Genomic DNA, 245,278 nt, shown 5'->3' with positions numbered 1-245,278 from the left:
TTATTTTTGTACCTGCTCTCCTTTAAAAAAAAAAAAATAGCAAAAAAAAAAATAATCTCAAAAGCTTATGTGCTGTTTGGGGAAATCTTGAGTGAGATTACCAGGTCCCCCCTCTTGCTGGGAGCTGTCTGTATATGGTCCAAAGAGGGGTGTGGGTGAAGGCTGACAGCTCTCTACTTCCTTTGCAGACATCCCGGCCCCGGGTTTATGCCAATCTAGAGCAACGGTTCCTGCCTCCTAGGCCGCGGTACCAGTCACTGCATGAGACCTCACTTGTACTTAACAAGTGCCACTAATTGCTTCCGTGGTGGGAGCACGCACAAGGGCCCAGCCCTGGGCTGGGCAAGGAGCAGCCTTTGGGCCTCAGCCACACAAACCTGCCGCGCTGGTACCGTGCCAGCAGGCGGAACCGCTGCCGGGGCCGGCACAGGGCTCCTGTGACCTAGCAGAAAGCCAGCCAAAACCTGCGCTCTGGCGACTAGTAGATCCAGATTTGGAGAGGAAAGTAGAGTGTTTTGTAGTTGAGGCGTTAAACTTAAAACATCTGCTATCAGAATGATTAACTCCACTCTAAGTAGCTTGTGTTTTTTCCTTTGTAGGGCAATCCAGCTGTGGCCATTTTACTCAGGATCGCTGTGTTACTGTTCAATGTGGAATCCGGTTAAACGTGTCCAACAGTTGTTTTATAGGGTTCAGTCTGGCATCCTTTTGGAAGTTTGTTTGGCCACAGAAATGGTTTTCAGGAGTAAAATGGGTTTCTGGAAGCTGTCAGTCAAATTATTTCAAGATGCTATTGGTCCTAAAGTATTTTCACTTCTCCATGTATGAATTTTTGTCCTATAAAATGCTCAATGTAAGATACTGGATAGTCAACTTCTGTACGAATTCCAGCTACGAATACTGGTTTTCTACTAGTCTTGAAATCCACTGTGGAGAAATTCCAAGCTCAGCCTACACTTAAAAAAGCTTGAGGCCTTTTTTTTTTATATATGTACTTTCTTCATATCTTGTCCTCTTTCGATATTTTCCCTCTTGTGAACTGAGAGTTTAGAACCTTACTCTAAGCACTTTTATAACCAAGGAATCAAAAGCTCAGATTATGTACATTGAACATATAAATTCAGTTTTCAGAGAGCATTATTTCTAAATGGCCATCTCGGTGTCTGGTCACACCAGGCAGATACTCTGTCCCTTTCCATGCTGTGGCATTTCGTGGCTGCTACTGGCAGGTTGATTGGATCTAGTGGAAAAAATCTGTCAAGGTGTCAAAGGGAAAGATTCCTGTCTGTCTTTTCTACCCAAAGATGGTACTTTAGACTGATACTGGGCGTTAGGATATGATCTTTGTTTTGGCCCATGTTTAAATAAAGCTTCACTTAGCCAATTCACTCATTTTTTGTAAACCTGAAAAGATCATGGTTAGAGCTTGAGCTTTTTGATGCTTTCTGCTAGTAGAAGATTTTGTACTGTCAGTAGTTGTGAGATGGGTACAGGATCCTACATTTTACCTCCTTAGCAGAGTCTCAAGAATCCTGATCTCTATGACACTAAAACAAAACCAAATTGTTGTCCCTGAGTAGGCAAAGGTGCATGTGGAGGGGAAGGAGTTTAAGGGAGAGGCTTGTGAGGGAAAATATCGAAGCGTCGGTTTTACAGAAAGAAGGGTGTTGATGGAGAGATGCCATCCTCGTGCCCTGGCCTTTTCCTGTCTTGTCTGAGGTACCCCCTCACCTAACACGGGTAGTTAACATAGGGTCCTTTTAAAACAAAGCAGTTCCACTGTTTAAAACTTGGAGTGATCTTTATTTTTTTTAAGCAAGACAGTCCTCAGAAAGTGCCTTTTTAGAAGATGGTGCTGTAGATTTTTATTTTCCAGTTGTATGTGGCTGAAAATTTAAGATAAATTATTGAAAATGCCAAGTGTTTGACGGTATCTTTCAGGTACTTTCAAGCATCAGCTTCTCTGAGTCAGGACCAAGAATAACCAGGAAGGTGTTTTCCTTTGGAGGGAGAGGCATTGAGGAGCGATCACCAAATTCAGCTGGTAGGCTAGAACTGGGATGGATTTGGTCAATGCAATTTACCTCTTCACATTGAGGGGGATTGGGGGTGGGGGGGAATGTAGGAGAAGCAGCAGCACAGGACTCTGGGCGATGTAATCAGTGCTGAAGGGGAATCCATAGCTATTGAAGGATGTCATCTCTTAGGTGTAGCATGCTCCCAAAGATGCAGACAAACTCAAAGCTGTCTCTGAAGACTTAGGAGATGGTGTAAGGAGATCTAAGCAGATCTCGTGGGGCTTGCTTGGGTGGTTAAAGGAGTGGTTGCCACGTATCGATGGGACTGGGGGTTCCGATACTCTGGCTGGGATGGCTTGGTGGGGTGGGCAGTGCTGCCCCACTCAGAGGGCTTGGGTCCATGGTGAGTTTGGTGAGCATTCCTCCAGTCAGGAAAAGTCGTAGACTAGACTATTAAACACTGCACCTCAGTAACCTTGTAATGCTGCATAAAGTAATAATAATAGCAAAGTTCTGCTTTGATTACACTGTAATGTGCTTGCACATGCCTGCAAAAAATACACAACTTTCATTTTTGTAACGGTCTTAATAGCAGTTATCAGACTTTTTTCTTTTATGATGAACCTTGTCCTTTATTGTGGTGTTTCTGTATATTTATTGGTAATCTCTGTGCAGCTCATAGGTCTGTGTGTCTGGTCTGTATGTTGCTTTTAACACTTATTTTTAGGTGGGAGAAGTTTCTGAATGTTTGGGGTTTCTTCTCCAAAGTCAGCTTTTAACTAATCCTGTTTGAGAGGAGACAATAAAACACCCTGATAGACAGGCTACTTCAGTTGGTACCTTGTTTCTTTAAAACAGAAATTAGCTTATGTTCATTTTATTACTGTTCATACAGTATTGGGCATTTCAGATGTGGAATAACTTGATATCAGTCAGGATATTTTTGAATATCAGGAGCTTAAGCGCAAAACTCCCACTGTTGTTGCAAGTGGCATCTTGGCAGGAGTAAGTTCATGTCCAGACTATTTCTAGGAGTTAGCAGAGCTTTTTGACATCTCTTAATTTGATTGATGAAATATTTGGGGTAGACAGTCCCCAAGTGGGGCAGTGACCCACACCTCGGTGTTGAAAGGGACGCTCAGCACTCCCGCTACCCACCGAGACTTCGGATCAAGTATTTTTGCTGTGTAGATTTCTTCTGATCCAAGTTAGAGAAATGAACTGATGTTTCTTGTAGTTTGTTACCAACCTTCTTGTCTTACTACAGTGCCCAACGCCACTTGGTTGGTATTTAAGCTTGCAATGGTGTTAAATTATTTTATATTCCTGATTTCTTAATGTTATTAGGCTAGGATTTAGAAAGCATCTTTTCAGTCTAAATTCTGAGCCAAAACTGTGTCTTCTGTCCCTTTTAGTAGTAGCTGTTTTTATCTTTTAGAGAAAAAGGGCCAAAAATCTTGCACCATCAGCTTGTTTGCAGCAATACTCTCTTCCCTTGCCTATCAACCAGTTTATTTTCTATCTATGTTTAGCTAACACTGAAGATGTTGAGATTTAGAAGGAAGTTGCTGCCTCTTCTTTCTACCAAAAGAAATGAAGTGGACTTTGCATCTGATGATGCTGGTTTCTGTTGGGCGCAGATCTCCTCCTAGAAGTCTTGCCTTGGTGATGATGAACTGTAGCACCCATGGGTTTAATCACAGGAGGAATGTTCTGTATGTTTCTGTTGCAGTCATTGGAGGGTGCATGAGGATTTAAAGTAGCCTATTTAAATACAAGCTAATAAACTGCTGAACATGTAGATACTCTCTTAAAATACTTCAGATTTGAAAAGAAAAGCCAAACAACAAACCAAAAAAATCCCAACAACCTAGTTCACATGGATGGTTCTAACTCATCCTCCTTCCTGGCAAAGTTTGAGGATTTGCTGTAATTGATGCTACTCACAGTAAATGGTGCTGGGATTAATCCTAAAGCTAAGCTGACTCAGCTGTATGTTTTGTGAAGAGAAGTGGTAGTGGTGACCGTGCTACTAAACCAGTAGTAAAAAGCTCTTAAAAATGCAAGGAGGAAACTGGTCTCTGTGTTGGAAAAGCTGGATATACTGCAAAAATGTCATGCTGCTAAAGCCTTGTGAACCTGTATCTTTGCACCCACGGGTTACCCCGAAAGACCCTACATGACTACTTCAAAAACTAATACATGAGGGGAAAAGCATTTTCCTGTATTTGAGTGCCTGTTCACATCCTAAAAGGCCCGTGCTGAGAAGCAGGTGGCAGTGCCTGTAACAGCTGTATAACTAAATCAAACTGTGTTTTGTATCTAAACCTTGACGCTACCTTACCTGGTTCGAAGCAGACACAAGTTCCAGCAGATCGGTGCTATTTGAAAGAGCAGAGCCAAGGGGTTTGTGAGCAGGATCTGACCCCTCCAGACAACACAGATGCTTTGGTAGATTTCTGGTTGCGGTTTTCGTGCAGTTCACACTGAAGTATGCCTGGCTACCAAGAAAAAGAGCAGCAGGCAGTTGTAGAGTTAATTTTGCTGTAGCACTACAGTTGCTCTGCTTTTCCTCAGCTCTTACCTACCTCCCTGTTCCCTTAGGCAGGATGCTCTCCCTCGCTGCCTGTGTCGAATTAGCCATGTGGAGGATGCTGTGGCTGTGTGGAAGGTGAATCAGCTCTGGATGTGAGAGAGGTGTGATAGTGGTGAAAGCAACTGCCTGTAGAAATAAAGGAGGTGGGTGGATGTCAGGATTTTCCCACTTCAGGGAAATCGATGGGAACATCAAACATTAGCTGAGGTGTCCTGATCTGCTGGTGTCAGACTTGAACTCACCAAGAGCAAGCATGTGCCTTTTTCTGATCAAGAACAGAGCTGGGAAAACTTGTGTTTGCATTGGTAGTATGGTTAGTATTATTCTTGAACTGTTTTTAAAGCTTGAAGTCCTTGGTCAGAATGGAGTTGGGTTTGTGTTGAATTACTTAATCAAAGTGAGCCCTGTATTATTTATGAATTAGAACTACCCGGAGCGGAGAAGCCTTTAAAAGAAGTGGCTTCTGGGGACTAATGTCATCAAATAAACATAATTCCTGGTAGACTTGCAATTTTTTAAATAAAATTTAACCTTCATATGTTTCTCTAATGAGAATCATGAATTCTGCCTTTCTCTGAATGCTGCCTGTCCAGTAATGTCTTCACTCTTTACCATGCTCCTGCAGCTTTCCATACACTCCATTGCTTCTTCCCCCCCATTCCCCTTTGGTGGCTGTAAGGACAAGAAGAATGTTGTGTAGGGAATGTCAGGGAGCAGGGCAGAGGTCTGACTAAGTGTGGGAATATGGAGGTGAGGATTAAACATCATCCTTCAGGAAGCAGTTTTGCCAGGAGCTGAGAATAGTGGTGTCTGTAGAAAATGGTGTGGTCTCTGGGGTATGGAAAGGGTTAGCAAAGTGGTACGAGGGGAGAAAAGATCCCCCATCCTCTGATACCGAGGTACTAGCAGAGGGAGGGCTCTTACAGACTGTGCGCTGTGCTGAAGTGAGCACCTGCGTCCTTAGATGCTACTTTGGGCTCAAAGCTGCTAAAAAAAGTGGATTTTCAGACCAAAATGGAAGAGCTTTTCAAATAGGTTGTATTTGATGCAAGTTTGAGATATTGATGAGTTATCCAGCCAGGAACTCTGGTCTCAATGCTGGCTCTGAAATGGGTTCTCTCCCTGACCTCGGGTAAACCATCCTGCCTCGCTTTTCACCCTATCTAGAAAATATCTGTGATGATTCACATGGCCTTATGAGAGCTAGCTATTGGTGTGCTGAGGATGAACCACAATGTGGAAGTGCTGTCACCTCTACAAAGCTGAGCACCTTCTTGCGTCTTCAGTGAAACGCAGTTCTATTCAGAGCCCATCTCTGACGTGAGGATGTGCTCTTCACTTAATCTCACTGCAGCTCTGCCGAGGAAAGCTGTTGGGTTTGGTCCCATGATGTTTACCTGTTGCTTTCTTTAAAGGAAATCCATTTGTTGCAAAACAGACCGTCAGAGAGCAAGTTTATTTAAATGAAAGTTGGGGGTTTTTTTTCGTTGGTTAGAATTATGTAGGTCTTTCAAAACACATTTGGAAGTTGGAAAATTAATACCTACTGTAATACTACCTAGCAACACAGAAAAATATATGTTGAGATCAGGGCTGTGCTAGCCCATAAATTGTAGGTCCACAACCCATACAGGTGTGCAAAAAATAGGTATTAAAATAGTTACTGCTAAACTTTCATTATGCTTACACTTGGAAATCTCTTAAATACATTCAAAACCAGTTTCTTGGATAGAAAATCCATGTCTTGCTGGTTAGTGCTCACTCAGACATAATAGCAGAGTAATACCCACTGGAGCAATGCTAAATGTAAAGAACCTTTTGAAGTTTGGGAACCTGCTGGTGAGCCAGCAAAGTGGAAACTTGAGTAGTGCTCTTTAAGTGGTGAGGAAAATGAAATGGCAGAAAACCTCAGCCAGAGGAAGATTGCTAGAGATGAAGTTTGTCTTCTGGCAGTTTGGCAGTGAAGAATGGCTTCTTTTGGGTACTCGGTTTTGTACATCACTTTCCTCCTGTGGTTAAAGGGGTTTTTTTAGTTTTCTTTGGACTTTATTTCTATCCTTCAGTAAAATGTTGTCGTTTCTGCAGTTTTCAGTGTTGAATCTAGCCTTGAGACAACTTAACGTTGTTTTCCTGTAGAAAAACCTGCTTCTAGAAAGTTGCATTTGGTGTCTGTTCTGCAGGCAGTTTGGAAAAGCTAACCTCAGCATGGCAATAAAGTTGGCAGAACAAGTTTTTGGTCTGAAATGTTGATTTTACAGGCTCGTTGCCCAGCTCCTACTGCCACAACCAGCAACTCTGGCGTAAGAACCTGCGTTCCACAGCTTAGGTGATGCACTTCGGGCTCACAGGGTACAGATCCTCTGTTAGATTCTCATTTTCTTCTCTTGGTGTGAGCAGTTCAGCTTCCCCAGCTAGCCTGTTGGTGGATAGAGTGTTGTCATGGGGAAAAACTAGGCTGTTTACATGGCCTGGAGGTGTCTGATCATAGATAAAAACATTGTCTATCAGCAGGTATTACTTTAAAGCTTTCACAGTAATCGGTAGCATTCAGTTGTGAGCCAATATGGGTATTAAAGTATCTTCAGGAGAAGGTGGCATAGTGTGTGCCATAAACGTTGCTAGCAGCGGAGCTGTATTTGTTTAGGAGGCTTCTGGAAGCAATGTCGTGCATATAAATTTTGCATTTAATACCATATGTTTAAATTAAAAATATTGTGCTGTTTGGGATTCCTTTTCAGAGTAAAATTCCAATAAACCAGTCTGGTGGATTGAGATTCCCTTCTATGTGTCTTGCTCTTAATGATATGCTGGTAACTGCTCCCTCGTTTTGGTGTTAACCATTGCTTAAGCAGGAACTTGACTGTGTTCCCACCATGAAGGTACTGGGGGGGTTTCGAAGCAAAAGGGAATTGTTTCAAGGCTAAAGTAGAGCTGTGACTTGAGACATTGCACAAAGAGATTGTAAACGGATGGCAAACAAACTGGTAAAAGCCTTTATTTTTACTTACCCATCTTGACCATGTGTGCCTATTTGTATTGCGGATGTGGGCTGCAGCCGTGTGGGGTGGGAGGGAATCCATGCGTCGGTGTGTTTTGAGCTGTACTCGCTAAGCAGAAGCGGTGTCCTCTGCCCGTTCTCCCTTTCCAGACGGATTGTTCATGCCAAAATTTTCTACCTGTTGCAAGAGTTGCTTTCTTTCCAGCACAGTAAAATGTCAACTTCTTTCACTGTTCCTTCCCTCTCGTAGGCATCTGTAACCTCTGTACGACTGTGCATAGTACACACAGCAGTCATCAGATCTCTGCTGGCTTTAGATACCATCAAGTTGGGTGTATTGTAAACGAACCGTATTCATTTGAAAAATAAAATTTTTTTTTTTGAAATGCATATGTGATGTTTTAATTTTATTTTTTTTTCATATACTTGCATCATTTATTTATTCCCCAAGCTGCTTCCACGGGGGTGGATGGAGATGGGTGGCATCTGCAGGGAGGTGCTGTGCACCTCTGCCGTTAAATGGCTTTATTTTCTTTCTTTGATTTGATTTAATGCCATTTAATTGTTTTAAACCCAAGGAATAACTTGTCGAAGGGCTGGGATCGGTGGTTTAAACCCTCCTGCTGTCTGCCAAGCCAGAGCTGTGGGGGGGAACATGATGCTCTGGGTGGGTCGCTCCATGTGGGGGCCAGGACACCCGTCGCCCCATCCCCTTTTGGTTATGTTTTGATGTATTTATTTTTAAAGCAATATTAATAACAATGGCCGGTTTTGGTGGTGTTTTGCTTCGCTTTGCAGCGACACCGAGAACCGCGCCCCCCCCCCCCGGCTCTGCGGGGAGGGAGCGGGAGCCCCGCGCTGCCTAGCAACGGGGCCGCGCTACCGGCAACCGGCCCGGCGGCGGCGACGGGACCGGGACCGGGGCCGGGGCCGGGACCGGGGCCGGCCGTGAGGAGAGCGGTGAGGGGAGCGCGGCCGGGCGGCGGGGGGAAGGCCGAGAAAGCGGCGGGGCTGGGTTCAGGGCGGGCCCAAGGGAGCGGCAGGGCCCTGGCATGGAGGAGCTGGGCTGGAGCCCGGGCAGGGTGAGGGCGCCTGTGCCCCCCCTGGCTCCGCAGCACAAGGCCTGACTGTCTGGCTTCCTTCCCTTCAGGAGTTCCCCAGCTTTTCCCCAGCAGTCTTTGGGGGTGCTCAGGGAGCTCTGTCCCAACTGTCTGTGCCTCAGAGGACTGGGGGGGGCACAGGCATTGGGATATGCTGGAGCCGGGGGGTCTCTGCCCCACATCTCCTCCTGACTGTGGGGTTTTGGGGACCTGCAGTCTCCTCTGTTGAGTGGTCTCCACAATTCCTGCCGGTTTTGCAGGGCTGTGCTGGGTACAAGGGGGGTGGCTGTGTCCCTTCAGAGCCTTCAGCTCCCTGCGACTGCAGCCCTGGGCTGAGCCTGCACGGTTTTAACAAAAGCAGGAGCAATAATCAGCCATTTTGTCCAAGCTCAATAAATACCACATGGGAGATGGTGCTGTGAGCAGCTCCTTGTCTCTCTGCAAACAACACTTCTCCAGGGGCACATGGGTGCACCGGGCTTCCTTCTGGCCTGGGGCAGGGGGTGGCTTCGGTCCCTTGTCCTTGTGCTTCCCTTGTTGTGTGGGCACACGTGTCTGCATTACACTAGATGCCAGGTTAGAGCTTGCTGCTGCTTTTCTCTTGAAGCACTTTCCAGTTTGTGGCTGCATCTCCATTTCCAATGTATTTCTATGAATAACCACAGAAGTCTTCCCCTCCCTCTTAGTCCCCTGCGTAGCGAGATGGCCACGCTGAGTGTAAAGCCGGGGCAGCGGTTCACCGTGCCAGACTGGCACACCAACTCCCACCTCATCTCTGCCGACGCCGAACGCCAGCGCTCTGCTTCCCACCAAGTCCGGCAGGAAGCGCGAACTCTCCGCAACGAAACCAACAACCAGGTGGGTCTTGCGGCAGGGTGGCTGCTCCTGGGTTTGCCAGAAGAGCAGGCTGAGGAGGACGGGGTTGCGTCAAGATCTGGGTGTATGGATGAGGGGGTAGGAGAAGGCTTCACCTGTGCAGAACATGCTAAATACTTCCATTTATTTCCTGTAAACCCACATGCAATGATGCACATGTACTGTCAGGAAATCCCTGGGTGTGATTCTCGGATCCCTTGCAACTTGTGTTGTTTTCTGTGCTCTGCTTTTGTGGCTGATAATTAGACTGAATGGCAACATGATGCTGTACTCTGTGAGGGGTCAGTCAATCCTGAAAACAGGGAAAGGCTTCGGCAAGATTCATAATTGCAAAACAAGAGTTTCTCCCCTAATTCCAGGCGAAATGGGATGAGCACGACAACCGAACCCGCCTGGCTGAGCGTATCAGGAGCGTGAACAGATGGAAAGAGACCCTGGACAAATGCCTCGCAGATGTAGATGCGGAAATCGACGCCTTAGCCAAAGTATGTTGGGAAGACAGATGGCTGGAAATCAACTTAGACTCTCAACATGGGATGTTAAATAATTGAGGCTTTTCTTTTGCAATGGCCAAGCCCATATGGAGTTTGAGGGGGTTTATTGCGGGTATACCAAGACCCGTACCTGATGAAATGGCTTTGTGGGAAGCACAGCGCTGTGTTCTTGGCTGAGCCATGGCATTTCATGGAGCTGTGCATTGCATGCTCGTGCTTGGGCTTTTGGGTTGGTTTTGTTGTTTGGGGTTTTTTAAAAGGATGATGAGAAATATGTTAGCAGCGCTATTCACAACTGCTTGATTTTAAACAGAGGACAGCAGTGGGACCTCTCTCTGATTCTTTCAGTTCTAACCCCAGAGGGTGCTGCTCCTGGAGTCATTAGACCCCAGCCAGGGGCAATGCAAATAGCAGGTGTAGAAGACCAATGTGCTTGGCTTTTGTAATTTTCATTCCAGACTGGCTAAAACGTTTCAGTTTCAGCAAGACAGCAAGACAGGCAGTGCAAAGCCCCTCTTAACAAGGGTATCAGCAGGTTTTGCTTCCTTTCTTCCTCCCATCCCTGAAGGAGACTGCACCCACCCACCAGGTTGCTTCTTCCAGGTGAAGGAGGCAGCAGAACGTGCCCTCCAGGCAAAGAACCTGCCTTTAGACGTTGCCGTTGAGTGCCTGACGCTCCGGGAGAGCCGCCGCGCCATCGATGTGGTGAGGGACCCTGTGGAGGAGGAGCTGCACAAGGAGGTGAAGTTGATAGACAAAGCCAAGAGAGAGCTGCAGCAGAAAGCGAGTGAAGCCTTCGAACAGCTCTGGTGAGGCAAATGTGACCGGGCTCTGTCCTCCTTGCTTGGCCCCAGCAGTTTAACGTGCCTCCAATGCCACGCTGAGCAGTGGCAAGCAGGCCAGGGGCAGTGAACCACCCAGAGCAACCTCTGAGGGTTGTTGTCAAGGTCTGTGGGGTTTGGGGTTGTAGGGTAGAGCATGGCAGGGGAGAGACTTCATCAGCATCCTTGGAACAAGATACCTTGTGCCACCTGCCTTTGGTTCATGACCTGGAGGTGTTAGAGCTCCTGGTCCCTAACCCACTGTGGGTCACCGCTACAGGAGGGCAGCTGAGCTCAGCAGCATCACGCTGGAGCAGAGCACAGGGGAGCCAGGCAGGCTGCTTCACCCAGTTGGGCCGAGTTCCCTGGGCAGGCAGGAGCTCATCACTCATCTTGAAAAGATGACTGATGTGGTGATGAAAGCTTTGGAAAGTCTGAGCTGCCTCCCCCTTGGCGTGCTCCCTGCTGACCCCAGCCCTGCTTTCTGCAGCCTCTTACAAGAAGCTCGCCAGCAGCTGAGCAGTGACCACCAGTGCAAGATGGAAGCGTTGGAATTGGATCGTATGTGCTTATCCCTCAGCGTAAACTCTCCCAACATCTCCTTCAAGGTCAACCCAACTCGGGTCCCAAACGGGTAAGGAAAGAACCTGCCCTTGTGTGGCCACATCCGTGCTGATGCTCAAAGAGCCCTGGGATGCTTTTTCCTTCTGTGCTATATCCCAGCTTGATGGGTGCAGTTTTGGAGAGAGCTCCGGACAGGAGCTGGCTTCTGGGATCTGTTGTGGCTCCTGAATTGTGAAGCCACAGACTTTGGGGATTTATCTAAATTGTCACCACAAAACCAGAGGAGCTTGCTGCCCTGCCTCCCTCATGCTTGGCTACCCAGCAGCGTGGCATCAGCCCCTGGCACAGCTTATGGGGGGGTGTTGCTCCCCATTTTCACTTTCTTGGTGTTTCATAGCACGGTTTGGATGTGCCTCTGGTTTGAGCAGCTGTTGGGCTCAGTGCAGGAGCCACAGGGTAGCAGTTTCCAGCTGGTGTGAGGAAATAGCACAGAACACAGCCTCCAGAATTCCTGACTCATTTTGTGCTGCACAAAGCCACCTCGACCTGCAGCAGGTGGTCCCTTTTGAACCAGCTTGCAAACACTCATTTTCATAACTGCTGCTTTGTTCACAGATCAACTACGGTTGAGGAGTGGGAGCAGAACAGCCAGAGCAACAAGGAGCGTGCTGAGGCAGAAATGAAAACCTCTGCTGAGCTCCGAGAAGCCACAGTGCTTGCCATTGCCCAGGTAAATTAGTCCCTTTGGGGGTGCAGAAGTTCTGGATCCCATGGAGGGGAATGGGCTGGAATGTGCTGTGGCCAGGGGAAGGGAGGCTTTGAAAAGACAGCACTGACCCATAGGCCTCTCCTCGTGTAAGAGAGGAGCCTGATGGTGCTGTGGAGCTTGCAGTGGCGTCAGCAGCCTAGGAGACACGTACCTGTCCATCACTTTTGGCTGCAGGGGCTGCGTGGCAGCTGCCAGAACCTGGCTGGCAGCTGGGAGGGAAACATCTTCTAGATGTGTGTGACTGGAGCCTCTTCTCTCTTCAGACAAACAACGAGCTGGAGGCTCAGCGTGTAGCTACAGAGTTTGCCTTGCGCAAGAGGATTAGAGACCTGGAAAAAGCCTACGATGAACTGAAATGGCAGGAGCAGAACGTAAATGTTGCTTTTTTATTTATCAACCACAACCTTGGGTGGGAATTGAATCCAAAAGGCTGTTTGTTATCTGGAAAGCTGCTTGACCTGAGCACGGTTTCCACATGGGAGCTGTTAAGCAGCACATCTGTGATCCCTGCAGCATCCTTCTGCTGTCCCAGTTGCTGCTCAGGCATTTCTCAGCAGCAGTGCCAGGTTTTGGCCTATTAACTTCAACCCTGGTCTCAACTGCTGTGGTCATAAACCACCAGCAGCACCATGCCTGGGCCGTGTGAAAAGCCCAGACTACAAGCAGTGGGGTTCAGAAGCCCAGCAGCCCTTGTGTAAAATGTATTCCCTGCACAGTAGAGGCCTGGGGGCTGTGTTCCAGCCTGTATCCCGGCCCGTCCCTCACAATATTTGTCTGTACCCTTAGACCTTGGAGGAAATTGCTGAGATGGAGGAGGAGATCCGACGCCTGGAGGAAGAGCTTCGGAGGAAGATGCAGGATCTGAAAGTGGCGCACACCCGCCTGGAGACCCGCACCTATCGGCCCCGTGTAGACCTCTGTCGGGATCAGGTCCTGCCAGGAGGGATTGGGGGAACTGCCCGGGGTTGGGGCTTGGCCTGAAAAATGGGGATGCATTCGGAGAAAACTACAGTGGGGCTGAACTGTGGGTCCTGCAGTCACCTCACAGAGCGAGGAAATTAGTGCTGTCGCTGGGCTAGGAGGGGAGGGAGAGAACACCACTTTGGGAAACACCACTTGAGCCCTGTTCACTGCCTTCTCCCTCCCCACCTCGCAGGTCCAGTACGGGCTAACGGATGAGGTGCACCAGCTGGAGGGAACAATCCGTGCGCTCAAACAGAAGCTGGCAGAGTCACAGTAAGTCCCTGTTCCCTGGGGCAGCGTGGTGGCCCAGCACTGCCCATGTGAGGGACATGGCTGGGAGCAGCCCTGGAGCTCGCGCGCTTCCAGAAGCTGTGCTTCTGAGCTCGTGTCTGTTCAGCTCAGGAGTGGAAATAAGCCTTGGGGCTTGGTGGGGAGCTGGGCTGGGCAGCACGGTGCAGGTGAGGCAGCAGAGGTCCATGTGCTGGGAGGGTGAAGGGGGTTCCCGTGCTCCCTGCTTGGTTCTGGCTTCACTAAGCACAGACAGTCCTAAAAGGGGACAAAATAATGGGTGAAAAGTGGAGGAAGAAGGAGAAGGGCTGGGCAGATCTGTGCCACGCTCCAGGAGCAGCACAGAATCATCAAATGGTTTAGGTTGAAGGGACCTTAAAGCTCATCCAGTTCCAACCCCTGCCACGGGCAGGGACACCTTCCACTAGAGCAGGTTGCTCCAAGCCCCTGTGTCCAACCTGGCCTTGAACACTGCCAGGGATGGGGCAGCCACAGCTTCTCTGGGCACCCTGTGCCAGTGCCTCAGCAGCCTCACAGGGAAGAGCTTCTGCCTCAGAGCTCATCTCAATCTCCCCTCTGGCAGGTTAAAGCCATTCCCCTTGGCCTGTCCCTACAGGCCCTTGTCCAAAGCCCCTCTCCAGGTTTCCTGTAGCCCCTTTAGGCACTGGAGCTGCTCTAAGGTCTCCCCTTCAGGAGCCTTCTCTTCTCCAGGCTGCCCCAGCCCAGCTCTCTCAGCCTGGCTCCATAGGATGCTTCATAGGAAGCACGTGGGCTCGCTGCTCACAGCCCCAAACGGGGCTGCTGCTCAGCACCAGGAACTGCCTCTTGCCTTTGTTCTTCATGTAAAGGCAAACGCTGCACAGAGGTTTCTGCTGCCAGAAAGTGGGAAATCGGGTGTTTCCCACCCAACCTGCGCAGTGAACGCGGTGCCTGAACCCAACTCCTCTCGCCTCTTGTTCACAGGGATTCATTGGATGCTCTTTACCGACAACTTCACCGCATCCGGACAGATCTTGGCTACAAAACAAATTCCCTGGTATTGGACAACAAGTGCATGGACACCCGGAAGAAGCTCCTGGTCCCCTCTGAGAGGTTTCTGCCCGAGGCCGAGACTTTCCCCCGGGCCACAACCCGTGTGCTCTCCGCGAGGACGAACGGGCAGCAGGAGCTGGTGAAAGAGAGAGCTGCTGACTCCGTTCCGTAGCGAGGGAGGCGGACATCTGTGTCGTGTTAGGAGAATGGAATTCTGCTCCCTCCTCCTAGTTTATTATATAACTGTCTGTGCCCCCCATCCCTGTATGATGCTCCCGGGAGCGTTACAAACAATAAAAAGAGTCTGTCCCCAAGACGACTTGCCATCTGACAGCATCGGAAGTGTTTTATAGCAGGGATTGGATCCATCTGGGCTCTTGAGTGGTTGAAAGTCCTTCAGAGGCAGGGCTCGGGAATGGGACGGTGTGGGGCTGGCAGCCACCCGGATCCGCTCCCTGTTTGTCCCCACTCCCGGCTCCTTTTAAGTTTTAGGTTGGGATTTCCCCTCGTGGGGGGAGCACAGTGACGACAGCAAGAGCTGGAGCGTGTTCTGCCTCCTTATGGCAGCGGGTTTGTTAAAAGTGAACTGCATGGCTCGTCTTCTGCCCTCAATTTTATTGTTTCTATTCCAGGCACGTTCTTCCCAAGGGGAATCACAGTGTCTGCAGCGGGACCGGGACTTGGCCTGCTTTTCTTCCCCGAGGTGGGACATGATACTCGGCACCGTGCCCGGGGGAGGGCAGGCTGGGGCTCGGTTCTGATAACGAAAATGAGGGAAAACGCTGTTTTTTTCCCTGTCCGGGGGGAAACCGGGAGCCAGCTTTTCCCTGCCCGTGCAGCCGCCGCGCTCCTCCAAGCCGCCAGGGGGCAGTGTCCGCGGCAGCCGCCCCCTGGCGGCCCGGAGGAGCGCGGCGGCGGCGCGGTAGAAGATGGCGGCGGCGGGGCCGGGGTCGGGCTCGGGCTCAGGCTCGGGGCGGGCGGCGGCGCGGCCGCGGCCGGGACCCGGCCGGTTCCGGGGCTGCTTGGCCGGGGCGCTGCTGGGTGACTGCCTGGGCGCCGTCTTCGAAGGCAGAAGCGTCGTGAAGCTGCCCGATCTGCTAAGCTTCCTGCGAGGCCTGGAGCCGGCGCCCGGGCCGCCTGAGGAGGGGGAGGCGGCCGGCAGCGCCCGCAGAGGTGTGCGGGAGCACCGGGAGCGGGGCGGGGGTCGCGCCTGGCCCCGCACCCCACAGATTCGGGCTTTGGGGTGCCCTCCCCAGCCCCTCCGGAGCGTGGGTGCCCCCAGTCCTGCCCCTCACCTCAGCGGGGGCACCCCCCCCGGACACCCGTGGGTGCTGGGAACCGGGTGTCACAGTGCAGGGGTGCCAGCAAGGAACAGAGGTATCGAACCCGGATGAGGAGTAAGAGAAGCACAAGAAGGGTTGTTTAACTCTTAGCAAGCAATGGTGGATTCCTGTTGGGGTTCCGAGCTGTGCAGCAATCCGTGTAAATCCTGCCCGTAGGGTCTTCAGGGCGCTTGGTTCTGTTGCAGTCGTGCCCAGGAATGCAACAGCCCTTTCTCTTCTCGTCAGCATGCGCTGTAAGATCCTTGAGAAAGCGACTTGTCTCACTTGTCCTTACGTGCCTCTGGGTGTCAGACACTTCCTCTTGACTCTTATTAGTCTGTAAATGCACTCTCTCATTCCGGTTGTGGGTGCGTCTCTTGCTCTGTGCCTTACTCTGGTGACCACAGCTAGCGACAAAGCTGAGTGCTGGGGAACCTCTGGTACTGTTTTAATGCAGCCGTACAGGGAATTAGGCCTTGGAGAACAGGGAGGTGCTGGCAGTGGGGCCGGAGAGGAGCAGATTTGTCCCCGGATGGTCACGTTACATTTTGACCTTCTGTTCCAGAAACGCTTTCGTACACGGACGACACGGCCATGAGCAGGTCGGTGCTGCAGTCCCTGCTGGCCAAGAGGGAGTTCGATGAAGTTGACATGGCCAAGAGGTAAGAACTGCAGCAGCTTCAGGGGCCGGAGTGGTGGCGTTTATTAGTGAAGGCAAAACTCCCTGATTAAGCAATCACTGTAATGTTCTGTGAAGGGGGCAGGGGCTAAGGCAAAGTCCTTGTGAGTTTGTGGAAGGGGGAAAAAAAGTAGGAAAGGGATGGCTAATCCTGTAATTCACTGTGTGCTTCACACTGCCCTGGACCAAGCAGCACTAGCTCTAGCATAGGTTCAGAGCCTGCCTTGAAATGAAGTGGGACAGGACTTGCTGTGTTGCAGCTGTGTGGGTATATCCACCTTTGTGGAAGATGCTGCTTAGAAATGGCAGAAGCGTTTTCTTTCATGTTTATTTGTTGCTGTTTGTGTTTGTACTTCCCTTAATTCAGTTAGTGAGTATTAGCGAGGTCAGCTCCAGTTTGTTTATGATCCATTTCCCTTCTGAATCCACAGCCCTGGGAGCATTTGGTTCCACTTAAGAGAGAACATTTATTTGTTTAGAAAACTCTTCCACTGAACTTGAACAAAAGACTTTCTTTGTGGTTGTGACCCATGGAAACGCTTCCAGTTTGCTTCTATTTCAAGGCAAAGTCAAGAGGGAAACAAGTGGGTTGGGAGAGGTGATGGTTTATTCACCCTTTCCTCCTTTCACACTGTTTTTTTGGGCATCAGATTCTTTCCCTGCAGACCTGAATCACTTGAACCCTGACTGTCATGGGGTTTCCCACGTGTTATTAATTCCCTTTCTCAACAACCTCTTTACAAACCTTGGAAACAGACCCAATGCCCCGTGTGTTTTGCCTCACCTGCTGCTCTCTCGCCCACACCAGGTTTGCTGAGGAGTACAAGAAGGAACCCAACAGGGGCTATGGGATGGCTGTCGTCAATGTCTTCAAGAAGCTCTTGAGCCCCAAATGCAACGATGTCTTTGAACCAGCAAGAGCCCAGTTTAATGGGAAAGGCTCCTATGGCAATGGTGGTGCCATGAGGGTGGCAGGCATCCCTCTCACCTATTCTGATGTCCAGGATGTCAAGAAGGTACCGTGCTTGGCTGCTGGGGGCACCTCAGCTCTGGCAGTCCTGCTGTCAGGCCGGTCTGAGCAGGACCTCTCGGGTAGCTTTGCCAAGGATGTGTTTTCGTTCACAGTTTGCAAAGCTGAGTGCTGAGCTGACCCACGCCAACTCCCTGGGCTACAACGGAGCCATCCTGCAGGCCCTGGCTGTGCATCTCGCCCTGCAGGGAGAGCTCAGCAAAGAGACCTTCCTGGAGCAGCTCATCAGCCACATGGAGGATGTAGAGGCAGATGATAAGTCTCTCACTGACGCACGAGCGTAAGTAGCTGTGGGGAGCACTCGCTGCTGTGTGCAGTTTATTCTGAGTTCACATTCTCTTTTCTCCATTGTACTCTTTGTTTCCAGGCTGGGATTTGAAGATTTACCCTTTTCAAGGCGCCTAAAGAAAATAAAGGAATTCTTGGAACTCAGCAGTGTTCCCAAAGCAGATGTATTGTTTGAATTGGGTAAGTACCTTTCTTACTAGAAGTACTAGGAAAGAGCTGAAAGCAGGAGTGACTCAGCCAGCCTGGCTGACGTGTCCTCCCACAGATTGCCACTTCAGCCCCTGCTGCCTGTAGGCACAGAACATGCTAGAAAATGACTGGCTGCTGTGCTCACCAGGCAGGAATTCTGAGTCTTGACCCGCTGGCTGCCTCTTTGTACAGGTGGGGGAAGAATGTCTTGCTAAGAAAAACTTGTTGTGCGTAATATTTCTCAGTATTCTGAGATCTCTGGTCTTAATGGCTCATGTTGGATGGGAATGGGGAGATGTGTATGGCCAAGCTATACTGGTGTGGCTGGATGTGATAGGACTGGGGAACTATGGGGAGATCTTAGAGATGCAACCCTGTGCACCTTGTCATGGTAATACCAGTATTGAAAGCAACTGGCAGCAGGAAGCTGTGGTTAGAAGGGAAAAGGACCTTCTGTGGAAGGAGGACAGGGGTGCTGTGCAGCACTGATGGTGCCTGGCTTTGTTACAGGCAATGGCATCGCTGCTCTGCGGTCTGTCCCCACGGCCATTTACTCCTTCCTGCGCTGCATGGAGGCTGACCCAGACATCCCTGCTCACTACAGCAACCTGCAGAGGACCATCATCTACTGTATCTCTCTGGGTGGAGACACAGACACCATTGCTACCATGGCAGGAGCTATTGCAGGGGCTTACTATGGGGAGGAACAGATCCCCCCAAGTTGGGAGCAGAGCTGCGAGGCTTTTCAAGAGGCGCAGAAGCTGGCAGATAGCATGTATGAACTCTACTGCCAGCGGCTCTGAGCGCCAGGGGGGCGCGTTTCGGAAGGCAAAGGCGGGTGGTCACCTCTGCTTTCCTGGTCAGGATGTGGTGGTGGATCCACACCATCTGCAGATGCCCGTGAGCCTCCACCCGAGCCAGATGCTGCTGAGAGCTGAGAGCTGGAGGCACGAGCTGGTTCAGAAGAGAGGGGACATACCCTTCAGTTACAGTTTGGCTGGGAAGGGGCTGCATGTGGCACCTGGGTCAGTGGGTGCATCTGCTCTGAAGTGTACAGGAGCATCTAGTTTCTCATGAGATTCCTGCTGCTTGCTTTGTCCACCATCATGCCGTTTTGTCCTTGCAGTTACTAGGTGGGGGTCTGAATCCACCGACCTTCTTGCTGGTTCCCTCTCCTCTGCTCCTATGTGCTGTGGCCTTTGTTTCAGTGGCCTGTCCTGCAGTGGCTTTGGTAGGCTCCACACCCCGCTGACCAGTTCAGGGGTGGAGGTGGGAGTTGTCAGAGGTACCTCCTGGAGCATGTCCTGCCTGCAGCAGGGGTTGCCACCCGTGTTGTGGAGTGAGGATGCTGGAGGGTAGGTGTCCCAGGGAGGTTTGCTTCCCTAAAGGCAGAATGAGCAGTGGCAGAGGTTGGAGAAGGGCTTACTTTGCATTGCTGGTTGTGCTGGGAGAAGTGCCCTTGGTGCATGCAGGGTCCCTGCTGCTGCTGGAAGGGGGTGGGACTCATCACTGCTCTTTGCTCTGTATCTACCTGGCACCATTCTCATCTGTTGCATTTTGTGTTCCCTTACACGCTGGCTTTCACATTGCTGCAGCTGCTCCTTTGGTCCAGTTCTGTGCATCCTGCATTCTTAATGCATGTCCAGAGCACCACGTGAGATTGCTGTTTAAATCGGGGGGTGAGGAGAGTTGGGAAACCTGGTGTTTAACAAGCACTGAACTGGTTCTGCTGCCGTCAGCGACAGGAACGACTTCAGCAGGAAGCAGGAGTTACTTCTCACAGCTTTAAAACTCTGTGCTTGGTACGAATCATCTTACAAAAGGAAAATAAAGGAAAACGTAGATAATTAGGGAAGAATTTATCAAAGTTTAAATAATCTGTGCATCTGAAGCTGGTACTGGTGGCTGAGAACATTCTAGCGAAGCTGGGTTGGTCCAAAGCCTTGCATTTAAAACCTTTGCCTAGTGGAGCTGGTCAGAAAGGGAGCAACAGCTTGGCTAGGGCACATCTGAAAAGGGTTGAAAGCTTTGTAATAATTGAAAACAAAAGGAAGAGGCAAGCAGTCACCATATGGAAATGTTTATAAACCCGAATGTGACCGTGTAATTCTCTGTTATTGCTCTAATACTCCTTGTGACTGTTCTCTGCTTGCTCCCTGCTGGTATCACACATGGGGGGGGTGTCAGGCTCAGGCACGTGTGGAGGAACTGGCTGTGGAGAATCAGGTTGTTCCCATTCTTCCTGTAGTCTGCTTCCTCCTAGTGCCAGTCTGCTGTGTGACGCTGTAACGGGCTTGCCTTGTGTAAACCAGGCCTTGTTCTGAGAGCATGTGGAATTCTGGTCTGTTGTATATTTATGTGTTGTGCTGCAGATCAGAGATGGACAAAGTCAGGTTTTCCACATTATGCTGCCACAAGTGTGAACGTATTGACATGATTATTTAAAGAAAGATATTTTCCTTTGAAAGCAGCTTTATAATTGTAAATGTTGGGAACTCACAAAGAGCAGAAGAGCTCCTGTTCAAAAAAATACAGCTCACTTGAGGCCAGAATTGAAATGTGTACTGAAACACCGAGCTCTGACTTCCTTGGAAAGAAATAAAATCACTTGGTTATCTTTGTTAATTAGCCACTGCTCCTGTCTCTTCATTCACGTCATGGAGTTGTGCTTCTGTACTAAGTGACAAGAGGAGTTGTGTGAAAATCACCAGGCTGTTTCTTCCCACCCTGTACTTCACTTTAAGACTCAATCTGAAACTACTTCGTTTTGGCTTCTTGAAATCTGTAGAAAGCAGAGTAGAAGTTGTTTGGTGCTGGATAGAGACATCTCACGTGTAGCCAGGACTCGTGCTTCATTTGGGGTAAGTTTGAGTACTGGAAATGTGCTGTAAAAACCACTTTCAGGCAGCCCCTCTTGCCCAGGAGCCGTAATGGGAATTGGAGGTTTACTGGAGAGGCCCTTTTCTTTCGCAGGCTGCATTTGCAGCGAGGACCAGCACGTGGAAGGAGTTCAGCTGCCACAGCACAACGTGCAGTGACCACGCACTGGCCAGGGTGTCTGGTGGGTGCTCCCAGCACTGCTGGCAGGAGAACCACCGGTTCTTCATCATCACCTTCTGAAGGAGTCAGCCCACGTGGCAGCCCGGCTTGTGCAGAAGTGTCACTTGGGACAAGGAACATCTCTTCCAGGTAAGAGATCAGGAAGGAAAATGTATTTTCTTTGTACTTTTAGCCTCTGGAAGTGTTTTGCTCCAGGTGATTGACCGTTTCCTTCAGGAGTTACTGAACTGCTTTTGCTGCTCAAGATGTGGAGGTTGGCTGGGGACGAGGTTGTGTAACGTATCAAGAACAAGTGTCATGGAGAAAAACAGGAGGGAAGGGGAATCCCCAACACTTTGCCTGAAATTCCTCAAACTTATAGTTGCCGCTGTGGAAGGGTCTGGATTTCATCCTTTTCTAAAATGAACCTCCGGAGACAGGAATCTTTTCCTTACTCACAAGAAACAAGCAGTACCTTCTTACAGGAGAATATGAACTATGAAGCAAATCTGGGCTGGATTTGAGAAGGAAGCAGCACAAGAGATCTCTATGAATGGTCTTTCTAGCAAGGCTGAGCGAGCCCGTTAATAAGAGGACAGAGGCAGAGCTGAGCCCACCTTTTGTACAATAAGTTTTATTGATGTTTTGTCAATACAATCAAGTACTGCAGTTTTAGTTCTGAAGAGAAGGCCAGTTTCTGATCACAAAAAGAGTGCATTTTAAACCAACTTTTACTATGACAGACAGTGCATGTAATAAGTATTTACAAAACTAAAAACCTCTATATACTAGGTTAGAAATGAAGATACTAGAGGCAAATTTAACAAAAATAGTAAGGATTTGTATATAAAAATGCACATTGTAATGCAGTTTTCATAATTAAAAATAGACATACTTCATCCAACCCAACCTTTTTTATTATTGTGATTGAAACCAAAATCCCATGCGCTCACACACACGACAAAATAATCCTTTCTGCTGGCGAATATCACATACTCAGTATTCCAGAATAAAAACTCTTCCTGACAGTGTCCAGTTGAGTGAACAGCCTCCCTCATCCTGTGCATCGTTTTATTTCTAGCCTAACTATGTGCGTGTAATATCTTTGCCTTTCAATTACTGTGTAAATGTAAGAGGTTATATAGCTGCGGAAGGTTGATTATGGTTTATGCTCTGCACATGAAGGGAAAGTGAAATAATTGCAAAACAATATCTACAGCACTGAAGGAGTTAATGTCTCGGTGTGGTTATAGTGAGTAATTTTGTCATTGCTTTGTTGCCAGCTAGAACAAGAAGTTTTGAATGAAAACAGAACAAGGAGAGATGGAGTGGAGGTTAGAACACAGTATAAATAAGTCGCTTTGCTGAGTAGCAGGATGAAGCTTCCAGCCCGGCCTGGGAAGCTCCTGGCCCTGCTGCAGGTAGTGTGGGCAGTGGGAACAGCCCCACTGCTGGCCGGGGCCTGGCCTGGCACCCGCTCCAGCCCTTGGCTGGTCTCCACAGGAAAGAGGCTTCAGTAAAGGAGACACAGGCCCCATCCTAGCACCCTCCCAAGCCTGGGCTTGAAGAAAACATCTGAGCTTCCACTTCTCATTTTAGGGACTCTTTGTATGGCTCCTGTTCCTGCTGGGAAATAACCTGTTATGAACAAAACCCAAATGGTCCTGACACCCTCCTGCCTTCGGGAGTTGAAAACATCCAGCGGGATCAGACACTGGGGCAGCCCTTCAGCTTGAGAATGTTTCCTCTTTATACATAACTTGCAGCTTTATGGGGAGAAAATCCTGGGGAGGGGGACGAGCCAGCCCCAGCCAGGCAGTAGCTGAGGAACTGGCCTTTCAGCTGTACATTTCCTTGCTGTGTTTCTTAATTTCAGGGATACGTGTGTTTTAAAAGGAAGCCCTGGCTGGCAAGAGGCAGAAACACAGGACAGGCTTAATGAGAAAAACAAACAGAAATAGAAACAGAAAAGTCGTTTAAATACCTCGTGCAGTCCATCTGGAGAACAATCCCAAGCCCCACTCCTGCTACATTTTCTTTGGCCATTAAACAGGCTTTAGGAAAATTTAAGGGCAATAGTTGCTCAGCTGGTGACCAAATTGTTGCTGTTTTCTCAGGGCTGTGCCTTTGCAGAGGGACACAGTGTGTGACACGTGTGGATTAACTTCAGCAGCGAGCTACGACATCGCTGGGGTGAGAACCACCATCCTACCATGAGAAAAGCTGCAAGCAACAGGGTTCAGGTGCTCCCTTTACCGAAGGACAGAGCAGCCAAGCGGTCAGTATCGTGCATACCTCTCCCGGAACCTTCCAGCTCATAGTCAGGTCGGTGACATTTCAAGCATTAGTGAGACAAAGTGGTAACAACAGACAAACGTGATTTTTTTTCTCTTAACCTAAGTCACAGACTGGCACCTGGAATGGTGCTTTGACAGGTACATATTGCACTAGACTCGTAGAGAACATTGTTAAGTAGATAATAGCACCGTGGTAAAATGACTGACTGGAAAGTTAGAACGAATGCTCATCTTTTTCTTAATTAAAAGATCCCCAGGGGAAGGGGGGAGTTTACACATCCCGAAATAGTGAGACAGTAAAAGCAAGTTGTCCATAAGTGGCACTTTCAAGGAAGCACAACTAAACCTTCTGTCAAACCAGGCTAGAAGCACCATAAGCCGCGCTCGCAGTGCCATCCTTGTGTTCTCAAAGAGTAAAGATGCTCATGAGGCCAAGCAAGTCTTTGGGCTGCAAAGAGACAGACAGGACAGAACTAGCCCTTGGACTTGCCAGTAGATGAATGAACCCAAGAGAGGATCCTTGTTCATCCCGGGGGTCCCAGCTTCCCTCAACGGCTTTGGAATAGGTCGTCTGTCATCCTCCCAGATGCCAATGCCTGGATGGTTTTATTCCTAAAGGTGCTGAGGAGGAGGGTTAAAAATAATATTTAATTCTTCTAAGAAGGTGCTTATGCAAAGTGTTCCACTTTTTATGGTTATACATCCAACCACACTGAATGCGGAGTGAAGCAGAGGGACTGCTGCAAAGCACAGTCTGAAAGAACCGGCATCAGTGAGACCAGAACTTGGGCATCTGATGGTTTGGGAAGGAAATTTCTCAATCCACCCCGGATCTCTGCTGCTGTAGAGGTTTGTGTTAAGTGCCTAGCACCCCTGTGTTGGTTAGCAAATACACCATCCGTTACAACAGCTGTATTTATTGAACTAGTACTCAAAATGGGAAACAAGGGCACTCGATTACAGAGCAGAAGGGTCTGCTCTTCCAGACGACCCTCTGGGTCACAGAGCAGTTTGCTGCCGAGCCAGATCCTTGCCATCCCAAGCGCGTTCCTGTGTTTGATGCACAGTCACTAGGGTAAAAGTTATTCCAAGCAGGCTTTGCTGAGGAAGTCACTCCCCTGCCTCCCTTCTCCCTCCCCCAAAAACCAAAGATAGATGTCTCCTTTCTGATTACCCTCTTGACTCCTGGATCAAACAGCGTGAAGCAAGGTCGCACCACAGCGGCTCGCGCGTTCTTCCCAGTGATTTTCCTTTTTTGTATTAATTTTAAACTTTTTTATCAAAAACCAACAAAACAAAACAAAAAAAAAAAGACAGTTTATGGCTAAAGTGGGTGAAAAGGAAACGGGCCCAACAGCCGTTATGTGGGGCAAAGCAGGAACCCGGAGAAGGAGGAGTGGATGTATTCCGTGGAGTACAAGCCGTTGGCCTGGTCCGAGGGCATTTGTACCCAGACTTGGTCGTTCTCCTTGAGTTCAAGCACGGCACTGCCCGAGGCCTGGTCCAGGTAACCCTTTTTGTACTCGTCGTAGGTGTAGGTGGCGGGCACGTTGTTCTTATAAAGCGCCACCCAAACGTTGGTCCCTTTGACGTGCACGTGGTAGGCAAAGTAGTAGATGCCGGATACGGGGCAGGTGAATATCCCGGTGACTGGGTTGTAGCTGTTGTGCCCATTATATAAAGTCCGGTCGAACTTGACCGGCATGCCCGACGCCGGGAATGGGGAGGTGAGGATGGCGGTGAAGGCTGGCGCGATGCGGGCGGAGAGCTCTCCTCGGCCGTACTGCGGCTTCCCCGGCTTCCCGTTCCCCAGCACGGCCCCTTCCACGCCTCCGTCTGGGAGGTGCAGCCCCGCGATGCCCGTCTCGTCGAACACTCCGGGTGCTCCCGGTGGCCCGGGTGGCCCCGGTGGGCCCGGTGGCCCATTCAACCCCGGCGTTCCCGGCATTCCTGGGGGGCCGATGGGTCCAGCCATGCCAGGCTCACCGGTCTTCCCCTCACCGGGAACCCCAGGGAGCCCGGGCTCCCCTTTCAGCCCTGGTAGCCCCTGAGGCCCCATGGGACCCGCGGGTCCTTGCAAGCCCGGGATGCCGGAGGGGCCCCTCAGCCCCGGCTGTCCCGGGATCCCGCCATCCCCTTTCGGCCCGGGGCCGCCTGTCAATCCTGGCACCCCCGGGAGGCCGATGAACCCCGGTTCCCCTTTGGGGCCCGTTGGGCCGGGGGGTCCCAGTGACCCGGGCAGGCCCCTTTCTCCCGGCACCCCTGGCTTCCCCGCGAAGCCGCTGGGGCCCTGGTCGCCGCGCATCCCCGGCATTCCTGGGGGCCCGCTCGGCCCCACGTCCCCTTTGGAACCGGGCAGCCCATGCTTGCCCGGCAGGCCCATGGACCCCGGCGGGCCTGGCGGCCCAATGATGCCGGCAGGGCCTGGCTCGCCCGGCTCGCCATCAACGCCGGGTTCCCCCTTATCGCCGATGGCTCCTGGCACCCCGGGCTGCCCGCGGTCTCCCTTCAGGCCAGGCAAACCCGGCTTCCCATAGCCCGTCGGACCTGGCAAACCAGGGAGGCCGCGGATCCCAGGCTCTCCCTTCGGTCCCATGGGACCCTGTATCCCCGGCACCCCCGCGGCACCCGGGACACCGATCCCGTCGATGCCGGGGGGGCCCCGGGGCCCCATGGGGCCGGGCTCCCCATTGACGCCAGGCCCACCTGGGGGGCCCATGTCACCCTTCTCCCCCGGCGCGCCCGGCAGCCCGTCGAGGCCGGGTTTTCCAACGCCGACCGGCCCCGGAGGCCCCGCAGGGCCAGGAGGACCCCCGTTCCCCCGGGGCCCCGGTAACCCCGGCTTCCCCACGCCATTCTCACCCTTCATCCCTCGCTCCCCGCGGGGACCCGGCTCTCCTTTCGGGCCAGGCTCACCTCGAAACCCAGGCAAGCCAGGGCCGCCCTGGGGACCCGGCTTCCCATTGACGGAGATGCCAGCTGGCCCTGGCAGCCCCGGGGGGCCAGGCAGTCCTCTTGGCCCTTGCTCTCCTCGCATGCCAGGCTCGCCCTTGGCTCCGGGCATCCCTTTCATACCCGCCTTTCCGGGGAGCCCTGGGATGCCGGGTTTCCCGATGCCCGAGAAGCCGGGGGGCCCAGCAGGCCCGGGCTGGCCGTGCATTCCCGGCTTCCCTGTGCCCGGCTTCCCTGGGTAGCCGGGGGGCCCTGGGGGTCCACGTGGGCCGGGCTTCCCTGGTGGTCCTGGCTCCCCTTTGAGGTCCATGGGCAGCAGCGGTGGCATGTCTGTGGAGAGAGGAGACACACAGCTTTAGTGGGACCGGCGGTGGATGGAGGAGCGTGCATGGTGCGTGATGCCCTCAGGGTGGTAAAGCCGCAGGATCTGTATGTCTAAGAGTGCCTTTCCCTAGGAATGGTTTTATTTCAACATGGCCACAGTGGCTTCCTGGGCCACCACATCAGCAGGACTGTCTTGAGGCAAGACCTTGGCCAGAGTCCAGCGTCCTAATCCAAGCCTTACTCCATCCATCCCTCCGCAGAGGGTGTCAACAAGACCAGCAACTGCCGTCGGCTCTGGCAGTGTTGCTTTTTGATGACCTGCTGTGGGGTTTTTTTAGGAGCTGGATTCAAACCTCCTGCTGCCTCACTTCCCAGCGTCCTCGAAAGCACCGTGGGATTCGGTCGCTCCTGCCTGGATTCAGCTGAGAGGATGGTGACAGAGCGAGCCAAGACTGAGGATAATCCCTCCACCCCATCCCGCGAGTCCAGGGCCTCGGGAGGCCTTTAATCCTTTTGGATTAAAAAGAAAACTCTTGGACATGTACTCAAGAGACCAAAGAGGTGATGCGTGTATGGGTTAAGACATGCCCGCGGTGCTCGCTGGCTCAGCTCCCGTGGCCAGCAAGACAGAGAAAAACTCCCCAAAGAGAATTAAAAAGTGCTGAGGATGGAGGAAAAGCCAATAGCTTCGAGGGAAACGCAACCTTGGTTACGTCCAAATGAGTCAGCCCAGCTGGGAATAGGCTGGAACCACTTGACATTTAAAGAATTTATAGAGCTCTTTTGCAAACGGATATAAGAAAGAAACTAATGGGCTGAGAGACTACAAAGGCGAGGAGAGCCAGATTACATGGCCACCGCAGCTCGGGGCTTAAAGCGCAGACGTGAGCATAAATAACTCCCTGAGGCTGGGTGGTGCTTCCCACGTGACACCAGGAACGGGCGAGAAAGAAGAAATCTGACAAAACTCTTTCTTGGGAAGTTTGAAATTAAGAAAACGCTTGGCAGTGGCACGTATGCAGGGCTGTGAGGAGAAATGGGAACGGCAGAGGAAAGGGCTTTGACATCTTGGGCAAATTGTAACCAAATCTGCTCCCAAGATAGATCATTCCAGTTGGGAACAGACCTGTATGGGCAAGTTCCTGGGATGGGAATGGATCGTGTCTAGGCTGGGGCAGAACGTGGTGGTGTGCCCCGGTGTGGCACTGAGGAGGAGGCAGGGGGATCCCTGAGGTCTGCCTGGGCATCGAGCAAGCTGAGCCCGGACACCCACAGCACCAGGATCTGCCAACACGGAGTTTCCCAGTCAACGGGAAGAGATTAGGGGAGATTTGAGACACGTGAAAGGAATAACCGTGGCAGCAGCAGGCACCGGTGCCTCAGAGGTGGCTTTACCTTTCCTAAGCCCAGCCATTAGCTCTGGCCATTCCCAAGCCTGCTGCCTGCTTGTTTTCCTTCTGGTACTGGAAGCATTTTCAGAGCTTATCTGTGTATCAAAGCCTGGCCCACATCCTCGGCTGTAACAGAGGTCACTTGGCGTTCTTGATGGAGGAAATACTTGTCTGTCAAGACCTTGCCACTGGATTTCTGCAAACCTCCTGCTCCTTGCCCCGGAAAATGGTGTGGGAAAGAAGGCAAAGGGAGATGGGCAGGGTTGCACTAGAGCACATTGCTGGGGTTTGAATTCTGGAAAAAAATGTTTCTCCAGCAAATCATTTCAATGTGTTTCCCCCCCTCTTCCTTTTTTGTTTTCTTTTTTTCTTCTTGCGATGGTTTGAAAAGAATGAGTTTTCTAGGTCATTTTGCATGGAATCGGAACAAGGATCTACAGCTGAGCCCACGAAGGAAGGGAAGAGCACACACACGCTCTCACACAAGGCAGCGGAGAGGAACGCCAGGCGAGAGCTGCCAACTTGCAGGCGGCCAAAAAAGCAGACGGGAAAACCAAACCGGGGACGTTAGCGGAGGGAAACTGGGACACTGCAGCCCTGCTGCTATCCGATTTCAAAAGCCCATGTCTTACCACAGACGCATGTCTCGGAGCTCTGCATTTCACAGCAGCAGCATGGGGTTATGTGTTCCCCTCAAAGCATGAACAAAGCTGCCATGAATGCGAATGCAAGGAGCCAGCTGGGGCAGCGGGAAGGGGAAGGAGCAGGCACGGCCCCTGCGAGCTCTCCCCTGGGCACCACCACGCTTTGCACCTCCTCAGGAGCATGGATATGTCCAGGTGGGATCCTGCAGCCCCTCTGGAGCTGTGTTCATCCCGGTAAGGACCCCTGCACGCCTGGAGGAGGGACTCAGCGGCACAGACTGGCCAACAGAGGAATAATCCAGCAAGATGGGAAGTGGTTCCCAACCACGAGCAGTCAGCAGCGGGTCTGGCCAGCGCGGCCGGATGACACTGCAGGAAGGAGAGGTTGGCTGCTCCATGGCAGAGCCTGCCCAAGCTTGTTCCAGGGCTGCTGCCAAGCCCTGTCTCGTGAGAGTGAGTTTCACAGGCTCACAGGAACATTGCACAGGACCAGTGTTATTGCATCCCTCATCCTGTCTTCCACTGGAGGCTCAGCACAGGCCCCAGCCGCGGCCCTGCTGAGAGCTGCCGGGCAAGGGGATGGTGCTGAGATGGCAGCAGGCTGCAGAGCACAGCGTGGAAATGGCAAACAAGGTTTCCCCATTAGCAGCAGCCGAAGGATCTGGAGGCCTCTTGGCCACACGCATCCAGCAACAGCCCCACAGGGAACACAGGACTGAGTGTTTAAGAGCAGCAGGACTTGTGGGCCACCAGCTCTGGGGATGCCGGACCCCTGATGGCAGAGGTTGTGCAATGGCTTGGCACTGAGCTTGCCCACGCCTGGGGAGGTGGAAAGTGCTGCTTTGCCTTTGCAGCTGAGGTTGGTGCTCCCAGGTGGTTGGTATTGTCACTAGAGGGGAACTGGCACAAACCCCAACCCCAGGCATCGCCTGGGCCCTTATCGCTGCCCTGAGCCAGGATGCTGCTGGCTTGACTCCCCAAATGCACAGGGAAATTATGGGCTCCCTGAGCCATTTACCTGCACAGACCTGGCTTTAAGCAACCCAAAATAAAACCCAACTCTGCAAATGCTTAAATGCTTTTAGCATTTTAGCATGTAGCAGCAACTCCTGCCCAGGGCTGCCTCTGTGCTTCTGGGGAGTCTATCTTTGGGTCTGGCACCCTGAGGAATCCAGCTCTGTCTCTCACTAGATGGCACCCGCAGGCTGAGGGGAGCCCCCCATGAGGGGGTCCCAGCCCCAAGGGCAGCCCGGGGGGGGTCCCACACAGCGCAGGGGTAACCCATGGGGGCACGGCACGGTCCTGCGCCGTCGCGGGAGTCAGCTGAGCTCCCCGAGCAGGGCAGGAGGCCAGCGGGGGTTTGCCTTGCCAAGTGAGAGGTTAAGTAGAGATGGGAGCTCGGTGGGATCCAAGAGGCACCGGCTTCCCCAGCTGCCTCCATGCAGCCCCATGGCTGGTGGCTGCCTGCATCCCGCTGCCTGCATCCCGCTGCCTGCATCCCGCTACCTGTCCTCTCTTTCCCAGGGGTTTTAGGAAAGTAATCTCCAGGGCACTCCATTGCTCTGCCCTGCCTCAGTGTCTCATCTGAGCCCTGTCTAACCTGGTGAAGCTTGCACCCAAAGCACTTACGAACAGTCAGGCACACTCACTCCTCAGTGTGCCATAGTTAACAGGCAGCGGTGCTCAGAGGCAGCACAAGCCGCTCCGATGCATGGGAAGAAAGGGGGAGGAAAGAAGGAAAAGCAGCAGGGAGATATTTGAATCCAGTCCCACCAGCAGCTGAAACGTTCCTGCACTACGCTGGAAGGTTTTGTCTCTGGCTGGGATTCAGGGAGCAGCTTTACAACAGCTGGGAAGGGGGCAGGGAGGCAGGGGGGGCTCCTAGCATGCGGCTCCAGGTTTTGCTGTGTGTTTTCTGACATCTGTGCTGAGCTGAACTCCTGATAAGCCATTCCGCTCAGCAGTAAATCAGGCACCCGCAGCCCAGCCTTCTCCAGTTTCTCCTCCCAGAGCCAAGATTTTGGCTCCCCGGAGGGTCTGGGTCTGTGTGAACATACGGGGAGGGCTCCAACAGCTCTTCCCGAGGGCAGAGCTCCGACCTGGGGGATCCAGGCACCTGAGCCCCAGCTCTGCCCCATCCCACTGGTTGTGGGAAGAGTGCTGGGACTTGTGTGTTCGGGATCAAGGAAAAAGCTCAGACTCTCCTTCATCCTTGAACTGAAGGTGCTGCTGCTGCCCTGGGTGCACCCTGGGGGGTTGCTGGGGCAAGGGGCACCCCAATGAGCTGCAAAGCGCTGCAGAAACTCAGTCACACTCAACACTTGCTGTTTGCACAGGCCCCTGAGCAGTTCCCCAAGGTGGGGGCAATTACCATGCACTAATAATCGACAGTGGGGGCTGCTGATGAGGCCCCCCTGTGCCTTCCAGCCTCCAGGGCCTGAGGCTAAAAGGAGCCTGGGCAGGCACACGGGACTAGAGCAGGGGTGTGCAGGCAGGGGAGCTCAGAGCAGGAGGTTATGACAGGCTGGGGCTGTGCTGGCAGCGGAGCCGGAGCCCTGGCTGTGCACAGCACATGTAGCTCAGTGGGGAGTGATTTAACACTCGTGGAGTTTCTGTCGCTGCTCTGCGAGGGAGGAAATGTCTCTGCTGCTCTTCCCTCACCAGGCTGGGGCTCAGCTCTGGCCTTGGCTGTCTTTCCTTCCCCAGCTGGTGTGAAACGCAGACAGGGAAAACGGAATAGGTGGAGGAGTGGAAAAAGCCTTTCCGGGACAGCTCAGGTTTAACATGCAGTGAGAGGGAGAGATGGTGAGCGACTGGGCTGTGCCTCAAAGCTACCGGCAAGCGTGCAGCAGGATGGGAGCAAAAGGCTTGTGGGTCCCCTTTGTGCACTGGCTCCCAGGTGGAGGGACCCAAAGGTGCTCTGCTTTGGTGAGCCTCTCTCTGTGCCCGTCCTTGTCCTTCTGCACTGGGTTAAGGAGAACTAAACAGTCCCTCTGTGCTTGGCCAAAGATGCTTTGGGCAGCAGCACCCATCCAGGCTGCACCCTAGAGGCACTGACCCAAGGGCGAGGGGATGACGAGTGCCTGATGGCTGCGGATGCTCCGGTCCCTTCTCCACATCCCCGTGTCCCCCCGCCCCGCAGAGCGTGTCCCTTACCCAGGTACTGCCCTTTGCCTTCGCGGAAGGGGGGTCCCAGGGGTCCCTTCACCATGGGCTGCATGTACTTCACTTGGGCATAGCCCCCCACGCCGCCTCCCGCCGCCGAGCGAAGGCCGACCACCATCACCACCAGCAGCAGCAGCACCACGGCGTCCGGCAGCATCCTGCTCCCCTCTGCTCCTGCGGACAAAGCAACAGTGAGAACGGGCACCGCGACCCCTGTCTGCACCCTCCATCCCACAAGGATCAGCCAAGAGCCTGGGAAGGATCCCAGCAGGAGCAGGTCTCCCTCCAATTTGCCTTTTTCTGGACCACAGGTGCCCTGAACACATTCCCCTTCCCGCCACGTGCCGGCTGGAAGATGCACAATAAATACAGGGTTTATGAGCGGTAACTGACCAGCAGAGCCTTTCAGAGGCTGCCCCAGTACCTGTGTGTCTGGGGTTATTCCTGTGTCAGGCTTCCCTTATGTATTTGGAGCATATATAAGTAGAAGGGGAAAAAAGGCAGGATGAAACCACAGCCCAGTGTTGCTGTCGCATCCCTCAGGCAAGCAGGGTCTCCTGTAGCAAAAGCCAAGCTCTTTGCCTCAGGAGCAGCTGGGTGGGCGCAGCATCTTCCAAATGGGTGCTGGACCAAAACCATGTTGTTGGAGCCCGAGACTCACTGTGTTTTGAGGCATTTTGGGGACAGCGATGGGAGCTCACTTGGAGGGCGAAGGATGGGAGCCCTGTGGCACTTGGGAGCAGCAGCCTCTGCCTTAGACCAAATACCTCCATAACTGCACCTCTCCTCTGGCAACTTCCTCCGTGCCAGCTCCACGCGCGGAGCTGCAAACAGATTGATTTGCAAAGAACATTTCTTTTCGGAAGCTTAAACAACATGTGATGCCAAAGAGCTTTGCTGGTTTTCCTCCTCCTGGCAATAATTGACCCGTGGTGGTTATTAATGAGCATTAAGCTCTCTGCCTCTCCTGCCGGGGAGCAGGGGCAGGGCTGCAGCACACCGGGATTTGATCGGAATTTCCTGGATGGCTTTTGCTGAAGCAGCAGTGAAGAAATAGCTGCAGCCTGGAGAAAGAGACAACCCCCCAGAAGAATAAATTAAACCAAAATTAAAGCGAACTAATAAAGGGAAGGGGAAGCCCTGGTGTGGGGTTGATCCTGATGTGACAAGTGGAGGTCTCCAGTGATGAGGCAGCCTTGTCTGCTGCTATTAACTGTCCGTGGAGCCAGGCATCTTGTGCTCCTGGTGCTGTGCTCAGGGTGGGGAGACAGGGACAGCTCTGCCAGTGGTGACATGACAGAGCCCAGGCCCTGTGAAGATGATGTGTAACCTGGAGAAGTGAAGGCTCCAGGGAGAGCTTAGAGCAGCTCCAGTGCTGAGAGGGGCTCCAGGAAACCCGGAGAGGGGCTTTGGACAAGGGCCTGTAGGGACAGGACAAGGGGAATGGCTTTAACCTGCCAGAGGGGAGGTTGAGATGAGCTCTGAGGCAGAAGCTCTTCCCTGTGAGGGTGCTGAGGCGCTGGCACAGGGTGCCCAGAGAAGCTGTGGCTGCCCCATCCCTGGCAGTGTTCAAGGCCAGGTTGGACACAGGGGCTTGGAGCAACCTGCTCTAGTGGAAGGTGTCCCTGCCCGTGGCAGGGGGTTGGAGCTGGATCAGCTTTAAGGTCCCTTCAGCCCAAACCACTCTGTGGTTCTGTGCCACAGCGGCGCTGGGAGCACAGCTCTGCTCTGCCCATCCCAGCGGAGCCAGCGGTGCCGGTGCCGTTCCAGTGCCAGGCTCAGCCCTGCTGGGGCTGGGGCGGGCAGCGCCGGGACACGTGTGACGGCCACCACCGGCTCCCGGTGCAGGGACGGCCTCACCAGCGTTCTTGTTTTTCTGTCTTCAGGGTCGAGACGAGGAACACTTATTTTTATGAAGCATTATTTTACAAGGATTTGTTTAAGGGAAAAAGAATCCCATTATAAGGGGTTGCAGCTGTAAAAATACAGTTTCTGCTAAATAAAAGAGGAGAAGAAACCCCTGAATCAGCTATTTATTTGTTTTCCTTACCTGGTATGACCCCTGTGCCTCCACCTCTAACTCCCTCCCTTCCCAGCTCGCTCTTCTCCCACCTGGGCTTTATTCACCTCCGCTCAACTGGGGTGTTTGCACCATCCTAATTGCTCCAATGAGCCCGCGCCATGGGAGCAGCACCCTGGGGTGCTCAGCACCTCGCTGCTGGGTGCTGAGGAGCGTTTGCAGATGTCCCCCCATTCTGCGAGACCTCAGCCCTTGGAATGACATGGAACCGGGGGGAAACTGGAGCCAGAGGAAGGGAGGAGAAGGACAAGGTGATCCGTCTGCCTTGGCTCCGGCCGCGGTTTCGCTGCGTGCCGGGTGTGAAATCGAGTCCCTCCGCTCCGCGCCGAGGTGACCGTCTGCAACCCGGAGCCTGCAGACATGGGCTGAGCTCCTGCACATCCTCCCTTGGTGTGGATGGGTCATTCCACCTGCCCTGGCACTCCCAAGGGGCTGCAGGGGCAATGGGAGGGGGCCTGGCCTGAGACCCCCCGGCACATGTCTCTGTTCCTCAAGGAAAGGGGTCCCTGGTGCTTTGTCGTCCTCCCCGGCGGTGCCCGGCACCGGGGCAGGAGGCCTCCCGTTACCCGGGCTCTCCAGGCGGTGATTTAATAACCATAAAATGGAAACATCTGGAGTCTCATATGATGGATAAAGTGCGCACGACGTGTCTGTGAAGAGGCTCTTTCATGCCTGAACTCTCCTGCATTACGAAATGATAATTAATCACCACGAGCAGCCCTGCAGCGCTCTCATCCTCCAGGGCAGGTTGCAAACGTTGGCTGGTTCATGGTGCAGATGGCACGGTCCATCCTCCTGTAGGGCCGGGAGCTGCCCCGGTACATCCAGCAGAAATCCCATGAGAGGTCACTTTTCCTCACTTGGAGCAGACGAGATGTTTTGGGAGGAGAAGCAGGGCCAGAAGAGTTCATACAGGGGAGCACTCCGGGTCCAGCGGCGTGATTGTGTCCCCCCAGGATGCTGGAGCAGGGATGGGGCTCGGCAGCACCGCGCTGCCTGGCTCTGGGGGGGAGCACGGCGCGGCACCGAGACCCTTGGCATGGCTTCAGAGTGCAGCACCGCCGCGCTAACGGTGCGAGTGTCTGCTCCCCTGGCAGCCGGTGAGCAGACGTGTTAAAAACCCCTGGCACGCAATGAAAGGGCTGGGGAAAGGGAAAAAATCCTCACACTTAAAGCATGAGAAAGGAGACAAGAAATGTCACCTTGTTCTCGCAACAGCCGCAGCCCGTTCTGCCCCCATCGCTCTAGGAACAGCCTGTGGCTTGTGCTGGTTGGTCTGGCGAGCTCCCCGTGTGCTCCCGGCGTGCTCCCGGCGTGCTCCTGGCACGGAGCTCACACCATTCCCAATGGAAGGGGGCTGCTGCTGCCCTGCGCTGTCCCCATCTCCCTGCAGCATCCGTGTCAGTGCTCCCTGGTGCAGAGCGGGTGACATCCCGGTGAGCAGCACACGCACAGCACTCGCTTCCCCGCGCACACAACCGGGCGCTTGTTCACTGAGGGGCAGCTGATTTATGGCCCCTGTTATTTAAATATTAATGATGGGCCTGGCAGCACCGCGCCTGCTCCCTTCGAGGATAATTATTTTCTCAGTCAATATGTGTGATCCACAGGGGAGCTGCGACTGCGATTGAAGGTCAGGAGAATGGAGAACTTGTTTAAACCCAGCAGTAAAAGCACAATCAGCACAGGGTGCGGTGTGCTGCTCGCTGGCCCTCGCCCCAGCTCCATCCCTGCCCCAAACCCAGGGTCATTCAGCCCCCACGGATGTTTGCTGGGACACGGGGATGAGCAGGATGGGGCTGTTGATGCACTTCAGCCACACGCTCAGGCTCACTGGTGTTGTCCCATGCCAGTGCCACACACCGGCAGCATGGGCATGGCCATCACCGGGGCAGAAGCTCACTGGTGAGCACCGCACACACTCGTCCAGCTCAGATGGACACTGCAAAGAGAAAGCACCAAGAAAGCAGCCGGTGCTTGTGGGTGGGCTGGAACAGCGCAGGCTTGGACGCCGCCGTGTCCCATCGAGCTGCTCCATCCTCCGGTCATTTACAATAAAGAAATAAAGCAGGGAGTTTTTCCAAGCCCAACACAGGGCTGGACAGGCTCCAGCGGGAGGTGGATGATTTGGTTTGCGCTACACATGCTTTAAAAATAACAATAAAAGGAGTCGAAAACGAAAAGTGAGCTATTGAAACAGAGAGCGAGCACAGAGTTGTTTCCGTAGGCTGGGCTGCGAAAGCCAAAGGCATCAGGCAGCAGCTCGGCCGAGCAGCGCCGGAGCAGTCTTGGCACGAGCTGGTCCTTAAATGCATGACACCGGATTGGATCCAAAAGCTGCTGTACGCACCGCACGGACCCGGAGCCTCACCCGCCCCTCAGCCAGGAACAAGAAAACATTTTCCTTGACAAAAAGAAAACACCCAACCCCGAGTGCAGGCGGCCCCCGACGCTCCGGCAGCGCCTGCGCTAGGCACAGCACCGAGCAGGCTGCGCATGGCACAGCACGGCATGGCATGGCATGGCACAGCCTGGTGCATCGCCCGGCAGCACAGCCCCGTGGTGCCTTCAGCCCACAGAATCATGGAATCACAGAGTTGTTTGTGTTGGAAGGGACCTTAAAGCTCATCCAGTTCCACCCCCCTGCCACGGGCAGGGACACCTTCCACTAGAGCAGGTTGCTCCAAGCCCCTGTGTCCAACCTGGCCTTGAACACTGCCAGGGATGGGGCAGCCACAGCTTCTCTGGGCACCCTGTGCCAGCGCCTCAGCACCCTCACAGGGAAAAGCTTCTGCCTTATATCTAACCTGAACTTCCCCTATTTCAGTTTGAGCCCATTGCCCTTTACCCTGTTGCTACAGTCTCTGATGAAGAGCCCCTCTCTGCTGTGGGTGGTGGCTGTGTCCATCCATACTGCTCCGGTCCGGGCAGGGCTTGCAGCCAAATTAACACCAAGGCTGGTGGGTCTGTGCTAATCAGCAGCTACTGCAGGGCTGGAGGGCTGCAGGAATGGGCTGAGCTGCTGTTGGTAGCCATGGGCCAGCAGGTACATGTGAGGTTCAGGCCATGCTGGGATGCAGGAGGAGCTGGCAAAGGGGGGGCTGCGGTGGCAGGAGGAGCCTGGGGCTGGGGGTGCAACATGGGATATGGGATGCTGGGCTCTGCTCGCTCTGACAGTCATAAACTTGCTGCCAAACTGACCTGGGTGTTTCTCCCTCGACACACTGGAGCCACCCACGATACACAGAGAGATGGGCGATGGTGTCAGGCTGGCACAGGGGCCATGGCAGGGACCCGCAATGCACACTGCCTGGAGCCAAGGACCCTGAGGTCCACCGCTGGTGCTGACAACAGGGCCGGTGCCACCGCTTGATCCCTCATCCGCGGGGTCAGGCATCAGCTAAGGCGATTAATGCCCCTGGGTGTGTGTGTGCCGGCAGCGCCGCAAGGCGTGAGCCCGCCGCAGGTCACAGCTCAGGGCTTAATCCCCACCTCCGGCTGTCAAAACTCCTCCGCTGAGCGCGGGAGAGCCCCGGCTGATCGCTGCCGACGCGCCGGGGCCCAGGGAGCGCATGGGGGCAAAGCCATCCCTAGGGAATGGTGCTCACCGTGGTGTTTGGAGATACAGGCAGAGACCTCTGGGTCTGTCCTGGCTCAGACCCGGGTCTGGGGGGAAAACCCTGCCCCAAAGCTGCAGAAACGCCAAGTCTCTGCGCAGGGTGCAAGGCTCAGCACAGCTCACCGCATCCCTGGGGCACTGCGGTCCCCTTGTTGCAATAGGGCTGGGATGTCCCCCTGAGTGCCCATGGGGGCAAGCAGGACCCCAAGGGACATGTTCCCTCCTCACCCCAGCCCTGACAGGGGTTTTCAGCCCCCCAGGCCTGTCCTTCTCCCCCCGCCAGCCTCAGCCCCGCTGAAATACCAGACTGCGCAGCATTAATAGCAGGGTTGCCTGCCAGGTGCATAGTTTGACCAGTCGGATCACACATGCCAAACCACAGGTATTTTATGAGACGTTTCCTGTTATGAAGACATTTTTGTGGGGATTCATTTTTTTTTGATTCCCTTCTTCTTCCCCTCTCCTCCTCCTCCTCGTCCATTCCATCCCAGCAGGACGGTGCCTGCCCGTGGGGCAGCAGAGGCTCCTTTCCCAATAGCCACAAGTCGGAGCAAAGCTAGAAGCGGAGTGCTGGAGCTGGGACATGCAGCAAGGACAGTGGTACCGGAGGGTCCTGGCCCCTTTTCCACCCCAGCAGCCTCTGGGCAGGGTCTGGAGCCCCTCTCCCATGCTCTGTGCAGCCACCGCAGTGGGGCCCAAGCTGTGTGGAGTCCGAATTGCTGCGTGAGCCCATGCTGCGACCCGGGCACAGCCTCCAGCACCCGGATCCTGCTGTGGGATATGGAGCATCTGCCCAGAGACCCCGGGCAGGGCCATGGCTGCGAGCTCCATTGAGCTGCAGCAGCATCAGGGCATCACTCCCCTTTGGCTGGGTCAGCCAAAGCAGCCCCGCTCCAGGGACACATAAGCTCTGGTGGGAAGCAGACGGTGTTTACCCGGGGTCCCTGGGTCAGACGCTGCTTTACTCTGCACAGAAATGGCGTTTTCCAACGCAACGGGTGTTTTGCAAAGAAATCTGCTAATCCTGGAGGGACCCGCAGAGAGCGATTCCCATCTCGGGGAATGTGTGGGCAAGTGGCCATCAACCGCAGACATTTAAACTTCCAGCCTCGTGCTGGGGTCACTGGCTTAATTATAACGAGCTGTGGTCCAGGCCAGAGCCTTCTGGGGTGCTCAGAGCGGCCCAGGCAGCACCTCGGGGGGATGCAGCTTCTATGCCTGAGTGAATGCAATGATGCTACGGCTGCTCCAGCCCCTGCCCATGCACCCCATGGGGCAGGGAATGGAGAGGGCCAGGAATGCCCAAGCTGCAGAGAGTGAACAGGGAAGAGGTCTGAGCCACGTTCCTTCCTCAGGTATTAAACAAGTGGCTGCTCTGCAGGATGTGTCCATGCCATCATGTCCAGGAGCTTCTCCTGCCCCAGACCCCAACGCTGCCATCCCACCCCTCTGTTCATCAGCCCTGATGTCCATCTCTCCTGCAAGAACCCCCATGGCAGCTCTGGTTGTCAATAGGAGCCTCAGCAGTGGTTCCTGCCCTTATGATGCTCCATCCATCACAACAACCTCATGCCATGAGGAAAACAGGCTCCGGAGCAGCGGGAGCACACAGGGACAGCAGCTCCCAAGCCAGTTCCTGGTGCCACTGGTTGGCAGCTCGCTCCCTGGCACAGTGTTACCACCGTGGCATTCCCTATGCCATCGTTTTCCCAGGATGAGCACCAGCACCCTCCCAGCTGCCCAGATCCGACGGGAAATATGTGAGCTGCTGTGAAAGCTGTTTCTCCTGTGTGAAGCACCAGGGAACATACCCCAGGCTCCCCGCGGCAAACCCGGCTCCCGGATGGGAACTGCCTTGCCGTGTTTATCCTAACAGTCATTTTATTTTAGTGTCAGGGGTTGAAATCCCGTCTCCCTGGTTTTGCTGGGTCCTTTGATCTCCGTTCCCTTTCCTCTTCCAGCTTTTAGCAACACCCCCAGGTGAGATTGCGTGCGCCTGCCTGGTGCCTGTGCTGCTGCCTGCAGCCTGCTGTGCTCCAGCAGCACATCCTCACCGTGCACATCCTCACCGTGCGCATCCTCAACGTGCACATCCTCACCATGCACATCCTCACCATGCACATCCTCACCACACACGTCCTCCGCAAACCCCTCTGTGATAACACGCTGGTGAAACCACCTTCACCCTCAGAGCAACATTTTCTTGGGGTTTCAGCATTTCAGGGGTGACCCCAACAGGGAAAGACACCCCCCCCATTCACTGCAAACCCTCCCCATCACTCCCCATCCTGGCACATCGGTCACAGCCTTGGGGACCAGGCTGTGTCCTCTGCACTATGGCATGGCCACAAGTGATGGGGATGCGCCCCAGTGTGCTGCTGGGGGCTCACGCTCTGCCTGCCCTGGGGGTTAACCCACGCAGGTGCTGGGCTCTGGGCGCCAGGTCCTGCCGCCACCGTGTCGCTGCGCCGGCTGCTGCACCACTGCTGGGGTTAGCGAGGGGAAAATACTGTTTATGCTTCTCTAATATCTGCCTTCTGTTTTGCATTTGCCGTTTCTTCAAAGATAGGGAGCCGCCTCTGCCAAGATTCCTGAGGAGATATCCTCAGCAATGCCGACCACGCTCCCCACCGCACTCAAAGAAAACAAACGTCAGGCCAAGGATTGATATGAAATAGTTTAAAAATGAGAAAAAGCTGCCTTAGAGCTAGGTTTACATTAAAATACATTTCAGGAGCGGGAGCCTCGCCTGCGCCCCTCCCCGGCGCGGGGGGATTGGGTTACCTGCCCGCTCCCAAACCTGCTCACCAGGGGCTCGCCAGGGCGAGATGCTGCGCAATGGGTCCTGGTTCTTCCCACCAGCGTCCCTCCAGGGACCCTCCCACCCTGGTTTGCTCAACAGATCCCCACCCCGGCGGTCGCTGACCCGCATTCCATCCCTCACCCCTGCCCAGGTCCCATCCCAGCATCTCCCTGGGCAGCGCCCAGGGCAGAGCATCCCAACGGGGACCAGTTCCTGCTGGGTGTGGGGTCAGGACGGGCAGTGGTGGAGCTGGGGCTGACAAGCCCAACCTTGGCTCGGGGGGTTAAGACCTTGTTTGCCTCCCAATTAGCCCAGTCGAGAAAACGAGCATTTGCTTCTCTCTGGATGGTGGGAGCTCCCAACAGGACCCTATCCCCCAGTGCTGCAGCTTGAACCCTCCCCATCTTGCTGCCCTGAGTACCTCATCCCAATTCCCATCCTCATCCCATCACCATCCTGGTTCCCACCCCATCCCCGTCCCCATCCCTGCTGCGCCTGGGGCCATGCACCGTACAGCAGCTTTCCTGGCGCGGCAGCCGCGGCGGAGCTGCAGACACACATTCACGCCCCGGCGAGGGGACGGAGCGCGCTCCTCGGGCACGGCTTTAGTTTATGTTATTTAATTTAATTTAATTTATGGGAGCTGATGCGAGGGCCCAGCAGCCCGAGGTGTGCAGTGGAAACTCTGACAAGACGCTACCATAAACCACGCTCCCGCCGCCCGGCTGGCGCTGGCCCCGCGCTGCCGGCTTGGATTTCAGCTTTCCTCTGCTCCCTAATGAGTGTTTCACGGGGTGGGTGCAGGATTGTGCTCCGGGGGCTCTGCGGGGCTCCCTGTACCCAGCCCCAGTGCCACTCCGGGTGCCCCCCCCCAGCACGTGCCTTTCTATTGGGACAGACAGGGACTTTTTTCCCAGAATTTTGTTGGAAAATATGTGTCCGGGGCTGTCACAAGACGTTTCAACACTGCTGAATCAGCTGCTTTGATTCTTCAATTTGAAATTTTTACTCCTTTTTTTTTAATGTTAGTTTCCACATTTCCTTTGTCTCGGAGCCGAAAGCCTCACAGGGAATTCCAGTGGCTCCGCTTTCCTGGGGATTACGCCAAAACCCCCCGTGTCCCTCCAGCCCCATGGCAGAGGCTGCAGATTTTCCTCCCTAGGGGTTCCACAGGGTCCGGGTCAGCCGGGAGCCGTGTCCTGGGGGATACAGGGAGCTGCTCACTGTTCCCACATGCACCATCTCTAGTTGTCCTAAACAAAGAGTTTCCAACCTCATATAGCGCTGATGTGCCACACTCTTAGCATCAGGCTCCTAATTCCCAGTGCAATCAAGTATCTCATTTAATGTCCCCTGTGGAGCAGCCACACCTGGACCACACCGGGGCAGCTGAAAGGAAAATGGGATGGATGGGATGCCCCAGACCATCCCAGGGGAAGAAAACAGCTTCCGGACTCAGGTGGGAGAAAGGAGCAGTCGGAGCAGCCAGGACAGCACCGGTACGAGCTGCCTATGACAGGAGCAGGGAGCTGGTGACCTTCGCAGGCTCCAGGGCTGAGGAGCATCCTGCCTGGGGCATCTCCGTTACCACTGACCCTTCACCAAGCAAAACCGGGTCCTGGAGCCCAAGCACCAGTGGAGATCAGTGCAGAATAGACACGTTTTCTTAGTGGAAGTTGTTTATTTCTGTTAGAGACACCAGCCCTCGGGCAGACACGCAGCCGGCGGCACTCAGGGCTGTCCCCATGTCCCTGTAAGTCTCCCGGGGGCACATTTTGCTGGAGGATGGGATGGAGCCTGCAGTGGTGACGGCACAGGGACATGCCCTGTCCTGGGACCAGCTCAGGGGGGACAGGGAGGGCTGTGCTGGCCCCTGTAGCCGAGCCGGGTGCTGCGCCGAGGCCGGGGGATGCGTTTATTACAAAGCCTTTTGTTTAGGCTTCGAGCTGGAAAAACTTCCAGCTCCTCTTTGCCAGGCAGAGCTTTCCTCCGGGCTGTGTCATATGGGAACCTCCCTCTGTCCCCGCTTGGGACCCGCTGCCCAAACCAAGGCTCATCCTGCCCAGGGCTATGTGAGGACCCCCTGCCTCTGCAGGGGGGCACCCCTTCATTTGGGGACAGGCACTGGGAGGCTACTGGGTGCTCAGGAGGAGACTGGCACCCGTTCCTACCGCTGAGGGCCCCCAGTGCCCATCCTGATTGTCCCGTGTGTCAGGAAGAAGATCCCAACCCAGGGAGCAGACCCTGACCTGGGGAACAGATCCCAACCCAGGGAGCAGATCCCAACCTGGGGCAGACGCTGGCACATTGCTGCCTTCTAGGAAACGGTGGGCACGTGGCAGCCCCGGCTCGGGGCTGTGGATGCCGCGCTGCCGCACTGGTCTGGCACGGATTGAGCCTTCACATGTGGCAGTGAAACATGGGGAAAAAATTAAATCCACTTATTCATCCCATTTTTCTAGAAGACAATTCTAACACCAAAAAAACCCTCCAACAAACAAAAAGAGAAGAGAAACCTAAGAAGCCCTTCAGCCTTCAACCCGGGAGCTGCTGGGCAGGAACGAAGCAGGGATGGCAGCAGGCAGTGTCCTCAGGGAGGAGTGACAGCCGCAGCCACGCTCACCACGGGAGGGTCAATGTGCCCCAAATCTCAGCACCGAGAGGCTGGTGGGACTGAGCAGCACCAGCCTCACTGCAGCGGAAACAACTGGAATGAGCAGAGCTGGGCGGCAATGGGAGGGAAGTCCTGAAGGATCCCACCCCATCCCAGCCGCCTGGCCAGGGCTCAACACGCCTCCAGGCTCCCGGGAGCCTTCCTGCACAAGCCCACGGACATTTTCCACCTCATTTACAGCAAGAGCATTAAAATGCTGTTTTCCGAAGGCACGGCATGCTGAAATGCCAGGCCCTGGGTGGAATTTGGCGGGGGCTCCATGGAAGGATGGATGGCTGGGTGCTGGGAACCCCCCATCCATGCTGGCCCGTGGCACGCTGCAGCCGGTCCCCAAGGGAGGCACCGGGGTGCACCGCTGCCTCCGTCCCCCACAGGCAGGGCAGGCAGCACCGAGCGGCCAGCACAAGGAGCCCTGGATGGATCCTGCCCCGTGCTTGGCTCCCGGCGCCAGCTCCTGCCCGCTGCCGGGATGCTTTTGTCGGGAAGTTATGGCTGCCCCTTCCCACGGCCCCCGCTGGGCTCTGCCAACGTCAGACCATGGCCCCTTGTGCCAGCAGAAAGCAAACGCTGCGCAAAGCCAGTGTCCCACAGCCTCCAACCACCCCATTGCTGGTGTGGGAGGTGAAGCCAGCCAAGCCAGCGATCTCCTCCCAGCTCTTCCCCACCAGTGGCCAAGGAGCCATCTCACAGCAGCTCATGTCCCCTCTGTGCGCACACCGTGCCCCAGGGATGCTCTGCTCCCCTCGCCGAGCATCCTGCACCCAGCCCCTGTGGCAAACCCATTGCTGGGCACGCTGGCACCCACTGCTCACTCCCAGGGCATCCCTCCTCGCTGGGGGACAGCCAGCTCCAGGGAAACACCTCATTAGGAGGCTGGTGGAAGCAGGGACACGTCCCAGCCGACCGGGGCAGCCTGTCCCGCAATGGGTGTGAGCCTGGCTGGGGAGGGAGACGCAGGGGCTGTTGTGGAATGGCAGCCAGGATGGGAGGTGGGGAATGGGGGGAGCCCTGCTCCCCCACCCAGCCCCAGGGCTTCCTCTGCAAACATCCTGGCCACCGAACACCCTGGCCCCGTGCGCCTTGGCGGGGCAGAGGGGCTATTTCAGGAGCTTTCGGCACCACCCAGAGAGGTGTCCGATGCTTTTATTTATAAACCCACTGGCTCCTGCCCAGCTCCAGCCGGCTCGCATGCAGGAAAAAGCCCAACGGAGCCAAGACAAACAGAGCCAGCAGCATCCCCACACGGTAGGAGGTAACGCCGAGCGGGCCAAGGATGCTCCAGCTGAACTGCCCGGCCCTGCGCTGCCCGGCGGGATGGACATGCCTTGGCACCACGGCTCCAGGGCTGGGATTCAACAGCACCTGGCTGCCACTACGGGTTCAGAGCTGCCCTGGGTGGACCCACGTGTGCCAGGGCTGCCCCCAGGGACCCAAATGTGTGGCACAGAAGCACCCATGCTCTGCTCAGGGTCTGCAGAGCCACAGTGGGTAGCTGCCGAGCTGCAGGTGCTGTGAGACCAGTGATGCTGCGGCTGCCCCAGCTTCCTTCCCTGCTCTCTGGGCGCTCCATAGGGACGATCAGCCGCACTCGCAGTCAGTGCTCTCTGCAGGGATGCTACAGGGGGAAAGGACCTTAAATACTGGCTGGGGTGAGGGTCCAGCCATGTTTGAGAGGGCAAAAGGACTGCTGCACGGATGGGTTCCCCCTGGCACCGGCTCCAGGCCCCGGCAGCACGGCAACAATTGGGTTATTGTGAGCGCGCTGCTGGGGACACGAGTGTGATGGGGAATTCCACAAACCCGGCGCTTTCCGCTTGTCCCACTCACTTTCCCAGCCCAGGCTAATCCCTTAAGATGCCCTGTCAGCACAGCCACGGTCCCACAGCCTGCGCGGAGGGACGGCAGCTCCTGGCCCCCATCTCCCTTGGGCACCATCCAAGGGCAAAGGCGCTGCAGTGACGTGGCCCCAGCTTCTCCCTTCAGAGAGAAGGTGGGTGTGGACAAAAGCACCACGAGCGCCAGCTCCAGCCGCTCCGGGGACCTGGCTAATGGGTCCATTTGCTGGGTAGTTCTTGGAATAACAAATTGTATCATCCAAAAAAGCAAAACCACAAAAGGGGATCGGCTTGCAGCCCAGCTCACAAAAGCCCCTTGTCTGGAGGCTCCCCCCAATCTCCAGGAGAAAAGTCCATTTAACCAAAATAAAGAGCCCCTGCGCTCTCACGCTCTGCCCAGCAAACCACGGATCAACCCCATTCCATGGCTGGCATCACCCGGCTCACCTCGTGCTGGGGGCATCCCCACCAGCCTCTCCTTCCTAGGAGCTTCCTCTAGCCAGGACAAGTGTACTGGTCAGAGCTGGGGGCTCTGGGCACGGTGCAGACCCGCTGCTCCAGCTCACCCTATTGCAAACCCCATCTCCCTCTCCCTCCGGGCCAAACACGCAGAGGGAAAAGGCAGCCCCGGCTCCAACATGGCTCGTGCAGGATGAGGGGAGGGCGAGCCATGGATTTCCCTGCAGCAGGATGAAGGATGAGGCTTGACACCTGCTAAAGCCTCTAATCCTCCTCTTGTTCATCACTCCCAGCTCTCCAGCGGGCTTGGAGCCCAGCAGGGAGGCAGACATGGATAGCAAGAGAGCCTCTCTGGAAGTGGTAATGCAAGCAGGGGTTGTGGGACCAACCAGACGGACCCAGCGGCTGCTTCCAGTTTCCAGCTCCCATGGGCACATCCCATGCCTGTGCTCACCTGAGGTCACTCCCAAGGTTGCAAACATCCATTTGCATCCTAATAGGAAACATTACATATTTTTCCTGCCTGGGATCCTGTCCTGGGAGGCTCCAAGAAGGGGAATGGCTGAAGGGAGGAGGGTTAAACCCCTTTCCAGTGGGGCTGTGCTCCAGGATAGTGCTGGAGTGGATTTTTTGGCTGTTCCACCAGTTGAGATTAGACCCCAAGAAGTAAATCCCATCCCACGCCAAGCGCCCCCCAGCAGCCAGCCCTGCAGGGGTCTTGCCTTTGGAAAGATGCTCCCTGCCATGCCTCCAGCAGCTCAGCAACAAGGTGGACAGAGGATTGCTTCTCCCACAGCCACGGTCTTCACACCTTCATGTGCAGGGCAGGAGAGCCAGCTGCCAGCCCCCATCCAGGCGCACCACTGCGGTCCCCAGCCCCAAAACTCACTTGAACTATTTGCAACCTGTTGCCTGAGCAAGCCTGCTTGGGTTTTGGGGCAGGTTTCATCCCTAGACCAGCCACCACCAGCCAAGGGGCTCAGTCACTCCAGCATCTCTCTTCTTCCCAGCTGGATGCCCAGGCCCAAGCGCAGCTCTGGACCAGGAGCAGCCTCACCATCACAGCTCATCCGCTGCCTGCCCAGCAGTGCTCTGGCTGCATTCCTGCCCTAAGTACCGCGGATTTGCTGTGCTTTATGAAGAACGAGAAGAATGTTTTAAATGAAATTAATTCTTATGAACCCAAGATTTCATCAAAGCGCTGCCTGGGCATGGTTTGGCACAGGAGCCCCTGTGCGCTCCACTGGCGTTCCCCTGCGGGGAGGAAAATGCTTGCTATATAATAATTACAGACTCATTGTACAGCTCTGCTTATAACTGCTCAGAGGAGCTCTGGGGTCTTGTCCTAACGCATGGTTTATGTTCAGCAACAACATCACACGTGGTCTGTAAGGAGCAGCTATGGGAGAATGGGTAATGGAAAAAAGCACCGGTGGACGTGCCGAGCAGCACCAAACATGCCCTGACCAGAGGAGCGGTGCGGACGCCTGAGCACCTCACACCTCACCACGAGCTGCTGCTTCCCAGCCGGTGCAATGCGGCTCGATGCAGCGTTTGGCACAGACAAGGCCCGTTTGTGGCACAGACAGCTCTGTGCTGGCAGTGGGAAGGAGCAAGTGGAAGTGGGAAGCACGCACGGAGCTGCTGGTGCTTGGCGCGGCCCCACCAGCTTCCTTTGGGAGCAGACAGAGGAACTGGTGTGACGCTGCCCGGCCCTCCCTTTCATCTTTACCACTAAATTAAATCCAAAAGCCACCCAAGCCCCGAAGCAACTCGCTGCTGTCCCGCCGGCCCCTGCGCCAGGGGATGCTCAGCAGGACGCAGCACCTGCTCGCAGCTCCCAGCCACCCTGACCTTGTTATTTACGTAATACAAAGCTCTGTTCTCATCTGCTCATGCATTGCTCATGAGCCAGCAGCCAAGACGCCCCCAGCGTGACCCTCAGAGGTCCTCAGAGCCCCGTCTGTGCCCGAAGTGCCCGGGCACGGCCCCACATCACCCACACTTGGTGTGTGGTGTGCTCTCGATGCCCGGGCTGCTCACCCCGGCTGCAGTGCGTGGGTTATCAGCTTGACCCCTCCGGGGCCCAGAACATGAGGAATTGAAGGCAAAGAGAAGACAAAAGTATCGCTGCTGTAATCCAAACCCAGGACCTTTGGGCATCTGCCTGTGGGTTGTGAGCGCCAGACTGGCAATATCAGGAAATATGAAGAAATAGCAATAAAAGTAGGCTTGTTTCTCTCCAGCGGCTGGCTGGCTTACAGGACACTGGAGCAGCTGAGAAATACCTTTCTGCAGTCATTGACAATGCATGTTTGAGGCCGAAAATATGCTCCTCTGGCAAAAAGCCCACATATTTAACCCTGGTGGGCACCAGCGGCTCACCCTGCAGGTCCGGAGCAGGGCTCCGAAGGGAGCAGTGGGATTTCACAACCTCCCTGGGCACGCAGGCGCGGGGGGGACGATGCTCTCGGCTGCTGACACCAAGCGTGCAAGATGCGAGGGTGATAATGGCAAGTGTTGAAATGAAAGCAAAGGGGCTGCTGCAGCTCCCCTCCGTGCCAAGCTTCCCATCTCCTTATCGGTGCTTCCCTAAAACGATGGCTGTGTTGCCCTGACATCAAATCTCCTCCTTGCAGCAATCTGTATCTCCTCCGTTTCACTCACAGCACCCCAGTGCTCCAGCCCTGATGCACACCCCTGGATTCACACTCTCGCCCCTCAGAGCTGAGCCTGGAGCAAAGCCAACATCTCCAAAGGAAAAATGCAGCCAGAGCTTCCAAGTTTTGTGGTAAAACCACATGATTTTGATGGGAAGCCGTAAATCAGTCCCAGGCTCTCTCAGCCTCCGGTAACTTCTTAAAACAAACCTGGGCTGAATTTTAGGGCTTGTAATGTAAATCTGAAAGCAGGTGAATTGGCCGCAGTGTTTAAGCATCGCTGCAAGAGCTGTGCACAGAGCAGACTCTGCTGCTCCAGATGGGCCCAATCCTTGGCTGAACGGGCTCAGCTCTCCCTTAAGGATGGGGCACAACCAAAGCAACTTCCACCTTCTGCAGGTGTCAGGTTTATGTCTCTGTCTGAGGGCAGGAGATCCCCAGCACAGCTCCATCCCTGCCCTGAATCCACAGGAAAGGAAACACAGGCAGGACCCATCTGCCCTGCCTTGCCTGCAGCAAAATCCCCCGGCATGGGGGATTTTGGAGCAAAAGGGGTAAATCCTCACATGGCTGCAGGACTGGGGCAGTTACTCGAGGTGGTCTGGCCCCAGGGTCTTGGGTTTTGACACAAAACAAAGAGAAGGCTCTTATTTGGCTAATGTGCCTCCAAAGAAAGGCTGTATCCTTGTTTGCTCCCACTGCTGCATTGTCTGCGGATAAAGACAGGGGATAGATCTCATCTGATACCAGCAATATCATCTCATCCATCTGGACAGGGCTCTTTACAAGACCCTGCTTTAGAATTTAGATCCCTGGGAACTTGGAAGGCAGCAGTGAAACAAAACCCTCCACAAGAACAATAAAGAGAGATCAGCAGGGCAGTCACGGGCAGCGCCACGAGATTCCAGGGCTCCGGCATTGCTGGGCTGCTGGGGTTTGCAGCAGGTCTGCAGAATTCCCAGGGCCACATCCTGGCCAGGGAAGGCAGAACTTGTGCTGGGAGTGCTGCACTTCCGTGAAAGCAATAGGGATTAGTGCAGAATATCCAGGCTGGGAAAGCCCTTGCCTCCACCTCTCTGCACCCACAGCAGGTGGACATGGATGGAGATCACTGTCTTCCTGGCTGCTTCTTGCCAAGCCTTGTCCTGTTCAGAGGCGCCTGGAAGAGCCTCTGAGGACAAACATCTCCAGATGGGCCAGCGGAAGGGGCTCGGCCCCAGGGAAGGTCGTGGAGACGAGACCCGGCTGCTCTGCAGATTTTGGCTGCAGTTTCTGCCTGTGATCTGCAGCTTTGCTCCGTGAACTCGGCTGACACCAGGGCCAGGGGCCACCGGAGCCCTCTGCAGCTGATGGGCTGAGGGTACAGCAGAAACCATCATGAAGCCACCTCCAGCTCCTTTCTAATCTCCCCTCACTTTTGATAGCACCCATCTCCCGCCTGCAGGAGCCAAGCTCGGGAGCTCTGCAGGGAGGGAGCAGCCAGCAGGAGCCATGGGTGGGATACTCCGCAAGGACTTGGGGGTATGGTGGCCCTGGTGAAGGGCCCAGCTCCTGCAGCTCCTTGGGAAGAGCTGAGAGATGCCCACTGGTGAGTTGGGCTTTGAGAGCAGGGCCGAGCATCTCGCCAGCTGTACCATCCCCTACGCTCGCCGCAACCCTGCAGGGACGTGTCCCTGGTGCGCTCCCATCCATCCATCCGTCCATCCATCCATCCATCCATCCATCCATCCATCCATCCATCCATCCATCCATCCACCCATCCGAACCCTGCTCAGCCGGGTTGGATCTCATTGTTTTGCAGTTCAGAGCCAACGTGCAGGGTCATGCAGCCAGAGCAGCCCCCGGGGCAGAGGCCAGACAGACAGGGATGTGACTTGGGAATGGCTCCGGCGACAAGGGGAAAAGGAAAAGCAGTTTATTGTGTCTATACCGGCATCCAAGCACCAAACAGGGAAAGCTGAGCCCTGACTTGGAGGGGAGAGCCCAGGGGAGCCAGCAGCATGGGGCATCACCCAGGCTCCCATGGGATGGCTGCAAGACACAGCCAGGTTTCCAGCAGCACCCAGCCCCTCTTCCCAAAGAATCCAGTACAGGGAACCCCTGAGTGGGAAGAATGGAGTGGGCCTGAGTCAATGCTCCCATCCACCTTTGTTAAAGCAACTAATTAGCCTCTCTAATTAGCTGATGCTGAGCGCATGGGGGAATGGGGAGGCTTGGAGCCCAGAGCCAACAGAGCTGACAGCCTGCACCCCTTATCACAGGCTTGGAGGGAGAAACTGGCGGAAGACAAATGCAATTTCTTGTCCTTTTATCCTTCCCCCTCCTGAACTCTAAGGTTTTATTGTCACAGACACTTTCTTTAGCACAAGGGAATGGAAACTCTGCTCCTTCCCAGGCTGCAGACAAGCTGAAACAGGAGAGAATGACAGAGGGGGTATGTGAGGATGGGAAGGGGCCAGCCCCGCACACCCTCTCCAGCAGGGTTAATGCCTTTTGCAGGTGCCGTTGCCCAAACCCCCTCAATCCAAAGCTCCCGAGCTCACGAGGATCCCGGCTGCTGCACAGGCACAGAGCCCGGGGCCCACGGAGGCGGTTTTGTCACTCACATCACAGATCCCAAGAGCAGACAGAACATTAAAACCAGGCGTTTTAACTGAACCTTCACAGGAAAGGCTGCGCCGCCCGCCAGCCGCCGAGCGCTCGGATGCACCACGCAGCGCCCGCGTCCCGTGATGGATCAGCTCTGAAAACAACACCCTGCTAATCTTCCTCCACAGCAGCCATAAAACTGTCTTCCCAGTTCCTTCGGAGAGGATTTACAGCAGCTCAAAGCATCCTGGAGTGGTTGGTGGAGGCAAGAGCCCCCCACGGGTGCTGGCCTGGGACCTGGGGTGCATCCCCGCAATGGGGCAGTGTGCCAGCACCTCTCATCCCCCAGACTCTCCACGTGATTTCCCCCAAACTAACGCTCCCCAAGGGGACTTGGACATCCCCCAAGAACAGGTCAGCACCTCCAAAGCTGTTCCTGACCCCTGTAGCCTTTTGCAGAGGTCCTATCCCAGCTGCCCTGGGGAAGAACCCTCCAAAATCCCAGGAGGGGAAGGGGTTTCTTGGCACCGAAATGGGCATAACCGCCGCAGAGCAGCCAGTGGAGGGGCACCCACTTGTGCCGGGAATGTGAACTCTTCCTGCAGCTCCTGCAGCTTGTCCCTTGGCTGACTGCGATGGGGGGCAGACGGGGCAGGGCTCTGCCTGTGGCTTTGATCACAGCCATGGTGACCACCCCACGAGTGGCGGAACACGAGGGGCACCATCAAACCCACACGCAGGCTCACTGAGACGCGGCTGCTTTCCAGCCCTGGGGGCTTTCTGGGTGCATGGCCCACGTGGGTCTGAACGACCACGGTGCTGAGTGCTGGGGGCTGCCCCGTGACCCCCATGCACAGCCCATGCCAGGGCCCTGCCAGGGGCTGAGAAAGCACCAAGAAACACAGCACTGGGCAGTGAGAGCCAGAGGGCTGCCCCCACGCTCCCCCCGTGCTGTATCCAAGTGGGAAATTGAAAACCCGACACAAGGCGAGCTGTGCTGAGCCCCTGCCAAGAGCCACGGACAGAAATATCCTTGATTTCACCAAGGTGTGAATAACTTTTGACACTTCTAGGGCTTATTGCCTTAAAAAAAAAATCCCCCAGCAGTCCCCATTCACACTCTGCAGGACTGTGTTTCATATGAATGGAATATATGAATCACTGTAAAGAATTTAAATGCTTCCCTGTACAAAGAAAAGCTCCCTCCCTGCCTCTGCTATTGCGGATGGGCTCCACGCAGCCTAAAACAAAGGCATGGCAGGAGATGGGGACAAATCCTGATCACCAAACTGCTGCTTCTACAGGGCAGCTTGGCGGCTGAGGGCAGACCAGTGCAGCAAGGGCAGAGCTGGGCACCTTCCACCACCCGCTTCAACCCGTAACCAACAAACCCAGCCACAGCACTCGTGTTTTCCGAAATCCCAATGAGCTCCTGACACCTCCCAGGGTCACATCTCTGTATGCCTTTCACTTTTTGGCTCAACTCCCAGTCCTAAACCCCAGTTTTGGGATTGGAACAAGCAAATGAAGAAAATGGCTCTATTTCCACTCCTCTGCCCAAACACGCCGGGGCAATCCGCTGCCCTGCTGCCGGGAGGATCGGGTCAGCCCGCCTGATGGAAACCAGGCGATTCCGCCTGCAAGAATCTCTCCCTGGTTTTTAGCAGTTTGGGGTTTTTTGCTGCTGCTTTTCCCCTTGGGCAGTAGGGCGAGGAGGAAAAATGGAATTGAAGCCTGGCGCAGCCTCGCTGGGTTTCCAGCTGTGATGTTTCCCCTGGCATCAATGCCTCGGCTCTGCGCACGCGGTTGCGCCCGCATCCCGGTGGCGAGAGGGGAGCCAAGACAGAGCTCCAGGCACCCGAACTATGTTCAGTCCCTCAAACAGCAGAGGCAGAAAAGCCAAGCGGGGCTGGGGATGGCCTCGGGAGCCCCCATTGCCCACCATGGCACTTCCCATGCTGGGGGGCTCGCAGCCACCAGCCCCACCACCAGCTCCATGTCCCAAACTCATAGGATCCAGCTCTGAAAGGAGCCGCTTTGTTTCCCAGTGTCCCTCACAGACGGATCAGAACTGCATTTTTACAGAAGCAATAAAAATCCCAGGAATTCACCGGCCTTATGATTTATTAAACATGTTCCTTATAGCAAAGCTGCCCGTAGATGAGAAAACATCTCCGGTGGGTTATTGCCTCGCCTGGGGCTACCGTACAGGGGGGATCTTTCCTGGCTTATTGGGATCGGCCAAAGCTGGGGAACCTGGTAGACCAGAAGCCAATTAACAGCAATGCTCTTAAAAGACCCCAAATAAAATAAGCACCTTGTATTTCCCAAGGTGTTCCCAAGGAAAGGGCTGCGGTGACCTGCTCTGATCCTGCTGGGAACCCTTGGGTGCAGATGTTTGCAGCTATGGGATGGCATGACATCCCGTCTGGGTCAGGGCGATGTGCCAGCAGCGGCCATCCCAAAGGTCACAGCACTTGCCCCAAAACACTTCTGTTCTCACAAACATCATTCCAATAGCAGAAGGAAAGGGCTGGACGCTGGGACAGGGCTCGGGCTGTCCGGTTGCTAAACACAGCGGAGCCTCTGGATGCGATTCATGGGAAAAGGTTCAAGGAGGGGGGAAAAGGGATGAGAAAAGGGATAAAGGAATGAAGACAGGCATGCGGGGTGGCGAGAGGCGCTTGGAGGCACCTCGGCAGCACTCCGCTCCGCGCGGGGAGAAGCCACCGGAGCCGCGGGGACCCGAGACCGAGCCGCGGAGCGGGGCGCGGCGGAGCCCTTACCTCGGCGGAGCGGAGCGCGGTGCGGAGCGGTGCGGAGCGGAGTGGCGGGCAGCGGGCGAGACGGGACGGGACGGGACGGGACGGGCACCCCTCCGCGGGCCGGGGCGGGCCGGGGCGGAGCCGGGGAGGGACGGACGAGCCGGGAGGTGCGGGGAGGTGCGGGGAGGTGCGGAGCGGAGCGGGCAGCGCTGCCGGCGGCCGCGGGCGGGCTGGGCTGAGCTGGGCTGGGCTGGGCTGGGTTGGGTTGAATTGGGTTGGGTTGAGTTGGGTTGGGTTGAGTTGGGTTGGGCTGGGCTGGCGGTTGCTGCGATTTCTTCCTTTTCCCTCTTTTTTCCCGTTTCTTCCCCCGCCCCAACCCCCGGAGGTCCCAGCCCGGCAGCGCTTCCCTGTTCCTCCGTCGCAGGAGGGACACGGCGCGCAAAATAAAGCAATAAAAGTGCGTCTTCCCCCCACCCTGGCCCCTTCCTCACCACCCCACAGGGTCCCAAGCACCCCGGGACCCACTTGCCCATCATCCTGCAAGGATGCGCAGCGCCCTGGGGATGCCGATGGCAGGAATGCCAGCCACAATGGTGGGAAACGAGCCCCCTTCACCTGCAAAGCACTCAGAGCGGGGTGCTGCCTGCCTCCAGCACTGCCCTGGGACGGGGCAGGTTGGGGTTCAGACCTCTTCGTGGCCCATCTGGCAGCCTAGGGCTGGAGCAGCTTGCTCCTGTGCTCCCCCAAAACCCACCACCCATTCCCTTTGCAGGCACAAGGTCAATCTGAGCAGGAGGTGCTCCCCCTTTTGCTATGGTGGAGGGACTTCAGCACCCCGAAATTTCTGCTGCCCTGGGTGGAAAAGTAGGGAAAAGTAGTGCCCATACAGCCAGGTCCTGCTGCCTCTTGGTTCAGCATGGTTTCAAATCAGAGGTGCCCTGATCCCAAGGGAGAAGGGTGTCCACAGCCACCGTATGCTGCCCATTCCCGAGCTGGAATGGAGGAGTCACGGCATCCCGCTGGCAGCCGCGTGCCAGGCACAACCGGGACACCACTGGCACTGCTGGGGTGCACGGGCCCGGGGGGTGCAGGGCCCCCGGTGCGCCCCGGGAGGCAGATTAGGGTTGCTCAGGCAACGGGCATGGAGAAAGCCCGTCTGGATGGAGGCCTCTGGGGCGCACAAGGGTGTTTGTTTTCTGTATTAAGAGCCTGAGCAAAGGGGGGGTATCAGACAGCTAATCCCCCCTCAATGCCTTCCCTCAGCGAGCAGCCGCGGCAGGGCCGGACCCTGCTCCCAGGAATGCTGATGTGCTCAGCTCCATGTGGGCAATGGGGCCGGGGTTGGGTGGGGGTCCTCTCCATGCCCTGAGCAGGCAGGGCTGGGGGTCCTTATCTCAGGCCATGGTGAGCAACTCAGAGCAGCTCCCGGGCAGCTCCTGGCCGTGGCTGTTTGGCTGAACCATGGCACATCACCACCTGGTGCTAAGGAACCATGGCCACATCGGGATGGCAGGAACTGCTCTGCACCATCCCATCCATCCCCGGCAGTGCCAGCTCCCCTGTCCTTGCCCTGCCTGCAGCCCCCAGTGCTGGGGTGCAAGGCAGAGCATTGAGGGGCCTCCAGCAGCACAGCAGCTACCGCAGAAACGGACCAGCCTTGTTTAACCAGAGCTCTCACTGGCAAAGCATTTCCTCTGCACTCAGACTCATTAGCCAGCACAGACATTCCTCTGTCCCACAGAGCGAACCATGGGCTGCAGCCTCGCTCCGTGCCGGCTTCTCCTGCCTGTCATCACCCCTGCACCGCTCACTCCTCCAAAGCCCCTGTGCCTGCCCCTTCACTGGGATGGAGCCTGGGGTGCAGCCGTGCCACCCTGGATGTGCCACCCTGGATGAGACCAGCCATGGACCAGCTCTTCCCTCTGCTTCATGCTTAGTAGTGTCCCCATGGTGCCATCCTGAACGGTGCACACAGAGCACCAGGGATGAGCGTGCCTGGGAGGCTGTGGCTGCTGGTGGCACCGCTGCCCTGGACACGGCTCATCCCCGGACACGGCTCATCCCCAGACACAGCTCATCCTGGGACAGGGCTCAGCCTGGGTACAGCAGCGGGATTTATTGCAGCTTCCAGCGGGAGAGGGAAGCCCGGCTTAGGGTGGGATTTAGCGGCTCTGCTGCCTCTAACCTCTGGCAGCTCTGTGCCTGTCGGCCGTGCCAGGGCTCCACGGTGGCCCTGGCCTCCCAGGGCAGCAAGAGATGATGCCTTGGAGACCTGGATCGAGCTCACCTTGCCAGTGGCTGTAAGCAGGCTGGGCACAGCCTCAGCAGCACCAAAGCCTGGGTCCCAGCTTCGCTGCACCCCAAAAGCCCCATCTCAGCCATCCTGCTGCTCCACACAGGAGGAACGAAAGAGAAGGAGGAGAAATAACTCAGTCTAGGGCTGAAAAATGCCTTAACTTAATTTCAGTGGGTCACGGACGTAATCGAATCAGCCCCGTGCATTGGAATATCGTTTCCATGTTTCCACAAGACGGATAATTGTGCTCTGAAAACCAGCCCTTGGTGCTCAGCAGGAAAATCTGCCGTGGGGGTGGGAAGGGGCCATGGGCTGTGCAGGCGGCCGGGGGCCTGCAGCGCTGGTGCCAGCGGCATCGCGGCATTGCCATGGCAGGGAGGCTGAACCCGCTGGCGCACGTGCCGGGGTGCACTGTTGTGCTCTCTGCGCTCGCTGTGCCGAGGGCAGGGCCGGGGAGCATCGCCCTGGCTTTGCATCATGACAAGCAGGTGAGAGGCAGGAGGACACCAGGCAGCGAGCGGCGGTGCCGGCGCAGCGCGGGGTGAGCTCCGTGTGGAGCACGGTGCCAGATCCCAGCCTTCGGGAACATTCAGTGATGGATTAAATGCAATCTGACTACCACTGTGGGAGGTTGGAGAGAATTACTTCATACAAATGCACTTCGGAAAGTATTTAGAGTCAAATTTTCAAAAGCCCCTGAACGATTTAAGAGCCAAAATCCCATTTTCCAAAGTCACTTAAATGAGCAGGGAAAGATCAGTAAAGAAAACAGGCTGGACAGTGGGGCCTGGGGGCAGCCGTGGCGTGTCGCGAGGTGCTGCTGCTGCAGCCTTCACGCTGGCAGACACGAGGATGCATTGGCCTCCAAAAGCATCCCTGGGAATTCAGGCTGGGCTGGGGATGGGTCCCAGCATGTCGGCTCGCAGGGAATGGTCCCACCGGGCTCTGGGACCGCGCCTGGCGCCGCATCCACAGCGGCCGTGGGGACACGGTGGCCACCGCGGCCACCACCATCTCCAAGCATGGATCCTGTGGGACAGGAAGGGTCCCCACTGTAATGGGAGAAGGCAGAGCCGCAGCTGGGAACCGCATGGCCCCTTCCCCTACCCCACAACCGCTGCAGCCTCCTAAAAGCATCTCTAGTTCCCTGTTCAGCATCCTAATGAACCGCAAGGGCAGCTGGGACCCTCTGAGGCAGCAACCATGGAGACTCGACCCCCCCAAAGAGTAAATCCCGAAGCAATTAGCTTTGCAAGCTTCGGCCGGGCTGGTGGAGGTTCCACATTCCTTGGTGGCTATAAAGCTCTTTACTGGGATTGTTTTTCTGCGTAAGCCCTGCCCGGGGTACACATGGCCATGACTCTGGCTCCCAGCACCTTTGGTGCATGTCATTAAAAACCACTCTAAGCACGTTGACTTTGCTAGGGCTAAAAAGAAGCGGGTTTATACACTTCCCTTGATAGAAAGCATAAAGGATCTGAGACGGAATTCTTGCTCCAGGATCCTTTACAATTCCTGGAGGACATTTTTGGAAAGGGAAGGGTTGTGTTTACTTTGGCAGCTGACTCGGCTCCTATATACATACGCATGGAAAAACTGCACTCACCTAACATTTCCACGGCTCCCTTTTCTGCAGAGAGCCAGCCCAGGTGGGACCTGGCGGCCCCGAGACCAATGGTTGGAAATGGCACGTTGATTTGAAAGCCGCAAAGGAGCTGAAGGTCGACCCTCTCCCCATGGCAGCCCTGGAGGCTGCTGACCCTTCCTGGGCAAGAGCTAGCAGAGAGGGAAATGCTGATGGGGTCTGGGGGGCAGGAGGAGGAAGAAGAGGAGGAGGAGGAGGGCTGCTGGGCAGTGTTGGTGAATGGGACCAGGAGCAGGAGCAAGTGATGTCTCTGGCCCCACGCTGCTGTGAGGGCTGCAGGGAGAGGAGGGATGTGGCCCCAGGGCTCGGCCATGCCCTGACCCACACAAGGAGCCAGCACAGGGCAGCTCCATGCTTGCTGAGGCATTGGGATGGGAGCAAGGGGTGAAGTGACCCACATCACCATTAAACACGGCGAATACAAAACGGACACACAAATGCTGCTGCAGGGTCTTGCTTGAAATAGCTCAGCACGGGCCCGGGGATGACGTTCATGCAAACAGCAGCAGCATCTGCTCTGCATGGGCTGGACTCTGTGCTCTTGTCCCTTGCCCACTGCGATGGCAGCTCATGGCAAAGGGAAACCTGCCCACAGCCCCTGCAGCAGCACACACAGCCCTGCCAGTGGCAAAATGGGGAGACTCCCAGTGGATCCCCCCCCCGGGCTGTATTATTCCTGCACACATTAATTCTCAGATGCCTTCCGTCGCCCAAGGGCTCCCAGTGATGGCAGCTTAGTGGGAGCACTGGTGGGGATGCGGCAGCGGTGGCTCAAGGTGATGGGGCTGGTTCAACCCGAGCCAGGTGTCATCCCCGTGATGCTCTGGTGCCTGATGTGCCCCGTGTGCCCCCCATCACCTCCTCCCCAGGCACCTCTCCCTGCCCTGCGCCTCCCGCATTTCCTGCTGTGATTAATTCACTGACAGTGGGGTAGGAATAAATCCACTTGTTGGCACGTTGTAAATTCATCACGTGCTGGGGACGCGCATTCCAGCCCACCATAAACACCCCTGGCTATGAGCAGTAAATCTGCCCTCGGAGCCAGCAGGTGAACAGAGTCCCTGCATCCCAGCGGCTGCTCCATGGTGACCCTACAGCATCCTGCATCCCTGGGAGGGGGTGGCTCAGGAGAAGAGCATCGGGACCAGACTCATCTGGTCGCTGTCACCTTCTCAGTTTGCATCCCTTCTCCCTGTGCCATTCCTGCACTAGTGACCGGGGCGGGTGCTGCCACCTGCATGCTGCTCCCATGGGTGCTGGGGACCCATTGGGATGAAGACAGGAACCTGCAGCCCATCCAGGAGCTGCCCCGGGGGTCTGGTGACCTGCCTGGAGCAGGCAGCAGCACAAGAGGTGCTTTGCTGCTCCCAGTGCTCTGCTGTGCTGCTGAAACGTTTATGCAGTAAACTAGTTGTAAAAGAGGAAAAAAATCAGTGTTTTATTATCCACCAAACAGCTGCTGCTTCGTTTTATGGGGGTCATTCTCCGAGGAGGTCCGGCTGGTGGAGCAGAGGCACAAAGCCCAGGTCCTGGTGGGCTCCAGGCTCCTGGTACCCCCCAGCTCAGCATCCCCTGGCCCCCATCCACCCCATAGCAGCAGGCTGGGCACTGCGGGGGCACTGGGGGCCGGGCAGCCGCAGCAGGGCACGGCTGGGGAAGTGCACTTGTCGCTCTGTGATATTTATCAGGCACACTATTGTTGGGGCTGTCAGCGGGTCGCCCTGGGGAGGCGGCGCAGGGGCCCTGCTCAATGGGTGCTGGCGTGGAGCTGCGTCCTGCTGCACCCGCAGAGCCGGCTGCGAGGCCAGACAGTGCGTGAGCAGCTCCGGAGGGCAGGGCAGGGGAGCGGGGGCCCGGGCTGGTTCCCAGCGCATTCCCTGTGAGAGGAAGCCAGGGCATACACAGCCTCCCTTTCCCAGAGGAAGCTGAGTGCTCGGGACGTGGCATCGCCACCCCACAGCCATGGGGCAGGGTTGCAGGATGCGGATGGCAGCACTGCATGCAGCCCACTTCCCTGGAGAGCCGGCTGCAGGGCTGCGGGTCTCTGGGCATCACCAGGGAATGGGATCCCCATGCGAGGAATGGGCATCACAGGGGACAGGCAACCACGGGGACATGTTCGCCCTTGCCCCTGGTGCTCCCCTTCCACCTTCTCCATCACTTGTGCCCCCTTTGCCTGTGCTGGTGGGAACCGTGTGCTTCCCGTGGGCACAAGGGAGCCGGGGGCTGTGGCAGCACGGGGTCAGGGGTGCAGGAGGCTGCTCGGCTCCCGGCAGCTCCAGCTCGCTATGAAATAATTTGTTATTTTTGTTGTAAAACAGTAAGTGGCCCCTTTCCAGGCAGCGCAGGGGAAAAGCCAAACGAGCCCCACTCCTGTTAATGACTGAACCATTCAGTCAGCACAGGCAGGCATTGGCAGAGGAGCTGGAACCCGCCTCCCCCTTGCCCCCTCCGCCACCCCATGGAGAGCTAAGCTAAAGATTAACTTCTGGGGCTGCCACCTCTCTGAGCAGCTTTTGTGCAGGCCATGCATAGGTGTGGAGGGCAGTGCCAGCGTGCCCAGGGGCTGGGGCTGGCACCTTTGGTGTGCTGAGGGGTCCTGTGTGGCTCATCACATGCTGGCACGGTGCTGCTCCGGCTCGCCTGGTGTGAGCAGCCAGACCCACAGCGCAGTGCCATGGTGCTGCAGTGCCCCGGTGCCACAGCACCCCAGTGCCACAGCACCCCAGTGCCACAGCATAGGGCCGGCTGCTGCTGGGAGGTCAGGCTGGGAATGCAGTCCCCGGGGTGAGCACTGGGCACCCCACTGGGGAGCAAGAGGAGGACGTCCAGCACTTTGGATGTCCAGCACTTTCCATGCCCAGGGGTAGAACCTCCCTGTCCCACGTCCAGTGCCTGAGCACTGGTATCAGGGTGGGCAGCAGGGAGGTGCTGGGTGAGGTGTGGGGGCTCCAGCGGTGCAGCACTGCCTGATCAGGGCAGGATGCAGGCAGGGATAGCCCCAAATGGACACACCTGAGGCTGATGGCCCGCCCCAGGTGGAGCTGCCTGCACATGCCCTATATAAGGGGCCAGAAGCTCAGCCCAGAGCTGGGTTTGAGCTGCTCTCTTTGGGTAAGGTGGGATGTTGCTGCTGGGGTCTCTCCTTAGGCTGGTGGAAGCTTCTTTACCACTTTCTGCACAGGGTTTTTGTGGTGCTGCCTTCTTGCCCAGCTTGGGGCAGGGCTGGGTGGGAGCGATGCATGTGGGTGCTTGTCCTGCTGCAGCCTTGCCTTGGCTCTGCTTGGCTGGTGGTGTGTGGGGAGGTGGCTGGAGCAGGATCAGTGCTGGGGTAGGGAGCACTGTGTTGGATGGAGCTGGGGCAGGCGCTGGGAAGTGTTCAGATAGAGGCTGTGTTTGGGCACCAGGCTGCTGAGGAGGACTAATGGGGGTCTGGGTGTGAGTGTCCGACTGATGCCTCTGAACACAGCTCAGGGTGGGAGCTGCTTTGGGTACAGGCTGCCCAAGCAGTGCTCCTGTGCTGGCTGGGGCTCAGCTACATGTGGCTGCTGCTGGGTGCAGGATGTGCCTGGATGTTGCTTCATTAGTGTGAGCTGGTAATGACTTTCTGCTGATACAGACATAATGTCCTTTGGGAACCGGCTCCCTGACTTGTCTCCTTTCCCCTTCCCAGTGCAAACACAGGGATGTGGCCGCTGCAACCCTTGCTCGTGGTGCTGGATGTACCCCATGGACAGAGGTGGGTGCTGGTGGGGAGAGGTGAAAAAGTGGCTTTTGGGGCTAGGTGCAGCCCAGGCAGGATCCAGCCGTGCCATGGGGCACCTGAAGCTCAGATGCTGAACCTTGGCACTGACAGTGCAGATGGAGGGGGCATGTGGCTGGTACATCAGCATCACTATCCCATCCTGGGATAGCATCCTCCCAGCCAGGCAGGGCTATGCGGGTGCTGGGAGGTGATTCCTTAAGCTGAGCTTCAAAGGGGATGAGGAGCCCGAAGAGGGGCATTCCCGGGGGCAGGCATAGGTGTTGATTGCTCCTTGGCATCTTCCCTGGCCCCAGGGATGGGGACACCTGAAGTGTCCCCTCCTGTTGTGGTGATCAGGAGCCCCAGGGGTGCAGCAGGGTCTCAGCAGGGCCCTGCTCATGGTACAGCCAAAGGGCCCAATGGAGCATTTCCTCAGGGTCATTCCCCAGGATCCCATGGGATCTCGCAGCAATGCTGGGGCAGCCTGGCCATGGCTCCCGGAGCCAGGCAGTGCTGTGCGGAGTGCTCCCGGGCTGCTGCACCCTCCTGCTGTCAGCTCTTAGACTCGAGTCCTCAAAAATGCAAACCACGCAATGGGAATCAAGGTTGGCCTGAAGAGCGTTTGATCTTTCAGCAATTGCTGCAGTATTGCTGTAAGTACATCCAGATGGCTGCAGACCACACAGAGGCAGCGTGCCCCACCACCACCGGCACGGCCACCCCATCCCACCTCGCTTGTGGCACCCTTGGGACATGCCAAGGGGACTTTGGGGAGCCTTGGGACATGCCAAGCACTGAAGGATGCGGCAGGTTGAGCTGCGTGTCATTAGGGTTAACTCTAAGGGGTGGCTGCAGGGTGACCTGTCCCTGCAGGCTCATGGCTTGTCATGTGGCTCCAAGGGATGCTGTGGCAGAGCCGTTGGCCTGGCTTGTACCTGGGGTGAAGGTGTGACCTCCAGCAAAGCTTTCCTGAATGTAGCAGGGAGCTGAGTGTTGTGTAGCCAAAACCATAGAGCAACTGCTGAGAGGTGATGCTCGACTGTGTCTTGAAACTACTGGCTTTGCCTTCTTGGCTCCCAATGTGATTCCTGCCCATGGGCTCCTCGGCATGGCAAGTCGCTGCCTGGCTCGGTGAGCTTGTTCACTGCTTATTTGGCCTGAGCCTTGGCATTGCTGCAGCTTCAAACAGGAGGGAAAATGGTTGGTGTGATTTATTACACGGTAGCTGCTGTGTCTGCAGAAAGCTGATGGGGCAGGGCAGACCCGGGCTTGTCTCACTGCGGCTCCAAGCTGAGGAGGGAGGGAGGTGATGGGTGCTCCCAAGGGATGCCCCTGCGCATGGTGCTTTGCTTCCCATGGTGTGACACAGCAGAGCTGTGCTTGGTGCACATGTTCTGGCCCCTCTGGGGGTGCTGCTGCCCGTCCTCCCTTCCCTGCTCCCTGGGAACTGGTGGACAAGTGATGCTGAATTAGCTGGGAAGCTTGTTTTAACCCACCGCTCGCTTTACTCGTGCTTAGAACCACGGTGGGAGGGATTAGGGCTGGTGGGAAGGTGACTGGATCCATACAGGGGTGCTGGAGCAGGCAGAGGGGCAAGGGCAGGGCTGGGGGGTGTCCATCCTGCCTGCATGTGCTTCTCCAGAGCACCCGGGTGCTGCTAGTTCTGGTTCCTGGTCTTGATCCTGCTCCTGTGAGGAACATGTTTACTCAAAGCTTGCTCCTCAGGGAGCAAACCCACAGTTGGCTCTTGTCAAAAACCAAGAGCATTTCTAGGGAGATCAGATTTTCCTCTTCCAAAAGCCAGCTCCCATTAAGCAAAACATGCTTTGACCAAAAACTGATGCCCAGTTCTCTGTGGTGTAGCTAAGAGCTAGAAGATAAAGTGCCAGTGGTGTGAGGTGGGTGCCTTGCCTGGCTCTGGTCCTCCTCCTCAGCTGACCAGGCTGCCCCAGTGCAGTGGGGTGAGCATCACCCCAAAGCCAGCCTGGCTGGTGGTGTGGGGCTCATGTGGTACCTGGTGGGGATGCTCCTGGTGTGTTCCTGTTGCTCCTCTCCATCACCCAGAGGAAGGTCTCACTCCTGTCCCCGCTCCCATCCTCACCCCGGTCCCAGCTGAGCCCCCATGGGCCGGTGGCCGTCCTCTCCCTCCCCTGCACTGCCCACCAAACCGAGGAAGTCGCAACCGCAGAGCTCTTGAAAGCATTTTTTTGGTGGAGACCACCGGTACTGAGAGATTAAAATTGCTGTTGTTTCTTCCATTACTCAGCTTTCCTGAATTATGGGGTGTAATACTCAGGGAGTGGGAATAATTAGGGGAGAACAATGGCAGGCTTGAAGGCTTAAATACGCCTGTGTGGTACTCCCAGCCAGTCCAGCCTGCTGTCACATTTCTCTAGGTCTCCATTTTCCACAGCCTGTGCCAAGCCATTTCCACTACGGTACCCACTCCTCAGCTTCCTCATTCCTTGGGCTCCGCTTCCTGGCCCGGCTGTCCCGGTTAACGCTCTGCTTCCCAACTGCTGGCCAGCTGGTACCCCCAGCACAGCTCCCTGTGCCCTGCCTGGCTGCGATACAGGAGCTTGGGGGATGCTGGACCCTGAGGGGTGCAGCAGGGGATGCTGGAGCCTGGGGGATGCAGGACCTCAAGGCATTGCCCCTTTGCTCCCTCCAGGCTCCTCTGCATCAGGCAAGCAAAGGTCCCACCAGGTCATTTTGATGTTCTGTGCTCGAGGAAGCCGCTGATTCCTCCCCTCTGCAGGGGATGCCCCTCCAGCTCCTCGGTGGGATCTTGCTCAAGCACTTTCCCAGCAATGTCTCGCTGCTGCGGGACCTGGGGGAGCAGTAACAGCCCCGGCCGGGGGGCTTGGGCAAGAGGCTGTGCTGGTGGCTCCAGCCAGGGCACGTGGGTGAGCAGTGGGATGGGGACAGGGAGGCACAGCCTGGGGCAGAGCTGTCCCCATGCCTGGCCACTTCCCCCTGAGCTCTTGGATGGCAGAGCCAGCAATAATTACACAAAACCAGTAGTTTTTTTGCTGAAAAGAGAGACATTGTTCTGGCGAGCGCTTTCCCCAAGTGAGCTCCCGTGTCTCAGCTGCATGTGAAGGGCAGGAAGAAGCCAATGGGATTCCGGGGCTGAGATAAAAGTCTGGGGCTTTGCTTCAACTGGGGAGGGGATTGGGTTTAAACGTTCAAGTCACTGCTCCTCTCTCTATTAACTGCTTGGGATCCTTGACCGCAGCTTGTTCCTGGGTATCCGCTTTGGTCCTGCTCATGGTGAGCCACTTGCCATGGTGGGAATGGGATTGGGGATGGGCTGCATCCCGTGGAGCAGCCAAGGGGACACCTTGAGGGCTGCACTATGCTGCTGCCCAGATGTGCAGGACCCAGAGGTGGCTCCTGCAGCTGGGCAAGGCTGGGGCTGGCTGGTCACTGGATGAACAGGTTAGTGACAACTGGGAAAGGAGGAACGAGCCACAGCAGGACAGGACATTGCAGGTTTGAACTGCTGCAGGAAAGAGTTAATCCTGAATGTGGCAGCTGAGCAGGAGCTGGGTTACCTGGAGCTCTATCGCCGGGTTCATAAGCCCACATCAGCCCAAGCACAGCGGGGATGGACTGTGAGCTCCTGCCCTGGGACAGCAAACAGGTTGGATGTCCTTCAACAACCCATTTCCTTGCTGCGGCACAGGGAAACATGGACCGTTTCAGCAGCTCCCTTCCTTGGAAGCCACAATTTAATCTATTTTAAAAGAAAACAAACACTTCTCATCAAAATGCCTGCCTGTTCCTGGCCTGCAGCTGAAGGTCTTGTCCAGGCCAAGCAGCTTCCCAGAGCTGCCTCTGGCCAAATCCACCTGAGCTGGACTCTGGGTGTTCAGTTTGATAGTCAGCCCTTGGCAATCCGGCACCTCTTGTAGAAAGGTTGGGCTGGTCCTACCCTGCTCTCCCTGGGGTCTAAAGCTTATGGCTTTAGTGCTTGTTGTGCAGAACGGCTGCATGGGCTGTACCCCATCCTGCACCACTGTGGATGGAGCTGAATGCGGTGTCCACCAGGCAGCAGAGGATGGCTTCTGGAGGGGAGCAGCGCTGCTGCCGGCAGGACAATAGCATCTGTGGTTTTAATTATTGGGGTTTAGTTGTGTGGAGCAGAACGAGAAACCGAGAGCAGCGAAACCGCAGGGAGAAAGGACGGTCTTTGGCTCACTGCCTGATGGGAGGAGCGGTGGGGACCAACCCGTGGCTGGGACAGCACTTGGTGCCCCCGCTGAGTGACTGCACGGGGCTGGGAATGGTGGTGTGGCCCGGCTGATGTCTGTTGCATCGTTGCTGTCCCTTCCCATCACAGCTTGGCACAAGGTTCTTCTGCCTGAACAGCCACATACAGATGCAAAGCACCATGTGGTCACTTTGGAACATGGACCTGACCAGGGGCAGGGGGACACTGGTGTGAGCTGTGTCCCATGCAGGATCCCTGCCTCAGACACCCCTTGTCCCTGCACGTGCTGCCGGAGCCAGTCTGTGCCTGGGAGCAGGGATGTTTCTCGCTGTGTTTCAGCTCACCCAGCGCTTGAGCAGGCGCCTTCGCTGCCTTTCAAAGGGCTGGATGAGCTCTGCAGCCAGGCCGAGGGTGGGAGGGAAGTGCCTGTCCTGCTTAGGAAACACGAAACAATGAAAGAGGAACAATGGAGCCTCCTTCCCCTCACCCAAAATACCAAACACCACCAGAATGCAGCAGAGCTCCCAACAGCGCTGCTGGAGCAGAGCTTGTGTCGCCTCCTCCTCAGGCCAAGGATCTGCAGTTCCCCTCCTCTTCCTCAGCCCTGGCAGGGGATGCTGCCAGAGGGCGGGTGCGAAGGAGCATTGCCAAAGAGGCTGCCCTGGCCCGGCACCACTGCCAGTGGGCATTCCCAGCATTGGAAACCATGTTTGGGCCAGGACAGTGGTTTTGCAGCACGGCTGTGGCTTGGGGAGGGATTTTGCAACCTGCCTGGGCTTCCCAGGTCAGCTGAATGTGCTTTGTAGCTGGTCCAGGGGCCCAGGATGGTTTATCCACGTACCCAAACTTGCCAGGCTTGTGAGGCAGAGAACACATTCATTTGGTACCCATGTGGGGCCAGGACAGGGAGATGCTTGGCCAGAGCTGGGAGTCTTGGGGCAGGGATGGATCCATGGTTGGAATCTACACCCTGAGCATCCTCTCACCTGGCCTGGGTGCTAACAGCACCCAACAGCTTTTCAATGCATGGCTGCAGTGTGTGCTTGGGAACATGGGGCTGGAGCACCCTGAGGAGCTGGGGCTGAGCATCCCTCGAGGGGTGCCAAGCTGCGGGTGGACGGTGCCAGCACTGCCTGCACCTTGGCTGCTCAGGGCCACCGGCACCATGACGAGGAGCTGCTGTCCCCATGCACAAGCCCTCGTGGGTGAAACATCTTTCACCCGGCACCCTCGCCAAGCACATCTGGCTGAAAGCTGTGGGAGCTGCCCCGGCAATGAGGACACCAGTCCGGAAACGCTTCCCTCCCAGAGAGATTCCCTCATCCCGGCTCCTCTCCCAGCACCATCCCTGCCCCTTCGGTGGGTGCTGGGCCATGGGGTCTGGTTTAAGTGGCAGGAATGGGGCTGGGAGCTCTGCTTCCCACCAGTGAGGGGAGAAGGGGCTGCCTGGCTGCAGGGTGGGATGAGGGATGCTGTTGGTGGGAGGTGGTGCGGAGCATGGCTGACTGTGCCAGTTCCACTGCCTTGTGCTGTGCGGTCAGAGCAGGCTGGCAGCAAACAGCCCTTGCCACAAGCCCTGGGCAAGCTGGGAGCAGCAGCCAGGTTGTCCTCACGCTGGGGACACTGGTTTAAAACCTCAAGTCAGACCCTGGTAAGTTACACACGGGACTCCAGCTCCCACAAGTGTGCATGGTCAGGACACCAGCCACGGTGCTGGAGGAGGGCAAGGGCTGGAAAAGCTCCTTCCACCCTCCACAACTAATCCATCGCTCTGGGATGGGGCTGGGACATGGGGTCTGGGTGGTGCAGAGTCCATCTGCTGCTATCACGGGGTGGCCTGGCTGGTGAGGGCCCACCATGGGCAGGCCGGTGCTGGGTGCAGCAGGGGGGTCTCCCCATGCACTGCCATTCACCAGGGTCCTGCAGCGGCATTCCCACCCCATATCCCACGTCCTCCCCCTTGACTTGTTGCTATTGTCATCTCTAATATCACACAGAGATATGAAAGGCTGAAAGTTGCCTCTTTTCCTGCCAGGTTAAATCGTTCACCAGGAATGTCTATTATTCCCACAAGTCAACTTTCCCCTTCGCGGTATGTGTCCAGGGGTCAGGCCTGGCACTACATGAAAGTGGAGGGTATTCAATAACCTAGAGCCGTGGAAAGGCTTTAGTCCAACTCCAACCCTGTTGAGGGTTTTATTGATGCAGCATGCCTTTCCCCATTTGTTTCCTATAAACAGCACATGGTAATATTTAGTAGGTTTCATACAGAGCTTTTTGCATATTCTCCCTTGTCTACAATGAGCTCCTCGGTAGTAGACAGTCTTAATTTACTTAATGGGATTCTTGTTCTTCCAGAGGGTCTGGGCTGCTCTTGACCCCGTCGCCCAGCAAATCCCTGTGCAGCTCCAGAATTCCTGGGAGTGGGAGCCTGGGACCCCCCCATGGGACATAAGCACGGTCCCTTGCTCACCAAAGGAGGGAAAAGGACCTGGTGTGAGCTTTGCTGTTGCAAAATAACCCCCTTCTAGATGCGATGTCAATGAGGACATGGGGCCTCCATCCCCCCAAGACCCTCTGGGACACTGTCCCCAGGCTGTGTGAGGAGCTGGGTGCTGCTGGGGCTGTTTGGGGATGTTCTGGCTGGCTCTTGGGCAGGCCACACATGGTACTCGCCATCTCCAGCCAGAGAGAAGCCACTTCATTGTAAGAGCTGCTCTTTCCCCACCCCCGGGGCTGGCAGCAGCCAGGGTGAAGCAGTGGGTGCTCAGTGCAGCGCAGGGGGATGCTCTCCTCACGCTGCAGGCTCTTGGGGAGCATTTGCACTGTTTATACAGCCAAGGGCAGCACGAATTCCTGCTCCTGGAGAGCCTGCAGTTGCCATTCCTTGCCTGCACGCTCCCAGCAATGTGTGGCTAACGGCAGCTGTGGAGCAGCCCCTGTGCTGAGCTGGCACAGATGCCTCCTGAGGTGACTTTTTGCCACTATCAATGACCAGAAATAGCGTATCTTGGCTTTTTCTCTGCAGCAGGCTGCCTTGGGCTGGTGGCAGTGAGTCCCTGCTACTGTACACGTGCGGGTATTCATGGGGCAGGAAAAGGCCAGCCCCCAAACAGCACTGGTTTCCCTGCACTGCCCATCAGCTCCCCAAATCCCACCCCCAGACACAACCCCTCCGTGTGCTGAATATTGGGCAGGTTCCCTTCAGGGAGCAGCTTTCACAGGCGCTGGCAGCCGGACATTCCTGGTGCTGCAGTGCCGTCGCCCTGCCAGCCCGTCACACCGCTCCCTGCTGCTCCACACCAGCACCCAAAGAAAGGGCAAGAGGAAAGCAACGAGCTGACAGTGGGGTTCTGTTTAATGCAATTGCTTTTAAAATGCAGCCTTAACATGACTTAGAATGGTCAATGATGAGGAACAACAGGTCTTTTTGATCTCTGCAACGCGACTGTGCAGCCTCCAAAACTCGCCTGCCACTGCTGCTCCTGATGTTCTCCAACTGCTCTTACAGCAACGTGCTGCCCCTTCACAGGACCCATCACTCGGCACATCCAAACCCTGACACCAAAGGGATGACTCTGGACAAAATAAGGGACCAGGCAAGCTATGCAGCATCCAGATGATCCAATGCTCGTTCGAAGAACCTGCACAAACAGCAGCAGCGTTCTCTCTCTCACCTTACACTCAGGCATAAACCTACAAAGGTATTGGAGCTGCCAGTTCCTGTGGACATGGGTAAGAGCTATCAACTTCAAGCTCCTCTGTGGATCTGTGCCTTCATGCTATGTAAAGTGCTTTGAGGATGGAATGGCTGACTGCATCTTCTGGTGGAAGAAGTTGATTTTCCAACATCTACCACCACTTAGCGTGTGTATCTGACAGAACAGTGGGTGCTACAAGCTGTCCTTGCTTGCCAATTCAAGGAACAGGGGAAATTCTGTTGTAGCCTAAATATCTGTGAGAATACACCCCAGCACCACCTCCACACTGCAGTGTTTGTGCACCCTACCAGCAGAACAGACTCCACTTGCTGATGAACGACCTCAAAGCTTTTAGCCTGAGTTTTGGTTTTCATTCTGTGGCCTTGCCCCTGGGCTGTGAACACCGATGGCATTTCTCGCTTCCTCTTCTCCTTTTAAAAGCTTAACTCCATTGCAATTTAATGGTCATCCCCTTCCAAGAGGGGAGTCATGAGTCTGCTGGAGGAAGAGAAACTGCAGAAAGGCCACATGGACCTCCTGAATCTGCCAGTGCTGCATGATGCCACTGCTCTCTGACCAAAGGAGCCTCCCCAACCTGGTGCCAGCACTCAAACAGCTCTCCTAAATCACCCCTTTGTATTAAGCTTGCGTTTTACTAGTAACTTCAGAATCAAATGCAGGAAGCCAGTTAATTCTACAGCAATACTATGCACTTAGACTGAATTTTAAACACCTCTTCTTAAGGACAGCATTTTACCAGTAAATCAGTGGGTTCTCATAGCTTGATCTCCAACTCTGGCAATAAAACACAGATTCAGATTTGAACAGAGTGGAGCTTTTGTGGAGTTTGAGCAGTAGTTTTTGCACAACCAAATGTCACAATTAGAAACTGAGTGTAGAAAGAGTCCCCGGGGGAATACGAAAGACATCACCTTATGAAAAAAGCTTCCGAATGAACCTGTGAAATCAACAGCCACCAGACAATCGTCTTCTACAGGAAATGGAAGTAACAGTAGAAGAATATAACAACATCTTAAACAGTCAGTGAGTCAGTCTGAATGGACAGGGGCACTAGATCCCTACAGATCTGCGATGAAAGCTAATGGCTAAAACCAGCTGGTCCCCTCCAGTCCCCAAGGGAGACTGGGCTCACATTCACTCTTCACCAGCTGGAAGATTGTCTTCAATCCGCCTGATGAATTTCATCCTTATTTCTGTGACACTGTCACCCTTCAGCGTGTCCTGGACAAACTTTACATCTACGGCCATCTGAACCTAGGTGATGGAAGAGGAAAAAGAAGAGCTGTTATCCCCCTTACAGCACCACCTGATCGTGAAGCACCAGCTTAAGGGTTCCGAGGACACGACATGCAACACAGCTCTAAGGTCACACTCTCCTCGTACATTGTGGCCTACGTGCTGGACAGCGGGCACCTTTCCTCAGCAACATACCTCCTACAAAACTCAAGGAGATACTAGTGCTTGTACTTGGGTTGTAAGATGAAGGGGCTCTGGACTCAGAGCTGCAACAGCAGCTGAGCACTCCTGTGGCTCTGCTCTTCTCCTGGGAATCAATTTCAAGTCGGAAGCAAACATGAACACAGACTCGATATTGAAGTACCTGCTGGTACCTCAGTTATTCATCTGTCTATCTCCCTGGAAGAGAGACATTGGCTCACCATTTCCAGGGCACCTCGCAGCACTCCACACAGCAAGTTGGAATAGATGAGCGATGAGTGGTTGTCAGGAAGCTCAACAAAGTCCACCAAGGGGTTGTTTTCCAAGATGAGGGAGAACTCATCGCCTCCAGGACTCCAGTTGGTGATGCTCGGAGTGATGCCCAGGTACATTTTAAATGCTATCTGTTATGTCAGAGTACGAACAAGAACACGTCCCATGAAGCTACAGCACAGCTTTGATCTTTGTAAAATTACTAAAGGGTTTTGAAAACACCACTCCTTTCTCCCAATTCCTACCAGCCACCAGTAGTCAGAGATCTAATTCTCTTTCCTCCCCAGAATCTCAGTCAAGCTCTCAGGAAAGTTCTGTGAGTAGCAAATACTCTATCCTCACATGCAAAACCACGACCACACTGACAAAGCCGCGCTTTGACAATTACCTTTGCAATAACATCTGCAGTTTCACGGAAATCATGGCATCTTCCAACATTGGACCTGGCCAGGAAGTCTTCTATTAGCCGAACACCTATGTTGTAACCCCTGTGAATGCACCAAAGAGGAACAGGTAGAGTGTGCAGAGCACAGCTTTAGAAAGACAACCGTTTATAAAAGAAGACAGTGGAGGAAAAAAGTTGCATCTGAGAAATATCAGCACTAAATAACGTTTAATCTGTCAGGTTTTTACTCGCAGAGCAGCACGCAGACGTGCCTGCTGTGCTCCTGAGCTCTACAAGGCTCTGCTGCAGCAGATCCACTTACATTTTGTCAAGCTGCTTGTTGACATCCTCGTCGTTCTCGTAGTCCTTGCACAGCTGGGTGACCAGGGCGCCGTACGTCAGCGTGAAGAGCTCCGAGTTCTAGACAGAGGCAAAAGGGATTTAGCACAAGTCAAAGGCAAAACTGGCTGAGCACTGCTGCATCTGTGTCCAGCACCGCTTCCGTTGGCCTGGAGAGGGGGAACAGAAACCTGCTGTCTCAAAGGAATTTGCTGCTTAATAAGGAGAGATCCCAGTTCACATTTTGGCAAGGCGACTTCAGTCTCCTTGGAGAGAGAAATCCTCTTTGACTAGGAACGACTGGGCGCTTTCTTCCCCTCCTTCTCTCCATGCACACAGCATTTCCCATTAAAGTGTCCTGAATCTGACCTGCAGAGGCAAGCCAGGAGCTGCTCACACTCCGGCCACTCTTAGCTGCCCATTAGCACCTCTTTGCTCTAACGAGGGAGCCCACAGAAAACTGGAGTGACACCTCCAGGTCATTTGGTGCTACCGACACTCCCGGATGGCTAACCCTGCGCTGTTCCCAAAGGAACAAAGGAACCACCATTCTTTATTTCTGCTTTCAGTTTTAGCATGCAGAAACATTAGTCTAATCTCAGATTAAAAGCCTATCACCTACCATGAGATGCATAGATGCAGAAGGTGAAATGAATGGCAAATACCAATACTACAGAATGAAAGCAGCAGGCAGGCAGAAAGGAAGGGAAAAGAGACAACAGAGTTAAGTGACAACACTGATCACGCTTCATTCTGAACAAGTTTACACAAAGCCAAGACAAACAGAAGAATCACTCCCAAACATTCGAAGAGTAGAAATCAGGTTAGAAGGCACAGGGAATTCCACCTTGTCATTGTAATTCATGAGGTCAACAGTAATCAGCGACCAAAAGGCTCTGAGCACTTGAAAAGTACCACTCGTGCTCCCTGGTACTTTGGCCCAATTCTAGAGCTAAAGAACGGATTCTTTTGGGTTTTTTTTTTTACTCACAGTCCTGCTTTCACCCTGGAAAGCGAAGGGTTGTGCAAGTTCACACCAGGCTTAGGAGGGCCTGACAAGGCGGAAATCTCCTTTAGCTCAACTGGCAGAGTCAGACGTTTGGCAGAGAATTTAACATGCAGAAAAGGTTATGCTGTTTTTAAGGATTTCAGTCATTTTTAGTAAAGACGGGGCTTGGCAGCCGGGGAGAGAAGGGGGTGAATGGATGGAGGAAATCCAGCTGTTACCAGCCCAAGACGTTGTCATTTACTGAGTAAAGCCACGAAGCCTCCACCTCCCATTATCAGCCCTGCAGTGACCCAGGGCTGGCCGCAGCTATTGCCAGCGACGCTGCTTTTGGGGTAACTTTAAAGGGTTATAACGAGGCAAACTTCTCACTTCGTATTTGTAACCAAACTCTTCATTTTCAGTCCATCTAATGGAATTGAGGCGCCTGATTACACGTTCTGTTCTTTATATTATTTCGTATTGCAGACCAGTGTATAGTCTCAACACTGTATAACCGTTCTGTGGCTACAAAAACTGCCAGATTCATAAATAACACCAATTCCTTCAATAAAAGTCACTGTATCGAGGGAGCTGAACTCCTAGAAGGGGAACCCCTTGTGGTGCTGAGCCGGCAGCACGGCCAAAGAGGGGGCAAACCCAGATGTTGTTGTTCATTCCTTGCTTCCAGACATCGATATTGCACCGAACACGAACGAGTTCGATGTGCTCTGACCCGGGATGAGGCCTGGGCTCCGGGGGCTCGTTCTCCGCCCCTCGCACCGCGGTTCGGCCGGGCTGGTAACACCGAGTGGGGCTGGGGAGGGGAAAGGGGAGAGAGACGCCACAAAAGCGTTTGGACGGTGCCGGTCCCGCATCCGGACCCGTCCCGCTGAGCCCCGCGGCGCTCCGGTACCGGCCTGTCCCGGGGAGGGCCGGGCGGCGCTCCGCGGCCCAGCGGCGGCGGGCGGGCAGGCCTGGGCCTGGCAGCCGGGCCGGGCCTCCGCCTCCTCCGGTCCCCCCCCCGCTACCCCGCTCTGCCCTCCGGTTACCACCGGGGCTCGCCCGGCCCCTCCGGTTACCATTTTCTTGCTCTCGGTGCCGCGGCCGGCCTGGCGCGACATCCTGCCCTGTCCGCAGCGCCGCCGCCTGCCGCTGCGCTCCGCGGGGCTCGCCGACGCTCCTGCTTCCGCCGCCGAACTACAACCCCCGGAGTGCACCGCGGCCGCGCCGTGATCCGCGGGCGCCCGCGAATCCCGGCGTGCAGGGCGGGGCGTGTGCCGCCAGGGGGCGACTCCGCACGCCGGGCCGGTCCCTCCGGGACTGGGACCGGGACCCTCCGGTCGCTCCAGGCCGGGGCCGCTGCGGGCGCTCCCCCCGGGCCTCTCGTCCCCGGGTGCCACCGGCCGGGCTGTGTGTGGTGGCTTCGGTGCTGTGGCCGATCCCGGGACGGCGGCTGCCGAGGTGCCCCGGCCCCGGTGGCGGCTCTCCTATGGGGGGTTTCCGCTGGATGAGCCGCCTCTCGCTGAAAGGGCCGTTGCCGAAGCAAGGGCCAGTCCGTGGGGAAGGTTCCCCCGGTCCTGGCGCTGCTCGTCCCCCCCTGCCCAGCACAAACCGGTGTCCCCCGGGGCGGGTGGAGCGGGCTCTGGGCTGGCTGCAGTGGCTGCCGGGACAACCGAGCTCGTCCTCACCCTTCCCAGCCACCCGAGCACTGGCCGCTGCTCCCAGTGCTGCCTGGCACTTAGGTACTTATTTGGGTACGTCTCTAGCGCTGACACTCGCTGCCCCGTGCCCCAGGGTGGCTCTGGCTGGGGCAGTGTGATGGGGGCTCTGCTCCAGGCGCAGGGGGAGCCGGTAGCCAGACCCTGCTCAGGAATCCAGCAGCTGGGAGATCCCCCCCGTGACCACCGAGCAGCGGTGCCGGCTGGGCTCCCGACGGACACAGCCGACCTGCTGCCATTGCCTTACATGGCTGCATCCCCGGGACGGCGCAGCCTGTGCTCGCTGGGCTGCGAGCCCCCAGGCCTGATACCAGCCTGACCCACACTGAGGGGCTGCCAGCGTTGCAGGAGTGGGACACGGTGCCAGCAAGATGATGAGGTCTCTGTGCTTCCCCATCTCCCAGCCCTAAAGCGCAAGGAGCAGCCTGGAAGTGCTGCTCTGCTCCCAGTCCCATCACTGTGCTGGCAGGCAGAGGGACGTTTTGTGCTCTTCTTTTGCCTGTTGTGCACCTCCCAGCTGGGGAGCTACACGGTGAAACATGGATGTGATGCTGGAGGTGGGCATGAGCCTCTTGAGCTGGGTGGTCACCAAACTCACCCACATGGAGACACAGGGCTGCCCAGCGCCAAGCCAAACCCTGCTGTGTGGGAACAGCTGTGTGGGAAAGCCACAGAGCAAACACCGCCGTGTGCCCAGGCTGCCCGAGCCGCATGTGCTGCTCCCGGTGATGCCGTGCTGGCCCTTGCTGGCTGGGAAGTCACCTGGCTGGGCCCTGGGACATGTGCCAGGCCCGGCCACATCCCTGCCGGCGTGCTCGTGCCGGAGCCACCACCCAGCCCTGCGCTGTCCCCCCAGGCTGCAAGTGTGGGACTTGGTGGCATGGCCAGGAGGACCAGAAGCTTTGGCCTCCAGGCACCGAGCGCGTGACCACGGCCACTGTGGCTGCTGGAGGTACCATGTCCCTGGTCACCATGTGGGTCCCTGGCACTGGGGCTGGGCTGGCTGGGAACTCGGGGACCTGCACCAGCATCACCCTCCATGGCTCTCATTAAAGCGCAGTGTGCTAACAAAAGCCCTTCCCATCATTGCTTTGGGTCTGGGACTGGAGCAGCGGTGGGACAACTGCCCCCCAGCCCCGCTGACCCCAGGAGCCGGTTTGGCAGCACCGGGCAGCTCTCCCGGTTCCCGCTCACCGACGTGCCCGCGTCGGGAGGTGCTCGGGGGAGCGCGGACACCAAAACACCTCGACCTGCCACAGCGGCGGAGCCAGGGACGGGAGCCGCGGCCTGGCTGCACGGTGCCCCGTGCTCCGGTGCCTTCGTTCGGGGGGAAGCGGCCGGAGCGGAGCAGCGCCCCGGAACCGCCCCCATCCCGTCCCACCGCGCTCCGCCCCGTCCGGCGGGGACAGGACCGAGCTGCAGTGCGCCGCGCTCCGCCCGCCGCCCGTGGCCTGGGCCGGGCTGATCTCGGGAACCGAGCCGTGCCATGGCGCGCCGAGCCGCAGCGCCGGCCCCGGCAGCGGCTGTGGCGGGGCTCCGGGCCGGCGCCGTGCTGCTGTGCGCAGTGCTGTGCGCAGTGCTGTGCGCCGGGCCGGGCCGAGCGGAGCCTTCCCCATTCCCCTTTCCCTTCCAGGACCCGGCGCTGCCCTGGCACCGCCGCCTCGACGACCTCCTGGGCCGGCTGAGCCCCAGCGAGCTGGTGCTGCAGGTAGCGAGGGGGGGTGCGCTGGGGAACGGCCCTGCGCCCCCCATCCCAAGGCTGGGCATCGCGCCCTACAACTGGAACACTGAGTGTCTGCGGGGCGATGTGGAGGCACCCGGATGGGCCACGGCCTTCCCCCAGGCGCTGGGACTCGCTGCTGCCTTCAGGTGCCGGCATCGGGGCACCGGGACCCCCGTGGGATGGGGCACCCGGAGATCCACACTGGGACATGGCCCCATGAGGTGCCCCCGTGCTCTCCCTGCAGCCCTGAGCTCATCTACCGGGTGGCCAATGCCACGGCCACCGAGGTGAGAGCCAAGCACAATGCCTTCGCTGCCGCCGGCCGCTACAGTGACCACACAGGGCTCAGCTGCTTCAGCCCCGTCCTGAACATCATGAGGCACCCGCTGTGGGGCAGGAACCAGGTGCCAGCATGGCAGGGTGGGGGGACCCCAGGGATCAGGCCACGCTGGACCATGTCTGTCCAGCCAGAGGGTGACAGCAGCTCCCCGGGGTGCTGGTGGCGGGGTGTGGGGCTGGGCGTCCTGACCATGACCTGTCTGCACCTCATCCAGGAGACCTATGGGGAGGACCCGTTCCTGAGCGGGGAGCTGGCCCGCAGCTTCGTGCAGGGGCTGCAGGGCCCGCACCCCCGTTACATCAAGGCCAGCGCTGGCTGCAAGCACTTCAGTGTGCACGGGGGCCCCGAGAACATCCCCGTCTCCAGGCTCAGCTTCGATGCCAAGGTGAGGGCAGTGGAGCCATGGGGTGGTGAGCGGCTCCCCCTGGCACTGACCCCTCTCCACCGTGGCGCTTGCAGGTGCTGGAGCGGGACTTGCGCACCACCTTCCTGCCCCAGTTCCAGGCGTGTGCGCGTGCCGGCTCCTACAGCTTCATGTGCAGCTACAACAGGTACAAATGGTGGAGGCTGCACAGCCCAAGGGGTGGTGGTGCCTGGCTGTCCGTGCTGCCACATCCCATCTCCAACAGGATCAACGGCGTTCCTGCCTGCGCCAACAAGAAGCTGCTGACGGACATCCTGCGCGGTGAGTGGGGCTTCGACGGCTACGTGGTGAGCGACGCGGGGGCTCTGGAGCTCATCATGCTGGGGCACCACTACACACGCACCTTCCTGGAGACGGCAGTCGGTGAGCTCCCGGGGCGGGCACAGGGTCCCTGGACACCGCGCAGCCGTGACGGGTGGTTTCCCTTCTCACTGGCACGGCAGCATCAGTGAACGCCGGCTGCAACCTGGAGCTGTCCTATGGTGTGAGGAACAACGTCTTCATGCACATCCCTCAGGCTCTGGCCATGGGTAACATCACGCTGCAGGTGAGCTGGGGGGAGCGGGGCTGGGGGCAAAGGAGCCAGGGCCGTCCCCACTGAGCACAACCATGGTTTTGGTGTCGGGGTCTTCGCAGATGCTGCGTGACCGGGTCCGGCCCCTCTTTTACACCCGGATGCGGCTGGGGGAGTTCGACCCGCCGGCCATGAACCCCTACAGCACCCTGAACCTGAGCGTCGTGCAGAGCCCTGAGCACCGAAACCTCTCGCTGGAAGCTGCTGTCAAGAGCTTTGTGCTGCTGAAGAACTCACGGGGGACGCTGCCCCTCCGGGCCCAGGACCTGCCCGGCAAGCGCCTCGCGGTGAGCACTGAGCACAGAGGTGGGCAGGGGGACATGGTGACCATGGGGCTGCCGGCTCCATACCCCAGGCACGCAGGTATGGAGGGCTGCACGGGCTGCCAGTGCCCACCCTCACCCCTCTGCCTTCCGCAGGTTGTGGGGCCCTTCGCCGACAACCCCCAGGTGCTGTTCGGGGACTATGCGCCGGTGCCAGAGCCACAGTACATCTACACTCCGCGGTGAGACAGCGCGGTGCTGCCAAGCATCCTCCGGTCCTGGGCACTGCTGCCGGAGCTGCTCAACCCTGCACTGGGGGACGGGGCAAGGGGGGTGTCCCCAAGGTGCCACCATCCTGTGCTCTTCCCTGGCACAGGAGGGGGCTGGAGACGCTGCCGGTTAATGTCAGCTTTGCGGCGGGCTGCCTCGAGCCGCGGTGCCGGCGCTACTCACAGGCAGAGGTGGTGGGTGCCGTAGGGGCAGCCGATGTGGTGGTGGTCTGCCTGGGGACAGGTAGGTGGGAGCAGGGACCCCCAAGGCAGTGCCCCTCTGCCCTGCCCATCCGCAGTGCCCCGGGTGGGTGTAAGGGGCTGTCCCTTGGCTGTCCTCACACAGGGACGGATGTGGAGACAGAGGGAAGGGACCGGAGTGACCTGTCCCTGCCAGGGCACCAGCTGGAGCTGCTGCAGGATGCTGTGCAGGCAGGTAGGGGCTCAGTGGGGCTCTGCTTGGTGACGGGGGACTGGCGGGTGGTGATGGGATGTGGTGCAGGGAGGGGGACCACAACCTCCCCATCCATGGGGCACCCCAGATCCATGCAAGTAGCACTCATGTGGGGCTTTTGGTGACAACCATCTCCCTGCAGCCGCTGGGCGCCCTGTCATCCTGCTGCTGTTCAACGCGGGGCCCCTGGACGTGAGCTGGGCACAGGCACACGAGGGTGTGGGGGCCATCCTGGCGTGCTTCTTCCCTGCCCAGGCCACCGGCCTCGCCATCACCAGGGTGCTGCTGGGGGAGGCCGGGGCCAGCCCGGCTGCCAGGCTGCCGGCCACGTGGCCCGCGGGCATGCACCAGGTAAGGCCAGGGCAGCACCCATAGCCCTTCCCTGTCGCTGGTGGCTGGGGGACCATGGGATGAAGGGCTGATGCTTGACCGTGTCCTGCTCCACCATCCCCACGTCCCGCAGGTGCCACCGATGGAGAACTACACCATGGAGGGATGGACGTACCGGTACTACGGGCAGGAGCCCCCTCTTTACCCCTTTGGTTACGGGTTGTCCTACACCACGTTCCGCTACCGGGACCTGGTGCTGATCCCTCCAGTGCTGCCCATCTGCGCCAACCTCTCCGTGTCTGTGGTGCTTGAGAACACAGGGCAGCGGGATGGCGAGGAGGTGAGCACAGCCGCTCCGCACAGACGCGGCTCTGGGGGGTACGGATGTAGGGGGTCTCGTTGGCGCTGACTCCATCGCTCCGGTTAGGTGGTGCAGCTGTACCTGCGGTGGGAGCAGCCATCCGTGCCCGTGCCGCGCTGGCAGCTGGTGGCTTTCCAGCGCGTGGCCGTGCCGGCGGGCCGGGACACCAAGCTGTCCTTGCGGGTGCTGGCGGAGCAGCGCGCTGTCTGGGCGCAGGGCTGGCGCCTCGAGCCCGGCACCTTCACCCTCTTTGCTGGTGGGCAGCAGCCGGAGCAGCAGACGCGGGTGCCCTCGGAGGTGCTGAGCGCGCGGTTCACCGTCACCGGCGCAGCCCGGCCCCTGAGCGGGTGCTAGAGGTGGGGACAGCCATAGAACCATGGAATGGTTTGCGTTGGAAAGGACCTTAAGATCATCCAGGTCCAATCCCCTGCCATGGGCAGGGACACCTCACACTAGACTATATCACCCAAGGCTCTGTCCACCCTGGCCTTGAGCACTGCCAGGGATGGAGCATTCACCACTTCTCTGAGCACCCTGTCCCAGCGCCTCAGCACCCACACAGTAAAGAACTTCTTCCTTATGTCTAACCTGAATTTCCCTGTTTCAGTTTGAACCCATCGCCCCTTGTCCTATCGCTCCAGTCCCTGATGAAGGTTCCTCTCCAGCATCCTTGTAGCCCCCTTCAGACACTGGAAGCTGCTCTGAGGTCTCCACACAGCTTCTCTTCTCCAGGCTGAACAGCCCCAATGTTCTCAGCCTGGATTCATACAGGAGGTGCTCCAGCCCCTGATCATCCATGGGGACGGGCAGCCCGGGGTGCTGGTGCCCCATGTGCTGTGGGGAGCACCACTGTCTGCCTTGCAGACACCCCGGCGCAGGGCTGGGTGCCTCCTTGCAGCAGGACAACAGGGATCTTACACTCTTTCACCCTCCTCCCCGTTTCTCACACCCTGCCTGTGCCCCACACTGGCCATAGGGCAGCAGCCGCCCGCCCCACGTGTGCTCCATCCAGCACACGCCTGCGCTTCCCGCTCTATTTATAGCTGCCGGGGCTGCTCCAGCACATTCCCTGTGCCGAGGGGGGGGACTGGCAGCGCTGCCTTCATCCCCCACCTTGGGGGCTCGCTCAGGACTGACCCCAGGCAGGATCTGTCCCCAGGAGGAGCAGGCAGGACGCTGGCAGCAGGCAGGGAGCAGAGATGCAGCAGTGGGAGCTCCCACAGGGCCAGATCCAGCCCTCCAGTGCTGCGGGACAGGGATGGGATGGGGGTCCAGCAGCAATGCTGGCGGGGAGCACTGGTAGCCGGAGCCGGGCTGGAGCTCCTTGGGATGGTTTTGGAGGGCTGGGATCTCCTTCAAGCCTGGGGCCAGAGGCCAAGGTGGGGCTGGCGGGGAGCTGGTGGGACTGCCCAGGCCTGATACCATGACATCAGGACACTAATTACAGTTGCAGCCCGGGATAATTACAGAGCTGGCAAAGGCTGTGGCAAGGCAGGGCAGGGCTCAGCCCATCGCTGGCCCATTTGTCACCTGCACCCGCAGGGGATTGTCCTGCAGCACTGGGGCTTTGTGGCTGGCTGCAATGCTGGCCCCGTGGCAAGATGCTCCGGGCTGGTGGCTGCCCCAGCACACTGCCAGGGACAGGCTGGTACCGCACCAGTCTGCTCCAGGGCAGGATGCAGGGACAGAGCATCACCCCTGGGTTCCTGCTGCGCCACTGCCCCATGGCTAGTGGGGGTCTGCTGGAGTTCACATCAGCCCTTGTGGCCATGGTACCACTGTCCTGCGTGGGTCCCAAAACCACCCCACACAGCAGCAGGGTGGGGGCAGAGGTGTGGGGAGTGGGTGGGATTGGGGTGTCCACGCAGTACTTTGCCCGGTGATGCCAGTGGGGTTTGTTTGCCATCCTCATCCCTGTTTGCACCCGGCCTCCCGCAGCGTCTGCTCACACTGGCCAAGCCATAACTGTAATTGTCCTTTGATTTTGGGGTGCTTGGCACCCCGTTGGCTCCCTGTAAGCAGCATCAAGTCAAGGCTATGAGCATGCTGTGGGGCTAGAGCCATGGCTGGTCCCTTGCCCCCTGTGTGCATCCCCCTCCACAGGCCAGCCTGATGGAGCTGTGGCAGTGTTACACCCCACGCCGGGGGGCTGAGGAGCACGGGGAGCTCCGGGCATGCAGCTGCTGGGGCCGGGCAATGTGCTCGTCATGAGCTCATCGGATTTTCCATCAGTGCTGGGAGGGCGGCTGTTCCCAGCACTGCAGGGCCGGGGGGGCTGGCCCCAGGAACCCCGATGCAGCAGGGTGTGCAGCAGAGCGATCGATCAGTGTTGTATAAGCCCATTGACTTGGGCTGGCATTGGCAGCCAGGAGCCATCCGCATCACTGCCCGCACCGGGAGCATTGGCAGAGCACAGCCGCGGGCCCTGTACACCCATGGGTGCCCCTTCCTCACCGTGCCCCCTGCTCCAGGCTGGCCCTGTCATGGGAAGAAGGACCATAGGCATGGCTGGACCTGATGCCAAGCTGCCCCGGAGCCTCAGAAGGCTTGTCCATTTTGGGTGATGCTGCGCCAGACCCCCTGCCCACCCCGCTGGGACCCACAGGGCCATGGCAAAAGGCTTTCGAAGCCACCTACCAACACCCTTGTCCCCAGTTCTGCTCTGCCCAGTCCCATATGTGCCATGGAAATAAGGAGCCGTAGGGGTCCCGCAGCCCACTTGGAGGCTCAGCCACACAGGCACATGAGCAGGGCTGTTCCCCTTCCCTGTGTCCCCTGTGTTTGTGAGTCCACTGGGACACACTCCTGTGCCACGTGCGCTCCTGTCCCCCGCCATCCCCGGGGCTGCACAGCTCCCATAGTCATGGTGGCTCAGCCGTGCAGCATTCCCTGGCTGGGAGTCAGCCGGTGGGTGAGGCCACTGGGAGTTTTTGGGAAGCCTCTGCTTTGGCTGAGCCGGGTGAGCAGCCGGCAGGGCCGGGGGCTGCAGGAAGGTGACGGCTCGGCCACGGCTTGGGCCTCTGGGGTGTTTGGGGTGTTTGGGGTGTAGGGTCACCCCTGCAGACGGCCGCCCCATCTGCCGAGGAGCCCTCCTGCCCGCTCCCCATCCCCTGAGTCAGAGCAACGCGCTTCCGGAGAAGAGGGCTGGGATTTCAGGAAACCTGTTTGCCTGGTAGGCGAGGGAGGATGGGTGGCAGGGGATCTCCTGGCCCTGCGGTGACATCATCCCCAAAACAGGCATTCCTGATGGGCGCTGCCTGCAGAAAACTGAGCCTGTTCATCAACACGTTCCCATGAACCCAGAGATGGGCACTTTGTGGGATGCCTGGACCAGGCTGGCTGCACGGTGAATGGGGACATGTCCTTGGCTCCTGCTGCCCCTGCAAAGCCCGAAGTGGTGTTTCCCATGGCTGTTCCTGCTGCTGCCACCCATGTGTCCCTTGCCCTTGGACGTGCTGCTGCAGCGGGCAGCCCCCGTGCCCGGGGTGCATTTGCTCCAGGATGCTGCAGGGGCAGGGATTGGTGCCGTGCTCCTCTTCTTGCAAGGCCAAGAGGAGTTTCACCCCGGAGCGGGGCTGAGCCAAGCCCTCTGCTCCTGTCCCGGGAGGCCTCTCGTTATCAGCCTGTTATCGAGGCAGGGTGGGATGTGTGGGGTGAAACCCTCGCCCTGGGAGCAGGGGGCGGCTGCTGGCGGTGACTAAAGCTCACGTGTGGCGGGTGGGTGGTGGGGGAAGAAGCTTCGAGGCCTCACAAGCAGCCAAGGTGGGGATCGGGGATGGGGAATCAATGCTTCTTTGGGGTGCCTGGAAATCGGGGTGATCCGAGTGGCAGTGGCTGTGCATCGTGGTGCTGGCAGTGGTCGGGGATGCAGGGGGTACAGGGGGTGTCTGCTGCAGGGCCAGCGCTTTGCAGGTGACTGGAGGGAGCATCGTGAAATGTGGGGGGGGGCGGGAAGCGTGGGTGCAAGCCCCAACATTTGGGAGAGGAGGGGTTGGAGATGGGAGAGTGCCTGAGAAAAGCGGGGGGGATGCTGGGGGCAGGCCTGAGGCTGGGGTGACGAGGGGGGGGTCCCAGCCCTGGCTGCGGGAGGGTGGCTGAGGGCCGGATTGGGGCCGTGTTTTGCGTAGGGGAGAGGCAGAGCATCCTCTGCCCGCCCGCTCCCCCCAGCCCGGGGCCGCGGGGCCGGGCGGGATGCGCGGCCGGGGCCGGGGCGGGGAGCGCTGAGCGTCCTCCCCCGCCGGGTCGGGGGGAGCGGGGCGGCGCGGCGCGGCTCGGCACGGCTCGGCCAGCCCTCTGCGCCTCCCCGCCACGCCATGGAGAGGAGCCGCGCCGGGCGGGAGCCGCAGCCCCAGCCCCAGCCCCAGCCCCAGCCGGCCCAGGGTAAGGCTTCGCGGCGGGGACCGGCTCCGGCACCGGCTCCCGCAGCGGTGGGCGCCCGGGGCCCTGCCGGAGTCGGGGTGCGGGATGCGGCCGAGGGGGAGCCGGGAGCGGTGGGGAGCGGGATCCGGCCGGGGGATGCGGCGGGCCCGGGGGATGCGGCGGGGCCGCCCGCGGAGCCGCTCGGGCGGGGGCCCGGAGGCGGTGGAGGAGCCCGGGGCCGCGCTGCCGGGGCCGGGGCGTCTTCCCGGGAGGGACAAAGCCCGGGCACGGCCCCTCCATCTTGGGGTGGGCCGGAGCGGCGCGGACCCCGGCCCCGTCGGGGGAGCTGCCCTTGGAGAGCCCTCCCGGGCGCGGCCCCGCCATGGCGGGGGGGGGGAACCGGGGCGGCGGCGCTTGCCCGTGCCCAGGCTCGTCCTTGGCAGCCGGCGGGCGATGCCGGCCTGGCCCCGAACCCCCCTTCCCCGAGCCTCGCTGCGTGGGGTTCCCGGCGGGCAGAGCCCCGCTGCTCCCTGTGGTGCCGGTCCCGACGCCCCGCCCGGGGGTGAGGGCTTGCAGCACCCGTGTTGTGGGGTGTTGGTGGCCCCGGGGTCCGCGCCTGGGTCACCGCCTGGGCGAGCAGAGGTGGTGGTGGGTTGAGGGGTTCAGGTTTTGCCCCCACTTGCCCACGCTCGCCCCCATCATGGGGACCCGGGGCATGTCCCGGCCGATCTAGTACCAGCGCTGCCCCAGGATGAACTCCACGACCGGCCCTCGGCTCGGCGAACCGGGGCGGGCGGCAGCCGGCGGGGCCGAGTCTTGGGGCGGGGGTTTGTTTTGGCTCTTCCCCGCTCCAGGGCTCTAGCCAAGCGCTCTTTGGTCCCACTGGGCCACTCGCTCTCTCTCGGCTGTGACTAAGCACAGCTCGGTGGTGGAGCCGCTTCCCACCGATGGAGGAAGCGGAGAGGCAGTTCCCTTCCCCCTCGTCCCCGGTGCCCGCCGTGATTCATCGCCCATGGCCGCCCAGGCGCAGAGGGGTCGCTGCCGGCTCCCAGCGATGCCGAAACGCCGCTCGCCCTTTATCAGCGGCTCTCGAAGGAACCGGCTGCGGGTCCCCGCCGCGTCCTGCGCTGCAGACATATTGTCTGTGTCCCATCGCTGCCTCCGCAGCCCGCCCCGGCCTTGCCTTCCCTCTCGGTGCCTTTGCTGCATCCCGGCCATGCCGGCGGCTCCTGGACCCCGGGGTGGTTTGGTTCCCTGGTACCAGGGAGCCATTGGCTGCTCCACCATGAGAGGATGGTGCTGGGGCAGCACAGGCAGTTCTGCACCACATCCTGCTCCAGGGACCAACCCTGATCCTTCTCATTTGGGCAGCCCGCATGGCCGGGCAGGCCAGGCTGCTCCCTGTCCTGCTTCCCAGCATGGGTTGGAGCCCCCGAGCTCCCCAGTGTGCCATATCCTGGCTGGCAGCAGGGATGGGGTTTCACTCCAGGGACTGGGACCCACAGCAGTGTGGGGCAGCCGGTGGCACTGGGGGGGCAGAAGCAGAGTGTGGCCCCATGGAGCTGCCTACATGGGATGCTGCCCTGCGGATGGGCAGAGGGGTGAGGACCAAGGTTTGCCCTTGTCCGTGTTTCATCTGGCTTCTCCAGCCCCTCTCCCCCCGGCACAGCGGAGAGGGAGGGTGCAGGGTGAGCTGGTTGCCAGCCAGCGCCTGTGTTTGGGAGCAGGCAGCTCGGGAGCTCTCCCAGCACAGGGACGCCAGCAGAGCCGCTGCTGCGAAACCGTCAGAGCAACGTGATGCGATGTGCGGAGTGGTGATGTGACAGTCCCGTGGTGCCATGTCCAAAATAGTTAGCACAGCTCTCGCTTGTCGCAGGGCTCCGAGCAGGGACGGACAGCACAGAGCCGGATCCTGCACGGCCCCAGCCCTGGTAGGTGCCTGCATCCGCGTTGCGAGGCTCAGGACCCGTTTTTTGGCGGTGCTGAGCTTGCCCCGTGCCCTACCTTCCAGCCAGGTTTCTGTTCTCCCAGCGTGGTGCTGGCAGACAGGTTTTCGGGAGCGCGGCTGGGCCGGCGCCGCACAGGTCGCCCCAAGGACGAGGGCACCTCTTGTCGCACTGGTGCTGCCCAGATGGATGACAGGCAGGTGCTGCCCTCGCTCTGTTTGGGCTGTGGGGGTGCTGGGGTGCAGCAGCAGCCCCGGCTCTTCCCTCCGTGTGTATTTTAAACCCTGGAAACCCCCCAGCTCTGGCTCCGCTCTGGCCATGAGATCCCATCTCCCAAGTTCCCCTTGCTGCTCCCTGGCTTGGCACATTCGCTGCTGGCTGGGTGCTGTGCCACATGAGCTTGGTGGCCTCTGCCATGGCCTGGAGGCTGGCGCGGTTCCCCCATGGCTGCTTCCATGTGCCCTTTGCAGGGCACGGGCCCTGGGAAGGGTCTGGGCCCTCCATGCAGTGCTGCATGGAGCAGTGGGTGCAGCCCCGTGCCAACCCAGAGCTGCCAGGAGCGCCTGCAAAGGCAGCGTGGCCCCAGCGTGCGGGCAGTGCCCCATCGTGCCCCTTCCTCCTGCCTGGTACCCACTGTGGGCATCTGGCTGTGCCCTCCCTGTGCCCCTCCTGCCCTGCCCATGTCTGTCCCTGAAGCAGGGCTGAGGGCAGTGCAGGGAGCGCCGTGGGACGATGCCTGACGTGCCCCGGCTGCTTTCTGCTGGCTCTGAGCCGGCGGGGAGAGGAGCCAGCCTCAGGCTACAGCACTCATGCTGCCCGGGGCCAGGGTGCTGCCCGGGGCCAGGGTGCGGGTGGCTGTGGGCAGCACCACCACGGGACCCCTCCGTGGGGAATGGGGTGTCATTGCTGTTGGTGGCTGCCAGGGTGGCACTGGCCCCCCCTGCGACATGGGCTGCTGGTGCTTGCTCTGAGCATTGCCCATGTCTCCCTGCCCATGCATGTGAGCCAAGGCCGGGACATGCTGGGGACGTGCTGGGGATGCGCCAGGGATGCTTGCTCACTGTCCCTGTCATCCAGGTGCTGCAGTGCCCGGGAATCCCGGGAGCTGCGTGGGACCAGGTAGGGCTCGGCTTTGAAGCACATCTGAGACATGGGGAGGTGGGGTGGGATCGTGGACAGCACTGGGAAGGGCCCAAGGGTGCACCATGGGCTGTGGGGAGCAGCCCTGCAGAGCCAGCGGGGGGTCTCAGGGCTGTGGTTCCCCTCGGGATCTTGTCCCTGGGCATCGCAGGGACATGTGCCATGGCCAGGGTGGGCCGGGCACAGTGACACCAGCCCTAGTGGGTGGCTTTGCAGTGACCACCGATGGGCCCCTGCTGCACCCACCATCCCCTCTCTCCTCTCCTCCTGGGGTGATGATGGGCCCCATCTGATGCCCGGGGCAGGTACCGCACATGGAGCAGCCCCAGTCATGCTACAGAGCGGGAACGTGAGGGTACGGTGGTTGGGGGGAGCTGAGGTTAAAGCAGGCGGGTGCCCCCCCTGTCCTCATGGGAAGCGCCCCGCGGGGATGCGCAGTGGACGGTTATCGAAGGCTGCTCGGCCAGAGCACCCCGCGGGGCCTCGATGTGCTCTCGCTTCACGGCACCGGGGATTTGCCTCTGCCTTGCTGAGCATCCCCAGCCATGTGCCCGCCATGGGGCAGTGCCGGGCTGGAGGTGCTGGTGGCGCTCGGTGGCACGGGCGCTGGTGCCACATGGACCCATGGGATGGGCTGGGATGGGCTGGGTGGCAGGCGTCGAGGGGCAGCACCTCGCCCCATGGCCATGGCCCATGGCTGGTTGCAGTGCCAGCAGTGGGACCAGCGCTGCGCAGGCTCGCCCGGGCTGGGGACTGCAGGGGAGCCGTGCCTGCACGTCCGGGGGGCCGGGGAGCTAATCCCTATGGAATGCCGTGGCCAGGGGACAGGGGACGCCCGCGCCGCCCGGGCGCAGGCAGCGTTGGGTTTCAGGGCAGCTGCCGTGCCGGAGCAGCGACAGGGACAGATGGAGCAGGGCTGGCCCCAGCCTGCGCAGGGAGTTTGGCCGTGCCCACAGCCCTGCCCTGGCCACGGGCACTGCTGTCCCTCCGGATGGATCCTGCCCAGGGCTCTGCGTGTGCCCCATGGTGCAGGGGGGCAGGAGGCTCCCGGCATCGCTCCCCACACATCCAGGGCTCCAGGAGATGTTTCCATCTGCTCAAGGAGCATCAGCCTGGCCTCGAAGCTTCGGCCCCATGGGCAGCACCTGGCTGTGCCACTGCAGTGCTCCCAGAGGGTCACCTCTCCCAGCTGGGACACGCGTGGTGCCACCACGGCTATTGTCCTTAGAGCTGGTGCCTGCCAAGCCCCCTGTCCTGTGGGTGCCGATCTGGGGCAGCCCTGGGGGGTCAGGGCAGGGGAGCCCCTAACTGCAGCCCCGGCACCTTCCCTGGCGCACGAGGCTGATGGCTGCCTCGTGGGGTGCAGCGATGGGGATGTGGGATGTGCAGGATCGGGGCCAGGGGATGGGCCGGCTTCCTGCAGCAGAAAATACCCGGAAGGCTGCCGGGGTCTGCGGGGGGGCCGGGGCTGGCGGAGTCCCCTGCGGAGCCCGGGGGGGGGTGAACCCTGCTGGCATGAGCCCCCTGGCCTGCTATGGGGCTGCAGCAGGAGCCCCAGCCCCTCCATGGGCAGGCGGGTGCTGCTGTGGGTGCTGTGTCCATGGGGACCGGGGGTGCAGCAGCGCCTGTGGCACCGAGCGGGGCTGGTGGGGTGGAGGAGCGGCGCCGGCCCGTGTTTGCAGAGCCCACACTTTGCCCCTCGCTGAAGATTGTGGAGAGCTCTGCAAACACGGCCCAGCCCCGTGTGTGATATCACCCTGCGGTGAGAGCCGGTCGCTGGTGTGGTCACCCCACACCGCCGGAGCTGGGGCCAGGCACTGCAGTGCTGCCCGGGGGGCTGGCGCCGGGTGCCTGTGGGCCTGGAGTGGATTGGGCATCATTCCCTGCAGGAATGACCACGGCGCGTGGGGCTGGGATGCTGGCACATGCTTGAAGGTGCGTTCGCAAAGGGCTGGTTGATGGGGGTCGGGAGGGATCAGCGCTGCTGGTCATGGCACATCCACGTTTGCAGAGGGCACGTGCTGTGGCTTCGCAGGGCGGCTGGCACCGTGTGTCCATCCCCAGCAGCAGTGCACGCAGCGGGCTCTCCATGGCACCCAGTGCCTTGGGGCTGGCGGGGATGGGGAGTGATTCCCAGTGCTGCTCCCCCCGGGGTGCCCCTCACCTGCCCCACGGCGGGCGGTGAGCCCCACGCGAGGAGGGGGCTGTTTTCCATCGGCCGCAGCCGTGTCCTCGTGTGCATTCCTGGGCCATGAGTTCATGGCTGCACGCGGGCCCGGCCGTGGCACGGCGCGGCGCGGCGCGGGGGGACATGGGCGGCCGCGGTGACGTCAGGCCGCGGAGCCCGCGCCCATCCTGCCTCCATCCACGGAGCCAGCGCCGGCGGAAGCGGTTCCGCGTCCTCCGGGGACAGCGGCCGTGGGTCCCCATCCCCGTGTCCCCGCTGCACGGGGCCGGGGTGGCAGCTGGCAGAGGAAGAAGGGTGGCTTTGTGGCAGCTGTGCCTGGTGCAGCTCCGGCCGCTCCCTCTGTGCATTGTGCATCCAGCGCCTGGCACCCGGCGTGGGGTGGTGTGGGTGCCCCCCAAAACTAGGGCAGCAGCAGGGCTTGTTGCAGGGGACCCATGGGCAGCGTTGCTCCTGAGGGCTGTGTTTGGGGGGGACAGGGCTGCCCCAGGCTCTACCATTGAGTGACTGTTCGTTCTGCTCTGCCTGTGTTACAGGGAAGCCACCGTCCCCGATGGGAGACAGTGTGCCCCCCCCCACCTCGCTGCGCCCCTCGCCTGGGGATGCCCTGCAGGGAGAGCGCACCCCCCCGCAGCATGACCGCCCCGTCCCTGAAGCCGTGGTCCCCTCCGGGCAGCCCGTGTCTCCTGTCCCTGCAGCCGTCACCCCTTTGGAAAAGCCCATCTCACCCGTCCCTGCAGCCGTGACCCCCTCCAAGCAGCCCATCGGTCCCCCCGCCGTGACACCCCCCTCCGGGAGCAGCACCCCGCAGCGTGACCACCCCGTCCCTGCAGCCACCACGCCGTCAGGACAGCCCGTCTGCCCCAGCCCTGCAGCGCCCTCAGCAGAGAGCGTCCCCCCTTGGCATGACCAGTCCCTGCCTGGGCCCCCCCAGCCTGTGACAGAGCCCCTCAAAGAAGAGGCATCGCCCCCCCCCGCCAGCCAGCCGGTCCCCATCCACGCTGCTGCTGCTGCCCCTTGCCCAGCAGAGACGCTGCCCCACGGGAGTGAACCCCCAGCCCCGGCTGCCGGTGAAGGGGCCCCCTCCGATGCCAAGACCCCCGTGTGTGGCACAGCCGGGCCCTCGAAGGACGCGCCCCCCCGGAGCGACCGCCCCACCACAGCATCGCCAGCAAGTGCCGCCAGCCCCAGGCCCAAGCAAGGTGGGTGCTTGGGGGGGGCCGGGGGTGCTCTGGTGATGCTGGCACCCCGTGGGCGCTGCTCTGACGGTGTCTCCCCACTGCAGATGCCCAGAAAGCTCAGGCGAGGCACAAGCAGGCGAAGGAGCGGCGCGAGGAGCGAGCCAAGTACCTGGGTACGGGGCTGGGGGAGCGGGGTGGGAAGTGGGGCTGGCAAACCCCGGGTGCGTGCCGGGAGGGAAAGTGGATGCCGAGGGAAGGCAACAGCTAAGGAGCTTTGCTGGGTCACGGGCAATCCCATTAGCTGCAGCGAGCTGAGCCTGGGCAGGAGATGCTCCACCAGCAGCTCTGCACCCCCAGTGCATCACTGTGTTGCTGCTGCTCCCCATGGTCCGGGTGCCCCCTGGGTACATGGGTACCCCCAGGTCCATGGGTGCCCCCCGGTCTGTGCGGGTGCCCGCAGCGCAGCGCCCGGCTCTGCTGTGTGCAGGCAGCAGCAGGCAGCCCCGCAGCGGCGCGGGGTGACGGGCCCCTGCGCGGCACATGGGGCCTCCTCGTCCCCGCGCTCTTTCCACCCTCATTCCCCCATTGTTCGCCGGCGCAGCGCGGCTCGGCGGGCTCCCGGCCTCCCTTTTGTCCTTGCCCAAACCCCTCCCTCGCCGGCCGGCCGCGATGCCGCCTGCCCCGCGTGCTCCGGACGCAGCCAGCGCTCAGCCCCGCGCCGCCGGCATGGGCACGCGTGCCCCCCACGGGCATCACCGGGGCTGTGCCTCGGGTGTGACCCCGCCGCCCCGGCTCCCTCCTGCAGCCGCCAAGCGGGTGCTGTGGCTGGAGAAGGAGGAGAAGGCGAGGCTGCTGCGGGAGAAGCAGCTGGAGGAGCGCCGCAAGCGCCTGGAGGAGCAGCGGCTGAAGGCGGAGAAGCGCCGCGCCGTGCTGGAGGAGCGGCAGAGGCAGAAGCTGGAGAAGAACAAGGTGGGGATGGGGAATCGTGGGTGCAGCGGGTGGGGGGACGGGGATGCGCTCCCTGGGGTGACCCTGTGGCTCCAGCAGCTGCTTTGGGAGCTTCCCACTGTGCCTGTCCTATGTGCATCCTTCATGGTGCAGAGCCTCCGCGGTACCCGGCTCCTTGGGCACATGTGCCCTGGCTGGGGCAGGCATCACTTCCACGTCTTCCTCCAAGCATCCCATCGCTGCGGTAGCCTCATGCCAGGAGGCTCCAGCCGGTGCCAGCCCCGTGCCCCAGGCACTGGCCTCACCCTGTCCTTCTCCCTCGGGCAGGAGCGCTACGAGGCGGCGATCCAGCGGTCGGCCAAGAAGACATGGGCCGAGATCCGGCAGCAGCGGTGGTCCTGGGCTGGAGCCCTGCACCACGGTTCTCCTGCGCACAAGGACGGTGAGTGCCCGGCTGGGTGAGGGCACCGGCGCCCTGTGGCTCTGTGCCGGCTGGGCATGGCTCTGCGATGCTCTGTGCAAGGAGGGCGAGACCCCACGAACCCAGCTCAGCCCCATGCTGCCGTGGGTCATGCTGCTGTCACCCTGGGCTGTGCCAGGGCCCGATGGGGACCCTTGGTGTCCCTTGGCTTTTCCCTGCTCTCACAGGGCTGGGGGTAAGCTGGAGGCTGCGTGTAATGGTCACTGTTCTGTGAGGGGACATGCCTGGGGACAGCCCTGGCTGCCTGTGGGATGCTGTGGCCATGCTGCCCGGGTCTCCAGCAGCCAGAGGAGTTGGGCATGGGTTGTGGAGCTGTGCGAGGCTGTTGCCATCTCTCGTTGGGGTCTGTGCTGCGGCGTGTCCCCTTGTTCCCCAGCTGGGTGAACAGCTCCAACATGGGGGTGACCGTGGCTGTGTTGCTCCTGGGCGTGCATGGCTGTGCCATGCCCCTGAGGTGGCTGCTGGAGGCTCAACCGTGCCACTGCCCCGCAGCCGACACTCAGCCCTTCTCCTTGGGGGTGTCTTGGGGACACCCCATGGGGTTTGGCACCGGGGCTGGGCATGTGGAGGTGTCCCTTGTCCCCTGACCGCCGAGGGGACGGGGACATGCAGGCGGGTGCTGGCACTGCCTGATGTGTGCGAGGCACAGAGGGGAGCAGGGTCTGCCCCTCTTGTGCCATGGGGCGGCTGTGGCAGCCCCGGCTGTGCCTGGCCAGGTTGTGTGCACGGTGTTGTGTGCCAGGCTGTATGTACCGGCACCACGTGTGTACAGGCGTTGCGTGCCGGGCTGTATGTACCAGCACCATGTATGTTCAGGCGTTGTGTGCCGGGCTGTGCCTGGCCAGGCTGAGTGTACCGGCGCTGTGTTCTGGTTACGCCTGTCTGGGCTGCGTGTCCTGGTGCCATGTGTCCGGCTGTGGCTCTTGGCACATTGGGACAGACCCGTGTGTCCATGGTGCAGCGCCTGGCAGGGCCCGGCAAGGGGACACCTTCCCCTGCCACCTCTCACTGGGACATGCTGCCAGCGCTGTCACTCACCGATGTCCTGGCTGTCACCTCCGCCAGCAGCGAGCTGCCCGGGCCATTTTGTCCAGAGGAGCCCAGTGGAGGTGGTGCTGGCCACCAGCACCCTCCTGGCACTGCCATAGGGACCCAGCACCGGTGTCAACATTGTCCTCTGTGCGTCCGGACCTGCTGCCCTCAACCTGCTCTCCTGGTGCTGCCGAAGTCCTTGGCCTCCCGGTTCCCAGGACTGCTTTTGGGGAGACCCTTTTAGCAGGGCCCAGGAGCCCCCCTGGCTCCCAAAGGATGAGGTCCCTGCATGATCCCAGCATGACCCCCCCTGGGGCTCGCTCGGGCACCGCGCCGTGCCGGATGCCAGTGCCATGTGTCGTGTTCCTGGACACCAGCATCTCCTGGTCCCACTCTCTGTGCCGCGTCCTCCTGCCCCTGCCCCGGTGCCCCGGCACGGCCGTGCATGCTGCATGTGGGGGGCCCAGCCCCAGCCCCGGGACCTTAATGCCCTTGTGTCTTTTCCCTTCTCCAGGTGCGAGCCGGTGCTCGGTGTCCGCTGTAAACCTCCCCAAACACGTCGACTCTATAATCAACAAGCGGCTCTCCAAATCCTCCGCCACCCTCTGGAACTCTCCCAGTAGAAGTAAGAGCCCTTTGTGTTTGCCCCAGCGCAGGGGGCACAGCCTGGCCCCTGCCCAGCGCTGGGGACCCCCGAGGCCAGAGTCCCCCATCCCCAGGCCCTGCCTTGCAGCACGGTGCCCGCGGAGAGAGGAGAAGCCGTTTGCTGTTTGCCGGAGGAGGCTGGAGCCGGTTGGCGGCTCCTTGAGGCTGCGTGCAGGCTGGGAGGAGGAGGAGGAGGAGGATGAGGAGGAGCGGCTGGGTGGTGGCAGCCCCATGGGGCACCAGGATGGGGACGGGAGCCCTGGCTCCCTGCCCCAGCGCAGCTCTGGTGGGTGCAGCTGCAGCTGCAGAGGGTCACCGGACCCTCCTTGGGGCTGGTGCCCGCCACCATGTCGCCTGTCCCCAGCAGGCACAGGGGCTGGGTGCCGCGGAGCGCCGTGGGTGCGACGCTGCGTCGGGTGCTGCGAGGTCGTCCCGGCCCTGGGCGAGCTGCCGGGGGCCGGCGGCCGTGCGGGAGGGCTGCGGCCAGCGCCGGCGCTGCTGTTGTGTTTCGGAGTTGCCTGGTGATGGCTGGTTATAAATAGCGCGAGCAGCTGACGCGGGTGGCTGCAGGCGCTGGTGACGCAGGCGGCTCCCACTGTCCCCATGCTGGGGGCTCAGCCCAGGGAGAGGCACCCAGGGGCTGTCAGCACCGCACGGGTGGGAGCAGCATCTCCTTGGGCCGGTGCCGGACCCGGCATCCTGTCCTGCTGCACCCATGGCTCTGTTTTCTCCCCTCCTGGCAGCAGGTCCCTTAACTGGGGGCCCCGGTGGAAAGGGGCAGAGGGGTCTTGTCTATGTGGGTGCTTCCTGAGTGCCCGGGGGGTGTTTGGTGCTGGTGATGTGCAGTGGAGGGCAGCCGGTGGCAGCCCTGTGTCCTGCTGAGCAGCAGTGTGGCTGGGGACCACCGTTCCTTGGGTGCCATGAGCCTGGCCTGGCTCCTGTGGCATGCTCGGTGACCTTGGCACAGCTCCCTCGGGGCGAGGGCACGCCGCAGTGTCCCTGCAGTGTGCTGGGGGCTCGATCGCACCAGGACAGGGGCGCAGGGAGGGGACACACCAAGGAGAAGGCCGGAGTGGAAGGGGCTGCTGTCAACAGGGTTGCACCCTATGGGTACCGCTCGCTGTGGGTGCATGGTGGCCGGGGTGACCACGGGGCATGGGGACACCGTCATTGTCATGCTGCTGCGCCGTCCCATGGGTGCTCAGGCACCCACCTACTCCTGCGCCCTCATGGCCCCTCGTCCTGCACAGCCGGCCCTGCAGTGGGGATCCCTCCCCAGTGCAGCCGAGAGCTTCGGGTGCTCCCAGGGCTGTGCATGTGCCCCGGCCTTGCTGCAACCGCATGGCTGCTCCCTCCCGGCGGGCTGGGGGCCGGTGCCGGTGGGCTCAGAGCTGTGCTAATGGCTCCTCTCCTTCCCCAGACCGGAGCTTGCAGCTTAGCCCGTGGGAGAGCAGCATCGTGGACCGGCTGATGACACCCACCCTGTCCTTCCTCGCACGCAGCCGCAGCGCCGTGACGCTGGCTGGGAACGGCAAGGAGCAGGGTGAGTGCTCTGGTGGGGGGACACACGGGTCCTGGCACAGGCAGGGATCTGGGAGGAGGGAGCCCGATGCCAGCAGAGAGCTGGTGCCGTGTGGCTCTGTCCTGACGGGGTGGTTTCTCCTGCCCCCAGTGCCCGTGTGCCCCCGCTCGGCCTCCGCCAGCCCCCTGAGCCCCTGCCACAACCACCGCCTGCAGCACCGCTGCTGGGACAGGCGGAAGGGGACCACCGCCAGCCCCGACGTGACGCCGCGCCGCAGGACCGAGGCCTCGCCCGTGAGTGCCAGCTCCCGCGGTGCGCTCCTGGTGCCAGCCTGGCGCCGGGTTGAGCCGGGCACCCCGTGCTGATGCTGTCTCTGTCTCTCGCCGGCCGGAGCAGAAGAAGAAGGAGAAGAAGGAGAAGGATCGGGAGAACGCCAAGGAGCGCAGCGCCCTGTCCCGCGAGCGCAGCCTCAAGAAGCGGCAGACGCTGCCGGCGGCACAGCCCCGGCTGCTGCCCGCTGCGGACAGCAGGTAGGGACCCACCACCACCGGCCCCAACCCCACGGGGGCTGCCCCGGCCCCGCTAACTCCATCTCTTGCTCCGTTTGCAGCCCCGGCCCCAAGAACCGTCCCTCATCCCCCGCCACCCCCAAAACGCGTCCAGCGTCCCCCAGCCCGGCACTCAGCTCTCCCCACAAGCCGCCCCTGCCCCGCAGCGTCCACTCCTCTCCCAAGGTGCGGGCCAGGGCCCGGGAGGAGCGAGGGGAGCAGGAGAGCCAGGCGAAGGTGCGGGAGAGGAAGGAGGAGGAGCGGGGCCCGGCCCCCCCGGCCCTCCCTGAGCCCCCCAAGGCTCCCTCGGAGCCAGCAGCAGGTGGGTACCGGGTGGCTGTGGGGCAGCGGGGCTGGGGGGGAGCAGGAGCCGCACTGATGCTCTGTGCGCCCCGCAGCCCCCCCGGCCCCTGCAGCCCCCAGCCCCGTGCCAGCCACCCCCCTGGGCAGACCCCCAGCCGGCACCACGGACCGGGAGGAGGCTGCGCGGCTGCTGGCGGAGAAGCGGCGCCAGGCCCGGGAGCAGCGGGAGCGGGAGGAGCGGGAGCGCCGGGAGCAGGAGGAGCAGGAGAGGTGGGTGCTGGTGCCGGCCCCCCCTGGCCCCCGGTCCCCCTCCCCGCACCGTGCTGAGGGCCCCGTCCCCGCAGGCGGCTGCAGGAGGAGCGGGCGCAGCGGGCGGCCGAGGAGCAGACGCGCAGGGAGGCCCTGGCGCGCCAGCGGGAGGAGGAACGGCTGCTGCAGGAGGAGCGGGAGGCCCAGGAGAGAGCACGGGCAGAGCGGGAGGAGATGGAGCGGCTGCAGAGACAGGTCTGGGGGGGGAGGAAGAGGTGGGATGGGGGATGAAGGCAGGGGTGGGTGATCAGGGGCTGGAGCACCTCCCGTATGAAGACAGGCTGAGGACATTGGGGCTGTTCAGCCTGGAGAAGAGAAGCTGCGTGGAGACCTCAGAGCAGCTTCCAGGGTCTGAAGGGAGCTACAAGCATGCTGGAGAGGGACCTTCATCAGGGACTGGAGCGATAGGACAAGGGGTGATGGGTTCAAACTGAAACAGGGGAAGTTTAGATTAGATATAAGGAAGTTGTTCTTTACCATGAGGGTGCTGAGGCGCTGGCACAGGGTGCCCAGAGAAGCTGTGGCTGCCCCATCCCTGGCAGTGTTCAAGGCCAGGTTGGACACAGGGGCTTGGAGCAACCTGCTCCAGTGGAAGGTGTCCCTGCCCGTGGCAGGGGTTGGAACTGGATGATCTTAAGGTCCCTTCCAACCCAAACCATTCTATGATTCTATGGAGCAGGAAGGCAGGGATGCTCTCCTGTGGTTCCCACCCCAGTGGCACGCAGGGGTGAGGACCAGCCCCTCAGTGCCCAGGGTGGTGGGAGGGGACACGGGGCAGGGCTGTGCTGAGCTGCCTGGGCAGCGTGTCCCTGCTGTCCGTGTCCCATCCCTCCCTGCCCTGTCTCACCCGCCCCTGCCACCCCGCTGTGCCGCAGAGGGAAGAGGCCGAGGCAAGGGCACGCGAAGAGGCTGAACGGCAGCGGCTGGAGCGGGAGAAGCACTTCCAGCGTGAGGAGCAGGAGCGGCTGGAGAGGAAGAAGGTGAGGGCTGGGGACACCCCGGGGTGCGTGACACAGCAGGGGCTTCCCCTGCAAGGGTCCTGCCCAGCGCCCAGGGCAGGTCCGGCTGCTGAGGGCTGTGCACGAGCCCCTCTCTCGCCCCGCAGCGCCTGGAGGAGATCATGAAGAGGACGCGCAAGTCAGATGCAGCAGATGCCAAGGTGGGTGCTCGTCCCTTGTCCAGATGCACGTCAGGACATGGGGGGCTCTGCAGACCCCTCCTCCCCCTGCCCAGAGCCGCCACTGCCCCTCACGGCTCTCCTCTCCCTGCAGAAGAAGGAGGACAAGAAGGTGGTGAATGGGAAAGCGGCCGAGCAGGACGATGTCCCAGGTGTGTGGCCCCTTCCCGCACCCTGCTGCCCCTTCAGGGCGCCCGGGGTCCTGCTCCTGTCCCAGCCGTGCTCCTGCCCAGGGCCATGGCTGAGCGGGGACTCTGCCGATGTCCCCAGGCCGCGAGAAGCACGCGGGGCCCATGTCAAAGCAGGAGGAGCTCCCTGAGATGGAGACACCGAGCGCGGGGACTCCAGGCGGGCTGAAGGGCCTGGTGGGTGAAGGGCTGCAGCCAAGGTGAGCACAGGATGGCTGGTGGGGGGGGACCAGGGGGGCAGCGGGGTCCTGGCTGACCCCAGCCCTCCCACCTCACAGCTCCCCAGCCAAGGAGGTGGCGTCCCCGGCGTCCCTGGTGAACGGCGTGCAGCCGGGCAAGCACGAGAACGGCTTCTCGGGCACGGAGGGGGCAAAGGAGCTGCTGGAGCTCTCCCACCACAGCAGCAGCCCCGGCAGCATCATCCCCTTCGGTGACAAGGAGCCCTTCCTCAAGCAGGCTGTGGTCAAGCCCCCCCAGGTCACAGGTAAGACACGGGAGGTTTGCGGGGCTCGGGCTGCGCCGGGGCCACCCCAACCTCAATACTTCCCCTTCTCTTTGCCCGCAGAGGTGCTGTGAGCGCCAGGCCCTGCCACATGTCCCCGCCGGGCCACCGCAACACGTCCTGACACGTCCGGACCCGCGCGCAGCCGCTGGCAGAAGAGAACACCTCGCTCCTTCCCCGTTGCCGTGCTGCGGGGGGCGCGGGTGCCGCTGTGGGGGCGCCCCCTTTTCTCTCTTTGTTCTTTGGGTTTATTTCCTTTTTGTTTCGTTTTTTAATATGCACCTTATCAGACTGACAACACCCACCCCCCCCGCACCCCGCACCCCGCCAGAGCCGCCCCGGCCGTGTGCTGTAATCATGGAGTTATTTAACTTGCTGGGTACAATGTATGTGAATACTGTAAATAGAGCTCGGCCGGGCGGCCCCGCGGGGGGGCAAGGAGGGGTTTGGGGGTGCGGGAGAGCTCAGCCCGCCCCGGGGAACGGGGTGGATCGTTCCCCCTCCCCATGTCCCCACGCGTGCCCCCGGCGCCCGCTGCTCTCCTGTGCCGTTGTGACAGTGTTATGCATCCACGCAACCTCTGCGAACAATAAAGTGGACAACTCGGCTTGCCGCGCCGCGTCCTGGGGTGGGGGGGACCGGGCGGGCGGGCGGGCTGCGGGCTCCGAGGGGCTGCGGAAGCCCCGGGGCCGGGCACCGGGGAGCGGGGCCCGGCGGACGGACACGACGGGCCTCCGCCGCCGCCATTTTCCGCCCCGCCGGACGCCGCTCCCTCGGCGTGGCGTGAGGGGCGGAGCCAGCAGTGACTTACCCGCCCTGCCCAGCATCCCCGCGCGGTGCCCGCTGGGAGTTGTAGTCCAGCCCGCGCTACATGCCAAAGGGCATACTGCAGGGGTTGGACTACAGCTCCCGGCAGCCCCCGCGCGCGGGCAGCGGGCGGGCGCGAAGCGGAAGTGCGTGAGGGGGAGGTGGTAGGCGCCTGGCTGTTGAGGAGGCCGCGGGCGGAGCGGGGTCCGGTGAGTACGGGTAGGCCCGGCCCGGCGCGGCCTTGCCCGGCTCGGCTCTCCGCCGCCGGGCTCCTCGCTCCCTCTCTCCCTCTTCCGCCTTGCACCGAGCGCCCTCCGTGGCCGCGCTGCTCGCCCCGGCCGCGCTCTGCCCCCCCCCGGTCCCCTCCCGGGCCTCAGCGCGGCGCTCCCGCCTCCCCCGGCCCCCGGCGGCCGCCACGTGCCGGGCGCGGTTCCACGCCCCCCCTGTCCCCCTCTCCCCGGCCCCCCGGGGCGAGGCGCGATCGCGGCGCTCCCGGCGCCGCCCTGGGCCTGGCCTCGGCGGGGCCTTGTGGCCGGGCCGGGCCTCGCACCGCGGCCTGTCCCGGGGACTCATCCCCCACTCCCCGCCCAGGCCTCTGGGACCCGTTCCTGGAAGTTCTTCCCTCGCTTCGGGCCACCCCCGGGGGTTGTCCTCCCTCCGCCGGGGTCACGGGCGCTGCCGGCGTCCTCCCCGAGCCCCCGGCGGTGTGTGGCTCTCGCCCCGGCGCTCGGCACCGCGCGCGTCTCGGTGCCGCGGGACGGGTTTATCCACTCGGGGTTCCCACTGTGCGTCTTGTGTGGAAGTGGAGTTTGGCAGGACCTGGGGTGAGGCGGCGGGATGGGCTCTGCAGTGGCACAGAGGCACGCGTGAGCCCTGAGTCCTTTCACCGGGCTCGGGAGGATTCGTTTCCTTCACTCTTGTTGTTTGGGGGAGATTTAATCTGCTTGAAGCCTCTATAAGTATAACCCAAAGTCTCCACAAGGCAATGGTCACTGTAATTGCCTCCTGAGTGGCTTTCTGAGTGCGTTTCTGAGCCGGAAGGTGACGCGATAAGTTTGGAATAAGCCGTGTAGCAGCTTTGGGAGGCGCAGCTTAACTTCTGTTTGCTTGTGTGTGAGTGAGTGAGGACGCCCGAGCCGCGGAGTGGGTGGTGTGTGTGTGCAACAGCGTTTCCTCGGGGCTGGGCAGAGGTGGGATACTCGTTTCTTAAAGTATACAGCGATGTGGGTGTAAGAGCAGATTTGTTCATTGAAATAATCTGTTAAACCCTTTGGAATACCTTGGAAGTCGTCTTGGAGCGGAGCCTTTACCTGCTGCTTCTGCAGCAGTGGCAGCGCAGAGCTCCTGTAAGAGGCTGCAGGGTCGCATCAGCAAATGGACGCTTTCAGGATGCTCTTTCCTAAGAACTCAGGCAATTAAATCATGCAATTACTCCCAGTAAAGGGCTCTTGCAGTATTCCTTCCCGCTAGGAGCACAGGCAGGTGGTTATGTCAGTGGTTGTGGCATGGCCAACGTGACGTTTGGGGTGTGGGTTTAATGTGCCTTTTGTGTGGCCGCTGCCCTGGGGTGCTGTGGCTGAAGAGATCTGTTCTTTGGGGTTCTCTTGCATAACCTGCGTCCGTTTGAAAGGAGACGTTCCGAAGCTGAGCCTCAAAGGTTGCCTTTAAGGGAGCGTGTTGTAGAGACAGGGGAAAAAAGGAGTGTTTAAACACAACAGTGCTTTCTCCTGGAGCCCTTCATCCTCTTGCTGTGGCACTTTGCAGGTGCTCAGGAAATGGCTGACCTTGTGACACAATCAAACAGCAGATAAGAGGGTAAACTGATGCAGTTATTGCAGAGAGCTGTCTCAAATACACGGATTTGTGACATGGGATCCTCTGTAGAGCCTGGCACCGTATGGTGATGTCTACATTCTCTTTAGGTCCTGTTGTATGGATTTGTTTTGCATCCTCTGTACTGTGAATGACTTGTTCTTACTGTAGCGGGCACAGGGAGGGACACACATGGCAAGTCAATCTTAAGAGTTCTCTCTCAAGCCTTTCAGAAGCTGCGTAAAAATGCTGCTCCCGAGGCAGTGCTCCTGCAGACAGGCCTCAGTGTCCGAGGTGTGCACCCACGTGTGATCCCTAAATGAGCTCAGCACAGGGGGCTGCGGAGCTCTTGCTCTGAACGGGTGGCTGCAGCGTTGCGCCGTTCCCCTTCAGCAGGACGTGCAGGGCACTCTTCCCTTGCTGCAAATACCCACGTTTTTACATCCTTTTTTATCCAAGGATCAAAACGTGAAACCTTTTACCTGCCAGTTTACTGTAGAGAAACACCTTGGCTGTGTCAGGAGGCATCTGCAGCACAGTCCACCCGGTGCCTTTCCAAGGGGCTTGCTGGAGAAGCATGAGGGCGGTGGCAGGGGCTCACTGCCCTGCACGTGTCCCTACGGCTCTAGCTTGGCGGTGGCAGGTTCATGTGGTGATGAATCTGAGCCCATGGTCTGTGTGTGGTTCTTTGTCTGCAGGAGTTGTGCCTGTGTTTCTGCTGAGTTATGCTCTGGTGTCTTCCTGCCTCTTTTTTTCCCTCTTCCTTGCTAATTCCACATCTGTCTGCAAGCTCTGTATCTCTGGAAAACATAGTTCTGCTCTTGGTGCTTCAGCCTCAAAGAGGTGCCCCTGTGTGCTGGGATTTCAGAGCAGCCATGTGCCCCTCACCTTAACTTCTGATTCTGGTGGAATTAAGGCTTTGCCATGGGTATCATGAATTAAGTGCGTGTTCTGCACTTAGGGTCATGATAATACAATTCAGCTGTTTGCTGGTTTCTCCAGCTTATTTAAGCCAGGAAGTTTTGTAAACTATTTAAGAAGATAGACATTTGGGTCAGGCCAGGCCTTGTGGGCTCACAGGGGAGGTGTTGGACACTGACATGCTGCAGAAATGCTGCTGAACACCTTCTGTTTTACTATTGTTACTGTTAGAAAGTTACTATTAGGTTGTTGCTATTCGAAAACAAAACATCAGGTGTATAAAACACCAGGGTGTAAAATAGGTGACAGTCCAGCAGTCAGCAGGTTTAATGTTTTTACCTGTTCCCCCTTTCTCTACTGTCAAAGGAATCTTGTTTTGAGAGGCCCAACATGTACTGAGCTGGGCTTGGTTAAGCCTGAGGATGCTTTTCATTGTGAAACCGTGGTGTTCTCTTTGTAGTTGTATCACTGTCTCACTAAAGAATAGTGCACTTTTGCCAGAAGCTTGAGTATTTGTATTTTTTTAGCTCCTTTGCTTTTGTCTTTGCAAAATGACAATTCAGAACTTAATAGTTTAAGCAGCTCTGTTGCCCTTGAACTTTTTTCCATATCTGGAAAAGTTTACGATGCACTGAGCTGCCTGTGCCAGTACAATAACGTGGGGTTTGGGTCGCATGGCTTCCTCTGGATTTCAGTGGTACAGGGAGTTCTGGTGGCAGGATTCCTGCTGTGTATTTAGCCATATAGGTTAGGCTGCAGGCGTTGAAAGAGAGCAAAAGCTGTTCTGGCTCCCTGGGGAGCTTGTGCAAGGTAATCCTTGCAAGGCTGTGTAAACAGCTGAGGGTAGGCACCAAGGTCTAACCTTGTGCAGAACAGCTCTTATCTGTGCTTTGAGCTGACCCCTCTTCCTGGCCTGTCCCAGCAAACATTCACTGCTGGGCAAGCCCCGGAGCGTGGCTGAAACCGGCTTTGTTGGGTTTCTGTAATGGGTCCCAGGATGAGGAGAAGGTGTTAGACTGAGCACAAGAGCTCCTCTTGTCTCCTCTGTTCCTGCTGGAGCCAAAGCGGTGCCTGGGAACAAGTAGGTGCCATTTTTTTTCCAGGTGACAGGCTGGGTTGTAGGTCTGGAGCCTCTCTCGCCATGAAGGAAAATATCCTGCCCCTCTTCCCAGTGAAATGAGACTGTTGGCAGGGGCTGACCAGTGGAGGTAGTCACTGCTGGTAGGTTTGAGAAAGTGAAGAGGTCCTGCTTAATTTAGCTTTATCGTGTCAGGGCTATGAATAGGAAAATCATGGGATTCCATTTCATGCCAGCTGGGAATGGTGTTTGCGCTGTCGCACTCCATGGTAACCGGAAGCTCCGGTGTCCATTAAAAGAAGGACTCGTGCTGGCACACGGAGCCGACAGCCAGCCCCGCTGCGGGGGGCCTGCCGGGGGGTGGTGGCGTGTGTCCTGTCCTAAGGAAGTTTTCAGTGTCCTTTTTTCCTGTCCCCTGTGAAAATACTTCGTACGTCTCTCCCCTGTCCCCTGCTGTAGGAGAGCAAGGCCTCTTTGCAAAGCCCTGCTCGCACCTACTTCTCCTTTAACACAAGAGCGAACGGACTGCTCCTAATTTCATCTCCAAATTTGTCACCCGGCCATTTTTAGCCTGTCATGATTTACAGTGCGAGGTGGCTGTGCAAACCCCCCAAAAGCCCCCGCTGTAGCACTAGGGCTTTGCACAGTCCTCCCTGCTGCTGCCTGCGTTTCGCTTTTACCTGTGCTTGGGTGAAAGGAAGAAGGGAAAGCTTGGCAAGGAACCCCAGGGGTTTCTCTGCTCTGAGAGCACAAAAGGTGATGGTTTGGGGGGTGTGGAGGGTGTTCAGCTGAAATCCTGTTTTCACTTGAATTAGGCTCACTATTAATGATGTTAACTTTACAGAAGGCTGCCCACATGATATCTTGTGGGCATTGTGTACCTGATTATTTCAGGCCCTGTGTATCCGTGTGCATTATCACAGTTAATTGCTCCTATAGGGCTGTGGATGGGATCGGTTTCCTGAGCTAAGGATCTGTGTGTGCACTATCTGATTAGATTAAGTAATTTTGTCAGCCTTAGTTTACTGGGAAGTGGTGCTGGGATGAATGGCTAAAACCAGAATGCTTCCCTGTGCTTGTAAAATGGGGGGATTTGTCAGCATCTTGGTTGTCTTAAACTTGTTTTTCTCTTTTTTACTTAGGTGAGAGTTCAGTCACTTCTAATAAAGCAGATTCAGAAGCAAAATTGATGGGAGACTCATTCAAGGTATGTAAACACGGCACTGAAAACTGTTTGAATAAGATTATTCCATATATACAAGATTTCCATGGACAAGCATTTACCTCTGCTTCACAGCCTGGCACAGTGTAGGGCAGCCTGTTCTGATGGCTTGTGCTTACAGTAACTCCATGGCTTTTAAATATTTTAGAGATCTTTGAATGTTATACCAAGTCATGGAAATAATTTTCCTTATTTTCCCCTGAGGTCACAAGATTCAAGTTAAAGTAGAGATAAATCAAGCACTGCCTTGAGAATAAGCATGGGAATGATTCTGCTTTTTGCAGCTTATAACCGAAAGTTGCTGGAGTTTGTCTGTTCATAGGTTAAATGTGTGAGGAGCAGCAATCCTGTAGGACAGATTCAGTTTTGGCTGCAATCACACTGTGTATTTCAGAAGACATTCCAAAGAGCCCCAGCTTCAATTGCTTTTTACATTATTTCCACGTTTTTGGAAGTGCTTTGTGGTCACTGTAATAAAGGAGATGTTGGTGTGCACAACCTGCTGGTTTCTTTGGAGAAGGATCCGATTTCTCTGCCTGCCTGTTCCCAGGTTGGGCAGGTTTGGAAGCAAAAAGCTGATGAAATAGCTTTCCCTTTTTTTTCTCTCGTTATTATGGATGTTTTTCTTCTATATTTAACAGAAGATCCAAGTGCCCAACTTGTAACAAAACCATCCAGGCTTCTAGTCAGCTTTTTCTTATATTTGTATTCTCTGAGCTCCCTGTCACTGAACTGAATGACAACACAGGATGTTTTAAGCTCAAAGATACAGATAATATTTTTTTTATCAAGTAACTAGTATCAGAATTCAAGTCATCAGTTGGTGGTTAGAGCTGGCCAAATTCCTTGGGAAGGACTGTTGAGCACTGCATTCTGTACAATCAGTCCTTTTGGGAAGATCCTGTAACTAGTCTTCCAACCCTTCCATAGAATCTGCTTCTAATCATCAGAACCCAGCGCTGGAGCTCACTATTAAACTTCTTTAGGGATTAGTTTAGTTGTCTGAAAACCCAAACGTGCTTGGAGGGAAAGAATCTTCATTTTCAAAGCATACAGACTAGAGAGAAATTGGAACTGCTGTTGACAAACTAGTGCTTCTCTTGCTGGGGCAGATTAATCAGAACGTTGTTTCCCCACAATGTGTTAAAATAGAACACACTGGTTTGGGGTTTATGAATTGTTTCTTTGGTTTTAGCAGTGTTGTCCAGGAAAAGTTTTGTTGAGGAGGGTGGTAGGTGTAGTTGTAGGCTTTAGTGTAACTCATGTCCTTAATCTCCTGAAAACATACACTGGATACTTGATGTGGAAAGAGGAATTGCTCTGCTTTTTGTTACCCGAATGAAATTTGAATGGGATGATGTAGAAACAGCATTTTAATTTGCAGGCCAAGGGGCTGGCAGTGGGAGCTATGCAGGTGGCTCTTTTTTCTTCCTCTCAAGTGTTCTGTTGCTATCAAGACCATTCAGGTTTGATCTTGCCCCAAAAAATAGCTTGAAAAGGAAGAATTCAGTAGCAAGTGAGACTTTGATTAGACTTTGATTTCTAAACTAGCAAAGGCACCGTGTGTTTTTTGTGCTCTGTACGTTACTGCTGCCGCTCCCGGTGTGCTCTGACATGTGGATAGCAGCAACTCTTTTTCCACTTCAAGTAAGTTCCCAGCAAAACCTTGTGCAGCTGCAGTCCAGAGCTTGCTGGGAAGCAGATTTTACATAGCAGTCATGCATGGCAAGGTTCATTTGTCATGCTTCTGGGCTGCTCTTTTAGAGCAGGAGCTTTAGTTCGCTGCAGTGTATCGGTGGTTGTCAAACTTAACTGCTGTAGGAACAGTCTTTTAAACTTGGAAGCTAATGTAGGAGTCTGTGGTGGTTTGATTTGCTCTTTGATAAAGCTGATAGGTCTGGGAGCTGCAAGGGGAGAGCAGATGTCGTGTGTCTTTGTGCTCACCATGGGTGGGTTGGAGCGAGGCGGGTTTTGGGGGATGCTCTGCATGAGCCTCAACAGGTGCAAGTGCTGCTTGGGCTGCAAATCCTTCCAGGGAGTTCATGTGTGCTATGAAGAATATCCTTCTGGGGCACTTGCTGCAGGAAGGAAAAGAATAGCTCCTCTATTCTTTGCCAGATCCATGCCTAGAAAACAAAGCTCGCTCTGATTTGACACTGGTGTCCGGCTGCTCTTGCTAGATGGGTTATTAAGCCCAAGTGCAAGAGGAAGTACTATGTTAGGCCAGATCTATTGCACGTATTTTTTACATGAGCCCAGTAGCTCACTTTTGGCTTTTTTAACCACTTTTTCCATATTGGTGTTATTTGGTGTTCAGGTAGCAGTTTGGTCCTGGACACAGGGCAACTCCTGTGCTGTAGGGAGTTAAACTGAACCCAGATCCTGCTGAAGTTAGCTTTAGAAGATGCTGACAGATACTGTTATGTTTTATTGACACTTTTTAGTTCCTATAGTTTGTCATTGTATCTTAACTAGATAATCCTACAGGTGCCACTTACCTCCTCTGCTGCTCTGGGAGGCAGGAGAATCGAAATGCACACAAGTGGTGACTTCTGCAGGGTTGTGAGTTACAAGGTCACATCTAGGACTGGATTTTGAATTGCTTCATCAGATTTCCTGCCTCTGCTGGGCCTGGTTTCTACTGTTTAAGTTTATAAACAGCTAATGAATGCTTTCTAAAAGCACACAGTGCTGACATTTCTGTTTGAGCCAGCATTTTGCAATATCTTTGATATCTTTGTGAAATATGAAGTGGGATATAGGGTCAATCAGCAATAAATAATTTTTATCTTCTGAGGGTTGAAGTTTTAAAGAGGCAGTTTCTTGGGTAGGACAAAGGCTGCCACTGTTTAAATTGATGTAAGTCTTTCAGGTATCTTATCCAAGCATTAAAGAGCTTGGTTTGTGGGAAATAAACAGTTTTTACTATGTAGTTCTGTGTCTGTTTTCTAAGTGTGTTTTTGGAGTGGTTGCTGGTGCCTTATTGCGCAGCGTAAGACGTTTTGTGGGATTTTTTCTCCTCTTCTTTAGAATGAACTGATCTTGTTTGGGTTTTGGAGCTCAGGATGAGGAAGTGTAGGGCTGGCTGAAGGAGAATTAGTGGGTTTCTTCCCTGATAATGAAAGCTGTCAGGAGCAAACCCAGCAGCACTTCAGCTGCTTCTCCCAAAGTGCATGTTTGTGCTGGTGAGCACTAAATGGGTGCCAGGGTGCCCAGGCAGGAATGTTTTCTTTACTGAGGTGCTATCTTGTTTGCTTTGGGTCTTACAGCAAAACAAACCGTAGCAGTTTCATTAAATGCTGGCCAGAAAGAAACAAGTACATTGTTGTTTTCCCACCACAGTTACACAGAGCTTTCTACAGATGTTTTTACAAAAACATTTAATGTTTGCAAGGGACTGTTTTGTAAACACCCTTTGATAAAGTGAAACTACTGTAACATATTACACAGCGCTGGGCACGCTTCCGAGGGGCGTACATAAACCATTTAACTCGTTTCCAAATGTTCTTAGTGTTGATGCTCAGGGTATTATAGGCAGATAAGACAAATCAGCTGCTGCTTGTGTAGGGCCACCTCTGCTGTGTTTGCCTCTGAGCTGGCACGCTGTGGTGCTACGTGGTGTAGTGATCCTCGGTGACGTGCTGGAGATGGAGGGGTTTCAGCTGGAACATGCTGTGAGGAGGCTTTTCTGTACATGGCTGTGGTGGCTCTGTTCTGCCCTAACATCTGTGAAAGGTCTGAAATAGTGATGAGTACTGCTTGAAGGACTTCAAGAAAAGGAGGGGAAGATGGAAAGAGACAGTCATAAAGTAACAGAGGCCAGCTGGAAATGGGAACCAAATTCCTGGAAAAAGGCATTGTGAAAACTAGAAATGTTCTGCATTTGACCCAAGTCTTGGCATATAGAAATGTTCTTTACAGTGTTCTGGACTAACAAACTCCTGGACTTTGATTTCTGCTTCAGCAGAGAGCGTTGAGCACGTTTCCTGCTTTCCTTTCCATATGTGGAAGAAAGGTTAGCTCTTCTTGCTTGTTGGCTGTTGGCTTGGCTCATTATTTCTTTTGTAGGGGTGCTCTAATTGTGGGAACAGGATTCTTCTACAAAAGAGAACTCAGCTGTTTATCTGGATGTCACCTCTGTGCAGTGGGAATGGTGGTGTGTGGGGAACAGGCAAAAAAACCCCAAATAAACCTCAAGTGTTTTACCACAAAGTGGGAAAGAATGGTTCTGGCAGTTTCATTTTCCTGGTAGCCACTGTGAAAGGCTGAATGTCAAAGGTCTTTAAGGTAAAAGACAAGATTTCCCTCTTCCGTGGAGGTTAGATGGATGGACAGCAGTAAAACCAGGTCTGTGGTGTGGTGGTCTTTATTTGGCTATTTTCAGAGATTGGTAAGCATGATTTAGAACACACTAAACCTCTGGGGTGAGAATAGGACTAAAGCACCATTCCAGAGGTGGTCTAATCTTCAGGTAGCCTTGAAACCTTTTTCTGTGAAGTAAATGAAGAAATCAGTAGCTTTAAAGAAGTTTATTTTGTGGTTGAACCCAGAGTAAATGACATCCTTGCTGTTAGAGCAGAGGTTTACTATCATGAAGTCGTTTCTGAGTGTTTACTGTTGTTTTCTCTTTCAAAACTTCCCCCCCTCTCGCAGTGCACAATAAAATGTAATTGTAGACCTGTCAAAACAGCTCGCAGCGGGCTGGTGGCACCCTTGGAAGATGGAGATATGCTGCTGGATGAATTTGTCAGGAAAACAATTGTTTCTCTTGGCTTGTGGATTGTCTTTAGCAATATGGGAAAACCCTTAGTCCCGAATCCAGTAAGATTGTACAAATGAGCTGAGAGAAGTTACTTCCATTTGGCTGTACAGGTGTAATGACAGCAATTAGTATGTATGTAACAGGAGAGGGGATGGGAGCAGGGGAGGAGGAGGAGGAGGGAAAAAGTAGACTTAAAATTGTGAAAGCTTGAATAACCATTTTAAAACCTCTGTTCTTCATAAAAGCACATCAATATTCATGGTGAAGTGGGTGATGGACCTTTGCTCTGTGAACCTATGAACCTATGTGCTCTGTTGAAGTACTTCAAATCTGATGGACATTTTGGGTGCAGCACTGGATGACAGCTTAAGGAAGCTCGGCTCCTGTTGATCAGGGGTGGCAGCAGGTACAGCATTGTATGTGCAAAGATGTTTCAATGCATTTTCTTCTCATTTCAGGTTTGCTTCCTGATTTCATAACTGACGGAGCTGAGGCAGTGAAACCTGATTGTTGCAGGGTGCAAGGTGTGAACCTGCTCAAGCAGGTAGGAACACAACAGAAAATAACACCTTCAAAACTGCTAAAACTGCCTGTCTTGGGATTTGGAATATACCTTCTTATATCCTGTCTATCCTGGGCATGCTGCAAGTTGAGCTGTATCAGTTGAATTCTTTTGTCATGGTTAATGTTGCTGTGCAAAAAGGACTTAAACAGGTTCTGAAGAAGAAACTCATCCTCACGTTGTGGAATGACTTTGGCTTCTCTTTCCAAATAGCTGGTAAATATAAGGGTAAAATAGATCAATTTTGTGAAATAATCTGGGATGTCCTGGAAGAAGTGGCCATAAAAGTTCTCCTTAACTGTTCTGAATAATGCAGTTCCGAAGCTGTGGAAGTGTCCAGCAGTAAGAGACTCTTGACAGTGATTCTTTTCATTGCTGTGGAGCAAAGTTGAGCTGTTCTTTTGAGTTCTGTCAGGAGACTTAAAACAGGTGAAACATTAACTTTCCTGACAGTGTTTCATGAGAAAAGTTTGTCTTCTGGGCAAAGTCCCTTCTGGTGGCTTTGTAGGAGCATTTGCTCTTCCATTGTTTTCACCTCTTTGAGTGGGGTGGTGAATTGCCATGAGGATTTAGAAATGGAGAAGGCAAACTTGGCTGCTTGAAATCACCTCCAAGTTTTAGGAAACCCTTATTGTGAGAGTGAGAGGCTTCCAGGCTGCTGGTTCTCCATCTCAACCCCCCCTTATTCGTCAGTAGGGCTTGTATGAATGGGGTCACAGGATCAGCCTGGATTAAAAGTACTCTTGTAAAGCAGGACATTAGTAAACTCTGTTATGGCATGGATCAAGTTTAGGTTGTAGATGAATAATTCATTGTATTGGCAGGATGGGAACTTTCTACACGGGCCTGGTTGCTAAGGTAGTAATTAGTCAAACTGCACATTGACAGAAATATCCTCAGAGACATCTGGGTTAATTGTCATTCTAGTTCTTTAAGGAATAGAAGTGGATCTGCAGAAATCCATCCACAAAGGTTACTGTTGAACATCAAAGAGGGTTGACTTTGGCCTTTGTCTTCAGTTGGTAGATGACTTCTGTTGCTTACCATCAGCAGGATGGGTCCTGTTTGGGTAAGATCCTTAGAAACCATGACTTTATTGCTTTTTCTTTGTAGATGTTAAAGCTTCACAACAGTTTTGTGATGACAAGAGTCTTATTAGTTCATGACTAGAACTTGTTCTCTACTGTATTGCCACCTCTGTAAGAGTCTTCCCTCTCTGAATGGCACCATTTGTAGCATGGCAAAGAAAGTTCTTTTAAAGCAGCTCAAGAACTTCCAGAATGAAGTAGCTTGTATAAATACTGGTAAAACACCATGCAGAAATGCTCAGCTTGTGTTGCCTGCTTTACTTCACAAGAAACAGGTTTGAAGAGCTCCGCGTGTATGCCTTTGGGGTCAGGGTGGGAAGTCTTTGCTGCCAGAAAGGGGATAGAAGCAATGTGGCAATGTTCTCCTGTGAGAAATCAAATTCACTCCAGTTACTGATTGCTGTCAAAGACTTCCACAGCTCAAGCAAACCCTCTGCCTTTACTTTCCATAATCTGTGGAGGAAGGATTCCAAACAGTTGAATCATAGAGTAGTTAGGGTTGGAAAGGACCTTAACATCATCTAGAAATGTTTGCCCGTTTGAGTCTTGCTGTTCAAAGTGAAGCTTTGGCTGTTGCTCATTTTCAGACAACACCGAACTTACACCTTTGAGTTGGTGGCACTCACAATATGTGGGAATCTGCAGATTTCGGTGTTTTCTGCAGAAATGTCCATGTTTCTTACAATAAGAATCTAAAATATTATAATGCTTAACAATTTGCACTGGCAGTGCACTTTGAGCAGACTAACCAACTAGCTGTTAGACTGATGCTTTGTTCCACTGACCAGCTTCAACGATTTCAGGTCTGGCTTGTAGTAAATGCAACTGGTTTTAAATCTGTGTCATAGGAGTGCATTTAGCAAACTGATTTGGAATACAAATTGTTTCTTCAGACTTGGTGTGTGTTGAATTACGAGCTATGTTACCCAGTCTAGTTTTATGGCAGATAAACAAGCTGTCAAGTGTCTGCTTTCCAGTAGGGTGGTACTTTACCAGCACTTTTAAACTTGGCACACTTAGGATGAGTGCTGGTATTTTGGGATGTGAGACCGCGTTGCTTGGGAAGATCTACTGGACAGCTTGGAAGTGGCTCTTTGGAAAAGACAGATCATAAACCCCCCAATTCTGACAACTCGTGGCAGTGTTTCAGGAGACCCGGATCAGGCAGCAGCGATCACCAGTGTCCCTTTCAAGGCAGAGCTGGAGCTGGTGTCGTGGGAAGGCGGTTGTGTAGCTGTAAGCAGGAAGGAAACAGGACCACTGGCAGAGCAGATTGCTAACCACAAGTCTCCGTAGCACTGTGAATGCTTCCAACTGCAGTCCCCACTCAGGAACACACACGTTTTACCTTCTAGGGTTTCAAAAAGCAGCATCCTCCCCTGTGGGGCTGGATGCACTTGTGATCTGGGGGCACAGCATCGTGGTGGGTGGAAAGATCTAAACGGGGAGGTAATCACAGCTGCCATTACTTTCACAGTTTGCTTCATTTACAGGCAGCTCTTTAAAAGCAGAGTAATCTTTGGGGTGTTTTATAAGAACAGATTCTTTCAGCACAGTTGGGCTTTTTCTGCTCAGCAGCTGAACACGTTTTATCCGGGTCAGTCATTAATTCTTAGCACAACTAGATGTGTGCCACAATACGTTTACAACTGCAGTGTTGACACAGGGGAGCTGAAATGAGTCCAACCTTGAGCTTGTTTAACCTTTTGAGTGCTGACAGAGCATAGCAACTCAGTTTCTATTCCAGTAGGAGTTACCTCAGCTGGTAGGAATGAATCAACTTTAAAAATATTGACAAAGATAAAACCCCTTCCATGACAAGGGAGCTTTTGGCACACGTCACACATTCCAAACTCGTGTTTGGCTGGAAAGGGCTGTGGATCAAAGTAAAACACAAAGACTCTTCAACAGCCCAAAGCGAGTGATACTTTAAAATCTTTCTTGGGGCTTTCTCAGGTTTTATAAAGAGTTGTTGCCACTTGTACACTGCTTGGTCAGTCAGCTCTAAGAATGTGCTTTTCCTTGGAGAAATGATTGATTTCAGAGGAGATGCAACAGAGCTGTGGGGAAATCTCTGGTTTAATCACATTAGTAAAGTATTTCAAGCAGTACAGAGTTCAGTGTCAATAAACTTAGAGATGATAATATGTTAAAGTGTAATTTATTCTTGAACTGCAGGGTTCTCATTTAGTTGAGAGCTGTCCTGACGTTACACAGTTTGTGGGATATATTCTTGGTATCTTCATGGAATATAGCTCTTTTTTTTCCACCCTGGTTTCATGTATCAATAAAATTGATTTAGAGAGGCAATTCAGAGCCTCCCATCCATTCTTTCCCTGTAAAAGGACCATGCATTTGATTTCCATCCCTGGTACAATTCAGTTTTTCCTCATAGAACAGGACACATATTTTTTTCCCTGCATACTTTCTAGTGTGGAATATATTAAACTACTTCAGTTGGATTGATCCAGCACCTTTAGGACGGTGAAAGGGAAGAACAGGAACATGTAACATGGTTTTTAAAATTCAAGCCAACTTCCCATTTCTGTTCCTGGAAGTGCCCTGGCAGTAGCTGGAATATCTGCTCACCATGTATGTAACTTGGCTTTGGAGAGTGACTCCAAGTGAAGACGTTGCAGGTCAGGCCACTGGAATGTGCTTCAAATGGATGCAGCAGCAAAAGTACTTGATGGGTTTCTGTACCTCAGTGTCTCTATTTTTAATCAGCAGTTGAAAAAAGAGGATAAAATTGTTCTAATATAGTTCCTTTTTTCTTTCTGACTCTTACTCATTACTCACTTCTGCTGAGGAGTTTGTCGATAACCTTTATGCAACACTCAGTTCATGCAAATCTTGTCTTTACAAACCTTCCCTCATTGCCAGAGCAAGCTCAGGTTTTTCCCTCTTTTGGAGTGTGGGCGATGAGCATTGCAGAGCATTTGTGTCACAGATGCTCAGGTTTTGGCAGTTTGCTGTCGCAGTGCCTCTTTGTTCATTTCATCATTTGAGATGCTTTTTTAGTCATTGAAATAAGTAATTAAAATAACTTCCAGTGCCTGATCTCTGCACCATCACAGCAGCTACTGAGGCTCATTTTTCTTGGGGACTCCATGATCTCGTGCACTTGTGCAGTGTTTTATTCTCTCCTAAGGCAGCAGAAGCCAAGGAATTCTTGCTTTAACAGTGGATTAAGGGATCTCCAAGCCACAGGCAGTGGGGGGCTGCTGTGTGTGGTAAAAACATCAATTAGATTTTTCCTATATGAGCCTTTTATTAACACCACTGCAGCTGAAGTGTCTGCACCTAAATCAGCAGCACCTAAAATTCTCCTCCTGGATTTATTAAACAGCCCTTGGATGTATCCTGGAAATGCAAAGGCAAGTTTTAAGCCTTTCCGGGCATGCCACCTCTACCTGGAGCCGGAACAACTTAGTGGGGAATGATTCTGGAACAGCTCTTTGGAAAGTACAAGTTGAGGCAAAACCCCCCCGATGATTCATGTTACAGGAGGTGTCCGTGACCTGCCAGTGATGCTTTTGAAAGGATGAGGCTAGCTCAGCAATCCCAAGCAAGAGGATAGAAGAGTGTAACAGCAAGTTGCCTTTTCAGTGAGCTGATTAAAACCGAGGTCAGATTTCCTCACAGTGCCATTGGTGGTGGCCTTCGTTTTGCTCATGTGGGTGTTGCAGCCTAAAGCTTCAGATGTGAGTTGTGTTTGTGTGGAGTGCAGATGGACAGACCTGCAGAGAAATCAGTGCTCACGTATGCATGAGAATGTGTCCAGCTGTGAACCAAGCTCTGCAGAACTAGGAGCATCACTTCAGTGTTCTGGTTTGCTAAAGCTGGGGATGTGTCCTGACAGAAAGTACACTCAGTTGTAACCTGGAAGCTCTGTGTCTGGCTTTTCCTCTGCTTATAATGTCATCTTTCACTCATTCTGTGTAAAATTCCACAAATCAGGACACTGTACACAGATCCACTGTGGGTGCTAAGTCACCAAGGTAAGAAACTCTTTCAGTATCTATAATTTTGCTGTTGAACATGCACAATAGAAGCAGAACTGTAAATCTACCAGGACACTGATAGTTTTCTTTCTCTGCCCAAATTATTTCCAGCTATGCAATAGTTTACTAATTAAGGGGGAGAAAATGTAATTTCTTGTAGAAATTCCTAAGGAATTCTGTTCAGTGCTAAATAAATTGCTTCTGATACTGTGAACGAAACTTAGGTATTGTTTAAAGAGAGCACATTTTCTTCCCAGCCTCATCAGCTACCTCTGGAATTGCAGAGATCTTGATTATCAACTGCTCATGTGGAATACTCGGCAGTCCAAGCACGACTCAAGCTACCACTTAGTCCCTTTCCCAGCCCACGGCTGAAACGTCCCATTTCTAGGAATGGAAATAGGAAGGAATCTGGCAACTTAATCTCAGGAGTGGAGTCCCCTGCCTCCTTGCCAAGTCAGGGCCCAGAAGCATTTTCCATTTAAGCTGAAGAATTATCCTGGAACCAACAGGGATTCCAAAGCTGGAGCACATTTTGCAGCATGATCGACTTTTAAATTGTAAGGAATTTTGTTTGTGGCTGGATCCAGTGCTGAAGTAGGTCAGCTATTAACTACAGCTGAGGAGCACTGTGATGGCTGGTGGAAGGGGCACTACAGCTCTTCCGACCCACCTCCAGCATGCTGGGTTTGCTTCCACAGCCGCTGCTGGTGGATGGGGGGGTTGCAGAAGGAGGTTATTGGTAGCAGGAAGGGGAAGGTTTGGGAAGGTCTCTGTCAGAAGCTGCCAAACTGTGTTATGAATTTGAGTCTTTTGGATACCGACAGGCAAATCTGCCTGGCTGGAGGAAATAAAGCACCTTGGATCTCATCAATATTTGTAGCAACCTTCAGATGTAAACTGTGTGACACACACAACTCTCTCTTAGTAGTCTTCAATATTTTTCTTTCCCTGGAGTTAAGATAATGAAAATCCATTAGAAAGTCTTGCTTGTTGGTGCAGAGTCGATGTTTACAAGCAAACAGATCAGGTAAGGTGTAACTGAAACAATTACATGGTCAAACTATTCCCTGAACCGTCTTTTAAGGGACTCTTTACCTGCATACATGCCTGAGTTCATAACTATAGCTATTCAGAGTCATTTAATGCTACACCATAGTCTCTTCTGGGTCTGTGAATATTTGGAAGGACGTCTGAATTATTTTGGCTGCAACAGAACTCCTCCCTGGATGATACACGCTGGTAACTGATGATAGCAACTGCATAAACTCCACAAGCAGACAGGACACGTCCGTCCAGGGTTTAACCTGAGTGCTCAGTGCGAGGCAGAGCTCTGCAAACAGGGTTATATTCCTGGATCTTGGATTATCATTTGTGTTCATGATTCCCTCTCCCAATTCAGAGAAGACTTTGGGGTTGGGTTTTTAGTTCTTTGACGGTAAGCCTTTGGGTTTCTTCACTGTTCTTTAAAGCAGTGGCAGCTTGGCTGTATTGTCAGTGATGTGACTGAAATGCAGTGGGTTGGCTCTAAAGGTGTTCCTGCTTGAGCCAGCAGCGTGGCCTCTGCCTGCTCCTGGCCTTTGCACTAACTTGCTGCTTTCAGCTCTAGCACTCATATTTGTCATTACTCCGGGGTGAAAGCCTTTTGTCTCTTTGCAGATTTCCTCCTGAAATACACCTTTATTCTGAGCCCAACACCATTGATCTGTTCCTTAGGCAGCCGCTTCCAACATTCCCATTTCCAGCCTTACCCAGCTTCGTGTCCCTCTGGAGCTGGTCAGGCTGCCCATGTCTGCTCTCTCAAACCTGACTTCATTTTCCACATGCTTTCCCCTGTTTCATTCAGGTACAGCTGACGGGTGCTTGCAAAGATGTCTAAAACTAACAAGTCAAAGTCTGGGTCCCGCTCTTCCCGTTCGAGGTCTGGATCGAGATCCCGCTCCCGCTCCTTCTCCAAGTCCCGCTCCCGTTCCCGTTCTGTCTCACGGTCAAGAAAGCGCAGACTCAGGTAAGTGCCTGCAGCTCCGGAGCCAAGGGGTGTAACTCCTCCTCCTTTCTGTCCTGTTCAGATGGTTTGTCACTTAATTCTTTTCCAGGGAACGACTCTAATTAGATTCTAGGCCAGATAGCATCCTGTTTCCTGCCAACCTGGACTGTTTTGAAGTGTTTTCAATGAGCTGGGAGAATGAATTGTCAAGATATTTCTTTTGAGCTCTTAATCTGGTCTCTCTGGCATGTTTTTGGTGAACAATAACTTTCCTTTTTCCCTGATGTGAATACAGATGCTCCAATGTACAGTTCAATCAGAAGGTGTTTTGGTTAATATAGTTCATGTTGTGAGGGGTACATTTAACAGGGGGGTGTTGTTAATGGCCTTTTTAGGCTGGTCCCTTACAGAAGACTTCTGTACTTGGTTTTTCCTCAAAGGTATTAATAGAAGCCTGTGTCAAAACGCATGTGGGTTTCTTCCCATGTTCTGCTGCTGCTGTCTGTAACAGGATAGCCTGTTGGGCTTTCCCTAGAGTGAAGTACACACAGTCTCTGAGCTCCGCTTGCCTGTGTTCAAAGTATTCGTGGCTGATGGTGATGTTTGAAACTGCCAAGACAGGACATAGTGCAAAAAATGCTTGTTTTTAATCCTGGCTTGGGATCACTTTGAGATGTTGCTTCTGTTCACACATTTAACTTTGCTGTGAGAGAGTTTTAAGTATGTGTTTCATAGCCAAAGTGGGCAAGAAGAGTTGGGAAGGTCCATAGCAAAATATGCTCCTTTGTGGTGTTGAACATCTTTGGCTGGTTTTTTTAAGCTTTTAATGTAATTGAGCCCAGACTTTGCAGCTATTACATGTTTTCTCCCTCTTTCTAAAACTTAATTGAAATGAGTTTTATTGTCCATTTAATATACTGCTATGTCTTACAGCAGTGATTGTTCTGGATGGATAAAGTAGATAAATGTCACTGCAGTTAACTTGGAGAACTCATTAATGTTTGTAATAGTTGTTCTTGCGTCCCAGCATTGCTTCTGAACAGGCTCATGTCTTCCCTGGATATCAGGATATCTGTGTTTTCCTTTTCTTTTGGCTGAGCATTATGTAGCTGGCAAAGGCGTTCCAGTTGGACTGGGTATAGTGGTGTTCAGCTGCTTTCTCACTGATCTTAAATTAATAACACACATCATTAGACTGCGAACACACGTAACTGTTAACAGTTAAAGAGATGTTTGAAACACAGAGGCTCTAATAAATGTACAGTTGGAGAGAGAAGGACATGACAAAACTGAATAGAGGCGGAGACTTGAGTCAAACCGAGTTCTTTGCCGAAAGAAGCTGGAATGCTGGAAGAGTCATTTGGGAATATCTGCCTAGCTGTGCAGGAACTTTGACAGTTGAAAACAAAGGCACCCTGTGCAAGCATGATCGTTTCCTCTGTGCTGCTGCTGAATCCACTTGTGCTTTGTCAATGAGAATCCAAATGGAAGGGGTTAGTACAGACAAGTCACCTTGTATGGCGTTAGGATGTTTTCTGAGGTAGGTCTCGTGGTATTTTGGCATGAACGTCCATTATTATGTACTTCAGCAGACACCACAAAATGTTTTACTCTTCTTTTGGCAGGTTTGCTCTTTGTTCTAAGTCATTTTGCCATGCCGGAGTCTGCCTGCTTTTCCTTGTTTTCTTTCTGGCTTGATTTTTTGGTTTTACCTGTTGTAAGATTGTGGGTGCTTCGTAACTGGAGCCGTGTGTATCAGCTGGGGCTGGCAGGGTGAAATCTCCCTGCTGCAGCCTCTCTAAAACGATGGAGCAGATTTTGGAAGCTGTGTTCAACAGGTCCCTTGCTGGTAATTGATCACAAATGCAGCAGTTGTCTGAAAACAGGAGCATGTTTGGTGGTAGTGCCTTCGACTGGGGCTCCTTACAGTTGTGTTTTCCCATCTGCCTCTCTGCTTTTCCTTCCTATTGTTGCTCAAATGAGGAAGTGTCTCAGAGAAGTTGTTTGGCTACAGTAGGAACAGACAGTTTCCTGCTAAACTATAATGTGTATTTGATAGGTGGAAGAAATAAACACAGAACTAAAGTCCATCTCTGCATGTATTTATGCTCGTCTGGTAGGAATTCCAGCAGCAGCGTTGTGTTCCCTCCCGTTATGGGGGTTTGGGGTGTGAGCGGAGAGGGGGCAGCAGTGAGTTGTGCTTTGCCAGTCTGAAAGAGTCAGTACATGTGTGCTGGAGCGTGACCAAGGAGACCAAGAAGTGAAAATGGAAAGTGGGAATGGTTTCAGTGAACATTATTTACTCAAATTCCATTTGGAAAAATCGCTTTCTCTATTTAACTGTACTAGCTTGGACACCTCCTCTGTTTTACCAAGGCAAACTTGCTCAAATCTCAGGCTTTGAGCAGAGGTTTGTTTTTCCAACAGCTGTGAAATCCTGCAAAGCTGGCATTTAATCCTGAGCTACAGTGCGGCTTTTGAACAGTCACACAGCTGCAGCTGCACAACTTCCATGGGAGGGACTGTTGGAACGATGGCGTTTTGCCCCTTCGCTGTATTCTGACAGGTTTTGGGCTCAGTTGTGCCCTGTGAGTGTTCGTGTTTGGGGTGGTGGTGAGCACAGGGACACCGAGCAGTGCCACCTTGTGGCCTCAGCCTGGAAACGGGTGCATCCCTCTGCTGTCCCACTCGCTTGGAGTTCCAGCTTCCAAACTGGGGCAAGAGGTGCACCTGTGGAACCTTAAACCTATAGAGCAGTGTGCCGTTTGCCCCGGTGCTGCTCCTCCTGTGTGGAGATGTGGTAATTCATATAACTCACCTGGCAAAGAAGCGGGATTTCATCTCGATAATCAGAATTTCAAAAGCACACGAGAACTTGGGACACAAGAAGATGATCTTGGGTCTGTTCCAGTAACAGAAAAGAACAAGAGAGCTCTATGGTGAGGTGTAACCATGGCTTTGAGCTGTAAAGGGCTGGAAGTTTGGAAGATGTCACTTCTTTTTCTGAAGCTGGGTAACAGCCATGTTCATCCTAGGAAAACTAAGCAACGTGTAGTTATCATGGTCTCTGCAGCGATCCTGAACTCCAACATTTGTTTGGTGGTATCACAGATACTAGTTATTTCCACTGCAATTTATTGAGGGCAAAGTGTAATACCTCAACTGGACGAGGGTAAACCAAAGAAATTACTTATAAAACTTGAGAAATGCAGTTTTCGGCTACTTTTCTATAAAACTTCAGGTAAAAAGTTGTGACTTTAAAACATTTGTGTGATTTTTTTTTTTTCTTTTCCTCAGTTCTAGGTCCCGTTCCCGATCGTATTCTCCATCTCACAACAGGGAAAGGAACCATCCGAGAGTCTATCAAAACCGGGATTTCCGAGGGCATAACAGAGGCTACAGGAGACCATATTATTTTCGAGGCCGAAATCGAGGGTTTTATCCCTGGGGCCAGTACAACCGAGGAGGATATGGCAATTACAGGTCAAACTGGCAAAACTACCGCCAAGCGTACAGCCCGCGTAGAGGGAGGTCGCGCTCTCGTTCCCCCAAGAGAAGGTCTCCTTCGCCCAGGTCTAGAAGTCATTCTAGGAATTCCGATAAGTCATCTTCTGATCGGTCGAGGAGGTCTTCCTCCTCCCGCTCCTCCTCGAATCACAGCCGAGTGGAGTCTTCTAAGCGGAAATCTGGAAAGGAGAAGAAGTCCTCTTCCAAGGATAACCGGGCATCTCAGCCTGCAGGAGATAACCAAGGTGATGAGTCTAAGGAGCAGCCGTTTTCAGGAGCAGTGGCTCAAGATGTCAAGGCGTCTGAGGGATCAAAACCGTGGCAGGAGATGAGCACCTATGGTACAAGTTCAACCTCAAGAGCTTCTGTGTCTGAGCTTAGCCCGAGGGAACGCAGTCCTGCACTAAAAAGCCCTCTCCAGTCGGTTGTGGTGAGGCGTCGTTCTCCTCGGCCAAGTCCATTGCAAAAGTCGAGCCCTCCACTCTCCAACCCATCCCAGATGAGCTCTGCTTTACAAAGCAGCAGCAGCAGCGGCACCTCCTTTCAGGCAGGTTCTCATCAGAGTCCCTTTGACCACGGCTCGGCAGGTTTGAGCCCGACCAGGAAGAGCCCTGTGTGTAAAAGTCCAACACCAGTGAGTTCCATTTACAGTACATCTCAGAAGGAGGAAACCACAGCTCCTGGAGGAGGAGCCTTCTCCAAAAGGCAAGTGATGTGTTCGTTGTGCTGCGGTGGTTTTGTGTAGACACACTCCAGGAGCCCTGCAAGGGTTCTCACTGTGCAGGCTCCAGCTGGAACGAGCCCCCAGGGTGTGCAGGGTGCCATCCCAGCAGGGTGCCATCCCAGCAGGGTGCCAGCTCTTATGACCTGGTATTGTCTGAATTGCAGAATGAAACACAGACCTTGCCCTGTGTTGTGGGAAGCTGGAGTTAGTTTTCTGTCCTGGATAGTTGCTGAAGTGTTCATAGCTTGGGAACACTTGAAGTGAAGATGTGCTGGATGAGGTTTTCTGGCAACCTAACAGTGCCCACGGGAAGCTTGCATTTCTGTGTTACTTTCCACTTAAAGTCATTTTATAGTATTGCATTCTTGAATTGCATTAGATGCTATAAATTAGATAAATGTAATGAAATCTTACTGCATGCCCTGCTGCAAAGCAAGCTAAGGCAGGTTTAGTTGCAGTGCTTGTGCCTGTGGTTGTGGGTAGTATGAGAAACTAAAGCACTAAGCTCATTCCTAAATCTAAGACATCCTTCCATAGGGAAGCTTCCCATGGTGGTTTGCCTGGTTAGCCCACTGCAGGTTCATGTGTGACACTTTGCTTTAAAAGATTCATTAACAAGGTAACATTCACAAGTGCTGTTAAATCTTTTCTTATTCTCAAAGTTATTTTGAACTGATTCTATATCAAGGATGTCTGAAACTTAAAAAGAAAGGGGAGGGGGGGAAGCCGTAACTCGTGTTTGGGCTTTCCAAAGCACTGAACTAATGTGTGAGGCCTTTACTGCTGTTTCCTCATGAATGCTTTAAACCACAGTTCTGATGCTTTAAACTGTTGTTCTCACTACAAGTGTTTTGTCTTCTCCCAGCAGAATCAATATTCTCCTCTGTTAACCTTTTTGCTTTTATTTGTATTTACAGTCTGTCAGGAAATATTTAGCTTACCCATGAAACTTGCATCCAAAATTTGAAGTAGCTTTTGAGGCTTTTATTTCCAGTGTGTTGTTTAAAGCAGAACAGCCCAGTTTGAAAGTTTTGATGTGTTGTTCTCCTGAAGCAGGTTTGTAAGTAAATAAAGCGATTGGGTAAGATGTTACTATTTTCCTTCAAATGAATCTGTGGGTAAGCTGGTTTTTATTTGTTCTTAAGCCTCATCTCACCAGTTCTGCATATCCATTGTCTTCTACATTTGCTGAATTTGTTGAGAACTAGAAGTCTAAATCCAGGCTGAGTAAATCTGCTTTACCTTTTAAGTATTTTAGGGCCTAGACACAGCTTTCTGTCCATGCATAGCTTGGTGTTCTCTAAAATTTGCCTGTTTTCAACTGAAGAATGAACCTCTTTGTTTTTTTTTGTAATAAGAGAACTACTGTAATGTCTGTTCTGTGACCAGGTATCTGGAAGAGCAGAAGACTGAGAATGGGAAAGACAAAGAACAGAAAGTAACAAATGTTGAAAAAGAGAAAAGTAAAGAGAAAGGGAATTTCTCGGAGGTGGGATCAGCAGATGGAAAGGCAAAATCCGAGTCCTATGCCTCCAAAGCGGACTCGGAGAAGGGATACCGCGGCAGCCAGTCGCCCAAGCGCTACAAGTTCCGGGATGAATTTGACAAGCTCAAGGCCCCGGAGTTCCACAAGGAAGGCCATTATGGCAAAGAGGAAACAGATGACCAGGAAAAGAAAGACAAGGCAAAGGGCCGAAAAGATTCGGAATTTGAGGAAGAGCCCAAATTTATGTCTAAAGTTGTAGCAACTTCAAGTAAAAGTCAAGAGGAGGAGAGACCAGGAAAATGGGAAGGCGTGGTGTTCTTGCCACCCGGAAAAGAGAAGCAAAGGAAACCTGAGGAAATGGAGGAGGAAAGCTATTCAGAACGATCAAAGAAAGAGGAGAGACCAGCATCCAAGAGAGCTGAACCAGGTCACAGGGGCTTTGTTCCTGAGAAGAATTTCAGAGTGACCACTTACAAATCAAGCCAGGAGAAAAGTTCTTCCCCCCCACCAAGGAAGACTTCTGAGGTGAAGGAGAAACCAGGCACCAAAGTAGAAGGGCTAACTCCTGGCAAATCCTCCTTTTCTATTACACGTGAGGCCCAGGTCAATATCCGAATGGATTCCTTCGATGAAGATCTTGCACGGTAAGTGGAAGTCCAAGTTGTGGTGTTTTCCTGTTTCTCTTCCTGAGATCCTCCTAGACTTGCCAAGTGTGAGGAAGGCCGAATAATATTGCGTCACCATTTGCATGTTTTGGAGATAGAGATGAATTTTTTTCTGGCATTATAATACTTGTGTGACCCTTTTTCTCCCGTGGTGGGAGGTTAGAGGGGTTACCAGTTTGCAGATGGTGAAAGTATAGCATGAGGGTTAAAGAACTTTTCCTAACGTCTTCTACAACTCGGTGTAAGATTGTTTCAGAGTGTCAATGCTTCTGCATCGGGTTCAGGTAAGAGTTAGTTACTCAGTGGCTTCTTGCTGCTAGAAGCTTAGTGGTACAGTAAAGTTACAGTGCTGCTTCACTGACAGTTGATTCTCTGAGGTGTGTTTAACTACTCTTATTCTCACCATAGTAGTACTGAAACTCTGAGAGACGCTTCAGCGTTGCTTGAAGAAATCTTAAGACAGGAAAAAGTTATTTCAGCAAATAAACTGTACAGCAGTAGCCAGTGTTACACACTGGGATGTTAGAGGTAAATCTAACATTTCGGAAGTGTTTCCCAGGATGTCAGCGTTTAATACCTGCACTCAATACAGAATAACAAGTGACCTAAATTATCCCAGTAACCCAGATCAGTGTGTTTTAGAGATGTTTAAATGTGTCCTGCTCGTGCTATTGAGTCTTCTGAGGTGTCTTCATAAGACAACATAAAATAACGCAGTCAGCTTCCAACTTGGGAAACATTAATCACCTTAAACTGTGCTTCCCTTCCCCCTGTTCTTGTATTTCATGTGGTCTGTTCTTTTTCTAGTCCAAGTGGCATATTGGCTCAGGAACGCAAGCTGTGTCGTGACCTGGTGCACAGCAACAAAAAGGAGCAGGAATTCCGTTCCATTTTCCATCATATTCAGTCTGCTCAGTCTCAGAGGAGCCCTTCTGAACTGTTTGCTCAGCATATAGTGACTATCGTCCATCATGTAAGAGGTAGGTGGGAAGTCCCTGTGTCCTCAGCTGAAGGTTTGCTCCTCCCTTGTTCAGATAAATGGGGTTTATGCGCTCTTGTTAATGCTCACAGAGTTGTTTTCCAGCAGATATGCCATAGATGAGAATAGCAGCCTGATCATACAACTTTTCTTCTGGAAAGGCAGAAGAGGGGTTCTTAGTTTTACCTGAGCAGTGTTCAGGGAGTCCGTGACTTAAAATTTGTGGATTCTAGTGGATTTGTGACTCGAGGAAATTCTAATTTCAAGATAGAGATTTGCCAGCAACATTAGTTAGAGCTCCTCACCAGTGCTTCGTGTTTCCTGCCTCTGACCTTGACCAAGCTGTAGGACTGATGTGCTTTGTCTTTTTACCAAAATGGTAGTAATATTTTGGCGTTGTTCACTCTACCCCCCAACAGAGCATCACTTTGGCTCTTCAGGAATGACACTGAATGAACGCTTTACCAAATATCTAAAGAAAGGAATGGAACAAGATGCAGCTAAAAACAAGAAGAGCCCTGAAATCCACAGGTTGGTGCTGCCTTAACATTTCAGGGGAGTTTCAGATTTTGTTCTCTTAAACTCTGGAGTAATTCCAGAATAATTCAAGTCTATAACTACCTTCAGGGGGGAGAAAAAGGGGGAAGAAACATGGGCAGTTTCATGTACCTCTGGAAATGTTGGTCTGCTTGAAATGCCATTTGCTCTGAAAGCTTCAGATTCTTCCTATGACCAAGATTCTATCTGTGTACCTTCTTTGCTTTTTAGGAGGATAGATATATCTCCCAGTACTTTTAGAAAACATGGATTCTCTCAAGAGGAATCGAAAAGCTCCCGAGAGCCTGGCTTCAAGGTGAACTGTTACTCTGACTAGTTTAATTCAACAAAATGAGTGCATTGGGCATGAACTTAACAGTGATGTTTTTGTTTAAATTACTCTCTACTTAAGTTTGTGTTTTTCTTTTAAGGATGGGCATAATTCTAAAAATGAACTACAAAGGGTTAATTTTTAATAAAAATGTATCAACAACCTTTGTGAAGTGGTTAGACTATGGTAAATGACCCCAAAGTCAATTGAGGTGAGCTTGAGAGAAAAAAAGAGAGGATTTTTGGAACAAGTGCCCATGATGAGAGAAGAAACTTTTTGTGATATTTTTCTGCTTGTAAGTATGATTAAATCAATTGTATACATGCGCTATTTCCAACCATGTTTTCAAACAGACATGCATGTCAAAGAGAGGAAAGTAAAACTAAATACTTATCTAAACCGAGTACACTATTAAGCAGATGATAGATGTTGTTCTAACAACTTACTGTACCGTTGCTGTTGATTGCTGTTACTTTAACATTCAGCACTTGTTTGAGTAGAGCCAGACCATTTGGAATTTAGTGTGTTAGCTTTTCTGAGTAGATGAATGTTAAGCCATTGCACTCGCTGTAAACAATCATAAAAATGGCTTCACATGAAATGTTTGGGATTTTAACCTTTGTTTATTCACCTTCATACATATTTACATTGAAGAGATTTTAAACAGTCCTGCTGAAACCTTACTTGTTTCATATTTGTTTTCGATTTTTTCCAAACACACTTGTGGCTTGACATGGACGATGGTGAGATGGATTTGATGGGCCTGAACTCTTGAGCATCAGCTTGGCAGAGTGTGTTATAAACGTGGTTTCCAAACAGCTCGCCAGCCTTCCGTGAAACAGACGTGCCCTCGCAAACCCAAATAGGTGTTTGCTGTACCACATAAGGGAGCTGCTGCTGATTTTGTCACTTATCTGTCATCCATCGTGTTGGGAGCAGTTTTATTCTCAGAGTAGAAATAAAAGCTCTTTGCCTGGGGAAAGTAGAAGAGCAAAATACCAAAACAAAACGCCTGCTCTCACTCCTGCGTTATTTGACATATTTATTTAAACAAAAAAGTGTTTAGAAACTCATGTAAGTAAAAAAATTTCATAGCTAGAGAATTACTAATCCTTTTGTATTTAATTCAAGACAATTAATATGATGTATGTTGCATAGAAAGTCCTACAGTTCCCAAGATTAGCATTGTGTAAATGAGGTAGCCACCCCTGGAGGCTGTATGTTGTTGATAGCAACGTCGTGTACAGGCTTCCTGCAGCCATACTGCTAAATGTTTGTCAGAACCACAGCCACTGTCAGTTTGCTGCTCCTGTGTGTGCAGTCAGCAGAATCTCATCCAGGTGCCGCTGGTCTTAAGTATATGCAGGTAACACCACTTTTCATTTTGCAAAGAAACTATCTTAACCCATTGTTTAAGTAGCAATTTAAACAGAACTCAAAGCAACTGTTACCAGATCTTTTTTAAATTACCACTGTAAAGAAAAAACAAAGCTATTTGTGGAGTGTTTCACACACCTGGTTGGGTTTTGCTTTGTGAAACACCAGGGTCAGCTCACATTAGCAGACTTGCTGGGACTGTGTGGAGGAATGCACACCTCCATCTGCAGTGACTTCTCAGCATCTTTCACATGGTGCCTGCCAGTCCAGGGGCAAGAAAGGCTCCAGGTGACATCTGCCACACACTAAATCTTCATAGACATATTAAAGGCTGCATAGCAGTGGGATGTTGGCATTCTCCCACATGAACCTGGCTGCTGCATTTCAGTGGCCTCCATCTCTTACACTTTGATCAGTAATCATGATCTTGGCTATCTCCAAGCAGCGAACAGCTTCTTCTCCTTAAGGGTTGCTTCCAGGCCTAGTGATTAAAGTCCCTGGCACCCCGCTAGGTGATGTCTGTCAGCAGGACAGGGCACATGCTGCTGTTCAGTAACAAACACCCACAGGCTGTTAGGCATTTTGCACATGCTGTAGTTCTGATCCATAATCAGTTGAATTTCCAAGTTGTTCTCATCTCTCACTGGCTGTGGTGTACAGTAAGTGTCAGCTTTGTCGTTCTCCCTCCCCTGTTGTCAGGCTATTTGTTGTAATGCTGTTTAAAAGAGGAGAATAGAAGTTAAAAGTCTTAGAAAGCAGTAGGAAAATTGCAGTCTGACAAACGAGAAGCTAATAGTGCATTATTTTACATTTTAAACTGGAGTATTGATTAGTACTTAGATAAACTCCTGTTCTCCAGAAGTCTGTGCAGTCAATAGCAAAGTAATGGTGCTTAACTAGTGCACTGTAAACCTTTGTATTAAACTCTCCCCTCTTCCCTGCATTTGTAGGCTGAAGGGAAGTATAAGGATGACCCTGTTGACCTGCGCCTTGATATTGAGCGCCGTAAAAAACATAAGGAAAGAGATCTTAAACGGGATAAATCCAGAGAATCGGTGGACTCGAGAGATTCAAGTCACTCAAGGGAAAGATCAACTGAGAAAACGGAGAAAAGTCACAAAGGCTCAAAGAAAAAGTATGTAGGAAACCTCATAGCCATTTCCTTCTGCCTTTCATGTTTCTGCTGTTAAGGGTGGAGACGACATCGTGCACATACATTTGTGCACCTTTTGACATTGCTGCTCCAGTGGCCTGAGTTATCCCTCGGCGTGTCTTCTTGATATCATTATATCTGTCTGAAACGCTAAATAATTGTTAAAGGTAAATGAGAAGGCTCCATGTGTCGGAATGGGTGAGTCACTTTTCCTTCTTGTTCCTGTTGTAGAGAACAGCCACGTTTAAATGACTTTGCTTTAATGTGGATTTAATTCTTTTCTATTGGTTTGTTTGACTAGAACTCTGAAGATGCATGCTTATCTCATAGTACATCATGTAAACACCTTAGCAGCAACAAGTTCTTTCTGGAGATCACTTGGGACCTGTTAGAGCTGTGTGTTGTAGCTGATCCTGAGCTCTTACTGTGGCTTTTCCTTTTTGGAGTAGGAAAAGGAGAGCATTGCATTGATAGAGAGAGAGAAAGAAATGGTTCTGTAGCAAACAAGTCACAGCTGAGTTGTTAACCCTGTTTGTGTCCCACTCACCTCCATTTCCTATCACTGAAACAGGAAACACCGAAGGGTACGTGAGAGATCCAGATCCAGTTCATCATCTTCGTGGTCCTCTCATTCAGTCAAAGCGGAGGAATATCCCGAGGAGACTGAGGAGAGGGAGGAAAGCACCACAGGCTTTGACAAGTCCCGACTTGGGACTAAGGAATTTCCTGGTCCCAATGAACGAGGAAGAGCTAGAGGGACCTTTGTAAGTGTTCTCCTCTCCCCCACACCCCAGTATCAATTCCCAAAGTGATCAAAAAGTCGCTTTTGTGCTTTGCTCTTTCACAGTCAAAGCATACCATGAAGGAGAAAGCCCAAAGACATTGTCTGGTTGTGGATGCTGAGCCAAATATGATTGCTCTGGGTCTGGAGCACAAACCAGGGTGCTGAGAATATAGTCTGGGCAGTTGAACTCAAGATGTATGGAGCAAAATGAAGCCTGGAAGCTTTTGTGGATTAGGAATTGCTGAGCGCTCTGGAAATGCCTCTACATGACTTTAATCAGCTTTATAGAAACTGTGATGCACTGTGTGATCAGATGAGCTAGAAAACCCTAAAATATACTGACCTCTTATTTTAATGATGGGTTAAAGGTGCTCTTGGATGGTTAGAGAAGTGATGAGGTATCTCCTGGTAGCCCTGGGAGGTCTCTGGGGGTGGGAGGGCATTGCCACTGCAACCGTTTTACTTTTCTTTCATGTTTTGCTGTTGCAGCAATTCAGAGCAAGAGGGAGAGGATGGGGCAGAGGCAACTTTTCAGGCAACAATAACAGCAACAGTGGTGGCAACAATGACTTCCAGAAGAGAAGCAGAGATGAGGAGTGGGATCCAGAGTACACGCCGAAGAGCAAGAAGTACTACTTGGTACGTGTCTTAACTCCTGAAGCACATCTCTGTGCTCCAGGTATATCTGGTCTTCAGTGTTTGAGAGGTGGAAGTGCCAGCTGTCCTTAAACTGTCCAGCCCACCAGGTTAAGGCTTCATGAGACATTTCCTTAGAAGCTTCTGGCTTATGACTAAAGAGAACTTCTTTCTGTTCATCGTAGAGTGGTTTGCCAGTAAGTGAAATCCTAAAGGCCAGTTAAAGAGGATGTGTTTCACAGTGTTGTTAGTCTTGTTGTTAGTCTAGTTGTTAGCAGCTTCAATGTTAGTCTGTGTTGCAGATGGCCTCTGTTTCTTGGTGGTTCTCTCCCCATACAGTGTCCAGCTTCCCGGATGGGTTAGTACTGTTCCTTTTGCTTTCTGGTGATAGCAGTGTGCCTTGCTAAGAGCCATTAGCCTGGGAGAGCTCTGGGTGACTGTGTTCTTTGAAAGAGAGGTAGTTTTAAACAGACACAAACTCATTTTGTCTCTTCCTGATTCGGGGATCTCGAGATCCCCAATCTTCTCATTAAATAACACAGTGTTTCAGTCTTGTAGCTCAAACAAGGAAACCTTCATGATTTTTACTGCATTTTTCTCCAATCTTACTGAAGGCAGAACTATAACTGTGTGGGGTATCCAGTCTCTACACTGCTCTTTGCCTACAGTTTGAGTGACATGATCTCTGTCAGATTGTGCCAACTGCATCAGGCTTAGCTCATGGAAAGCATTCCTGAAAGCAGAACAAGTTATTGAGCTCCCCGAGTACGCAGCAGTAAGGTCTGAACCCGCCAACGTGGTTTGATTGGCAAGAAAACAAAGGGGAAAAGGGGAAAACAAAAGGATCTAGATCATGGAGTTGCAGAAGCAGCAATAGTTCTCCAGGCTTAGACACCCAGCCCTAAATACTCTAGAGAGCTTCCTGTCCGCAAGGCCAGGCTGCCCTGCACAGAGCCTGGGTGGCGATCGTGCGTTCCTCCTTCAGCTGCTCTGTTTCTTTCCCAAACCAGCCAGTATTTCTCTTTAGATGACAGTATCCACTGTGGCATAAATGTGACAGTCTGGTCCACGCTGCAGGGCTGAGTGTCACCCGCCAGAGTTTTCCCACTCTTGCACAGCGAGTAGTTGGTGGTTTGTTTCACCTGCTGTCGTTGGCTTCCTCCTGTGCAGCACGATGACCGGGAGGGCGAAGGCGCGGACAAGTGGGTGAACCGCGGCCGTGGTCGAGGTGCCTTCCCCCGAGGAAGAGGCCGCTTCATGTTCCGGAAGTCGAGCACCAGCCCCAAGTGGGCTCACGACAAATTCAGTGGAGAAGAAGGAGAAATCGAAGACGATGAAAGCGGAACAGAAAACAGAGAGGAAAAGGACAACTTGCAGACGGCAGCTGAGTAGCCGCAGGGTCCGCGCGTTTCCGGGAGCCCTGGCAGGGGGAAGGGGTTCAGGGCTGGATTGTCAGGGTGATCCTGACGTGCTGAGCAGAGCCCTGGAGAGGAGCTCGGAAACAATCCCGATGTTAACTGCATTTCCAGAGTTCAGCCTCCCGAAGCGTGGACTAGAACTGATCAATCATTTATGCTCGGATCCACTCATGGAGTTTATCTTCCCAAAGACTTCCCTTCTGGACTGAGTAAGGTCAAGTACTGGGTGAGATCATAGATTTTTTTCTCTCCTCTGTGACCTTATTGAATGGTCAGTTATTTTCTTGGTAACAGGCTTTGAAGACAACGTGGATTTTCGTTTGTGCCCATCTTACCCCAGTAGGCTTGACATTTTGGGTTCTCTTTTATAATTTGAAATGGCTCTGGTCGGGGTTAACTCACCCTTTCAAGTTCTTTCTCCCCTATTGTGTATTCAGTTTTTTAAATCCATACTCTTACTTTAGGCCTTTATGTAGGAACATCAATTAAATGATAATTTTGGAAGCTATTTTTGGTTCTTATCAATAAGAAAACAATGAAGCATGTGAATAAACATCTAAATGTTAACTCCTTGGGACCAAACTCCGATGACTTTTCTTTTTTAAACCTTTTTTTTAAATGTAACTGTTGAGTTTTAGGGCCTTTAAAAAAACAAAAAAACAGACAATGTTTTCCTTTTATGTTGAAAGTTAACAAAATTAGCATGGTTTAAAGGAAAAAAAAAACCTTCCACCCTACTTCTCACCACTGTTTGTGTGCACTGTTAGGCCTGGTGTGTGCTGGAGCCCCAAACCGCTTGTAGGCATTTTGTGTATCCTCTTTGCAGCTGGTGGTGAACTCGAGTGCTCTTCCCAAGGTACCAGAGTTTTCTAAGAAACTTGGGAATTCTACTGGCTGGAAAAATAGAAAAGGAGATGAGAATTTTTTCAATATTTTTTATTAATCTTTTTATAAAAAACAAAGAAAACAAAGACAAACCCCCAAGTCCCTCCTGTGCCGGGCGAGGATGGCCGAGCCCTGCTTTTCTTTCTCTCTTCTACTTGCCTGTGCTCTGAAGGAGTTTGCCAGGTCAGCCCCTCGCAGCAGGGGAGGCACGTCCCTGCACCCCCGCTGCGTGTGCACGCGCTGTAGGCACCGCTCTCCCTCCCTGCCTTCCCTCCCCACGGATTGCTGTGCTCTTCTCCCCGCACACACCAACTAGAGTTTGGTTTGTTTTGACTTGAACAGTTCCTGTTTAGCAAAGCCCTCCCGTTTGTTTATGCCAATAAAATACAATAAAATAAGTAGGAGGTGTAACTCTTTGTTTTGTGTTCTGAGGCGGGGGCTCCTGGTGTCTGCTGAATTCATTGGTGAGGCCACAAGAACCAAACGCCCTTGGACAGCCCCGCTGTGGCCACCAAAGAGCTGCGGGGAAGGGAAGCTTTGAAGCAGGAGCATCCTCCAGGATGAAAGGAGGCCCGGGAGCAGTCGGAAGAGGAAGCTCAGCCTGGGGCCTGCGGGGTTCCCCTGCTGTCAGAAGGCAGCGTGTGCAAGTGGGTACTCTCCTGGAGCAGGACACAAGGAGATTCCTGGTTTACGTGGCTCTCCAGGCAGGGAGCAGGTAGAAAAACTGCCCTCACAACACAAGAATGGGTTAGGTTCAGAGAGACCTTTACGATCACTGAATCCAACTGTTAACCTTGTCCTGTCCACCACTAACCCATGTCCACAAGTGCCACATCTACATGTCTTTTAAATACCTCCAGGGCTCATGACAACCACTTCTCTGGGCCCCTGGGGGTATGTGTTCTACCCTTGGCCTCTTGTGCTCTTAAATTAGTGGCTAAAAACAACTTACTCCTGGGTTTTAAGCGCTTAATAGGGCTTTTAGCTGGTGATTGCAGTGATTGCTTGGGGGGAAGAGGAGGTGACAGGCCCCATTCCCCAGCCCTGCTGCCTGCAGGGACTGTGTCACCCCTGAACAGGAACAACGGCTCTATCCGTGCTCTGAAAGTGAAGATCATGGTTCTAAGTGCGTGGTTTTATGCCAGCACTAAACCCTGTTTAGAGTAAGCCAGCCATTGCCTTTGCTGGCACCAGGGAGGAGATGCTTTTCCATTGCTGCTCCCTCAAAGGAAGATTGATCCTTCCTACCTGAGAGCTGTGGGTCTTGCTGCGTGTGCAGCCTTCAGGGTGAGTGCAGGGGGCTGCCTCTGGCAGAGCAGAAGAGTTCCTGCCTGGGGTTGGTCAATGGTGTTGGCCAACAGCAGTTGAGACAGCGATGTGGGGTAACGGTTCGCGTTTCCCTTCGCGCTTCATGTTCCCCTTCATGTGAATTCCAGCCCTTGAGCCAACTTCAGGAGCCGGGTGGTGGGTGCCTGGTGGTGTCTCCCCTTTCCCAGCTGGAAAGGCCAGATCCAGGGAAGAGCAGCGTGTCTCTGCTCCTCAACACAACCCTCCACCCCTGGCACCCCCTGCACCCCTCCCTGCTCCCCGGTTCAGTACCAAATACACTGGACCCAAAGGAACTGGTGCTGACAGCCTGGACTAGTCCATACCCTGGCGCTGGTACCGACCCTTCTGCGCTCAGCGCAGGGACTCAGCGGCGCGGCCGCTCCGGCACACTCGGGTTGTGGTTTCGGCCCCTCTGTGGTTTAGGTTTCACTTCCCCCTCCACGCCGAAGTGAGAGACAAGACCCGAGGGTGGCTTCGAGCTGCCACCCAGGGCTGGTGCGAGCGCAGCTCAGGTAGGGATCCGCACCGTGCGAGCGATGCTGAGCGCCCAGCGCTGGGCACTGTGAGCTGCCTCTGGGTGCTGCTGCTCGGGGGGCTCGCAGCGAGCACTGGGGCTGTGCCCAGCACCAGCAGTTGGGGCTCGGGTGCTGCAGGGAACCCGCTCCCCGCTCTGGCGGGCGCCTGCTCCGGCCGTGGGGACAGGACCCTGCGCTCAGGCAGATGCACAGACCCCTCCCAGCGCCGGAGGATGAGGTGCGTGGGGGGCTCCGCTGGGGCACCCTGGGGGGATGCAGAGCTCGGTGGGTGCTGCCTGTGCTGGTCCCAGCCCCAGCTCGGAGCCGGGACCCTCAGGGCTCCTCTCCCGCAGGCAGAGCCGTGCCCGGCGGCGCAGCGCTCAGCACCCATCCTGCAGCCAGAGCCGGGTGAGGCACCATTCCCCATGCCATGGGGTCAGCCCCCTGGGCTGGGGGGACCTGGGGAGGAGCGGGACCCCACGAGCTCTGTCCTGCCCTCCCCTCACAGACCCGGAGCCGCGGCTCTGCCGGGCCCTGTTTGACTACAGCCCAGAGCTGCCGGATGAGCTGCCGCTGCGGCAGGGGGATGTCATCCAGGTGCTCAGCAAGGTGAGGGGACGCGGGGACGGGGGGCACCCCGAGGCGGGCCCCTGGCGCTGACGCTTGCCCTGCAGCACACAGGGGTCGAGGGCTGGTGGGACGGGCAGTGCCGGCACCGGGGAGGGCTCTTCCCCAGCAACTTTGTGGAGCTCCTGCCGGTGTCCACGGTAAGTGGAGGCTGCACCAAGGCCACACAGAGCTCGTGGGGCTGGACCCTGCGCCTTGATGGGCTCCATGGTGCCAAAGCCCGGTGCCCGTGGGGCTGTGCCATGGCTCCATCCTCACCCAGCCCCACTCTCCATCAGCTGAAGCCAGCGATGCCATCCTGGGATGCGGAGTCCAATGAGTCCGGCCAAGATGGGCACCCAGCCCCGGTGCCCTCAGTGTCCCACCGCGCAGCCCCACGGCCTGGTGTGAGGTGGGTTGGGGCAGCCCAGGAGCCGGCGGTGCCGGGGGGCAGGAGGAGCCCCGTGGGGAGTGAGGATGTGGCATGGACCAGCACCGAGATGCTCTCGACTTCAACTTCCTTCCCAGCGCGGTTTCCTCCGGCGTCACGTGCGCGGTGTGGGGTCGCGGCAGCTGGGGGAGCCGGGCACAGCACCGCGCCGCTCGGCCTCAGGGGCAGCCCCGCGCCGGCAGGTAGGATGGAGCGATGCGGTTCTGGGGGTCCCGTGCTCAGTGACTATCCTGGGGGCAGCAACTCTGTGGGGCCACACGCTCCTGCGCTGTGCCAGGGCCCCCGGAGCTGCCACAAGGGCTGGCGGGACTCTGGGCAGCTCCGGGCACCACCAGCCCCACACTTTGGGAGCGATGGAGCGCTGGGGCCTGCAGAGCAGCTCCCTGTACCCCTGGGGCCGGGGACCCTCATCCCTGTCTTCATCCCCACAGCCCTCATGGGTGCAGCCGTCTCTTTTATCATCTTTGGGATGATAAAACCTCCTGGCAGTTTTGGTGCCTGCGAGGCTGCCATGGTGAGCACCGTGCTGGTGGTGGCAGGGACCAGGCAGCATCAGGGCTGCTGGTGGTGTTGGGGACAGCGTAGGCCATCACAGGGACAGCGTGGTCCATCACAGGGACAGGATGGGCCATCACAGGGACAGGATGGTCCATGGGCACATACCTGTGACTGGACGCCCCGTATCCTCTGCCAGAGGGTTCCATCCTGCTGGGACCTCAGGGCTCGGTGGCGGAGGGATGCTGCTGCGCCACAGGGACGGCATCCTGCCCATGCTGCACTGCTGGTGCTCTGGGGGAGGTTTGCAGCCGCCTGCTCTGCCACACGCAGAGGAAACACGACCACAGTGGGGCTGGGTGTGGGGCGGCTGCCCCAAACCATCAGACAGGGTCCTGGGCACATGGTGCTGGGATGATGATGGGGCAGAGCTGCCATGGGGTTGGTTGGGTACCGCTGAGCATCTCTACAGCCATGGTGGGAACCATGAGCCCAGGAGCACCATGTGTCCCGCCGGTCCTGCCTGTGGGTGCCTCCTTCCGCAGCAGGGAAGTGGGGGGTCAGGGATGGAGCCCGTGCCTGGGGGTGTCCCATGAAGCCAAAGGCCTGGGAGAGGGGCCATAACCAGGGTCTTTCCCACAGCCCCTGATGAGCCCCTTTGCTCCCCAGCAGCCTGTAAGACAGCGAAGGACGAGGAGGGGGAGCACCTGAGTGAGTCCTGCGCCAGGGGAGGATGGAGGGATGGGGATGGGGATGGGGATGGGGATGGGGACATGCCGGGACAGGAGCCCCATTGCTTTGGGCACGTCCCCAGTGCCTGGCCATGGCCATGGCTGTGGTTCCCCTGCAGGAAGCGCTTCCTGCCCCGCTCTCCCCGGCTGTGCCGCGCGGTGCCGGCCCCGGCCCCAGCCCTGCTCCTGCTTCTCTACCCCAGAGCTCGCGGCACCGCTGGGGATGGAGCCGGCCAAGCAGCCCCCCAGCAAGAGGATGGCTCCTGCTCCCCCCGTCCCTGCCAAGGCCAAACCAGCCCCTGCAATGACAAGCAAGTAAGACTCACGCGGCCGCGCTGGGGCGTCCGGAGCTGCCGCGATGCCCCCATGCCCCCAGCACATCAGCACCGCGCTGATGTGAGGTGTCCATGCTTGGTCCATGCTGTGCCACTTCACCACCTCTGCTGTCCCCAGGCCCGGTGGCCCCCAGCCCTGCGCCTCAGACACGGAGCGGGGCAGAGCCGGTGATGCAGGTAGGAGCTGGTGCTGCAGCCATGGCAGGACCATGCCTTGTGCCAGCACCGGGCACTGAGCAATTTGGCATTGCTTTGGAATCTCTTTGGCACCTCTTTGGCTCCTCTTCGGCATCTCTTTGGCACCTCTTTGGCACCTCTTCGGCATCTCTTTGGCACCTCTTTGGCTCCTCTTCGGCTCCTCTTCGGCATCTCTTTGGCACCTCTTTGGCTCCTCTTCGGCATCTCTTCGGCACCTCTTTGGCACCTCTTCGGCATCTCTTTGGCACCTCTTTGGCTCCTCTTCGGCATCTCTTTGGCACCTCTTCGGCATCTCTTTGGCACCTCTTTGGCTCCTCTTCGGCATCTCTTTGGCACCTCTTCGGCATCTCTTTGGCACCTCTTCGGCATCTCTTTGGCACCTCTTTGGCTCCTCTTCGGCATCTCTTTGGCACCTCTTCGGCATCTCTTTGGCACCTCTTTGGCTCCTCTTCGGCATCTCTTTGGCATCTCTTTGGCACCTCTTCGGTTCCTCTTTGGCATCTCTTTGGCACCTCTTTGGCTCCTCTTCGGCATCTCTTTGGCACCTCTTCGGCATCTCTTTGGCATCTCTTTGGCACCTCTTTGGCTCCTCTTCAGCATCTCTTTGGCATCTCTTTGGCACCTCTTCGGCTCCTCTTTGGCACCTCTTTGGCTCCTCTTTGGCACCTCTTCGGCATCTCTTTGGCACCTCTTTGGCACCTCTTTGGCTCCTCTTTGGCTCCTCTTTGGCTCCTCTTCGGCATCTCTTTGGCACCTCTTTGGCACCTCTTCGGCATCTCTTTGGCACCTCTTTGGCACCTCTTCGGCATCTCTTTGGCACCTCTTTGGCTCCTCTTCGGCATCTCTTTGGCACCTCTTCGGCTCCTCTTTGGCACCTCTTTGGCTCCTCTTTGGCACCTCTTTGGCACCTCTTTGGCATCTCTTTGGCACCTTTTTCGCAGATGCTGATGGCTTCAATGTGGTGCCGGTCACCACGGCCCGGCTGAGCCACCCCACGGCCACACGTCCCCGGGTACCAGGCCAGCGGCCGCCCAGCCTCACCCCGGGGGGCGCGGGGGGTCCCTGCAGTGGGGACCAGCCACGGGGGACGCCCCACACCAGCGCGGGGCAGGCGCCGGCCCCACCGTGGAGCACGGAGGTGCTGGTGGCGCCGTGTCCAAAGGAGACGCTGGCCCTGGAGCACCTGAAGGCAGAGGTCCGGTCCCTGCACCTCCTGGTGGACCTGATGCGGGTGCAGCACCTGTGAGTGGGTCTGGGGGTGTCGGGGCTTGGGGGGGTGGGATCCCCGGTGGTTCAGCATCACCGGGGCTGAGTCCCCGGCACGTTGCAGGCGGGACCTGGAGGACGTGAGGCTGGAGCTGGGGCAGGAGCGGGCCAAGCGCCAGGCTCTGCAGGTGAGTCCCGGCGAGGGGCTGCCCCGCGCGCGGTCCCATTGCCCCCCATTGCTCACGGCATCTCCCTGCAGGCAGAGATCGAGCTGGTGAGGAAGGTGCTGCCCTGCTGATCGTGGCCGGGGGCTGCGGTGCTCCGGGGGGGCTCATGGTGCTGTGCCCGGTTCTGCACTGGTTGGGGTGCAGGATGCCCACCCCGCAGCCCAGCGCTGTGTTCTGTGGCACAGCGTGGCCCCGAGGCCGGACAACAGCCCCATGGCACAGGGATGGTGTTTGAAATAAACTGTTCTGGGTACAGAGTGCTGGGTGGGTGCTGCAGAGGGGCTCTGCTATGGGCTGCCGGGACCCTGTGGGGCTGGGCAGAGCTGGGCTGGTGCTGCCAGGCACAGGGCATCCCACCATGGCACAGGGGACCCATCACAGCACAGGGCAGTGCCTCTTCCCTCCTCCTCCTGCTTCTCCTCCTCCACCTCCTGCACCGTTTCCCATCCCAGCCCCAGCCCCATCCCATCCTGGCCTCCAGCCACCAGCGTGGGGCTGGGAGAACATCTGGAAAACATCTGGATCCTGTTGGCGCTGGCGGGACCGGCCTGGGAGGGAGCTATTTTTGTAGGGGGCTGGGGAGGGTGCAGCGGGGCCCCAGCACGGTGTGGGGCTGGGATAGCGCTGGGAGCACGGGCAGGATGTGACCCAGCCCCGCGGGGAGCAGCCCCACATCCCTGGGGAGCGCCGCGGGGAAACATCCGCCCGGGTCAGGCCCAGGGCGGTGCCGGAAAGGATCCGGCTAATTTTAGTGGGGCCACGGGAAAGGCTTTGGCTTGGGAAGGCGGCGGTGGCCGGACCCATCCCGGCACCACCCCCCCCCCCCCCCCCCCCCCGCACCACACTGTGCCCCAGGAAGGGTGTAACAGCACCATGTTTGTGGGGCAGGACCCCCAAAGCTTACACGGAAACAGCCAGACATGACCCATGGAGATGGCCACCAAGGTCTGCCCTGTCCTTGTCCCTGTCCCTGCAGGGTCCCGGGGCTGCTCGGCTGGTGCCAGCAGTCGTACCAATGGCTCAAAGTGCATCGAGGGACAAGCTTGGCCCTGGGGGTGCTCTGGGGGCAGAGCCTCCAGCACAGGGGCAATGAGCAGCCCCCTCCTCATCCTCCCGCTCCGTGGCAGCTCCCCGGGCTCGGTGCCGGGGTCAGTAGTAGTGGACGCGGCCCAGGGAGCCGGTGCCCAGGATGTCGGGCTGCCCGTTGCGCCAGATCTCGCGGATGATGCGCTCGCGCTCCTCCAGCCGCTGCGCCTGCTCCAGCTCCTCCGCCGACGTGAACACGTTGACGGCCACAGCCCCGTCCCCGGGGCCGTGAGTCTCCAGCGGGATCTCGGTCACCGGCAGCAGCGACTCGGATGCTGCGCGGTCAATGGTGTCCTCCTCCTCCTCCTCGTCTTCATCCTCGTCCTCATCCTCGTCGTCCTCACTGAAGCCCCTGGGGCGGCGCGGGGGGGGCGCGCAGGAGAGGCGCAGCACCAGCAGGCACAGGGTCAGCACCAGCCCGAAGCAGACGCCCAGCACGAAGTAGAGCCCAAAGCTCTCGGGGTTGGCTGCGGGGAGAGCAAAGGGGATGAGGGACCGGCCTGTGCTCGCTGCGGGGCCCATGGTGGCCCCAGTGTCCCCCCGGACAGGGCTGGGCTCACCTCGGATGTGTGCGTACGCGGCCATGCTGTTGCTCAGCAGCTCCATGTCCCGCCGGCGGCTCTCCATCCTGTGCCCGGCCGTGCTCAGGGGCTCAGGGGACGGCACTTGCTAGGCATCTGCAGACACAGGGGCTGAGCGAGGTGCTCCAGAGTGCCTTGTCCCTTTCAGGGCCATGCCAAGATGTGACCATGCCCCAGGGGCCCCACTGAACATCGCCCAGGTCAAAGTGCTGGGTCCATCCAAGGCTGAGCCACAGAGGTGCCAAACCGGAGCCATCCCACTCCACTGCCCCTCGTCCTTCCTGCAGGGCCAGAATGGATGCAGCTCCTCCAGGACAAGTGGATCTGAGGCCCCGGGGCCAGGCTCTCCATCCCCTGCCCAGCTCATGGGCATGGGGCACACATAGGGCTGAGCCATGGGGCTGAGCTCGCTGCTGAGCATGGTCCCAGCACACCCCTCATGCCGTGGGGCACACAGGAGCTGATGCACAATGCACACACACGTGTGCTCCTCCTCACAGCGTCCCCCCATCCCTGTGCTGCTCCCAGCCCAGCTCCAGCCATGGGGCAAAGGCCACCACATGAGTAGGAACAGCATAGAGCTGGGGCTGACCCTGCGTCCTCCCAGAGCCCGCACCCTCCCGTGGGGACCCCGCACCCCATACTGTGGTCCCCAAGGCGTGGGGCAGGGCATGGGGCAGGGCGGGAGGTGATGCAGCCCCAGCCCTGGCCGGGACGAGCTCATTTCCCAGAAACGCTCCTCGGAGGGAGGAATGAGGAAAGAAATGCAGAAAATGTGACACATCAGCAGCACCATCCCCGGGCAGCCCAGCGCCGCGGGGCCTCTGCGCAGCGCGGCTGGGCAGCCCCGCGCCATGGGACACCCCAAAGTACAGCAGCAGCATCCCCAGGGGGGGTCCTGGTGCCCTCCCCATGGGGCAGCCGCACCACCAGCTCCTGCCCCTGCAACGGGGGGAGTTGCACAGCCCTGCTGTGGGGCTGGAGGGGCAGAGTCCCAGCATGGGGCTCCCCCAGAGCCCCTCCAGCGGCAAGGGCACCACAGGGCTTGGGCCATGGGGTGCCCCCGGCCACAGGCTGTGGTGGGGGGGTCCCGGGCTGTGGCTGGCACAGGGTGTGAGTGAGCCCAGGGATGGGCCGCCGGAGCCGTGCTGGGCAAGAGAGCCCCGAGATCCCACTTTGGAGCCTGCCCTGGATCCCTGGAGTGGGATCTCTGCGGGACATGGCCGTGGGCACAGCCCCAGAGTGCTCAGCCTTGTGTCCCTGAGCCCTGCGTCCCCAAGCACTAAGCTCTGCGTTCCCCAAGCCCCCATCCCTGCATCCTCACCCGCGGCATCCCCAGCACCGAGCCCTGCACCCTCATCCCCACATCCCCAAGCACTGGTCCCCGTGTCCCCAGGCCCCGCTTTCCCCAACCCAACACTGGAGCACCTCAAGCAAGGGACGGGGCAGAGCCAAGACACCCCAGGGTGGCCACTGGGGCTGCTGGATGTGGCGTTGGGGTCCCTTGGGATGCCCCGTCTGGCCCGTGCTGGTGCCGGTGGTGCCGGTACTCACCGGAGCGCGGTGGGAAGGCGGGAGCCCGCTGCACTTTGGCTGGAGAGAGGGAAGAGACAGCAGGGTCTGTTCAGCATTAACGCTGCAGCAACAGGAAATAGTTTGGAGGCGGCTGGCGGTCAGCGCTCCCCGCCGGAGCCAATGGCAGCCCCGGCCCGGCTGCGCGGGGCCGGGATCCGGGATCGTCCCGCTCCCCCGGGACACTGTGCTCGGAGCCGCCCCGGAGCAGGGCTGCGGCTGGGAAGCTCCGAACCTCATCGCAGCAGGATCAGGCCTGGCTGTCAGTGGTGCCGGACCCCAGCGGTGGGTGCGTGGGGCTCCTGTGGCAGCCCCCGGCCCCAGGGAGGTGTGGGGACAGGCAGTGTCCTGCTGCAGCCATGCAGGGCCGGCAGGGGTGGACGCGGTCTTAAAGGTCTTTTCCAACCTCGTTGATCCTGTGATGGAGCAGCCCCGGCCACGCAGCAGCATCCAGGGGCTATTGGAGCCCATGTGGCAAATACTGCCTCGGAGCAGCAGAGGTCAGGGGCTCCATCCTGCTCATGTCAGCCTTGGACACAGCAGAGCCGGTGGGGCTGGACCTCCAGGACATGAGGTTGTGCCCCATGGCTGGCCCCAGTGGCCAGCCTGGGTTCAGCCTCAGGCCTAAGCAATGGGTCCCCATGCCCATGGGCCCACCCTGCTGCACCCCCTACACCCCATTCCCCCCATCCCCACGCTCCCCCTCCCGGTCCCCACGGGCTCTCCGGGCTCAGGTATGAAGTTTTATTGCCGACATGCAGGAGTAGTTTCGATGTAGTACAAAAATAATGTCTTTATACAAAGATTTTTTTCCTCTATTTTTTTTTTCTTTCTCTTTTTTTCTGAACTCTTACAACAGGCTCCTTCCCGCAGCGGCCCCTCCACCCCCCCAGCCCCTCCTGCCTCCCCTCTTCCAGTTCAATACACGTGCGAGCTACGGGCGCCGAGCGGTGCGCGGGGACACTGGGTACAATTCAGCCTTGCAGAGCCCCCCCCCCCCCCGAGTATTGCTTTAAATTTGGGGAAAAAAAAACCTAACAAGAGAGGTGGGAGCAAGAGAGGAGAAACCAGATGGAGAGAGCAGGACCCCACGGGGGGAGGCCCTGCGCTGCTGCTGGTGGCACGGGGGGGGGCGATGGGCACCCATTGGGGGTGCTGGGACAGACCCACCATTCAAATAAATAAGGCTAAGACTTGAGGCTACTGGCTCAGCTGGCTGGGGTTGGTGCCACTGTTCTAGTCTGTGTTAGTGTTCACAAGTGCCTGCCCGCCCGCTGCCGGCTGGCTCCAGCCAGGCGCAGGCAGGATGTAATGCCCGATGCTGCCAAGGAGGTTCAGGTCAACCCCTCTATCCCCACAAGGACACCTGGAGGTTGGCCCAGGCTAGACACAGTCCCCGTCCCCAGCCCGGGGCAAGAGAAGGCAACAACACGCTACAAATATAGATCTGCTACTCGCTCCCTGCCCGCCCTGGTAAAGCTTAGCCCCAAAGAGCAGGGTCAGCCCCACACAGCAGCTTTTCCCCTCCCTGCTCACCCAGATCCTGGTGCTGAGGGCGATGCTGGAGCTGGGAGCAGGCAGGAGCAGGGGATGGAGGCAGCCAGGGAAGCGCTGCCTTGAGCAAGGAGCCCTGGCTGGGGCACTGTGAGGACCTCTGTGTGAGAACAGTTTGTCTGGCAAGACAGGCATCCAGTTCACAAAATGAGGCTCAGAAACGATCGTTCCTGTTCTCAGCACAGGCAAACGCTCTTCCAGTGGCATTCGGTGACAAACCGGGACATCCTTCTCCTGCCTCAGCGCCACGGGGTTTGCGTGGTGAGGCTGGGATGGCAAGATAAGCTGGGGAACAAATACAGCAGAGACTTCAGCCAGCCCCTTCCTAATTCTAGGCAGATTATTTTGGGAAGCTTTTTCACATTATAACTCATATATTATATCTGTACCACAACTGAAGTGTGAAAACGCTAACTCAGAATTAATGCAATTTTAACTGCACCTTAGGTAAGCTACTGAAAAATAAGATTAAATCATATAATCCTTATGAAACTAAAGAATCAGGGAAAGGTGGGAAAGAGGTCAGAGGCCTGGGCAGGCCAAGTCCTGGAAAACCCTTGAACTGAGGCCAAGAGCCCATCTTTGCAGCTCTTTGCCTCCTGCCCGAGGCAGCCCCGGTGGCACCAGGGAACGCGAAGGCCTTGGCGTGCTGCAGCCACCCAGGGTCGGACAACACAGCCCAACCAGGTGGCACGTTGGGGACAGGAGAAAGAGTTGATGCAGATGAAGGGGAGTGGGAGGTTTCGAGGAATTCTTCCTCTTGAGAAACCCCGGTAAATCTAAGCTTATTCAAACCATATGGAGCGAACGCAACGAGCCGACTTCTCCGTGCTGCGCAGCCACCACTTGTGCCAGCAAACCAGCTTCACCCTTGGTAGTCTTCTCCTTTCCCACAGGCTTTGCTCGATCCAGAGAACAGCATGGTTAAAAAGACAAGAGAGGTAGATTACAGTCATGATTAAAAGCAGATTAGTCATCTAGGCTTCGATTTAGAAAACAGATTCCAGAAGATGCCAAGAGGTTGCTGCTTCCAAAACTAGCTTTTCCCAAAAGTCTTCTCCCTCCAGAGTGAGTGTGTGTCCCTGAACAGAGCTCAGAATTGCTACATTATTCTCCATCACGGGACACGGGTATTGCTGTTGAGCTGTAGTAGGCGACGTGAAAGGCAGACTGCAGGATGGTGCTTGTGCTCTCGGACGTGTAGGAAGCTACTTCCGAAGGTACCTCTGGGCCAGGATCGCTGCGTCCAAAGGGTTCATGGGCTGAGCATCGTGGCCCAGGCGTCGCACTGGGGGGATGTTCCCAAACTGCCGCTTCTGTAGGAAGCTCTTGGCCTCATGCAACGTGTTCTTCTCCTCAGCCAAGAGCAGCTGCTGCCTCATGTAGTTCTCAAACTCATATTGCGAGCACTCCTCCGTCACCTTCACCTGCCAGAGAGCCTCTGTCAGAGCCACAGCAACAGGCCCCCAGCTCCCCTCCGATGGTCCTGAGCTACCTCGGGATAACTGGAGTCTTGATGCAGGAACTGGACCTGCTGCCTCACACACAGTCATTAGTGCCACCGGGAACAGAGGGCTGGAAACCTCAGTGGCACTGACACAGCTCATCCCAACCCTGCCAGATATCCAGAGGCTGCAGCTGCCTGACCCCAGTGCTCGCACCCCCCCGAGCCCAGCGGAGGGATTTCTGATGGCAACACTGCAGCATCACAGGCAAAAGCTCCTACGAGGCTGTCCCCAGGCAGTGAGGTCACCAGCTGCCACTTCCAACAGCAAACACGCTGGCAGGAAAACAGGATGTTTTCCTGCTCCCATCTCAGAACCCACCAGGGAGCCTGAGCCAACCCTGCTGCCTCTTCCCAGCTCTCCCGGCACGTGTGAGCTCTCAGCTGTGTGTGAGGGAGTGAGTGCTGCTTGGAGAGGAGCAAACTGCCCCTCAACCAGCTCTGGTGCCAGCGAGCTCACTGCCAGCCAGCATGGATGTGACTCCTGGTCCCAGAGCCTTTCCTTCCACTGCACAAGGTGGTGATGGACTCAGCTGCCCCATAGAGCAGCAGCCACAGCCAGGTCCCCACCACCCTCACCACAGCTCAGGGGCCACACGGTGCTGCCATCTCTTGCCATTACACACAGGCTTGGCACAGTGGCACGGAAAAGCAGTTCCATGGAAAGGGAAGGAGGAAAACCTACCTCTTGAGGGTTTTCCGGGTTAGCCACTTGGTCGTCGATGTCTGGCACCACTTGCAAAGGGCCGCTCAGCGAGGACATGGACTGCCTGTGGGGAGAGCACAGCGTCAGGGATTTGGAGTATGGAACCCAGCACCCCAGCCAGGGCAATGCGCCCTGGCTGCCCATGGCTGGGCACCAGATGTGGCACAGCCCTGCCTGGCTGCCACACCAGCTACTGCTCCTAAAGGGTGCTATCCAAACTTCAATTTCCCTGGTATAAAATCATATTATAATCCCCAGAGCTGCCTCCCCCACCCTTTTACTATTTTAAACAGGATGTGGAACTCTAACTCTTGCATAGGTAGGAGAGAAAACAGCCACAGCTCCAAAAATCACAGCCTTCCCCTGCTGACTCAACAGGCAGCACAAGGACTTTGCCTGGGCATGCTGTGCAGCACAGACAGAAGGTCACAGGGCTGGCAAGAGGGAGCTGCACCGAGCAAACACCACCACGATCGATTTATGCTGTAGTGTGCTACTGGAATGTCATCCCAGTTGGGCCATGCCAGTCCTGGAGTCAGATTTACCCTCAAAAGCATCCCTCACCCTGCATGTGTAGTGTTCCCACCTGTAATGGCATCTCCTGCTCTTCCCCTCTTGATACCTCGTGCCTGCTTTCACTTAGCAGAGAACACAGGACTAATTACAAGCTTGCAGGAGGTGTGTGCGTTTGGCTGCATGTTTCTACATGGAAGTTATTCCTGACCATTACACTTCCTTTAAAAATCAAATCTGGGGAGCAGGAGGGGGGCCCAGCAGCAAAGGCCCTCCTGTACCCCAGTACTGCTCTGTAGTGTTACTGCTTTCCAGACCCCGGCCTTGGCCACAATGGCAAGCATTTGCACAGGCCACTCCAGACACCAGTGGTTGAGACACAACATCTAAAGACTTCTTCTGCAGTTCTCAGACTTTCCTCTGGTGTCCTGCTTGGCAGCAGTCTGCTGGCCACAGCTGGAACAACACAGCCTGTGGCCAGAGACACCATGTTCCTGCCTCTCTCCTCTTGCACATACCACGATGCTATGATGGAGCTGAGGGACTCCAGCACTTCAGAAGCTGTCAGACGCTGCTGTGGATCCAAGACCAGCAGTTTTCGGATCAAGCACACAGTGTTTTCTGAGACCCGTCCATCCCTGTGGGACAGAACACGTGGTGAGCCCGAGTGCTCCAGGTGGGCAGAGGCAGCAGCAGCATGGACATGCTGAGAGCCCAGGTAAAAGCGCCTCCATCACCCTGACCCACAGACCCCAGAATTAAGCAGGAGGTTCATTCCCTCTCCCCGCACCATCGCACAAGATGTCCCAGGCTCCTTGGTGTCTGCTTCATGCAGTTCTCATCACTGCTGTGACCCTCAGGGGCTTTGAGTGAAGTCCCCCCCCTCCAGCTCTGGCTGCCCCAGTCAGCCCCACAGCACGTCCCACACCGGCACCAGGAGAAGGGCCCCCCCGGGCCAGGCTCTACTCACTCAGGGATGTTGTACTCGGCAGCCTTGATTTTGCGGAAGAGCTCCTGAGGTATGCTGTCGTAGAAGGGGAACTGGCCATAGAGCATGGTGAAGAGCACCACACCCAAAGCCCACATGTCACTGGGTTTTCCACGGTACGGCCGTCCTGCAGGGAGCAAGGGGACACAGAGCTTCACAACACTGCTCACCTCTGCGGCCCTCCACCACCAGCACAGGCTCTCAAGAAACCTCTCCTGATCCTTTTTTCTAAGCATTCATCAAAACACTCCAGAATTCCCATTACAACACACCAAGAAACTCTTCCAAAGGGGCACCCTTTGGGAATCAGCAAGTTTTTCATCTCCACACAGGTCTTTTCCCTTTCCCTACAGAGCAGGGCTATCCCTGCCGAATCCAAGAGCATCAAGGAATCAGACCCAGCACAGTATGCAAAGGAATTCCCACTTCACTCCCCGTCACCATCCCCGCAGACTGTCACTGCCAGGAGCCCCTGAGGCTCCACAGATGCATCCTGCTGAGAGTCTGGCTCCAAGGAGAAGGGAATTTAAGAGCCAGCGAGCACAAGGCAAGGGGAGGCAGGAAAGAAAGCCCAAGGATAAGTGGTCTTCTGGTGAAGAGCAGTCCAAGACTAATGCCAGCCTCACTGCACGGGAGACTGGTGCGAAGAGCAGACTAAGACCCTCTGAGCCCATCGAGGTGGGACTCTGCCTCCGGGATGGATCCAGCAAGTGGCCACTGGAGCCTGCTGCGGAGCCATAGAGAGTGCAGGAAGCTGCCTCCTCCAGAGGCATTCCCAAAAGCTGCTGCAGCGCCAGCACGCCCTGGGGCTCACTCAGTGGGAACACTGGTTTGAAGCCCCTTCAATCGCACAGCAGGTCAGCGAATGGCAGCATGCACGAGGGTCACAAATTAAACTCCAGTGCTGTGCCACAGCACAGGACTGAGGGAATGACTTCCTCTGACTCACACAGTGAGTCACTGCTGCAGCATTTGTTATTTGTACTAATTATTCTTTGCTTTACATGCTCAAAAAAAGGCACCTCTCCCTCCTCCTCCAGCTTTTCCTGCTGTAACATTTCAGCAGCCATAGAACACAAGCCACCTCTTAGCAGAAGACAGATTCTCTTGGAGACTTCAAACAATGATTAATTCTTCAGGCGTTTTAGCTTCCTCTTGCACAGAAGCGTTAGCAATAGAAACAGAGGGATGCTCAGAGTCTGAAGGTGGTGGTGAGGCCTGGAATGTCCTCGAGTTAACTTTTCCCTCAGTGCTTGGAGGAGAAGCGCAGACTGAGCCATTTTGGAACAGCGTTTGCAAGAGCAAGAGGATCTGGCTGCACAGATGCCCTGCAAGGAAGATGTCAGGCCAGGTGGTGCTGGAGCAGGATGCAGTCCTGTAGCCAAGGCTGTACCGTGCAGGGTCTTGAACAGCCTCAGCTGTCAGAGAAGTCAGCAAAGAGCCTGTTCAGTTCCTTGTGCTTCATGGCCTACAGACAGGCCGCTCAATCCATCGACAAGAGAGCTGTGAGAGCAAAGCGGGTGCTTGCAGGCGAGCTGTGCTGGCAGGGAGGGTGGAAGGGATGAAGTCCAGGACAGAACAGGACCCTGGATGAGCAGGAAGGAGCAGCTCCATGCAGCCTTTACCAGCCAGATGAGCTGCAAGTGCTCCAAGCTCCTGCAGAGCAGTTGGCTCGTATCATCCATCTGCTTACAGGGGCCTCAGGATATCCTGCAGAACAGGAAAGGCCTGCAAAAAGCACACGTTCCACCTCCCCCCCTGCCTCTGCTCCCTTCCTGGCTCAGGCCTGCCCAGGAGGGAAGCAGCCTCAGACCTGCCTGGCACATCACAATGGAAGAGCTCAGCAATGTTTGTTGCTGCTGCCTGTAAACCTGACAACACACTTACAGAGGGGAGCCCACTGGGTGTGGAGATTGCAGGACTAGCTCCCTCTGAGGGCACTTCTGAAATACAGGAGCTTGAGATACCATAAATGAGTAACTCGAGTCTTCAGCAGAGTGTTTTCAGTATTCCAGATGTCATCCTTGCATAGATAAATGCAACAGACTGGCAAGGATTCTGGCTTCCACACTATATGCACACCAGGTGGGTGCTGCCCAATGCACTGCTTGTCCAGAAAGCAGCTGGTGCTGATAAGCTGCTGTAGAGAGCTTTAGGCATCATCCAAACACTAGCTCGGCCCTGTGGATGGATAACCCTTGGTGGGATGCATTAGGGGTGATCTTGGACTGCAGTGTGTAGTCCAGCTTCATCCAAAGGGAATTTTGTCTGAACAAAATGACCTAATGCACCATAACTGAAGTCTACAGAGATGCTCTATAGGAACAGTCCCAGCTGTAAATACACCCTTCACCACTCACCTGGATGAGAAGAAACTTCCCCCCAAAATAATGCCTCAGTCACTACACTGACAAACAGAACCACCACTCAGGTACTACTGGCACAAAAGCTATTACGATAACAGAAATTAGAGCTCATGGAAAAGAAACCTCCTGAAGCAACTAAACAGACAAGGAACCACATCTGTTTCTGAAAGTCCCCTGCACTGGAAACAGTTAAAAGGTGGGAGGACATTAGGGAAAACTGTTCTTTGCCAGACTCCTGCTTTAAGGCTTCTGCTGGAGACAAGACATAGCCCAGACTGCTGGAGACAAGATACAGCCCAGACTGCTGGGCTGGCCTGGTGTCATCACCCCTTTATTTTTAAGTAACTCCTTTCAGTTGGCCCAGAGGGTCAATAGTTCCCTCTGGAAACAAGCAGCAGCTGCAGCAACTGCTCCTCTTAGTGTAAGGCCTGGAATAAGCTGACATTGTGGGGGGATTTGGACCGATTGCCTCTTAGGCCCAGGGATTTACCTGCAGCTTAAGCAAAGCCTCAGGAACAAGATTCAGACGTGGGAAACAGAACATCTTGTCTGCAGCCAGGCTGAGGAACAGGCAGGGAGCTTCTAATTAGCTTTGAAGTTCAGACTAGCCTTAAGAAAAAGGTTACACTTGCTCCTTCCCTCCATGTACTGTCCCAGTTGGAAAAACAGAGCAAGTCTCATAATTGGACCCCAATTAAGAAGCTCTCGCAGGAGGCAGGTTACGTATGGGAACAGAACTGGGGTTTCTTTTGTTGTCAAGAGCCACAGATAAGTGAAACAAGCGTGAAGTGTGGGGCTGAAGGGCATTGCCTACCGCTGAGCACATCTGGGCTGATGTAGGCAGGGCTCCCTCGCTGGTCCTTCAGCAGGTCATCCTCACTCACCAGGTGCTTCCCGAGACAGAAGTTGGTTATGGTTATTCGATGAGTCCTGGGGAGAATCAGAAGGTATCAGTGAACAGGGAGCATCCTGCACAAGCCAAACTGCACAGATGTGTGTGTCTATGGGGCTTTTGGGGAAGCTTGAAGCCCTGGGAAAAGGCAAGGGGAGCTGCAAGATCAACTCCATCGCAAAGGGGAGGGATTCCACACTGGTCAGCATGGCTTGCAAAACTCTTACAGGGGGAATAAGCTATGGACAATGTCTCCATCCAACCTGAGTGGTCCCAGGAGCATCTTAGCCAGCAGCACAGCACCCTGCAGGCACCCCCAGCACCAGGATGTGCACTTGTGTGCTTGCTGACCATTGCAGGGCAGGAGTGTTGAAGAACAACTTCATTTTAACTGCTGTTTCTCTCCTATGCTTCCTGACCATCTTCTCCACACATCACTTTCTGGAAGCTGAGGGAAAATCCCCTGAGGAAGGACTACCCCAAGCCTGGCCTCCACACACTGTTTGCTGACGTGTCACCAGCAGCTGAGCTCCAGGACCTTTGATCAGATATAGTACAACCACTGGTGTTACCCAACAGTCCCACCGCAGGACTGTGGTGGCTGTTTTACCTGATCTGCAGGACTGTTCTTCACACCCCAGTATGCAGAACAGAGAAAGTCTCATCAACATCCAAAAAACCTCCTACAGAAAAGGCGAGAACTGCAGGTACACACAATGTCTCTATTAAGATACCCCTGCTTCCCTAAGGTACTGCCAGCACCAATTAATCAAAGTGAGCTCATTACAAAACTACTATTACATCTTCCTCACCACTCAGATAATTTGGGTTTTAACATACAACTTAAAGGGCTGAGTAGAAAAACCCAGTCTAGAAGATTTCTATATTCTTCAGAAGTTGAATAACACAACTAGAGCCCGAGAGAATGAATTAAATCCAGTCACAATAACCAAGAAGTATTTCCAGCAAGTCCAACAGACGAGTGAAATAAAACCAAGTGTGGGCTGGCAGTGGAGAGCTGATTATTAAGGCAGACTTGTGTTTAAGAAGTGTTAGCTTTAACTGTCAAGAGACTTCCCTGGCTGAATAACAACCTGCAGGATTTAAAAGACTGAGTGTTCTAAAGGACACCAAAATGTTCAGGGTTGCTTGGTTGTATTTAGTCACTGAAATTTGAGCTAATCTGTAATCACCCAACTGGCTAATGGAAAAACTTGTGAGGCTTTAACATCCCCATCTCGTGGGGGACAATGTCTGAGGGGCCTTCATCAGCCCAGGGTGTAACTGGCCTGGTTTGGAGGTTGCAATGATCTGTAGCTACCTTCCTCCTCCGCCAAGAGGAAAGACCTGCCTCTGTTGTGAGCACGGCTGGAACAGAACAAACACTTCTGATCAGCCCAAATGGCTGGTCCTCTCCATGGTGATCTATTCTTACGCCTCACCCACCCTTTCGTATGACTCACTGCTGTAGAGGCTACAGTTTTCCTCACCAAAGCTGATGGTCTTGCTAGTAAAAAGCCAAAGTATAGTATGCAACAAGAGAATGACTTTAGCAAGTGTGTTCACAAAGCTTTGAATCCCTCCCTCTTCCTGGCAGCGGGGCCCCGTGTGCAGCTCCCAGTGGGACGGATGCTCCACTGCACCCTTTGCCCAGAAAAGAAGGGAAAACTCTTCTGTCTGCCTCTGCCTAGCGAGGAGAATCAAAGCAGCAAGCAGCAGATGAGAACTGTATCTTAAAGCAGCTCTAGAGAAACAAAACAATCTACAGGTGGCCCTGAAAAGCATTAGATGTTCTGTGTGGGGGGAAACCAAGAAGTTCACCCTCAGCAGATAAAAACTGTTTGCTTTCCAACAGTAGTAGAAGAAAAAAAGCACTGTGAACCTGCATCCTTTGTACAGACTCTGGAAGCCTGCAGACCTACAGCCTTCCAGCTTTTTATTTGTTCCACAAACCCAGACAGTGTAAAAAGACAACGAATTCCACTCATTCTTACAGTCAGTGCAAAATATTTAGGCAGTAATGTAATACTGAAGGACACTGCAGAGTATCTGAACTGGGACTTGCCAACTAAATCACTGCATAACCCAAGACAACTAAAAGGAGCCACCAAGCAAAGCATCTGCTACCACCACACCTCTCACTCGTGTTAAACTCCTGCCCCACGGGGCTGGTCCCTCTGTGCCTGCACAGCATCCCAGCCACCAGCGTGTTAGAAACTGGGGCTTGCATCAAACCCACTGCTGGGAACAAGGAAGCTATTTCAAGCACAAATACACACTAGACAGAAGAACTTTTGTTTAGATAAGTAAATATTTTACTGCTAGCAAAAACACAGCAGTGCGACCGTCAAAGATTGAACACTGCTGTGATTATAGTACAGACTGCAGTGGTGGGAATTCCTTCAGCACGATGGAAAGTGAGTGTTGGGAACAGAATCACTTGCCACATTCTGATTTGTTTTAGTATGTGTAAAACTTCTCTTGCAGATTTCTGTATAAAGTTTAGTTTTCAGAAGCTAGAATCCCAAAAGAAATGCTGACATGGGGTCACTAAGCTTGGTGGAAGAGTGAACTATCTTGGTTGGGCTCAATTCGGTTTTGGAGATTAACTCCTGTAACACTGAACTGGATTTCAGCCTGCTTCCATTTCCCTCACCTTTCTGACAGGAGAGCACTCAAGTGCTGCCTTTGTGTCTGTAAGAAATAGAAGTAGCATAGGACAACTGCCAGCTCTTACCTTTTGTTTAGCACCATGTTTCCTAGTTTCAAGTCTCTGTGCACAATATTTTTCTGTAAAATACATGATAGCACAACATGAGCAAAACCGCATTTGTTAGAGAAGTATAAATTCAATACTTGACAAAAACACTATCTTTTGAAATCAGGTCATCTTCATTCTCAGAAATAACCTTGATCAAGGTTCCAGGTCAGGTTGCATCCCAGGTGCTTTGTGCACTTCATTTTTGATTCTGCTTAGACCAGAACAAGCAAATTTGCTACTTTGAACACAAGGGCAGACTTGACTGCAACTAAGAGACCTGAAACTGAAGCGTCCAGGCTCAGTAAGACCCATGTGATGAGCATTCCCTCAGAAGACATGTGCTTCGCTGCTCTGCCAAGGAAGGATGGGTGTCCCTTCTCAGAGAGTAAGAAGTCAAACATCAGCAGAGCCTATTTTTGTTACGGTAGTTTCTAGTTCATTGATCTCAAACTTGTAGCTTGAGGTTCTGGTCTCAGAAATCAATTCCTACATTGTGATTTATTTTGCTTCAAAAGGAAACAGCTTGAAGTGTTTCCTGCATTTGATTAGCCTCTGCTCTCCTCTTTGACCACCCCTTTCTGAGGTCAATAACACTGTAGTTCACCCGATCTGCATTTAGTCCAGCTGGCCCCTCTCCACAGTCAACAAATGCTGTGTTATCATCCAGAAACTTGAAGGGAGGGGAGGGGAACACTCTTTTATGGCTTGGGGCATGAGGTCTTTAGGCAGAACACTCTTACAGGGAAACAGCTGAAACATCCATCCCCTGTAACCTCACCACTGCCCGCACAAGGAAGTTTCACAACATCCATCATACTAACGTGGGAAAGCACAAGGGGTAACAAAGACTTTACCTTATGTAATGCTTCTACCACTCGTACCACATCATAAAATATCACCACCGTCTCCCGCTCACTGAGTCTCTTCTCTTTAATGACATAATGCTGCAGATTGATCAGATCTGCTGTTTTGTCACTGAAATCATGAGCACAGAGACAGTCCAACACCAGACAAATGCGCTTCTTCATTTTCCTGACCATTCTGTTTGCTTCTAGATCTTCTATAATTTCACAAGCTCGGTCCTAAGTGAGGCAAACAAATGAGCAACAGTTCAGGGAAGCTCGCTGGGATTATGTACTTACATACAGAGCACTAGAGAATCAGTAACTACGTGGTGATCTCAAAATAAGCAAATGCAATCACGGTGCTTGATCTTTGCCCTGAGTTGGGATTTGAAAAAGAAGATACATGATCTCTGCTTAAAAAAGACCGAGAAAGTCTGACTGGCTTCTGTCAGCACTGATACTGTTTATACACACACAGAGAGCTTTTGATAAACCCCAGAGTAACTGTGCAGTGGTGCAGCCTCTGAATACCAGGGGTCCAGCACGTTAGCCATGAGAACAGGAATCTTAAGACACAATTAGCAGTTCTTCCATAACATGAAGCAGGACACAGCTGAGTCGGACATTTGGCTTATTTAAGTTATAGCACAGATGATCTCAAGTGAAAAGTGTGTTGATAAGATTTAACCAGCAAGCAAGGCAATAGCAGCATCCAAACCAGTAATCCCTAGCTGCCCATCACATCCATAAACAGCTCTGAAGGCATTATCAGCAACACAATTCACTCATATGACACACTGATCGGTACATTGATTAGTTTAACTTGCTGAAACAGTTTCTTGGCAGTTTGTCCCCTCTTCCAAGTCATCATAAACCAGTACACACAGTGGAAAGCACAAATTCAGTTCCAAAGGGTGCTCTACGGGCACAGATTAACTTGCCAGTGAAGCAGCTATTTTCCTGTTTGAAGGGGACGCTACTGAGCGCCTGCCCCATCTTTGAATGTCCTCACGTTTCCCAAACCCTGTTACATCTGCTTTACCTCCCAAACCCTGTTACATCTGCTTTACCTCTCCAAAGCCCCTGCCACCCACTTGTTCGAAGCAGCAGTGGTGAACCTCAGTGTGTGCTGGCAATTCTTCACACACAAGAACAGGGTCAGCACGAACTGTACATTAAACAAAAGCAGCTCAAGCCTAAAGCAATCACTGGCATTCCCCCAATCTGGATGGTGACCAGCTGTACCTGAAAGAGCCCGTGGTGATGAACCACTCCTTCCTGGTTATGGAGCAGGGAAAGGAGAGAATACTCTGTGTGCAGCAGCATCTTGCCCTGTCGCTCCTCCTGGGTTTCTATTCCTTTATCACCCCTTTCTTCTAAAGTGAGAATCTTCAGGAAAAGGGAAAAGACCTTTACAGTTCCCAGAAAAACCCAAATGCCCCCAAACCACTCTCATTTTAGGTATTCACATGTGTTTAACAGCTGATGCAATTGCTCTGGTGTTTGCAGACTTGCCACAGAATGTCTGAACTAACATCTGTGCAGAACGCACAGCATGAGCTTGATTTGGGGGGGATTGGCACTAGATGATCTTTAAGGTCCCTGCCAACCCAACCCAACCCATTCCATGACTCTGTGATTTAACACAGAAAAGCAGCTCAGGTGCCTTTTTCAACTATCCCAGGTGATTTTTAATCCCCACTGGAGTCGCTCCCATGTCAGGCCAGTGGAGCAGATCAGAGGGCTCCAGGAGAGCAGCGCAGCAGCCACAGAGGCCTCATATCTCAGGGCTAATCTTGACACCAGATCTAAGCCTGGCAGAACTGCAGCCGTTCCTGTCAGAGCACCACACCACACACCATTGCAAGTGCTTCTGCTGAAGAGCCCTAAAGATCTGGACCCCCCCCAGTTTGCTTACCTTTAGCTGATAGAAGTCATCTGTCCCATCCTTTCTTGCCAAACACTGAACAATACTTGGCACTGGAGAGTTACCTAAACGTGGACCTAACAGCACAAAGCAAAAACAGACTTGTTTTCCTTTAAGCAGCAATGACTAATTCAGGGTTACATCAGTAGGCAAGTGTCACGCAGTTTAGGTTACTTGAAGTTCCTCTTTTTTTTCCAGAGACTAAGCACATTGCCACAAATCACTATCTGAAGAAGAGAAACATGGTTAGTGAACTCTGAAAGCTTTCTGGGCAGGGTTTCATCTGTTCACTGGAGAAACATTTAACAGAAGCCCACACAGGGCAGAGCTGCTTTCAGAAATTCAAATTTCTGCATGCCTGAACCATAAGGCTTCCCCATTTACCAGCAACACCCATGGCAACTGCTGCTACCACACCTCTGCACCCAAGTGCCACCTCTGCAGGGATGGCTCAGGTGCACAGGTTATCCCACACGGTCTCCACGCCTCAGTCTAAATCAATCAGCTTCCAATTGATTATCCATTGGTTTCCATTGTGAAGTCCACCGTGGGTTTGACAGTTTATCCAACTTACTCTAGCAGCTCTTAAAAGCTAGCAGAGTGCTCTGGCCTTGGCACATACCACTTATAACGACCACTAGTGCATTATCAAGATGCCCACATGCTGATTTGACAGCATATTCCGGGCAAGCAGGGTCAAACATCTCCCTGGAGCTCTAACCAGAAAGTTCCCCCAATGAATTTACCCTCTGACAAAGCTTAAAAGCCATGCCTGCCCTGTGGTATTTGTATTACAGCTCTCCTCAGTGTGACCAGAGCTGCAGAAGCTCCATGGGCTGCTGCTCTTCTACATCAAGTGAATTGTATTCTGTGGTAAGATGCTGAATTCCACATCTGCTTTGCCTCATTTTATAGTGCCTTTTTTATCAGCCTTGCAATCGGTAGCTACCCTGAACACTGAAGAACCACCTCCCCTCCCTGCTTACCTAGGATAAAAGGGCCCGCTCTCTTGGCATTATTTCCAGAAATCCCTGTACAAAGAGCTTTTGCCTTAGTGGATGTTTCCCCAGCTCCTCTGTCTGATGCTCGTCGCTTCATCCTTGGCTCTTGAAAGAGAAAGAAGATCACATCTGATGAGCAAGCGAGTTAGTTTCTGACACTATCCCTTGTTTTGCACTGGAAGGCTTTCACCTCCTGGCGCACTCGTGTCTCTGCCCACTTGTGTTTCTACAAAAAAGCTATGGCTCATTACTGATAGACCACTTGTGGGCTGGAGGCTTAATGCATTTTGGAAGGTAGAAATCAGCCTCATTACTCAAAGCAGCGTTTCCTAGAACAGTTGTTTTGAGACACATAGTGGGAACAAGTCAAAATAATTAAAGCTTGTTTTACAGCAAAAACAAGTTTGCAAATTAACATATTCCAAAAAAGCCTCTGAAAGAAAGTGCCTAAGTTATCCTTCTGGATGGAGGGATGTCTGCTTCTGATTCAGCCCATCGGCTTTTGGGGCTTCATTCATGGGAGACTTCCCACCAGGCATCACCACCAGCTCACTGAGTAAGTGAAGGCTCAAATTTGTTCCTCAAAGAGCCAAGAATACACAGAACTGACCATGAACAACATCTTCCACCTTTTCCAGCAAGGTCACAGAAGACAAACATGCCACTTACTGACAGATTCAGTTCATTTAACAGGGATTTTCCCACAAATCTAGGTTTAGTCTTAAAATAAGTACCCCCCCTCTATTTATACCTCTTTAGGCTCTAACCTTTTCATTACATCTCCATCTATCTACATCCAACACAGCTGAAATTTGGAATCCAACATACAAAACTATCCCTTCAGTCCCCACGTGCAGGAATCAATGCTTTGTTCAGAATTAGCAGACTATTACCTGCCTTTAGTGAACATTCCAATGAAAGGAAACACTGTGGTGCCACTACATGTGCTCTCTCACACCACCACTGCATGCAAAGAACAATTTCACCTATTAAATGTGAATCTCGTGCTTTGCATCCAAGTATTCAAGGTCCACACATCACTACAATTCAATGGAAACAAGTACAAGCTTGACTAACTCCTGCTTATTGCAGAAACTCTGATTTCCAACATGCATTTTCTGCTGCTCAGAAATCTGAAGAGAGTTTGTGGTGGTGTTGCAGAACCAACACCTAAAGACACAAATTAATTCAAGCCTTTGACTATTACACTTTGTCCCCCCAAAGGAAGGTCTTGGTTCAGTTTAGCAGGATAAAACCTCTCGTGCTTGCTGCCAGGCTGGCCTTCACACACTGCAAGCATCGATCAGCTCCATCAAACTCAAGCTCTGTTCCCAATACACCTCCTGTTCACCTTTACCTCTTGGAAGATAGTTTCACAAATCTCTAGACACCAAATGCTGATGCTCCAACTGTGCAGAGAGATTTTTATTGGGGTGTGGGGGAGAGGAGAATCCATTTCCTTACTCTGAGCAAGTCAAAACCAAGCCCCAGTAGTCTTCCCTAAGAGGTTACTACAGCAGACAGGCAAAATATTTTGGGGTTGCACTTATTTGTTCTAAAAGAGTCCCAGTGTTTCACCACATAAGAGACTGATAAATCACCATACTTTGAATGAAGTTTACCCTCTGGCAGTCCCACCCTTTCTGTGGACACAAGCATGATCTCATTGCATTAATTCATCTAGTACCTGTCACCCAGACCAGAGATAGCAACAGATAAGGTGAGAAGTCTTGCAGCACACTTGGCATCTCTGCACTACAAACTTCCACTGAGAAGCATTGCCAGGCCCAGGCAGCTGAAGAGAACAAAGTCCTGAGCCCCACATGCTCCTTGTGCTGCTCATTCCTCATCCCTGACCTAATATTTGATTAGGCCTTATAAAATTCTCCACTCCTTGCAACATCATCATCATTATCATCCCTGCTGGAAATGTGTGAGTAACATCTCCACTGGAGAACCCCCACTGCACAGCAACTCTGAGGTAATGACCCTTGTGCAATCCCAGCTGGATCGGGATCCCTGGTGCAAACGGCGTTATCGTAAACAAAATAATCGGAGCACTCACGTAGTTCAGCATCAACTCTATCTTTACTCTTCTTCCAAACTAGGTTTTCCAACGTCTCAGGAGACAGGAGTCATCACCTTGGAGAAGGCTGGATGGTCGAAAGGTCGAGGACTCTGTAATGCGAAACGAGATACACTTGATGCTGTGGTTCTGGATTATTCTTGATTACGATAACGTGGGATGCACCAAAACTCCTCAGCTTGAACCATCTGTGTTTGTTTTGGCTTAGAAAAGGCCTGAAGCTCCTGATATCACGTGAGAGAGTAAAAAGGTTCTTGAGGTTCAGTCCCTGAAGAGTCACGGACGCATGGCCCTGCACAGCAAGACAAATAGAGCGTCAGTGATCTCCAAAGGCATTTTGTGATGTGAGAGCATCAGAAACAGAGCAGAAACAAACACCTTCTCCATTTTCACCTCCACAAGGTGGTACTAACTTGTTTGGTTTTAACCTGGCTTAAATACAGCCAGGTTAGCAACAGTGCCACAGCAGAATCTTCACCACTGGAAGCAATGTTTAACCATGGTAAGAGCTAATGCTTAAAGTTCGGACTTGAACAGAAGGATTTCTGCAAAGGGCAAAGAAGAATACACTGGATTTTATTCTTACCAAATCCCCACTGCAAGTTAATTCCTCTTCACGATTTATATTTGGCCTCAAAGAAATAACTCAAACTAATTCAACTTAAACTCAGTGCTGCTTAGGAGTTCCATCTGGTCCCATTGAAACGGAGAAATTTAGGATTTCAATCAGCCACTCCAGAACTGAATCTACACCATCTCTACCAAATGCTTAGTTTAACCCTTCGTTAACCCGAGCTGCTTCACTTCTCCCTGTATCCAGTTAGATCAACTGCCAACAGCACAAGGACCATTTGGGGCATGGGGGCTGCACTCCCCCAAAGCAAACAGCACTATTGCCTGGTCCTGGGGCAGCTACTAAGGATCTTCCTGAATGGAAGTACTGAGATTAGCTATATTTTGATGAACAGTGTTCCCAGCCTCTGCTGCAGGCAGCCCCGTGCTGGCTACCCAGTGCGTTCAGAATGAGCTGCCACGGCGCTGAGAGTGAGTGGAGATGCCCCAGTCCCTTAAATCCATCCGCCGACGGAACATCACAGCTCCCTCACACGATACTTGTAAGATCAAGCAAGAAAAGCACCAACACAAACAAGTACTCAGCTATTAAAGACAATCCCGTGCCACTCGCAGCACTGTCAACCCCATCTCCCTGCTCCCTGCGTGGTTCCTGCTGCATCACGAGGCAGTGAGGGCAGCAGAGCCCCACAGAAACCTCAGTGGCCCTCAGCAGCACCCAGAGGGTTTCCACACGAGCACTTCAGGATCCTCCTGAGACTGGGCTGAAGGATGGCTGGATAGAAGAAGGTCCCAGAGCAAAGGGAAGCAAACCAGGGCAGCTGCTGTGGAAAAGCAGGAGGACTGTTCCCTTTTCTGTGCATTGTGTAACTCTGAGTAGAGCAAGGAAATGGGTTAAAAGGGCACAGAGTTCCCTGTGCCAGCCTCCTGCAGAACCAGGATGGCCACTAGGAACAGCATTCTGAGGCAGTATTAAGGCAAGTCTTAGAACAAGAACAGCAATGATGGAGGTTCCCCCTCTGCAGCTGTGAGCAGAAACATCAGCCCTGAGCAGGACCTGCTGTGGGACGGATCCTGTTCCATGAGCAGTGTGTGCTGAAGCCTCTGCCACCAGCCCTGCTCCCTGTGCCACCATTAACAAAAATGATCTCTCATACAGGTAACGAAGTTACAAATCTAGCACAAGAATTCCTTACTTTAATGTTACACACACCACATAGCAAACGTCTCACTGGAGAAGTGTCTAAAGCTCCTTACTGGGCTAGCTATGGCTTTAAGAGAATTATTAATCGAATCATTTGGAAACCAAGATGTCTTTTAATTACGTAGCTTAAGGAAATGGTCTAATTCCCAAATTACTGCATGACATTCCAGCGCCCAGCATAACAAAGAATAAAAAGAGAGGAGGAAACTGACCTTTTCATCTCAGATTAAAGAACAAGCAGGTCCTGCAGTCCAGCAGCCACAGCTAATAGCTGGAGCAGGAAAAAGAAAGCACCTTTGGGGCGTTAACAGGATTACTCAGCAGCACAGAAACTAGTTAAGACACTGGAGCAGCTGATACAACCTCCACAAGAGGGGGAAACAAGCTGGTTGGTGTTTCCATTCCTAATGGGATGACTGGCAACCCCGAAGGGGTCCTACCCCACTGCTGCAAGGGAGGCAGTGGGAGACCTGACCCAAAGGTTTCTGTCCCACTCACCCTGTTCACTCTCCTTTTGACCAGTGCTGGCCTCAGCTATTGCAAAAATGAAGCTAAAAATATCAATTAAACCGAGCAGTATCAGGCTGCACCTTTTACAACCCAAACACCCCACGAGGAAGCATTTATCAGTGATGATTAACCGCAGCTCACCTTCAGCCTGGCTCACAGCACATTCCTGCTCACCAGATAGGCTGGACATGACCTAAAAACCTGTACGTACACCGACATCACATGAGCATGGCCCAGCTTCCCAGCACGGGAACAAGCAGGTCGGTATCGCTGCGAGAAGCAGCAATCCCAAAGTGTTGCCACACGCCTTCTCCAGGCAAACCCGGCTGGGGACAGCTCAGACCCGAGTCATCAGAGGCTCCATTCCCATTGGAAAAGCTTCCCTGAGAACAGGCGGAGTTCGGAGCAGCCCGGCCTGTGGAGGAGTCACCGGCTGGGGGATTACAGGCAATGTTTGCCAGGCAGATCCCAAGCAAAGCAGGAGAGGGGAAGGAGGAGCCGCTGCAGCCGGGCACGGGGAGCTGGGGGAGATTCACTGCCCAGGACCAGGAACTTCACCCGGAGCGTTGGAAGTTTAAGTGTTCTGTAAGAGAATAGTAACACAGAAAGAGCCCACGAGATGACTCAGAGCCACCAGCACAGCCCATGTACCGCTGTGCAAGCCCTTCCAGGAAGGGAAGCCTTCTCCAGGAACAGAGGAGCCCTGACTCAGAGAGTTCTTGGAAACGCACGGAGACTCATTCAGGCTTCTTCCCTAAGCAACAAGTTCACTCAAAGCAAGACAAAGAGTTTCTCTGACCAAAGAAGAAGGAAGAATCCCAAGGTGCTGGCGCAGCACAAGGGGCTGGGGCACCCCCATGCCGTAAGAAGGCACCTCATAGAACAGGAATTTGCCAAGCTTGTGCTTCACAAGCTGGGGGACACGACCACCTCCAGCAGCCCTGCTCAACTGACCCACCACGGAGCCTCCTTCCTCAGCCCAACCTGATGATTAGCTTAATCCTAGTACGTGAGCAAGGTACAATCAGCACCTCAGAGGCTGCGGTGCTAAAAGGGCACCCAGCACGCCTTGCTTACCTCCCACATTAACTGTGGCCAGTCTCCATCTTCTCAGGGTCAAAAAAGGCTTCCAAAGGCCAAGTCAATCATCAGGGAAAGCAAATTCCTTCCTGCCCCCCCAAGAGGGAAACTCTGAAGCACAGGATTCCAGCGATGTAATTACAGTGCAAGCAAGCAACAAGCTGGGCTTTCTTTAAACCCTTCTGATGCATCAACACATGAGATAGCCAAGGACTCATCTCTGGGAGTTCCCTGTTTGGTTACATAAACACCAACTTCAGCTTAACCCTTTCCTGCTGAAGCCCAGGCAACATCCACCGGGAAAAATCCCTGCTCCAGCCCAACATCCGCATGGCAGGGGCACCAACAGCCAGGCACGGCACAAGAGGAGAGCCTGGAAATCCAACTGCAGCGCTTGGACCTCACCCGAGGCTGCACAATTCACCCAGCACACAAGTTCCCAATCCTGGGCAGTCACTGCCCTTCACATCACCACCAGGTGAGGTGTGAACTGTGTTACGAGCTTGTGCTCTTTTTGTTTGTAGCTTATGTCACGACGTACCCTTAATATCCCATCAATCCACTGCAGCAGGACTTGCCTCACGCACACACAGATTATCGCATGACTCGCACACGTGCACACACTTTCTGCACAGTGAGGTGTGGTTGCTGCTTTTAACAGGGATCTACTCATCCGGCCCTAGCTAGAGAGAAAGAAATGTATTTAAGCTGTCTACGTACGCTGCCATGCTAATGTTACTACCATCTGTAGCATGAAAACACACTGACAGCCACCATAAGGCCACAAATGTGTACCTAAGACAAAAAAGAGTGTTTCACATAGATTACAACAGGCACGGAGCCTCCTTTGGTCTAGCCTGAGCTCCCAGCTGGATTGCTCCCAGGCAGGAGCGAGGAGCAAGCCCAGAGCACCGCCTAGTCTCTGCACACAGATAACACATCCCTTCCTTAGGCAGAGCACAGTGGGGACTTCAGGCAAAACCAATAGGCTTGTCTGTAATCAAAGAGCAGCAAAGCACCTGCAAGGCTTCCCTCTGCGTGGTTCCAAAGGAGGTGGTTCTGTGATATCCTGGGGATAAAAGCAGCTGAACGTGAGGGTGCTTTTAAGTAATGCCATTACGTGACCAAACCATCAGTGTGGATGCCACGGAGGAACAATAAAAGGATGTAGCACAAGTGCTGCAGCACCAGGAAAACACGACACATGTCCTGCAGCCCGTGGCACCAGCCTGGAGCCACTTCCCAGCAGGTAAACCTTCCCCTTCCCTCCCAGGTCACACCTCAGCCGGGCTGCAGGCACCCCACGAGCCCTCCACGTGCACCCAACCCATGTCCCTTCTGCCTCAAAGGGTGCCCGGTGTCCGGCCACACAAGGCACTGGCCTCTGCTCCAGCTTCTCCACCACCCTCCAGACGCAGTACTACAGCCCGAGACAAGTGCCTAAGACAGCGCAGGGTATGTTGAGCATACACGTTACGACTCTAAACCAGCAAAGAACTGAATCATTAACAGGGTAGCACATGGCAGGAGGAGGGAGCAGCGGACCAGCAGCAAGACAAGCCCCAAACTCCTCATGTCATGGAGGGGAGCAGCAGGAGATGGCACCCGCGGTGCCATCGGCTCCCTCCAGCAGCACCATGAGACCTTTAACAGGGCAGCAGCGAAGCTCCCAGCAGCCACAAACAACAAAGAGAAGAGGTTCTGAAGCGGGAACCCCCCAGAGGAGCCGCCTCGCCTCCCCCAGGTGAGCCGGACGGGGCGGGCTGCCGCGGCCGGTTCCGGCTGCGGCGCTTCACGGGCTTACTCATTGTCCCTTCGAGCACAGCCATGGACTACTCAGTGCTGAGACACCGGCGGCGCCTCCCCAGCGCGCAGCTCCCGCACTGCTACACCAGGGAACCTCCGCCCGGACCGAAAGCGAAATCACCACCGGACACACGGCTCCCGCTGCGGACCCGCTCCCTCCGCACGCACCCGGAGCCCCGCTGAGCGCGCTTTTAAACGCGGCCGCGCACACAACCCCGCGACACCGCCCTCCCCCTCCGCCGGCATCGCGCCGCAGAGCAGCCACCGCGCACGCAGCGGCACCGGCAGCGCCCGGACACCGGGGCACGGCCCCGGCCGCTCGCTCTCCCGAGGCCCCGGCAGCGGGCGGAGCTCCGCCGGCCCCGCACGGGAGGGCGCTGCCCGCGGGGCCCGGTGAGCACGAAGCGGGGCCGCGGGGCCCGCGCCATCCCCCCCCTGCTCCCAGCCCCGCTCACCCATGGCCCCGGGGCCGGCGCGGCCTGCGCTCGGCGGCGGCCACCTGACAACGGAAGTGACGCACGAGCCACCACCTCCCCGCGCTACCGCCCCGCCTACCTGGCGGCTGCCGCACAAGCGAACGGGAGGTGTTGATTGGCCGTGCTTGAGACAGCGCCGGCTGTGATTGGGGGAAAGCTCCAGCGGTGGGCAGGGAAACCTGCGGCGAATTTTGATTGGTTGAGGCGCGTAGAGGTAACGGAGATAAGATTTGATTGGCTGCGGTGGGACCACACCCTTCGCTGATTGGCTCCCACTGCGGCCGGCGTTGGGCACTACGGGCACTACGGGCGCCAAGGGTGACGGAGGAGCACGGAGGCGGAGCCGGCAGCTCCGGCATCGGGCAAAGCAGCTTCGTGCTGCTCCAGCCCCGCTCCCTTTGCCCTGTTCCCGTCCTACAGGACGGACCATGAGCGACCCCACCGTGGACTCCGTGAGCAGGGGAAAGCAAACCACGGGCTGCAGCCCAGCACCAGCCCCAGGCTGTGGCTTTGGCCTGAAGGGCTTTGCTTGGCCATCACAAGACACCCAAGAGGCTGCCAGCAGAACAGAAACGATCAGAGAAATCAGAGACCCTTTTAAATGGGGTTATTTATCACAAAGAATAACCCTGCTCCCCCGTGGGCACCGGCCAGGGGAGGAGCAGAGCCCCGTGTGCCCGGGTGGGGTGTCTGGGGTGAGGTGCAGAGGTGCCTGGCAGTCCAAAGGGGCAGGTCCATGCTGGCCCGGCCGTGGGCTCACTTGTGCTTGGCACGAGGGAACTCCTTCCTGCCCTTGTCACGGCCTCCGAAGTAGCGGACCCTGTGGATGGCCTGGAGCTGCCGCTCGATGGTGGCCCTGATGTCCACCTCATCGGGGATATGGACGTAGCGGATGTTCCTGCCGGTCACAAAGAGCTCATCCAGCTGGGACACGGTGCCCTGCCTGTCCGTGAAGGTCACCTCGGCCAGCCGCACGTTCATGAAGGCGTCCACGTTGGTGACGCGCCCCGTGGCTGTGCTCTCGTCGCGGAGGTCCACGGTGGTGACGTGACCGCACAGGCCCTGCAGCAGGATGACCAGGCTGTTCTCCGCGATGGTGCGCTCCTTGACCGAGTGGCTGACCTCCATCGCGTGCCTTCGGCTGGGAACAGGGAGACACCGAGCTCTGCCCCGGCTGGGAACGGGGAGACACTGAGCTGCACCGCAACTGGGAACGGGGAGACACTGAGCTGCACCCCAACTGGGAACAGGGATACCCCCGCCACTGGCCAGACCCACCCTCCTCACCTTGCACACTCGTCTGCATCCCTGCCACCCTTTGCACGCTCACCTGCACACTGCCCCTCTCCTAAATCACTCGTACCCCGCACGTGCCTCCCCTTGCACACTAGGACCCTCACGGCCTGCTCCCCTTGCACACTACCCCTCTCCCAAGTCACTCCCATCCTCCATGTGCCCCCCCCGTTGCACACTGGTGCCCTCACTTGCACGCCCCCCTCTCCCACCACTCCCGTTCTCCATGTGCCCCCACTTTGCACGCACACACAGACCCTCCTCCCGCCCTTGCACGCTCACCCCCGCGCCCCGACCCCTTGCACGCTCACACGCTGCCGCCCTCCCCTTGCACACGCACACGCACCCGCCCCCCTTTGCACAAGCGCGCCCCGGGGCCGCCCCTCCCCTTGCACACTCACCCGCCCGCCCGGCGGCAGGAAGGGGCGGCCGCGCTTGCGCGCTGCTCCCGGTCCCGCTCCTTCCCCGCCCCGCTCCCGGTCCCGCCCCGTTCGCAGCCGCCGCACCGGGGGTGTGCGCGGCCGTTTACCGTCGCTCAGAGCCCGTCCATCAGCGCCAGCAGGTCCTCGCCCTTCCCGGAGCTCGCCGGGCGCGGCTCCGCCGCCTCCAGCTCCTCCAGCATGCAGGAGAGCTCCTCCCGCCGGGCCGGCTCCTGCGGGGCGAGACAGCGCGCCTCAGACCGCGGCGGGACGGGCCTCCGCGGGGCTGCACCGCGCTGTGCCCCCCAGTGCTGCCGCCAGCCTTCACTGGGCTGCACTGGGATGTGCCCAGCTGCCTGCTGCCGCCAGCCTTCATGGGCTGCACTGGGATGTGCAGTACAGCCGATGCCTCTGAGTCCCTGCAAGAAGGGCTGCAGGCTGTAACCACAAGCAGGCAAACGACCCAGTAACAGCTCTCCCTTTTATGCAGCTCAAACCTTACAATGTTTGTACTCTAATACTGCATTATAATATTTAATGATAAACTCGTACTATTTGTCAGGTTTCAAGTTCTCTTGTTAAATAGTCACCAAACCCACAGGCTCGGTAGAAAATGCTGCCATGATTTACTGATGAGCTTAACTGGGGGTAAAAAAAAGTGTGTGTTTTAAGCTACTGCTCTGGGTGAAACCCAGTTCTTAGGCAGAGCAATGAGAAGCAAAGGTCTGAAGTGTGCTGTACGTACCTGGGTGGCTTCTATGTCGATAACCTTGTATGATAACTCCTCGGGTCTAGTCAGTGCAGCATGTCTTGATTGAAAACATGAAAAGAGTGCTTAATATCACAAAGTCACACAAGTAAATGATAAAAATCAGGTTTCATGAGGCTCCTGTAAGCATGAAGTTTGGACAGCATGCCTGTCCTACTGGGCAAATTAATGTATTGACCCCAGTAAGGAGGCTTTTGCCTTAGATTTTTAAGCTAGGTGTAGAACAGTGGGAATGGCTCTGTCATTGAGATTAAAAGTAGATTTCTGCAGAAATCATGTAACAAGAAGTCCCAGTACCCTTGTGCTCCCCACCAGGAGAGGGCTACAGTGTTCAAGCCTCTCAGGCTCATCGCCACCACCAGGCTCATCCCCAAAATACGTAGCTGTATTTGGGGAGAGGATAGCTGACAGGGCTGGCGGGCTGGCTCTGTTCCCTGCACAGGATGAAGCACGGCTCGTCACCCACTGCTGACCTCCAGTGCTGCTCAGAGGGGACCCCAGGGTGAGCACCAGAGGGGACACCAGTAAGGGAAACGCTCTCCTTGCCGACAGCCGGAATAAAGTGAAGCTGGGAAGAGCACTCCTCCTTCATTCTAAAGGGATTATCCGGACCAGGACAACAAAATGCTGAGCCCTGCTCTGCTGTCCCTAAAGCTGTCCCGCTGTCCAGGGCTGGCCACATTGGCACCACCTCCCAAACCCCAAACCAAGAAGGACCTGAGCATACTCTTCCTCCTCGTCGGTTGTGAACAAATTCAGCCGAAATCCCGTGTCGCTGCCGCTGGGATTCTTGATCTCCAGACCTCCCAGCAGCCTGGCCAGAAAGTTCAGTTCTTCTTTAGCAAGAGGATTAGGGATTACATTCTCCTGCAGGAAACAGGTTCATTGGTGAGGTTACCCAGGAGATGAGGACTATAATAATTTTTGTGTTTTCTGATATTACATAAATGTTCTTCAGAGTGATATAAATACATTTCTGTATTGTTGATGGTACAGATTGTGCAGCTAGCTAGTAATTATCAGCTATAAAATGATGCTTGAATTTATAGACCCAGGACAAGATAATTTTACAGCTAAATTGAATAGCTGAGAAAGCTGTAAAACCAGCTTTCTGTTTCTGGAGAGATTAAAATAGGATGCAAGAAAGCCATTGCATAAGCCTGTGTGTAAGGTTCTTTAGGAAAACGTGTCCTTCCCCAGCTCAAAAGGGACCGTGGAGGATTGGAAGAGGCTCTGAGAATCAGAGAATCTCAGACTGGTTTGGGTTGAAAGGACCTTAAAGCTCATCCAGCTCCAACCCCTGCCACGGGCAGGGACACCTTCCACTAGAGCAGGTTGCTCCAAGCCCCTGTGTCCAACCTGGCCTTGAACACTGCCAGGGATGGGGCAGCCACAGCTTCTCTGGGCACCCTGTGCCAGCGCCTCAGCACCCTCACAGGGAAGAGCTTCTGCCTCAGAGCTCATCTCAATCTCCCGTCTGGCAGGTTAAAGCCATTCCCCTTGGCCTGTCCCTACAGGCCCTTGTAAAAAGTCCCTCTCCAGATTTCTTGTAGCCCCTTTAGGTATTGGAAGACTGTTATAAGGTCTCCCTAAGAAGAAGAACAACAGAAGCAGTTCCCTTAAAGTTATCCCGTAATTGTAGACTAAAATGATGGACTTTGTTTCCCTGAGAAATGAGATGAACAAAGGGGAAGACAGGGAATGATCTGGAGGTGACAGATGTGGGCGTTTCAATCAGTGACCCCATCTATTGAGGGACAAGGGAAGAGAATGTAAAATCTGGAAGGAGAAGCTCCCTCCACACCTGAGCTGCAGGACCCAGCGACCCAGCCTGGTCAGCCAGTTCAAGCAGTGACAGGAGGAGAACACTACTGACCTTTGCACGGGATGCCAAGTGTTTGGATGATCCTGACATGTGTGTCTCTACTGGCCGACTAACGCTGTACCTAAAGGGAAAAAACCACACACATGAGAAAAAGCACCCTGTTACTTGTATGAGATAAAGGAGTTGGAGGCAGCAGCACAGTATCTATGATTTTAGGGTATTTTTCCGAAGACTGTAAATAATTGAAATAAGAAGTGACAGTTCAGTTTGATGGAGTCCTGAAGCATTAAAATGTGCAAGCAACAAAGCTGTAAGGAAGGACACTCTGCTCTCTTATTCTTTGAATGAAAAAGTTACATTAAGACAAACATGGAAAAAGGAAAGGATTTCTTGAATGCAGTTAAAATCAAATTACATCTCACATCACACGCAGTACCAGATGAGAACACTCTTTACTCAGCTCTACTGTGGATATAAATCAAACTTTTGCTTTTGTCCACAGCTCTTTATACACATCTGTGCACATGTGTTCTGTTTCAGGATGTCCCTTTGTCAAAAAGTCAAGCTGGTAACAGAAAAGAGGCAAAAATACACAAGGCTGAGGACATGCTTTTGAACAAACCCATAACCATCAACATTCACTTCATGTTTCTATGCAGGACGAAAGTTACTTACATATTTGTTCCGAGTTTGAGGACTCTGTCTCCATAAAGACCAAAAGATCCTTCCCTTTGTGGAGTAACATAATTTCCAGGAGTGGTGAACTCAGTTCTTTTAACTTCATCTCCATCGTGATTAAACATCCTTAAAACCAAGTCGTTATTGAAACACATTTAGTAGTTTTATTACTGATTTTCAGTACTGAGTTCCTTTGCTTACAGCACAAGAAAAAGGGGAGTAAAACCTATTCTGTATATTAGTGAATGCCTATTTCACAGGATAAATTACTAATAACTAATTTAATGGAGTAGAGAATGCCAGAAACAGCTTAGCATTCCATTGCCGGCTGACTTAGTCCCAAATCCTTTAAACAGGCCTTACTGGAGGTTCAGCTATCTGTGCAACACAAATGACAGCCTAAGCTCAATTCCTATCAGCCCTTTGGGTCTGGCTGCTCTCCGTGAGCAGCCGTCCGAGCAAGGCACTGCCAACAGGATGAGCAGCGGTTCAGAGCTCACCTGATGAGTCCTGGAACTTCTGTGCCCCAAGGAACAGGGCCTGATATTGGCAGCACGAAGCGGCCGTTAGAGTTTTGCACTTTATCCTTCAGAAAGATCGAAACCTGCAAAAGAATATTCCACCTTTGAGAAAATCAGTTACTTATCTCCTGACGGGAATTCTCTGACGTCTGACCTTGCAGCCATCCTGCCTAGACTGGGGTAGGTTTCCTAGGGATTTAGATCTATATAGAGACACTATGATACAGGCCAAAGCCAGTAATGCAGAACTGTGGTCCAGACCATGGGCACCCCAATCTAATATTAAAATGAATAAATAAAAGATATGTACTGTTTATGCACTTGAGTATGATCCATTTATTTGGAGAATATAAACCCCCGTGACCTAAAGCTCAGGTTCTTTCATATTAAGTTTCTATTAAAAGGAAAAACATCGTTATCAACCAGCAGAGATTCCTTTTTGCATAACATTTTGGAATTATTGAGTATTACTGTAGTAGATGTGCTCAGTTGGTGAAATGTTGAAGTTGAAATTACAAACCCATCATGATGACTGAAAAGTGTACGTAATAAAACCAAACCTACAGTGTAATTATAACAAGATACCACCGTATTCTAGCCACGAACGCCCTTTCATTCTTCCTGACTGGTTGTACTGAGCTCTTACCCTTATGTGCATGTCCTGAAAAAAAACGAGGAGTGTTTGCCTGATGAGCTGAAATTCCCCATCGGAGAGAGGGCCATACGTCTGGAAAAGAAAAACCATCATGGAAGGCTTTGCAAGTGTGCTGTGTCCAAGGTAAAGGTGGAAACAAGTACATTGGAATACTGCTGGCAAAACAGCATGTGTGTGGCAGGGGAAGCAGAAATGATGGGGGTGAGGTGGCTGCTGGTCATTATCAGTAATTATTATCCATGACTAAAGTCTGACTGAATTTCTGCAGAAGTCAGTGGAGACTTTGATCAGGCTGAATAAGCAACGTATTGATTTAACCTGCACCAGTAGAAAAACAACACTTGGCTCGTAGACATCTCCCTCTCCAGCAGCCCTTTAGAAACGTTTCCTGACTTCCCGGAACTTTTAACACGTGGTGAAACCGGTTCCCTTTCACGGGAACACTCGTACTCTTTGTCCAAAGAATTCCAGCAAAAGTTAGAAACTGGGAGGCCAATTTGTTTCCCTCAGGTCAAAAAGAAGGGAAGGTTATTTGGATGCTTCTCTGAGGAGATATCAATGTCCACATTTGATATAGCACTTGCTGATGTAGTGTTTAGTCTCTAAGATGAGCTTGAGAGAGAAAACAAATAAAATCATCTCAAACCACAGTGTATCCCACCCTTTTCCAAAGGATTCTTACCTCAATCAGCTGTCGGAAAGTTTCATCCACCTGATTCATAATCCCGGGGGAATCATATATGAAATCCTTGATGGCATCCAGGTGATTGAAGGTGACCAGCAGAATGTCCTTGGGCCGAGGGCACAGCAGCACTTGGTATTTGAAAGCCATGGTCATCAGGTCATACAGCTGCAAGGGAACACAGGGAAGGTTTGGTTCTGCTACAGCAGAGAGAGTGTGACACCACTCAGGGAGCTTTGTGCTGGCGCAGGAAGGGATTTAGACACTGAGGTTAGCGCCTGCCTAGGGGAAGAAGAACCATTTCAGCTTTGTTTCCTAAGAAAGTAAGAGCTCTGCAATCACTGTCAGCCCTCCTGCTGCTCTTTCCAACTGCCTTTAAAACTACTGCCAATTTCCACAACGCTGGCACCCAGGCAGAGGTCTCTCAGGTAACCCAGTCCTGCAGGATACACTGTCTGCAGGCAAGAATTCTTCATTTCTGCTCAATTTCCAACTGCAAAACAGTGTCAGTACAGAAATATCTATTTAGACACACCCATGTATGTATATATTTTAAATAGGTATTAAATCTGATGAAGAATGCTTACTGAACCCCTTGAAAATCCAACTTTTAGCTATTAAAGCAGAAACACTAGTTCTGAAGTACCGGACACTGCCATGAATTTCCCCAAAACCTTGAGGAGAACTTCTTTTACACAGAAAGTGAATGGAGTGAGGGCTGTCACAAACCCCTGCAGAATTACACGGATGTAAAGCCACGTGCTAGTTATCCCAACCAGAAACCTGTGAACAGGAGCACGGAAGGAGTGGGCAGGAGGTGCTTTACCTTGTCCATGCTTGCCTGGTTCAGTCTCATGATCGAAGCATGAGCCAGGCGGTCGTACACCGTTCGCAGCGCTTTCTTGGAATAGAGTTCCTGCGGTTTAAACAGCTCTTCCATGAATTTTTTATTGAACATGGTTGTGATGATGTCATTCATAACTGCAAAGACAAAGAGCCTCTGGGTTTTTGCTTCAGAAACAGCACAGGATTCGTTCCACACTGAGAACTTGGACACTGACAGCTGTGAGGAGTGACATGAACGCTTACCTGTGCAACGCGGTACATAGCCACAAAGGGAAGGGAAAAGGAACATCACTTCCTAATGCCAACGTTTCTCTCAATCCCACAGCAGCCCAAGCAAGATTCCTGCTGCCTGTCCCCCGGGGCAGAATGCAGCAACCCTGTTTTCCAGTGGGAATAAGGTTGGGTTTGGTGCTGGTTTTACAGCTATGGCACTTTTCACTTTTTAAATGACTTTGTCTGTAGGCAGCTCTGACACGTTCCATCTACAAAAGCTGCTGTTCTGCTTCCTAAGACTGGTTTGCAAACGACAGCCAGCTGACTGTGCCTGTCCTCTCTTCAGCCTGTGACACTCTTAGTCTATTTTTCCTTCTGAACAGAAGCTCCTGAATGATTCAAGGCTCCCTGTAGTATTTGTTTCATACGGATTAACACTGGCAAGTATTTAAGGAAGCCTTTATACGGCTGGAATCTGTGTCAGGCCATTCAGGGCTCTTACACAACAACCTCTGCAGATACTAGAGCAGTTCAAAAGCAGAACTCGCAACTTCCTTACACATGCTTTGGGGTTTTTTAGGTGTAAATTTAGACATGGAATTGTCTACGTAAGGCAATTCCATGTCTAAATGCAACACGACTTACACAAGAGTACGTAGAGGTCAGGAGTGCTGAGCATAAGGGCTACACTCTGGTTATGGAGCTTTTAATGCAAAGAAGATAGAAAACACTTTGCAGTGATCCAAGCAGATGCCTTTTGGGCTGGATCTGATAAGTTTATGATATACCTGATACATTCTACAGAGTTCTCATAAATAAGCATTTAGTTCTCTACCCAAAAAACGTTAAATGACATCTTCAGATCACACAGATTGCTGCACAAGCCTGAATTTGACTGTTACTGAGGCTGATTCTTAGAAATTAGAAAAATCTCAGAGGAAGTAATAAAGAAAAAGAAAACCAGAATGAAATATAGGTAGTGGTGGTGATTAGCTGTTGGGAACACTGCTGGAATCCTGCCCTGCTGGGGCAGACACCTGCCTTCTCACAACCTCCACAGCCAGCCAGAAGAAAGTTAATGTCCCAGTCACTTCGTCTTGTCTCAGATGAGTAAGCCTTAGGGAATGTTGTTAGGCATGCTGTAGGTGCTCAGAAGGGATAGCTGTCAGGAAAAGTGCCTTCCGATGGGATTCTCCCTCCTCGCTTAACCCTGATGGGTTTGGGGTTTCTCCTACACTGGTGCACACCCCTGGTGACACACACATTCCAGCACCCACTGCGCTGCACCTCATGGGGCTCACTGGATCCTGGCAGAGCTCAGCTCAGCTTCTGGGCAGCGCGGATTGTAAATACACCTAATTACCAATGGGAAGAAAATCCCTCCTCTTCCTCCCGTCTTTTCAAACCAACTGTCCATAAAACAATCCCTACTTGCAGCCTGAGGCAAAAATCCTCCTTTTTTCCAGTGGAGAAAGTCAAATATATTAGCGTTAGTATATATTTCATTTTGCAAGTGATCATTTATGACAAAAATTAAGACCTTTTGCCTTATGCTGCTGTCAAGAAAGATATTTTTAAGTTGCTTGCCCATGTTGCCCACACAAAGCATCTTTGGAGGGTCACTAATAACCAAAACTGTCAGGAGACAGACAACAGCCCAGTGTGCTGACTGTGGCTGGCAGATATTCACGCTGGAATTCCAAGCTCTGTGTTCACCACACACCCAGCCTGACATAAATTACCTTCTGAGATTGACAACTCTTGTACTGGCTATAAAAAGAACTGAGAAAGACACAAGAAAAGTCATGGTAAAGGGCGAATCTCACATGGTATGTTTGGTAATGACACAGCAGAGAGATCTGAGAGCACAGGTAGTCCCTAGGGAGAGATTTACACCGTTCTAACAATGGAAAATAACAAAGAAAGGAGCTCGGGGAGAATGGCACGCCAAGCAACATAGCATAAAAGCGATTCAGCAGAGAGGGGTTTCATCCACTGGGATGGGGAGAGGGAAACCAAGTATAGACAATGCGATGGGCAGAAGAGAAGCTGAGGATTTACAGTGGTTTTCACCTCCACGTGCCCTGTCACTGGTGCCAGACAAGTGCTAACGTCTAGTGCACTGCCATGGCTTGGGTGCATGGCAAGAGACTGGAGCCTTTACACCTGCATTATGCTGGTGCTTCTTGGAGGACATTCAAGGCAGCAGAGGGAACGTTAGGAGTTCCAACCAGCCACGCATTCTACTCGCAATAGGTTTATAGTTGGTAACAAGGTCAGAGGCATGGAAGCTGCCTTGTCCTGGCTTCATCACCTGGTTACTCTATGCAACTCTTCAGAGCTCGCCCCAGGAGCAGTGGCCATAGGCAAACCTCCTTCTCTCACAAGAGAAGCTGATGGATTGGTCAACATGGGATCTGCATCTGTGCTGCTACCATCTAAATACGGTCAAGCGGGCTTTGGTACAACTCGTCATCAGTTTAGGTGTGATAAAAGAGGAATTTGGAATCTTTTTAGACCTCTGAAATCTTAAATGCTGGAAAAATAGTGTTCTTGGAAACAGGATGTAATGGTAGCATAAAACAGCTGGGGCCAACTCCAGGATACCAGTATTTACCTTCAAAACCTACAAATGATGCTTAGTTTGAAAACCAAGAATTATAACCCTGATTTCTCTTTAAAAAGGGCTGCTCAAAAAGCCACTGAAAGTTCTCCCCATGTTCACCTACCAAAAATGAGATAGTTTAAGAGGTTTATTTGCTCACTCAGCTCCGTACCACAGCCCTTTGCTGGCTGTTTCCAGGCAGAGTCCACAAGGAATCACACACTCCTCCCACAGCTGCTCCAGCACAAACCCCGAGGGCTCAGCTCAAACCCACCCTCGGGGTCATTTCAGTCAAGACGAGCTTGGCTGAAGCTCCTCTGTGATCACCCTGCAAGGGTGGTGACCACGGTCACAGACACATAAGCAGCTAGGATGAAAGTGCCTTAAATCCTTTCTGGAGCTCACCTGTCAAACCCCTAAGCAATGAGTTAGAAAAAAAACCTTAGAGGAATGGAGTATGCAAAATATTCCTGCAGTTCAGCTGGAAAACAACCTCCAAAACACTCACACGGTTGTATCATTGCATTGATACGATGTGAGAAACATACACATCTCATTTTGGCAAGAAAGACTGCTCTGATTAAAAGTTTTGATCTATTTATGGTCTTCATTAAATTAGCGACTTACTTTGGAAGCCAAGCACTTGTGAGATGTTGTCTGTCTTTTCTACACTCTATGTTTCAAGCGAGTTTTAGTGAACGGGTGAGTTATCATTCATCTTTGACACTATGACTAGAAGGCTGCAGGAACAGCACACGGTGTGTTCACATATGATGAGCCTCATGTGTGCATGTAGTGGTGTTTGTCTACTGCATGCAGCTAGAAGGTTACAGTACCTCGTTTCCTGTCCACATCTGTCCATTCATCTACACGAAGCATATAAAACAAAAACACCAGTTCAAGAAGTAAGAACAATAGTTTCAAGGAGAAGAAAAGAAATAAACTAAATAAAAGAGAGAAAATCTAACGAATGGGCTTTGGGTTTTCTCCCAGCATTCAGTGAACTCTTCTGGTAGTCGACAACTTTCACAAGCACACAGAACCTCCCCTTGGAAACAATCTTGTTGCTTCAATGGAGATAAAATCTTACCCTCGATTGACTTTTAGCATGTTTTGCTTTGAGCTTGGAAAGTTTTCAGCTCGTTTTTGCACACTTGCAAATACAGAATATTTGAGTGAACAGTTTAAAGCATTAACAAACACCTCAGCATGGAGGAAACCACATCTCAGGGAAATTAACGCTCCAGTTTTTGGAAGATTAAATACAAGTGTGGATAAACTCGTACAGATCTAATTCTCCTGCTGAGATATTCCACCAAGTATGGCTAATCCAGTCTAAGCTCTGAACTTAGACCTTTGTGAACAGCAGTAAACTTTTGCCATTGATCATTCTCTGAGACACACAGGAATAACTCAGATTTGCACCACTGTGGCAAAACCTTTGCCACTGTTTAGCACTTCTTAATATTGAATAGGCAGGAGGAGGAATCAGATCTTCCTGAAACAGTTCAGGACCTGGACTGAGATGCCCAAATCCTGAGTTATTTTGATTCCAAAAGTACATTTCTGAAGCTCTAACCTCTGAAACAAGCACAGAAACACAGAAATGTGTTTCAATTTATACCTTATCTGTGTGCATTTCACGAATTAACTTCAATAATACCATCAGGCAGTTATTACCACAGAAGCTTCATGACATAGGATTAATCCAACAGGCTTTACTTCGAATTTAAGACGAGAAAGCCACGCACAATCGATTACTGCAGTGAGGAAACTACTTGCTTTAGAAGCTTTTCAATGACAGACGCTCTCTTACGTTCCGAGCATCCTTCAGCACCAAGTATATTCGCATTGACTCCGTTTACCGCATTACAGAGCACAGAGGCGAGCAGGCCCTGGAGCAGCCCATCTCTTTGCAGGGCGGGGACCGGCACCGGCGGCTCCTCCCGACCAGAGCCGGTCCCTCACTGAGGCCGGCAGCGGGCCGCAGGCTGAGGCCGCGCTCGGCACTCGCAGGCCGCGGGAGCCCCGACCCCGCGCAGGACGGGCTCCGGGAGGTGCCCCGGCCGCCGGGCGCTCACCTTTGCGGGCTTTCTCGCCGGGGATGCTCTGGGCGCGGAGGCGCTGGTCCAGGATGTACAGCATCTCCCCGCCCAGGTTGAGGAACAGCAGCGGCAGCGTCCGCGCCGACATGGCGACCTCCGGCCCCGCCGCCGTTGCCGGGCAACCACGGAGCCAATCGGGAGGAGGCGCCGCCTTGGCGGGCAGGGGGGGGTGTCCCTCAGGGGACGCTCGTGAGGCGGATGGGTGAGGAAAGCGGCGATTTATGGCAAAAAACATGAAACCTGCAACTTTAATAGAGTAAAAGAGAGGGCAGCGCTACCCGTGTCCCGCTGGTGACCGCACACACCACAGCTGAGAGGAATGGGGGACGTTTTGTGGGTGTCCGTAGGGTATTAGCCAACAGGCACCACTGTTACCACATCAGTGATAGGCTTTTCGTCACCAGCGTTTTGTGGTAAAACGCACAAAATCACCAAGTTTGAGAATGACAGAGGGATGCCTGCAGAGAACAAATATAAGTATAGGTGCACTGTGAAATCAGACGAGATTAGCAACATGGTTTGTGCAGCCATAAAGCTCCCCATCAACCTGAGTGAGGAGGAGCAGGGCTTTGAGCTACTGTCAGGGCTAAAGTGGTGTTTCACCTCATTCTTCCTCCTCATTTATCATCCCACAGCCCAAATCCCTTCTGCACACAGCTGGGTCAATGCCATGACAGCACGATCCCGCAGGCTGGCTCGGCGAGGACAGGAGATGGACGCTGCTCCGAGGCATTCCCATCCCTGCCCCTCAGCCAGGAGGCAGGGGTGAAGCCCCCCAGGTACTCCCCTCACAGACTGAACTGCTCACAACACAAGCCAGCACATCAGCCTTAAATTAAACTTCTAAACTGCTTAAATTGCTCATTCTGGGCGCTCCGCACGGTGCAGACCACGCACACGCGTAAGCAAAGGGGCTTTAGGTCTTTCAGTAGTTATTTATTGTTAAAGAGACTGCACCGGCTTCGACGTGCTGCTACACCGGCGTCCCCTCCTGCTGCGCCTGCGCCTCCTTCTCCCGCGCAGCTCTGGCTCTTGCTTGCCACTCTTGTCTCTGCTTCAGCCTCTCCGGCGCCTTCAGCTTCCGCACCTCCTGAAAAACCTGCGGGAGGAGCAGAAGGAGGTGAAAGAAAGGGAGATGGATCCCGGTTCTGGAGGAGAGGCCAGGAGGCACGCTATGCAGCAAGATCCGCTCCTTCCCATGCACCTCCTCTGCGATGCCAGCCAGCCCTGTCCCCAGGGCAGCGTTTGGAGGCATTCTGTTTAGCTACCTGTCCTTTGGTTGTAATTGCACTGGGCTAAACCTCAGTATTTACAGACAGAAGGCACATCCAGCTTTTTAATTCTGCTCAGAGATACACTGCACACAGCAGTTACACCGATGTACTCAGATTAAATGAGAGCAGACGCTGTACCTGTGTTTCTGTTCCAAAGCTGCCACTAAATTGAGTTGTCTCACGTATTAGTTCCAATAGCAGGCTTGGAAAACAAAGCTGGCTCGAATCATAAATTTCTGAGCAAACAACCTGAAATTCTCCAGCACACAACATCTGCAGCATGAGTGTTGCTGCCCACTGCATAACTGTGGAGCTCTTTGCTGAGCTTACACATTTCTCTACAGATATTATCACTGTCTCCTCAAATTCAAAGCAGTGTGGATTTTAAAAGGATTTAACCACCAGTCTTCCCTGTCTTAATTGTGCCCTTCTCAAAGGGACTTTTTCCCACTCCAGCTTTGTGGCTTGCTTTGCAGACTGCTCCATACCTTTTGACAGAAAGCCTTCTTCACCAGCCAGCGCTTGGTGATCCTCCTGAAGTAGGGAGGGGGCAGGCTGTACTCGATATTCAGCTGCTTGCAGGTGTTCTCAAAGGCATCATAGCGGGCACGCCGCAGATAGCCCAGGAGTTTCTTCCGGCGATCTATATCCATCAGCATCTGGCGGCGGTTACTTTTATCCTGCAAAGATTGCCGACAGATTATTCCTCTGTTCCAATAAATTACTTACAACGGACCTGATTATGGCTGAAAGGAAACAATCAGGTTAAGGACAGTATCTTAGAACCATTTTTCTTGGCAGATATTGCAGCACATTAGGTCACTACAAGGAGATCTGAGCAGATTTAATTTACTTGCCACTGAAATTGCTTTCTTCATTCTATGCCTGCACCTTCACCTTCCTCCCCCAGCCTTGAAGGCTGTTTCCAACTCGTATGCAGCAGCAAAAGCCACAGTGGTTTGGAGGCAAAGGCCAAAGTGAAGGTCTACAGGCTAAAAACACTGCTTCCCCCTGAAATGTGTTGTTCCAGAAATAACACAGAAGCATTCACCTTTTAAATGTGAAAATCAAACACGACTTGGCTCTGACTGTTTGGGTTGTTCTTTGGAAGAGAGTATGTGTAGCCAGAGCCATTCAGGGCAACCCCCCATGGGAGAAATTTCCTCAATCTGTGTAAGGAACAGGCTTCATCCAAGTAATTTCTAAAGGTCTCTTCTGCTGAAACATTTAGTACAAGTTTTGGCTTCTTATTAAAACTGAATTCTATCTCATTTTAACCCTTCCAGCTTTTATGATTAACAAATGGACTTTTTTCAAGCACAGTTGATTAATCCACTTCCCACCTTTTGCACTGCATAAAGAATCTTTAATATATCTTGTTCCTAAACTCACAGCTGTGATGTTTCAAATTTGGGCTCTGAACCCAGGCAGCTTTAGGTAGGACCGTGGTGGTTTCGACACTAACACAGTCCTGCCTGCTGAACGTTCTCATAGGCAGAACTAAGAGAGAATACAGCTGCTGAAGTGGGAACATTAATTACACTGAAAGCTAAGCAGTGAAGCCACACCTGCAGCAAGGATAAATTCAGCTAAACTCCACTCAACAGTATCTGCTCGGCTGTTTCCACCAATTCAGTAACAGAAAGGAACAAGCTCTGCATCCCAGTTGGTGGGAATGTAGCTGTGACTGAGCCAGCAGCTTTCCAGCCTGGCACCAGGGAACACTTATAACTATTTTATAAACCTTCTGAGGAAAGCCACAATCCCCAGATTGTGGAAATCTGATCTCCAGATTTAGGAAATCCCCAAATCCTTTTGTTCCTGAACTGAGGAAACAACCTGAGCAGCTGCTGTCTCAGACGTGTGGGCTCAGACTTCTGACAGTTACCTTGGGATGCGTCTGAAGATGCTCCTCGTAAGTGCGTATCTTGGCAGTCAGCTTAGCAACTGTAAAGGACAGACGTAAGAAGCCGTGTGAGAGCAGCAGCAGCTTCCTGGGGTGACACAGGATCACCTGCATTCCCTCCAAACCACCAGCTGAGGACCCACTGCACCACAGCAAACACCACCACACAGCCCTCCAAATGAGAGCAAAACCAACCACAAAATACAACTACGCAACCCAAGTCAGAACTATTACTGTCATGAAGCTGCTTAATTAGAGGATGAAAGTTTAACAACAGCTCATATGACTTCACCTGTAAAATGCCTCTTGCACTCAATTACTGGTGACTTTACATTCACTTCACTTGGCTTGGAGGAACAGACACAAACTAAAGGCTCCTTCTAAAAGCAGCAGCCAGCTCTTTGTGATTTCAGGCACTGGCTAAAGATGCTGATAGCAGCCTGAGGAGCTGAAGGATGGTAAGGAGTTCATCTTGGTCAAAGGCAGTGTGGCCTCCATCCCTGCACTGGCAGCCAGAGCTCTGTGATGCAGAGGGAAATTTGGGTTCCCCAGCTAAATCTAGTAGGTCATTTTGGTAATGAATTCAGTGCGATGCTTCATCTCATACTAGCACCTCAAGCAGGATAATGCACATGCCACCCCTGGGGGTAGATACGGAGTAGGAATTTGGAAGGTGCCCTAGCACACATCTGCCAGCGAGTGCATGCACTGCTTCCACAATGTTCCCAAACCCTGAACCCCCTCCAGGCCATACTGCAGGTGCTCTCCTGAAGGAAATTCTCCTCTCTGACACAGCAAACTTGAAATGCTGGGGTGGGAACAGCTGAATAAAAGCAGAGATGTATCGTCTGCCAACAATATCCTTCTATTTTTTTAACTTACCTTGCACCTCAAAAGAGCCATTGTCGTTGGGAGACCTCCTGACCTTCTCCACCAGCTGCTGTGTCTTTACTTTCATCTTCTCCTTCTGTGGATAACAGCAAAGAGCTTGTCACTTTCTCAGGAGCACTAAAGGTCTGAGACACCCCAGCTCTCTTCCCAAATGCTCGGATAAAGGCTTTGTAATTAATAGCTTTGCTCAGCGTCCATCACAAAGCTGCAAAAAAAGGCCCTGCTGCTTGCAGGACAGTACAGCAGCAAAGCAGCACAAAAACATCTCAGCAGAACACACAAGTGCCATTGTTCAAACCGAGAGTCCAGGCACACCCTTCGCCCCACGATTACAGAAGGAGGGTGTTGAAGAGCCCCTGCTGCTCTCACAAGTGTGGGAGAGAACTGAGGCTGAGCTCACATTGCAGCAGCCTTTCCTTTTTGCATCTCTTTTAAGCGTAAGTATTAAGCAGCAAGAAATGGCAAGATCTTTGTGCTGCCTGACAATTCACTTACTTTGTTTTCTGGGCACACAAAAAGTAAAAGCACTTTGAAGCACATCTGCTCTCCAGTGCCCTGGTTTCTAGAGCACAGGCCTCAGCAGTAACGTAACACAGCTCATCTCCCCTGTGGCTGCCTAATATTTTCTTGTCATTTTAGTATGTAATTATCATCATAAAGATTGCATGATCAATTTTAGGAGCATACAAGGCTTTTCCCTCTCACATATTTAAACAGCCCCAGATTTGCAGTCACTGAGCAACAGTGAAGGGCATTTAAGAATACAGACAGGTCTTACACAAACGTGCTCACGAGATCTGCCACGTTTTTTGATGGAAGCAGAATGGGACTAACCTGGCTTGCCATTTCCAGTGACAACAGCCTTTTCACTACATCATCCACACTGCAAGAAGGTGGCAGATTAGTTTATAAGCTAGAAAGGAAGCATATTTAACTACAGAAATGAGGTTAGATTTTCAGAACATGTTATCTTTTCTCAACCTTCATTTACTCTGCAAATCTACAGCAACTCCCCTCCCCAGCCTGTCAAGTATAAACTGGTTCTGGCATTCCCAGGGGAAATCACAGCGTGGATCACAGAACACGGAGGAGTTTTGCTGCTCTGGGAAGCACAGTTATTTCAAATAACGATGAAGTCTCATCAATTCCAGAAACGTGACGTGCAAAGTGGGTGCGGAAGCTCAACCCCAAGTAAGCACACAAGGGCAAAATGATTTCAAGACCAGCTCCTTTAAAGATCTGTGAAAGTCTCAGAAACGCCACTGGGGGCTCTCCCTGCACCACACATGAGCAGAGCTGGAACCGAAGCTTAAACCCGCTCAACTCCACGTCCAGGTTTCAGCAGCTGCCACTCCTTTTGAGTTGTTTAACTACACACCCTCCAGCACCTGAGTTCAAGACAGGCACAGATTACTTCTAAGACGATTATTTCTAGTGTTTCAATATTATTTCTCTTTTCTACGCACTACAAAGTCCACAGAAGATGTGGGCAACCAGCACTTAATCTTGCATTAATAAAACCACCCCCTTAAACAACCCTCATCCGTGATTGCTTTTGCAAATTCGACTTTCAAAATGACTCTGCAGTTTCTGTGCTAAATTGCAAACCAGTGACCACAGAGCACTGATTAATTACCAAGCAGGTGACAGCTTCCACATAGTGTGGTTGTGCCCTGTATAAGATACAAATCTCTGAAGAGAACAGTCCTTCCCTCTCCCTGTATCATACCTATTTACTATCGGGACATCGGTATAACCTTTCTTCAGCATTGTGGGAGGAAGGTCATCCAAATGGCTGGGGATGTCTACAAAGAAAAGATTAACATTTGAGGAAGAGCAGTACAAAGTCAGAGCTCTGAACATACTTGCAAACTAGAGCAGAGGAAACAGGTTGCAAAGAAAAGAGACTGTATGCTCCAAATTAGAAGGAAGAACTTAAGAGATCGAGCTGAGATGGAAGGAATTGAGTGAATAAATTGGGTGCAGCCTCTTGCCTTCAGCACCCTGGGTTTACAACATGTACAGTCCACTGAGACCAGTGATCTCCTGCTAATGGCAATTACTGATCTCCCCCCATTTATGAGCTGCTGGATTTTGGCTAACTTCTAATCTTGACATACCTTTCATTCTTTTTCTCACAGGTCTGGCGTAACATCTGGCTGGCTGAATAAGGGGGCTGCAAGCTTGATGGGAGAAAACAAAGATTTATCACACTCATGTGCTTTTTTAGCTATGTACACATTAAACACTGCTCAGTCTGTACTGGAAAACTGGTCAGAGCACTTAAGACTCCAAAGTGATTAGTGGCCAGCCAGGTCTATTGTCCCAGAGGAGTGTGAACAGTTCAGTGTGCTTCTCACATGGGTGCTAAAAGAAACGGGTGAAGCTGTGCTGCTTCAGGGTGATCTGAACCCAAATTATGAGAACAGAGCAGCAGGAAGAGATTATGGACACCAAGCGGAGTGTGAGGGCTTCCCAGCTACACCGTGTCCAGCTGATGAACTAACTCAAGTAATTCCTTCTGTGAGTTAGGGGCTGCTCTGGACTAACCCAGAGTGCAGAAGCAGCGAGACCTAGAGACAGCCTTTGAGCAGCGCAGCTTGCTACAGGTGAGAATACTCATCCACAGCCTGAATTGAGACGTTCTTTAACCTTTCAAGGACAAACTCCTCCAACTGCTCCTTCAAGGCCGCTGCCACTGGAATCAATACCTGCTCCTGCGCCCCAAACACGTCTTCAAGTACAGACTTTGCTTGCCCATGGACCCGCCTGCAAACGGGACGGGCTGACGAGCCCATGAGCGCAGCTCTGGATCCGTGAGGCACCAGCGCAGGCACGGAGCGCAGGGCTCCGCACGCCACCGCCCGCTCCCGCTGCGGTCACAGCATGTGCGGAAGCCCCGCAGGACTCCAGCCCGCACCTTGGCCCCGCTCCCGGCGGCTTCACCTTGGGGATCTCCAGCTTTGGGGCTGCCGGGGCTGCTCCAGCAGGTCCCCGCTGCGCTGGGCAGGATCAGCGGGCAGCCCCCGGCCCGGCTCCTCCACTCTTTCCTCCGCAGCAGCCTCCCATCCCCTCCCAGGGCTGCCTCAGGCTCCTTCCCCTCCATCCTAAGCCACCCCGACCCCGAGACCGCCCCTTCCCGCCCATCCTCGGCCCTGGCCTCCTGTTGCCCCGCTGCCAGCGGCCTTCCCGCACGCCTCACCGGCCCCGCCGCGGGCCGGCCCCGCCAGGCAGCGGCCCAGCACCGTCCGCAGCGCCAGCATGGCCCGCCCGTCACGGCCCCGCCGACATGGGCGCCGCCATCTTGCCCAGGCACCACAACCGAGCGCCGAGCCACGGCGAAGGGGCCGAGCGCCGAGCGCGTCGATGGGCGGGACACCCGCGTCGGGCACCCCCGAGCCCCGGCGGAGGCTCCGCGCCCCCGGGGCCGCTCCGGGCTCGTCCCGCCGCAGAGACGTTCCGGGCCGTTCTCAGCGCGTCCCCGTTTATTGCAGCAGGGAGGGGACAGGAGGGCACGCACACAGCGCTGTCCCCGGTAGCGCAGCCCTAAGCCGCCCGGCAGTCGTGCAGCTCCTCGGCGCCGCTGATGCGGAGCCCCTGCAGCAGCGGGAAGGTGGCGGGCAGCTCCTCGGGGCAGCCGCCGTCCCCCGGGCAGCCCAGCCACAGGTTCTCGTAGGGCAGCGGGCTGGGGCTGGGGTCGAGGAGCAGGGGCTGCGTGGAGCTGGAGCGCAGGTACAAGCGGGGCCGGCCGTGCTGCTGCCCCTTGTACCCGCTGCCCATCACCCGCGCGTACTGCACCGGCTCCCCGCTCCCGCCCCGCTCCCGGCACGGCTCCGCTGCGGCCCAGCCACGGCACGGGGTGCCCCGGTCCTCCTGGGGCACGGTGGGCTCAGCGCCTGGCTCCTTGCCCCAGGCAGATGGTGGCTTCCCCGCCGCCCGTTCCAGCACCGTGACGGTGGAAATGGTGGCCAGGCCGGGCTCCTTCACGCCGGGGACCTGCAGAGGCTCCTGGGGGGACAGAGAGCGAATGGTCCCAGCCTGTTCACACGCTGCAGCCCCTCCTCTGCCCCTCTATTCCCCCCTGCGCCAAGTGGGGAGCAGGGCACCGGGGGGGAGCAGCCGCCCGGGTCTCACCTGCTGCAGCTCCGCTGGAACCCACTTGCCCAGGCTGCTGTTGGCCGGGTCCGGGACGCTGGGCCAGAACTGCTGCTTCACCCTGGGGGCCACAGGACAACGGGGTCAGTGGGGGGAAGCCTGGAACTGGTGGCCTTGGGGCCTGCCTTGCTGCTGCCAAGCTCATGGAGGGATGCTCCTGCTCCTCCTGTCCACCCTGTCCCTCCAGGGACAGGGACTGGGGACAGGGACTCCCAGTGCGGGGCTGATCCAGCCCTTGACAGCTCTCAGTACTCACCGCCCCTTCTTCTGGAAGCAGATGAGCGAAAGGATGAGCAGGATAAAGACCAGCCCAAGGGTCAGGAAGAGGAACTGGATTTCGGTGTCATCTGGAAGGTGGGCAGGGAGAGGAGCTGTGTGGGGCACCTCCGGCCATGCCGTGCCATGAGCTGTGCCATGGGGCTGGGGCAGGACCCAGGGTCTGGCAGGTCCCCTCCATCCCTGCACCCCTCACCTAGCGCTGTGGTCACCAGGGTCAGGCTGGTGCCGTTGGTGCCGCCGGCAGCTGTGGATGCCATGATGTGCACTTTGTACAGCGTCGATGGCTTCAGCTCCCGGATGACGAAGGAACTGAGAGAGGGATTCACAGTGGCACCTGGGGAAATGGGGGGCTGTTGGCATGGGGGGGGGACTGCTCGGTCCCTTGGTGGTGCGTATGGGACCCACACACCCCCAAGCCTCTCTGGCAAGGGCAGAATCTGCTCATATCCTTGAGGAGGGATGGAGGGCAGGACAGGGGTGCGAGGCAGGACTCACTGGACATGTCCATGGTGCTGTTGGCCCAGAAGATGGTGTAAGCGGTGATAAAGCCATTCTGCATCTCCACGGGCAGCGGGTCCCAGCACAGCTCAGCGCTGGACTTGCTGATGCTCTTCAAGTGGAGCTTCGGGGCATAGGACGGTGCTGAAACGGAGCAGGACAAGTGACTGGGGCTCTGGGTGGCAGAGAGCAGCTTCAGGGACGAGCCAAGATCCAGCCCCGTGGGCTGAGCTCTGCTGCAGAGCCCCTGCATTAGGGGTGCGTGGGGAAAGGCTGTCTCTCCCTTTGGAAAGGCAAAGGCTCCGCGGTGTGGGGTGAGCCCCTTGGGGCCCCGAGGGCAGCTGCTGGGAGCTCACGTACCCTTCTGCTTGGAGTAGGCTGCGGCGTGGACGGGCACCCCTATGGCATCCCTGTAGAGGGGGTACACCGAGATGTTGTACCGCTGGAAAGGCTCAATGCCATCTGCAATGGAGAGCGGGGGGGGGGGCAGGAATGTGGGGCTGGGGCTGCCCTGAACCCCTGGTTGTCCTGCCCCTGCCCCATGGCACCAGCCCGCTGCCCTGTGCCGTACCCGGGAGTGGATCCAGAGGCAGCAGGGAGGGTGTGCGGTGGGTTCAGGGCAGGGTTTGGTCCCTGGGCGGTCAAGAGGGGTGCCAGGCCCTGGTACCCCACCCCTGCACAGCCCAGCAGGAGGGCCCGGACCCCCCGGCTTACCCTGGATGAGGGCTGTGGTGGCAGCCCCATCACGCTCCATCTGCCAGCAGGCGCTGCAGTGCCCGGGCTCCGAGGGCACCCGCTGCCACTCCAGGATGTACGTGGCCACTGGCACCGGCGGTGGCTCCCAGTGCACCCAGAGGCTGCGCTCACCCCCGGGCACAGCCCGGAGCCCGGCCAGGGGCTGACCTGCATGGGGACAACCAGCCGGGGTGATAGGAGAGGGGAGCATCCCTGCTGCCTGCTTGGGAGCCCCACGGTTGCACACCCAGGGGGTGTTTCCCCCACCATGGGGCAAGGGAGCAGCGCCCAGTTTGAGAGCTCCCGGAGCTGCTGGGGGAGAAGCAGAGCCTTGGGAGGGTGCGGAGGTTTTGGTGCACTGCTCTCACCTTTCCTCTCCAGTAGGACAACCTCGGTCGCTGCCCCCTCGCCAGCGGCGTTGTAGGCTGAGAGATAGACCCTCCTGGTCCCCGAGGGTGCCGAGAAGTTGCAGTGGGTGTGGGTGGTGTTGCAGACCAAGGCGGGGTCCCTGCCCCTCCTCCTGGGGCTCAGGGTGACGTGGTACCCCAGCACTTGCCCGTTTGCCTCCTGCCGCCGCGGGGCCTGGGCACAGGAAGGGGGTGTGGGGATGCTCAGTGCCCATGGGGATGCTTGGTACCCGCAGGGATGCTCGGTGCCCATGGGGGTGCTCAGTGTCCATAGGGATGCTCGGCGCCCATGGGGGTGCTTGGACCCCAGGGTGATGCCCCAGTTGCCCCATGCCCCCCTCCCCTCCATGCTCACCTTCCAGCAGAGCTGCACCTCCAGCCCCTTGCCCGGCCCGGCTGGCCGAGTGCTCCACCACGCATCCAGCTTCCCTGTGGGGGCTGCGACAGGAGGAGGACAGGCAGGGAGCTGAGCAGGGTGAGCGTGGCTGTGCCACCGTGGCTGCACTGCCTGGCCAGGCAGAGGGGATCCCCAGTGACCCCGCACCCACCTTTCTCATGGGTGGTGTAATTCCTGCCCAGGCTCCACTCGCTCCAGTAGCCCTGTGCCAAGCTCCGCCGGCACCGCATCTGGAAGTGGTACTGAGTGCCGAAGAGGAAGCCGCAGCACTGCGTGGTGCCAGCGTGGCCGATGATGTTGGTGACCTGGTGGCAGCCAGAGAAAGAGCTGTGGTGGCTCCTGCCTTGAGCACAGACCTGCGCGTCCGGTCTCAGCATGGGTGCAGGGGCACCTTGTGATCCCCCTTCCATGCGGGCACCCTGCTGCTGCCACTGCGGGCAACCTGGCAGAGCCTGGAGCAGAGGGAGGGTCCTGGCTCCGGGTCACTCACCAGAGCCCAGGCAGTGTCCGCGGGTGTCCGGTAGCGCAGCTCACACTGCAGCTCCATGTGCGCGTTGCTCCGCGCCACCTCCCACGTCAGGGCGATGCAGTCGGTCTGGAAGGGGATGGACTGGATGCTCTGCAGGGCTGGCGGGTCCAGCTTGGCTGAAGGAGGAGCAGGGGGCAGAGCTGGAGAGCTGCCACACTGGGACCATGGCCTTGCATGTGGCTGGTGTTAATGGCACGAGCTACACCTTGGTGCTGGCCTGCCCAAGGTGAGGGATGGGGAGAAACCACCCCAAAATACTTAGGAGAATGGCTGATGGCAGGGGGTGTGCCCCTGCCCAGGACACGGGGTGATGCCAGGGAGCACAGCACTGCCGCTGCTCTGCAGCCTTAATGCCTACACAGGGAAAACAGATCCTGTGGGACCCAGGTTCTGGTACACGGCCAGGAAATCTGCACATTTGGGTCTGCCCCGGGGGCAAGAGGCCAGCACAGCCACGGGAAGGTTCAGCTGGTTCATGGGCAGCCCTTCCCCAGGTCCAGAGCAGCGAGGACGAGTCGCACCATCTGGGAAGGTTCCTTTTATGAATAGTTGAGAGGAGCTGAATACATTATTAATAGACCTCCTGAATAAATGGGTAATCAATTGTTGGAGAGAGTTGTCGAGTGCAGCAGGTCAACTGGCGGCTCAGAACCCGCCAGCACACGCTGCTCAGTCTGTAATACAGCTTTGGCACCTATTCATCCCGGCAAGCCATTTATCATGGGAACCTGCCCGTAAAGATGACCTGAACGCCTGACGTGCTTTAATGACACTCTCATACCCCTCTCTCCATGCTCATGAGCTTCCCTGGCCCCTGACCTCTGCCGAGGCGGCTCCGGCTGCCACTCACCGACATCCATGGGGTCGATGCAGAGATGCTCCGACTCGGCCGTGCCCAGGGTGTTGGTGGCGGACACCCAGATCTCCATGTGCCGGTAGAGCTGCAGCAGCCGGCGCGGCACCGTGCAGCGGCTGCGGCCGCCTTGCGGGGTGCAGCCTGTCACCGCCGGGGCTCTGCTCCTGCGGCAGCGAGAGGAGAGGGCTCGGGGGTCCCTCCGGCGCAGGACAAGGCTTGCCATGGGGTGAGGGTCGGGAGAGGTGGTGGGGGAGCAGGCACTGGGGACGGTGTCACCCCCCGAGGCTCACCCAGCACACTTCAGCACAACACTGGTGGGGAGGTGGCTGTCGGCCCCCGGCTCCCACTGGCACGTCAGCCCGTAGTCGCTGAGGTTCAGGGTGCAGCTGAGGTTGAAGGGCTTTGAAGGTGGATCTGGGAGAGAGGGGCCAGGAAAGAGCCGGAGCAAAACACCCGTGTGGAGATGCAGCCCCCTCTGTGCCCGGCACTGCCACACCAGGGCTCCCCAAATCTCCCCTGCCCTGCAGCCTGCCCGCTGGGCACTGGCACACTGGGACACAGCCCCAAAACAGCCCCGGGTGCTGCTCCTGCCCCAGCAGCTCTGCCCTGCTCACTTACAGCCCGCTCTGATCTCGGCCATGCCGACACGCTGCTTGGTCCCGTTCCACTCCACCCAGCACCACAGCTTGGCCTGCGTGCGGTTGAACTGGGGCAGGGTGAGGTTGGACACCTCCGTGTCCCCTGGGCCCTGGCCCTGTTGCCCAGCTATGGGCTCATTGTCCAGCATCCATGTGATCCGGACCTTCTCCTGCTCCAAGCCGCGGCACAGCTTACTCTGGATGGTGCAGGATGCGGTGACGGCTGAGCCCAGGGGCACAATGGGGGAGCCCACGGCCACCAAAGCACAGCCCATGGTCCCTGAAAGCAGGAAAAACACATCACATCCAGGGCACGGCTGCGGTGGAGCCAGCTCAGCCCCTCAACACCCAGCCAGGACAGAGGGACGAGCACCTCTTCCCTTAGACGGGCCCCCAGCCACTGGAGAGGAAGAGCCGGGCGTTGGGCAAGCCTCATGGCACACGCCAGGCCCCATCCTGCCAGCACCCGCCATGGCGCCGGCGTTCCTGCCGCCCAGAGCAGCAGGCAGGGTGGCACTGGGTGCACGGGATGGGGCAGGTCCCACTCACCACCCAGGTGCAGGAGCAGGAGCAGGAGCAGGGAGAGCTGCAGCAGGAATAGTGTCCTGGCACTGCGCCTGGCCATGGTCTCCGTGGCTTTGGCATCACCTGGGATGGAGACAGCAGCTTGTTGGGATGAGGGGGGCTGGAGGAGCCGTGCTGCCACCGTCACTGTGACCAGCCACCGTCACCAGTGCTTCCTGGAGCAAAATGTGCTTTTGCTGTCAGAGCCCTTCTGCGGTGCTGACACTGCTGACCCGGGCTCAGCGCTTGGGAAAGCACAGGGATGAGGTGCTCCGGTGGGATCCCTCCAGCACAGCCAGCTCTCGGCCCCGCGCACCCCAGCCCTGGGCTGCAACACCCCGTGTCCGGCCGCAGATGGGCTGATCTTATCTCAGGTATCTTCAGCCTCTGCTGGGCAGAGATTTGCGGTTGCAGGGAGGGTTAGAGCCGGGGTTTGGGGTGGCAGAGGGCTGATGAGCTGAAAGAGGGAAAGGAATGAGCGGGGCTGGCCAGAGCTGTGGGGTCCGGTCTGTGCCCCCTCCCCTGTGCTGCTGGGAATGGTCCTGGGAGCAGCCACTGCCTCTGCCCCACCCTGGTCCTGGCTGTGTCCTTGGTGGTGCTGAGCACTGGCCCCAGGAGGTGCTGCCCACACTGTGCCCATCTCTGGGTGCTCATTGCTCCTTCCCCTCCCCAAGATCCAGAGGCAGATGAAGGGAATGGAGCATGAGAAATGGGGGAGAGCACCCGGCACGTGGCTGGGATGGGGCAGAGCAGCACACACAGCCACAGTGTGGTCAGACACAACCCATCCCCACCTCACCACCATTGCCACCACCATCCCCACCACCATCCCCACCTCACCACCATCCCCACCTCACCACCAGCCCCACCACCATCCCCACCTCACCATCATCCCGAGCTCACCACCATCCGTACCTCGCCTCCATCTCTACCTCTCCTCCGTGTCCGGCCGCTGCTCAGCAGCCGCTCTGAGCCCCGGGCGCTGGCTCCCGGCGCCTCGCCGTGCTCAGCCTGTTTGCTAACATGCTGCTTTCACCGTTAGTTCCTCAAACCAGCGCCGTTAATTGCTGTGACTCTCTGAAGAAGGTGATTGCAAAACACTTCCCTGAAGGCTGCGACCGCCTCGCTCGCCGCAGGAAGGAAAGCCCGGCAGCACGCACACATCCAGCGCTGGGGAGCAGCGCCCGGCCTCCAGCACCACAACGTGATGCACATGGCTCCTCGCTGTGGCTCCCTGGCAGGGGGACATGGGGCTCAGAGGGCAGGAGGCAAACCCAGCCTTGGCAGCCAGCGCTGCGTGGTGCCACCTTGGCACAGCTCGCTCTGGTGCCTGTGCCAGGCACTCACTGCTCATCCCCGCATCCTCATCCCTCCGAGCTTCAGCCCTGGGACATGCCTGCTGGTCCCTGGGGATGGCACTGCTGTGCCTTGCAGCCAAGCCTGGGCTGTCTCCTAAAGCCCTGCGCTGGGGAGAGCTGCCCTACAAAGCCCCTTTGACCCAGGTTATCCGTGTTCACACCACACAGTCCAGCTTGCCCCGGAGTGAGGCGACCCATGAGATGCTCCAAGGGCATCCCAAGACCTGATCTTCCCATTAATACATCCCCTTGCCAACCCTTAACCCTGGCTTTTCCAGCAGCATCTTGCCCAAGGTCCTGCCTGTCCGTGCCAGGGGTGTCACTGCTGGGCCCTGGGCAGCTCTGCTCACCCGTGCCAGGCCGGGGAACCCCATGTCCTGTGGGATGGGACCGGAGCACGAGGGTAAACAGGGGATTGCCCAACGCGGCTCACACTCGCAGCCTTCGCAACGGGGCTGTTGTGCAAACAGCTGTTTACTACGGGACTCGGAGCACGCTTTGCTCAGCGCTCGCTCAGCCCCACGCTGCAAGAACACTGGGGCCAGCTCAGTCCCCACCCCATGTTCCTCATGGGGCCGTAGGGGAGCAGGCACGCTCCCAGCACCACTTCCCATGGAGCTGGGCCTGCGGGAAACGGCCCAGGGCTGTGTCCTGCCACCTCGCAGCCCAAGAAAAGGGCTTTCCCCCCAAATCTCCCCTCCCCAGGACACCCTGACCTGCTCACAGGGGTGTTGGGGGGCACAGCTCCCTGGGTTGGGGTACAGGGCTGATTCCCACAGCCACCGCCCTTGCAACACTTCCCTGGGGTGTAGCAACAAGCAGTATTTTGGGTCGGAAGCGCGGCTTGCAGGCTGTTTACCAGCCGGAGCAGGAATATCCGCGGGTAGTCATGGTGATGTGGGCATCTCTGTGGGAACCGAGGGCAGGCGGAGCTGCGAACACCGGCTGGACACAAACAAGCGCTGCCCGTGGGGTACACACGGTGGGACCCCCCATCCTGGTGTGCAGAGGGGACTGTGAATCCCATCCCAGTGCTCCGCAGGGAGAGGGTTTGTCCCCACGGAGGCTCTGGGTGTATCGATCCTTGCCACAGCTCCCTGTACAGTGCCCGGGGCAGAGAACCCTTCCTGAGGTGAGGGATAGAGGATACGTGCCCCCATGGCAGTGCTCTTGGTTCCCCTTCGGCTCTGAGTCACTCTCATGAGCCCACAGATCCCGTCCCCGGGATGGGACAGGGGGACAAGAGGCCGGGTGCCATCCCTGCAGGGCACCCACAGCCAGAGCCATGGCTCCCAGCCAGCCCAGTGGGGGGGCCGGAGCAGGAGGCTGCCAGAGCCGGCTGGGCAGCCAAGGGTCCCATGGGATGAGGCAGAGGCGGTGCAGACACAGGGAATGGTGCTGGACTGAGTGGGGAGCGCAGTGTGGAGGAGGGTGGGTGCTCATGGCCCGGACCAGGCACATGAAGGGTGAGCAGTGGGGCAGTGGGCTCCCAGCCCCTGGCACAAGAGCTTTCCTTGCCCTCGACCGCCTGGTGAGGGGGAAGGTGGAAAGGGGAAGTGGCTGCAGGGCTTTTCCCGGGTTGCAGCGTGTGGGATGGGGACTGACGGCAGCCCAGCAGCAAGGCCAGACCCCTCGGGCAGCTCTAACCACAGTCCAGAGGCAGCACTGCGACAGGGATGGAGCTGGACCATTCCCAGCACCACAGCACGGAGCATCCCGCACCCGGAGGCACCACTGGTGCTGCCACCATCCCCTGCGCAGAGCCGATCCCACCACAGGGGAGGTGTGAGGTGGCTCCATTCCCCACTGAGCTCTGAGTGTGACATGGGGGGCAGCAGGACCCCCGTGTGCCCCACTGCAGCCAAATCATCGCCTGCATCCACGGCCAGCACCGCTCTCCCACCGCTCCTCACGTCAGCTGCCTGCGATGCTCAGGCGTGGTATCAGCACCTCTGGTTTAATCCCTGCTGGGCAGATCATTGCTATTAAGCAGAATAAAGTACATTACCAGCTTGTACCAGCTCAGCTGTCAGCCAGAACCAGCCTCCCTAAAGAGATTTTCCCTTTCTTCTTTTCATCCCCTAAAAAGAAAGAAAATATTGCCAGCCGTGGAAGATGCAAGATGTAAGTGCAAAACCTGCTGCAGTCTCTAATGGATGAGGAGAGCTGTTTAATTGCTGCCCAACACGATTAATTCAAAACAAACCACCTACTTCAGTCATCAGCGATGGGAAGGGAGCCAAGCCGCCCTGGAGAGGCAGGGAGATGGGGAGGAGACCCTTGGCATGGGATGGCAACACAGGGGGATACAGGGGAAAAGCAGGGAGCTGCCCCAGCAGGACACTGCTGTGAGCACAGGCTCTGGTCCCCCAGTCCCAAATCCCCAGGGATGCCCACGGTGCTCGTCCCCCTGCCCCAAGCCACTTCCACCGCCCAGCTCCCGCGCAGCAAGGAGGCTGGAAATGGTGCAGAATTGATTGCAGGGGTCTGAGCGGCTGCCCTTGAACAAGGCTCCTGACACATGCCTGTAATTAATGAGCGGGAGGATTAATGTCCTGTGTTGGAGGGACCTCGGGAGTCTCTGCTGGGCACAGGGAGAGGAGGACGGGCGAGAGGGCAGCGCGCTGCCTGTGCTGCCTGCCATTACTCATCTCTAACTGCAAGATGCCAAAAGGATGCTGAGGGGCTGCAGCTCCAGCGCAGGAGAGCGCTCCTTTGGGTGAGAGCTTCCACATAAACCCTGCCTGACCCTAAATCACTGCCTCCGTTGTCCAGTGTCTGCAGCAGAGGAGCCTTCTGGTGCCTGATTGCTGAGCCACCGGCCTGGTATCCCAACCCTCGTATCCCAACCCTCCTTTTTGCCAGAGCATCTTCTTCCCCCTCCTTTCTGAAAAGGAATCACCCTGGGACGATGCTGCTCATGAAACCAGCTGGGCAGGGGGATATTTGTGCCCCCCACACTCCCTCACTTCCCTGTGACCATGGCTCCAAGCAGCACGTTTTGATCCCAGCCGCCTTGTGCCGCTTCCCAGCAGTCAGGCTGCGAGCACAGCACTAGGATTTTTCTGCTCTAATAAACACCCCTGACAAGAATAGAAAAAAACATCAGCTTTTATCGGGAGAAAAAAAAATATATCTGGAAATTATTTACTCAGAGTCAATAGCTGCAAACAGAGCTGTTAGCTCAGGCTGGCGCTGACAGGAGGGACCTGACCATCCCATGGAAACAGGCAAAACCTGCTTGCTCCCGCTGTATGAATGCACCATCTCAGCTGTGCTCAGCAGGAGGACCCTCCGCAGCCCCCATCCCTTTACCTGGGATAAGCTGCAAGGGCCACAGTCTGGAAAGGCGGGATTTGGGTGCTCAAGCAATGGGGTGGTAGGAGCTGTGGGGCTGGAGCCTGTCTTGAAGCCATTCACATCTCATCTGCTAAAGGCTCAGGTCTGCAAGAGCAAGAAGTTCACGGTCAATTGAGTTGCGGCTAATCACAAAAGGCAATTAAATGACTGCTTCTTGAGGGCTATAAACATCCCCGATTGAAATCCAGTGACACACGGAAATAGGAATCCAACCAAGCAGCCTCCAAAAGTGCTTTATTCCCCATTATTTTCATTAGCTGGCTTGTAATTTGATTTGTCCCTCTCCTGCTGCTGGCTTCTTCCGTGGCCAAGAGGAGTGACAAATTAAACAGCCTCAAGCTCACAAACCCCAGCGGGTCCGTGTGGCTCAGGAGTGACGCAGATCCTCCAGCTTACAAAAAGTGACCACGTTTGTGACCTGCAAGAGGGGACCAAGGGCTTGGGGTGCCCAAACTGTGCCCACCGCTGAGCCCCTGGCACCGCATCCCATGCATCCCACCGGGAGTGCTGCTGGAATCACTGCAGCCAAGTGCTCCAAGAGCCCAAAGCTACAAAGCAGGCAGGGGACATCCCATCCCTGCTGCAGGACAGGCTGTACCCCAGGAGCAGCGTGCCAGGGACGTCACCAGCGCTGCTGCTGTCACACACCCGGGCTGGCTGGTGCCTGTAAGTTCCAATTCATTTCTCCAGGCTTCTCTGACAAAGCAGATTAAGGTCTTTCCCTGCAACCCACTCTGCTGTGAGCCTGCAGCGGAGGCAGCCGGAGGCGATGCCGGGCCGGTCTCCTGCACATCTCTGTTTTATCTCCCTTGGTTTGCTTCCCTCTGCCTGTTTTCCCAGGGGGATTCTCCCAGTGTTTTCCCCAAGGAGTCACCAAGCCGGAGGCTTCAAGACTGATCCCCTCTCCAGGCTGCTGGATGGAGCTGCCTCCCTGGGCTTGGGAAGGGCAGTTCTCCCTGGACACCTCCGTGGTGCCATGGGGGTCCCATGGGTTGTGCTGGGGATGCTGCAGGCACTTGCAATGGTCCTGCTGCAACCTGGAGCCTGCTCAGTGCTTGGCCAAGCCTGGGGAATATCCCCACGGCTCACACTGTGCTTCCCCAGAGCTCTGCCCAGGGGCAGGATGCTGCAGCCGGGATGGTGCTGCCTCAGCATCATCCCCCTCCGGGTGCCCCTGCGCCAGGCTGACATCCTCCCCCCATTACCTGCAATTTCCTTGGAAGCTGCCAGGCTTCGCTGGGGCACCTTTGCAAATGAAGAGAGAAGAAAACAACCAGGTCTGCATTTATTCCACTAGAAATTAATCCCCCCCTTCTTATTTAAAGGTATCAGTGAACGAGGCCAAGTTGTTAAGTGACAAAAGAAAAATGATTCTTGCCTTGCAGGGTTATTAAAATCATGTTCTACAATTTTAGCAGCCACGAGGAAACCCAGATAATGACAGATGATGATAATACATCTCCAGCACAGCCTGGTCTATAATGATACTGCCCATATCTCTTGTATTACCACCAATTACTCAGCATATAATGAAAATGTACATCCATTCTGGAGAACTGCATTTGCTTCCTCTGAATCCAATTTCTCCCTCTCCCAGTCAGTGAAGGAGGCAGCTGCAGCTCGATGCTGGCCAGAGCCACCACCATGGCCAGGTTGGATGGGGCTTGGAGCAACCTGCTCTAGTGCAAGGTGTCCCTGCCCATGGCAGGGGGTTGGAGCTGGATGAGCTTTAAGGTCCCTTCAACCCAAACCATTCTGTGACTGTATGAAAATGTACCCTCGAGGTTTTACACCATCACATGTGGATGGGCTGCTGTGATGTGGATGTGGATGAGCAGTGGATGAGCAGTGGATGTGATCCCTGCTCCAGTGGGCCGTGCACTGGGGGTGGCTGCATCCCACAACAGCACTTAATCCTTTTAAAGCAGAGTGGAAATTACTCAGCTAAAGGTGCCCGTCTGATTATACACCGGCTCCACTCCTCCTGCAGCACCTGGAAGCTCAGAGAAAGCTCTCCCTGTGTAAGATTAATAGAGAGATATATTTCATCTGGATTCTATTATCTCTCGCTTTATTCAGGTCAAAAAGCAGGAGACAACATCTTTTAAGATGAAAACATAATCTTTTGGAAAATTGAAAATACAGATCATTGTTTGGGTGGAAGTACGTGTGTGTGCTCACTGCTGGTGCCTCCAGCTCAGCACTCAGTGGCTCCAGAGACCTCAGCCCACATGTGGGGATGGCTGCATGTGGGTCACTAGAGAAAAGGAGCATCTCGTGTCGGTGGAGAGGAGCTGGTGTTGGAAAAGGTCCCAAAAACCTTTGTGTGTGTGTGCCTGCCGCATACACAACGCTCCAAAGCCAGTCAGCTCTTTACAACAGGGCTCCAGGCAGCAGAATTTGCCTCGTTATTTCTTAAATTAAATGCCTTTGTTTTTTCATAACTCTGTGTAACACATACGTGTGTGTTTAATACATAATTAACAGCCTCTTGTGCTCCAAGCCACTCCATTGTGGAATGCCCATTGCCTCCTCTGAAGAGATTGCACCTCGCAGCACAATTTTAAATGAGTTATTAAAGAACATAGGTGCATCTATTAATTATTTCATAAATATTAACGAGCCTTAACGGCTGCAATCCTGAAATAACATGTTCCCAGGGAGTTAGTGTTTAAAAAGGCTGTTAACTGCACTGACCACAGGGCTGGTGGGAGCTGACATGATGGCACAGCACAGCGGGAGGCTGATGGAGATTCGGAGCAGGACCAGTGCTTGCTGCTGCGCTCAAATCCCTTGGCAAAATCCCTGCATGGAAAGTGCTCTGTGTCATGAACAGGGCAGGATGCAGATGAGGGATTCTGCAGCAGCGACTATGGGATGAGCTTCCCTCAAATCCATCTCTTGGAACAGCCAGGGCGAATCCTGCTGCCATCACTCATGTTGGGTGGTGGGAAGACAGAGCAAAGTTAATACCTGCACCGGAGCTCACAGGGAGCTCATTGAGACTTCCCATTGGGAGCTGCATGTGTGTGTCTGGAAATCAATGCGCTGCATCACACACGTTACGAGCCAAAATAAATCCCCAGAACAGGACACTGACCTGGAAGGAGGCTGGCACAGAGGGAGACACGCAGGGAGAACACCTTCCTTCATCCTCTTGCGAGTCAGACCTAAGGCGAGGATGGAGCTGGGATCACCTTGTAGATGGGTGATGCTTTAGGTGGGTTGCAGCACCCATGAGCAAGAAGCAAGGTCCACACTTCCCCACCCAACCAGGGCAGCACCTTTCAGACAGCCCAGCACAAAGGCAGCCCCTTCACAGCTCCTTAAATCACCCTGGGCCTGTTCTCACTTCGTTAACCAGCTCGGCTGCAGCAGCAAGCAGTGTTATGGGATAATTACCTGGCATTAGCAGCGCTCCAGCAGCTGGGAATGCCGGCGGTAGCTCTGCCGTGTCCCTGGGGTGTGTTTAGTTTGTGCTTTCCTTTCATGGAGATACAGAGATGCTGCTACTAGGGCCAGGAGAAGTTATGGCCTTGAACTGTGCACAACAGGGGCAAAATGCTGAGCCAGGGCTGGGCTGTAGAGAGGAACCTTGGGGCTGTGCTTGCAGGGCTGGGCACGGAGAAATGGATCTGGAACCATGGATCCATGAACCCCTTCAGAAGTGCAGAGCCCAGCCCATGCTGCCTGTGAGCAGCAGCAAGGACATGTGCTGCACAGGGTGCATCCTGCACCCACTGCTGCTTTGTCCTGGTGCATGGGGACCCCGGGGTCCAAAGGGGCTGGTGTTCAGGGGATGGAGAAGTGGGGATGTCTTTGGAAACCTGGGATGACACTGATTCATTGGGGCAATTAAACCCTCGCTGGCCTTTCCTTAGCAGCCTTTTGGCATTTGATTCTTCATGAGTTACAGCACCTCCATCCCTGGGAGAAATTTATAGCTATGAATTTTGCGTAGCAGAGCACAAATATCTCCTGACATAAAGCAGGAGACCTGAACGGCAGCTCCCATCCCCAGGGCTGGTGGTGGCTTCAGCTCCATGCAGGGAGCTTCCAGCCTAGGAGGTCTGGTGAATTTCCTTTGGCTGGGGCTTTTGGAAGCGAGGAACACTGTGGGGTTTGGCATGTTTTCATTCCATCCTACAAATTGCCTTTCGCTGTTGGAATACCTCATGGACAGAGCAGGATTCCTCTGCGGAGCATCCCTGCCCTGCCGCGAGCCCCGAGGCTGGACCACGGGATGCTCCATCCTAGATCTTCTCCTGCATCCCTGCAGCTGAGGCTGCTTCATCTCCTACCGGTGCTTTATCACCGTGATCAGAGCCCTGGCCTGGCAGCACACCCCAGGAGCGGCTCCACATGAATATGGATGGGGCGGCTGGATGCAGGGGGGGGAAGCACCCGCTAATTTAATCAGGGTGACAGGAACGGGGCTCCCTGGAGGTGCGGCGCTGCCGTTCCCGCACATTAACATCACTTTGTGTCACAAGGCATGTTTCTAACGTAGCTTGCCAGTAAAATAATCAGCCTTCTCCGGGGGTAAAGAGGAATTTGTTGCTCATCTATTATGATACAGATGTCGCTCCTCAGCTGTCATTAGCGCACAAGAGGAAAGCCGGGGCAACACGTCTGGTGTCTTTAGAACTATGGCATGGATGAGAAACATATTCTTGCCTTTCAAAGGCAATAAGCAGCCTCTGACATGCAGCGTCCCTCAGGGGTGATGGGTGCTGCAGAGCCCACCCAGCGCCATGGGATGCGCTGGGCTCGGTCCCTGGCTCTTCCCTGGGGGAGCAGGGGCTGTTCCCGGCCTAACAGCTCAGTGCTGGGGGAGGAGGAGTGTTTGGGGAGCTCCGGGAGGATGAGGGCTGAGGCAGGAGCATCGCTGCCCGAGGGATGCTCGTGGTCCCAGAGGTGCTGCGCAGTGGGGCAGAGCCCTGTGTGCCCCCCAGCCCTGCAGCCAGCCTGGACAATACACAGCTTTAATTATAACACCCCTCCTCAACAAGTGCAGTGATTAGAGTTAATGGATTGGTTTAATATCTTAATAGGATTATGATATCTCCACAGCTGGGTGGGAGCCAGTCGCAGCAGCAGGAGCTGGGTCCTTGGCCAAGCCTAGGAGAAGGTGCCAGGGCACAAGGAGACATCAAGCTCCTCACCCTGAGGACCGCTGTGGAGACCCTCACCTCTGTGTGATCTGGGTGAGAGGGTCAGTGCTCTGGGTGAAGGGGGGCTGGCAGGATGAGGACAAAGCAGCTCAGGAGCAGCGTGTGCTTGAGGCACCCAAAGGACAACACATTTCTAAAGGACGAGGTGTTGTGGTTTAGCCCCTGCCCTGTGTGCTGAGAGCGGGTCCCGGGCTCATCCCTCAGGAAAGGTGCAGGGACAGTCCCCAGGGAGCTGGGTAACCCGCGGGAGGGCACAACAGGAGCCCTTGGATGGGGTGAGATGTCTTGGACCAGAGTGGACCCAGCTCCCAGCAGCATCTTGGGGTACCAGGACCTGCCTGCCCATCCCAGGGGTTGACACTGGGCTGGAGGCAGTTCAATGCACTCCCAGATGCAGTGAATTTGGAAGCTGTCTGCCTGTCCTGCTCCTGACTGGAAATCTGACGTGGTTTATCAATATAGAGCTTTGCAGCTCACCTTCAAAGCCTCTGGACTCCACGGTGAGCAGCCCCGCTGGATTCTGCTCATGCATCTTTAATCAAGTGAAAAAATGAGGGTGTTCTTTCCTTTTCACTGTTTGGTTTCAGAGACCAAGGTAAAACAAACCCAAATCTCCTCCTCAAGAGGACACAGGGGGGCAGCTGCTGCTCTTCTCCCCCAAAGGCCCCATGGATCAGCACCGAGGGGCACAGAGGGCAAAGCCAAGGGAGCACGAGCCAGCCTGTACCTGTGCAGGAGCAGGGATGATGTTCCCATCACCATCATTTAGGCACCAAGCACTAAGAGGAGCCAGACAAGCACCTGAAGGGGGTTAAATCTACTGACCTGTCAAAATGCAACTTCATCATCTGCTCTAAAAGGGTCTGGACAAGGCGCTGGGGGACAGCAGGGAAAGCACCAGCGCTGGGGTGGGAGCACAGGGATGTGCTGGGTTGGTTTTGGCTTTACTTTATTATCAGGTAAAAATTGCTATGGCAACTCCTGCAACAGCCGAGCTCCCGGGAGATGGTGCAAGTGAAACTTGCCACTCATCAGCTGACAATGTTAATCTGCTGGATTTACATAGTAATTAATGTCAAGAGGCAATCTACAATTTGAGCAATCAGAGTTTCTGTGCAGAAAGTCAGACTCCACAGCCAGCAGTTTGTCGCTGTGTGTGAGAAAGGCATTTAACCCCTTGTGGGTCTTCCCATGGGAGCAGAAGGACCCAACATCCAGCACTCCCACACCCCAATGTGGTGCACAGGAAACCCTTGAAGCTCCCCAAGCATCAGCACCCACTGCAGCTCCCACCACTCGCATGGTCTTCAGCTCCCCAATTCCTCTTTGTCCATCATCAGCTATTCCCCGAGCAGAAAACTGCTCAGGTCTGGCCTTTGCTACCTGGGAGACATTGTGCATCTTATCCCTGATGGAATCATTAACGCAGCAGGTTGCAGGTTCTGTGTCTAACGAAGCTGTTATCTCCCTGCTGCCGTGGTGGGGTTCACTCTGCCTTCCCCAGCATCACTCCCAGCTTCTGAGGCAAGAGGAGCTGCTCCAGCCCCAGGGCAGCCCCTGCTCGTGCTGCTCCCGCCTTGTCCCCCTGCCCCAGCCATTCCCATCCCACATCCCAGCGCCCTGGGAAAGCCGCAGTCAAAACCAGGCAGTTCAGAGGAGGTGGTTTTGGGAAGGGACCTGGAATCTGCCCCTGGAAGAGAGAATCAAGGGAGGATGGAACAGCTTTCCACCTGTGCCAAGGGGCTGCTCCCATCCTCTGCTGCACCCTGGGACAGGATCAGTGCCTGCCTCCGAGGAAAAACTGCAAATCCCAGCATTAAGCTGTTCCTGCTGTCTCCTCTTTAAAGAATAAAGCTCGGCTGAATCCAGCCTCGGTTCTCTCCTTTCTTCCTCCATCCTTTCAGCTGGAGCCAAAAACTTCAGAGAAAGGGGGAAAAAAAATCATCTAATTGATTTCTTCCATATTAACAAGTCAATCACCAGGGTGGGTGTTTTAATGCCTCATAAGCAAGCTTGACGTGTCTGTTAATTAAATAGCCATCCCAGCTCTAATCCACTGCAAGTTAATCATTTGGAGAATTAAAAGGTGTCAGTGCTGAATACCTCATTACTGTAAGTGCTCCCTGCCCTTGCTCGCGGGAGCTGAGCTCTGGAGCGAGCTCTTGGCACGTCCAAGCCATGAACACCCCGAGCCCCACTCTTCTGCCCACCCCGGACCCCTCACACCGTGTTCCTCCCCCTGAGCCAGCCCAGCTCACAGCACCGAGGCTGCTGCAGCCTTCCCAGGGGGACAGAGCATCCTCCTGTGAGGGCTGAAGCGGATGGAATGGGACAGATTTGGTGTAAAAAACTGGTGTTTTTGTGTTTTTGCTGGTCAGCTCAATGCCTTTGCCCAGGCTCCCCTTGTCACACTGGCCGATGTGTGGCAGGTCCACTGGGCACCAGTTTGCACTGGGCAAAGGACAAGGAAAACTGCAGAGCTTGGGTTTGCTCCCCAGAGGCACAGTCATGCCCTGGGCTGCAGGTGATGGAGCAAGGCACATTTGATCGCAGCAGCGTGGGGTGGCCGCGATGCCCCATGGCGATGGTGTGAACCGCAGCCGTGTTTCGGGTGAACCAGGAACCACGCAGCAGCACACGCGGTGTCAGGAATCCTTCCCTGCCCTCCACGTGCTCTGGCACAGCAGCCACAGGGAGCACTCGGTATTTTTCCCTCGTAGATACAACTGATGTGGGCAGAAAATATCAGCTGCCACTGGGAGAGAGGTGCAGAGGCCAACTCCATTAAAGCTGCTGGAATTGGTACATTTGACACAACAGTGGCTATAACTTACAGCCGGAGTATGAATAATAGAGCTCTGCACTCAGACCCACAAGTGAAATCTATCTGATTGTTATATCGCCTTCTGCACAGGAACACAATTCGAAATCAATTCCCTGGCCAGGCTCAGCCTCTGCTCCCTTCCTCTGCCCGAGCAGCTCCTACCCCCGGATAAACAGCCCATCACCGAGGCATTGGGCCTCTGATTGATTGCAGTGTCCTGAGGCAATCTGCACATCATCACAAATAATAGCTGGGAAGCTGGGGACAGAGCTGGGGGCTGCGGCAAGATGCTGTCCAGGGCGGTGGGGATGGCAATGGCTGCACAGCGCAGGGGGACAGAGATGCTGAGGGCACCAGGACTGGTTCTGGGGCCCCTGAGGCAGCCCCTGGGCACTGGCTGCGGATGGAGACGTGTCCCAGGGACATCCTGCTGGGGACCAGGGGCTGAGGGGCTTGCGCTGAGGGGTGGTAGTTCACGCTGGGGTTGGTTAGTGTGGGGATAGTCTGTGGCTTTGGGTTTTTAAGAGCTTCCATGTGTCCTGCAGAAGCGCTGAGCAGAGGTGGCTGCCCAGGGATGCTCCGATGCCGCCTCCATCCATCACCACCACACAAGGCTTAGTGGAGATGTGTAATGTGGGGCTGCTGAGTAACAGAGGCTCAGGCTCCACACATCCTGGGGTTGGAGCACAGCAGGGACCTGAGGAGCATCCTCACAGGGGTGAGGAGGACAAGCAAAGCCCCTCGGTGGGGAGGGATGGGCAGGGAGATGCGGGAGGGCACCCGAATTCCTGCCAACAGCACGGGAGTTTTCAGGCTCAGCCACTGCTGAGCAAGCAGAGGAGCCCCAGCTAATCCCCTCATTACGGGGGTGCTTAAGGAGGGATGACAGGCTTGGGTTTGTGATGGGCTCCTGACACCGGTGTGGGGGCAGCTCTTGTGATGAGGGGGTTCCCTGTGCCAGCAGCGCAGGGTCCGGCTGCCGGCACCATGCGCTGCCCTCGATCATCCTCACTGCCACGCTGTTTGTGCAGCAGGAGACAGCACTTATCCATCTTGTGAAACGCTTTTGTCAGAGGAGCCGGGGAAAGCATTAGGAGGTGGAAGGGGTGGAATCAGAAAGGACCGAGCACACGGCATTTATTAACTATAGGGAGAAGTTAAGCTTGACACCAACCCCTTCCACTTAGGCTCGGGGAGTCTCCGGGGAGCACAAACATCTCCATCGCCTCCGAGCCACCTCCTGCTTGTGGCGCTCCTGAAGGCAGAGGGATAAGCACAGGTTGATCTGGAATTAATACTGCTTGGAAAAGGGGTTCCAAACCCTCCCAAGCAGGAGGTTGTTCAGGTTAGCAGCGGAACTGGCAACATCCGTGTCAGCTCCCGGATTCCTGGTCCATTGCCCTGGGGAGTGGGAGCCTGCCAGGGGCACTTGGCTTGGGCTGCCCCTTCCTCCGCAGCCAGCAGGGCTGGAAGCACTCTGCAAACTGAAACATAGAGTTTATTTGTTCATTGAGCTGTTTGTTTCAGCGGTTTGGTTTGTTTGCTTGCATTACTTAATCTGTTTATTGACATTCAGCTGTTAATTTGTGAGGGTTTTATGTTTATTTATTAAACTTTCTCTGCTGAAACCGCAGGTGACAGCCCAGGGGTGCAGGATGTGCTGGGGAAGCTGCTTTGCCCAGCCACATCCCCAGGGGTGGCCGGTGGTCCCCTGTCCCCTCCCTGAGGACCCCCCTCTCGCTGGGGACCCTGCGGCACTGCAGCACAGCTTCACCCCCCTCCTGCCCCATTCTCAGTCAAAGTCACCCCATCTTCGATCTGTTCTGGGAAGAGACACATCTGTGGATCTGGCAGACGAGACACGGCTTGGCAAGCATGTGCTGGTGAAGGGGATGGTGCAGCCTGTCCTGCTGGAACAGCCTCAGCCTGATATTGGGAACAAAGGAGGAAATGTCAGCGTGTCCCGGGATGCTGCGGTGCGGGCAGACAAGAAACCTGGAGAGGGGCTTTGGACAAGGGCCTGTAGGGACAGGACAAGGGGAATGGCTTTAACCTGCCAGAGGGGAGATTGAGATGAGCTCTGAGGCAGAAGCTCTTCCCTGTGAGGGTGCTGAGGCGCTGGCACAGGGTGCCCAGAGAAGCTGTGGCTGCCCCATCCCTGGCAGTGTTCAAGGCCAGGTTGGACACAGGGGCTTGGAGCAACCTGCTCTAGTGGAAGGTGTCCCTGCCCGTGGCAGGGGGTTGGAGCTGGATGAACTTTAGGTCCCTTCCGACCCAAACCCATCTGGGATTCTATGGCCTCGGGCAAAGGGATCATCACATTTCTGCCCACCCATTGACTTTAACGCTCGCTCCTTGCACTGCCTGGGGCCAGGACCCCCCTGAGGTGTGCGAGGCCCCTCCGACCACATCTGCTGCGATACAGAGCTCCTGCTTGGGACAAACCCTCCCTCCATCCTCCTGCTTGGATGCTCATCCTCAGCTCTCCCTCAGCTGCTTGTGGCCCATGAGGTCCAGCTCTGGCCCGGGCCAGTGGTGTTGTCCTTGGGCTGCAAAGCCACAATCCAGAGCAGAGCAGCTCTGGCAGCAAACCCACCCCTTGCAGCACCCCCTCGAGCTGCCCAGGGTCTGTGCCAAACCTCTCCATGGTCTCAGAGCTGCAGGGCTCAGTGCTGCAGCCAGGGAGCACGATTGCGACGTGCTGTTGCTCATCCCTGCGCTCAAGCTCTATTAGTGACAGAGCAAACGAGATCAGCCCAATGCAGTTCATCCTTGAACAGAGCACACCCAGCCCATGTGCAGGTCCTCCTGCAGTGTCCCATGGAGCAAGGGCCATGGCGACACTAAAACACATGAGGTATCTCACCTTCCCATCCTCTGCGCCCTCCCAGCCCCTTCTGGGGGGGGTGGAAATTCTTCAGGAGTAATTGCAAAACCCTGCGGTGCATCCAAGGCAGGATGCTGTGTTATTAACTTGCCAGCCAAGAGCTGGCAGAAAAGCAATTGTGGCTGTTTCCCCAAGACTGAGTCAGGGATAATTGAGTTGAATGGGAAGGAATTGCTGCTCTTTATTGTTGGTTAGGAGATGATCCTCCAGTCCTTCCATAGTGATCTCGTTTCAGGCTATCCAAACAGACTTTGGAATTAAGAGATAAAGTTGTTTAAAAAGACTCCAAAGCTCTTCGAAAAAAAACTTTATAAATCTTTCTGTTTAATGCAATTCCTCTTCTGTCAGGGCTTAAGCTCTGCACTATGAATGCTTCGAGTGGGGAGATGCTCAGGGGGTCAGGTTTGACATCCCTGACATCCCGGCCCCAGCATGAGCTCTCTCCACCAGCTCTCAGTGGGGTGCAGACACTGAGGGTGCTGCAGCACCAGCCAGGGGGTCTCACAGACCCCCTCAGCCAGGGCAGAGGGAGGTCATTGAGGGGTCCATGAAGCCCCCATTATAGAAAGCACAGCATCCAGGCACGAAATCAATGCTGAAATGTGGCAACTTTCCCCCCTCCTTTAAATAGCTCTTTTCAGACTGTTTTAAGGTGAAATTATTCAAGGTCAAGGAGTATTGTGGAGTGTAATGCTGTTGAAAGCAGTTCGAGCTGTTGTGCTCCCAATAACGGAGCCTCCTCCCTGGCGTTTGTATTGGGGTGTGAACTACCTCACCCTAAATGCAGGAGAACCCAGTTCTTCTACCCAGGCTCTGAGATGTGAAATGAAACACAAAGAGCTGCAACGCTTGCAGTAAACCCACGAGAGGTGGCAGTGCTGGCGGCGGGATTTTGGCCCATGCTTCACAGGAGCAAATACATCAACTGAGTAGAAACAATAATCTTATCAAAACACAGGCTTTGCTTCATAAATACGTCCAGGCTAGAGTGAAATACGCTGCTGCAGGAGGAGGGAGAGCAGTCAGCACAATACTTCCATTGATTGAGATGCCAATCACAGCAGGGCTGCCGTCAGCTCACGGAGCACCAACAGCAACAGGTCCCAGCTCCTGCCAGTGCAAATGAAAACCCTTCAGCAGTAATGGCTGCGGATGCTGAATGTCTCTGATGCTCTCGCTGTTCCCCACCATTAGCTGTGAATGCTCCTCAAAACACCGTGTCTGTGAGACTGGGGGGGTTTGGGGACCTCGGTGCCCATCGGGTCCCAGGGACACCCCTGCCAGAGAGCACAGACCAGGGCAGAGTCAGGCCCTGGGTGCTGACAGCAGGTAAATGTGTCTACATTGGAGGCACAAGAAACACTGGAAAACACCTGGAAACAACCACATTATTGCGAGGAAATTGATACCAGGCTAGCATAGGACACTTAAAGTGATTAAATGCAGAAAGTGAAGCTCTTCAGTTCGTTCGTATACATCAGCCATCAGCAATGAATCTCTGTCTGGCTACACGGACAGCAAACAGCTTATTGAAGCAGGATGTTTGTTTGGTTTATTAACTTTTTGTACAAAGGGATGCTGCCAAGATAACAGGTTCTAATCCCACTAAAATAGTAAAATGCTCATCCAGAAAGTTTGGAATTCACTTCTGTGGATCCACACCTTAAGCTGCCGGAAAATCATTCACAAAAGCAGCTTCGTAACTGGGAAACTGGGCTGTGCCACGGGCAGGCAGGCTCTGCGGTGGTGCTCCCGTTCGTGTCAGGAGCTGGCAGGGCAGAGCCATAGGGATCACCAGGAGGTGGTAAATGCTGGGAAAGGTGCTGCTGTAGCTGGGTCAGAGAGCAGGGAGATGAGGAGGAGCTGGGCACTGTGGCACCAGCACGCTCGGTCATGGGCTGCCCCACTCATATCTTCAGTTGAGGTGAACAGTTGGTTTAAAATCATTTCCCTTTGCTGGCGCTATTGAGCCCTCCACCAATCCTCTACACAGACCTTTTCCCTTTTCCCCTTTCTTTTTCCATGGGGGAGCTGATGGCTGCTCTGTAAGGGCTGAGCTGCACACTCACCCCATCAGCTGCACTAGGCAGTGCCTGTCATGCCAGTCATCACCCCAAAAAAGCTCATTCTCTGCTCAGTCTGTCCCTCCCCACACATATTCCCTTTATGTCCGTGGATCCCATACATGTGCACACACAGCAGGACCTGCAGCTTCCCCCACAGACTCCCCTCTCAGAGGGAACTGCTCTTCTTCCCAATGAAGAGGTTTTTTTTCTCTCCTTTCCTCATTTACAAAGTCATGTTCTTGGCTTTGCCACTGGCCTGTTTTAGAGTTGGTGCTTTCCTCACCCTCATTTGCTCCAGGTTAATTTATACATTTTTTTATCTCTAATTAAACATAAAGAAAACTTTTGCAATGGCACAAAAAATTAAAAATCTCAGCAGAGAGAAGAATCAGTCCTTGAAGAGGTGCAGAGCTCCATGTGCCCAACCTGCTCCCAAAGCCCGTTTGTCTTCCGGACATCCAGCACCATTTCTGCCACCTTGCAGTTAATGGAGAAGTTGCTGGTGTTCACAGCCACTCCTCCCGGACCAGCACTCACTCCTGAGGTCATCCAGTCCCCATCCCCGTCTGTCCTGGTCCCCATAATGGTCCCCATCCTTATTTGTCCTGGGCCCCATCATGGTCTCCATCGCTGTCCATCATGGTCTTCATCTCCGTCTGTCCCAGTCCCCATCATGGTCCCCCACCATGTCCATCCATGTCCATCCCAGTCCCCATCCCAGTCCCCACCCCACGGAGCCCGGGGCTCTGGGAGCAGCTGAGGGTGACGCTGTGGGGCTGGGCTGTGATGTGGGAGCCCTGGCACCCTCTGGACACGGCTCCTCCTCTGGTGCCCAGGAGGCTTTGCCGTTGGGAAGCGTCTTGCTGGGGATTACACTCTGCTGGTGAATGTGCTTAATGCTCTCTTCCCAATGCAGCCCAGCTCCGCCTGGCCTGCATGCCTGCCTGGAGAGCACACATATTTTCCTGATTAGTTTTCAATTAATGGCCTCAAAGTCTTTCTGCCTGAGCAGTGGTAGAAAATTTTTTTGTGCATGTATCAGCATGACAAATAAGACTGAATTAGAATCTCTGCTTAAGCCCTGGTACGTAATTAGACTGGAAACTGCTGCCCAGGAGCTTGGGGTGAGGAGGAAAATCCTTCATGTTGAAATAACCTGGCAGTGGAAGGAGATGGATCCTCCATCAGTGCGGAGCCAGCGGGACCCCGGCTCCCCTGGCTCAGAGGACAAGGCTCTTTATCCCCAAACTGCCTCATTCTGTAATCCCAGCGGGACTCTCAGCTGCTCCTGGACCTCCCTCCTGCAAAGTCAACGACAACAAAGCCCAGGCCTTGGTTGAATTAATTTTCCTTCAAACCCAACAGAAACTTGCAAGAAAGAGAATTAATTATTCACTAAGCTCTAAAGATAATAAAGATAAAAATTAAGCTTGGATTTTGAGACAGAAAATAGTTCCTCTGCTGTTCAAATATAAATTAGGAGTGCATATAAACGCTACACGACTCAAAATTCATTTTAATTTCTAAGCAGCCATACAATATTCATAGTCACATAAGTGATTTCATGTCTCACCCCTGAGATGACTGCGTTGGCACTGTAGGTAAATAGCTCCAGCGTAAGACACCTGGAACACAGAGGAGCTTCCCAGCCTCTTCTTGAATGGATGGCTTTTGCTGAAAGGATAAATCACAGAATCATGGAATTGTAATTGTCTAGGTTGGAAAAGACCTTTAAGATCATTGAGTTAACCGTTAACCTGGCACTGCCATGTCCACTACTAAACCGTGCCCCGAAGTGCCACATCTACACATCCTTTAAATTCCTCCTGGACTGTGTGACTCCACTTCAACAATGAAGTTGATGGGATGGACTGAGGAGAGGTTGCTCATTGCAGCAGTTAATTCAAAACTACAGAGGAAAATCCATGCGGGCGAACGGACCCGCCTGCAGTGATGGATCCTGGCTCCAGCCACGCACGTCTGCTCCGATCTGGTCTCTGTAACAGCCCCTGTCACTGCTGCTGGCACCCAGACATTATGTCTTTGGAAAAGCAGAAAGAATTATTAGCATGCTAGAGATTTATATTACTTGACAGCTATTGCTTCCCTTGGTATTTACAATGCTCAACCTCAAGCTGTCCCTCTCCCTGACCAGGACTTTGTACTGCCTGCGGAGACTCCAGTATCTGCCGCTGGTACTGGCGGCTTTGGTCACCAGCCAGGGACTGTTCAATCTTCCATCACACAAGCACAACTTTACCTACTTACTGCAGCAGTTGTCCTCTGAAACAGGATGGACCATTGGCTTTTGCCTCCACCCAGGTTTTTTCCATTGCAGCCTGAGAGGGATGGGAGATGGGAGGTGATGGGAGATGAAAGACGATGAGAGATGGGAGATGATGGGAAGTGGGAGACAGGAAATGGGGCTGGGGGCACTGGGAGTGCTTCCCTCCCCACTCATCCTCCTGGGCCTGGATGCTGAGCTGTCTGTGTCCCCAGATGGCAGCTCCAGGGGGATTTTTGTTGGGATTTTCAGCTCCGGCTGGTCTGGCTGCTGGAGGGATTGGTGCAAGGCAGGCACCTTGGGATGCATATCTGTTGGGGGTTGCCACTGAGCGCTGAAGCCATTTGTCTCTGGAACAGCATGAAAACAAGAGGAGAAAAAATATTATCTGCATTTTTGCCACGTATTTTTGTAAGTGTTGTGCAGGGAGAAAAAAAACGTGTGTAGAACAAATTAGTTTGTCGTGAAGAAGCTCGCTGCTGAAACGTTGAGATGCAGATAACGCAGGGAAAGCTTTTGAAACCAAATGCCCAGCTGCACTGACAAGGCCATTTTCGTAAATGCTGTTCAGAACAATTTAAACAATTAATTTTAGCATTTAATGGACACTTGCACTATCTGCTGGAGCAGAAATGAGTACGTGTCTTCCATTACCTGCCACGCTTCTCCTATTCCTCATCTTCTCACCACCATTCCCCGCGGGCAAGACAAGGCATATGTTAATCGAAATTGCAGCACAGCTGCAAAAAAATAGGGGAAAAGGAAAAAAAAGGTGGATTTCATGTTTTTGTTGGCCCTGTTTTCCACAGGGGGAATGTGATGCTTGACTATTTACAAACAGAAAACTGTCAGGGGATACAACGGCTATTCGAGAATGAAAACAAACTAACTGCAGCCGCATGTTATACAAATGGAGGTGGAAAGCAAACCCACGTTATTTTTGCCTGTTAATCCCTTGTCCACAGAGAGAAGAGGAACATGGCTCACAAAGCTCCAGCCCCTGAGAGCAGGAATCTGCCACTAGCTCCTCAAGGACGAATATACTGATTGCTGCCCGGCTCTGCTGCCCTGGTGTGTCCTATGCAGATGGTGGAGCATCCTCCGTATCCCACCTGCAGCTCCAGGCAGGTGATGTCCAGGGGCTCTGGGATGCTCCAGCCAAGATTCAGGGCTGCATCACCACCTCCTGCTCTCATATGCCCACTGCTCCCAGCAATGGTGCACGATTAATTCTGTTGCTCACTCCTGCAGCGCAATGATCATTGTGGGAGCATCCTCCCATGCAGACGGACGTGCCCTCCAGCCTTGCTGGTCCCCACCATCCTGCCCAATTCCCACCATCCTGCCCAATTCCCATCATCCCTGCCTGACCCCCCCATCGCTGCCTCGTCTCCCCCATCCCCGCTGGCCTCTCTCCGTAGATGGCAGCAGCAGCCCGTGGCGTGCAGAGCGCGCGGTGCCTCAGCGCTGCTGCCTGAGCAAACGCTGCCAATCACCCTGAAGATGCCAAACATGGGCTCAAAATGGTTCCTGGCACCGGGCAGGGGGGTCTGACAGGGTCTTGGGGAGAAAGAGGGCGACTGAGGCAGGAAGAAGCCAACCATTAGCTTCATGTTCAACAGCAGTTGCCTTAATTTGCTTCTTTGAGTAATGAAGGGCAGGCTCAGGAGTCCTCTTGCTCCTGCCATTTGCTTGCTATCAAGGCAGCATAGCTCCTTGATCTGAAAATGATTATTTTTCTTGACAAATCCTCCTGCTGCCGCTTTTTCTATTAATCTCCCTCTGTCTCTTCAGAGCAAAGAGAATTACAGAGGCTGCTCAGAGGCCCACTTGCTCGTCTGTCCTTGAACCTGGCTGGCAACCCGTTGTTAGCAGAATTGAGCAAATAGCAGAGAATATTTCTACAAATATTCTCTCGAATTTGAAAGCAAATTTTCATCCAGCAGCACTCGCAGCTCCTTTGTGCTCCCATCCCGGGAATGCTGCAGCGTTTGCCCTAGGCAAGCAGAAATACAGGAAGCATAACTCACGCTTCTGTCAACTCCAAAAGGGAGCATTATTTCTGACTAAAAATATGCAGTTTGAACAACGATTAACTGGTGATTAATTTCAGGGTTAGAGGAAGGGGGGTGGAGGTGGCTGAGTCCCACAGAGCTGAGCCCATGTGCTTCCATTTCTGCCCCAGCACCAGCCTCTGATGCTCGGAGCAGCGTGAGGTCCTCGGCACCAGGTCGGCTGCGGGACAGACCTTGGGTATCCCTGTTATCACACCGCCGGCTGCAGCGCTCTACAAGAGCCTTAAAGAATGGAGCTGTTTGGTAATTCAGATAAAACAGGCATCCAGAATTTGGGATCCAGGTTTAAAGCCCCTATTACTTTCTGCTGAACACTTAGGAGAGCCTAATCCAATTGGCCATATGGTCATGGGCTCCCTCCAATCTAATTCACTCATCCCTTGGGCATATTGAAGGGAAAAGGGAGGGGGGGCGGGAATTGAAAAAATGTAAATCACATTTTAATAGACTCATAAAAATACACGAAGTGATGACCGAGAAAACTTATCAGATTTTATGGGCGTGTGGGTTGCTCAACAGAATATGGAAATGCCACTCAAACAGCAAAGCTGGCCTCACGGAGAACTTCACAACATAATCCAATTGATGCCGCTCGCCAGACAGAGCAGAGGAGTAATTCACGCCGTCTGCATCACTGTCACCTCTGCTTCCCACGCGTGCCACTCAGCCTGGCTGGCACCGCACAGCCCTTCCCTGGGGACAAGAGAGCCCCAGGGTCAGCCCAGCCACATTCCAAGGCAGGAAGGGTGTTGGGAACAGTGTCAGGGCAGCGGCTTTCCCAGCCGTGGCGATGGCATCGTGGTCACCACCATCCAAATTCCGCTCCTTCCATCGGGAGGGCAGGAAGGTGTTAAAATAAATATAGAGAAGGTTTATCTCAGGTCTACAGGGCCCCTGATCAGTGCAGCGCGATGGAGGGGAAAGAGTATTTACTGTTCCCATTGACACGCACTGATAAACCCGAAGTCTGTGAGAATAGGGGCTGGGGTCTGCTCCTGGCAGATGAAATCCAGCTCCTCACTGAGACACAGCCCCAGTTTGGATGCTCTCCCCACTGGCACAGTGGTGCTGCAGAGCCAAATGGAGACATAAAGGCAGTCTGGGCAGCGAAATGCCCAGTGCCCAGAGGTGCAAATCCCTTCTCCTGGAGCAGCCTGCGTGGATAATGACTGCCCCAAAGAGCAAAGAGAGCAGGATTCAGCCAGAAATGAGCATGCAGGAGTAGTTGGCAAATGCTTTGAGACCCCATTCCCCAGATTTCTGGCGGCTGTGCAGCTGTAGAGTGTTCTCACCGATGGTAATTTAGCCAGTGACTGTTGTTGGGAACAAAGGAAATATTTGAAGCTTTGACAGAGGATTGTGGAAGAGAAAATAGATGTTGTGCAGGTGAGTTGGTAAAGTTCACCCCTCTAATTGCTCTGTAATTGTTCTGCCTTATAGTGGAGTTCTCTCTCGAGCCTGTTTTTGCTTGAATAAAGAGCTGTTTTGTTGGAAGAATTTAATTTTTGCCATTATGTTGTCCAGCACAGTCCAGCTCTGGGTACTTGCCACCAATTATATCTGTCTGCTATAAAGCTAATGTTGACACAGAGGTCCTCAATGCATCGACTCTGGGAATCTGCCAGGAAGGCTGGTTTCAAGCAGAATAATTAGTGGGCATGGATATACATGTAAGATGCCCTTGAACTGATGGACTGTCTTTATTCACTGGGATGTGATCAATTCTGAGGTTTTTCTTTTAGACAAGCCCTTGAATTTAATTCCATTCTGTACAGTAAGGATTTCTTGTCTGAAATTCACTTTGGATCATGAGAGCCCTGTCTGAGCTCCCCCATTAGCTATTCTTTCCCCTCATCTGAGAGTCTTAAAGCACTTTACATGGATTAACTAATTAGCTCTCTTCATAACCCAGGCTTTAAGTTAATTTCCCCATGTGTATTATAAGGACAACATTGATGAACAAATCACACTTCCCCTGGCATTTTCACCTGTCGCTGCTTCAGGTAGCACTGGGGTGGTTGAGATTAGAGAGAAAGGAGCCCCAAACCTCATGGGAGGGTGACATGAAAACCAAGCAGATATAAACCTCACCGGTGTACCTGTGCCTGCTCTTGTGCCTTTCCTACCTCTTGTGTTTCCCCTCCTCGGGGCTGCAGCAGCACTCCGCACTGGCTGGAGAGCCAGCACAACTGGGATGGGCAGCACTGGGAAGCTCCTCTAATGATTTAGGGAATAGATACATTGTGCAAAGCATCTGGCAAAAGAGCAGCAGGAAAAACCCAAGAGCAGTATGAGAAATGAGGGGAGAGGAGGGCAGGGAGGAAGATCCAGCAGAAGGGCAGTGGAGGAATCGATCTGGAAAGAAAGGTGACGCAGGCTGCCATGGAGGGGCTGGCCAGGGTGAGGGTTATTTAAATTGCAGCAGAGCACCCGGAGTCTCGGCCTGCGAGGAGGTTTAGAGGCTTTTAAATCCTCTCTGTGCCCCTTGGCACTGCTGCAGCCTCGGGGCTTGCTACGGGCACAGGGTAGCACAGCTTGTGCATCCCAGTGCTGCTCCATCATGGTTCTTCCCGGCACTTGGTGGTCACGATGTGCAGAGTCTTCCATCTGGGCTATAGATTCAAAACTTACCTCGGAGCTGAGTTGTGGAGGTGGAGGCTGAGTGGGAAGAAACCTCCTTTTCCTCTTGTCTTATGGAGCTGGTGAGAGAATGGCAATTCTGAGCATTCAACTGAATGACAAAAATAAACCCCCTTACAGAAGGGGTGTCCTCCTCTCTTGAATCCTGCAGTTTCAAAAGAGATTACTACAGGCTTTTATAGTTCTATTCAGGCCTGCTGATTTCATCATTGTTATTGTGTCTGCAGGTCCTTTCCAGAAGGATGTGATTGGAGTTACTCAGTCCAAGCCAGGCAGTGCTGCCTGACTGGGGCTTTTTGCTCTGGATGGAGGTGTTTGGGCAGGCCCAGTGTTCAGACCCTGGCCCTCTCCTGCACCCTGCCCTGCTGAAGGACCTGGCGGGGAAGGCACGGTCCTGCCAGCAGGAATGTCCAGCAGACCAGGAAACCCAGTTCTTCCTGAATTACCTCATCTAGAAATAACAGCCTCCCTTCCTCTGCCCCCATCCCTCTGGCTTCATGCACCTGGGAATTACTGTAATATAAAGGCTACACGCTAATAGCTGCCCACCCGCAGGGATGAATATACACATTTAATATCCGACTGTGCAGCCTGCCTGCTCTCTGCGGAAAACATACCTTAAATGTCTGTAAGAACAGGGCACGGCAGCATGCTGCGATGGATAATCTCCTTCTGCAGGCAGCAATGGGGTGACCACGTCCATGTGCGTGCACAGTGAGCGTGGACATCCCAACCTGTGGTTTTCAGAGAGGAGCTGCTGCAGGCGGCCGTGGTCCAGTGGGCTCATCACAGGGCTGCATTTTTATGGCCATATCACTCCTGCTGCCATTCACCCGGAGCAGCTCCGTTTGGCACAAGCAGAGGGATAAAAACTCGGTGTTTGTGCTTGTCTCACCTCTCTCCTGCTATTCCCAAGGGCTGTGATTTTATATTTGTTTAGAGATAATTTCACTGCCCCTGAGTTTACAAGCCACTCCAGCTCACTTGTATGGACAGTTCAGTACACCGAGTACATGGAAGGGTAGTTTACTACTGCTTATATACTCTTGAGGCAATAGGAATAACTGCTGCTATATATTAAATGCCACAGTATAAAACAGAAGAAGGAAATGCATTTTTTATTTCTTTCCTTTTATAAACTCCTACTCATGTTCAATTGCTGTTCTTGTAAGTTACGAAAAGGTTTATTTTTTGGTAAGCGTGTTCTACTTCAGCATCCAAAAAAAGAGCAGCTTGTAAAGGGAGGATACAATACCTCCTGGCAGATCCTGGAAAGGAGTGGGCATGAAGGAGGGGAAGAGATTTATCTGAAGGAGGAAGGGAGTGAAATTAAGGGATGAGATTTACACTGAACAGCAGGGAAATGTGCTAACAGGGAGAGCCATTAGGCACAGAAGAGTTTCTAAAGAGAAAGGCTGTTATGCTGGGGCTGTAATATTTGGGAAAAATTAATAAATTGTAGCCTGTGGGAGGCTGGCAGGGATTCTGGACCCTGAATCATTTGCCACCCAAGGGCTGGCTGTACCAGAGCCACATCCCCATGGAATGGGTTGGGGGCAACATGCAGCTCCAGTGGGATATGCAGAGGTCCCCCATCTCCCTTTCCATGGCCCATCCTCCTGGGTGCTGTGTGACGGCAAGAAATATCAGGGTGCATATATGAGTGTGGAGAAGCCCTGTTCTTGTTAAGGCAGGCAGCCCCACGGGAGGGGAATTACCCTCTTTCAGAGGATGCTTCTGTGCTGCTTGCAGTGGCACACGGGCTCGCTCCTCCCTGGGAGGCAAAGCAGAGCCTCATCCTGCTAATTGTGCTTTTCCTCTTAGCTGTGGGTTTAGGGAGTCTGTGGAAGCTGTGATCAGTGACACAAGCCCCCTGCATTGCCAAAGAGCCTTCACAGGTCACACGGAAGTCAATTCTTTCCTCTGATGAAACCATTGGTGATGCTGCTCCGCTGGGGCCAGAGGCTAAACGCAGGGCTGGTGGCCAAGAGCCCTTCTGGGATGTGAGCAGGTGGTTTGGTCACAGCCTTATCATTTATGTCTCTAAAAAGTGACCTTTCCCCACCTGGTCGAAGGGGCTGACTGATGGCACAGGGCTGATGGCAGCTGTAAATCTTGGTCTGAGAATGAGTTAGAGGTAGGAATTTATTGCTGCACCTCCAGCAGGTGGTAAAACCCATTGTAAATCTCTGAAAAGCTTGTCAGGATGCTAATGGATTGAGCTCCCGATGCTTAAATTTCACAGCTTCCAGTTCTCCTGAAATGTCATTTGGAGGAGACTCTGCAGAAGGACATGGGGATAGAAACAGCCTTTGGTGAGCTCTGACCGTGGGGACAGCCCCAAGGTCTAGCACCAGAGGGAAGAAACATGGTCTTGTAGCTGAACCCCAGCCCGGGGCTTAGCTCCTTAGCAGGGCTTAGCTCCTGCTCCACCACCAGCCAGCCCATGGTCCCATAAGCAGGCTGATGCTTTGGGATGCAGGTCTCCATCTTCACGGTCCAGGGGATGTCACTGCCTGGATGGATGCACACCCCACTGGTACTACTCTGCTGCTCTCCCTCCCGTGCTGCCTTTGGACACCAAGGCTTCCCCTAGCTCCAGCCCCACATCTGGGGAGCAGCTGGGGGTTCAGGGGGTGGTCAGACCTCAGCACCCGTCTCCCAGCGTTCATCCCCACCGCATTCAGCAGCACAGGCTGAGGAGCGAAGAGGAAAACTTCACTCTGGGGAGGCTGCATGCGGCGCAGGGAAGGTGTCGGGTCTGAGCCTGGAGCCTGGGCAGCAGGAGACAAATGGGACAGGGAATGAGTGGCATTAATGTGCCCACAACCGGCATTAATTTTACCTCTGCCTTCACCAGGTGAACAGCGCTCGGCAGCACCCTCCCTTAGAGAAGGAATGATGATCCCTATTTATCTTGTCTGGCGTCGCAGCTCTGGAAGCATTTTTAATTCAGTTTCTCCATTTCTCCCCGCTTTTTGTCTTCCTAGTTGTAAGTTCTATTAAAATCTGTCTTGTTGGCTGCTTTGTAAGAAGCCAGCACTGGCAGGCAGGGGAGAAGTATTTCAGGTATTTCTCTTCCAAAGGTCTATCCTGACTGAAAACAAGTTAACCCGTTGCTATTTGTAAGCTACTTCCATTATATTTTCTTTCATTTCTTTGAGTAAATGAAAGGGAAAGAAAGATTCCTGTTCTTGTTACAGGCCTGAGATCAGATTTGCACAATCACATGAATGCACAGGTGGGTTCACCTTAAGCTAATCCATGGCCCAGCTCAGCCAACCTCATCTGACACCATTTCATAACTCATCTGTCACAAACATTTACTCTTTACATGCATTAACATCCCCAAACTGTGTGTTGTGAACTCCAGACATGGCACAGCCCATAAACATAAAGGAAACAGATAAAAGAGTGCAGGGGGTATCACAGCTCTTCCAGCCACCGCTCAGTGGATACAAACCCAAGCTGGGAATCTCCCAAGTTTTCTCTCTATAGGAGTAAATAACTTTCTCAAAGGACCTTAGGCAGAAGCTCTTCCCTGTGAGGGTGCTGAGGCGCTGGCACAGGGTGCCCAGAGAAGCTGTGGCTGCCCCATCCCTGGCAGTGTTCAAGGCCAGGTTGGACACAGGGGCTTGGAGCAACCTGCTCTAGTGGAAGGTGTCCCTGCCCGTGGCAGGGGTTGGAATTGGATGAGCTTTAAGCTCCCAACTCCAACCATTCCGTGATTCTCTGAAATGCCAGAAGTTGTTATTCCAGGGTGGTGGGAGAGGCAACAAACCCTGAGCTCAGCCTCCAGGCACCTGCCAGCAAAGGCAGTGGGAACATGCAGGGCACAAGAATACCAAATTGGATGATTTCTAACCCAGTTTTGCTTTCCAGGTTGAGCCTGTCTGAATCATTCTCATCAGAGCTCCTGCCACCGCTTGAAAAGAAGGAAACTTTTTTCCTAAATCTGGTTCTAATAAGCAGCCTGACTTTCTGCTCACCTCCCCAATGGCTTGTAATGCTGACAGACACTGACCTAATGATGCATTTTACAGTGTTAATGCTATTACCGAACTGCTGTTGGCTCAGAGCTTTTAATGCATTAACTGGCTTTCTCTCTGGCGGGACTGTCTGCACTCTCAGTGAACAAATCACAAGAAACAAAATATTTAACAAAGTCTTGTGGAATTCCAATATCGTGTCATTGATTTTTGAGTCTCTTGGACTTCAAGAGCTTAAACGTTATTGGTTTCTGTCATTAAGGATTGAAGCAGTGGGGCTGTGAAAATCTGCAAGGCAAATGAGTAAATATTAGGGCTGTTTATTTCCTTTTTTATGCTGGCACTGCCTCGCTCCCAGTAAGCTGCAACACCACAGGAGAGGCCAATCAACTGAAATAAAGTAAATTAAGAATGGAAAAATATTAAGAAGAAAGACACAAACTGAAGAGATTTGCCAGCGCCCGAGGCTCACAGCAGGGAACGCCAGAGCCGGTGCTGAAGGCTCAGCTCCACCAGGCAGCTGCTCATCCCCAGTGGTTTGGGTCAGGATGGACCCAGCCTTGGTGCTGGGCATCACCACCATGACCATAGCCACTATGCACTGTCCCCTTAAAGGCATCCCTAAACCATCCCAAGGGGCCTCAGCATCATCCCCTTTTCCAGAGGGAGGGACCTGAGGAGCAGCGGGGGCTCAGGGCACCCGACAGGTCTGTGGCTGACCATCTGCTGGGCTGGGAAATCATTTTCAGATGAGGGAAAACAAGCTGTCAGGGATGACTAGATGTTAGCATCCAGATCATCTTCTACACAAACGGAGTATCATAGCATGCAAATGTAATTTGTATTGTGATCATTAGCTTGAGCTGTGGGAGGTGCCTTCCATCAGTTAAATCCTTCCAGGGGCTCCCACAGTGAAGAGGAGAACTTCTTAAGTGCACAATGGCATTTAAGAGGTGGCTGCCTGCTCCAAGCAGATGTTCCAAGGATTAGATAGCTCAGTTTGCAAGACAGCTTCAAATTAAAATTAAAAAAGCTGCAATATTTACGGGCTGCTCTGTGTGTGCTGGGAATCCGCGAGGAACACGTGATGTCTGGGAGCTAAAGGTACAACCATAAACGTACCTTCCAACACACAGGGATTTGTCCCTGTCCGTGGCAGGGGGTTGGAACTAGATGAGCTTTAAGGTCTCTTCCAACCCAAATCAACTGGAGACCTCAGTGGGTGCTGGGCCCTGCCTTGCCCTATCCAGCGCAGCATGCAGCAAGAGAAGGAACAGTGAGGAGCAGTAGCACAGACAACCCTCACCTATCTTTCCCTCTATCACTGAATTAATCTCAAGCTCAGGGGAAGCAGCTGATGCCTCCCTTTTGTGCCCCAGCACAGCCACACTCCTCATCCGCTCCTCCTCCTGCTTCCCTTTAACTCTGCTGACCTCAGAGCTGCCCGCTCCTTTCTCAGGATGAGTTTTCCTGTTATATCCTTTAGCCTCTTTGCAGGGGGCTGAGCTCTTATTTCTAAGGCTTCCTACAAGGGGGCTGTGTGCATCTCGGTGCTTGCGGGAGCTGGCACAGGGCAGGGAGGTGGGGAAGGGTCAGATCTGCATTCAGTGCTAAAGGAGGGGCTGGGGAGGAGAAGGAGCAAAGCCTCAGGGTCTCTCCTTCTCTGTGCTCCCTGGGAGATCCTCTCCAGAGGCTCTGCCGGTGCCTCTGCCCTTTGGTGGAGAAATCTCTGCTTTGCCCCTGCGCATGGGCACTGCTGCGTGGCTCTGGGCCGGACCAAGAAGCAGTTTGTATTGCTGCAGAGCCCGCTATAGATGGCAGCATTGATGAGCCAGAGGCTCCAGCTCCTCGGCTGGCTTTATTGAGATAATTAATATACAAAATACAATGGGAAGCATGATACAGATAATCCTGAGCACAAACTCTTGCCTCGCTGTACCTGTGTCTTAGAGCTCTCCATCGGGAGTGGCTGGGAGCCTTTGCACCAGCTGAGGCTCCTGGGACCATCCATCTCCTCCACCCTGGTTTGGGTCACTGTTGCCTTCCCATATGGGCTCTGCTCCTCAGGGAGGTTTTATCACCCAAACTCCTGCCAGGAGGCAGCACTGGATGAGGTGCTGCTGCTTCCACAGGCTGTTTGGAAGTGCTCTACAGAGGAAGAGACAAGACGAGACAGGGTTGGAGAGGTCTCATGGATAGGTTTTTCCAGCTCTTGCATCTCTAATATTTATAGTGACTGATGGTAAGTCAAATGCGGTTTGTGATTCAACCCGGTGAACCTGAAGCCCTAAATCACACCAGTCTGCCAAGTGAAGTGCTTTAGCCTCCTGCCCTCTCCGCTGTAAACAGAGAACATCTCCAGGCTCGTGGGAGCAGTTTAATGAACTGCCTGATGCTGCCAACAGACTTTGGCGTGTTTTGTGTCCCTCCTGTGAAAGTCCCTTGCCCCTTTCCTCATGCTTTCTGCAATGTTTTCTTGTAATTGCTGCTCTTCTTCTGGGGAAAACTACAGAGAAGAGCAGCTGGGCAGGCAATGGGCTTGTTAAGTGCTGCTCTTCTGCAGTTATGGCAGCGTGATGCAGAGCTGGGATGTGCTGCAGCAGCAGCTGTGCCGGAGCAGAGGGGAAGGGAAGCTCCCCAGCTCCACATGCCTCTTGGGAGGGAAAAGAGGGCAGAGGGAATGCTATTTGGGAACCAGGGCCTCTAATCCCTGCCCCAAAGGGGAAGGCCGTTGAGCAGCAGTGGACTAGGGCAGCTTCCCATATTGGTTAAGGGAAGAAAATGCCTGCTTAGGACACAGACAGTAAGAATAAAGGTGTATAAGATCCCATTCAAAGCCTCTCAACAAGTTTCCTATTTATTTTCCAGACACAATACACTCGTAGTAGCCTCCTGTTTCACTCATAAGGGGAAAAACCTTTATTTATTTATTTACCTAATTGAGAATGCTGGTGGAAAACAAGCTTTGCTTTCAGAAGCAATTACATTCCATCTCTTAACTGGATTAGGTAACTTGATAAAACTCCAGTGGAGAAATATTTGCTCATATTTAATCATTTGTTGACTTGGCACCTCACGAAATAAAGCAAAATTAAATCAAAACGTGTAAAGGGCAACCCGCTTGCTGATAAATCCTCCCCACTCTGAGCACTTTATTACAGGAGCAACGATCCATTAGCTCTATTCATAAATTAGAATCATGCTTTCACTTTATGGAGTTGCAAATTGTCGGCTGCCGCCGTTATGTCAAAAATACCCAGTGCCAAGAGTGAAACATGATTATTGTGTGTATTGTCTGCCCTCAGAGGAAGTCCAGACACTTTAGGAGTAGGCAGTATGGAAAGCAAAAGGAATTCAAGCCCTTTCTCTCTCTTTTATTTTGGCTGCTTGTAAAAACAAAGCAATCAGCATGCTTGCATGTTAGCATAGTCTGAAGACACAGAATGAATACTCTATTAGTGCCCTGAAAACCACCCCCTAGCATCTATCGATCATAGTCTTTTTGTTATCTGTTTCCAAGTGCAGGAATACAGACCTTGAAATGAGATCAGGCCATCAATATGCTCTGGATTGCAGGTTGGATCACCACCCCAGGAGCTTTCCATTATTTCTTAGTCCAAAAAGAGGGAGCACTGTGTTCCTGCTTGCCACTGCTCCGTATATGCTGGTAATGGGGAAATAAAAGGCTGTAGTGTTACTTGTAGTTCACAGGTAATCATTAGTCAGCTATAATGACAGAAAAACAATAGGTCTTGGGGGAATTACAGCAGGAAGCAGTTCAGCAAAGTGTTGACATCATTAGCCCCAATAAGTCTTGCTTATTTCTGCCCTGGATGGGACTTCCAAATGCACTGAAATCAGCAGCAGATCCCAGGCAAACCCCAGTCCGGAGTGATGAGCTTGGCCAGCCTGTGCCCCACACAAAACCTGTCCTGTGCAGCTGATGATGCTCAAAGCCAGGCCAAAGCATGGCCAGAACCTCCTCTCAGCTGTCCCCACCACTGAAGGGCACTGCCACGGTTTGAGGGGCACAGTTTTAGTCGGTAGATCCCCTGGGATCAGAGCTTGAAGCGATCCCTGAAGCTGTTGGCGTGAGCAGAGTGATGTCTCATTAAACTGTCAGGGCAAACCGGGATGCTGCCAGAGCACACTCTGTGGAGGCTTTGACAGGTAGCTGGAAGGTGCTACTGTGCTTTTATTTAGCAATTAATAAAGCCCCTAGACTGAATCTAATCCTGAGGAGATGATTTCTGCTTAGCTGGAAGGGAGAATGTGCCTGGAGATGTCCTGACAGTCTGCACCCAGACTGTGCATCGCTCTCTGCAGCAGGTACAAGATGCTGTGTTGGATGGGGCCACAGGGTTGGATCCTACCCTTGGCCCTGACGCTGGCCTCCCTTGGGCTTTCAGAGCTTTCCTGATGCCCTGGTGTGGGGACATTACTGCTGGCTCACCAACGGCTTTATGCCACAGCAGCCTGGGAGGGTATGGCCAGAGCAGGAATAAGACACGTATCTGCTGTCGCAGGGATGCAGGACTGTTGTGTGGAAGGTGACAGGAGAGGCCATGGGGACATGACAGCATCTGCCCCCGTACAGCCCCCCTGGGGTGGCAGTCAGTGGGGGATGAGCACTGATTGAGTGTTTAACCTCCAAGCAGCAGCAGGAAGTCAAAGTCTTAGTAGTCAAAAAGAATTCTAAACACAAATGTAATCCCACAGAAGTGATGTGCCCTAATGAAAAAATATAAACACCTTTAGTAGCTGCCAGGAAGCTGCACACTTTATCTGGGATAAACCTGTTTACACAGGAAAAGTCCCTGTCATGACGAGCCTAGTGCCTTGCTTGTTAGAGGCTTCAATTCCAATTTAGTTCAGCCCTCACTGAATATACTTAGTCACGAGGGGGCCAAGTAACACAACAAGGCTATGTTTAGTATGTTAAATCATTCACTGAGAGGCAGCTTTGAGCAATTCATTTATTCTATGGAGGTTTATTTTCTACGTTATTATGCATTTCAGCTGCACCACAGGAGATGCGTGCCCAGATGCCCCTGTGTGCACACACACAAACATGCACATATATAGAGACTTTCAGGTGTAGATTCAGTAGAACAGCAGTTGCACAGGGTGTTTGGAATGTGCTTGAATGTTACCCAGCCTGAGAAGTATCACAGAGAAAACTCCAATGTCTCAGAAAAGGTGTGGAGTAGGCTTTGGGCAGTATTTTTGCAGTTATTAATGTGCTCTAAAGGACCATTTTACTCCTTGTGTGGGATCTTAGGTCAAAATGGGGTCACTGTCTGGGATTCCTTGGAAAAGCCTATGATTTCCCTAAAGTGATGACTGTGAAAAGCAGCTTTTGGAAAACTTTTACGCGGATTCCTATTTTCTGAAGATCTGCTGCAGGGTCTGAGGATATGTTTGCATTCAATCCTCTGATGGTGTGTCGGGTCTCCTCCGTGTTGGTGCAATAGCCAGCACACTGCAGGAGAGATGTCTGGATCAAACACTTGGTGCAATGTGGTGTGGGCTCGCTTGGCTGGCCCGATGGCTCAAGCCAACACTCTTCAAAGATTGAAAGATCTGGAGAAGGCACTGCCAGCAGGAAGGGTTATACAAATGATTTTCTCTTCTTCGGACCCACAGTGCAATGCCATGTTTTAAGCTCCCCTCCAAGGCCAAACACGCTCAATTCTGAGGGTTTAGCAGCCCTGTGTGCTGGAGGCTGCAACAGCTCAGGGGCTGTGCAGAGACAGGGCTGGGTGACCCTCTCCTTCCAGATGTGCTGATTTAAAACGATGGTTAATAACCCTGTCTCACCTGCATGGGCAGAAGGAATAAAATAAAAAGAGGTTCTGCTTTATTTATTCTTCTTAATATGAAATTCATGCCCTGATTGCCTTTGCTTTCTCCAGCCAGGCTTCTGGGAGGTAAGAGGTTCAGTTCATGAATCTGAATTTGGGGAAGCTTCATCTTTTGAGCTTTCTGTTCAAGGAAAGTTACTTGATAGCCAGGGAGCCAAGGGGGAAATACATTATTGAAAGAAAAGCTTCCTTTTTAATCTAAAATTCAGCAGGATCTTTGAGATGAAAAAAGGTTATTTCCAAGAGTCTGTCCAGCATATCTTGAGGGCTTCTCCTTCCCATACAATAGTGAGTAGGAGGGAGGGAGGAGGGAGGAAGGAGCCTCGGTCAGAAACGAAGGCTGCTGTTTCTCTCGCAATTACACCAGCATCCCATCTCCTGACAAGGGAATAGCAATTCCCCTCACAAAGAAGTGCTCGGAGGCTGACGGTAGAAAGAGGAGAAAGTAATTATGGCTCAAATGTGCAAACAGTGACCCCTGGGAGCAGCCTGGCAGAGCACAGGGGGCTACTCACATGAGTAATGTGTGAGCTAGCGCTCTGCCACCCAGGAAAGCGCTTACACAGGAGCCCTGGTTTTTCTGAACACAATTTATTGAATGCTGTTTAAGAGCGTATTGAAGCCCAGAAAATAGAATGCCAGGACCTTTGGGGATGGGTGGATGCTGGGGAGTTTGCACTTGAGGGGCTCGTGGTTTGCTGTCAAGAGATCCATGAAGCCCTGCACCAGGAACACATTTGCAAGGGCTTGTTTTCTGCTGTTGCCTCACCACCGAAGAGCTTTGGAGCAAGGTAAGGACAAGATGCCTTTTTCTGGAGAGATGGTAAAACAGGTAGTGCCACATTCTGTGCTGCTGGAGCAATACCCTGTGCCTTAGTGTCAGCCTACATGAGTGCTTTGTGCTGCTTTGCTCTGCTTTGCTGCTTCTGGAAGGAGCAATTGGGCTCCCCGGGGAGCAGTCCCTGATTAACCAGGACTGTGTCAGACGCTCCCTGGTAAATGACCCACTCTCTGCAGGGAAGAAAACAACCCAAGGCGGCTGGAAACAGTCTGGAACAGTGTTTTGCAGGCACAAATTCCCCAGGCGTTTCAGCAGGCTCCCAGGTGCCCAACTCAGTGCCACCTCGAGCTGTGTTTGTCACAAATCTGCTGTGGGAGAACAGAGGGATGCTGCCTTCCCTCAGCCTGGGCTCTGCTTCACAGGAGATGTAGTTGCTTTCCCCATGGGTGACCATGGGGAGAATGGAGATGAAACCCTGTTCCCATCGCCCCATGTGGCTGAGTGGAGGAGCTGGTCCCCTCATGAGGCAGTGGAGAAAATCTTGCCAGAGTCAGAGCCATGCTTGGGAGAAACCTGTTTTTTTCTCTGACCTGGAAATAATCCAGATTTGCCTCTGCTCCCAATTTAAAAACATTCTCTTGCCACAGTCAATTATTTTAAATCCTCTCTGTGGACTGTGCTGTGCTCAAGGAGCTGGCAAGAGCAGGAGCCGTGTGTCTGGATCTGCACAGGGAAACAGGGAGCGGCAGGCTCCGGCTCCTCTCGGGGGATGCCATTAGGTGAGATCTATGTGCAGGGATGGAAATGCAGTAATTCTGCTGTCAGCAGTTTTCCCCGCTAACATTCACGTAGCCACGCTCCTCTCCACACTTGTAGACAGATTTCTGGGGCTTGCTGTATTAAAAGGAAGCTTGTGATCCTGCCACTTAGATGACAAACACAAAATGAGACATTCTTGCTCCAAAGGATGCATTTACTTTCCTTTTGATTGCTGCGTTGGCTATAGACTGACAGACCCACAGCATCCTGCATGCTCTCCACTGGCCAGATTACATCTGGGTTCTGCCATGCCCAGTGCTGAGCAGGGACATTCTGACTTCGGGGAGTTTCACACTTATTGCAATGCAGGCTCGATGTCTTCCATTTAGTTTGACTAACTGAAATGCCATTAAGCTGGGAGGAAATGTAAAAACCTGTGCTGGCATTCAGAGAAACAGAATTACACTAATATGGTATTCAGAGCAAATTATCTCTTCCACCTGGTTTTACAAGGAACAAAACCTGAAGTCCTGGGACTCAAGCTCCCTGGCAAAACTAATTATAAGATATTCATAAATTTAAAGTATTAGTTATGCAAAGAAGTCTTCTAAATAATATTAATGCATTCTTTCCTCGTTGAAAAGAAAGTCTTTAAATTAGTTTATTTTTAACTTTGCAGGTATTTGAATGTGCTGATGGAAAGAGGCAGCCTGGAGAACTGGGGGGATTCAGGGATGGGGAAGTGGAAACCAGGGGGGAAACTTGTAAGTCTTGTAAGTCTCACAACTTATAAAGTTGGTGAGAGTTTGTAAGAAAAGCAGAAGTGGTGGAATGGTGGAACTCCTTGCTGCTGGACACTCGTGGCCCCAGTGGTGTGGTGTGGTGTGGGAACAGACAGCATCCACACTGATACAGAGAGCACCAGTGCTGCTGTAGCAAATGAAAGATAAATGAGGAGTTCTGTACAGCACAGGGGTTTAGGTCTCTGTTTCCTTCTGCCGTGGGCAAACACACTTCTAAATGGTCATTTTTGGCTTGCTTTTAAAAAGGCAGAACAAAGGTAGGTCTCAGGGAGCACCTCTGCACACCTTCCACGATATTGTCTTCCTCTTGCAGGTTTCAACAGCAGAAAAATCCATTTCCTGTTATCCAATGGAAAGAAAAGGGCTCCATAAGGGATACAAGGCAGGTCCAGGGCAGAGCTCAGGTGTACACTTTGTGCAGTTATCTCAGTTATTATTGCAGTGTTGTTTCTGATGTGTCTCACTACCTGGAGCAAAGGGAGTTGCTGGTGGTTTCCCTCACCATCCGTCCTGCTTTCTGCACCTTCTCCTGGTTCTGCCACGTGGAGCTGTTGTGTGTGGAGCCATATGGTCTTGAGCGATGAAGGCTCCTTTCTGCCTCATTTCCTTTGCAACCTGCACAGTGATTCCAGCATTAAGTTTAGAGCTGCTCATCATTACCCATTGCAATATGACAGACAGCGGGTAAGTCTGTAGGAATTCAGGACAGTTCCTCCACGTTTGCTCCGATGGCAGGTCAGGTGCAGCTGTATTCACTGTGGGAATACAGGTACTCCAGGGAATCTGTGCACAGCTCCTGCCTACTTGTGTTCCTTTCCTGTGCAGGAAAGGCAGAGCAGAACATCCTCAACCGCAGGGTTTGCCTGAAGTCCAGGGCTGAAAGATGGGATCCCTGTCGGCAGAGATCACCTATTCCCCTGCTTCCTCGCTGGCTCCTTCTCCCAGTTCTTGCCCTTCCCCCTTTCCTTATCCAAAAAGGAATCACCCACCAAACCTCCAGAAGCCTTTATCTGAGGGGAGGTATCAGTTAATATTAGTTAAAATATATTTTTTGAAGCACAGAGTATTGCTTTTTTTTTTTTTTAACACCTAAACAGCAAAGTGATGCCTTGAAGATGAGATTAGTTCATTATTTATGAAAGTAAAACCCCTCCGAATGTATTAAATAGGAAGACATTGTGTCGGGGTGTAAGATTTGTGAGGATTAGGCTCTGAAGTCTAGACATTTATCTCTGAACTCATTCCATTTGCATTCATTGCGTATCCTGCTGTACCTCTAAACATGAAAACTGATCTGCAGAACAGATGATCAAAGCAGGGAAATGCAGATCAGAAAACATGCTGTGTTCACTTAGGAACGAAAAATGGTGTTCAAAAAAATAATTGTCTGATATTCCAGTACATGAAGCTATAATGTAACCCCCCGCAGTGTCTATGGGGGAACCTCGGAAGCAGCTGACATTTGGTTTGGAGATGCTGCTGAGGGTTCTGATAACAAAGCCTCTCCGAGGCCTGTGTCAGAGGAAGGGTGTAAGGACTGCAGGATGCTGCCTGCACGGCCAACCCTGAGCACATGTCCCTGTGGGGATTCATCCCCAGAAACACCATCAACACACAAACCTCCCCATCAGGCTGTTCCTGTGGGCAGTGCAACAGGTAACTGTGTGCAGAGGCTGCTCCAGCACACCCCTGGGTGCCACAACATCATGGAGAAGGCTTGGAGCAACCTGCTCTAGTGGAAGGTGTCCCTGCCCATGGCAGGAGGTTGGAACTGGATGAGCATTAAGGTCCCTTCCAACCCAAACCATTCCTTAATTTCCTACTAATCAAGACCCTTACATTCTTTGCACTGCTCAGATGTAGCATTAACAGATGTACCACTACTGCATCCCCACAGCTTCCCTTTACCAATGCAAACACAGCATCCCCCTGATTCTGAGCCTCTGAACTTTAGCCAGTGTTTTAAGATTTATGAAAAACAAAATAAAAATCGATGTTAATGATCTAGAGACCACGTTAGCCAGCTCCTTCCTCAGCAGCTCTCCAAATTTGTACCATTTAACATTATTTTTAGCATTAATAATTGCTGTTTAACATTGCCCTGAGTTCCTGTGGGAATGGAGGTCTATCATCATCCTGATATGAAATGCCTGCGCTGGTACACCCCGCTCCCAAGTAGAAACCTGAAATCCATATTGAGTATTTCTGCCTTTTCCAGTTGAATGCTGTCTCACATTCAGAAATGCTCAACAAGTTTGTAGTTAAACCCTTGAAATCAGGTGAAATTTCAGGTGAAATTTCTCTAATTTTAAGGAACTTTCATTCTACACGGGGACTAATGCCAGGTCTGCTGGAAACATCCTCAAGTTTCACGAAGCATTCCAGCGAGTTTGGAATCACTTTAGGATGATTTATATGTTTGGAAAGAAACCAGGCTCCCAGAGTCCCTCTGGCTTTGACCTAGCCCGAGCTCCATCGCTTGATTTATGCCATGATTTACACTACGCATCTTTTGCATAACTTCAAATCAGAATAAAACGTCAGCCCACAAAAACATGCGAAGTGAGGCTGACAGAATGGTTTGCAGAAATCCCTTCTGTATTATTAATCTGCCTTATCTCTTCAGTGTGCTCATTTCCTAGCCCAAATGCATTCAAATCCCAGATCAGAGGGTACTATTGTTTCCAGCCTCTCTCTGTTCTTACAAAGGGAAGCTAATTACGTTGAAAGTCTCAGTAGCTGTTTAGTATGACAACAGAACCGATGAAGGACTGTCAAAGCTTCTGCTAACTGGTCCAAAACTCTTCTGCTTTTAACACAGAACTCCCTGTCTTAATAGAAATTTTAAGTGACAAATCCACAGAATGAATCTGGTATTCATTATTTGCAAGAGAGAAGAGAGAGGATTTAAATGAAGCATATATTCCGTGAGGAGCCTCAGGAAATCATTTAGCAGCTCAAGAGAGAGGGAAGCTGCGTTATCATTAGAATTTACATGATACATTAGCCGGGAGTAGAAATGTTAATCTTTCTATCCGAAATCTGTTTGCAAAATTAGTTGCTTTAATGCCCTTTTCTTGTCAGCAGAAGTGGAAATCCTTTCACCCCTGCATGCAACTGGAGAAATTTATTTTGTGAACTATTGTCCTTTCCCCAGAACATCACCACAACAAGAGTAGGGAGCGACTTCAAGGTCAGAAAGGCTACAAGTTGCAGAAAGAATGAGGCATTTTTAGCCTGAAAGAACTGCTTGTTCAGTCTGTGTCAGATAAACAACCAGTTGTTTCATCCTGCTGCCTGCTCCGTCTGGATCTGGAATGTAACTGAAGAGAAATTTGAGGTTTGACTCCCTCTGCTTCCACCTGAAATGATGTAGATCTAGTGATGGACAAAACTAAGGTTTTTTTGGTGCAACAGCTTCTTGCACCCACACATACCTTTTCTGACACTGAGTTTCAAACGAAACTGGTAAATGAGTGGAAATATTTCGTCCCATCTCGCACATTAAAAACCTTCTTACTTTTAACTCCAGGGGCCCAAAAGTGAACTACCACGATCCACACGTAGACCTGAGCATGTGACTATCTTCACGAAACTCAGCAGAGCTAAACATGTTCCTGTGTTTAGGATGCGCTTGAATACCTTACTGGATTGCAGCCCGGTTGCTAAGGTTTGTCATACTCAAAAATCTCACTGTAAATTTCCATTTAATGGGAAAAAAGGGAAATAAACTCCTGCTTCTCTCTGCTCAGACCGTTCCTTCTGCACAGTAAAGCTCTGCTTAGCAAAGCAGGGCCGCGCAGTGTCGGTGGGAAGGACTGGATGTCCATGCTAGCACAGCCAAAGCCAGAATTCTTCTTGAAAGATACCAGGAATTTCTCTTGTATGCCTCAGCCTGAAATGGTTGTGATCCCTAAATAACAAAACATACGGAGTTAAGAGAGCCAGGAGTCAGACCACACTGGGGGAAGGCTGGAGCTTCCAGTGTGTCTGGGGGGTGATGAGACACTGTAATGTCATGGGTAATGTGATTTGGAAGAGCTTTATGCTTAGATTAAAAAGGCCTAATTGAGTGCCCTGGTAGGATAAGACATAGCTCCTGTTACTCTGGAGGAGAGGCAAATATATGCGTATTTCTGGTCAATGAAATATGCTTAAACGCGATTTTCCTCTGTAGCAAACCATTGCCCTGAAACCTCTTTATTAATTTTCACAAAGGCTGAAAGCTATTTTCTGGCACCAGATCCCCCAAATTTCCAGTTAATAAGCAGGCTTTGTGCTGTTGACCTTACACATGCTGGCACAGCCAGGTTTTCCAGCAGAAAGGAGAGGCTAGCAGCCAAGCCGTATTACATTTTAAAGCACTGCAGCTTGGAGAGGAAAGGGAAATTATACAGCAGCGCCGTGGTCGCAGCACAGTGACTGGCACCCTCGGCAGAGAGCTGTGGCACTGGTACACACTGTTGAAATTACTTTTGGATGCTCTGTCAAGCACAAGATATAAATTGCACAATGTTTTTAAATGTTTTGGAGAGATTGCCGTTTGAGTGGCACCCTCCATTTTGCTATGTCCAGTAAGGTGGAGAGAATTCCTCTGCATTTTTCATTTTTATTGACGCCTTTTAGCCAGCCTGGACCAGGAGAGTGAATCCAGCTGCGTGGATGATGCCAGGAACAGCTCAGCCTCCATCTGCTCAAAGATACAAATTTGATTTCCCCTCATCTTTATTTTTATGTCAAAAATTTTCTCGTCTTTTCCAATATCCTTTTTTTTTTTCTCCCTCTTTTGTCCCTGGTGTAAATCGGATACTATCAAATGAAATGAAACGGAAGGGAATGGACTGCCTGAAGCTATTCACTGCATGGGAACTAAATACACCTCCTAATAAGACATTCCCTATTTATTTTTAGCAGTGTACTCTTCATATCTTCCCTGTTATTGTTGAATACTCAAGTGATGCTGCTGCTAAACATTATGACTTTCTTTCCTTTGCTTAATTACGTGCCAATCAGTGTAGAGCAGAGCATGCTATCAGCTGGTTGCTGGATAAATATTGAGTGCAATGAAATTGCAGACATTACTAAGTAAATGGGCATTTCCTAACTTGAAGTTATTTAACTCTCGATGGAAATGCATGCAGCTGTGTTTCTGTGGAGCCAGGGAAGCAGCTTATGGCTTTCCATGTCCAATTAGGATATTTCCAGCTTAGATGAAACTGCCCACAGGGCTTAGAAAAGAGGGTAGTGATTTTTGGACATAACAACAAGAAACCCGATTTTTTGGTACCCAGATGTCTTGTTTTCAGCTTACCCATATATTTTTACGCTGCGCAGGCAGGAAGGTGAATGTGCCCTGAATAATCTGAGCTGCCCTTGTCTTCTTGCTGTACATAAATTATAGGCTCCAAGAGGCATGGAATTCGTAAAGGCTGGCCTCCCACCCGTGCAGGTGAGCTGCCAAGGGATGCAACCAGGATCAGCAAATCTCAGCCTTTTCCTTGCATGTGGTTTTTAGTTTTTCTTCTGGTGTCTTCGCTCTGCTCTTTGTTGTTGTGTTAACATAGTTGAAAATATACTGCCTGCTTCTAATGAATAGCATGAAAAACATACGCTTCCAAGACTCTTGGGTCTTGCCGAGTAGTCTGTTGCTCCCCATATACTGCTGGGATATATTTGCCAGCATTTCAATTAGATCATCAATAACCTTGTGCAGCTGCTGAGAGAAGAACTCAGATGTTCATAAATGTTATAGTCCATTAAGTTCAGATACTTCAAAGGCAGTTTGGAAAGAAAGTCATTTGTTAGGCTGAGTGTCAGTATAGCGGAATGCAAATCATACTGGATGCCAAAGCAAGGGATTAAAAAATGGAGTTTAAAGGTCAAATTAACTTAATTTGACCACTTTTGACACATAATGCAGCTCCCTGACTTCTAAAATACTGCAGCCATTTGCCAGGGTAAGGATTCTTCCAGAAGGCTGCCAGTCCTGGTGTGCAGGATGCTCAGAGCCAGCACCAGTTTCGGTAGTTGGGGGGTGTGCGGGGTGTGTGTATCTCCTCTCCTCACTCCAAATCCTTGTGATATTTCCTCTAGGATTTGAAAAGCAAGTTAGTGCTTCAAGTACAGCAAATATTTAAAATCCGATTAACATCATGAGAGAGTTTTCCCATTTGAAAATTATCTCCTTTTGAAGCAGGCAGAGAAGTAAAACTCCATTCCCAGGTTGTTTTCCTCCAGCCTTTCCTCCCTGCTTTGGGAGGCTGATATTGGCAGCAGGGAGAAGCAGCATGATTTGTGGTGCTTTGGAAGGAGATAGGAATGCAAACATCAGGGTGAATTAGCAGCTGATGGAAAATGTGGCCAGCTCACCTTAGAGGAGGGATGGCATGACAGAGAGAAGGAGAAAAACACTAGATCAATGTGGAACTGCCAAACTACAGCTGAGATTCAACAGCAGAAGAAATCTGGGCATGGCATCTGCTTTCAGCAAGTGGAGCTGCATCCAAGGAACTGAGCAGATTGGCACCGACCGGGGGTAGCAACATGACAGATCCTACCCCAGAAATAGAGTCGGGACTTTCACCCTCTGCCCAACATGCTCGAGGATTGGAAAGACTTTTCTGCAAAGGTGGGAGCTTTAGGAGGTATAACAAATGCTTTCTCCACCTGGCAAGGGCAGGAACATGCAGCTAAGCAGAGAAACTTGTCCTTTTCTGCATAACCTTCATGACTACACACATATGGCCTGGAACGGTCACCGCAGCCTGTCTCCTGCTGACTCCCATCCTGTCGTTCTTTCTCAGAGGCTCAAGGTTTGGGCTGGCTAAAACACTTCTGTGACTACTTCACTAGAAATTTAGGGCTTTGCTTAACAGAGTCTGTGATGGAACACCAAAGTTCAACCTTCTGCCTGCAAAATACCTGGGGAAGATGAATAAAAAGGAGGTATGGGAAATTCAAGAGAGGAGGAAGGCAATGGTTCTTCTCTTGGGAACAATCTAAATCTTCCCCTCAAATCGGCTTCTTCCAGCCAGCACAGAAGAAAGGTTCAAGTTGTGTTTTCACTGGGAGAGCCTCACTCCTGCCTCCCTTCTCCTCACTTTGCTGCGGTACAAGCCCCTGGACATCCCCAAGGACACCTCTAGGCAAGCAGGATGAGAAGCAGCCTCCAGCTCACCCTGCAACAGCAGTGGAGAAGCTGGATGCTCAGCTAGCTCAGGGAATGGCTGTGTCTCTCCCTGGGGAGGCTGGTAAGATCAGTCAAGGCAAATTCAGGTAGGTGTGCTCCCTGCAGAGCTGCCTGCTCAGCGCCTGCAGGAGCGAATGCGCAGGGTTCAGTGGAGCTGAGCTGCCAGGAGAGCTGCAGAGGGTCCCTCCACTCCTCCTCTTATGCTCACTCATGTTTTGAAGCCAGGCAGAGGGGCAGGAAAAGTCCCTCCTGGAAAGTGATTATCTAAATATCTGACTCTTCATTGTCACTGGTGATACCGTCTGTGAGTAATTAGGGGGAAGGAGGAGGGAGGCAAGGAGGAAGCTTTGGAAATTACTCATTAGCAGAGTGTTAATGAAGCTCTCAGCCATGTTATGCAGCGAGCTGAGGCAGACCCCGGCTGGTTCCCCTCACCACCACTGAGCCCTGTACCCAGGGCCTGTGACAGTTCAGAGAAGGGCAGAGTATGTTCAGCTCCGCACTGCTGCAGACTGGGGGGATTTGGGAAAATCCCAGATGGAATGGGATAGGATCAGAGATGGTACAAGAGGTAAATGAAGCAAAGGCAGAAATTTCTGAGCACTGAAGCATCCAAATTTCACATGGCTCTTGCAATGACTTGGCTTTCTGTGCAGATGTCAGCAGCTGGAGCTGTTGCCTTTGCTTCTAGATACAGCTTATGTCTTGAGGGAAACAGGGAGACACAGCTCAAATGAATCCCATTACCTTCCTTTGCGTGATCTCTCCTTTTGCAAAACAGGGAGGAGTGAACTTTGTGGTACTTCATTTTTAATAAAAAGGTTTCATTAATTCATGCTTTTTTTTATTTTCTTAGGTGTTTTCATTTTACGTGCTGGGGGAGATGCTGTGTTTGAGGGGAAAGCGAGCTGGGAGTTGAATGTCAAGGCTGTGACTGTCAGCTTTCTGGAGAGAAGGACTTCCCTGAGCAAGGAGGCATTAGCAGCACTTCTTGCAGAGAGATGGGGGGTGAACCCACCTCTTGTCATCTGGAAGTTGAGCCATAGCGATGCTGTAGACCCACAGCTGCGTGCTCTGAGGTCAGCTCCCCTTCTTCAATGGGCTTCATGCTCTATGTACATCTTCCTTCTATGTATGGTGCTGCGACAAGGGAAGAAGCCACAAGGTTGAGCTGTTCTCAGGTGGGAAGAGAGAGAGGGAACATGAAAGCAGAGCTGCAGAACAGAAGGAACCCTGCTCAGACCTGGCTGCTCCGTCAGGCAGGGTCAGAGGCAGCCAGAGCTGGCATTGTACGTACCTGCTCTACCGCACCAGCCCTCCTGCCTGGCATCGCTCTGCTCTGTCTCGCGTTGGTCTTCCGTCAATGAAGCTCTGGGAGAATTCAGATCAGGTTATCAATTTCACCAGAGTTGGGAAACAGGAGTGGGATTTGATAAGCCTATGCAATAGCTGATTAAGATGGCGAGAAGAGGAGCCTCCTGTTTAACTCCCATCTGACCTTTCGAGAGGGAGGCAGCATGTTGAAAAATGCCGTTTGGAGCTCTTAAAGGTTTTATGCCCCTGAACATCTCAGAGCTGTTTAAGGAGAACGATATTCAGCTTGCTCATGTCCTGCCAACTCTTGCTTTCACTCCCAGCAGCAGCAGCCTCAGTGGGAGGCTGAGAAGGATTTATGAAAGGTCAATATTTGAATGTGCAAAACTTACTAAGTCTATCAGAGCATGGGGAGAGATTCTTCATCAGCTCACTGAAAAGTCAGCATAAATTTCCACTCGAGTAGGACAGCAGCTGGAAAAGCTCTACGTGGCTCCATTGATGTTGGCTCTGGTCAGCTGCGTGCATGCACCTCCATCACTATCCATCCTGGCACACAGAGACCTCATCAAGCTGGGTGAAAACAGAGCCCTGCCTCGGTGTACCCAAGATCCCTGCAATCCCTTTTGTCAGGCTCTGCAGCTTAACAGGGCAAGTTCCTGTTGGGGGCTGATGTGAGCTGCTGCAGCCTTCTGAAGAACCAGGACATTCCCAGTGGAAAGGGAGAAGCATTCCCTGCCTGGCCAGGGAAGCCCTTTCCTAGTGTTGACCATTCGTACTGGCCAGGTGACATCTCAGAACTACCTCTACCAAAATGCAGACATGTAAAGTAATGCCTGGAAGCAAATTTAGCTCTGAATCGAAATGCCAGGGAATGTTATTGCTTGTTTGCAGGATCTCAGCACCTGCAGCTTTCATGGATTTTGTGGAAAGAGAAAGAAATTGCACTGGAACAGAGGAATGAACCCGGAGCAGAGGAGCTGGTGCAGCCACTGACATCTGCTGCAAAGCTCGTATGAATATTTCATATTATACAGTATGAAAAGTTTGCACATGTCTCACAGACTTGGTAGCGTGGTGATGTGTAACTGAGGGGTAGCAGTGTTTCAGCAGGAACATATGACATGAATGTGTTCCAGGATTTCAAGATTCTTCACTGTATTTCATTCTCATTCAGCAATTTTGACAAGCAGCCAGTTAAATTTCAACATAAGAGAGAAAGTTAGAAATGACTCCTATTGCTTGGAATCGGCCAGATGCCAAGATGCTTCCCATTTTGGTCGCCCTATGGTCCCATATTAGGATCATGCACCAGGACAAGCAGCGTTCTGAACCAGCCTCTACAAACAGGGCTGGGAAGGGGGCTCCTGACACTGTTCCAGAGCCCCAAAGCTTTTGGAGTCACCAAACACAATGCAAATGGTTTTGCATGTGGTTTCCAGCAGGGCCTGGGTCTGTGTGTGAGGCAATAGGCGTGTGTCTCAGGAGCACAGCGAGGCTCACGAGACACCGCGAAGCCCATCTGTGAGATGTGTGAGTGCTGGGGCTTCCCCACCGCTTCCCAACACCTAGAAATATTAGCAAATTCCTCGGTATTTAAATCCCTTTCAAGAGCTGAAGTGTCATTAAGTTTCCCATTCTGCCACGATTTACAATTAGTTTACCTCATTAACCATTGTAAAAGCTGCCGGTGAAGCACCGTGGAGGTGATCCATCACCCATTATTGCCTCGTGCTGCTGGATTACTGCACAGGAGAAGCAGGAGGCTCCGTGGGGACCAGGGGCTCGGCTCTGGAGCCCGGAATACCAGGAGACAACAGCACCAGGGTCCCCCGTTTGAGCAGCAGAGCAGAGGGGTGGCAGTCACCATCACCGGAATGTGGGAAGTCCCTGCTACCGAGAGCCACCAAGCCAGGGCCAGGACTGTGGCCAGAGGACAAGTGTCTCTGCAAAACCCTTCTGCAGTCCTGAAGCATCCAGAAAGGGCAGAATGATTCTTGCTCCTTGGCATGGGTAATTAGAGGCAGCAGAACGAAGCAATGCACTCCACACAGCACAAATGGAAGCAGCAGAAGTAAAAAAGTTGCTTTTTATCAAATCTTTTATACTATAAGCATAATATCAGCATGAGACCATAGCTGCATTTTAAGAGAACAATCTTTGACTGTTCTGCATGTAAGAAGCTCTTATTCCTTCCAGCAATCCTGGATCTGTTCTGGTACTTTTCCTCTTTGTCTTTCCCCAGTGCTTGCAATTTATAGTGAGTAGTTAACTTTGACCAAAAGAGAGCAGCTCACATTTTGCCAGCCCTGTGCCTGAGGATAGTGTTTAAATCCAGAGACAGGCTCCTGGCATAACTGCCTGATGTGACTTGAGCAACAGCAATTCTCACTGGAGCTGATGTGATCCTCAACTCTTCTATTGTTGAGTTACCGAGACACTTCTAGTTAGTCACTTCTATTTGAAAAGAGAAGTTTCATTTTGAATAACTGAAGTAGAATAATTTGAATAGTATGAACCAAAGCACAACTTGCATGTATCTGATGGCAACAGGGAGGATTAAACCAAAGAGAACACTTATCTTTTTGTCCCCTAAGGACCATTCTATATTAGCAGGTATTTCTTTTTTTTCATTTCCAACAGTGATGCTGAAACTGAGTCTCCAGGTTGTCTTATACTCCTGTTTCAGGCTTCACACTGGGAACATTAGAAAGGCACCAGAGCTGTCTGGTGACATTTTTACCCTGATTCACATAATGAATCCACATACCAACAGAGGGTATTTGGGCTTTTAATTGTTTTGATAAGCACAGGGCATTTTGCCAAAGAGTCAATTGAACAAAACTGGCAATTAGTAAGAAGTTCTCTCTGCAGAATTGTGCTCCTTAAGCTCTATTCAGATTTACAAATGAGATTGCTTCTGCGAGGATGTACATACTAATCTCTGTGTACACACACGCACCTGCACGATGGCCCGGCTCAGTCCCAGCACTGCTGTGTTCTCTGCTTCCCCACGTGCTCTGTACTCTGGAGGAGCCTTTCTGCCTTCCTCCTTGGAATAATGAAGTAAAGCTATGGAGGAATGGCATTCCAGCAAACTGGTGGCAGGGATGGAGCTCTGAGGAGCAGGGTACAGCCCTGAGCATTAATTACAGCTGCTCCCTGGGTCTGCAGCTAATGAAAGGCTCAACTTTGTCACCACTTCAGACCTGAAGGATCTAGCTCAAAGGCCACTGAAGTCTTTGGAAAACATCCCCTTGTCCTCAGGCTACAGGCTCAGTTAATGATTGGGGATGAGATAAAAGAGATAGTCTAAAGTGGAGGAGACCACTGGCATGGCCGAGGGGCGATTTTCCCTTACTGCCCTTTCTTGTGGAGAGAAACCCTTGTGTGACACCAGGGCTGGTGCAGGAACGGTCACAGTCACTGGTACCCCCGAGTGCCATCCCCACTGCACTGACTGGCTGCATGCACACATGCATGCCACACAACGCTCTGTGCCTGGAATTGGGATTCAAGCCTCACTGAAAGCTTTCACATCCAATTTAATCACTGTTTAATTACTCATATTCTCCTGATGCCACTTCCTGAGACACAGGTGCTTTGGAAACAGCTACCTGCCCTCCTCCGCTGTGCCCTCCTCTCCCTCTCTTGCAGTCCTGCTGTGAATTTGGGCCTTTCTCTTTGTGAAATAGAGGATAAATCCTCCGAACTTCAAAGGTCTGTGTCTCAGGCTCCAGCCTTCCCCAGCCTCCCCACATTTCTCTTTCAGCAGCTCTGCAGCAGAAGCATATGGCATCAGGGTATTTTCTGAGGACCACTGTTGCTAACATGGGTAGCACTGCTCCACAGCTTGGGCTGGCTGCAACACAAACCCAGGGCTTCCCCACAGCCCTCCTCTGGCTGGGTATCTGCAGCTCTGCTCCATAGTCTTTCGTTTTAGATGTAGTCTCTTTGACCATTAAAGTTTATGACTTATATGTCAATAAAGCCCAAACAAGCAAACAATCTTGGAAGATAAAACATGACCTGTAAAGTATGGGAGGCTGCTTACACCTAACACAAGAGGACAGTTAGTCAATGAACAGGGAGATACACCAGAGTGAGCTGCCAAAGGGAAAGAGGGAATGAGCCTGCTTCCTTTTGTGAAGCCACTTTTCTTGGCTCAGAGTCCATCTACATATTTGTGTTGATTCTTACACACACAGAGAAAACAGAAGGTGATTTACTAGTCAAATAAGGGTTATATTAAAGTTCCCATTGCATGTATATCTCAGATTGCCTCCAGTGTGGAGTTTCAACCTCATCTTTTCATTATGAGAAATATGTTTAAAGAGTCACCTCGCCTCCAGACATAGCAAAGGTCACAGCAAAGGGCTGAGTTCACTTGCTCAGAATCTACCTGTCCTTTACCTCCGCATGGGAAGCTTTTCTCACAGTCAAAACACATCTAAAAAATGAAATCAAGAAACTGATCCTTCTAATTTATTGTCTCTGCACTTGGAAAGAAAGATGCTTTGTTTCTTCCAAGAGTAGCTGTGGTTATTAGAGATCTGTCTGTGTTAATTTCAATGGTCTTCTTACACGGGCTCTGGTGTGACCAGCGTACTGATGAACGGTCTGATAGCAAATCTATGTGAGGCTGCTGTGTCAGAGCACTGAGATTAATGAATGGGAATCACAGGCAGGGTCCCTGCCCCTGCTTCAGTTCTGCATTTTTACACTAACCTGAGACCTAGAGAGCCATGCTGGTCTGCCAGAGTGAAAGTCTTTGTCTGCAAGCACTTGCTGGTATCCTACAAGCTGGTATGAGTCTTACTGACAGGTACTGGGCATGGAGTGACTCACGGTGCTGCCTGTAAAAACACATGGGAACAGTCCCCTTTGCCAGGTAACTTCCCTGAACTGGTTTTAAACCAGCTGGAGATGGGTAACATCTTCTCGGACACAGATTTTTGCCCCAGGAATGTGGGTCAGTGTGGAGCATGGATGGATGAGGAGCGAGGGGAGAGAGCGAGAAGGCTGCTCTAATTCTTCTGTGGTGTTAATGTAAGTTCAGGATGCAGGCAGAGCCCTGTATTTACTAATTCACTTGATTGGCAGGTATGTGTTAGTGGGAAAATCACCATTTCAGTAACCTGACGGCTCCATCATGCAGAATCCTGAAATGGAAACAATTGTGCCTGTCACATCCCCTGTAATACCTCCAGCAGGAAGCGGGTCCCTCTTCGTCATGCAGATACAGCCATTGCTGATGCGTAATATACTGGGCCAGTCAAACCAGCTTGAGGATTGTCTCTTGCTTTGCTAATTTTACCTTCTACTCAAACCCAGGCAACCCTAAGCCTTGTAGAAGTGATCTCAGGGCAAAAAAGGGATAGATGCTGCTTACAAACATAGATAGATGCGGTTACAAACATGAAGCACTTGCTCTCTGCTCACTTGCATCAGCGTGTTCTAAAGTAGGACACAGCACTCGCAAGATTGCTATTTCGGTACCTTACAATGTATTTTTATAATGTTTTTTTCCTCCCCCTCCCTTCTTTTTCTTTTATTGGAGACAAACAACAGCTGTGTTGTTGGCACAGTGCTGAGAAAGGGAAGCGAGAGGTTAGCAATGGCATAAAGATAAGCAATTCTGCTGTAAATCAGATCTTTCACGAAGCTGAGATTAGAAACTGTTTCTTGTCTACAAATAAATGATGATTTTTTGCCCTGCCCCCTATGCGCAGGGTGCTTTAATGTTCCATTCAAAGGGTTTCTGAACACTTCACTTTGGAGTGGGAAAGGCAAGGATCAAGTCTCCATTCACACTGTGGAAGGATTGAACCCGATACCACTGTCAGTACATGCACAACACACCGAAAACCCCTGCCGTGATGCCATCATCATGGCAAAGAGCAGATCTCGGCAGTGAATCTGGAGCACTGGCTCTATGCTGGCCACCAAAACTTTCCAGGTGGGTGCTGAGCAAAGCCTGGGGATGGGAAACCCATAGGACAGGGAAACTACTGTCGTTACCACTAAACACACACCTCCTCACTTCAGTACCTGGTCAAATAAACCAGGCTTAACCCTGGGGCAGTAGGGATTAGGCTATACTACTTCAGTCGCACCTTTGGTCCATGTGGCACTCACGCCTCCCAGGAGAGGCTGAGCAGGGTGTTTAATCTCTGTGCCCAGAGGTTTTTGACAGGGAGATCTCCATGCACTGCAATCACATGCTTGGCTTCTTGGAAAGCTGAAGTATGATCAATAGTTGACTAATCTAGTGAAGAAATTAATGTATTAAAAGCAGTGACCGATGTCAAATACATTCTCTCTTGCTCATCGATTTCCTTATTTTTAACCTGCATGTGCCAAAGTTATGAAGCCCAATCCCAGTGTGCAGCTACCACATTCATCTATTTAATTTCATACAGGTATAATTTACTAAGCAATGAATTTGATTGAGTAAACGTGGTGCCATTGATTTTGTGGCTGAATTATCTGATTTGATTGGCACTGTGTCCCATTTAATAGAGAAAGCAACCAATCCAATCAGGAATGTTAGTAATTGGGTGGTTGTTTTCTAAAGAAAAATTACTTGAGTTTAAAGAACTAATGTTTCTCAGTTGCAGCGTAAACCAGATAAATTTCTCCAACAGATGAACATGATAACACTTATCTGATGTAATAACAAACTGCTGGGCTCTCTAATGCAGCATTAAGGGTTCTCAGGCAGCGTTCACAGAGCAGCTTACATGCAGTTTACACACTAAGACAAAGCTCGGGCATCAGATTCATTCATTAATGAACCCTCAGAGGACATTGAGAAATGCCATCCACACTGATGGATTCACGCAGGCACAGCAAAGAGCTGCCCTGCCAACACCACCAGGGCTCAGCCCTGATGAGCTCTCCTGCTCCTCTGCATTCCCCAGGGACCCACTCCAGCCCCAGGGAGGGACGGACAACATTCCAGATGGCAGCTGATGGTCTGACTCAGTGGCTACTCCTGCTCTCATGGGCCATCCTGGTGCCTGGTGCTTGCCCAGCCATGGGTGGACTGGGTGGGTGATTGCCACAGTGCTCTGGAGTCAGGCAGGAGCTGAAGGGTCTTCTGGGCGTTGGGCTCCAGGATGGGGTTGGGTATTCTCCAGTTATGGGTGTTCTAACCAACATGACTCTTCTGGACTACATAGCAATAAGACTAATCCTGTGTTTGGAGCATCCGCCTCTGGCTGCAAATCAATAGGGTTCAGATAAAGGAGCAGGAGCAGCTTTCACACCAATGTGACTCTACACAACTAAGGACCTATTCCTTCCTGATAACACCTCCCAAGCCTGAATCCGAGGCAAGTAATTTTATTCAAGGTGATGTTCAATAGTACTAAGAGGAAGGATATTTAATTAAATGCTATACTTCACAAATTTGATACCAACAATCATCTGTTGAGTTCATGTAAAACTGATAGTAATAAAAGTGGAACAACTCATATACTGATTTTTCTTGCCTCTGCTGTATTATTTTGCAACACAAACCAGCACACACCGTTTGAATTCCATGCTTATATATTATAAAATACAATCTAGTCGTAATGCTGATGTGACAGCCAAAAGGAGCTCAGATATTAGTGGAAGAAAGTGATTTTTTTATTACACTATTTTATCACTGGATGGAAATTTCGGGACTTAAATTTACCATTACATCCACATCTGAACCTGAATATCTGGGAGGTCATTTACTCCAGTGCACAATAAAAGGGAGTCAGACAAGGTAATGCAGAATGGAAATCGAAGCAGAACTTCCATTTACAACTATGCCATACGTAACACTATCAGCTGCACTATCTAAATGATGAGGAGATGCGACTCTCTGATGATGAATACAGAACATAATGAGCAGGGAAGGACAGACCCCGAGGGAGGGGGAATGTGCCACTTGTAGAGGTGTTTATCAAAACAGAGAGATGCTTCTGTATCTTAAAACGTGATTTTTCTCAAGATTCATTGCAGATCCTGATAAGCAAGACTTGTTTATTTACTTCACAGCAATTACAGGGCTGCTCAGAACTGTCTACTCAGACAGATGTTCCCCACAGAAAAGGCTTTTTGATGAGCATTTCAGGGTGTTACTTCTAAAAATTCCGAACTTCAAAAACATTTTTAAATGTAGAAATATTCAGACTTTTCTGTTCCAGAGGCCTGAACTTCATCTTTCAAATTCCTAACTTCTTAAGGAAGGAAAGATGTTTCAGGCTCCAGAATAACAAAGGATATTTCCTTTGCCTCAGAGCACTGCAGGGAAGGAACCCACGGGCGGTCCCGGGGCAGGGGACAGGGCAGGAGCCCCTCACCCTGACACCCACCGTCCCAGCTCCAGTGATGCTCTGTTTGTGCCCTGATGTGCTGACCCCTTCATCTGCCACGCTGGATTTACCAAGCAAATAGTTCTTCCCATATAAAGTGGGCAAAACAACTTAAAAAAGGAGAATAGCTTTGTGTTAGGTTGCCTCAGCTCTTCAGAGGAGGTACTCAGCATGCAGACTCTCCTGCCTCTCCTAAACCAGCTTTGTGTGAGAACTGGAATGGAAAATGGCAAAGATACCAGTTGATCCACCCTTAATTAAACACTGAAGTTCTCGTGTGTAGTGGCAGAGATGGTGTTGCGGCACCATGAAACACAAACCACACAACCAGTGATAATTAGAAGTGCAGGGATTTTGCTAATACCACACTTTGAATCATTTTCTCCACAGTAATTACAGCACAGCAAATAAATCAGTATACAATTGATTTAAGTAAACTGCTTGTAGAAGAAATGTTTGCTGATGACTTTTCTTGCAGATCACATATCTACAGTTCCCACATATCAGAGAAATTACTTTTGTTTCTTCAGCATTAAATGTGTTTGATAGACATGGCAGGTTCCCATTCCTGCTTGCTCTCGGGCAAGAACAGGAGCATTGTTAGAGTGATGTGTAAGACATAAGTTGCTTGGAGTCCTGGTGCTCAAATCAAAGCATGCTGCTGAGAATAACAAATGCACGTATGTGAGTGAAATTCAGATTGGAGGCATCTGTTTGAAAACAAGATGATATTATTGGCTAAGTGACTGGCAGAGAGATGTCTCCACAATGAAACCCCAGAAGGTGAAGTCTCTGTTTCATTTCTGGCCAAGAGGACCAGATATTCTTCAGGGGCCTGTGACACACATCAGCTGTTCCAGACCAGAGTTTAAGGCATCTGTGCAAGCCTCAACTCCCTGCGAGCCAAATAATCTGGATTGGTAGAATTTATAGAGCTAGGAAAGCTGGGGAGATCTTAAAACATATAATCCGGAAGTATAAATTCCACTAACCAGGATAACTGCTATACGGTTGCAAAAGATGCAGCAGATCTGAGATATCCCAATGTCATCTCCCTTGGAGTTTGACCTCTCTGAACATCAGAGGGAAGCAGGGTCAAGTCCTCCAAGCGGCTGGTGAAAAGGCAGCGCAGCTTTTCTACCGTTAGGCACGCTTGGACCATTCTGCAGACAAATCCTCAGCTCCTTATTAAAGTGGCAATTTTCCCGAGCACCGCGCGTATGCCGAGGCGATAAAAGCACCAGCGATGTGTAGCAGAACCAGGATCTTTGTTTACCAGATGTCAGCTAATAATAAGAGGTATTATACCAGCACTGAGACCCATTGTGAAAGCCATGTACAAGCTCATGAGCTAAGCTAGCTGATTTACTGACTGCTTCATACCCGCATTGCATGAGTTGGTTTGAATGTAATCTACTAAAAACGCCCTGATGGGACCCATAAACTTTATATAAGGAGCCTTAACTCAAACAGTAAGAGACTCAGAGGACCCATGGAGAACGGCTCAAATGCTGCAGTGGAGGGAGTTTTTTATGCATTTTGTTTTCTCCTTTGTAGTCACAAGGGCTGTTTTCTGTTTATTTTGCACAACAAAAGCAGCCCCCCCGCCAACACTGTCCCCAGGTCTCCTCAGCCACAAGCCCAGGTGAGGCAGGATGGCTGTGCCAGCACGCTGTAATCCATCCAGACTTGGATGGGCTGCACATTGCCTGGGAAAACACCTGGGCAACCTTTCCAGGTATTTGTCCTCAGTGGGAATATGTAAAAAGAGCAGTCAATATTATTTGGTGGAATATGAGCCCTCTTGCTACAGCAGGCAAATTTAGCAGGAACATAAAAGCGTAATTCTACTGTGGAAAAGATTCTTGATGCTGGACAAAAGCCATTCCTTTGGAAGAGCAGTGCTGCTCTGCTCAGATCGCCGGTCGCCAGCCTGAGGATGCGTGTGGATTGATGATGCATCCGACATGTACTGGTACAGCCAAGATCAGGATTAGCCCCTGTATGACTGTAGCAGCAACAGGGGTGGCTTCCTCAGCCGCTGCCCAGTGCTGTCACTGCCGGAGGGCCACGGAATGGACACTGTGGAGCACAGAGTGACAGAGGGATGAGGCTTGCCTGGGGCCACACTGGCCGGCGCCACGGCAGGAGCAGACGTTCTCCCTGGGCCACGTTTCCCGGCAGTGCTTCTCATGTGGCTGTGTTTGCCGTTGGCTGCCAGGCAGATGGCGACTTGTGTCGCAGGTTATCGAGCTGAGCAGTGGGAAGCAAAACCAAATTATCACTTTACTCCTCCACACTAATGAGAAGTGCGTCACCCGGCTGTTTCGGCACAGGAGGAGTTTGGTTTATGTGCTTCTGAGCTGGTCACTGTTGCAAGAAAGAGCAATGAATCAGAAATCCTGGGCCAGTGGTCTCTACTGGTCTGGTAAATTCCTTCCTCCCACATCTCCGCCCCTTGCTTATTCCTGTCTGTAGTGGAGGATTGACAATAACTAGAACATGATGGAGTTTGTCTCAATGTCACAAAGTCCACTCACCCCATTCCTCAGCCTCTCCCCATGAGCATAGGAGGGACAGGGCTCACAATGTGCCTCCTCCTCTCCATCACTTTTAGAGGTTGGTGCACATCAGACCTGCCTCGGTATCCCTCTGTTTCAAAGATCAGTTCTTCTAAGGAAAGTTTCTGGCCTCACCTTTCCTCCTGTGTTTTTCTCATGAAAACAATAAGAAGGTCTTGATCTACCTTGAGACAATGAGGTCTCTTTAATTAGTTTATTAGTCTTTAGCTCATCAAGACCTGAACGAATGCTTCATTGAATCCTGGTTAACCACAGGAGTAGGTGGTTTCAATAGGCTTAGAGGATGTGCATGGGACTGTGGGCTGGAGGTGTTGGGGTCCTGGGCCAGGGTTGAACACTGGGTTTGGTCAAAGATTATGATTTTATGATGGAAGGAACACTCCTGCTTGATGAACCAGGCCCAGAGCTCTGCATTAAAGAGAAGGAAACTTAACAGTGTAAATTTGAAGAGCTGAAAGGGTCTTTTACTGAGTCAAACTATGATACAGCAAAGTATTCCCAAGGCTGCTGGCAAGTTCAGTCCAGGAAGAAGGTTTTCTGGTTCTAAATCAGTGTTTCAAAGTAAATATGAAAATAGGATGACTATAGAATTACACACAATTACAGTGTAATGAATTTTTGTTAAGGGACAGTAAGCCCAGACCTTCCAGAGAAGCAGTGGAAATTTTTCACTATAAAATACGTAAGACCTGCACTGAAACAGAAGTTCAACCTCTGAGCAGCAGCCAGGTCAAATCAGAGCAATGGCTGCAACACCTCCGTCCAAAAGGGTCTCGGCTCTTCCTGCCCCCTGCCTGTAGCTCCTTTCCCATTCCATGACAACGTTGCCATCTGAACTCCATTCCTTTCAGCTCTGCAGCACGTGGCTGCCAGGCGCATCCCGGTCGTGCACGCCAAAAAATTCATTTCAAACCCTGTGATGCATTTTCTATTCACAGCTCGATCTAATCACTGGGGAGCAGAAGCAAGGAAATTGCAGGTAGCGTCATGTTGGTAAAAGTTTAATGATGACTTAGTGCTCTCCTGCCTTGACCTCAGGTTTAAATTAGAGAGATAATCCAGCAGGTGAATGCTAATCAAAGGCTGATGGGGAGAATT

The 245,278-nt window shown here is 53.7% G+C and overlaps 14 protein-coding genes across 36 annotated transcripts; 6 read left to right on the top strand and 8 right to left on the bottom strand.

The window, feature by feature from the left end:
- The first annotated feature begins 8,281 nt into the window (after window positions 1-8,281).
- On the top strand, window positions 8,282-14,851 carry TEKT2 (tektin 2). 3 transcript variants are annotated; one of them, XM_030504812.2, is made up of 10 exons: window positions 8,282-8,572; window positions 9,399-9,570; window positions 9,948-10,073; window positions 10,686-10,891; window positions 11,394-11,537; window positions 12,083-12,197; window positions 12,500-12,607; window positions 13,023-13,166; window positions 13,393-13,472; window positions 14,451-14,851. In XM_030504812.2, exons 2-10 carry the CDS (start codon window positions 9,415-9,417, stop codon window positions 14,689-14,691), a joined length of 1,320 nt encoding a protein of 439 aa, XP_030360672.1. In that variant the 5' UTR covers window positions 8,282-8,572; window positions 9,399-9,414; the 3' UTR covers window positions 14,692-14,851. The 3 variants fall into 3 exon arrangements, with proteins under 3 accessions (XP_030360672.1, XP_030360669.1, XP_030360671.1); XM_030504809.1 differs by lacking the exon at window positions 8,282-8,572 and adding an exon at window positions 9,032-9,288; XM_030504811.1 differs by lacking the exon at window positions 8,282-8,572 and having other exon boundaries at window positions 9,313-9,570.
- Window positions 14,852-15,425: 574 nt separating this feature from the next.
- ADPRS (ADP-ribosylserine hydrolase) lies at window positions 15,426-20,655 on the top strand. Its single transcript, XM_030504804.1, has 6 exons — window positions 15,426-15,692; window positions 16,407-16,503; window positions 17,329-17,536; window positions 17,646-17,830; window positions 17,918-18,018; window positions 18,538-20,655. The coding sequence occupies exons 1-6, from the start codon at window positions 15,449-15,451 to the stop codon at window positions 18,828-18,830; spliced, it is 1,128 nt and encodes a 375-aa protein (XP_030360664.1). The 5' UTR covers window positions 15,426-15,448; the 3' UTR covers window positions 18,831-20,655.
- A 1,029-nt stretch (window positions 20,656-21,684) lies between these two features.
- Window positions 21,685-32,279, bottom strand: COL8A2 (collagen type VIII alpha 2 chain). The gene is made up of 2 exons (XM_030504795.1): window positions 31,831-32,279; window positions 21,685-26,645 (listed from the first exon to the last, which is right to left on the bottom strand). The coding sequence occupies exons 1-2, from the start codon at window positions 31,994-31,996 to the stop codon at window positions 24,724-24,726; spliced, it is 2,088 nt and encodes a 695-aa protein (XP_030360655.1). The 5' UTR covers window positions 31,997-32,279; the 3' UTR covers window positions 21,685-24,723.
- Window positions 32,280-68,565: 36,286 nt separating this feature from the next.
- TRAPPC3 (trafficking protein particle complex 3) lies at window positions 68,566-74,928 on the bottom strand. Of its 2 annotated transcripts, XM_030504806.1 has the most exons (6): window positions 74,921-74,928; window positions 73,449-73,515; window positions 71,365-71,462; window positions 71,046-71,145; window positions 70,606-70,788; window positions 68,566-70,201 (listed from the first exon to the last, which is right to left on the bottom strand). In XM_030504806.1, the coding sequence occupies exons 2-6, from the start codon at window positions 73,488-73,490 to the stop codon at window positions 70,082-70,084; spliced, it is 543 nt and encodes a 180-aa protein (XP_030360666.1). In that variant the 5' UTR covers window positions 73,491-73,515; window positions 74,921-74,928; the 3' UTR covers window positions 68,566-70,081. The 2 variants fall into 2 exon arrangements, with proteins under 2 accessions (XP_030360666.1, XP_030360665.1); XM_030504805.1 differs by lacking the exon at window positions 74,921-74,928 and having other exon boundaries at window positions 73,449-73,568.
- Window positions 74,929-75,481: 553 nt separating this feature from the next.
- Window positions 75,482-79,190, top strand: LOC115615998 (probable beta-D-xylosidase 5). The gene is made up of 13 exons (XM_030504794.1): window positions 75,482-75,956; window positions 76,055-76,214; window positions 76,365-76,535; window positions 76,610-76,701; window positions 76,780-76,937; window positions 77,018-77,121; window positions 77,211-77,435; window positions 77,568-77,653; window positions 77,788-77,924; window positions 78,027-78,116; window positions 78,277-78,485; window positions 78,598-78,804; window positions 78,892-79,190. Exons 1-13 carry the CDS (start codon window positions 75,574-75,576, stop codon window positions 79,177-79,179), a joined length of 2,310 nt encoding a protein of 769 aa, XP_030360654.1. The 5' UTR covers window positions 75,482-75,573; the 3' UTR covers window positions 79,180-79,190.
- A 3,339-nt stretch (window positions 79,191-82,529) lies between these two features.
- On the bottom strand, window positions 82,530-84,402 carry LOC115616042 (basic proline-rich protein-like). The gene is made up of 3 exons (XM_030504854.1): window positions 84,048-84,402; window positions 83,021-83,812; window positions 82,530-82,741 (listed from the first exon to the last, which is right to left on the bottom strand). The coding sequence occupies exons 1-3, from the start codon at window positions 84,400-84,402 to the stop codon at window positions 82,530-82,532; spliced, it is 1,359 nt and encodes a 452-aa protein (XP_030360714.1).
- A 620-nt stretch (window positions 84,403-85,022) lies between these two features.
- MAP7D1 (MAP7 domain containing 1) lies at window positions 85,023-97,898 on the top strand. The gene is given in 19 exon segments (XM_030504793.1): window positions 85,023-85,050; window positions 85,053-85,115; window positions 88,992-89,657; window positions 89,741-89,809; window positions 90,442-90,605; window positions 90,912-91,026; window positions 92,612-92,722; window positions 94,163-94,285; window positions 94,415-94,557; window positions 94,661-94,794; window positions 94,875-95,134; window positions 95,211-95,385; window positions 95,460-95,619; window positions 96,300-96,404; window positions 96,530-96,583; window positions 96,696-96,753; window positions 96,872-96,989; window positions 97,068-97,273; window positions 97,355-97,898. Coding segments are annotated over 19 exon segments (2,763 nt in total). The 3' UTR covers window positions 97,366-97,898.
- Window positions 97,899-98,136: 238 nt separating this feature from the next.
- THRAP3 (thyroid hormone receptor associated protein 3) lies at window positions 98,137-130,415 on the top strand. Of its 3 annotated transcripts, none has more exons than XR_003994200.1 (13): window positions 98,137-98,307; window positions 103,052-103,116; window positions 108,352-108,437; window positions 115,394-115,555; window positions 118,832-119,746; window positions 121,155-121,895; window positions 122,724-122,896; window positions 123,315-123,426; window positions 123,664-123,748; window positions 126,091-126,275; window positions 126,865-127,057; window positions 127,141-127,716; window positions 128,884-130,415. XR_003994200.1 is itself a non-coding variant. In XM_030504792.1 (13 exons), exons 4-13 carry the CDS (start codon window positions 115,419-115,421, stop codon window positions 129,103-129,105), a joined length of 2,913 nt encoding a protein of 970 aa, XP_030360652.1. In that variant the 5' UTR covers window positions 98,137-98,307; window positions 103,052-103,116; window positions 108,352-108,437; window positions 115,394-115,418; the 3' UTR covers window positions 129,106-130,415. The 3 variants fall into 3 exon arrangements, 1 of the variants encoding a protein (XP_030360652.1); XR_003994201.1 differs by lacking the exon at window positions 128,884-130,415 and having other exon boundaries at window positions 127,141-127,475; window positions 127,567-127,690; XM_030504792.1 differs by having other exon boundaries at window positions 127,567-127,716.
- Window positions 130,416-132,065: 1,650 nt separating this feature from the next.
- SH3D21 (SH3 domain containing 21) lies at window positions 132,066-136,364 on the top strand. The gene is made up of 11 exons (XM_030504853.1): window positions 132,066-132,098; window positions 132,214-132,268; window positions 132,369-132,469; window positions 132,535-132,627; window positions 132,766-133,099; window positions 134,082-134,123; window positions 134,347-134,458; window positions 134,597-134,655; window positions 135,618-135,918; window positions 136,007-136,070; window positions 136,142-136,364. Exons 1-11 carry the CDS (start codon window positions 132,066-132,068, stop codon window positions 136,178-136,180), a joined length of 1,233 nt encoding a protein of 410 aa, XP_030360713.1. The 3' UTR covers window positions 136,181-136,364.
- Window positions 136,365-136,965: 601 nt separating this feature from the next.
- Window positions 136,966-139,575, bottom strand: EVA1B (eva-1 homolog B). 2 transcript variants are annotated; one of them, XM_030504807.1, is made up of 3 exons: window positions 139,331-139,575; window positions 137,756-137,872; window positions 136,966-137,662 (listed from the first exon to the last, which is right to left on the bottom strand). In XM_030504807.1, exons 2-3 carry the CDS (start codon window positions 137,820-137,822, stop codon window positions 137,259-137,261), a joined length of 471 nt encoding a protein of 156 aa, XP_030360667.1. In that variant the 5' UTR covers window positions 137,823-137,872; window positions 139,331-139,575; the 3' UTR covers window positions 136,966-137,258. The 2 variants fall into 2 exon arrangements, with proteins under 2 accessions (XP_030360667.1, XP_030360668.1); XM_030504808.1 differs by having other exon boundaries at window positions 139,350-139,370.
- Window positions 139,576-140,078: 503 nt separating this feature from the next.
- On the bottom strand, window positions 140,079-162,198 carry STK40 (serine/threonine kinase 40). Of its 7 annotated transcripts, none has more exons than XM_030504798.1 (12): window positions 162,120-162,198; window positions 156,471-156,783; window positions 154,391-154,510; window positions 153,396-153,481; window positions 152,723-152,866; window positions 151,487-151,714; window positions 150,609-150,661; window positions 147,794-147,909; window positions 144,596-144,740; window positions 144,144-144,263; window positions 143,092-143,176; window positions 140,079-142,329 (listed from the first exon to the last, which is right to left on the bottom strand). In XM_030504798.1, the coding sequence occupies exons 3-12, from the start codon at window positions 154,500-154,502 to the stop codon at window positions 142,111-142,113; spliced, it is 1,308 nt and encodes a 435-aa protein (XP_030360658.1). In that variant the 5' UTR covers window positions 154,503-154,510; window positions 156,471-156,783; window positions 162,120-162,198; the 3' UTR covers window positions 140,079-142,110. The 7 variants fall into 7 exon arrangements, with proteins under 7 accessions (XP_030360658.1, XP_030360657.1, XP_030360659.1 ...); XM_030504797.1 differs by having other exon boundaries at window positions 156,471-156,583; window positions 162,120-162,191; XM_030504799.1 differs by lacking the exon at window positions 162,120-162,198 and adding an exon at window positions 158,481-159,323 and having other exon boundaries at window positions 156,471-156,583.
- A 532-nt stretch (window positions 162,199-162,730) lies between these two features.
- LSM10 (LSM10, U7 small nuclear RNA associated) lies at window positions 162,731-166,567 on the bottom strand. 6 transcript variants are annotated; one of them, XM_030504695.1, is made up of 5 exons: window positions 166,498-166,567; window positions 165,349-165,488; window positions 164,598-164,661; window positions 163,963-164,085; window positions 162,733-163,314 (listed from the first exon to the last, which is right to left on the bottom strand). In XM_030504695.1, the coding sequence occupies exon 5, from the start codon at window positions 163,266-163,268 to the stop codon at window positions 162,897-162,899; it is 372 nt and encodes a 123-aa protein (XP_030360555.1). In that variant the 5' UTR covers window positions 163,269-163,314; window positions 163,963-164,085; window positions 164,598-164,661; window positions 165,349-165,488; window positions 166,498-166,567; the 3' UTR covers window positions 162,733-162,896. The 6 variants fall into 6 exon arrangements, with proteins under 6 accessions (XP_030360556.1, XP_030360559.1, XP_030360555.1 ...); XM_030504696.1 differs by lacking the exon at window positions 166,498-166,567 and having other exon boundaries at window positions 162,731-163,347; window positions 165,349-165,410; XM_030504699.1 differs by lacking the exons at window positions 163,963-164,085; window positions 164,598-164,661; window positions 165,349-165,488; window positions 166,498-166,567 and adding an exon at window positions 163,835-163,884 and having other exon boundaries at window positions 162,731-163,314.
- OSCP1 (organic solute carrier partner 1) lies at window positions 162,731-174,890 on the bottom strand. Of its 5 annotated transcripts, none has more exons than XM_030504690.1 (12): window positions 174,728-174,890; window positions 173,483-173,512; window positions 169,809-169,963; window positions 168,983-169,150; window positions 168,292-168,372; window positions 167,625-167,728; window positions 167,122-167,250; window positions 166,498-166,567; window positions 165,349-165,488; window positions 164,598-164,661; window positions 163,963-164,085; window positions 162,733-163,347 (listed from the first exon to the last, which is right to left on the bottom strand). In XM_030504690.1, exons 1-11 carry the CDS (start codon window positions 174,837-174,839, stop codon window positions 163,969-163,971), a joined length of 1,170 nt encoding a protein of 389 aa, XP_030360550.1. In that variant the 5' UTR covers window positions 174,840-174,890; the 3' UTR covers window positions 162,733-163,347; window positions 163,963-163,968. The 5 variants fall into 5 exon arrangements, with proteins under 5 accessions (XP_030360553.1, XP_030360550.1, XP_030360551.1 ...); XM_030504691.1 differs by having other exon boundaries at window positions 162,733-163,314; XM_030504692.1 differs by having other exon boundaries at window positions 163,206-163,281.
- A 6,067-nt stretch (window positions 174,891-180,957) lies between these two features.
- On the bottom strand, window positions 180,958-188,969 carry CSF3R (colony stimulating factor 3 receptor). Of its 2 annotated transcripts, XM_030504581.1 has the most exons (18): window positions 188,796-188,969; window positions 188,114-188,337; window positions 187,866-187,964; window positions 187,297-187,596; window positions 186,969-187,092; window positions 186,673-186,842; window positions 185,784-185,938; window positions 185,445-185,598; window positions 185,252-185,334; window positions 184,858-185,071; window positions 184,469-184,657; window positions 184,115-184,216; window positions 183,752-183,898; window positions 183,450-183,590; window positions 183,234-183,324; window positions 182,957-183,038; window positions 182,025-182,830; window positions 180,958-181,005 (listed from the first exon to the last, which is right to left on the bottom strand). In XM_030504581.1, the coding sequence occupies exons 3-17, from the start codon at window positions 187,939-187,941 to the stop codon at window positions 182,369-182,371; spliced, it is 2,490 nt and encodes an 829-aa protein (XP_030360441.1). In that variant the 5' UTR covers window positions 187,942-187,964; window positions 188,114-188,337; window positions 188,796-188,969; the 3' UTR covers window positions 180,958-181,005; window positions 182,025-182,368. The 2 variants fall into 2 exon arrangements, with proteins under 2 accessions (XP_030360441.1, XP_030360440.1); XM_030504580.1 differs by lacking the exon at window positions 188,114-188,337.
- Window positions 188,970-245,278: the final 56,309 nt, after the last annotated feature.

The sequence above is a fragment of the Strigops habroptila genome, chromosome 12 (assembly GCF_004027225.2).
Source record: "Strigops habroptila isolate Jane chromosome 12, bStrHab1.2.pri, whole genome shotgun sequence".
NCBI lineage: Eukaryota > Metazoa > Chordata > Aves > Psittaciformes > Psittacidae > Strigops > Strigops habroptila.
The sequence above is the reverse complement of the archived record's forward strand: the minus strand, read 5'-3'. Positions and strand labels throughout refer to the sequence as shown.

What these genes read in the sequence shown, in the direction of transcription:
- TEKT2 (XM_030504809.1), top strand. Translation starts at nt 9,116, where the DNA reads ATGGGAGATGGTGCTGTGAGCAGCTCCTTGTCTCTCTGCAAACAACAC. An exon ending in CAGTGCTTGCCATTGCCCAG is followed by an intron (nt 12,198 to 12,499) that starts GTAAATTAGTCC and finishes TTCTCTCTTCAG; the next exon opens with ACAAACAACGAGCTGGAGGC. An exon ending in TGAAATGGCAGGAGCAGAAC is followed by an intron (nt 12,608 to 13,022) that starts GTAAATGTTGCT and finishes CTGTACCCTTAG; the next exon opens with ACCTTGGAGGAAATTGCTGA.
- ADPRS (XM_030504804.1), top strand. Translation starts at nt 15,449, where the DNA reads ATGGCGGCGGCGGGGCCGGGGTCGGGCTCGGGCTCAGGCTCGGGGCGG. An exon ending in GGCCGGCAGCGCCCGCAGAG is followed by an intron (nt 15,693 to 16,406) that starts GTGTGCGGGAGC and finishes CTTCTGTTCCAG; the next exon opens with AAACGCTTTCGTACACGGAC. An exon ending in ATGTCCAGGATGTCAAGAAG is followed by an intron (nt 17,537 to 17,645) that starts GTACCGTGCTTG and finishes TTTCGTTCACAG; the next exon opens with TTTGCAAAGCTGAGTGCTGA.
- COL8A2 (XM_030504795.1), bottom strand. Translation starts at nt 31,996, where the DNA reads ATGCTGCCGGACGCCGTGGTGCTGCTGCTGCTGGTGGTGATGGTGGTC. An exon ending in AGGCAAAGGGCAGTACCTGG is followed by an intron (nt 26,646 to 31,830) that starts GTAAGGGACACG and finishes CTCTCTCCACAG; the next exon opens with ACATGCCACCGCTGCTGCCC.
- TRAPPC3 (XM_030504806.1), bottom strand. Translation starts at nt 73,490, where the DNA reads ATGTCGCGCCAGGCCGGCCGCGGCACCGAGAGCAAGAAAATG. An exon ending in GCACCGAGAGCAAGAAAATG is followed by an intron (nt 71,463 to 73,448) that starts GTAACCGGAGGG and finishes GCCTCTGTCTAG; the next exon opens with AACTCGGAGCTCTTCACGCT. An exon ending in AACAAGCAGCTTGACAAAAT is followed by an intron (nt 71,146 to 71,364) that starts GTAAGTGGATCT and finishes GTGCATTCACAG; the next exon opens with GGGTTACAACATAGGTGTTC.
- LOC115615998 (XM_030504794.1), top strand. Translation starts at nt 75,574, where the DNA reads ATGGCGCGCCGAGCCGCAGCGCCGGCCCCGGCAGCGGCTGTGGCGGGG. An exon ending in GGTGGTCTGCCTGGGGACAG is followed by an intron (nt 77,925 to 78,026) that starts GTAGGTGGGAGC and finishes GTCCTCACACAG; the next exon opens with GGACGGATGTGGAGACAGAG. An exon ending in GGCAGCGGGATGGCGAGGAG is followed by an intron (nt 78,805 to 78,891) that starts GTGAGCACAGCC and finishes CGCTCCGGTTAG; the next exon opens with GTGGTGCAGCTGTACCTGCG.
- LOC115616042 (XM_030504854.1), bottom strand. Translation starts at nt 84,402, where the DNA reads ATGGCCGGGATGCAGCAAAGGCACCGAGAGGGAAGGCAAGGCCGGGGC. An exon ending in GTGGGACCAAAGAGCGCTTG is followed by an intron (nt 83,813 to 84,047) that starts GCTAGAGCCCTG and finishes CTGCTCGCCCAG; the next exon opens with GCGGTGACCCAGGCGCGGAC. An exon ending in CCCGCCCCGGCCCCGGCCGC is followed by an intron (nt 82,742 to 83,020) that starts GCATCCCGCCCG and finishes TGCTCCCTCCAG; the next exon opens with TCACCTGCAAAGCGCTGGCC.
- THRAP3 (XM_030504792.1), top strand. Translation starts at nt 115,419, where the DNA reads ATGTCTAAAACTAACAAGTCAAAGTCTGGGTCCCGCTCTTCCCGTTCG. An exon ending in TATCGTCCATCATGTAAGAG is followed by an intron (nt 122,897 to 123,314) that starts GTAGGTGGGAAG and finishes ACCCCCCAACAG; the next exon opens with AGCATCACTTTGGCTCTTCA. An exon ending in CACAAAGGCTCAAAGAAAAA is followed by an intron (nt 126,276 to 126,864) that starts GTATGTAGGAAA and finishes TCACTGAAACAG; the next exon opens with GAAACACCGAAGGGTACGTG.
- SH3D21 (XM_030504853.1), top strand. Translation starts at nt 132,066, where the DNA reads ATGCACAGACCCCTCCCAGCGCCGGAGGATGAG. An exon ending in CATCCTGCAGCCAGAGCCGG is followed by an intron (nt 132,269 to 132,368) that starts GTGAGGCACCAT and finishes CTCCCCTCACAG; the next exon opens with ACCCGGAGCCGCGGCTCTGC. An exon ending in GGGCAGCCCCGCGCCGGCAG is followed by an intron (nt 133,100 to 134,081) that starts GTAGGATGGAGC and finishes TTTGCTCCCCAG; the next exon opens with CAGCCTGTAAGACAGCGAAG.
- EVA1B (XM_030504807.1), bottom strand. Translation starts at nt 137,822, where the DNA reads ATGGAGAGCCGCCGGCGGGACATGGAGCTGCTGAGCAACAGCATGGCC. An exon ending in CGCGTACGCACACATCCGAG is followed by an intron (nt 137,663 to 137,755) that starts GTGAGCCCAGCC and finishes CTCTCCCCGCAG; the next exon opens with CCAACCCCGAGAGCTTTGGG.
- STK40 (XM_030504798.1), bottom strand. Translation starts at nt 154,502, where the DNA reads ATGAAGCGACGAGCATCAGACAGAGGAGCTGGGGAAACATCCACTAAG. An exon ending in ATCACCACGGGCTCTTTCAG is followed by an intron (nt 151,715 to 152,722) that starts GTACAGCTGGTC and finishes TGCCTCACTTAG; the next exon opens with GACCGAGCTTGTGAAATTAT. An exon ending in AACATGGTGCTAAACAAAAG is followed by an intron (nt 147,910 to 150,608) that starts GTAAGAGCTGGC and finishes GATTCTCCCCAG; the next exon opens with GACTCATCGAATAACCATAA.
- LSM10 (XM_030504695.1), bottom strand. Translation starts at nt 163,268, where the DNA reads ATGGAGGTCAGCCACTCGGTCAAGGAGCGCACCATCGCGGAGAACAGC.
- OSCP1 (XM_030504690.1), bottom strand. Translation starts at nt 174,839, where the DNA reads ATGTCGGCGCGGACGCTGCCGCTGCTGTTCCTCAACCTGGGCGGGGAG. An exon ending in TTCAGGACATGCACATAAGG is followed by an intron (nt 167,729 to 168,291) that starts GTAAGAGCTCAG and finishes ATTCTTTTGCAG; the next exon opens with GTTTCGATCTTTCTGAAGGA. An exon ending in CTCAAACTCGGAACAAATAT is followed by an intron (nt 166,568 to 167,121) that starts GTAAGTAACTTT and finishes TTTTCCCTTTAG; the next exon opens with GTACAGCGTTAGTCGGCCAG.
- CSF3R (XM_030504581.1), bottom strand. Translation starts at nt 187,941, where the DNA reads ATGGCCAGGCGCAGTGCCAGGACACTATTCCTGCTGCAGCTCTCCCTG. An exon ending in CCTGCTCCTGCACCTGGGTG is followed by an intron (nt 187,597 to 187,865) that starts GTGAGTGGGACC and finishes TCCTGCTTTCAG; the next exon opens with GGACCATGGGCTGTGCTTTG. An exon ending in AGCCTACTCCAAGCAGAAGG is followed by an intron (nt 183,899 to 184,114) that starts GTACGTGAGCTC and finishes GCTCCGTTTCAG; the next exon opens with CACCGTCCTATGCCCCGAAG.